This window comes from Coffea arabica, chromosome 5e (genome assembly GCF_036785885.1).
Source record: "Coffea arabica cultivar ET-39 chromosome 5e, Coffea Arabica ET-39 HiFi, whole genome shotgun sequence".
NCBI lineage: Eukaryota > Viridiplantae > Streptophyta > Magnoliopsida > Gentianales > Rubiaceae > Coffea > Coffea arabica.
Window position 1 is genome coordinate 51,102,351 of NC_092318.1, and position 273,539 is coordinate 51,375,889.

At 36.8% G+C, this 273,539-nt stretch overlaps 39 protein-coding genes, 2 long non-coding RNA genes, 1 other non-coding gene and 2 pseudogenes across 94 annotated transcripts in view; 21 read left to right on the forward strand and 23 right to left on the reverse strand.

Moving 5' to 3' along the window:
- The first annotated feature begins 11,688 nt into the window (after positions 1 to 11,688).
- LOC113688074 (transcription factor TCP4-like) lies at positions 11,689 to 14,717 on the forward strand. Of its 3 annotated transcripts, none has more exons than XM_027205720.2 (2): positions 11,689 to 14,194; positions 14,294 to 14,717. In XM_027205720.2, the coding sequence occupies exon 1, from the start codon at positions 12,779 to 12,781 to the stop codon at positions 14,147 to 14,149; it is 1,371 nt and encodes a 456-aa protein (XP_027061521.1). In that variant the 5' UTR covers positions 11,689 to 12,778; the 3' UTR covers positions 14,150 to 14,194; positions 14,294 to 14,717. The 3 variants fall into 3 exon arrangements, with proteins under 3 accessions (XP_027061521.1, XP_027061522.1, XP_027061520.1); XM_027205721.2 differs by having other exon boundaries at positions 14,320 to 14,717; XM_027205719.2 differs by having other exon boundaries at positions 11,691 to 14,194; positions 14,306 to 14,717.
- A 1,558-nt stretch (positions 14,718 to 16,275) lies between these two features.
- LOC113688075 (protein IQ-DOMAIN 10) lies at positions 16,276 to 19,815 on the reverse strand. The gene is made up of 5 exons (XM_027205723.2): positions 19,313 to 19,815; positions 18,642 to 18,815; positions 17,559 to 17,786; positions 17,030 to 17,143; positions 16,276 to 16,940 (listed from the first exon to the last, which is right to left on the reverse strand). The coding sequence occupies exons 1-5, from the start codon at positions 19,385 to 19,387 to the stop codon at positions 16,644 to 16,646; spliced, it is 888 nt and encodes a 295-aa protein (XP_027061524.1). The 5' UTR covers positions 19,388 to 19,815; the 3' UTR covers positions 16,276 to 16,643.
- Positions 19,816 to 20,074: 259 nt separating this feature from the next.
- TRNAI-UAU (transfer RNA isoleucine (anticodon UAU)) lies at positions 20,075 to 20,148 on the reverse strand. Its single transcript has one exon. It is a non-coding gene; the product is annotated as a tRNA-Ile (tRNA).
- Positions 20,149 to 23,188: 3,040 nt separating this feature from the next.
- Positions 23,189 to 26,242, forward strand: LOC113743708 (uncharacterized). Of its 3 annotated transcripts, none has more exons than XM_027271772.2 (5): positions 23,189 to 24,678; positions 24,785 to 24,901; positions 25,272 to 25,441; positions 25,519 to 25,726; positions 25,848 to 26,242. In XM_027271772.2, the coding sequence occupies exons 1-5, from the start codon at positions 24,007 to 24,009 to the stop codon at positions 26,013 to 26,015; spliced, it is 1,335 nt and encodes a 444-aa protein (XP_027127573.1). In that variant the 5' UTR covers positions 23,189 to 24,006; the 3' UTR covers positions 26,016 to 26,242. The 3 variants fall into 3 exon arrangements, with proteins under 3 accessions (XP_027127573.1, XP_027127574.1, XP_027127575.1); XM_027271773.2 differs by having other exon boundaries at positions 25,525 to 25,726; XM_027271774.2 differs by having other exon boundaries at positions 25,272 to 25,402.
- A 1,011-nt stretch (positions 26,243 to 27,253) lies between these two features.
- LOC113743603 (sodium/calcium exchanger NCL) lies at positions 27,254 to 33,336 on the reverse strand. The gene is made up of 7 exons (XM_027271653.2): positions 32,865 to 33,336; positions 31,547 to 31,732; positions 30,634 to 30,815; positions 29,439 to 29,584; positions 29,051 to 29,321; positions 28,672 to 28,974; positions 27,254 to 27,680 (listed from the first exon to the last, which is right to left on the reverse strand). The coding sequence occupies exons 1-7, from the start codon at positions 33,256 to 33,258 to the stop codon at positions 27,432 to 27,434; spliced, it is 1,731 nt and encodes a 576-aa protein (XP_027127454.1). The 5' UTR covers positions 33,259 to 33,336; the 3' UTR covers positions 27,254 to 27,431.
- A 4,329-nt stretch (positions 33,337 to 37,665) lies between these two features.
- On the reverse strand, positions 37,666 to 43,379 carry LOC113687843 (sodium/calcium exchanger NCL2-like). Of its 3 annotated transcripts, XM_072049140.1 has the most exons (11): positions 42,529 to 43,379; positions 41,525 to 41,598; positions 40,969 to 41,394; positions 40,641 to 40,859; positions 40,350 to 40,534; positions 40,027 to 40,172; positions 39,676 to 39,940; positions 39,347 to 39,492; positions 38,941 to 39,196; positions 38,467 to 38,754; positions 37,666 to 38,178 (listed from the first exon to the last, which is right to left on the reverse strand). In XM_072049140.1, the coding sequence occupies exons 3-11, from the start codon at positions 41,360 to 41,362 to the stop codon at positions 37,945 to 37,947; spliced, it is 2,133 nt and encodes a 710-aa protein (XP_071905241.1). In that variant the 5' UTR covers positions 41,363 to 41,394; positions 41,525 to 41,598; positions 42,529 to 43,379; the 3' UTR covers positions 37,666 to 37,944. The 3 variants fall into 3 exon arrangements, with proteins under 3 accessions (XP_071905241.1, XP_027061163.1, XP_027061164.1); XM_027205362.2 differs by having other exon boundaries at positions 40,969 to 41,598; XM_027205363.2 differs by lacking the exon at positions 42,529 to 43,379 and having other exon boundaries at positions 41,525 to 41,967.
- Positions 43,380 to 48,698: 5,319 nt separating this feature from the next.
- LOC113743249 (glutamate receptor 2.7-like) lies at positions 48,699 to 57,787 on the forward strand (annotated as a pseudogene).
- A 2,870-nt stretch (positions 57,788 to 60,657) lies between these two features.
- LOC113687634 (glutamate receptor 2.7-like) lies at positions 60,658 to 64,320 on the forward strand. The gene is made up of 5 exons (XM_027205200.2): positions 60,658 to 61,015; positions 61,154 to 62,403; positions 62,669 to 62,978; positions 63,061 to 63,458; positions 63,622 to 64,320. The coding sequence occupies exons 1-5, from the start codon at positions 60,724 to 60,726 to the stop codon at positions 64,003 to 64,005; spliced, it is 2,634 nt and encodes an 877-aa protein (XP_027061001.1). The 5' UTR covers positions 60,658 to 60,723; the 3' UTR covers positions 64,006 to 64,320.
- A 789-nt stretch (positions 64,321 to 65,109) lies between these two features.
- On the reverse strand, positions 65,110 to 67,898 carry LOC113688427 (basic leucine zipper 34-like). The gene is made up of 4 exons (XM_027206239.2): positions 67,103 to 67,898; positions 66,840 to 66,930; positions 66,593 to 66,719; positions 65,110 to 66,089 (listed from the first exon to the last, which is right to left on the reverse strand). The coding sequence occupies exons 1-4, from the start codon at positions 67,660 to 67,662 to the stop codon at positions 65,932 to 65,934; spliced, it is 936 nt and encodes a 311-aa protein (XP_027062040.1). The 5' UTR covers positions 67,663 to 67,898; the 3' UTR covers positions 65,110 to 65,931.
- A 3,078-nt stretch (positions 67,899 to 70,976) lies between these two features.
- LOC113743308 (apoptosis inhibitor 5-like protein API5) lies at positions 70,977 to 77,891 on the reverse strand. 3 transcript variants are annotated; one of them, XM_027271292.2, is made up of 16 exons: positions 77,675 to 77,891; positions 77,397 to 77,558; positions 76,442 to 76,541; positions 76,299 to 76,364; positions 75,016 to 75,128; positions 74,840 to 74,914; positions 74,553 to 74,702; positions 73,981 to 74,046; positions 73,831 to 73,896; positions 73,265 to 73,375; positions 72,791 to 72,877; positions 72,583 to 72,689; positions 71,910 to 72,024; positions 71,707 to 71,772; positions 71,523 to 71,629; positions 70,977 to 71,408 (listed from the first exon to the last, which is right to left on the reverse strand). In XM_027271292.2, the coding sequence occupies exons 1-16, from the start codon at positions 77,759 to 77,761 to the stop codon at positions 71,228 to 71,230; spliced, it is 1,659 nt and encodes a 552-aa protein (XP_027127093.1). In that variant the 5' UTR covers positions 77,762 to 77,891; the 3' UTR covers positions 70,977 to 71,227. The 3 variants fall into 3 exon arrangements, with proteins under 3 accessions (XP_027127093.1, XP_071905242.1, XP_071905243.1); XM_072049141.1 differs by lacking the exon at positions 73,831 to 73,896; XM_072049142.1 differs by lacking the exons at positions 73,831 to 73,896; positions 73,981 to 74,046.
- A 4,305-nt stretch (positions 77,892 to 82,196) lies between these two features.
- LOC113688565 (uncharacterized) lies at positions 82,197 to 88,459 on the forward strand. Of its 2 annotated transcripts, none has more exons than XM_072049143.1 (9): positions 82,197 to 82,706; positions 83,214 to 83,330; positions 84,242 to 84,324; positions 84,995 to 85,458; positions 86,003 to 86,178; positions 86,333 to 86,418; positions 86,894 to 87,027; positions 87,606 to 87,923; positions 88,184 to 88,459. In XM_072049143.1, exons 1-9 carry the CDS (start codon positions 82,338 to 82,340, stop codon positions 88,369 to 88,371), a joined length of 1,935 nt encoding a protein of 644 aa, XP_071905244.1. In that variant the 5' UTR covers positions 82,197 to 82,337; the 3' UTR covers positions 88,372 to 88,459. The 2 variants fall into 2 exon arrangements, with proteins under 2 accessions (XP_071905244.1, XP_027062225.1); XM_027206424.2 differs by having other exon boundaries at positions 87,618 to 87,923.
- Positions 88,460 to 89,634: 1,175 nt separating this feature from the next.
- On the reverse strand, positions 89,635 to 95,308 carry LOC113688056 (probable E3 ubiquitin-protein ligase ZFP1). 6 transcript variants are annotated; one of them, XM_027205662.2, is made up of 8 exons: positions 95,230 to 95,308; positions 94,729 to 94,817; positions 93,933 to 93,988; positions 91,947 to 92,789; positions 91,267 to 91,649; positions 91,040 to 91,138; positions 90,732 to 90,899; positions 89,635 to 90,114 (listed from the first exon to the last, which is right to left on the reverse strand). In XM_027205662.2, the coding sequence occupies exons 2-8, from the start codon at positions 94,737 to 94,739 to the stop codon at positions 89,962 to 89,964; spliced, it is 1,713 nt and encodes a 570-aa protein (XP_027061463.1). In that variant the 5' UTR covers positions 94,740 to 94,817; positions 95,230 to 95,308; the 3' UTR covers positions 89,635 to 89,961. The 6 variants fall into 6 exon arrangements, with proteins under 6 accessions (XP_027061463.1, XP_071905246.1, XP_027061461.1 ...); XM_072049145.1 differs by lacking the exon at positions 93,933 to 93,988 and adding an exon at positions 93,989 to 94,085; XM_027205660.2 differs by lacking the exon at positions 95,230 to 95,308 and adding an exon at positions 95,080 to 95,223.
- Positions 95,309 to 104,979: 9,671 nt separating this feature from the next.
- On the forward strand, positions 104,980 to 108,761 carry LOC113743477 (uncharacterized). 2 transcript variants are annotated; one of them, XM_027271495.2, is made up of 5 exons: positions 104,980 to 105,339; positions 106,811 to 106,902; positions 106,981 to 107,072; positions 107,197 to 107,517; positions 107,846 to 108,761. In XM_027271495.2, exons 2-5 carry the CDS (start codon positions 106,869 to 106,871, stop codon positions 108,494 to 108,496), a joined length of 1,098 nt encoding a protein of 365 aa, XP_027127296.1. In that variant the 5' UTR covers positions 104,980 to 105,339; positions 106,811 to 106,868; the 3' UTR covers positions 108,497 to 108,761. The 2 variants fall into 2 exon arrangements, with proteins under 2 accessions (XP_027127296.1, XP_071905247.1); XM_072049146.1 differs by having other exon boundaries at positions 105,204 to 105,339; positions 107,194 to 107,517; positions 107,846 to 108,707.
- A 2,166-nt stretch (positions 108,762 to 110,927) lies between these two features.
- LOC113687635 (uncharacterized) lies at positions 110,928 to 113,145 on the forward strand. Of its 2 annotated transcripts, none has more exons than XM_027205201.2 (4): positions 110,928 to 111,099; positions 111,237 to 111,775; positions 111,853 to 112,081; positions 112,471 to 113,145. In XM_027205201.2, exons 2-4 carry the CDS (start codon positions 111,242 to 111,244, stop codon positions 112,917 to 112,919), a joined length of 1,212 nt encoding a protein of 403 aa, XP_027061002.1. In that variant the 5' UTR covers positions 110,928 to 111,099; positions 111,237 to 111,241; the 3' UTR covers positions 112,920 to 113,145. The 2 variants fall into 2 exon arrangements, with proteins under 2 accessions (XP_027061002.1, XP_071904257.1); XM_072048156.1 differs by having other exon boundaries at positions 110,928 to 111,088.
- Positions 113,146 to 116,227: 3,082 nt separating this feature from the next.
- LOC113743372 (uncharacterized) lies at positions 116,228 to 116,899 on the reverse strand. Its single transcript, XR_011813959.1, has 2 exons — positions 116,697 to 116,899; positions 116,228 to 116,605 (listed from the first exon to the last, which is right to left on the reverse strand). It is a non-coding gene; the product is annotated as an uncharacterized lncRNA (long non-coding RNA).
- A 488-nt stretch (positions 116,900 to 117,387) lies between these two features.
- LOC113688243 (uncharacterized) lies at positions 117,388 to 123,410 on the reverse strand. Of its 19 annotated transcripts, none has more exons than XR_003447924.2 (10): positions 123,098 to 123,410; positions 122,881 to 122,929; positions 122,493 to 122,635; positions 121,196 to 121,262; positions 120,994 to 121,047; positions 120,712 to 120,786; positions 120,386 to 120,421; positions 119,973 to 120,081; positions 119,348 to 119,405; positions 117,388 to 117,732 (listed from the first exon to the last, which is right to left on the reverse strand). It is a non-coding gene; the product is annotated as an uncharacterized lncRNA (long non-coding RNA). The 19 variants fall into 19 exon arrangements; XR_003447921.2 differs by having other exon boundaries at positions 122,881 to 122,957; positions 123,080 to 123,410; XR_011814519.1 differs by adding an exon at positions 119,137 to 119,242 and having other exon boundaries at positions 119,376 to 119,405; positions 120,386 to 120,442; positions 122,493 to 122,957; positions 123,080 to 123,410.
- Positions 123,411 to 123,619: 209 nt separating this feature from the next.
- On the forward strand, positions 123,620 to 127,903 carry LOC113688242 (uncharacterized). The gene is made up of 9 exons (XM_027206002.2): positions 123,620 to 123,784; positions 123,902 to 123,989; positions 124,174 to 124,252; positions 124,956 to 125,040; positions 125,899 to 126,007; positions 126,415 to 126,503; positions 126,589 to 126,653; positions 126,740 to 126,818; positions 127,327 to 127,903. Exons 1-9 carry the CDS (start codon positions 123,713 to 123,715, stop codon positions 127,471 to 127,473), a joined length of 813 nt encoding a protein of 270 aa, XP_027061803.1. The 5' UTR covers positions 123,620 to 123,712; the 3' UTR covers positions 127,474 to 127,903.
- Positions 127,904 to 128,879: 976 nt separating this feature from the next.
- LOC113688344 (transcription elongation factor 1 homolog) lies at positions 128,880 to 130,792 on the forward strand. The gene is made up of 3 exons (XM_027206149.2): positions 128,880 to 129,038; positions 130,088 to 130,235; positions 130,373 to 130,792. The coding sequence occupies exons 2-3, from the start codon at positions 130,123 to 130,125 to the stop codon at positions 130,524 to 130,526; spliced, it is 267 nt and encodes an 88-aa protein (XP_027061950.1). The 5' UTR covers positions 128,880 to 129,038; positions 130,088 to 130,122; the 3' UTR covers positions 130,527 to 130,792.
- An 886-nt stretch (positions 130,793 to 131,678) lies between these two features.
- Positions 131,679 to 136,940, forward strand: LOC113743293 (uncharacterized). Of its 3 annotated transcripts, XM_072049149.1 has the most exons (11): positions 131,679 to 131,853; positions 132,715 to 132,803; positions 132,919 to 132,964; positions 133,037 to 133,187; positions 133,310 to 133,360; positions 133,884 to 133,959; positions 134,091 to 134,142; positions 134,675 to 134,818; positions 134,927 to 135,046; positions 135,625 to 136,336; positions 136,433 to 136,940. In XM_072049149.1, the coding sequence occupies exons 1-11, from the start codon at positions 131,800 to 131,802 to the stop codon at positions 136,660 to 136,662; spliced, it is 1,725 nt and encodes a 574-aa protein (XP_071905250.1). In that variant the 5' UTR covers positions 131,679 to 131,799; the 3' UTR covers positions 136,663 to 136,940. The 3 variants fall into 3 exon arrangements, with proteins under 3 accessions (XP_071905250.1, XP_027127072.2, XP_027127073.2); XM_027271271.2 differs by having other exon boundaries at positions 131,681 to 131,853; positions 135,625 to 136,940; XM_027271272.2 differs by having other exon boundaries at positions 131,682 to 131,853; positions 135,628 to 136,940.
- Positions 136,941 to 137,313: 373 nt separating this feature from the next.
- Positions 137,314 to 141,941, forward strand: LOC113743269 (uncharacterized). Its single transcript, XM_027271227.2, has 7 exons — positions 137,314 to 137,875; positions 139,018 to 139,245; positions 139,585 to 139,658; positions 139,979 to 140,138; positions 140,258 to 140,377; positions 140,497 to 140,605; positions 141,530 to 141,941. The coding sequence occupies exons 1-7, from the start codon at positions 137,621 to 137,623 to the stop codon at positions 141,715 to 141,717; spliced, it is 1,134 nt and encodes a 377-aa protein (XP_027127028.2). The 5' UTR covers positions 137,314 to 137,620; the 3' UTR covers positions 141,718 to 141,941.
- Positions 141,942 to 142,327: 386 nt separating this feature from the next.
- LOC113687637 (uncharacterized) lies at positions 142,328 to 144,265 on the reverse strand. The gene is made up of 4 exons (XM_027205202.2): positions 144,055 to 144,265; positions 143,182 to 143,316; positions 142,924 to 143,010; positions 142,328 to 142,803 (listed from the first exon to the last, which is right to left on the reverse strand). Exons 1-4 carry the CDS (start codon positions 144,181 to 144,183, stop codon positions 142,561 to 142,563), a joined length of 594 nt encoding a protein of 197 aa, XP_027061003.1. The 5' UTR covers positions 144,184 to 144,265; the 3' UTR covers positions 142,328 to 142,560.
- A 3,996-nt stretch (positions 144,266 to 148,261) lies between these two features.
- On the forward strand, positions 148,262 to 151,668 carry LOC113688094 (uncharacterized). The gene has a single exon (XM_027205756.2). It carries the CDS (start codon positions 148,874 to 148,876, stop codon positions 151,382 to 151,384), a length of 2,511 nt encoding a protein of 836 aa, XP_027061557.1. The 5' UTR covers positions 148,262 to 148,873; the 3' UTR covers positions 151,385 to 151,668.
- A 1,526-nt stretch (positions 151,669 to 153,194) lies between these two features.
- Positions 153,195 to 155,819, forward strand: LOC113687834 (uncharacterized). 2 transcript variants are annotated; one of them, XM_027205356.2, is made up of 3 exons: positions 153,195 to 153,637; positions 154,170 to 154,726; positions 155,307 to 155,819. In XM_027205356.2, exons 1-3 carry the CDS (start codon positions 153,365 to 153,367, stop codon positions 155,458 to 155,460), a joined length of 984 nt encoding a protein of 327 aa, XP_027061157.1. In that variant the 5' UTR covers positions 153,195 to 153,364; the 3' UTR covers positions 155,461 to 155,819. The 2 variants fall into 2 exon arrangements, with proteins under 2 accessions (XP_027061157.1, XP_071905252.1); XM_072049151.1 differs by lacking the exon at positions 155,307 to 155,819 and having other exon boundaries at positions 153,202 to 153,637; positions 154,170 to 155,032.
- A 2,921-nt stretch (positions 155,820 to 158,740) lies between these two features.
- On the forward strand, positions 158,741 to 160,238 carry LOC113743202 (uncharacterized). The gene is made up of 2 exons (XM_027271159.2): positions 158,741 to 159,301; positions 159,449 to 160,238. Exons 1-2 carry the CDS (start codon positions 159,128 to 159,130, stop codon positions 160,007 to 160,009), a joined length of 735 nt encoding a protein of 244 aa, XP_027126960.1. The 5' UTR covers positions 158,741 to 159,127; the 3' UTR covers positions 160,010 to 160,238.
- On the reverse strand, positions 159,999 to 163,673 carry LOC113743201 (uncharacterized). Of its 5 annotated transcripts, XR_003461037.2 has the most exons (7): positions 163,106 to 163,672; positions 162,440 to 162,658; positions 161,514 to 161,539; positions 161,128 to 161,387; positions 160,510 to 160,565; positions 160,230 to 160,421; positions 159,999 to 160,112 (listed from the first exon to the last, which is right to left on the reverse strand). XR_003461037.2 is itself a non-coding variant. In XM_072049152.1 (5 exons), exons 1-4 carry the CDS (start codon positions 163,535 to 163,537, stop codon positions 161,147 to 161,149), a joined length of 918 nt encoding a protein of 305 aa, XP_071905253.1. In that variant the 5' UTR covers positions 163,538 to 163,673; the 3' UTR covers positions 159,999 to 160,421; positions 161,128 to 161,146. The 5 variants fall into 5 exon arrangements, 3 of the variants coding, with proteins under 3 accessions (XP_071905253.1, XP_027126958.1, XP_027126959.1); XR_003461036.2 differs by having other exon boundaries at positions 159,999 to 160,421; XM_072049152.1 differs by lacking the exon at positions 160,510 to 160,565 and having other exon boundaries at positions 159,999 to 160,421; positions 163,106 to 163,673.
- Positions 163,674 to 166,302: 2,629 nt separating this feature from the next.
- LOC113688245 (uncharacterized) lies at positions 166,303 to 167,836 on the reverse strand. The gene is made up of 2 exons (XM_027206004.2): positions 167,130 to 167,836; positions 166,303 to 166,925 (listed from the first exon to the last, which is right to left on the reverse strand). Exons 1-2 carry the CDS (start codon positions 167,754 to 167,756, stop codon positions 166,521 to 166,523), a joined length of 1,032 nt encoding a protein of 343 aa, XP_027061805.1. The 5' UTR covers positions 167,757 to 167,836; the 3' UTR covers positions 166,303 to 166,520.
- A 3,127-nt stretch (positions 167,837 to 170,963) lies between these two features.
- LOC113743621 (UDP-glycosyltransferase 79B3-like) lies at positions 170,964 to 172,595 on the forward strand. Its single transcript, XM_027271668.2, has one exon. It carries the CDS (start codon positions 171,041 to 171,043, stop codon positions 172,409 to 172,411), a length of 1,371 nt encoding a protein of 456 aa, XP_027127469.1. The 5' UTR covers positions 170,964 to 171,040; the 3' UTR covers positions 172,412 to 172,595.
- A 101-nt stretch (positions 172,596 to 172,696) lies between these two features.
- LOC113743622 (anthocyanidin 3-O-glucoside 2'''-O-xylosyltransferase-like) lies at positions 172,697 to 174,278 on the reverse strand (annotated as a pseudogene).
- A 515-nt stretch (positions 174,279 to 174,793) lies between these two features.
- On the reverse strand, positions 174,794 to 183,927 carry LOC113687937 (uncharacterized). The gene is made up of 6 exons (XM_027205480.2): positions 182,054 to 183,927; positions 180,159 to 180,299; positions 178,247 to 180,002; positions 177,503 to 177,744; positions 176,300 to 177,138; positions 174,794 to 176,194 (listed from the first exon to the last, which is right to left on the reverse strand). The coding sequence occupies exons 1-6, from the start codon at positions 183,488 to 183,490 to the stop codon at positions 175,036 to 175,038; spliced, it is 5,574 nt and encodes a 1,857-aa protein (XP_027061281.2). The 5' UTR covers positions 183,491 to 183,927; the 3' UTR covers positions 174,794 to 175,035.
- A 738-nt stretch (positions 183,928 to 184,665) lies between these two features.
- Positions 184,666 to 188,450, reverse strand: LOC113687720 (uncharacterized exonuclease domain-containing protein At3g15140). Of its 3 annotated transcripts, none has more exons than XM_072049154.1 (6): positions 187,963 to 188,450; positions 187,583 to 187,781; positions 186,819 to 186,899; positions 186,092 to 186,217; positions 185,331 to 185,454; positions 184,666 to 184,963 (listed from the first exon to the last, which is right to left on the reverse strand). In XM_072049154.1, exons 1-6 carry the CDS (start codon positions 188,180 to 188,182, stop codon positions 184,772 to 184,774), a joined length of 942 nt encoding a protein of 313 aa, XP_071905255.1. In that variant the 5' UTR covers positions 188,183 to 188,450; the 3' UTR covers positions 184,666 to 184,771. The 3 variants fall into 3 exon arrangements, with proteins under 3 accessions (XP_071905255.1, XP_071905254.1, XP_071905256.1); XM_072049153.1 differs by having other exon boundaries at positions 187,583 to 187,785; positions 187,949 to 188,444; XM_072049155.1 differs by having other exon boundaries at positions 187,949 to 188,077.
- Positions 188,451 to 189,870: 1,420 nt separating this feature from the next.
- LOC113689928 (E3 SUMO-protein ligase MMS21) lies at positions 189,871 to 193,348 on the reverse strand. 2 transcript variants are annotated; one of them, XM_072049156.1, is made up of 7 exons: positions 193,042 to 193,348; positions 192,829 to 192,900; positions 192,069 to 192,179; positions 191,850 to 191,960; positions 191,262 to 191,401; positions 190,330 to 190,415; positions 189,871 to 190,219 (listed from the first exon to the last, which is right to left on the reverse strand). In XM_072049156.1, exons 1-7 carry the CDS (start codon positions 193,141 to 193,143, stop codon positions 190,092 to 190,094), a joined length of 750 nt encoding a protein of 249 aa, XP_071905257.1. In that variant the 5' UTR covers positions 193,144 to 193,348; the 3' UTR covers positions 189,871 to 190,091. The 2 variants fall into 2 exon arrangements, with proteins under 2 accessions (XP_071905257.1, XP_071905258.1); XM_072049157.1 differs by lacking the exon at positions 191,850 to 191,960 and having other exon boundaries at positions 193,042 to 193,291.
- Positions 193,349 to 196,427: 3,079 nt separating this feature from the next.
- On the reverse strand, positions 196,428 to 196,988 carry LOC113688938 (homeobox-leucine zipper protein ATHB-52). The gene has a single exon (XM_027206766.2). It carries the CDS (start codon positions 196,986 to 196,988, stop codon positions 196,428 to 196,430), a length of 561 nt encoding a protein of 186 aa, XP_027062567.2.
- A 4,549-nt stretch (positions 196,989 to 201,537) lies between these two features.
- LOC113690180 (signaling peptide TAXIMIN 2) lies at positions 201,538 to 202,775 on the reverse strand. 2 transcript variants are annotated; one of them, XM_027208007.2, is made up of 2 exons: positions 202,486 to 202,775; positions 201,538 to 201,994 (listed from the first exon to the last, which is right to left on the reverse strand). In XM_027208007.2, the coding sequence occupies exons 1-2, from the start codon at positions 202,581 to 202,583 to the stop codon at positions 201,871 to 201,873; spliced, it is 222 nt and encodes a 73-aa protein (XP_027063808.2). In that variant the 5' UTR covers positions 202,584 to 202,775; the 3' UTR covers positions 201,538 to 201,870. The 2 variants fall into 2 exon arrangements, 1 of the variants encoding a protein (XP_027063808.2); XR_011813961.1 differs by lacking the exon at positions 202,486 to 202,775 and adding an exon at positions 202,135 to 202,349 and having other exon boundaries at positions 201,876 to 201,994.
- A 5,428-nt stretch (positions 202,776 to 208,203) lies between these two features.
- On the reverse strand, positions 208,204 to 211,965 carry LOC140006723 (uncharacterized protein At4g28440-like). The gene is made up of 2 exons (XM_072049158.1): positions 211,530 to 211,965; positions 208,204 to 208,663 (listed from the first exon to the last, which is right to left on the reverse strand). The coding sequence occupies exons 1-2, from the start codon at positions 211,783 to 211,785 to the stop codon at positions 208,470 to 208,472; spliced, it is 450 nt and encodes a 149-aa protein (XP_071905259.1). The 5' UTR covers positions 211,786 to 211,965; the 3' UTR covers positions 208,204 to 208,469.
- Positions 211,966 to 216,366: 4,401 nt separating this feature from the next.
- Positions 216,367 to 219,612, reverse strand: LOC140006725 (D-amino-acid transaminase, chloroplastic-like). The gene is made up of 5 exons (XM_072049160.1): positions 219,053 to 219,612; positions 218,902 to 218,954; positions 217,913 to 218,088; positions 216,886 to 217,559; positions 216,367 to 216,781 (listed from the first exon to the last, which is right to left on the reverse strand). Exons 1-5 carry the CDS (start codon positions 219,087 to 219,089, stop codon positions 216,684 to 216,686), a joined length of 1,038 nt encoding a protein of 345 aa, XP_071905261.1. The 5' UTR covers positions 219,090 to 219,612; the 3' UTR covers positions 216,367 to 216,683.
- Positions 219,613 to 220,007: 395 nt separating this feature from the next.
- Positions 220,008 to 228,570, reverse strand: LOC140006724 (probable aminotransferase TAT2). The gene is made up of 8 exons (XM_072049159.1): positions 228,351 to 228,570; positions 224,424 to 224,700; positions 223,155 to 223,494; positions 222,844 to 223,062; positions 222,427 to 222,486; positions 221,387 to 221,542; positions 221,203 to 221,296; positions 220,008 to 220,329 (listed from the first exon to the last, which is right to left on the reverse strand). The coding sequence occupies exons 2-8, from the start codon at positions 224,687 to 224,689 to the stop codon at positions 220,202 to 220,204; spliced, it is 1,263 nt and encodes a 420-aa protein (XP_071905260.1). The 5' UTR covers positions 224,690 to 224,700; positions 228,351 to 228,570; the 3' UTR covers positions 220,008 to 220,201.
- Positions 228,571 to 236,300: 7,730 nt separating this feature from the next.
- On the forward strand, positions 236,301 to 239,292 carry LOC140006332 (protein CUP-SHAPED COTYLEDON 2-like). Its single transcript, XM_072048157.1, has 3 exons — positions 236,301 to 237,178; positions 237,274 to 237,557; positions 238,305 to 239,292. Exons 1-3 carry the CDS (start codon positions 236,998 to 237,000, stop codon positions 238,914 to 238,916), a joined length of 1,077 nt encoding a protein of 358 aa, XP_071904258.1. The 5' UTR covers positions 236,301 to 236,997; the 3' UTR covers positions 238,917 to 239,292.
- Positions 239,293 to 242,640: 3,348 nt separating this feature from the next.
- LOC140006726 (uncharacterized) lies at positions 242,641 to 249,915 on the forward strand. The gene is made up of 17 exons (XM_072049161.1): positions 242,641 to 242,885; positions 242,964 to 243,027; positions 243,601 to 243,709; positions 244,051 to 244,113; positions 244,297 to 244,394; positions 245,292 to 245,358; positions 245,460 to 245,531; positions 245,600 to 245,761; positions 246,433 to 246,506; positions 246,582 to 246,679; positions 247,247 to 247,354; positions 247,740 to 247,837; positions 248,078 to 248,215; positions 248,492 to 248,539; positions 248,675 to 248,789; positions 249,168 to 249,268; positions 249,521 to 249,915. The coding sequence occupies exons 1-17, from the start codon at positions 242,816 to 242,818 to the stop codon at positions 249,605 to 249,607; spliced, it is 1,572 nt and encodes a 523-aa protein (XP_071905262.1). The 5' UTR covers positions 242,641 to 242,815; the 3' UTR covers positions 249,608 to 249,915.
- A 1,852-nt stretch (positions 249,916 to 251,767) lies between these two features.
- LOC140006728 (small ribosomal subunit protein bS20c-like) lies at positions 251,768 to 254,378 on the forward strand. The gene is made up of 3 exons (XM_072049163.1): positions 251,768 to 252,053; positions 252,177 to 252,343; positions 253,867 to 254,378. The coding sequence occupies exons 1-3, from the start codon at positions 251,912 to 251,914 to the stop codon at positions 254,095 to 254,097; spliced, it is 540 nt and encodes a 179-aa protein (XP_071905264.1). The 5' UTR covers positions 251,768 to 251,911; the 3' UTR covers positions 254,098 to 254,378.
- A 284-nt stretch (positions 254,379 to 254,662) lies between these two features.
- Positions 254,663 to 256,546, reverse strand: LOC140006727 (putative pentatricopeptide repeat-containing protein At3g15200). The gene has a single exon (XM_072049162.1). It carries the CDS (start codon positions 256,464 to 256,466, stop codon positions 254,871 to 254,873), a length of 1,596 nt encoding a protein of 531 aa, XP_071905263.1. The 5' UTR covers positions 256,467 to 256,546; the 3' UTR covers positions 254,663 to 254,870.
- A 581-nt stretch (positions 256,547 to 257,127) lies between these two features.
- On the forward strand, positions 257,128 to 260,634 carry LOC140006729 (protein yippee-like At5g53940). 6 transcript variants are annotated; one of them, XM_072049169.1, is made up of 6 exons: positions 257,135 to 257,276; positions 257,372 to 257,484; positions 257,984 to 258,027; positions 259,216 to 259,324; positions 259,436 to 259,491; positions 259,639 to 259,872. In XM_072049169.1, exons 2-6 carry the CDS (start codon positions 257,389 to 257,391, stop codon positions 259,715 to 259,717), a joined length of 384 nt encoding a protein of 127 aa, XP_071905270.1. In that variant the 5' UTR covers positions 257,135 to 257,276; positions 257,372 to 257,388; the 3' UTR covers positions 259,718 to 259,872. The 6 variants fall into 6 exon arrangements, with proteins under 6 accessions (XP_071905268.1, XP_071905270.1, XP_071905271.1 ...); XM_072049167.1 differs by having other exon boundaries at positions 257,128 to 257,276; positions 259,216 to 259,491; XM_072049170.1 differs by lacking the exons at positions 257,135 to 257,276; positions 259,639 to 259,872 and adding an exon at positions 260,117 to 260,634 and having other exon boundaries at positions 257,283 to 257,484.
- A 2,188-nt stretch (positions 260,635 to 262,822) lies between these two features.
- Positions 262,823 to 265,926, forward strand: LOC113687963 (uncharacterized). 2 transcript variants are annotated; one of them, XM_027205522.2, is made up of 3 exons: positions 262,823 to 263,326; positions 263,782 to 265,512; positions 265,631 to 265,926. In XM_027205522.2, exons 1-3 carry the CDS (start codon positions 263,267 to 263,269, stop codon positions 265,694 to 265,696), a joined length of 1,857 nt encoding a protein of 618 aa, XP_027061323.1. In that variant the 5' UTR covers positions 262,823 to 263,266; the 3' UTR covers positions 265,697 to 265,926. The 2 variants fall into 2 exon arrangements, with proteins under 2 accessions (XP_027061323.1, XP_071905265.1); XM_072049164.1 differs by lacking the exon at positions 262,823 to 263,326 and having other exon boundaries at positions 263,782 to 263,887; positions 263,973 to 265,512.
- On the reverse strand, positions 265,842 to 269,339 carry LOC113687964 (uncharacterized). 2 transcript variants are annotated; one of them, XM_027205523.2, is made up of 7 exons: positions 268,920 to 269,339; positions 268,422 to 268,508; positions 267,898 to 268,038; positions 267,556 to 267,621; positions 267,035 to 267,202; positions 266,456 to 266,785; positions 265,842 to 266,236 (listed from the first exon to the last, which is right to left on the reverse strand). In XM_027205523.2, exons 1-7 carry the CDS (start codon positions 269,229 to 269,231, stop codon positions 266,129 to 266,131), a joined length of 1,212 nt encoding a protein of 403 aa, XP_027061324.1. In that variant the 5' UTR covers positions 269,232 to 269,339; the 3' UTR covers positions 265,842 to 266,128. The 2 variants fall into 2 exon arrangements, with proteins under 2 accessions (XP_027061324.1, XP_071905266.1); XM_072049165.1 differs by having other exon boundaries at positions 268,422 to 268,672; positions 268,920 to 269,058.
- A 1,516-nt stretch (positions 269,340 to 270,855) lies between these two features.
- LOC113743427 (PRA1 family protein H-like) overlaps positions 270,856 to 273,539 on the forward strand; it is a 2,931-nt gene continuing 247 nt past the window's right edge. Inside the window, exons 1-4 of the mRNA XM_027271426.2 lie at positions 270,856 to 271,390; positions 271,920 to 272,056; positions 273,173 to 273,244; positions 273,360 to 273,539. The exon at positions 273,360 to 273,539 is cut by the window's right edge and continues 247 nt beyond it. Coding sequence (XP_027127227.1) covers positions 270,927 to 271,390; positions 271,920 to 272,056; positions 273,173 to 273,244; positions 273,360 to 273,448 — 762 coding nt within the window. The 5' untranslated portion in view covers positions 270,856 to 270,926 and the 3' untranslated portion in view covers positions 273,449 to 273,539. The remainder of the gene's footprint in view (positions 271,391 to 271,919; positions 272,057 to 273,172; positions 273,245 to 273,359) is intronic.

Genomic DNA, 273,539 nt, shown 5'->3' on the forward strand with positions numbered 1-273,539 from the left:
ACTTTCCATGTGTCTTGGGTTTATTATGCTATGCTGCTCCTGGTCTGAGGGTTCAATTATCTAGCGGCAGCAGGACATGGTTTGAGCTTGACATGGTACGAACCATTACCCAGAAAGCTGCAAATTGGAGTAATTGCTAGTACCAGTACAGTGTTTGGGACCATTCATGTGAAATTCAAAGGCCTCTTGAATCATATGGGAGAAAAGCATCTAGTACCAAGTTTTTATGTAGATTACGTTTTTCTTTTGGTAGATTTGTACATGAGGTCATAATAAATTAAATTGCGGATCTCGTTTCCGCCTTAGTCTGATGTCTGTGACAGAAACCAAAAAATGGTCAAATTATGACTTGTGATTAGGCAAATTGCATCATTTTTCTGCAACAACTGATCGATCACACCTGCGTATGAATGATGATGCACAGCTTGGTTTGATCTTTCAAGTGGCTAAATTACATATTATGGAATGCAAGAAAGCGAGAGGATGCGACTCCAGAGGTATAATAATTACGTTAATTTCACAGTAATCAGCAGTAAACCAATTATAGCCGCCTCGGTTAGTAAATACTAACCAGTAACAGCTCCCACTTTGTTTTTTTTTTTTTTATATTAATTGAAAGGTAAATTTCATTAACGGGTTATTGAAAATCATCCAACACGATTTGATTTACATTACTGCTCTAACGAAGGTTAAACATGCACTAGAAATAACAGATTTACAATTTAACAGATATGATATAATTAAAAAATTATGAACAGACTTTAAAAAAAAAGTAATAAAATTTCAAAATATTCTTCTAATAATGAGATAAACCGCTGCCATTTTTTTTGTAAATGATTGCAATTAAATAATGTGCAAAATTTTGCATCCATTTGTTTTTGCATGCCATCCACGTCATTCCATCACAATGCGAGATTATTATAGTGCAGCCTCCAGCTTAAAAGCAAGTCACTAATTGGGCGTCGACCTAATAAATTAATGCTTAGCAGACTTTAATAATCAAATGCTTGGTGTACTATGAGCGGAAAACAACGAGTCAACGCATTATGTTATGAAAATGATCAAGAGATCCCCACCTTTCTGATCCCTTCACCAGTCAATTTTCGCTGGCCTTTCTTACGTTAGTAACTTCGTACATACATACTAGTAAACAAATAGCATATTATAATTAGTATCGGCGTGTCGTCAACGTAAATACCTGCCTCCGGATGAAACCTACTCCTTAACGAATTCCATCGAGCAGATTGATACTATACAAGGTAGTTTATACTAAAGTGGGATGCAATACTTTCGACGGAGTTCACGAGCTAAAGGTTGTTTTCAACTAGTAATGGACATATATATTACACTTCTGGCTAGTCATGTTAATGGCGGGTCATGGATGGTTACATGGTGAATAAACAAATGAAAATGCGATGTGTTGATGGAGAATTAAATTTTGACAATAACGCAAGAGAGAATTCTCCGGAAGAGAAAATTTTATGTATGTATTTTTCACTAATCAAAGGAAACGGATAGATTCGTTACTTTCAAAAAGATTACAAATCTATTTTAGAAAAACAAATTAAAACACCATTCACAGTAATACTCTAAAACACTCATAAGTAGAGTTACAAACGAACCAAATCGAATCGAACTTTAACTTAATCGAACCGAACCTTGCCTTAGTTTTATCGAACTCGAACTCGACAAGCTGGCAATTTTGAAGCTCGAGCTCGGCTCGACTCGAAAAAAAATAAATATAATATAATATAATATTTTTTCTTAATAAATAATAAAATATTAAGGATATATATGTAATTTTACTATTAAAATAAATAAATAAATATATATATATTCAAACTCGAGAGCCGAGCTTGATATTTTGAACTCGACTTCGACTCGGCCAGATCGAGCTCGACTAATATCGAGTTTGACTCGAGCCGCTCGCGAGCGACTCGATTCATTTGCACCCCTATTCATAAGTTTAAAATATACACACACATATATTAAATAGGATACTAACGGTAAAGATTGCCGGTGATGTGTGTCGAGTGGTAAAGAGATGGAAAAGGGAGCCTCTTAGAAGATCGAAGATGTTTTGGAGTATTTCAAACAATATAATAATTATAAGAGCGAATTGCGCGAAATGTCACTAAACTATTTCAAAGTGCCGGTTCTGATCATTAAACTTTTTTATTAGCGCGAAATGTCACTGAACTAGTAAATCTATACCGTTTTGGTCACTCCGTGTATTTGTGCCGTTAGGAGAGACGGAAATCAACTTTTTGAGGGGTAATTTCGTCTACACAATAGTTAAAAAATTTATGCCTTCATTCTTCTTCACCCACAACCATAGTGCTATACCATATTTACATTCCCAGCCTTCCCGTACGCATCAATCATCACAGAATAGGTAACCTCATCCGGTTCACACCCAAAAGACGGCATTTTTTCGAACCACTGGACGGCTTTCTCAGGTAAAGAAGACAGCCTGGCGCAGCTAATTATGGTGGAAAGGAGGAGTATTGGACCAGCAATCAAAGAATCAAGAGATGAATTCGCTGAAGAAGGGTTCTTTTCGTCCTCTGGGGCTGCTGCTTGGCCTTGTACCTGTCCCATATCTCATCGAGATTGGATGCTACGGAGATGAAGTAAGAGGAAAAGGCAACAGCAGCAACCAAAAAATTGGGATGGACGAGAATTTTGAAGTTGGAGTTGGGGTTGGGTGCTATCTGCAACCCATGTAAAGTTGTGGAGTGATTTGCGATTAATCTATTAAATGTTATTGTGCCAACTGCCAACAGAATTGGAATGGACATCAAAGTCCAGTGTAGGCCGACGACGGACGGAGCTCTCTATGCCCACCCACTTCTGCAACAAAACCACCGAACTTTACATTTAATTTCTCATTCTTTTCACTCTTTCCGCATCGTCATTTTCGCCACTCCCAACCCCAGAGGTATGTAAAGGTGACATTATCGGGCTTAACTCCTCTCTCAATCATATCCGTAAACAATTTCTCGACTCTGTCCAAGTCTCTACATTTTCTAAACACCTTGAAGGTAACATTATACAAAATCACTTCTTTCTTCAACTTAAGCCTTTCCAGAAAGTAACTCAGCACCAAAGGCGCAGTTTCAGAGTTGGACATGTTATTGAGCACAACGGCAGCATCTTGCTCTACAACTTTGCCACCCAAATTAGCCAAAATACTAATAACGTCAGCTTCTACAGGGTCACACGAGTCCAATTGTTGGGAAGCTTGGACTAAAGAAGCATACCTGAAATCGTAGGAATTGCGCCTGAGCTTTGATGCCCTGGAGCTGTTGGGGTTGACCCAGATATAGCTTTTTGAGGAAGAAGAGATGGTTTTAGCATCTGGGCGGTGAGGAATTTGGGAAATTGAGGGGGATTGTTGTTGGGAAGCCGGTATAGAGAGGGAAGGTTTTGGATGGGGCTTGAGAGGAGGAAAAGCGAGGGCGTTATGGGGGATGATTCTGAGTTGGTGGAGGTGAGTGGGATAAAGAGAGTTACAGAAGAGGTGTGGGTGGCGAGAGAGATGAGACGGCGAATAGGCGGCGGCCACCATTCTTCTCTCTACTCTTCTTCCTTCCTTCTCAGTCGTCACTCACTCAGCAGAGCAGTCAGCAGCATTTGAATTTTCTTCTTTTTTACAACTATGAAAAATTTCGCCTGCATTTTTTGGTTGAAGTTTGATGGTGCCGCCATTCAGATCAGCCATCTCCTTTATGTCTTTGCCGGATACGGAACCATTGATTATGTAAAAGCTTCAAGAAAAAGGCTGTGCTGACAAATTTGCCCCTCAAAAAGTTGATTTCCGTCTCTCCTAACGGCACAAATACACGGAGTGACTAAAACGGTATAGATTTACTAGTTCAGTGACATTTCGCGCTAATAAAAAAGTTTAGTGACCAGAACCGGCACTTTGAAATAGTTTAGTGACATTTCGCGCAATTCGCTCTAATTATAATAAGTTGGTCCCTAAACATGTAGGAAGAAGCCGGAAACATTTGGAAGATGGTTTAAGCTAGAGGTGGCAATCGAGCCAGAAACGGGTTGGCCGGTCAGGTATAATAGGAAACTTGCTGATCCGAACATGACCCGCCAATCCCAAAACGGGTCAGGTATGTCAGGATACCTAACTCGAACCCGAAAATTTCGAGTTAACGCGTTGGCGGGTCGATCCAAATGACCTGAAACATAATTTTAATTTATTAATTTATCATTGTAATTTCTAATAAAACCAATTTCGCACAAGACTAATTACATAATTAAGTAATAAAATTTTCAATAAAATAATCCCAAACTTGATCTAAAATAAATTAAAACACCGTAAAAGTGTTTTATTCCAAACCAAATCTAAAATAAATTAAAACAGTATAAAATTAGAAAATATTAATGTAATACATTATTTGTCCAAATATAATAATTTCAACTTTACATAAGTTAAACAAATTCATTTAGGATTAAGTGGTTAATGCCTTTGGAAAAAAAGAATAACCTAGTTTAGTTAGATAAAATAAATTATTTTTAATTTATAAACGGGTTATCGGATCACCCATGAATTGACCCGAATTCGGTCTGTTTTCTTTTTGAGTTCGACCTGAACCCACAAAATCCCAATGCAAACTCATTAATTTTGTGTTAGATTCGTATCGTATTTTCATGTCGTGTCAGAAATTGTCACCCTTAATTCAACTCGATCAAAGATTAGTCATATACGGTGGGAATTTGAGAATGTTCGGAGGTTAGGATGCATTAAGAACTAACAAATTACAAAACTCATGTCGGCTCTAGCTGGTCCAGCGCAGCTAGAAAAAGAGATTTAAAAAAAATAATAAAAAGACTCTTACGCTTCCCAAGTAATTTAATTTAATGTAGTTCCGTTCAGGACTTGGGAAGATGGCTTCAAATGAAAAACAGCTTCTGAAAATGATACACTTCACAATTTACATACGCGTGCGGGCGGGTGAATTGATTGATGCAAATGAATGAATTCCTTCATTTCTTATTATTATTCCTGTGGTATGGTCTGAAAATTTCACCATCTCACGGTCACGGCGTCGCTGTCATTTACAAAACTTGATGCCATTACTTTTAACTTCTTTTGCATTGTTCTTTCTTTTTTATTTTGTTTGGTCGGAAATCTTTAGTACAGCAATAACTCATTTTATTGGTGGTCGGACAGTACACAATAATATGTGATGCTTTTTTATTTTAGGGTGATATGTGATGCATTTGTTTATTGAATAAATCTTATATATATTGACAGTCTAAACACTGCTATTACGATTGGATGCACAATATATATGTAAAATTTGGCTTCAAATTCAAATTTAAATTCAAATTATGTGTCATGCATCTAATAGTGAAAGTATATATATTGTCAGTGTATAGAAAATTAATCACTATTTACTTCGTACGTGTAATATATCTTATAACCAATAACTTAAGAATCGTTGTGGATCGTTTTTGCTAGAAAGCTTAAACGTTGATGGGTATTTTTACTTTCTTTAATATATATATATATAAATGACAAGTCACCTATGAGGGCTTGTCACTATTGATTGATTATAAATTCTAATTTTAGATAATCAATCAAGTCTTTGATGTCCTTGTTCGTTTTTATATCTAATGTAATCGATACATATGAAAGGTGTTTATGAAATTAAACACCTAACTAGTGAATTAAACGGAGGACATGCTATATCGTAGTCACATAGAAGCGTTTGTCTTGTATGCTCAATCAATTGGACGAAGGGTTAAAAATGTGATATATATACTCACAAAGCCTAGGAAGGCAGTACCTTATATAGTACTCTCTCCGTCCCACTTTGATAGTTATGGTTTTTTTTTCCACACAATTTAAGAAAAAATAGTTAACTTTGTTGGAACAATCAATTTAGGTAGCTATTTTTCTAAAATACCCTCACATTAATTAGAGTACAACTTTATGGTAACTTGAATTGATGGTAAAAAAAGAATCAACTCTCATTAGATGGGGTAGGTTTATAGTAATAACAACTTACATTGAATAAGGGTATTTTAGAAAAATTAAAATATAACTACATTCTTCAATTGAAAAGTGGATTATAATTTGGGACAGTCAAAAAAGGAAAACAGGACTATCAAAGTGGGACGGAGGGAGTATTTAGGTTTTTTTAGCTAACGATTCATAGAGGACAACTAGTATCACACAATTAGATCAAGTATGTGTCATTATCTGATCAATCATGTGGACTCCTCCGTAGATTAAGTAGGTCCAATTTGTTTGGAGGTGAGACAAAATTTGATAATAAGGACGGCACTCGATTGGGAACAACGCAAATCGCATGCGGGGCAAAAATTGACCTGCCAATTTACAACTCAAAAATTGAAAAAGAAAAAAAAAAAGAAAAAGAAGAGAGGTGAGTATATTATCAATGCTACATATAATCCTTGAAGCAATAAAAGGTGAGAAAATCCCTTAAAGAAACAAAGGAAATAGGAATCATAACGTACGTAGGCTTCAATGAATGCATTGGAGAATTGTCCAAACATCTAAATTGCCATTAGGTCGCAAATCAACGAGTGCTGTAATTAAATAGGCGATGTTTGTTTAAGAAATTCTCCACTGACTTAAGCATGATTGATTATTATCGTTGACGTCTTTATCAAATGAATTAGTACGTAAGTATCATGCAAATCTCAATTCTCTCACACGGCCATTGGCAAGGCGAAACCCAAAAATATTGAGCTCGTTTGGATTGCTATTTCCTGGGATTTTTATAAAAAAATATATATACTGTAATTATTTTGATGCATGTGAGATAAAAAGAATGTGTTCATGAATAATGTAGAAATTCTTTGGGAAAAAAATAAAGGCAATCAACTCTCCCTATGCTTGCGTGACTCTGGTCACGGAATGTTTGTCGATCCAAAGTAGTACTACTAGTATATAATTTCAAAGCTCCAAGCAAATCCATGGAAGACAAGGGCCTCAAAATTCGGTCATGCACGATGGCAATTTCCAATCAAGAGGTATGGGAAAATGGGCAACCTCAATCTTAAATCGCAGTACTAAGTAAATCTGGAAATACAGGATTTGCAGGACAATTGTCGACCAAATCCTAATAGTTGAGAAAACCTTGGCTAGGATAAGGTAGACATTGAATCATAGGGAACAGTTCTTTTGGAGATTTCTAAGTGCTAAAGGGAACACGTTCACCAACATTTGTTTTGACCAATTCCCATACTATACTGGCACGCATTGATCTTAATTAATTAAAGAGCGCCTCACAATCCCAGCACATTTCTCACTTGTACCTCCTCCTCAAACACTTGTTAATTAGTAATATGTTTCTGTCTCCTTAATTACCAACCCTCAAGTACAAGATGACAGCTTTGTGAATTGTTACTACTTGTTAGTGAGAGCTCCACAATTTATATGTACTAATTTTTTTTCTCTGATTCAATGGTATTTCAGGTTATTTTATTTCTATATACATCATGAAGGGTGTAAAAGTATGTAGGTGAACGAGGCTGGTGAAACAAGCATATATATATATATATATATGATATTGAAGCAAATCGTAAAAATAATCATAAGTTATTTAAAATTCCATATTTTTGGCCACTAAACTTTTTATTTAGCCAAAATGATCATTTAATTTATGAAAGTTTATGTGCTTAAATTATTCTAGAAAAGCGGATATGCTAAACAAGGGTGTTCATCGGCTAGTAAGCGGGAATTCAATGAAAAAAAAAAATCGGGAATTTGGAAATTAGTTTTTTTTTTTAATGCCAATATCTGATTACCAATCAAACTTTAGTTTGGTAAATTAGATATTAGTAACTAGATTTCGGCCAAAGAACTGGCAATTCGATAATATCCATAATTAGAAATGTAAAAAATAAGCTAACATATTTTAATTGTATCTAAAAAAAATTGTTGCGCTAAAATAATATGCCATATGTTTTTCTAATAAAATTCAATCAATTTAGATGGTAATATTGTACTAGATTATTAGTTAGTATTCAGTAGTCAACTAATTACTTATTCATTACTAATTAATATTTAGTAATAATATGTGTGTATGTGTACATATAACTAATATATATAATATAATATAATATAATTTGGTAACGTATTTTTTATATTTATTCCCAAACTTTTTTTTACTAAACATTATAATTTAATATATTTTGATATTACCAAATTCCGTCTTACCGAATTTTGAAATCCAATCTATATCGGATCGGCCAATTTTCTTTATTGTTTTCCAAAATTTAAACAACCCCTAATGCTAGATAATAATCTGGAGCACGTAGAATTAAAGAAATGTATACCCGAGATTTGAGTATTTTTGGTCCTGAACTAATGCAGTAGTGTTCCCTTTAGAACTGCACGGAGGGTTCGCGGTGGCGGTGATAGCAGACATTACAAATCAAGTGCTCGAGGATTGTCAGCGCCCAGCGTTTTTCAGTGAAAAATTAATGGACTATTCTAAATTGTCCCAAATCCATCATACAAAGGTTCAGTAAATAAAAAATCATGCATCTTTTTACTTCGCTGCCAAATGCCTTCGTTGCCATTTGCATTTTCTGCTAGTTGGTATGCCAAAAAAAAAAAAAGAGGTTATTTTTTCTTGATATGTTCGGATTTTTCTATTATTTAATCGAAGTAAAAGAGGTCAAAAAATGGAATGAATATTAAATTATGAATTAATTTTTTCTACACTGACAATGCATGCGATGTTAGCATTGGATGAATAACAACTTCGTGAAATTTGAATTTGAAATTTAACTTTTACACACATGTCATGAATCTAACGGTGATAATAGTATATATACTGTCAGTGTATATAAGATTCACTCTATTATTATTGGCCGGAAATTATTTTGGAGAGTTGAGATAGGAAATTAGGCAGTGGTGATTTTTGAAGCGTGTTGGCAGTTTTTGGAATCTATAAACAAACGATACTCCTGTTCTTATCTGTTTAATAATAATCCAAAACTGATGAAATATTTGTCAGACGCTATAAAGTACAAATCCTGTGGATGTAAAGCGTGGAGTTAAATTCCACTCTTATCTTGTTTGCAAGACTGACTGTCTGTCATGCAGAGCTACTGCAGTGGTTTATTACTGCTATCAAAGACAATGCCGTGACCCTTGGGGAGTCCGTAAATTCTGCATTCGAAGGTTGCCTACAATTTTTCTTCATTCACGTATTGGCGATGATGTTTTAATTTAGTAATCTAAAGTTGGGATTTTAGAATTTATAAGTTTTGAATTCAAATTTTCGCATTTTCCACCCTTGCTCTCCAATATATATATATATATATATTGATGATTTAATTTGATTAATTTCAAGTCCTTTAAGCTCTATTTGATTCTATTTAGTCCTAGCTAATGCCCTGCTGACGTGATGAAGACCGGCACACAAAAAAGCGCGTAATTTGAATAGCCTTAGGGTACAAAAAGACCTTTCAAGTAATTAGAATTCATAATTTTTTAGATAATAACTCTAGTTAATTCAGCTAGTAAGGCCATTAGGGGTGGACAAAATACCCGTTGACTCAAAACCCTTGAGATCCAATATGATTTCCTCCAAAAGATAGGATACCCAATCCACATAATTTGATCGAATCAGAATGGAATCCAATGCCAATTTATGTGTGAGATGAGTTAGTGTTAGAAGTAGAGTTGCATATGAGTTAAATCGCTCGCAATCTAATTTGAGTCAAAAATTCGACTCGAGTTCAGTCTAATCAAGTCGAGTTCTAACTCGCGAGTTGATTCGATTTCATATATATTATTTTAATAATAAAATTATATATATATTCATAATATTTTATTATTTTATTTATTTTTTTAAAATAATTATTTTTTATACACTTGAATTTGAAAGCGAATTCAAATTCAAATTTTATATTGAGAGCTTGATGAATTTGAATTCAATTTCGAGTTTGTTAAAATTTGCAACTGTAGTTAGAAGAATAAAAATTTGCAGGTACATAATCTATCCCTCTCCCCCCCCCCCCCCCTCCCCAACAAACACAATAAAAACGCACATATACACCATTTTGCTTAAAAAAAAAAAAATTTAACATGCCAAGAAAAGTGAAAAAAGGATTAGGGAGGTGGAGGGGGAGGAGGGGGGATGCCAATAAAGAATCTCGACGATTGCTCTGGACGGAGAAAAGTTTCCGTCGACGAGCTAGTTGATAGATATTTTTCTGGTTTACTTGACTTGACTTCGGTCTTCTGCTTCATTTCTTCACGCGAATCTGCTCACCACTTAGTCAACACCTCTCTGAAGATCATTTTATTCTGATACTTTAATAAGAGTACTTTACTGTTTTTTCTTCCCTCTCCATCCCAACTTTAGAACAGCACTGAAGGGGCAGCCAACTGGATAGTTGAAGTCGTTGCATGTGAAAAGTATGTTTGGAGTGGAAGCAGGCATAGTGCTAATTGCAGTAAAAGAGCTGCTTAAAAGGTAGATGGAAGTTTAGCCATCATGATGAAGATAGATAAGTACACTGATTCGCTGAAAAAGATTGTACTGCCAAAAAAGAAAGAAAAAAAGAGGTCGTGACATGTAGTTGTATGGTCTTGGTGATGATTTTGCCAAAACCCCGCCAGACAAATCTGAGCCCTCAGCCAAAAGCTGATCATTACTGGTTATTTTTGGCCTCCTCCTTTCATTTCTCATTTTATCTGCCAACAACTTCTTCTTCTTCCTCTTCTTTTTTTTTTTTTTTTTCAAAAGAAGGTGAAATAGGAAAAGTGTAGTCAAAAATTTTTTTTTTTAACACAGGGAGTGTCCCGACTTTATCAGACTAATTTTCCTGTACTTATACACCGCGACCCCAAGAATATACAAGCGATAGAAAGATGATTCGAACACACGATCTCACGACCTAATTAGACTATTTCGAAACCATCCGATCCAACCCCGAAGTGCAGGAAAAGTGTAGTCAATTGCTATCAGGATTTGGGAATGGGAAATAAATACTAATAAACAATTTGTTCATCAATCTTAAAATATGCTTACTCGAAAAGTGAAGCTAAAATAAAGAGACAGGCTGAAAGAGATGCCAGATACAGTAATCCAGTAAACGAGAAAAAGGTCGGTCGGTTGGGAGAGTGAAATTTGAGAGAAGGGATGGATGATTTTGTTTCTTTTAAGTGAAGCAATAAAGGGGGAGAGAGAAGAAAGAAAAAAAAAAAAGGAAAGGGAGCCAGAGAAACCACAAAAGCTGTACGAGGTCATTTTCAGGAAGGGGGTGGTGGTGGCATTTGAAGTAATCCATCCCTCTCTATCTATCTTAACAAGATAGAATAATTTAGTCGGACAAGTAAGTAAGTAGAATCTAACAAAAACCAAAGCACACATCCCTTTGAACTAACTATAAACAATTCTATAACCAAAACCAAACCCCCAAAACCCCACCATATAAAATTCCAGCCTAAGACATCCATCCTCTTCTGTATTTAACTAATTAAGCTGAACAAGTTAAAAATAATAGTAGATTACTACTACTGGACACCAGAGAAGGTGCCAGAGACATGAGGAAATTAGTAGTGTAAAGTAAAAACTAATAAGCCCATTTCAGTTTTAACTAGAAAAAAAAATGAAATGAAAAATTGGAAGTCTGGTACTTGTTGTATAGGCTGTACAAAAACAAGGGGGGAGCAGCACAGCACAGCAAAGCAAAAACAGCAGAGGAGGACAGTGATGAGATCACCAATATCTTTAATCTCCTTTCTGACCAAACGCTGCCACTCTTCCCAGTGGCATCAAGAAAGGCTCTTATAGCCAAAAAAACAAGTCACCTTTTTTTTTTTCCCCCTTTTTCATATCCTTCACAGCCCTCCCATTTGCTTATACAGCTGTGTGCCCTGCCCTGCCCTGCCCTGGTCTCTCTCTTCTATCAAAAAAAAAAAAATGAAAATTTTGCAGGAAAATTACTGGGAGGGTTCCTGAATTTGGACTCTCTGCTTCTTCAACCGAAAGGTACAAAAGCAAAATTATCAGTTCTCTTACTCGGTACTATCTCTCCATAAGTACTTCTTTACAGTTGCAGTAGTTGTAATAGTTGTTGTACTAGCAGTAGAGATAGAGCAAATAGAGCAGGAGCAGCAGAGCAGGAGCAGCAGCAGCCTATATAAATAAAGGCTCTCTGGAAAGGGGAAAAGAAATATAGAGAGATGGGTTAGGCTAAGTGGGAGGGTAGCTTAGCCTTTTGGGTCTAGTATTTTTGAGTTTTTCTTGTGTGGTTGAGGGGTGATGGAATTAGGAAGGTTGAATGGCAGGGCCTTTTGGAAGAGGCAGCAGCAGTATCAGATTTCAGAATTGTGGCAGCAGAAGCAGCATAACAAAGAAGAGGAAAGTAGTGGAGAACAGAGTGAGCAAACAACAACAGCCCACTAAGAATAAAAAGTTTTCTCACCATCAATCAAAAGCTGGAACATCAACAAAAGCATCACAAGGGTCTGAGTCTGGATCCTCAGAGGAATCATCATCATCATCATTATCCGAACCCAAACCAACCATCCCAAGTCCCTATCTCTGCAGGACGCCAAGAAGAAGACGTGGAAGAAGAGGAAGAACAAGAACAAGAACAAGACCAAGCCCACCAACAATCCCAACTGCTCCTAAACCATCAGCTGCTCTATTTATCAGCAGCACCGCCCGAAACATCCCAGCCACCAAAGAAACGCTCCTACTTCCCTTCTTCGTCTTCAACCGAACCGGAAGACTACGAACATGCGAGATTGCGAGAGAAAATGGGAGAAAATTTTCACCACCACCACCAACTTCAACAGCAGCAGCAGCAGCAACCCACAACCCGCCAAAGTTCTTCAAGACTAAGCGGTTTAAGGAACAGCACTGGGGCCGGCGAGATCGTGGAAGTCCAAGGCGGGCACATTGTGAGGTCTACGGGGCGCAAAGACCGCCACAGCAAGGTCTGCACTGCCAAAGGCCCAAGGGACCGCCGTGTGAGGCTATCTGCCCACACTGCCATTCAATTCTACGATGTCCAAGACCGCCTTGGCTACGACCGCCCCAGTAAAGCTGTCGATTGGCTCATCAAGAAAGCCAAGTCTGCTATTGATGAGCTTGCCGAACTGCCTGCTTGGCATCCCACAACTGGTTCAGTGGCAGCAAACACGAGTTTTGAGCAAGACCAGCAAGCCCAAAAAAGTCGAGCTGATAATCTTCAAAACCAGCAGCAGCAACATTTAGGTGTCACCCACCATGATGATGTGGTGGGCGCTGCTATTGCTGCTGGCCCTTCTAGTAAAAGGGTAATGCCAATGTTGGGCAGTGAAAATGCCCAACAGGGCTTGCACCAAACTGATAGTGCTGCAAATCCAAGTGGAAATAGCTCGAGTTTTCTGCCTCCTTCTCTGGACTCGGACTCAATTGCTGATACTATCAAGTCCTTTTTCCCAATGGGGGCTTCTGCTGAGGCTAATTCCTCAGCTATGCAATTTCAGAGCTTTCCACCTCCAGATTTGCTCTCAAGAACCAGTAGTCACCCCCAAGATCTGCGGCTTTCTTTGCAGTCATTTCAAGATCCCATTTTGCTCCACCATCACAACCAACAACAAGCTCAGCATCATCAGAACCATCCCACAAGCCAACACCCTGAACAAGGTGAGGCCCTTTTCTCTGGAAATACTCAACTTGGTGGGTATGATGCTGCAGCCTGGTCTGAACACCACCAGCAGCCTGCAGAATTAGGCCGGTTTCATCAGAGACTGAGTGCTTGGAATGCCAGTGGAGACGGTGGTGGTGCAGGAGCAGGAGGATACTTGTTCAATTCGCAGGCGACGCCTCAGCCTTTCCTGCAGCAATTGTTCGGCCAAAACCAGCTTTTTTCTCAGAGGGGACCCCTTCAGTCCAGTAATACACCTTCAATTCGTGCTTGGATGGATCCATCAGCTATATCCATCGCCACTGCAGATCATCACATTCCACACCATCAGGCAGTGCTGCCAATTTATCCATCGTCGATATCTGGCATTGGATTTGCCCCTGGAGTAGGCGGATTCTCAGGGTTCCGCATTCCTGCACGAATTCAAGGTGAAGAAGAGGAGCACGATGGCATATCAGACAAGCCATCCTCTGCTTCCTCAGATTCTCGCCATTGAGTTAGCTCAAAACAACTGCAATTTCCCTCTCTTTTTGCATTACAGGTAAATTTTCCTAGAATTCAATAATTTGATTGCAGATATTGCCGATTAAGTTGATAGAAAGATTGAATCTTTTTGAAAAGGTTATACTGCTACATTAAGCTTAATTTGCAGGAGTTAAATTGCAGTTGCGGTGGGCAATCTTGGAGTTCCAAGTTTTCAGCTTTGTCGCTGCTAGAGCTTCAAAATTGCTGCAATTGGAGCAGAGAGAATTCAGTGAGTTTAACTCAATAATGGCGCCTACCACGGGAAGAAGAATTCTGAGTGTAGTTTCAGGTTTTTCAATCCCGGTTTAGCATGCTATGTTAAATTTGTTTAACTTCCCAGCTTTAGCTTCATGTTTAAACGAGCTCTTGTAGCTCAACTTTGTTAAGTTATTTGGAATTTGCTTTGTGTCTGTTGGTTTTGTGGTGATGCTTGCTTCAGTTTCTCTTTATGAACTAGAATTGCTGAAAATGTTCCAATGTGTTCGATGAATATGTTCATGTGACGCCTTAGAGCGAATTTCAGATTGCTGTTGCTGTCATGTTTGTCACTGTTTGCTTAAATTTCTGTTTATGAATTAGACCTGCTGAACAAGTTCTACTGTCTTTGATGAATACGTTCATGTCACACCCTAGAGCATATCCGACTACCATAACTAGCATTTTGTTTTCTATGATAACAAGGCAATCCAAGAGAGGTGAAAGGATGGATGAGTTTGCATGTATTTGGGCTTGTTCTTGCTTTCTCAACTCGAAAAAGATGGACAATTAACGAATGGGGTTGGTCAATTCATCATGCAGATGAAACAGTCCTTTCTATTAAAAAGAAAAAAAGGTTCTTTCTTGGCAATTTGATGCAATACAGCTTTGTAATGCATTATTTCATGCTCCAGCAACTTCCTTAACCCACAAAGAGAATTGATAGAATGACTGATGTTTTACATCTCTATCGATGCTTGAAGTTTTGGGAGCACTGCAAGACAGGTCATTTTCAATGCACAGCGGAGTCATTAAGAGTCAAGAGTACCTGGCTACTGCAGATAGCTGAGCATACAATTCAATTTGCTTCGAAGTTTTGTATCTTTTACAGTCATTCTGGCACAATGATTCTCATTAATTTCGTCTTACAAGCCATTGAGCCTTTCTGGTATAGATTGACCACATTGAATGAGTCCCAAAATATCCTCTTTAGCAGCAAGTGATTTGAGGAGAGGTGTTGAAAGCCTTTAATTTCTCGAGTCCATTTACGATTACTCGAAAAAGTGAATATTAATTTAGACGTTTTAGCTGTTGCTTTCACTGCAGGATCTAGATTGTGTAAGAGGGAGGTGGATTTGAATCATAGTTGTAGGTCTGTCAAGGTTGGTTTAGCATCAAAGTCAAGTTGTTGAGGAATCTAAGGTAATGTTCTGTAATTAAAGGGTATGGTAGATGGATGAAACGAGGGAACAGAAGCTGTGGGGCCAAGTGAAGGTCAGCTGCATGAGGAATTGAGGAACCTAGCAATTATTATGGGTGAAATGAGATGACGAAGCTCAATTATGGAAAGATATAGAGATGGATGCCACCAAATTGTAGTATTTGGCACGGTTCATGGTCCCCTACATCTGCAAATCTCTGTGCCTCATAAAAATCTCAAAATTTCGCTGGAATTTCGTTTTCTTTTGGGGAAAAGGAAGAAAAATATAGGACTTGGCTGCTGTTAAGATGGTGACAATTGCTCATGGTTGTTGGTACTTCTTTATGGTCGATGAGTACTATACAGGAGGGTGTGTACCTCGTTTGGATTTGCAGAATATATGTGATTGAGAGATTATGTAGATTGAGAAAAGGGCAGTTCGTATTAGCAAAGACCCTCAAATGTTATTAGTTCTTCTTCATAAAATACCCTCAAATGCTGTTGGAGAGGTGATGTTTGGTACTCGTTTGCAGCCACTGAATGGAAACACAACAGTAAGCGGTACGAGATTCTATGCGCTGAATTTATTAGTTGGATCGTACTGCTTTTAGGTTCTTAAATGAAATATGGACAACATAAATAATGCGAAAAGAGCTATCTTTTCCATTGGGTTGGACCATTAATCAGGTAAAAACAGGACATGAAATTAATTTATCCATCCTCCCAAGGACCCAAAACACCTGATTATTGCAGAAGTATCTATCAGTCGAACAAATGTTTGTACGCTAGTACACACTTATTGTACTCGATCCAGGTCATGTACGAATATCTCACAAAACGACGTAAAATATCATCATCGACATAATTAGCAATATAGTATATAATAGTAATGTAGGATTATCTCAACAGGTCTTCCCTTTGTTCTGTACAGAAATGATGGGCCGTTTTCTTCAATTTCGTCGCACACCAAGCCAGAATAATTTACGCAGAACCGGTATTGTAACTTCTTCTTTTTTTTTTTTTTTTTTGGGTTTTTTGGCCCCATGTTCTGAATCATTAATTGGCTCTTTTAAGTTTTTTGGCTAGCTTGCTTCTCGATGATATGGTCAGGGAGTTGTCTTGCCTGATGCAAACCTTTCCCGTTGAATAATGAGGGTTTAACTGTGACAACGAGTTTCATGGCAGCAGGGCTTGTGGTTTTCCATACTCTGTCTCCCTGCTTGGAATGAACTTTCTTTGAGTTGGCTAGAACTCTGGTTTCCCATGGACGAACTGCTATCCACCTCTCTTTCCAGCTCCATCCCCAGCTATCTTTTCCGAGATCATAATAAGCCTGGCCGAAGTAGTGGCTAGAATTCGCCCTCCACTACAAAATGAGATAATAGTTTGTTGTTATTAACTCGAGCCAATGCCGTTCCGGAACAAAGATCATTTTGATGGATTTTAGCAGCTTGCCTGATGAGAAAAGGCATAAGCCATGGCACGTTCCCTTTTAACAGCTGCAACTTCTCTTTGTTGTATCCTTTGGAGAATTTCTTCCATGGTTTCAGAGCCACCACACCAGTCAACCTGTTTATTATTAGAATGATACAACCATTACTAGTAGATAATGTCAAGTTAATATTCCTATCAGGTGGCATTGGTGATGCATATTTCGCAAGCATCGTCAACAATTTTCTCTTGGCTCCTCAAAAGCAAAGCATATAGTACATGGTTGCCAAATTTCGGGACTCGAAATTCAAAATATGCATAAGGGTCCCTTTATTAGGCCGTTATATAACACAAGCAAGACATGATGATAATGGATTCAGGGCCTTCTGGCAAGAGACAAGAGACACAGATCACATTGATTCACAATTTAATGAGCTCTGCAGTCTGTACTGGAGGAAACAATGAATAAAGGGCGGGCTAATACAACGTGGCCAATTCAAATTCAATTGGATGGCAACTGATAGTTAGCTGGACTGAGAACTGTGTTCGTTACCTCTAGTTCTTGAAGCTTAGCCTCAAGTTTCAGCCTGTTTTCTTGCTTCTTCTGCTGTATTCGGTTTTCGTTGACCATCCCTTGTCGACGAGCTTTAATCTCAGCTTGCATTTTGTTCCAAAAATGTATATGGATCAGAGCAGAAGATGCTTGCTTTTCGGCGGTCAAAGCAGCTATAGCACCTCTACATCTTCCTATTGCTCTTAGTCGATGTACCGCTTTCCTTGCCTACATTATTGTAAAGTTGAAAAGGGTTAATAGCAAAATGCACCCCAAAGCATGCATAATTTTCCGATTGCTTTCCTCATTCTCATTGTCTAGTTGGATCAACACGTCTGCTGAACTTTTCAATTTTTCTAATATGATACAATTAACCTTGCAAAACCAAATTGAATTGAGACATATCGTTTTAGATGCACACGTCACAAAAATATGTATCCATTGAGGGTGTGTTTCATAATTAATTTACAAATAGAAACAAAAGTTCACTACAATTATAGCCTCAAATTGTCGCCAATGATGCACGACGATTGATTATTAGGGATATAAACGAGTCTAATTAAACCAAATACTCTAGCGTTCAAGTTTGTTTGATTATTTTAATGAACTTGAAATTTTGTTCAAATTTGACTTGTTTATTTGCCAAATCAAGTTTGACCGAGTTTTTATTATTATTGAATTTGCATGTTATCGAAAATAGAAGGTTGTTCAAACTTTGCTTGACTACTTGACAAATCAAATTCCAACGAGTTCTAACCGAGTCAAAATCGATTTGAATATCGAGTAGTTTAGTTCATCTTTCAACTTTATTGATTATGTTGCTACACGTCTCCTAACTTTTTCTGGGGTCGAAGTGGATTGTGTATTTACAAAGATTCAGTATATATTTTGAATCAAATCCAAACATTCAAATGATTTGTGTACAGCGGTGACTACTTTTCAGTCCATTAGCCTTTCCACAATAGCAGCAACCCTTAGGACACCATTTTCAATTCAAGATCAATAATTTTTAGACGAGCTTATCATTTCCATGATAGAGAGAGAAAGAAATATAATGATAATAAGGCTTTAAAGTACACTTGCCACATATCTCCTGAAGGCAGTCTGAATTCGAGTGGCAGCAGTATCCTCTGTAATTCCCCTCCTTCTGGACCTCTTACTGGACGATCCATTTGCGATAGCCAGAGCCGTGGACTCTTTACCAGAGAGATACCTCCACATGGACCCATTTGCTTTTTGGGCCGGCGCAGATTTTCCCTGTTTCAAACAATTTCATATTCCAGATGTGCGAAAAGAATATAGAGTCCACGTGCAAAGCGAGTGAGCCCAGTAAGCAGCCAATTAAAGGACTTTACTCATGTGGGGTCGGGGGGTTTGGAGAAGTTATTTTATGGGATGGTGTTGAAAAAATTTACTATAGCAGCACATATAAATTACTTTTATTATAAATATTTTTTGAAATATTTGATATATTGTATGGATGAGATATTTTTTAAATTATTTTTATTTATATATTACTGTAATATAGTATTTAAAAAATTTTATTTTTGAAAAAATGGCCAATCCAAACAGTAGTTTTGTTTTTCTAGTGAAGAAAGTACCTTGCTGCTAATAGTGAGGAAAAAAAATTTGGGGATATTATTTAAATAATAGTATAGTAGTACTTTTTTACGTTCTAAACAAGAAGTAAATTATCAGGACGTTCTAAACAACTTGTTTGGAGATATAGAACAATGATTGGGTAGAAAAGTTACCTTTCCGTGTTTAGATCCGTCTTCCTTCACTTTCTTTAAGCTAATAAATGTTTTAAACCAATCACCTGATCCCATACTTGACTTGATCAGAGGCTTCTCCTCAATCCCTGAATTCAGTTTCAGATTGTTCCCACTACGAAGCAGGAAAAAGGGAAAATTTTGTTGCTGTTGTTGAGAAGCAACAAAGATGGGAAAAAAAAAAAAGAAGATGCAATTTGATGGGAAGTTAGAAGCAGGACACAACAGTAAAGCTGCAAGAGTATTTTTACTCTCCAGAAAGAAGTAAAGAATGGTGAGTTATAAGAAAAATATGCTGATGCGAGAGGAGAAACATTGAATGAATACTTGGCCCAAAAAAAAAAAAGAAAAGAAGAAAAAAATTAGAAGTGCTTGGGTAAAATTTGACAAGCCAACTAAATTGAAGGTGTTGTGTGACCTGCAAGAAGCTCAGCTGTCACCAAAGAGGGTGGCCGGAATAAGGTAGCACATAGTATTCAGTTGGCAGTCCAGTTCAATCAATTATGTAATTTAATTTCTTCTTCTTCTTTTGTCATTGACCTACACTGGGGACCCAAAAGTGGTAGTAGGATCAGAGTTTTGGTGACAAAAAAATTATACAGATCGTTATTTGATATCCGGACCAAACTAGCAAATAAAAAGAAGGAAGCAATCTTCTGATTGCCTTATAAAAAACTATCTAATTAAAACCAATAAATTTGGTTCCAATGAACCAATTTTTTTCAATCAAAATTGGTCACGAAATGGTCCCGGCGAGGCTCGAACTCGCGACCTCCGGCTCATAAGACCAGCGCTCTAACCAACTGAGCTACGGGACCACTCGTTGTTAGATGTGTAATGTCCAAAAAAAAATCAGTGGTATATAATGTCCAAAATTAAAATTCAACGTCAACCAAAGATGAGGAAAACCGTATTGGTTCATGACATGGTAGCACACAGATCATATTATTATGCTCCAACCCCAAAAAAAAAAAAAAAGACAAATAAAAGTTAGCCCGTAGATTGATAAAGTTAAGGCTTTTTTTTTAACTTAAATTAGCACCCAAGTAACCTATGCCAAAAAAGTTGCCTCAAAGAAAGCCAAAGGCGTTACATCAAGACGTATATTCAAAACTAAAACTTACACTACAAAGATCTGATATTTATTTGTGCACTTACCATAATTTCCCTTTTAGGAGGGACAATGAGGAGAGGAGGTGAAGGTTGCACAAAAGGGTAAGTGCATTTGTTTGGCCAAGTTTGAAAGATTTGAGATTTGTAAAAGAGGAATGGCCAACAAATTGAAATCCTAATCCAAGTCGTTGAAAAAGATAGATTGGCCTTCTTCAATTGCTTTTGTTCTAGCCCTTCTTCTTCAAAAATTTTTTTTCTTCTTCTTCTTTTCCTTGTGTGTGTGTGATTTCCCACACATGACTTTAATGAATGTAGCATAATATAATAACTATTCTTTTTTTTTTTTTACCTTGCATCATTAGATTTTGAATAAAAAAAAATTAAATCTAAGTGATTTTCTACTTAAATCGCATCTAAGCCATAGATGATGGTCCATGTTCTTTGTTTAGTAGTAGAGTATCTGGTTTTTCCCTTTCGTGTATATTTCTTTCCATGTTCTTCTAAGTGATTTTTTAACTGAGAAAAGGAATGGCAATCAAATTATACTAGTTTGTGACCAGGCATGCTCCTTAATTTCCTCAGAAAAACCCTGAAGGGATTTCATCCTCATCATTGGATCCCCTAATAAAAAGTTTTTTGCAGTATTCAAAACCTACCAAACAAGAGAAAGAATTTAATGATTCAAACCCCAAAGAAATTATATAGGAAACAAAATAAGAGAATGGCAAAAATCCCACTAAAGATTTGTCACTGTTCTAATCAATTGTTCAAGAAAACTAACATGTAAAAGCCTAAAAAGAAAAGCAAAAAAAAGAGAGACAGAATCTTCAGAAATAGATGCCCTTTAAATCTTGTACATGTAACAAGATCTTGGATGCACAAATGACAATGGAGTTGGTGTCAATGTCATGGAGGCTCCACAGTCCTGTCCTGGCCGATGGATGGCCCTCTTCCAGATACTATAAATTAAATGTTTTCTTTTCTTTTCAATAAGTTAGAGGCAGTTTGTTGAGACTAAGGTGGGACCATTCTGAAAGCCAAATCCATTGGCACATAAAAGCTAGTGGAGATTTGGTGATGTTTTCAGTTATCTTGACCTCTGAGATGATTCCTTTTTTTTTTTTTCAAAAAAAAAAGATTGATACTCAAGTAAAACTGCTGAATCTAAAGCCAGTTGTTACTCACCAGGATTTTGTTGCAGGAACATATAGATTGGGCCAGGGATAAATATTTGATAACTCAGGTTTAAATGTTGAACTTCGAAGTTTACGCACACAGCCAGCCGTAGGTTCTTATACTTATTAGCCCTTTGTATACGATCTTTCTTTTAAGACTCTCCTTTCCCTAAATTGGAATAGATTATGTTATATAAATATTATCATTGCCGTAAAAAAAAAAGAAGAAGAAGAGAGTTTTACACACTGCAGGCATTTTGCATGCTTACTTAGTATGTTGTGTCAAAAATCATCACTGCATTTTGCATGCTTAGCTTCATTCCAATTTCCATGTCTAGGCTAAAAATTTTCACATCCCACAATCCTGATTCAGAAATTCAAGGGGTGTATATTTGTATGTAATAGCAGTTTGGATTCTTTTCTAAAGAGAATGGATTTTTTTTTTCTTTGTATGAACCTAGCAAAAATCAAGAAGAAGATTTTCATTCTCAAGGCGTTAGATTATATCCATAATCCATCCCTTTTTGACTTAGATAAACCACAATCAAATACTACTATATCTCATTGGACAATGTAGGGATCGCATGAATCTTCTTTTGGGCTGTCGCTTTTAAGTTCTCTCTTCTTCCTACCTTTTTTTGAAATGTTAACAAACTTATCATACTCTTATCAACCAGAAAAAAAAAATTTTAAAAAAAAAGAAAAAGTAAAAATGAATGCACTCGTCCCCAATCCCCACCGATGATGTAATGGCTATATGATTTCCGGAAAATCCAACCTCTTTTCTAGAAAGACTTGAAAACTTTTAATCAATTCCAGTAAATTTGCGACATGCCAACTGTTGATTCAAAATATTCTAAGAAAGAAAATCAATTAATATTTATTCCGACTATTGATGACGGGAAAAATGTTCCAACTTACCAAAAAAATTGTACTATGTAAAATAAATTTACAGCCAGACGATTATTTCTTAATTCTAGCTTTAATTAAAGAATTATGGCTTCAGAACTCAACCTAACTAATTAAATCTTGTAAATACTAGGGATTTTGTAATTATGGGTTGTGTTTGGATTGCATTTTCCGTCATTTTTCATGGAAAAATTACTATAGCGATTTGATATATGTGAGGGAAAAAGGTGATAGGGAAATGTGATCACGGAAAACGACAATATTTTCCGACGGAAACAAGCAATCCAAACAAGGCCGAGCGATTTGATATATGTGAGGGAAAAAAATGATAGGGAAATGTAATCACGAAAAACGATAATATTTTCCAACGAAAACAAGCAATCCAAGCAAGGCCTAAAGTTTTCTGCCATGGACTAAACTAGAGACATTTCTCTTGTTGGTGAATTGCATTGCATGCATAGATTTTAGATTTATTTATAATAGTGTATATATATATATATATGATTACCCACTCAAATATGGACCCACATTTTGACGTGTAGGATGGAAAGTAAATTAAAAAAAAAAACAAAAAAAAAACAAAGGGTAAAGAAAGGAATGTGGAAGAATTACAAATTGGAAGGAAAGTCTTAAGATAGGAAGATGCAGCGAGCACAATTAAGTGGAAGTGGCTGCTGCAGTGGTGTGGTATCTATAGCTCAGAGAAAGTACCTTCTTGAGAGTCGGTCTAGGAATAAAAGGAGGAGTGGAGCGAGGATTTGGGCGACTAATTAGACTAGGAATGTGAAAAGAGACCATGCATTAGATTTGGCATTATTATTATTATTATTTTCTCCTCTGTGAAACGAGCAAAAGAAAATATGGGTTCTTTTGTTGTTGTAGTAGTAGCAGTAGTAGTAGTAGTACTCGACTTTTTATTAAAAATCCCAGAAACATATTTAGCTAAATTGTCTTTGAGATCTGTCTCTCAGACACTACCAACTGGGTTTTGAGAAAAATCCGAAGCTTTCAGATTCTCTCTGTTCTCAAAAAGCCTTTTTCTCTCTCTGTCTACGCACATTTTGGGGAAGATGTGCTGTAAGTAAATAGAAAAACATTTCATTTTTTTTTTTCAAAAAGTTGTGATCTTTGCTGAATTTTGGGGAAGTTCTTGTTTCCATATAAGTAGCCGGTCATAACTCCATGACCTGCGAGATTATATGCAATCTATTTATGCAGATTTTGTTTCTTTCTCGGTTCTTCTCACTGTTTGTGGGTTTGTTTTAATTTGTCAAGATTTTCCATTTTCTCTGTTCTCTGTTCTTTTTTCTTTTTTCTAAGATTCTGTGTATCTCAAGAATACGGGGCGTTGATTTATATGCCAAATGGGGATTGGATGGTCTATGTATAAAAGGGAATGGGTGGGTTCTCTTTAAAATTTACTCAGTACTACTACTATCAATGACTCTGAAATGATCTTTTGTATGGCTGACCCCAACCATGGCTCAAGAAGACCATGGCCAAAAGTATAGCAATAGTAGTAGTGGTGGTGGGGCAAGTGGCAGTGGTGGTAATATTGGTGGTGGTAGTACTAGCGGTAGATCTCAGAAGAAGATGAAACAGAAGAAGGTCCCACAAAGAGGGTTAGGTGTTGCCCAGCTCGAGAAGATTAGATTGGAGGAACAGCAGAAAATAGGGGTAGTTTTACAAGCTGCCGATGTATTGCCACCTAATCAGATTATATCGCCTAGTAATTCTTCTCCATGTTTAGCTGCTCAATGTCCCGCATTTAGGCCTAGTTTTTCTTCTTGTCATTCAGTGCCTTTGCCACCGCCATCACCCAGTGATCTTCCTTCGCCGAATTCTTTGTTTAGGCCAACCCCATCAATCCCAAGTGTTGATATTATGCATACAAACTCTGTTCCACTGTCGAAACCGTTCAACGTTGAAGGAGGAGGTGAGATAGGATGGTCCGCTGTCCCTGCTCTGCCTAAAGTGTGGAACGGTGAATTTAGTACTGATGGGGAGAGTCAGAGTTTGGATCATCTTGGATTCGCGTACCGGTCCAATGCGAATTTGCCTTTTGGTTCCAGCAATCCCACTCCCTTTTTGTCCCTCCCAAATGTGTTGCAAAGATCACAACAATTTCTTCCACCATCTTCTTCATCGATGGTTGGTGAAGCTCTTTGTTGTTTTTTTTGCCATCTGCGTTAGTAATCAGCTGTTGTATTTGTCTTTGGAGGGATCATTTAGGAAAATGATTTGTTGGTAATTGCAGGTGAATATCTCATCAGCGATTTCATCTCCACCTATACTGAATTTCCAGATGGAGCCCCCTTCAAACCAAAATTTTTGTGCGAGCAACTACACACCTTTGTGGCCAGATGAAGAGAAGGTAATAGTTTTCTTTCCTTTATTCAATGAACTGTTGAAAATAGATTCTTTGGGTTTTTGAAACCAAGCGGAATATGTCAACATCTAGTAATGAGATTCCCGGGACAGCTTTCTTAGTTGTTCTAGATTTTTAGTTTGTTTTGCTACTGAAATTCTGTAATTTAGTGTTGATTGCACCTGTGACGTGTGAACAAATTGAGTAAAATTTTCCTCTTTTGCCAAATTGAGTAACTGAATGTAATGTTCCTCCTGTTTGCGCATTAGAATCATTCCGTCTAGGTTTATGGCATTTCTGTTTTGCTATTTCTTTTCTTAGTTCAGTCCTATGTTTCATATGTAGATGATTGTAATCCTTTTATGATGTAATGTAGATGATTGGCATGAAGAGGCCATATCCCTTCCCTATGGAAACTCCACCAGCCCCTGCTTTTCACTTCAAATATCCTCCTTGCTACGTTGCTCCCATACCACGATTAGATGAACCTGCTTCATGCAGCAACAGGTGCACTGCCACTACTGAACCAGAATTTCCAGTTACCAGGTCTACCTTGATCTAGCATAATATTTCCTGCGTCAGTCAAAAGTTACTACCATAGTCTGACAGTATCCTTGTATCAGTTTCAGAGAAGGCCCTTCAAGATCAAGCACCCAGGCTGAAGCAACCCATAAGGAAGTGAACATCAGACAAAATGGAGGCCTGGATGGAGATTTTCTTACATTGGCGCCTCCAGCAGCTGCTGCCCGAAATTTGAATTCACAGTACAGGCATTTTTTATCGAATTCAGGGCCCCAGAGCTTATCTGAATTTGGATCTCAGCCAAGTCAAGTAAGAAACCCGAGGCGCAAGATCATACTCTACTTAAGTGGCTTCTTTTAGGTTTCTCCTTCAGTTTTTATGGTCTCAAGTTGACCGTCTTTGAATAGTTTGCGTTTGTCATATATTGTAGGGAAGCAGTGACGATACCGTCCAAGGCCAAGGGTCAAGCAAATCGATGCGGCCGCCTTTCTTTAGCTTCTTCCCTGCAGCTAAGAAGCAGGTTGGCCAGGTGGCAACCCCAGCAGACAACTGCAATGGTGATGTAGGAGAAAATGTTGATCTTAGTTTGAGGCTATAGACGCCATCCCTGGTTTTTGGCTGAATCGCAACTGTAGGCCATTTTGCCCTGCTCTATGATATGGCTATTCATTTCTTGCAGCGATTGTTAGTGCCTTGTTGATGGATCACCTGGTACAGAAGAAATCTACTCTTCCAAGTAGTAATTCGACTTCCATATGTAAGGCACGTTGATAGACAAAAGAATGAAGATGGTTTTGGATGTGGTTCCACATCTCGAGTTTTTAATTTCTACGCAATGGAAGTTTGGTGGTTCTGCTGACTTTAATTTTTTTGGGGGAGGGCTTTTGGTGGGGTGGAAGTTTGGATGGCTTCCAAGTTGTTTTATCCCACTAGCTCCTCCAACGAAGTGAAAATAGATGAGACTAATTTTAAATAGGAGAAAAAATGAATATCATGCCTTCTACTGTTCGACAGAAAGCTTTTAATCAACATCTTTCCCCGTCCCCCCATCCCTTCTTCCGACTTCCCCAAGGCCAAAATTATCCAATTAAGTTGTAGTTGTAGTAGAATGTGTCGAGGATATATTGAGGTAATATGAAAACATGGAGCCTGTAAGTTACTACTCATTCTCATAATCATTTGGCAAAGCTGCAAATGTGTTTTTAACACATTTCGTCTGTAGTTTTTACTCTTCTCGGATTGCAGTGCTTTGACTTTAGCTAAGTGTTTTTTAATTGATTAATTACTTTCGTCTAACACTTTCAAGCCAAGTTTATTTCTGGCCCCCTTGGATCACTACTCAATCATTTTATCATTAAGATTTAAATACATTAAACCAATGGGTTCGCGTTCTCTGTACTAAAAATGTTAAAGATTACAATAGTAGGAATATGGTAAAGATGTTAGAAAATTTAAAAGCATCTTAACAGCACATTATACTACTACTTCTCTACATCGACCTTTTCAGCTTAGAATATGTTGAAATACTTGGAAGGCAAAAAACCAAGAGCGATACCTCAAAATATCTTACAACTTTAATACAAAAGGTCAAAACTCGGTCTACACGACCGAAAAATGCCCTCAAGTTACTTATCCCAGACAGCTTCAAATAGGAGTTTTATGACAGTTTTATTGCAATGAGGGGTATCCGGAACAATACTTGGATGGCATAATAAAAATCTTTAGATAAAATCTATCAATTACATTATTGAAATTGAATCATACTATTAAAAAGATATCATCAGATTGAAGTCCGGAGATATTGAAAAACAGAACAATCCCAATACAAAGAGGGGAGAAGGTAATGCCGGCACAGCTGCTCATATAGAGAGTATAAAAGCCATTGCTACATATAATAAATTCCCGGTGCGTGTGTGTTTGTGATCAGGATCCAAAAAAAGTCACTCTGGATGTACATATTTAAACCCAGAATTCTCGTCAATTAAGAGCCAAACGAGGGTACCAGCACAACAATCTATGACCAACCGAAAACATAGTCAAGAACGTAAACAAGTGCCAGGGAAAATGGGTACAGCAGGAAAGCTATCAGACTGGTCCAAAGAGGAAATGTAGTGCGAAGACTGCCGAAGATTCCCATGACGATGCAAACGATCAAGATAACCAACACTTCAGATGAGAAGTCCCACGTCAGGCCTCTAGCGTATACAAGGGCCAAAAAGACTGATAGACACAACACGTTGTTCATAGTCACAGCTCCATACAACTGCAAGGACAGAATAAGTTTGAGATCAGAATTATCAAGTAGGATCTGAAATAAAAGAGCTGCACATAAAGCCGAATTTCAGTCAGAAGATATTTGGACAACTTTTCTAGGGGTATGCTACCAAAAGGAAAATGAAATACCAGAGACAGGTCACAAAGAAGGGGATAAGATAAAGAAAACCAAGAAAGATCAACGAAGTCAACTTCAGCACCCACAAAAGTATCAAGAATAGACTTGGGATTGATCTACCAGTAATAGACTTGTAAGTATCAAAAATACCATGAAAAGTTTTTCAGCAAGACAGCAACAGTTGCGTGCTTGGGATTCAAAAACAAATAAATATATAAATAAATAATAAAGGAAAGGAGGAGGAGGAGGAAGAGGAAGAAAGAGGTGACTGTTGTGAGGTTGGTGAGCATTTGTTCCAATATTGAACCCTCTTTTCACCTTTTGGAGACCCCCCACCCCCCCCCCCCCCTTTCACCAAAAACAGAAAAACCAAGAAGAAAAGCTTGAAGGAATACACTATCAGTAGGGATGGCCATGCATTTGATGCAATATAAACTGTCTATATGCTTGCAATGGCTGCCTGTATCTAGCATTCATAGCCTCATAGTGTCTGAAGCCTGGTGCGAGAATAGACAGGACTATCCTTGATCATTAGAATTTAATAGAAAGCACTCTTTTCTAAAAAATAGTAGAGAATGTCCATACTGATTGAGCCACTTCGAACACAAAACCATAAACCAGACACAAGCTGGCAAGGAGCTCCCATCCCATTAATCAATCCCTTTTCCAGCACCTCAGTGTTTAACCTTGTAATTGCCCAGAGCATGTTATGGGTATGCTAGGAAACATCTGCACTTAATCGCTCTTCTTCTTTTATGGGGGAGGAAGAGGGGTAGGTCGGGGAGGGACATAAGAATGCACCTTCATATAGGACAAAAGTTGTAAAATATCAGAATAAGAAACAACAAATGGAAAATCAGACCTCTGAAAATGTCAAAGAAGCAGATCTTAGCTTCTTGCGGGTGGCAAATATTATTGCTGATACTGCCTCACTAGAGTTGGTTGCCAGTGGCAGTGCAATGAATGAGATGAAAAAAGAAGGAATACTTGTAGCACTTGAAAAATTATCAACAGCGTCAACCAAGGGATCTGCAAATACAGCGGCAATAACAGTCCCCAATAACAACAGTAATACAGCCTTAATTGTGGTCCACCGGGGATTGTCAACACCCTCAACAATTTCATCACTCTGCTCCCCTAAAAAGTAATGTTCTCTCTTTGTTTGCTGCAAAAATGTCTCAATAGTGTCATAATCATTTTGGAGATCAAGCTCCCTGGTCAAAGCCGGAAAAAGCACATACCTCATGAAAATCTTCCAAATACTTCATTGTACCGGGACCAGCCTGAGAAGCTCTGGAACCCTTGGCTTCATCAAGCCATCTTGAAATACCATAAGAAAATTCATCGAAACTAATTAGAGAATCTCGAGACGTGTCAAAATCCTTCATCACCTTTTCTACGGCATCATTCTCATCCAGATTTATCTCTTCAAAGCGGATTCCTATGACCAGTGCTCTTAATTCAGAAGAAGAGAGGCATCCATCTTTATTCTCATCAATTGTGTTAAAAAGCCTGTTTCATAAATCAAGCCAGAAAGAAAATGGACAATGAATCAAAGATGTTTAGCCATTGAAAGGTATACAGAATGCTCAATAACTAAAAATCAGCTGCAGCAGAAGCAGCACATACTTTTCTAAGACCTCCATATTAATTGTCCCGTCATCATTACAAAGCCTCCCTAAAGCTCGCATTTTCAAATGCTTCAGAATGCCTGAAATCACACGCTTATGCTTTGCGAATGCTAGCCGTCTCCTCTGTATCCAAGGCTGAAACACCTGCAAAGCTCCGTTTGAGGAAAAAGGAAATAGAATCAGGTATTCAAGATAAAGACATCATTTCAAAGTGGAGAGAGAGAGACAGAGAGACAAAGAGACAGACAGACTGAAGCGGCAATGATGAAGAGTATCTCAAGTGTCATTAAACATGCAGCAAAAGCAATTGAGTACTGCTCTCCAAAGAGTCAGAGATTCCTACCTTCCAGTAATGTTTCAAGTTAAAAAAAAAAAGGGCTGATACTAGCATTTGTAAGCTACAATTTCATTTAAAATATCTTTCTTCGCTTTACAAATATGATTTTACCTTAACTTCTACTGACGCATTTTCATTAAATTTTCCTTTTTTTTTTAATAAAATAAACACCCTTGAATGTTTTCACTCTATATATGTATGTCTGTATGTAACAATGACTTATTTACACTTCTATCGAATAATATAAATATAAATCACCCGAGAACAGACGATATCTTGGCTACAACTATCATACTGATGCCCTACTGCAGAATTATTAAATTCAAGACACGAATTGCTCCCTAACATATAATTTCATTGCGTAGTGTTAGGATATACCAAGTCTCCAATAGCATAGCATCCTAAAAGAAATTATTCTGTTTCTCAAGCAGTAGAGTGCAACTTTTCCACAGTAGAACTCATCTTTACAGAGATCAATTCAACTCATCTTTACAGAGATCAATTCATCAGTATTTTGGAAAAGCCTACCGTACAAAGACAAGAAGCTGCTAATATGCATTGTGGGCTTAGGCATGTTAAGCTTGCTTTGCACCCAATCCAGAGTATTAATTACTATGAACTCACAACAAGGGTGACCATTAAATGCATTCATGACAAGGGTGACAATTAAGTTTTTTTGCATCATCAGACAATTCAAGTGTAAAGTTTGCACAAAAGTTCAAGATTTTTGCACTCTCAAGTACACACAAAGATGCACTATCTTTCTCGACCAAGCAAGGATGTAGAGGATGAACTGCTAGCATGCAGTCATAACCCAACCCTCTCCTGCCATAGAAAATAGGAAGAAGAAAACTACCTGATATAGGCAATAGGAAATCAGAAGTGCAACGGAGACAATAAGAGCAATCAAGACCGCTAAGTGTCTTCCAGAATTTGAATTGAGCATTTGAGGTAGTTGAACTACTAAAAATGGGAGCACAGAAACAGCCATGATGATTGCAGCATAGCATGTCCAGATATCAGTACTAACACCAGAGCCTGCATGTATAAATAAATTCAAAGAAAATCAAATACAGCACCATCTCACACTCAATGACCTATTTGGGAGGATTACTTCTCAAGCCACGTCAAAGCTGATGAAATGATACAAGAGGAGCATAACAGCTGCTAATTTTGACAAAAAGTCGCATTATAGCAAGCCTAAAGAGTCAGGAAAACTATTGAAAACATACTCCTTATGGACCTTAACTACATTTCTGTTTTCACACATGAGTTCAAATTTCCAAAATACAGCAAAAGCAAATGTAGTTAAAATAAACCAAAAACAGAAAACAACATATCATCTTCCAAACCTCACTTCAACATAATTTGCTACATTTGATGTTAAACACGTCCAATCAGGCAATCCACAAGAAAAAAGAAACTCCTATTTCGACACCTACTCTTCCTCCACTTTATGGAAAAAGTTCAGTGTACATAACATTTAGAGCAGCTAATGAATGGCTCAAGCAAACATGAATCCCTCCACAGGCTCATTGGAATGGACATGCACAAATAAACTCTCTCTCGATCTCACTCACACGCTGAGACAAGCAGCTTTATAGTTGCAAAAGTGTAACCCGGGGGGGAGCAAAATTCTAAACAATTCAGTAACTTAGTCTAATTTACTTATCAAGAAAATAAATACAATATAGCATTCTTCAAAAGTAAGTAGGAAGCCTTCCTTAACATGCCATTAGAAAGAAAGAATGAGAGCCCGAGAGACATACCAGTCAAGCTGAATCCTTTTGTATCCTGTAAATCTTTGGCAACATGGTTCTCTATGTCACACTTGCCTACAGTAACACACGCACCCCATATAACCGTGAGAAGCATGACCGTTGAGCCAGCTAGCAAGCCTATTCCAACTGAGACCTGGCTTTGAGCAGTTTCAGCGCTTCCAGATAGCCCAGATACTTAAAAAGGCAAAAAAAAAAAAAAAAAAGACAAAAGGAGATTGACAAGAAAAAGGTATAAATCAATACAGGTATGAATTAATAATGGCTTTTGGAAGACGTGAATAGTCTCACAATAATTGACAAGAAAAAAGTGCTGTAGAGATCACAAATAGTTATGCAGCACTTATTGGTGGAAGACCTGAAAGCTCAAAACATAACATAAAGGACTTTTCATTAGTTAAAGACACCAAGAGAAAACCATGTTCAGTGATTACTTGAGACAGTTGAGGTAAGAAGCGCAACAACCCTTGGAATCAAAAAATAACCATGGCAATTAAGTTCTTATCCACTTCATCATGATTACCTCTGTTTACAGGCTTATCAGATTTTTCAAACTATCCTTCAACTTTGCAAATGTTTTGCACCAATATCCAAGATGCAGTTTCGATAAGAAATAGAAACCTCCATTCATAAATGAGTGCATCTAAAGAATTCACTTCAGAACTTCCTTCAACCTGAAATCTAAGATTCACATCTCACAAGTTAACGGCTGCCAAACATTCGAGTCCTTTACATAACCAAAAGCAACTGCTGCATGTGGTCTGCCAAACATTCGGTTCAGATCATGTTATTGTAGTATAACATGAATACAATGCTTAAACTTTGTCAAGATTGCACATCTCCAAATCAAGTTTTATCCTTTATTCCTTTTGACTCTCAAACAAACCAGCAGTTAGCACCCGAATCATCATAATTAAAAATAAAAACACAACAAAAAAGTGGGGGGGGGGGGGAACAAACGAGGATCAGCATACAGTATTTTCCACCACCACGCCCCCAAAAAAATTTTTTTTTTTTTTAAAATACAATCAATTTTTCACTCATAGAGTGACAAGCAACTCGATAACCAGCTTTTACACCCGCGATATAACTTTGAATCCTTGAAATATCCTTTATCCTTCCACACTTCTCAAAGCAAATAAACAACAAATCATTTCCCAAAAATTGCAAAGTATAAAGAACTCCAGATCACCAACATCAAAAAGGTAGCAAATCAATAAAAGGAACGGAATAAATAAATAAATAAAAGTTGTGATTTTTGAAATAAATAAAAAAAAGTGACGAAAGGAAACACAGCAAGAATTGTTACCGAGAATGAGCATAGCATCAGGAAGAGCACCAAGTATAGGAAGAAAGAGTCCGCCGATAAGACCGGGACCGAGTATTTCCAGCAGAAGCTCACTCCCGCTGGAAAGAAAAGTTGCCGCGAGAAACATGAGATAGCCGTAGACCACAATTAAGAAGAGGTTTCCAAGTATAGTGGTGGTGCACGGCATGAATCCGTAGGTCTGCTCACACGTCTCCTCCGCAGCTGAAAACATCCGGATAACTGGCGAAAGCCGCTGCTGCTCCTGCTGACTGTGGACCCCATCCGACACGAGATCTGAACCGTCGTCACCGATGAAACGACCGCACGCTATACCGCAGAGTATCAGGCATATGAAAAGCGTGAGAGAAATTGAAGGCTTGTGCTTTCGAGCCATGGTATAAGGGGGAACGAAGCTGTTGATATCTTTTGACTATATATTACATACACATAAATAAATATTACTCCTATATATAAAAAATGTTATAGATATTTCTATCCCTATCTATTTATATATGGTGTGTGTAATTTTGTGAATGTATCTGTCGGGAAGTGTGAGCATGCATTACTATTATTTAGTGTGTAAAATGTGTGTGAGATCCGTGTTGGGAAGCGAGGAGTTTACGTGGACGTTGGACTGACTCCTGGTGGAGACGATTGGCATTATCAGGTTTAATTAAAGAGAGAGCAGTGGGGGTAGGAATGTTAATTACTACTTAATTAGTACTGTAGTAGTGTTACTTTACTAGTACATTCAACTTGTGCAATCTTATATGTATCTCTCCATATTTGTCCACTGAGTATCCTCAAATAGACAATTCAGCCTATTTGTTTAAGTATTATCATTACTAGTAAATCTTACATAGAGTTACGGTACATACATTATCACGGTTAGATATACGATACATATGTAAAATTTGAATTTTAAATTTAAATTCGCATTATATGTCATGCATCTAATGATGAAAGTGTATACACTATCAGTGTATAGAAAATTAATCCTATTATTATATGGTTCTCTTGATGGGATTCTTAAGATTTGTATGTAACATATGTTAGGCAAAGATAAAAAAAGAAAACTTTACATTAATGTTAAAATTATTTATTTTATTTTTTTGCAGAGAGATAAAACAAGCATATTATTCATAGCGTGTGAAATGAATTAATACTTCGTTGATGGTCTCCTCCACCTCCTATCAGCAACAGGGAAAAAGAAGAAGAACAAAAGTCAACTAATAAGCACCTTCTTTGAATCATACTAGAAAGTTACTGTCCATAGAAAAGATCAAACAAGGAAGTCTCTTGCTCCCATAGTCTTATTATATTGTCACTATCCAAAGGCTGCTATTTCCAATTAGCCAAATAAAAAACAAAAAAGAAGGAGAAAAGAACGGTGACAGAGACAGGAAAGTCAATAATGACGTGATTTGCTATTTTGCTTATTCATAAATAAATGATTTTAATTGTCATCCAATTTGAGCAAATGATGAAAAACGTCAATTATAGATTACTAAGGGCATGTTTGTTCTCAAACGTAGAACTAGAAAAACAATTATAGATAATAACAAAAAAGATTCTTTTGAAAAGCAAGGTTTCCGTGGTTGTCCTTTTATGAGGTGGCGATCCGATATTTTCCTTTCCGCGCCGCGTTGTGACAACTCCCCAAAGGAATCGTAGTCATTTGTTATTATGATTTCATTCAATTCAGTTCATTTGTTGTGATTCTTAGTATAATTTCGACGTAAATTCGTACAATTTTAATATAAGATAAATTTGTTAAATGATTTAATAAAATTTATATTTATACCAAAATTACAGTAATATTTTTATAATATTAAATATAAATTAATCTTGTATATATTATCGATGTATACATTATTACCATTAAATATATGATACATGTGCAAAATTTGAATTTGAAATTCAAAATTTACTCATGTATCATCCGTAATAATGTATACATTGACTGACAGGCTGTATAAAATTTACTCATTAAATATTTGTACAAATAACCCGACTGAATGAAACAAAAGTTCCTGGGTTGACAAAAATTAGTCCGGCAATGCTGGGATACTCTCTGGATTGACAAAAAAAAAAAGAAACAAAGTTCAACTGGGGATGACTGATCCTTTGCCATGTGGAACATGATGACGAAGCCGGCTGTTCTTTTCTCAATAGAATGATAGATTGATGAAATCTTCCTTCGTCCTTTTAAGTTTGGGTTAATTACATTTACCTCCCCTGAGATTTGATCATATTACCAATCAATCCCTGTAATTTGTCCAAATAACGGTCTCACCCTTTGAATGATCAAACATTTAACAAAAACCCCCTTAATGCTGAAAATACCCTTATTGAGGCCATGTTGCATTAAAAAAAGAACATATTTTTATTTTATTAACCCTGAATCAATCCAAAAAAATAGAAAAAATTTTTTGGTTATTATTTTATAAAAACCATATCTTTGCTTCCATAAATAGTTTTGAATCAATAATTATTTTAAATCTTAAAAATGAATATTAAAAAATTAGATAAATTGAAAGAAAAATAAAAAAAGAAGAAATCATTTTAATTCTTGAAGTATGGTTCAAATTGAGGAAAACATGCCTTGTGCTCTCCGCAACATGCCTTGAACCACAAATTCGAACCATACTTGAGGATTTAAAATAATTGCTTCTTTTTATTTTTCTTTCAATTTATCTAATTTTTAATATTCATTTTTAAGATTTAAAATAATTATTGATTCAAAACTATTTATGGAAACAAAGATATGATTTTTATAAAATAATAAGCAAAAACTTTTTTCTATTTTTTTGGATTACTTGAAAGTTAATAAATAAAAATATGTTCTTTTTTTAATGCAATGTGGCCTCAATAAGGGCATTTTCGGCATTAAGGGAGTTTTTGTTAAATTTTTGATCATTCAAAGGGTGAGACCGTTATTTGGACAAATTACAGGGATTGATTGGTAATATGGTCAAACCTCAGGGGAGGTAAATGTAATTAACCCTTTAAGTTTTCCCGTGAGGTCGCGTGCCCGTACAAGTGTAGTGCTGAGGAGTGAGGGGAGGACCAGCGATGATGAACACGGCTTAAGGGCTTGGGGCCCATGGGAGCTTTGAAGCGTTGGACCACCACCCAGGAATGGGATGCCCATTCTTGCGCCAGGACGCCGTAAAGTTTATCCTTTTCGTTAGTTGTTAGTTGGGATGCATGGCCCAGTATCAAGTTGCGTCAAGTATGGGTTGATCCATTTATCTGTCGGCAAAATCATGTTTGGTTTTAAGTGCCAAATGTTTAAATACGATGAGACACATTATCGCTGTCTAGAGAATAAACTATTTATTTACAAATTTCCTTTTTGGATGCATGAAAAAAAGACTTGCGTCACAAACTCCATTCAAAATTTGATGAAAATTACAAAAATGGGCCCACAGTTGGACATTTTTGAGAGGGCAGTTTTAAAATGTCCATCGATCCAATAAACACTAATAATGCAATGTAACAGATGAAACACTCTCTTTACGATCTTATCCTCCTCATGTCATCGGAAAAAAGTCAACTATATAATACTGTGCAACAAAAACAATCACTATTTAACTCAATTCAACACTTAAACTTAATGAATTCATAAATGTGTTTCATAACAAAAAATTGAACATTTGAATTAATTAAATGACGTTGAATTTTCTAAACAAAATTTGCTTTAAAAAATAAGTGATAAGCTGTTATTCACTTATCACTGAATATGATATACATTCAAATGTATCTAATTTAATATTTATCAATTTAATAATTTAATAGATTTAGATTTCAAGTTTTAGTTTTCAAATTTTAATTTTATCGCAAAGTCAAGATTGTTCTGCATGCCAAATATTACATGAACTTTCAGGTTATGATTTTCTAGCTTTTGGGTCCAACATATAGGACGTCGAAATTTAATACTTTCTTAGCATAAGTATTATGGATCTTGAATGAATTAAAACAATATTCACCATGGGAACTATTTAGCAATTTGGTAAAAGCATAAAAAGAGAAGCCCCGGGGGGGAATAAACCTGACCCTAGCTTTTGATTTTGCGATATTTCCTAAGTTCTAAAACACGCATCGGTTGGTCTGTTGGTGTAAGGTCGCATCAGTTGATTAGGTCACCAAAACAAGCGTACCAAGTCCTTTTCCTAATAATCCATTCATTGACCATTTGGCTGATTTTGCTTTGGTGGGAAGAGACTACTTGGTGGTGATGACTGATGAAGACAAGTAACGAGAGACAGAAGGATGCCGAAAGGCAAGGATCTTAAAAAGCTGAAAAGCCAAAATAAAACAGATGGCTATTTTTTTTTCTTCCAATTTTTCCACTTACAACTCTTTTAGTTCCCTCTTTGAATTGACGAAAAAGCAAATTTTGTGAGTTGTTTTGTGGGTCAAGAGCCCAAAGGTTTCAGGCTGTTAGCTCCAATGGCAGTGGGAGTAAAGCTCAAGACTTTATCGCGGTCACAGATTACAAATTTTTCCACGGACGAATTGGTTAATTCACTGAATATTGTGGATTGATGCGCTTTGCTTTATCAAATTTATTTTCAACAAATTGAATACAAAATAATTATAAGAAGAATCCTACTGCGACAATATCAGAAAATCGACCATTACTTTCATCACGTGACTAACTTACCGTTAAGGGATACTGATTTTATCTTTAAGAAGTCCTTATGATTTTGTAGTTTTTTTATACTTATTCTTTGACATTTCATATTGCTCATTGTATGGAAAACGCTCTGCCTGAAACTTAGAAATTTGCTATGTATAAATAAAATGCATGTTAAATTGCGGATTCTGCATAAAATTGATAATCTTTATACATTCTACAAAAATCAATTATTTTAAAGGCTAAGTTATACTTCCTCTATCACTATATCATCTTTCTTATCTATACAATATACACTAAGGCATTCAAACATAATTCACACGTAACTTCGCAGCTAACTGATCTAAAGCTAATCACACGTACAATCAGTTTGATGATGCGCATGAACATTCATCCGTCTCCAAGGGTCAAAATCAAGTGTGGTTCGATGGGCAAATATCATGCGTGAAGCAGATAAACCAGGACCAAAGATAATGGATACAGGAAATAGGCCACGAGTGAGGTCCAGAGCGGGATGATGGAGCTGAAAGTTGCAATCAAGCCCACGATAGCCGAGACTATCAGAACTATCACTACTTCAGCTGAGAAAATCCATGTCAGGCCTCGGAAATATATTAGAGAAAGCAGGACAGAAAAGCCCAGCATGTTGTTCATGAAAACTCCGCCATAAATCTGCATTAATTATTAAACCTTTAAAAATGTCAATTTCTCTCGATAAGTGAATAACTCATCACTTGAATATAATTTTCTTTCTTTTTTTTCGCTACGTTGACAAAACTATAATGGACTTGGAATTAGCACGACATAATTCATGTTCATTTGTTTTTATTTGTTCTAATTGCATTATGTATTTAAAAACCTCGTAATGTCAATTTTAGACCAAAGCCTCGTCAGCTCTTTATATCCGGTGTTTAGTGTGAAGTTTAGCTTTAATCAAGCATCGGAATTGGATTAACAAACCTCTGAAAATGTCAAAGAAGTGGTTCTTGGTTTCTTTCTGCGTGCCTCGCTGATTGCTGAAATTGCTATCCTAGCATTAGTAGCCAGTGGGACTAAGATAAAAGAGATGAAAAATGATGGCATATTTGCGGCTTCCGAAAAATTCTGAACACTTTCTATGAGGGGTTCAGCTAGAATTCCCAGCATGCCTGTGCCAAGCACCAAAAGAAATATGGCCTTGGTCCATGCAAGTAGAGATTTGTTAATGCTCTTCACCTCCAATAGTTGGTCAGTCTGCTCCCATGATTTCTGCACAATTTTATAGACAGTTTGCCATTTATTACCAGCCAAGCCAAAATTATACCCACAACCGAAGCAGCTAAAAAAGTCCCCTTTTACTTTGCTAAAACTTGGCTGATTCCAACTTTCCATTATGTTAGTTTAGTCAACGTTAAAACAAATGTAATCAATTCAAAGATCAGAGCCCCCACATACTTGAAAATTTTCATCCTCGCTTTCTTTTGAGTTGGTAGATGCATTGTCATTCTTTTGCAGCCATTTTGACAATCCTGTAGCAAATTCTTCCTCATTAAGCATACGATCACCATCTGTATCGAGTTCTTCCATCATCTTGGCCACTGCGTCATCCACACTTAGAGATGTAGGACCAAAGTTGATCTCGGTCAACAGTGTTTTCAACTCGGAAAATGATATGCGATTATCCTTGTCCTCATCAATGCTATCAAACAACCTGGAATACAAAACAAAGGGGAACAATGCACAAGTATTTCATCAGCACGTACAATTCCAGACTTATTTCCTACGGAAGTGACAGCCTGCAGCAAAAAGGGTCGGGGTGAAATGAATGCTTAATGAATTGTATAATCTGAAACTAATTGACCTTTTTATAGCAATTATATCTGGTTCTCCATCTTCTGTCAAAAGGGTTCCTAGTGCAGAGCTCTGAACGTGTTCCAAAATTTCTGATACTATATGCTTCATTATTTCGCGTTCTTCCCTTTTCTTTTGAATCCAAGGTTGGAGGACCTGTTATGTAGTACAAGTATTGAACATGAACGAGGATGAATCAAGTAGTTAGTGAAAACTCCTTCATGAATATCTCTGTGATCTAGCAAATTAATCTGCTTTAGCTAGACTCTTGATGAACTTAAAACTTGTTTTTATGGAGGCAATGAGAAATATTTTGAACCAGGTAGCAAAAGATGGTACCTGGTACAAGTGTTTCAGTGACTTTTTGGAGAGATATCGTTTACCCAATGCCTGTTTTGTGTCATCAAGCCATTTTGTAACGCCACTGACAAATTCATCAATGCTAATTTTCTCATCAGCGTCCATGTCAAAATCCCTCAACATCTCTGCCGTTGCTTCATCCTTGTCCAACTCTACATTCCTAAATTTGATTTCCTTGAGCAATTCTTGTAGCTCAGAAACAGAGATGAAGTTGTCCCCATCATGATCCGTATTTCGAAATAGCCTGCAGCAGAGCAGTACGAGTATTTTAATGTTTCTTCAACCAAAATAGATGGAAATTTCAGTTTCCATCTGAATTTGACATCACACCTTCTAATCGCTGTTACATTAGGTGCCCCTTTAGGGGTAAGTACCGCGCCTATTTCATGATTCTGCACATGGTTCAGGATGTCAACCACCAAATGTTCATGTTTTATGTATTCTAATCGTCTTCTTTGGATCCATGGCCGAAAGATCTGCATAGCATTCCCAAGTCAAGATCACCACGAAAATGTTGACAACATTGTGGAAGAAAACTAATCGCTATCATAATGTAGCAAAAATTAAGCACTAAATAGATAAGAGAAAGCTGAATTTGAAATGTACATAGTTAAATGGGGAAAAAACAATAATCTCTGCTTCAAATGAATTACCTGATAGAAGAAGTATACGAGCAAGAATGTGACAGAAATAAGCAGAGAGATAATGATGAAAGCTAGTTCCCCCGAAGAAGATAGACCAAAGACTACTGGAACTTGGATGGTAATAAAGGGTATCACTGAGAGAACCATAATTCTTGCTGTGTGCGATGTCCTTGTATCCATTGTCAAGCCATAACCTGCGACAGCAACAATTTATGCTAAGCTAAATATATGGCACTAGTTTAGGTAGATGTTAAAGGCACTCAGAAGCTATTCAAGTGGAAAATGAAATTAGGAATAAACCCTTTGATCGGGAAAATAATCTCTTGAATTGGCTTCGATTGCTAGTACTGGAACTTGCGAAAGAAGTACGTTTCTTGCCATTGGGGAATTCTTGACTGGCAACGATGACACAAGTTCCCCAAACTATTGTAAGCAGCAAAATTGTTGATCCAGCCAGCAGCCCTGCTCCAGTTAGGACATATTCTTGGGCAGTTTCTCTGCTGTTCAACAGTCCAGATGCTGATAAAAACAGTCGTGAAAAGAAACCAGGACAAATCAAAGGGTTAGCTTAGCTCCTTTCATCTAGAATATTTTGGTCGAGAACTCAGATGATTAAGGGTCTGCTTACCAAGAAGGATGAGAGCTTCTGGAAGAGATCCTAGAACATGAAATGCACTTGCACCAAAAATGCCAGGGCCTAGAATTTTGAAAATTCGTTCCCCTCCAGAAGCAACTAATGATTCTCCCCGAAACAGCAGGTATTCATACACCACGATAAGGAAGAGATGCCCCAAAAGAGTGTTTGAGCATGGTAAGAAACCATACAGTTGCTTACATCCTTCTGAAGAATCCATCCCTTTGAAAGCTATAAAGGATGATGACTCCTTTTCACGGAAGTCATCAACGCCATCTGAAACCAATTCAAGATGGTTGTCGTGGCCTAGTAATACTCTACCAGCTGCAACGTTGGCTGTCAATAGCAATAGAAGAAAAAAATCCACAAGCCTTGCAGTTTTTCCCATTAATCTGATCGATATCACGAGTACCGTTGATCCTAAAGAAGCAAGGCAGCTGTTCAAAAAATTTTTTTTTTTTTATCTTCAAGAATTGGCAGCTTGGAATGCTGATTAGAAATGAAGTTTGATGAGCCAATGAATTTGTCAAGTTCTTATAATACTACCTACTTTTGGTCAGTTGACCTGGGACAGGAGGAGCTTCTATTCACAGAATCCGAGTTTGAAGCTCATATGATAGCCGCCTGTTGAAACAGGTATTAGAAAATTTTGAATATGTAGGCTACAAGTAATTTGTTTCTTGCAAGTTAATGTGTTGATCTGGCCTTTTTCTTGAAGTTGAAACTTCTACCTATATTGCTCCTAGGAAGATTCCTAATACTATCCACATACAACACTAGCAGTATACTTTTCAACGTTCTGTAAATCATTTTCCGAAAGTAAGAATCGGAGAGTCGTGAAACCGATGAACTTATCCGCCCCTGTCACCTTAGATTTTGTCAACACACCTCCACGAACCTTATTAGGGCCAAGTCTATAAAACCGAATCTCTGTCACTTAACTCAAAAAAATTTTTTTTTTAATCACAGAGAACACAATTTTGTGGGGTTGGGAGTAGAGGTAATGTAAGTAGGGTGGATTCAAGATCTCTAGCGTACCAAAAAAAAAAAAAGAATTGAAGAGAATTAATTGATCAATTGGTTAATCAGATTTATCAAATTTAGATGTAACTAGACTAATATCATGGTTGTTCATTAAATTGTTACCTCATGCAATATATACATGAGTTAAAATCAAGTATATAGGTTATATTCCTATGATTAATAACCGCAATTATTACGTAATGATCTGTATCTGTTGACAAAATTTTCAATCTCTTTTCGTACTTGTTCTAATCACGCAAGTACATACAATTTGTTGAGAATAGAGTAAAAAACTTGAGGAGCCCTTAAATTACCATCGTTGTCGAGTTCTGGTCCCGATCTAATTTTTATTTCCGATGAGCTACTAAACAATTAAAAATGCATAGCTTAAGTGCTTCCGGTCATTTTATACCGAAGTCAAGCTGGAATTAAAGGGCAATTTCGTCCAACCATAATTGAAACATCTGGACCAAAATTAGCATTAGATCCTTTAGACAAGAATTCTAACACAAAAAAGCAGTAGATCTTCACCTTGAACCGTTTACCAATAATCTCCTTGTACCTAAAGATAGAATCCAACCTCTGCAAGCAAAAGCTCTACCAGCGGTGTGGGGAACAACACAGTGACTAGCAACCCAGCCAATCAAGCATCTTGGTGGCATGGTTCAAAGTCACGGTTGCGGTCGCGGTCGCGGCCCGGAACGTTCCACATCGATCTCGGCATATCGGTCGCGGTCTCCGTGAAACGCAAATTTTAAAGTATTTAATATTCTAAAAATTCTTAATAATATAAAAAAGTATGCTAAATAAAAATAATTAAAAAATAGCAAAAGAAACGGCCAAGTCAATCCGTCGCGGTGTGACTCGGATGATTTCTCGTCTTGATTCGGGATAACTCGGTGTGACTCGGCCGAGTCAATCCGTCGTGGTGACAACTCGGCCGATTTCTCGACGAGTCAAGTATTTCGATATCGTTTTGTCACGGTATCGTATCGGTAGGAGCCGAGACGGTGACGACTCGGCCGAATCGTCTCGGTCTCGGCCGAGACTTCGAACCATGCTTGGTGGTGGTGGTGGTAGCGGAAATGGCATGGGTGGTATTGGAAGCATTTGTACCATTGGAAATCCTAGTTGGCATGCCTTTCGTGATGGCGAATGCTCAGGACTTTATCCACAAAGCCACCCATGGCTGGCCGAAGCACATCGATAACGACGTTTGGGATGTGGCCGTGGAAAGACGGGACAAGAAGCTCATGGAAATGCTATCCTCTTCTTCTACTCCTGATTAACAATCTAACTAAGGAAGCACTATGGCCTATCGGTGAATTTTTGGATCTCTTCATGTTTTGCAAGCATTGAAGTTGTAAGCAGACAAGTTGAATTGTTGTCTTCCTTCTGCAGCTCACTTTAAACTTTTGAACAAAAAAAAAAAAAAGGAACAAGCTATTGATGTTGATTGTCTGGATTTGGTGGATGATAAAATAACAAGAGATGTTTGAGTAATAATAATAATAATAAATCCAGCTCCTGCTACTTCAACTATTACTTAAAACCTGTAGATGAAATCATTAGCGGAGAGAGAGAAAATTATGTGCTTTTAATTCTTTTCTTGATACTTCAAATGTGGTTGGACAATAATATCAATTGCTTCTGGCTTGACTCACATATAAAATGATCGGAAGCGCTTAAATTATGTATTTTTTATTATTTAAGGGCTCATCCAAGATAAAAATTAGATCGGAGGCCAGAAATTGACAACGGTGATAGTTTGAAGACTCCCCAAATTTTTTACTCTTGGGAATATATATATGAAGGATAAGATTCCCACTGGGTGACCTTTTAGCTTTTAGTCCGGGCTCTCAGACCTCATAAAGCTCAGATATTAGATGGGTTTAGTTTAGGCCTTTAGATTCGTAAGCCTTTTGTGGTAAAAATTGGGCCTAAACTTGTAATTTTTAGTGTCCAAGTCCAAGCTTTGTCAAGGCCAGAGCCTTACCCATTCGAAAGCCTAATCAGGAATCAGGACTGCCTCCCGTGTCAAGCAACAATTAGAAGACTTCGATTTTCCTGATCAGGGTGATATTGGAATGTTTTAATATGGGCTGACAATCAAGTATCCACCAGTTGTGTAAACCCGTAGACTGCAGAAATCTTAAGATCAAAGTTTTGAATTCGAAATCTCTTATTTATATTAAAATTTTTTTTAAAGTTAATTGATATTTGATGGATAAGACTCTATTTATCCCCTCTAAGTTATCTATTGAAATATTGATCAATTGGATTTTTTTAAAACTTGTTTTAAAGAAAAAAATTCTAAATTTGTTTTAATCACCTCGTTTATATCGCAAATATATACTTTTCCCACAAAGTGCTGCCCTATAAAAAAGGATTCATCTTTCTTTACCCTATAAAATAGATTAATCATCTTGATTAATGTTTCTTATTTTGATAATGTACACAACTATTAAAATAAAGAGGATTAATTTTTCTTACGCCCATAGCGCATACAAGAGTAATCTAGGATATATCACACATGACACGTGTTAAATTTGAATATTAACTTTAAGTTTTACATATGTGATATGTACTCAAATTCGCGTATGTTAAATTTTAAATTTTATACGTATGGCATGCATCCAAATTCAACTCTAAATTTTAAGCATACGTATGCATTCAAGTCCATGTGTACACTTAAAAATATATGAACGATGCTTTGAGGTGTGAATGGTCAAATTTTATTAGCCCATATGGAACGACAGCACTTTAGAAATTGATGGGAAGATGTCGAAGCACTGAATTGTGTAAAATAGCGAGATTGAGATTGTCATTGTCGAGACGAAAAGTTCATTTGGGCCACCAAAAGAATGCGCGGTTAAAGAACATGTGCTGCCAAATTTTCCTGCGTGGCAGAAGAATAAAGAATAGTGATGGCAATTAGTTAGGAAGTTGTGTATAAACATGTCAAGCAAGCAACTGCATGCAATCAAGACAGACTTTGGCTAGTAAACAAGTTGAACTTGGATTCAAGTGCTGAGGACATTGATAGATTACGGACGTTGATTCAAGTGTCAAAGTTGAAGCATCTGAATGTAACAGTTTTTCTTGGAAACTCAGTGCAGGAAAGTCTTGATCCAACAAAGACTGTTGGTCTATTATATATGGCATTAATGACAAGAATCTATAATATAAAACTTACGTAGCAAAGTCTACCTAACGCCAGAATGAATTGTGTATTTGTACCTCTGATCTGAACTAGCTATATCACAAAAATGTGCCATTAAAAATTCATAGCTAAGCTTTCAAAAACAAACATACTCACGTACATGAGTGCGTAGATTGGTTTGCTGACAATCTTGCTGATGCAGGAGTGCTGCATTATGCCTGCAGCACTGGATTTTTTGTGGAAATTTCTGGAGATCAGGAGAAGTTTCATTGATTTGGGATTGCTATGAAATTCCACGTTATTGGCCCTTGTTTCACTTATCAATGCCACTCACTTTGATTGTGGCTTGATAGTTTAGGAATCCTGCATCAAAAGCACTGAAACTGTACAAATATGTATATAACTCATCACACCTTCATCTACGAACTGCTCTCCAGCTTGAACTTTAATCAGTCGTTTTAAGTAATGTATTTCCTCAAAAGATTTTCTTCACCAAAGTTACTAAATTCATTTGCGCCACAAAATTGTATCTGTATGCATATTAATCTCTTAGCATCCAAATAACTTCAAATATGTTCTCCTTGCGCCTCTTCTCGATGAGGTAAATATTCTATCCTGGACTGCCTCTTAATCTGGCATATCTACCTACTGGCACTGACACTAATCCTAGTTTCTTACAACTCTCGAAAATCAACTATTAATCCATTCAATACCATGAATATATTTAGTTATCTACACATGGCCTGTGCTCTTACTTTTCATGAGTTTAATGGAGTAGTTTAATAAGTGGAGATGGCACCTGATAGGTACAGTTTTGAAAGTTCAAAGGACTAAGTACGAGGACAAAATTTTAGTGCAATTTAATAACAAGACTTAAATCTACAGTAGAATTTCCAGGAAATTTTCTTCCCTCCATTCATTCAAAGTTGAAAAAGCAATCATTGTCTGTGCTCTATAAGTATGTAGGAGGAAGTGGCGGCTTTAGTTGGAACTTAGAACCAGCCACCCAATGGAAATATCTCCTTATCTCCTACTGTTCCTTTCCGCCTTGGCCTTTTCTGTGGCGGCCCCACCTTCATCTAAGGCGAACCAAAGGGTTCGGTGGATCGCCTGCCCAACTCTCGCGGGGACTCAGTCGTTCACTACAGTCCTCAATTAAAATCGGAATAAATAGGGCAGCGATCCAAATTTAAAGCGGAACTTATATACATTGACATCCCAAAAAGGAGTATAAAGATCGAATATACAAAGGTTCTTAATCCTTCATACGTCCAGCCCGTGCCAAACACTAGGGCGAGAACCATTACAAAGAATAACAAAAGAACTAGACTAGGCTAGTCTATGCTCTCATCCTGCTCGCCGTCCCCTGTTAAGGAAAACACAACTAAATGGGTGAGCTAAAAACTCAGTGAGGTTCCGAACACATAGTCAGACAATCAATTCAATACGTTAAACATGGAGTATCAATAATTCAAGAAATTTTTACAATGGAAAGCGATAGTAACACATTCATTAAAAGGATACGAACTCACATGGAGCTATTCGTTCGTTCGTTCGTTCGTTCCCCTGACATTTTCCCTTATTCCTTCAATTATTTGAAAATTTCCTTTTTGAGAAGTAAAATCCTCGTGCCTTCGTTCGTTCATTCATCCCCTTCCGGACATTGACCGGATTCCACCCATCCGGACGTTGGCCGGACTCCACCCATCCGGACGTGGCCGGACAACAAGGTAATACTCGAGTATACCAAATTCACCCAGGGTCACCATATCGCCCGACCGAATCCGCTTCTAGCTCGAGTCGATCGGTAACGAAGGGCAGGGCCCAATTCAGCCAAAAGGCTTACATCATGCGCAACTAATGTTTAATCATTTAATCAAAAAAGTTTCACATTTATTTAGGTCGAGTGCGATAAAGTACACACTCGCCTAGAAAACTCGTTTTAACAATCATTGAAAGCACTTAACACATTATCAATCCATAATAACAAGCCAATAAGTCAAGGAAATATAACAAACAAGGAATACTCATCTATGTACGCAAAACAACGGGTAAAATATCCTTCCGGATATTATTTTCAGTCATCGAGAAAACCTAAATTAAACGAGAAAGAATATTACAGATCATCTAGCACAACAATTAGGTGCAATCAAAGAAACTCGACAATTATTGAGTAGAACGTACAAAAAGACTTTAAAGTGAAACAAGGACATTTGGACCCGTGGACAAAAATAACTAGGGTTTCATAGACCAAACGTAAGTATACCCGTTCAAATAGAAACTTAGTCCTCAAGTAAAAATTTGGGCAGCATGCCCTTTGTATTTTTCTATTTTCCAGCCATTTATGGCTTCATTCTTTTACTCAATCAAACCCAAGGTTATCCATAACACAATTTCATTTCAATAGCCATTCCATAGGCTCAAAACAATACAAGAACAAAAATTAAGCTAATATCGAGTGCGGAAATGAAGTTTACAAAAGACAGTTTTGACGGGTTCTTGCGGAATGGGCACATCCGAGGCTACGCTTATCGGATTGAGGTGAAACTTATACCCTTTAGAAGCTAAGACACAGGGCTCCAATGTTCGTGAAGATCACTTAGTCCAATTTCCAGTGTAACCTAATCAAATTCCCAATTCACATAACCTAATTCCAACTAATCGGCTATTTAACCGTACTGCATTCCAATGGCCATATCTCAGTATACCAAGGTCCGTTTAAGGTGTTCTTGGTGGCGTTGAAAAGCTAAGACAGAGTACTAAAACTTTCATATTTTGGAAAATGGCTAAATCCGAACGGATTATAGTGAATAAACACAGCCAAATAGACTGAACTGTCTACGCGGAACACTGGAATTTAATCTAGAGCAGCGAGGGTATTTTGGTCTTTTTATAGGCTACATTGCTCCGATTGAGCTGAAATTTTGTAGGAACCTATAAAATACCATTCTCTACAACTTTCATGTTTTATGCCAAACCTAATTCGGCCTCTAACATGGTGCAATAAAACCGGATAGAATAGAGCTGAAATTTTTCTCTCTTTCCCTTGCATTTTTGGCCACAAATTTCGGTCAAAGGCAGCTGGAAATGAGGGGATATTTTGCTCAAATATCAATGAGCTCATGTGGTAAGAAAGTGGTGATCCAGTGGTGCGTTCAATCGGTAGTGCGCGGTACACGTCGGTTCGCACCGTTTTTCCTTAAATCACACGTACTAGGGTTTTTTCTTCCCAATCACTAACTTTTTATCATTGCTCCTAATCACATATTATTTCTCACCTAAAAGTCACTCTTAATCACCAAATTTGAATCCTTGCTCCGTACCGAAAAATCATCCTTCGAAAAATCGCGAAAACCCTAACTTGCTCCAACTGAAAACGAAAAGTGAAACCCTACTTTCTAGGTTCATTTACACTTATTGGGGAATGATTGGGTAGCAGGACTATAATAAATGAATAATTTCTAAATAAAAAGGCATTTTTGAGAAAAATATAAGAAATTTGCGAGTACTCACATTTTCAAATCTTGAACCAGTTTCAATGGCCAGCGGAAGTATGCATGAGGAGAAAACAAAAAATATTCAGGCTGTCAAAGCCAAAGGCATAATAGGTGCAATTGTTGATCACAGTATCCGCATAGGTAAAGAAGAGATAGTAGCAATGGACATGGCTGTTGAAGATGTCTACAACCAGACAAAACAAAAGGTGACTCTTCTAGTAAAGAACTCTCGAGGGAAAGCTGTCCAGGCGACTCTTTCTGGTATAAATGCATTTTCTTTTCCTTGGATACTGTTGAAGTGTTTGTCGTGAACATTGAATGATTGCTTGAGCTAAAGCATCTTATAATACGATTAAAGTAACCGGAATATATATAAACTACAACGATGAGAAAAGAACAACTCCATGCAATTAATTAAGTACGATACTAATGTCTTGTTTCCATCGTATTGTAGCTAGGGATCTTATCAAGAAGAAGGCCCAAGTCATTTTGGGATCAAGATCATGGGAAGAAACATCCTCAGTTGCTGAGCTTGGGAATCAATATGGCATCCCTACTCTTTCTTTTGCTGATCCATGCCCTTCATGGGCCACCGAACGTTGGCCATTCTTTATTCAAGCTTCTCCCAGCAAAAATTTGCAAATGAAAGCGGTGGCTACTATGGTCCAGTCCTGGGGATGGCGCCGGGTTAATGTCATATATGAGGATACAGATTCTGGTGTAAATGGAATAACACCTCATCTGTATGACGCCTTGCAGGAAGTTGGAGCTCAAATTAGTCCTCTTACAGCCCTTCCATCTTTTCCGAATGCTTCAATGTTGTGCGGGGAGCTTGCGAAGCTTAAGGCAGAACAATGTAGAGTCTTTGTAGTTCATGCTTCTTTGGCCTTAGCAGAACGCATATTTCAAATGGCCAAGGGGATGAATGTTAAAGTCAAGCCACAGCAGCAACTCTTGACTTCTTGCTGCAGCCGCAATTCTTGATTCTTGACTGTGGCAGAATTTTGTAATCCCACATCGCCAGAAGCTGAGGGAATAGCCTCCATTGTTTCCTATAAATAGAGAAGGCCTTTGAGAAGTTTAAGTGCACCACTTAAGAGAGTTATATGGGCTATTAGCTTCTTAAGTCATTTAGCCCATTCAGTCAAATATTTTAGGCTCTCTTATTTTGAGTTTAGGAATATTTTCTAAACTCTTTTGTAAGTGCCTATTGGCCTAGGAACCACTTTCCTACGGCTTTTGTATTTCTTCTTCATAGTAGAAATATTGCTCCTCCCTCGCCCGTGGACGTAGGTCAATTTGACCGAACCACGTAAATCTTCTGTGTCTTTTATTTGCTTTGCTATCTGTCTTTATATGGTCGGTTTTACCGCCTAATTATTATATGGCTGGTATCTACCGCCTATCTATTATATGGTCGGTCATACCGCCTACTTTGTGCTAACTTGAGTTTGTCTATTTCTTGGCCCGGTCCTAACAAACTGGTATCAGAGCTGGTTGTTATATTTTGCAAGACACGTTCATCTGGTGGGGTCCGTCCATCCTGTGGGGCCCACTCATCCTGTGGGGTCCGTTCATCCGTGGGGTCCGCTCACCTTGTGGGGTCCGTTCATCCCGTGGGGCCCGCTTATCTCGTGGGATCCGCTCACCCTGTGGGGCCCGCTCACGAGACTTGCATATTTGTTTGGCCAATTTTTTGAGACAAACTTCACGTTGCAGATTTTGTGGCAACAATGACGATAACAAAGACGGTTGTCGAGAAATTCGACAGGAATGTCAACTTCGGAATGTGGCAGCTCAAGATGGAGGCCATTCTTGTTCAAGACGGAGTTGATCTAGCGATTCACGGAATCGAGAACAAACCAGAAGATGTCAAGGATGCGGATTTCGCCGATATGGATAAGAAGGCCAGATCCAGCATAATCTTAAATCTCTCCGATGAGGTATTGCGTGAGGTAGCAACGGAGACTTCGGCCAAGGCTATGTGGGATAAATTGAAAGCCTTGTATATGAAGAAGACAGTCGAGAATCGGCTATATTTGAAGCAGAGTTTGTACATGCTTCGGATGTCTGAAGGTACATCTATACTCTCCCATCTTGATAAATTTGATTCCATTATTATGGATTTGGGGAATATAGATTCGAAAATTGATGATGAAGATCAAGCCCTATTACTTTTGTGTTCCCTTCCCCAGTCTTTTAAGCATTTCCGCGATACTATGATTTATGGAAAGGAAACAATTTCGTATCGGGAAATTAAATCTGCATTAAAATCTAAAGAGCAGATAGATAGGGACATTACTGGGGAAACTAGTGGGAGTCAAGCCGATGGCTTGTTTGTTCGGGGTAGATCTGAAAAGAGAAACACAGAAAATAGAAGTAGATCCAAGTCCAGACATAAAAATGTGGTGTGCAATTATTGTAAAAAGAAGGGCCATGTTATTTCTGATTGCTTTAAATTGAAAAATAAAGAAAAGCAAAAGGGGAAATTTGTTGAGAAAAATACTGAATCCGCTGAAGCTAGTATAGCAGCTGATGAGAATGATGGAACCATTTTCTGTGCAACGGAAAATAATTTTAGGTCTAACAATGAGTGGATTTTAGATTCGGGTTGTTCGTATCATATGTGTCCCAACAGGGACTGGTTTTCAACATATGAATCAGCTGAAGGTGGAGTTGTCTTAATGGGCAACAACGTTGTTTGTAAAGTTGTTGGCAAAGGCACAATTCGGATTAAAATGTACGATGGTATTATGAGGACGCTCACAAATGTTAGACATGTTCCAGATTTGAAGAAAAATCTCATCTCTTTGGGCACTCTTGAGTCTATAGGGTGCAGGTATTCAGGTGGAGACGGAGTTCTCAAAATTACTCGAGGAGCTCTTGTTGTTATGAAGGCACACAGATCTGGTACTCTATATATTTTGCAGGGATCTACTGTTACAGGTGCTGCTGCTGTTTCTACATCAACTTTGTCTGATTCTGATTTTACCAAATTATGGCACATGAGATTGGGGCACATGAGCGAGAAGGGCTTATCTATCTTATGCAAACGAGGTCTTCTTGGTAGTCAAAGTATTGGAAAGATGGGACTCTGTGAACATTGCATTTTTGGAAAGCAGAAGAGAGTTAGCTTCCAGTTGCCGGCAGTTCACAGGACCAAAGGAACTTTAGACTACATTCATTCAGACCTCTGGGGGCCTTCTCGTGCTCCTTCTAAAGGTAGTGCCAGGTACATGTTGACTTTCATTGATGATTATTCAAGGAAAGTTTGGGTATATTTTCTTAAGTATAAAAATAATATTTTCCTAACTTTCAAGCAATGAAAAGTTTTGATTGAGAAGCAAACAGGAAAACACATTAAGCGGTTGAGAACAAATAATGGCATGGAATTTTGTGGAGGTGAATTTAATGAATTCTGCAAGAATGAAGGAATTGTTCGGCATCACACCGTCAGGATGACGCCTCAACAAAATGGTGTGGCTGAACGTATGAACAGAACGCTTTTGGAGAGAGCAAGATGTATGATCTCCAATGCAGGGTTGACAAACGACTTTTGGGCAGAGGCGATCAATATGGCCTGTTATATTGTCAACCGTTCTCCTTCTGCATCTCTTGATTTCAAAACTCCTGAGAAAGTTTGGTCAGGTACTCCTGCTGATTACTCCAATTTAAAAGTTTTTGGTTGTCCAGCATACATGCACGTGAATGATGGAAAATTGGAGCCTAGGGCTAAAAAGTGCATTTTTCTTGGGTATGCTTCTGGGGTGAAAGGATACAGATTATGGTGTCCTGATCCCAAATCTCCAAAATTTGTGATCAGTAGAGATGTTACTTTTGATGAATTGTCTATGTTATCTTCCAAGAAGGAGTCTTCTAGTCCTTGTACTACTGATAGTACACAGAAGCAGGTGGAGCTTGATATTGGCAGTTCTGGTCCTTCTCAGACCAAATCTTCTATTCAACAAATGCCAGTAGATGCACCTGAGTCTACTGTGGAAGATAGTTCAGAAGAAGAGGAATATTCCATAGCCAGAGATAGACAAAGGAGAGACATTCGACCACCACAAAGATATGCAAATTTAGTTGCATATGCTTTGTCTATTGCAGAAGAAACTGATGCAGTTGGTGAGCCTTCCACCTATTCAGAAGCAGTTTCTTGTGATGATTCTGCAAAGTGGTTGATTGCGATGAATGAAGAAATTGAATCTCTTCATCGTAATGAAACTTGGGTTCTTGTAAAGCCGCCGTCAGCTAAGAAAATTGTTGGATGCAAATGGGTCTTCAAGAAGAAGGAAGGTATTCCAGGGGTTGAAGATGCAAGATATAAAGCACGATTGGTTGCAAAGGGCTATAGTCAGGTACAAGGTGTTGATTTTAATGATATATTCTCACCTGTTGTTAAACATAGCTCTATTCGTGTTTTGCTTGCTTTAGTAGCCATGTATAATTTGGAGTTAGAACAGCTCGACGTTAAGACAGCTTTCTTACATGGCGAACTTGAAGAACAAATTTATATGAGACAACCCCAAGATTTTGAAATTGAAGGTAAGGAAGACCATGTTTGCTTATTGAAGAAATCCTTATATGGATTGAAGCAGTCTCCAAGACAATGGTATAAAAGGTTTGATTCCTTTATGTTGGGTCATGGTTATTTGAGGAGCATGTATGATAGTTGTGTTTACTTCCGGAAGTTAAATGATGGTTCTTTCATTTATTTGCTGCTTTATGTTGATGATATGCTCATTGCTGCCAAGAATTTGTCAGAAATTCACACTTTGAAACTGCAGTTAAATAGTGAATTTGAAATGAAAGATTTAGGATCAGCTAAGAAAATTCTTGGCATGGATATCAAGCGAAATCGAGGAGTAGGGAAATTGTTCTTGACCCAGAAAAATTACCTTGAGAAAGTTTTGGAGCGTTTTGGCATGAAAGATGCTAAACCAGTATCTACTCCTCTTGCTAGCCATTTTCGGCTATCTGCTGCTCAATCACCAAAATCAGATGAAGAGGAAGATTATATGGCACGGGTTCCTTATTCCAGTGCAGTCGGCAGTATTATGTATGCAATGGTTTGTACTCGTCCAGATATTGCACAAGCAGTCAGTGTTGTTAGCAGATATATGTCTTGCCCTGGTAAAACACATTGGCAGGCTGTGAAGTGGATTCTCAGATACTTGCGAGGTACTTCAAATGCATGTTTGGAGTTTGGAAGAAATAATAACACTTTGGTTGGTTTTGTAGACTCAGACTACGCTGGAGATCTTGACAGGAGAAGATCACTTTCAGGCTATGTATTTTGCATTGGCGGTTGTGCTGTTAGTTGGAAAGCTACTCTACAACCTGTCGTAGCTTTGTCTACTACAGAAGCAGAATATATGGCTGTGACCGAGGCAATCAAAGAAGCCTTGTGGTTGAAGAGTTTATTTAGCGAGCTAAGTCTATATCAAGGTGTTACTGATATTCGCTGTGATAGTCAAAGTGCCATACACTTGACTAAAGATCAGATGTATCATGAGAGGACGAAACACATTGATGTGAAGTATCACTTCATTCGGGATATCATTGCTGAGGGAAAAGTCCTTATTCAGAAAATCAATACTAAGGACAATCCAACCGATATGTTTACGAAACCTCTTCCAATTTACAAGTTCAAACAGTGCTTGAACTTGATTGGTATTCATTGTTGGTGATTTATGCCCATTGGCGCTTATGTGGAGAATGTGGAGCAATTTTACTATTGTCGATAGTGGTACTCAAAATTATGCCAAGGTGGAGATTTGTTAAAGTCAAGCCACAGCAGCAACTCTTGACTTCTTGCTGCAGCCGCAATTCTTGATTCTTGACTGTGGCAGAATTTTGTAATCCCACATCGCCAGAAGCTGAGGGAATAGCCTCCATTGTTTCCTATAAATAGAGAAGGCCTTTGAGAAGTTTAAGTGCACCACTTAAGAGAGTTATATGGGCTATTAGTTTCTTAAGTCATTTAGCCCATTCAGTCAAATATTTTAGGTTCTCTTATTTTGAGTTTAGGAATATTTTCTAAACTCTTTTGTAAGTGCCTATTGGCCTAGGAACCACTTTCCTACGGCTTTTGTATTTCTTCTTCATAGTAGAAATATTGCTCCTCCCTCGCCCGTGGACGTAGGTCAATTTGACCGAACCACGTAAATCTTCTGTGTCTTTTATTTGCTTTGCTATCTGTCTTTATATGGTCGGTTTTACCGCCTAATTATTATATGGCTGGTATCTACCGCCTATCTATTATATGGTCGGTCATACCGCCTACTTTGTGCTAACTTGAGTTTGTCTATTTCTTGGCCCGGTCCTAACAATGAAGATGATGGAACAAGGTTATGTGTGGATCACCACAGACAGTGTAACAAGCCTTGTCCATTCGATGGACTTCTCCATGATGTCATCGATGCAAGGTGTACTTGGAGTAGAGAGATATTATCATGATAAAGGGCGGAAGTATCAGGATTTCTATGGAAGATTTCAATATGAATTTGGCTTGAAGTACCCCGAAGAAAAGAACCACGAGCCTGGAATTTCTGCACTAGAAGCCTACGATGCCATCTGGTCCTTGGCTTTAGCAATGAAAGAAGGCAAAATCAATCACTAACATCTTCTTGACAAGCTTTCCAGCACAGATTTCAGTGGATTAAGTGGTAAAATTCAGTTTTCTGAGCAAAGATTAGCTCCATCTGTGAATACATTTCGAATAATCAACGTTGTTGGAAGGAGTTATTTAGAGCTTGGAATCTGGTCAGATGGAATAGGATTTTCCGTGGAAGTTGGTGAGAATGCCAAAAACAATGTCTCGATGGAAATTTTCGGAAAGTTGTTTTGGCCTGGAGGATCTCTGAATGCTCCAAGAGGATGGGACATCGCAACTGTCGCCAATGCATTGAGAATTGGCGTGCCTAATGCATCCCTGATCAAGCGCTTCGTGGATGTGGAATATGATCCATTGACAAAGAGTTATGCTGTGTCTGGATTTTCTATTGATGTATTTAAAGAAACTGCAAGTTATTTGCCATATTTTCTACCATACAGTTTCCATTTGACGGCACCTACGATGCTCTAGTGGAGCAAGTTCGATTAAAGGTCAGTCTATTTTTTTTTTTTTAAACTTCGTTCAATGTTTTGTTTTTTGACCAATTTATCTTAAATTGGACTACTACATTTCATAGTCTCCTAGAGCAAATTGCAGAGGCAACATTGAAGGACCTGTTAATGATTCGGATCCATAACTAATCTTCAGCTCTTTATAGGCACAGGCAGTCAGCCTATTACATTGGTTCTTCGTGAATAGGAAGACCAGACATCATAAATGAACTAATAGTTATTTAATGTTCATATAATTGATCTTTGGATCCAATTGAACATGACATGCTTCATGCAGAACTTTGATGCAGCAGTTGGCGACGACATACCAATAATATCCAAGCGATGTGTAGATGCAGATTTCACGCATCCTCACACTGAATCAGGGCTTGTGTTGATAGTCGCCATTCAATCACAATCTAACAGGAGTTGGCTGTTCCTGAAGCCGTTCACAAAAGCAATGTGGTTCCTTATAGCATCCATAAATGTTTACAATGGTTTTGTCATATGGATGATTGAGCGAAATTACTGCTCAGAATTGAAAGGATCACCTTTGAATCAGATTGGAACTCTACTCTGGTTGGCCTTTGCTACATTATTTTCACCACAAGGTAAACATTCAAAATCTAATTTAGCTAATTGAAAGAAAAGAGAGAACATAAGAAAATGTTAATACATATCTTTTTGCTTTGAGGACAGGTGAAAAATTGCATAGCAACCTGTCAAGGGCAGCAACATTGGTGCGGTTGTTTGTCGCACTAATCATATCACAGAGCTATACAGCAAGTCTTACAAGCATGCTCACTGTGCCCAGGCTTGAACCAAAGGTTGCAAACATTGGCACACTGAGAAATAGCAATGCAGTGATTGGGTACTCGAGAAAAACTTTTGTTAAAGATTACTTGTTGAATGTCTTACACTTCAATCCAAACAACATCAAGAATTTTTCATCATTCGAAGAATGTGCCGATGGTCTCAAGAATGGTAGAATTGCTGGAGCATTTCTTGAGGTTCCTACTTCTAAAGTTTTCCTTGCCAAATACTGCAAGAGCTTTATGACAACAGGCCCAACATACAAATTTGGAGGTTATGGATATGTAATTCTCTACCCATTTAGCTTCATTGAAGTATATGTTTGCTATTTTTCCCATTCCTTCTCTGCCTACTACAATTTTTGTTAGCCTAGAAGACTATGATCCATGCCTACTGTACATAATAAAATCTGTAACAATTAATCCTAACAATTCTAGGTGGGTTATGGGCTCAATTATCTGAATGTTGAAACATCAACCTTGAAAACCTGACTAGATCACCTTTTTTTTTTTTTTCAATGAGATGCTCACATGTACATTAGCAAAATTGAGATCTGCATCCAACATTATCGTCATAACGAGATTATTCTTGTCTCAGGCATTCCCAAAAGGATCTCCACTAGTTGCAGATATGGATGAGGCGCTTCTAAAGGTGTTTGAAACCGGTACACTGAAAGATTTGGAGGACAAATTAACAGCGTCTGAGACATGTGTTGAGGACTTTGAATCAGACAGTGAAATTCTTAGCCTAAGCCCCGGCAGCTTCTGTGTTCTATTTCTGTTTACTGCAGGCACATCAACAGCAGCCCTGGCAATCTATTTTTTTCATTCCAAATACAAAATGGAAGAATCCACGCCTGCACATAAGCGACTTTGGATGCTAATTCTGATGGTACTGATAAGCTGGAGAAATCAAAAAAGCCAATTTTCAAGAAAAGTTGGCCATGCTGAAGGTTCCAGAGATTCTCCATTGCATCACACTCAAGGAAGCAATCCTCGAAACTTGGTGTGATTAAAACTACTTCCATGTATAGTTTTGTAACATATGCATATGTGTAATGTACAAAATAGATGCTTGCATGATTAGATGCATCACTAGAAGTTTGTACAAAAGTGATGGCATGTGTACCTTGTATTGCTAATGTAGATATTGTCTTCCAATAATGTAGATATTCCATGTCATAAGTACAACACAATTTCACTCCCAAGTGGCAAGTATTAAGTAACTTTAAGGGGAAGAGAGATGACGATATTAGATACTGCCTTCTACAATTATATGAACACAACACATAGTTAATTACTGACCTTTCTAAAACGGGATGAGAGTTGCCGGACTTGACCTACTAACGCCTTCTTAACCTTTCTCCCCACAATGTCATGACATAAATTGGACTGAATTTCTGGCTCTTAAGTTGTCCCTGTAAAACTTATTTCTTGCGCTTCATTCAAGCAGCTTCCACCTAATTCTTCTGACGTAGTCTCATTCCATACGAAAATCACACGAGATTCATTCAGATATCAAAGGGTTGCACACTTTTCTTTTCTTTTCTTTTTTTTTTTTAATACCATTTTGCTTTCTTTTGGCAAGTCTATGACTCGGACATAGCCTACATATGGAAAATATTCAGAAGAAGGGCTAATCCCATTCATGGGATTGTGATTATTTCTTCATTTTCTCGTAATGTATATGGGCTTGAGCCCTCAGCCTATGATTTTTGCTTTTCCTGATCAAATCTCATGCCCTACTTCATGCACATTATGAACGCTATCACAAATGTGTGGAGTGCATTAATCTTGTGTCTCCCCCTTCAGTTTTTACTAAGGTACTTGAACAACAGTTATGAGTTGTTGAGTATGGAAAGGAGAGGGGGGGAATTTAAGTATTTATGTTGACTGACTTATTCTTGTAGTTTTAGAAACTCTTGAGGTTGGCCATAAATGGGATATTCGTTGAGGTGATTACTTCTCTGCATAACGCGGACTTTGACCAATTCTTACTGTCGAAAGTCCTAGGTCTCTCAAGAGTTTACTGTGTCCCGACTTTGAAGTTCCTGTCCTCTAAATTTAAAGTTTAACGTTAAATCTAGCGAGAGAAGCAAACAAAAGGGAACAAAACAACTAATTTTGGTGGTCCAAAGTGTTTGTTGGGGACTGACCCTCCAAGCATCTTAAATTCCTTTTTGCTTTTGTTCAATTATTTAGGTTTACCAAAGTATTCAATTAATAATCTTCTAAAAGCAACAAGAAAGGTGAAATTTGGCCAATCTCTCAGCTCTCTCTCTCTCCCGAGCCATTTGTAAATACTAGATGATGAACTGGGATGAGAAGTTGTGAAACCAGTCTGGAGTGTAGAATGGGGAAGTTTGTCTTTGACAAGACTAATAATCGATCTCATTTCGTCAACTGAACGAATCCTATCCTAGGTTGATAAACATGAGCTTACGAATTTTTGTTTCCGCGGCAAAATAATACTACTATAAAAGATTGACTGTAATGGAGAAAGATGCGTGCATGGTAGTTAGCAGTGAGACTTCATGACTGTAACAAGAAAATTGGGAGCTGGTGGATAGAGATAGTCTTGGCTAAACCGGACAAGATTCTTCATTCTTGAGTCTGCTCAACATTTTCCTCGGCCTTTGATATGTTCAAGTGTTTACTACGTAGAAATATTTATTTTGAAAGCGAAATAATAAAGGAAAGCAAATTGCAGATGCTGCTGTTTTGAAAGTTACAACCTACTAGTTTTTCCAACTATATCATTATTCTAACCTCTTATCCCTCTAGTTTATGATATATTTATCATTCCATCCATAGAGAAAAGGGGGGGGGGGGGGGGGGGGGGAACTCTAATTCGACTAATACTTAAATATGTAACCTGAAATATTTTAATTTTTTTGCAAGGACAAAAGTTTGGTTTTACGCAGAATTTTTTCCTTAAAAAATTTCAATTGTTCAAGAGAGAAAAAGAGAATTTTTCTTCTGTAAATACTTTCCCGAATTTTTAAAATCTGAAATTATATAAAATAACAACGGAAAGAGATTTAATGTGTCTGACTTTTCAAAGTTGCATGGCCTGACTACAATGAAATCAAATATCTAAGCTTGATTTTTTAACGGTGTGAATGTGATGTTATTTCATGTTATACATTGAAGACAAGCATCAAAACTACTTCTTTTTTTTTTTTAATTTCCCAAAATTTTGGATCATCATATCAATGAGTAGTAGTACTTACCTAACCAACCCTATAAACCCGATTTGGATTTAATTATGCATCTCACTACGAGCTTCCTGCAGGAACACCAATAGTAGGTCAAAGTCACGTCTGGATATGATATATGCCCCTCTACTCTACATCAGTCTTCTTCAAGGAAAGCTACCTGCAATTTTCTCTACATCAGTTCTTTCATTGAGCTTCTGCTTTTTACGAACGTTACATCTCATGTAACTTCCCATGCATTTGTTTATGGTCACTGCTATATATTGACTTGGATCATTGGATTATGCTTATTTTGCTTCATCTTTGCAGTATTGCACACGATCAGTTACTTCTTCTGGAAGCCGAAGCAGTGAATTTTACACGATACATAACTCACACTGGTCATCTTTGAACTCTTTTCCAAATTAAGGTCTAGTAGTTTAAATAATTGAAAACAGAAAGAAAGAAAAAAAAACCGATTTCATTTCGTCTGAATTGAATTTTCTCTTCAACGTTTGCTCAAATACAGGTCATGATCTTTGAATATCTATTATATTCTCCTGTAAACACAAATTATATTCTGTTCTCTTAGGTAATTTTTGTCTTAGATTGTCTCTTAACGTCGCAGCGCCTCCTATTCTTCGTGTTGCTTGCTTAATTCGATGACAATTTTGGCAATCAAAATAATGTAGTAGTATTCACTAATTCAACTTGTACACTAGATATTACCAAGGTATATATTTTTAGATTTTCAAATGTTCTTCCCAGTCTTCGGGAGAAAGTAGGGATGTTGAGGTGAGTATTTACCTCTCCAATTTGATGGGAATTTCCGCGAAACTGGCATCCTTTGAACAATCAACAAACGAATCATTCTCCAATACCTGTGGATAAATATAGGAGATGTTAAGTGTGGACTGTAGAGTCTGAGGTAAAACCAGCTCTATTCAATGGCTCCTACGTATGCCGATCTTCTTCTACTCCTCCTTTCCGCCTTGGCCATTATCAATCTTGATCAAATTTTCATGGCCAATGGAGGTATGCATAATTCGAAAACAGAAAATGTCGAGGCTGTCAAAGGCATAGACGTCGGTGCCATTGTGGACTTGAGTGCTCGAATAGGTAAAGAAGAAGCAGTAGCAATGCAGATGGCTGCTGAAGATGCACGCAACCAGACAAGACAACGTTTAACTCTGCTACTGAAAAATTCTCAAGGAGAAGCTGTACAGGCAGTTCTCGCCGGTAATACTTTGGATTATCTTGAATTTTTTTTTTTGTACTAATTGATTGGTTCAGCTCAGGCAAAAAGTAAACAAATTGCAAAACGAACAGCTATCTAATAATTAAATAGAGTTTTGATTAACAATCTTAAGTTTGCAGCTCGACATCTTATCAAGAAGAAGCAAGTCCTAGCTATCTTGGGACCAGGGTCAGGGGAAGAAACATTCTCAGTTGCCGAGGTTGGCACTCAATTTGATGTTCCCATTCTATCTTTAGCTGACTCGTGTCCTTCATGGGGGACAAAACGTTGGCCATTCCTAGTTCAAGCCTCTCCCAGCAAAAATTTACAAATGAAAGCAGTTGCTGCCGTTGTCCAATCTTGGGGATGGCGCCGGGTTAATGTCATATATGAGGACATAGATTCTTCTGCAGATGGAATTACACCTCATCTCTATGATGCCTTGCAAGAGGTTGGAGCTCAAATCAGCCACTTGACTGCCCTTCCATCTCTTGCGAATGCTTCAACACTGTCTGAAGAGCTCCATATGCTCAAAAGAGACCAGTGTAGAGTCTTTGTAGTTCATGTCACTTTGGCCCTTGGGGTACGCTTATTTAACATGGTCAAGGAGAAGAAGATGATGGAACGAGGCTATGTATGGATCACTACAGACAGTCTAACAAGCCTTGTCCATTCCATGGATGCCTCTACGATTTCATCAATGCAAGGTGTACTTGGAATAAAAAGCTACTATGATGACAAAGGGCAGAAGTATCAGGATTTCTTCCAAAGGTTTCAATACAAATTTGGCTTGAAGCACCCTGAAGAGAAGAACCATGAGCCTGGCAATTCTGCACTGGAAGCCTATGATGCCATCTGGACAGTGGCTTTAGCACTGCAGGAAGGCAACATCAATCACCAACTTCTTCTTGACAAAATTTCAACGGCAGATTTCCCTGGAGTAAGTGGAAAAATTCACTTTTCTGAGCAAAGATTAGCTCCGGCAAATGTATTTCAAATTACTAATGTTATAGGAAGGAGTTATCGAGAAGTTGGATTCTGGTCATACGGCAAAGGATTTTCTATGTCTGTTGATGAGACAGCCCAACGGAATGTCTCTATGGAAGTTTTGGGACAGTTATTTTGGCCTGGAGGACCTCCAGATACTCCTAAAGGATGGGACATCCCAACAGCCTCCTCCACTCATTTAAGAATTGGCGTGCCCAGTGCACCCCTTGTCAAGTATTTTGTGAAAGTGGAAATTGATCCTATTACGAAGGGTTACTCTTTCTCAGGTTTTTCAATTGATGTATTCAGAGAATCTGTCAAGTATTTGCCGTATTTTCTAGGCTGTGATTTCATTCCTTTTGAGGGCACCTATGATGCTCTGGTGGAGCAAGTTCGACTAAAGGTAAGAATTTTTTGTTCTTTGTAATTGAGAACGACCTTTTTTAACGTTATCCCAAATGGAACTGTATTAAATTTCAAAGTGTCACTGAGGAAATTGCAGAGTCAGAATGTCAGGAGCTGTACGGAACTGGATACTTGAATTACTCAGAATTCTGTACAAAAATTCATTAACATTAGACTCGTTAAAAATGAACTGCTCCTATCTCCAATAAGGTTCTCTTTTATTGGTGGCAGAATCTAACAGTAATTTCAACACTTGCATGCAGAACTTTGATGCAGCAGTCGGTGACATAGCAATTGTATCTGAGCGATATGTAAATGCAGACTTCACTCAACCTCACACTGAATCAGGCCTAGTGTTGATAGTCCCTACTCAATCACAATCTAAGAAAGGTTGGCTGTTCCTGGAGCCGTTCACAAGTGCAATGTGGCTGCTTACAGCATTAGTACATATCTATAATGGTTTTGTCATATGGATGATAGAACGAAATTACTGCCCAGAACTCAAAGGATCCCCTCTGAATCAGATGGGAACACTGCTCTGGTTGGCCTTTGCGACACTATTCTCGTTACACGGTAACTTTCTTGAAATCAATTGATTGCAACAAGAAACACATAACAATTTCATGATAGTAATAAATTTTCACCTCAAGCACAGGTGATAGGCTGCATAGCAACTTGTCACGGATGGCAACAGTGGTGTGGTTGTTTGTTGCAGTTATCATATCACAAAGCTACACGGCAAGTCTAACCAGCATGCTAACTCTCCCTAGGCTTGAACCTAAGGTGGCAAACATTGAGACACTAAGAAATAGCAATGCAGTAATTGGGCACTCCTCGAAAGCTTTTGTCAGAGCTTATCTATTGAATGTCTTACACTTCAATCCAAACAACATCAAGAATTTTTCATCATTCGAAGAATGTGCTGAAGATCTTAAGAATGGTAGAATTGCTGGAGCATTTCTTGAGGTTCCTACTTCTAAAGTTTTCCTTGCCAAATACTGCAAGAGCTTTATGACAGCAGGTCCAACATACAAAGCTGGAGGTTATGGATTTGTAATGCTCTTTTCCTATCTGTCTATTTAGGTTACATGGCATACTAAAGGGCAGAACATACTTTCAAAATCTTGACAATTAGCATCTTATATAAGATACTCTATAATCTGTACAGTTAATTCAAATAATTTGAGGGCAATGTTTGTGGACATGTTTGTCTCAGGCATTTTCTAAAGGATCTCCACTGATTGCGGACATGGATGAAGCGTTGCTGAAGGTGTTTGAAAGCGGGAGGCTAAAAGAATTGGAGGACAATATGACAGCTCTTGAGAAATGTGTGGAGATTGAATCAGAGAGTGAAACTCTAAGGCTAAGCCCCAGCAGCTTCTACATACTATTCATGTTTACAGGAGGAACATCAACAGCAGCCCTGGCAATATACTTTGTTCATTCCAAATTTAAGGTGGACAACACTGCTATGCGTGAACATAAACGAATCTGGCTGCTAATTCTGTTGGTGCTGAAACACTGGAGGAATAAAAGAGCCCAATTTCCAAGAAATGTTAGCCTTGCTGAAACCCCCGTAGATGCTTCAAGTCATGTTTAGGGATCCCTCGGGGTAGAAATGGGATGGGAGGAATGGGATGGGGATTTTTTCCCCGCCAAAAAACCGGGGTTAAGGGTGGGAGAGCATACGCTCGCCCCATCCCCATATAAAATAAATTAAATGTAAAAAAAATTATAAAAAAATTAAATGTAAAAAAATTATATGTATCCCCTATGAGCTGCTGAAACTTTTGTTGTTATTGCTATTCTTACAATGGTCAGGTATGAATATTGGGTTTGAATTGGTGACAGCATTGAGAAGAGAAAATGATGATTGTAAGTTGATGATGATCATTCTCTATTTTGTTGCCGTTGATCTTCTTCGTCTTGTACATCTTTTGGGTACTTGCACTAATGCTTTCGTTGGTTTTGTAAATTGTGCTTTGATGCTTTTTGAAAGAAGGAAGCTACTGCACTTGTTTGATTCATAAAGGACAAAGACAAAATAAAAAGAATTAGAATGAGTACAAGAAGAGAGAAAAATAATTGTACTGCCCCTGTGAGCAAGAAACTTGTTAGATTATCCCCTGTGACTGTGAGCACCCATGGGAAAGATTGGAGGGAGAGGAGACAGAAACTAAACTAATGACTACCACAATTAATTTGATTAAGTGCATCATCATACAATACAATATGGATTAATCTTATATGCACGAACAATATACACTATACAAAGTTATGAAAGTATTCATGTACAGAGTTCGTGCTGCTAATGTAATTTTAGATTTCCAATCATCATCTCGTTCAATGTTTAAGTATCAACGGTGTAATTTGTGGTTTTTTTTTCTCGGAAATTATGATTGTAATTTTCTTTTCAATAAAATGATTAGCACTAAGGACTGATGACAACCTTGTAAAATTATAGGATACTTACGGAGTATTCACAAATTATCCACCATTGCAACTTGTAATGAAACATGACTACAAAGGGACATATCAGGCCCGACAGGCATTTGTTTGGGCCGTAAAATCATCCTTGATTTCAAAGAGGGCCTAATACTGGATTTTGAGGGGTGGGCTAAACGGAGTCAAAGAAACATGCGGAGATGATCCGTTACCTGCATAATAAAATAATACCAATAATCTGCGGAGATCCTCAGCACAATGAATTAATGATAACTGTATTAAAAATGAAAAAGACATATACATTATTGTAAATTTCACAAGCAAACAAAAGATTTCTCCATTTTTCCCCCCTTCTATTTTCATGATACCTGGGTGGAAATAATAACCAGAAGGCATCCAAGATTACAATACCAGAATAAATTTTTTCTTTATAAAAAAAAAAAATCTCCAAAAGCTAAATTTCTAATCCTACTCTGACATTCCCACTTCTTTCTGCAACCCCATAATAGTTTACAACCCTACATATCCATCATCTTTATCCCCAAAAGTTGAAACAAACGAAAAGGGAAACAGGCGGATGATGAACAATTTAAAAGGGTTAAGGATCACAAACGAAGCCAATCAAAGCTTTCAACACTTTTTTTTTTTTTTTCTTGCAATTCAGCAAGCGACCAACTACCCAAATAAATCCATACAAATTTGAGGTAGTGGTGACCATTTCCTAATGTTATACATATATATGTATATAACAAAAAAAAAAAAAAAAGAACAAAATCATTTTGTGAAATCATTTTATCACCATGCATGCCATCCTAGCTAAGAGCGCACACATATAAATCTCTAACACAATCACCCAAAAGTAGGGAAAGAAGGGTGGGAAGAAAAGCAAAAAAAAAAAAAAATCCAATCCCCACTCCAGCAAGCTTTGTCTAAGGGTCCACTTGTTAACACTGGAAGGGTAGAACACATCACGTGATTGAGCAGGTTGGCTGATTGAACCATGGCCTCTCATCACTTTGGGTCCTCTACTAAGCTCTATCATCTCCTCCTCTTCTCCAATTCTCCATAATTACAAGAGGAACTATTCTTGGTCCGTACCACCACTCCTGTTAAGGTTTGGTTGTGGTAGCGGTAGCGGGGATGCTTCATCAGCGGCTTTCTTAGACATCATCTGCATGTTCTGCTCATGATATATGTGCCTTAATCTCTCTATCTCCTTCCTCAATGCTTCTTGATGGGCTGTGTAAGTGCACACAGTAGCAAATTACTCTTAATCAACAATAAAAAGTTGACTAAAACGCTCTTACCAAAACCAAGAAAGGTAAAAACTACACTACTAGCAAAACCCTGTTGTATTGTGTCACCTATATATATGCATGTAGCCTAGATCTATCTTAGTGTGTAAAAAATATATGTGATGTCTTCACGTCAAAGTTAAGTCACTTAACTACTACATATATATGATGCATTATTCAATATTTTCCTCATTGGAATTTGAATTGAAAATGTGATTAATTGACTTGTTGTGTCAGTATAATAAGAGTAATATATGTTAATTAATGACGTTAAAAGTGCGAGGGATTTTTAACTTGGGTACATGCAAGTCCATCTAGCTTCTTTACTACATAGCATATATGGAACCTTCATCGATTATGAAAACTTTGTTGGGCTCGTAAAATAAGAAACTATCAGCTATCACATAGCAGAAAATGGGCAGTCAAATGGTAAATTTGAGCTCTTACCATCTTTGAAAATTTTATCTTGAGCTAGAGCAGCAATGCGTTGCTTAAGAGCACTATTATCAACATTAAGAATCAATCTCTGATGATCCAAGAATGCAACCCTTGGAGATAATGCCGATACTTCTGTCTGCATAACCCACCAGAAATACACAAGGAGACTCATTAAAGTCGACAAAAGTTAATCAATCAGTATAAGAAGATAAAAGAACTAATTTTGAAGCTTTATTGTAAAGATATATATATATACCTGCAGTGTTGTGACACTCCTTTCAAGCTCTGAAATGTATTGCAGCTTCCTTACTCTTGATCTCTGAGCTGATTGGCGGTTAGCAAGAATTCTGATCATTAGAAACGCAAACAAAAGCTACTTTAGTTAACAGTAAAAGAAAATCTGAAAATATACAGTCCATGCACGATAAAAATTACACCTTGACGTTGGATAAAGATGTATATACATAATTGTGAGATGACGTTTTGGTAGTTTTAAGACGAGGGCCGTCAAGAATTTACCTCTTTATTCTCTTCGGATCGACAATAGCATCTGCGGAAGGATTGGCTGGGGATTCCGTTTGTGTTTCTGTTTCCCGTTTGGTTGAGATGTCCACTTCACCTGGCTCATTTTTTGGCTGCAAATTTTGGTTTTCTTGAGCTGCTGCATTCTTCTCATCATTTTCGCTGTTTTGATCAGATGGGGTGGACGGATTAGTGCTGGCTGGATCGGATGATGACAAAGGCGGAAGCTCCTTGGTGGCAATATCGTCCGAGAACATGTTCCTGAGTTGCTCATCATCCAATCCATCAAAATTATGACCGTTGCATGTAACACTGATGTTTGTTGGATTATCAGCGTTTCTGCATTCTTCGACGAATGGAGCCTCCACGAAGGCAACGGAATCGCTCACGGACCTCCGGTGAGAGCTCCTCCGAGCGGACGAGAAGTCTAGGAATTCATCAACCCAAGAATTCTGCTGGGCAGTTGTTGGAGGAGGAGGCAATGGCATCATCTGGAAAGGGAAGGAAGGATACCAATTTTGTGTCATGGATGGAACTTTTGGCGGAAGCTGCGCCATGCATTAATGTGTAAAATTTGGCCAAACAAAAAAGAAAGAAAAGAATCGAATTACTACAATTAGGGACTGATTTGATGACACAAGATCTTGGGTAGAAATTCACGGATTGAGTCCTGAGAAAATTTAGGAAGGGGTGGTGAACGGTATATATATGGGTTGGGAATTGGGATTGGATTTGGAACGAAGGGGGAGGTCAAAAAGTGGTGCAATAATAGGACATTTTGCAATGGTTCTGGTTTTTTGTAGGTAACGTTGGTTAACTGTTGGTGGTGGTACTAATTTGAAGGCCCAGAGATTTTGGAGGGGGGGGGGGGGGGGGGGGGAAGGAGGGGGATGGGATGGGTAGGGAAGGAGGAGACGGGGGAAAGCACATGGGATGGTGGGATTGGGACAGCTAGCTACAGCTATTTGGGAGGGATTTCACACGAAAGTCGCAGTGGTAAGTTTAATAACTGGAGGAGGAATCAGCCACCACGTGCCAATGTGACCCATGGGCTATGACCCTCAGCTCTATTAAAATTATTACTAGCATGCAAATTCAAGATCACATATGATAGGGGAGAGGATCATTCATATAGGAGTTTTTATTTCTTGGGCGGTTCCAACGCATCATCCCTTAGCCTCTCAATAATTAGATGATAAATACATGCAATACTACATCATCTTAATCAATGAAGACATCTGTTAGACACAGATCCATTCATAACTGTAATATTAGCCTTTGAATATGTGACGAAGGTATTTTTTTTAACGAGTAAATCTTATATACACCGACAGTGTATACACTTTCATCATTTGGATTATGTGTCATGCATTCAATGGTGAAAGTGTATACACTGTCAGTATATTAGATGATTAATCCTTTTTTTATTAAGTTACTATTCATTGATTAGGAAAGATGACTTTTGAGCTCTAGAAATTCGATTGAATATGTTTAGATTGGATTATGATCGAAGTTATTACGGTGTACATTTTGTTATTATATATAAAAATGTGGATTACGTGTATCCACTTCAATCTTTTGTTCTCCTCCTTGATCAAATGTCAAACTAACGGCCTGTTTGGCAAGCAAGTTTTTTGTCAAGTTTGTCTGCTACAAGTTTTTTAACAACTTTAGTTACAGTAATTTCAAAAACTTTCTCAAAATTTTTAAACTATACACTTCAAAACATCCAAAAATTTACACACTTTAAAATTTTTTCTTACAACTTCTACCGTAAATTACAGTAAAGTTTTAGACAAACACTCAAAAAACTCATTTGCCAAACGGGGCCCAAGTCATACAACTTGGTTTAAATGCCTTCTCACCTTTTTTTTGCACTAATATCTTTGATGATGACTATTACTGGCAAATTTCGCTTTAGAATAACTGAACGTGAAAAAAAAAAAAAATTCTGCAAAGTTCTTGTAGCTGCCTACAACTATACAATTGAATGGGGTCGTGCAGGAGCCATCCATGAGAAGGCCGGAGGAGGCAGTCGGATAAAAATAATGGACGGTGGAAGAGTGGGAGCATAATAGCAATCTAGAGGAGGATGAGCTGTGAAAGAAAAGGAAGGGTGTGAGCGAGCACAATGTCTTCCTCCCCCATGTGAACTCTTTTTAAGAACCCCAAAAACAACACCTTTCTTCGCTTTGTCCCCAAATCAGACTCACATGGAGGGCATAGGTCCCATTTGCTTCTCTCTCTCTCTTCCTTGATAAGGTTCTTGGTAGCCTCCATCAAGCCATTAATTAATTAATGGTGATTTTTTTTCTTAATCAAGTACACTTTGAAGAATTATAATGATTAGCGAAAAAGTTCTGAGAGAGCTTAAGTACTTCTAAGTACCGCAGTCTTGCAATCATTATTCTGCTTCAGTCCCTCTGGTTTTGATTTTTTATGTTCCTCATAGATTTACCAAATTGCATTAATGGAAACAAGGCCTCAAATATCATTGGGTAATGCCGTAATGGGCATTCCAATGCTATTGTAACTTATTAGGACGTTTAAGGGTAATACCAACCGGACCACATATCATGTCATTGTTCCTCCGGTAATATGTGGATGCCAATCCGAAGGGTTATTAAACATGTGAATGCATTGACACAATCACAATCAAGGCACCACCCAATATTAGCAACAAAGAATCAAAGATTCTTACCCAAAAATCAGCTAATGTCACTCTCCATAATTGTCTTTTATCTTAATTTTGGGATCCCAAAAAATTCCAAGGTTCCGTACAGGAAATAAAGGAGATTGTAGGACTGACTTTTCTTAATATGAGAAGAACTATTGCACGTGGGAGGGAGGAGCCACGAAAGACCCTACCTGTTTTGCTTTCAAAAACCCACAATGCAAATGCCCAGCAAAGGGGACTAGAAGTCTACAACTTACACATTACGATTAAATACTACTAGTTTGTGGTGGAGGACACCAGGGTCCTCATCCCTCGGTGTTCTGTCAACTTGCTTTACCATATTTCTTCATCTTCATTTCCTGATGTTTCCCGTAAGTGTAGCAATCTGAAGAAGACCTTATCTAATGGTTGAAATTGAAATTCCAAAACTTCCAAGTATTGAGTTTTAACTCCCCTTCTTTCTTATCGCTTCTTAAATTCCACCCCTCCACTGCTATCAAGGAGAAAATTTTACAATGCTGGCATAAGGAACTGAACGGTCTTGATAAAGGATGACTACGTAGATTGCAAGTCTCAATCCCTCACTTTCCAATCCAAAGCACCTGCCTTGATTCACCATCTGAACTACAAAAATTCCTGCAACCGCTTTGGGGCATCAACCCTGGTTCAGCTGCCAGATTCCACACGAAACATCTTTTGATTACAACTTTGCAGCTATGTATTGCTTCTGTAGCCAATGTTTTCCCTTGCTTCTTTAAAGCCTTCCTCGAGAATAAGAAAAATGTAGCTCACAACTACTTAAAGCCACTTACACCCAGTCCGGGTTTCAGCTATAAATGGCCTAAAACATGAAACGTGCTTGTCCCACGTCAATCACGTAATTGACAAACCAATATCACACACTGATTGAAAAAGGAGAAAAAAGGTAGTCACAGGAAAAAATTACAAAAAAAAAAAAAAAAACCGCCAAACTCATCTGACGTCAAAGTGGATATTTCTTTACCGACATCAGTGTGTTGACAAATTCCAGTAGAACCGAAGACAATTAAACCACTATTGACAACTGACTATGAATCTATTATCGCATACAGCATTTCAACAAATTTGGAAATGAAAATCACTGTGCAGCAGATAGTAGTATTGAATCAGAAATAGACAGAAAAACAGCCAGGGGAAAAAAATATGGTCAATCTCTAAGCACTAAAAAACAACATTTAATCTGTAGGATTTCTGCGTCAATCAGGAGATACAGATGAATTTGTAGGGTATTTGCAAGTGTGGGAAGGGAGGGAGAACAAGAAGGACTTGTCAGAATGGATCAGCTATAACTAAATGCAAGTTAGCTTAAACCTACAATGATATGATAAAAAACAGCCCAGATCCTACTGAGAAAAATGGTATTATGTTCTTTGATAGGTGATAAATCTTACAAAAGGAAGGCTTCTTTAGCGAAGACCCCTTCCTCTGCCACGTCCCTGCCAACCTCTGTTTCTTCCACCTCTGCCACCACTAGACAAACCTTCAAATGCCTTGTTTAGAAGTTGGTTCTGAAAGCCACCAGCTCCTCGACCCTTTTTCATTGAACTAGTGTTGACTCCATTAACAGCAGCAGCAGTTCGCTTTTGACTGCCAGTACCAAGTTGAATTCACCACAAGATGAAGAGAGAATTAGCTTCAGCATAATCAACAATGGTAATGCAATAGCCACAGTTCCAAGCAGAATAGTGCGTTATCTCTTACCCAGCAGCAGCAGCAGCAGTTGGTAAAACTGATGGTTTAGCTAATTCCTTCCATGACAAGTTGATTTTCTGATCCCCAATAAAGGAAGGTGATTTGGAATGCAGGGGCTAGAGAGTTGAAAAAATTAGCTCCAAAGAACACAATAATTCACAAAAGAAATTGCAGACAAAGGAATTGCATTCACCTGAGCCATTGACAATATGTTATTGCAACTTTTGAGCCCAGAGGTAGCACTCTGCTTTTGTGTCTTCTGCAGGTAATGGTCAAGCAGATGAATTGATGTAAGTCAGAATTTAGAGAGTATATGAACCACCAGTAAGTTAAAAAAGCAGTGACGGTGGCAGTAATATTTTTAAAGGAAAGAATGAGGAGCAGACATGAACTCACAATATCATCTTTTTCTTCCTCTGTTTTAGCAGCTTTCATTGCTTTGTTTTGATCATCCATCCCTTGAGTTAACTTCTTTATCATGGATCTGGTTAAATCTTCAATGGTGCTCAATCTGTCTCATCATCAACTCTAGACATGTCAATCTCATGCTTTTTACGAAAATACATAAATAAACCACAAACATTTAGTATAGTGTTTGTCGCTTTCATACTTAAAATAAATTGTGATGATAATGATTTATTGACAATTATAACAAGCAAAGACGACCAATTTTTGCATACCATATGGAGACCCAAATATGATAAAAATTAATGAAGCCTAAATTACCCATTCAGATGCCATGCAGTAAGTGTCAGATAAATTAAGAGCATGAAATTGACTTCCAAGCAAGACCCCCATCAACTGACCAAATATGTAAAAAGCATCATACCCACATGTTCCCACCTAATTCCGCAGAGGATTGAGGAAGTGGGAAGGGGAATTGAGGGATAAAGGAGACAACCTACACAGAGTGCTATAAGCTAAAAAAACTCTCAATCTTTTGAAATTCTCCATAGGAACTCTAATATAATTCCAATATACTTCTCTTCTAACAGTCTAACAGCCAAAACTTTTCATATTTAGATGAACAACAGCAACAGAACAATATATGGCTATAACCATACAGCACCTTTCTGTGAAGTCTTTAAACTGCTCTGAAAAATCTTCCCCAAGTCTATCAGATGGCTGTCCAGTGACTATCTTGTAGCCACAAAGACTGTTGGTGGCATTAGGAGTCTACAGAAACCAAAGTAATATCATAATAAGTTTAACTACAATTTACTATTAAAGCGAAAAAAAAAAAAAAAGGCATTACGCAAAAACAAAATTTATCTTACCTTGTGAGCTAAATGGTGAAAAGCATACAACAGGCACTCAATACATGTGAAATTCATCTCTTCAATCTTCCTCCGAACCATGTATTTCTAAGAGGGAAAACCGTAGGGGTGGAGTCAATATATGTATACAAAAATCTATGAGTAATGGTTGGTTCAAAAGGTCCAGTTATTCATTTTTAATCTCTCAAAACATATTACATATTGGGTCTGTGTTAGTAAGCTTTAGCTTTTGTAAAGTGCCTTATAAACAGGTTCATGAAAGATAGCTATTTATATATTTCAAATGGTATTTTGTCTCAAAGAAAATTAACAAGAGGGCATTGTTATGAAAAAGCACATTTCATTTATATAAACATTTTTCAAAAAGTGCTTGTCGTGAGAACAAGTAACAGCAAAGCAATGCTTTGATACTTCACTGATGAAATTAACCTAATCAATGACAATTACAAGAGGGGTTCTCATCCAAAAGAGTACCTTAAGAAGTTGAACAACTGATGGAAGAAATTGACGAGAATCTTGTGGTGTCGCATAAAGTGAGCATTCGGCCAAGGTCTTGAGCAGGTCCAGCGTCCATTTTTCTGGAAGCTGACAGGAATACAATTGTTTAGTTGCACTGATAGCTTCAAACTCATAATAATGAAACAGAGAAAAAGAGAGCACAAAGCACAATTAAATCATTCTCAAAATTCATTGTGAATGCTGCTACGGTCCTTATCCAAAACTTTCATAAACAAGTAGATGGCAAGAAAAAATAAAAAATAAAAAGCAGGCTGTCTCGTTTCTATTGATGTGATTGTGATGTGATGAGGAATGAATAGCCAGAATCAAGGAAAACAACAAAACATACAAACCACACAGAGAGAGATAAATGAGTATACAGATGCAAAAGATGCTCTGACAAATACAAGAAGAAAGTTGAAGGGAGAGAAAGAGTGCCCTCCAGACATTCTAGACACCAAAGGCGGAGAATGACATGTTATAAGCTGCTCATTCAAAGCCAAAAAAAAGATAAGTCTGTGCCATTGTATCATACTGCTTACCTTGTCAAAAATAGGTACAATTTGTTTGCTCAGATAATTAATGAACTTGCTGCTTGATGCACCCCTCTATTATAAAAAGTAAGATTAACACGATTTGTACTCAGAATATGATAAAGTGGAATGCATATAGAATAGAGGCATGGTACATACAACGAATAAAGGAAGGGCCATACGAAGGCAAGATATGAATCGTTCTATATGATCAACATCTGAGACCTGAGAGATAGAGAGAGTAGGGAGGACAAAAGGAAGAAACATGTCAGATTTGGACCTAAATAAAATTCAAGGCAAAAGCTTACAAACACAAATAAGACATATTTCACTCAAAGGGGTGAATATGAAAGAGGACATTAAGTAGTGCGATCGTCAGACAATCAAAATGAAAGCAAAATCCCAAGGGTAAAAAATCAAACATGCAGTGTGAGGCCATGACAAATCAAATTTATAGCTTCAGTACCAATACAAACAATTACCTTTAATTTATACTTGCAGCAAAGTAGATATCTTTTGCATTAAAAAAGTAAAAACTTCAAAAATAGAAAATTAATGGAATTAAAAAAAAAACTAAAAGAACAGCACAACTTTAAGCAAAAATTATTGCAATATAAACACATGAAACCACATGAAAGATAGACCACATCCAAAATTACATAATGCAAAAACAAAAGATAATAGAGCATGGACCTGAAACAATCAATTCAAAACTAAAAATAAGCACTTACGTCAAATATAGCATCTAGATCAGCTTGACCCTCGATGATCTCAACCAATTCTTGAACATGTTCAGCCGAAGCATTCTGTCCAAATAAGCTCAAGCTCTTCAAAAAGTCCACGAACATTTTAAACTCACCTGCCGTCACATCTTGCAAGTTCTGCAAAGAAATAACATAGTTTCAAGGTCAACATAAATATCCAGTCAAGTTTACAACACCTACAGGAAACACAATCAATTTCCTTGATGAAAATAACTAACATTTGGGGAATACTAGGACTAACAAATGTTGAATACCTGTTTCACCAAATTAACTATATGCCTCTCCATTTCTTCCTGTGGTTTTAACAACTCAGCCTTGAGGGGAAATACCTGGTACATAAATTTGATGTCTCATTCAGTTTTGAAGAACATTTTTAAAAAAAATTCATAATATCAGATACTTGGGATATGGGAAATTACAAAAATATCACCTTTTCTTTGATAAAGCCAAGAACCTTTTCGCGAACATTCTCCCATGTGCTAGGCTCCTCAGCACCCCGTTCTTCAGTGCTTCCAACATGCTTAAACAAAGCTGTCAAGGATGCTGCAGCAAATCATTTGCTTAGATATAAATTAGCCATCAAAGCAGAACTAAAATTCATTACAGTACCAACAATGAGGGCTATAAAAGGCACAAAAGAGTAAGATATGAAGTCCCCAATTTTGTCTGACTGAAAACAAGCACTAAACTTCAACATTTCACTCTTTTATCTCATCTTGGCACTAGGTTGAGTACAGCAAAAATCTTCATGAATGCAAAAACGTGCAGATGGTATGAAGGATGTGAAAACAATTTTAGGAAACACAAATGCAAGCTTCACAATTTTAGATGCCTTTGCAGTCCAAGAACTTTATACAAACTTGGCCCAAACTCCATGAAACAAAGAGCTTCGTACAAGTTGCGGTCTCCAGTAGCAATAGCATTATTATGAGAAGTCATATTGCAAACTCCGAATCAAAGCATTAAACAAGTAGCTCAGCTTACAATTATCCAACATAAAGGGTAACAAATAATGTTCATCCATATTGACTGATTTCCAATAAAGAAAGGCCAGCTCAAATGAAACTCAAAATGTTGAGAAGCTTCTTGCAAAATAGAAATGGTTAAGTCTAACTTCACCCACGACCCCACACTACTGTTTTTTGGGAGTACAGAGTCACCTGCCTAGACTTAAAGGAAAAAGGAATAATCCGTGAAAAGCTTGACCAACATTATATAAAACAGAAAGACATGGTAAATGATCTAAGCTATAAAAACCAACTCAAGGACAATGTATGTCATGAAGAAGTCAATCATGTTATTTAACATGGGATTTTTCCACGTCAACAGGCAGCTTGACATAACTTAAAGATTGAAACTACATAAGCAAGGAAAAGACTATAAAGGACAGCAAGCATTCCCCCAACTGAATTTACAGCCCCAGTTTGATGTGAGAACCTTAGCATGAGACCTGATACAGTATCAAAACAAAGTAAAGAGAACGTGCGCCATAAGAGAACCAGAAGAACTGAATGAACTATCATTATTATCCTTTAAATTCTAACGGTTGTGCACTTGAAAATGTCTTTCTTTTAACAAGTAAGGAACAAGTAAAATACTAACAGCAATAATAAATTCCAGTGAGTAGTACATGGTAATTATAATGCCTTGAAACAAGAAGCATGATAACAAACAAGAAAATTATAAAAATAAACTTCACAGCTGAATTCTTACTTCTTGTATCCTGCCGCAACAAAGACATCAGAGCTTTGTTTACTGCATCACGCTCCACAATTTCTCCTACGGAACATATTGAAGATGCTTTTATGAGTAACCAGGACATCCATTAACATAAAGAGCTTTGCAAAGACACTTACCGGTCACTAGAAGCTGAGCAAGAATGTCAACAATTTTAGACAGATGTTCAGGTGTATCTTTGCAAAAAAGAGGTAGCCCACGGATTGCTTGAACTCGCACCTATGAAACAAAAAAGTCATAAACGCAATGTTCATAGTCACGTAATCTTTAAGATAATCTTCTCAAAGAAGTAATACATGTCATACAAGGAAAATCAGTAGCACAACATTATTCTACATAAACTCCTGCATGAGATTTTACACTTAACTAGTGAAATGCCAAAGTTCACCAAAATAAATGCCAGTCAGCATGTAATCTTGAACTGAACTGCACCAGATGAACTTGTAACATGATATACCCATTATCTCATTCTAGTGGCAAAATTGTAGAATTTCTGCCATTTTCTCAGTAATGCTTTTTTCCCCCAAAAAAAGGCAAGAAATGATATCTTTGCCTTCTCCCTCCACCTTTCCACGGAAATCAAATTTAGAGAACTACTACCTCTATATTGCTTTCCTTTCCCGGCTTCTTGTTCTACATACAACTCAGAACTCTCTTTAATTGGTAGTAGTATTCAATGCAAAGTCCATTAGCTGTTTCCGCCCAAAGACAAGAAGAGCTGACTAAAACGTCTAGCCAAAGAGATACGACCCCCCCCCCCCAACCCCACAAAAAAAAAATTGCAAACAGGAAAATAAAAGTATTTTATTTACATTTGCACTCTCGTCCATATCTATCTTTAGCTCCTATAGGTAAACACGAGTAATCCGTGCAACTTTCCTTAAAAAAAATTTCATTTGACGTTTTAATTAGTTCCCTTAGCACCTCAGCTCTTCTAAGCTTTTGAACTTAAATTCAAATTTTCAAGGAATTTAATCCGTGTAAATTCGAGTGGCTAAGAAATCTCCTCAGGTGGCAAAATACAACGAAAATCACCCAAATTTTCCACCAACAGCTAAAAGTTAAACAACTAACCCCTAGCTCATCATCTTCGCAGAGATACAAATACTGATCGAGTGCTTGCTCGGAAATCTGAGGAAAATACTTGAAGAACTTCGGTATTAGCATCGCCGCCAATTGCCTCGCCTTCACTAAGCCGTTCGCTGCCGCGAGAATGCACTCATAGTCCTCCTTATGCTGTTTTTCCCAAAAAAAAAAAACCAAAATCAAATTTTTTTCCGCACAAACGAAAAAAAGAAAACCTAGTGAAACAAAACAGGATGAAATTGAAAGCGCTGAAGTTGGGAACGAACTTGAGACTTGTCTTTCGCCTCGCTGAGCCGATGGTCGTACCCGTAGAGCTTCCCTATATCGATGGAATCATCAGTAGCCTTGGCCATTGATGATTATTACAACCAGAAAATGAAATTCAAGTTTTTTTTCCTTTTTTCCTGGTCTGTAGTGTAGGGTTTTGTGAAGGGGGTTTGGATGGGATGGAGAGGGAAGAGGGGATTTTTGAAGGCTGGGATAGGAGGGGAAGGGTTACAACATACAAGGAAGCTTTTGAGGCATGTCGACAATTGAGACAAAGTAAAGGGGCCTAGTTGTGAATTGCAATGCCGGCAGCAATGTGAGCTATTCCATTTTGTTTTCCCTTTCACCTTTTCCTTTTTTTTCTTTTATTAGAGTCTTTTCTGTCTGTCACATAGACCACCCCTAATTTGTCGTAGTCTATTTCATAATCAATAGTACTAATACATTTTTTTTTTGCGTGCATAAAATAGTTTTTTGCAAAGCTTTTTTCTATTTTTTTAATTACCCTTGCCAAAATTTTGGATGAAATTGCTTATCCAAAGCCTAGGTTTACATTGAATTCACCATCATTCATTCCTTAGTCTGAGATAGAAGAAGAGGCACAATTAACAGCTTCTCAACATTTTAGGTAACTAACTAACTGTAATAGTTCCTTAATTGAATGTGAATGTCTAGACTTCACAAGGCCACTTGGGCTCCACGCATTTAAACGATTAAAATGGTAGTGGATTTTTAGTTTTGTTAACGGGCTCCAAATATATCTAAAATTACCCTCTTTGTATTTATATACTCTCTCTATTTAATTTTACCTTTCCTCTCTTATATTTATTTACTTTTTCTAATTCATTTTATATTTTCAAAAATATATTTTAACAAGTGCTCAATAGGCACTCGTTAGACAAAGTCTTGAATTTTTTATGACCTTATGCACCCATTGGACAGGCTCTTGGATTTTTTATGACCTTGTGCAGATGTTTCAAACACTAGTAGGATTTTTAAGCATTAAATGTTAATGCATAGCCGCTTCCAAGTGTTTTTTTTTTTTTTTTTTTGAAAACGTAATCTTAATTTGGTAAAATTCTAAAAAAAGGTACATTAAATATCAATGCTTACATTCAAACAAAGAGGGGTGACCTGAGAGCCAAATAGAAAATTTGGTTACGTAATTAAATGCATTTTATAATCAACTTTTTCATTTTATTCGATCACTTTTTTTTTAATTTCACATACATTATTATGTTACAAAAGATGCTACGATATTATTCTTAAAAAATTTATTCAAATAATTTTATATCCAAGAACACAAAATAAATGGTAAAATTGTATCTAGTACCTTTGGTAAGTCTTTTTCTCTTACAGGCAGCATGCTTTGTCCTCTTTGCTTGCAGAAAAAGATTCATATAAGCATTAAAGAAACCACCGATAGAACCGCGAATCTAAAAAAAGAAACCACTGATAGAACCGCGAATTTAAACAATCAATACGTCTTAATCCCCTTGATCTAGAGTCATAGATCACGTCTTGTGTTCCTAACAAATTCCGCGTCTTTTATCATCCACAACACAAAGGCCTACCTTACACCCGTATAATGTCTCTAACTTTCTGCCCGCTATGGCATGTTTTTCATTCAAAGATTGCCATCATCTACTTCAGTTACAAACACTTCAACGTGTAATACTTCTATTATTAAACATAACCTAAACTATCTAACGATGAATAGCCAGATATGCATTTGCCTAACATAATAAGCCACATTTGATAAAAACAAATTTTTCATGAGTTTCGAATAAACACTCGTTAATATGGCTAAATTATTATTTGAAGACACATAATCATAATTATCCGTTTAGATTAGTTGTTTTTTGGGGTGTTTTTGAAAAATTTTACTATAGTAGTGTATATTAAAAAATTTTACTATAAAAATTTTTTGAAAATTTTGATATATTGTATGAATGAGATATTTTTTGAGTTATTATGTATTACTGTAACATTGTATTTGAAAAACTTGTTTTTGAAAAAACAGCAAATCTAAACGGATTACTTTTTTCTAAACTAACTGTACTCTTTCGAACAAAAAATAACACCTGATACCATCATGCCCAATCCATTGGCCAAACCATTATTAAAATGTTTGGCTAACAAGTGCTTTTAAAACACACGTCATATAATTTCGAGTGTTTTTTTTTTATAAGAGCGAAACTAATTCAATAAAACATTAATGTAAGAGAAGACAATAAACATGCTATATGCATTGAAATGATTAATTAAATGGTATTTAAGTGTATGAGTGCCCAGAACACTCAAATAAAAAAAATGCAATAGTTAAATTTCAAACAACTACCTCAGAGTCCCTGAAAAAAAAAAAAAAAAACTACTACCCCTGAGTTATTGCAACTTCTCTAGCCTTTCATAGGTGTATAAACATAAACTATTAATTTGCACACAAGTACTAAATTATTTTTCTTCCATTTCTAAAAACAAATTAACAAGAGTATAAATTTTAGTGAATTTGTAATCATGCTCTTATTCATAATTTATCCCATTCACCAATTCGCAATCTATAAATTTCATTAACTACGAGCATGTGCAGAATAAGTACCCAAAGTCAAACAAGGAAAAGAGGGTAATAGAATAAGGACCATATCGGTAAAATTCTACTATGTTAAGAGGGATAATATCAGAAACCTCCCCTGAGGTTTCTTGAAATATCACTAAGCTCCCCCCATATTTTGGAAATCTCTCTTACCACCCCTCAAGTGATTGTGGGGTCATAAGTCACTAGTTGACTTCATCAGTTGCCAATAATACCCTTGTTTCTCCTGTTACCTTATAAAAGGGAAAAAAATTTAAAGTAAAGAAATTAAAACAATTAAATATTTTACTCTTAAAGCTTTTTGTGGACATTTTACTCTCAAACATTCAATTTATAATAAATATATAAATGTTTTTAAGTAAAATTTAAAAAGTGTTACAGTAATTTCTTACAAAAAAAAACTAGTAGGTTATCTAATTAACATAAATTAAATATTTTTTAAAAAATAAATATCCTATAAAGTACCAACTCTTTATGGCTTTTCTCTATTACATGAACCAAGTACCAGGTTTTTATGAGCATTTTATTTTGAATCATTTAATTTATGTTAAATACATAAATATTTGCAAATAAAATTCAAAAGCCATTACACAAATATTTTTACAGAAATAGCAGTAACCTCCCTTAAATATAAATGAAGTATTTGAAAGTAAAAAAAAATTGTCCATAACATACTAGTTCTTTACAAGTTTCTTCCATTATATGAATAAAGTACTAGTTATTTATGAGTATTTTACTTTGAATCATTTAATTTATATTAAATACATAAATGTTTATAAGTGAAATTCAAAAAGTTTTACACTAATATTATTACGAAAGGGAAACTAGAAGGTTTTGTATTTAACATAAATTAAATATGTGAAAGTAAAAAAAGAAATTACCCACTTTTTACTAGTTTTTTACGGGTTTCTTCTATTATATGAATAAAGTACTAGTTATTTATAAGAATTTTACTCGGAATCATATAATTTATGTTAAATACATAAATGTTTGTAAGTAAAATTTAAAAAGTGATATACTACTATTTTTACGAAAGGAAGACTAGTAGGTTTTGTATTTAACATAAATTAAATACGTGAAGGTAAAAAAAAAAGAAAAGAAATTGCCCATAACATATCAACTCTTTATGGGTTTCCTCTATTATACGAACAAAGTAATAGCTATTTATAACCATTTTATTATGAATCATTTAATTTATATTAAATATACAAATGGTTGTAAGTAAAATTCAAAAAGTATTACACTCAAATTTTTACGAAAGCGAAACTGGTAGGTTTTGTATTTAACATAAATTAATTATGTGAAAGTAATACTCGCAGGTAATTTAATTAGTTTAATTAGTGACTTAATTAAATGCATCTATTTCATAAACCCTAAAGGACGAGTTTAATTAGTTTAATTGTGTGAGTGTCCTAATTAAAGGATGAATTAGCCATTTCTATGTCCAGTTACCTCTCCATCTGCGCAGCTATTTCAAGCAGTAGTTTCACCTTTTAAAGGAGAAACTAGAAGCACTCAACGAAGCCATTGCATGTCCAATGGTCATGCAACAGTGCTCATGCCAGAAAAATACTCTCCAATTCACATTTTTCACCTACTGCAACTTTCTTATATCACTGTATCAGTCAACCTAAGGGTATGAAGGGAACTAAAATACTCTCCCTCCTCCAAAATGCATTTTCTATTGTTACTTTTGCTTAGAGGGGCTGACATTGTTAAGAAAATGTCAATTCAAAGGGTGGTAAGAGAGATTTTCAAAATATGGGGGGAGCTTAGTGATATTTCAAGAAACCTCAGGGGAGGTTTCTGATATTATCCCATGTTAAGAATAAGATAGGTTATTTTTAAAAGATATAGGAGCTAAAGTAAAATTTTGAGGATATATAGGGACTTTTCAACAATACATTACGCCCCAATAAAAGCCCAAGTTTTCTCAGGGGTTCTGGCGGGCCGTCTAAACGGGGTGCAAGCTCTGCCTCGCTGCCGCTGCTGCTGCAGCTGCTACCGCCCTCCCCCCGTTTTCTTATATATGTTGAAGTGGTTCAGCACGCAGCAGTTGATTAGCAAACATGTCAGAAAAACCAACTAAAAAACCGCCAAAGAAGATCAGGAAGGGCGCCAAAAATCATAACCCAAGGCGTAGTATAAAGCCGTGGGATCACGACGATGATATTCCCTCCATGAAATCCAAGAACCTCAGGGGCATTAAGGGAGCTATACGGGCTGTTACGAACCCCAGTTACTGTTTAGAGATGGGCATTGGGAATTTAAACCGGGATGGTGAAAGTCTTCGGTACCATCACCGGAAAAAACTCTGGTTGCTTCTGAAGAAGTTAATGAGAATGCAGAATTGGGCCGAGGCCAGTGGTGTTTTAAGTGTTTTGCTTAGAGGGACTGCTAGAGAAAAATCAATTTCGAGAAATCGAATAAAATATTTTGTACGAATTCACTACTTGAGCTCTCTCTCTCTCTCTCTCTCTCTCGCGTCAATTGTAGGCAGATTTTAAAGTTTCTTTTGTAAATGTTTAGTCATGTTGAATATACCGAAATAGTTCTGGTGCTTAGTGATGATGTTTTTGAGGCATTAATGAGGAAATAAGAGAAGCTTTATATGTCAGATAATGTTACATTGGAAAAGAAACAGTCTTTCTTTTTTTTTTTTTAATCTTTTCATAGAGTTTGGACACCTTAACATGTTTAATTAAAAGCTCTTTGATGCCTAGAAAAGTTAGTGATGGAGGGGGTAATCAATTTCCATTTTAAGCTATTATAAGAGTATATCGGTTACTTACTGTTGGTGTTAGTGTTCTTGTCCATTCTGTGAGTTCTTGTTTCTTTGGTAGATTTCGAGTTGGCTTGTTCTTTTCAGTTCAGTTTAAGGATAGCATAAGAAAATAATGGATCAGAGTTGATGTAATCTAATTACATATACACAATCCTTGCAGGCTACACTAGAGCTTCTCCAACGTATAAAAGGTGATAACATTAACAAAAGAAGAATGCAGGCTGTTTATGACTTGTGGATGATGAGGTTAGGGCCAATGAGAATGCGGCCAGCAGAGGTACAGATATGAGCATTGCTTATCATTTATCTGATTAAGTTGCTTTCTTCTGTTGAAGTGTTCCTTATCAATCTGAAATTTAATGGTCTCCATACAAAGGAAATTTAGGCAACGAGAAGTGCCTCTCTTTGTAGGGAAACCTTTGAAATTATTAAACATGAGTAATTTTAAGGGGAAAGCCTAAGAGAAAGCCAGGTCCTGAATTACACTGTCATTGATTTCGCTTTCTTTTTTCTACTTTTGTGTGGCTAACTTGCAGTGAGATCTGTTGCTAAGAGCCAGTGCTTTGAACACATAATGGTAGGATATTATTCACTGTTACACAACATGAGAAGAGAAGCTCATCTTTTTGGTTAACAACAATTTCAAGTTAAATAATTGTTTCTGTTGCCTTCTTTTGGGACTTCTTTTGACCATGATATTTTGTTTAACATGCATTCCTATAAAGAATACTTGAAAATGAACTGCTAGTGCTACTGTAAAAAATGATCTAACATTGAAGAAGTTTATTCACTTCCTTTTGTAAACATTCACCGACAAGAAAGAGATCAATCAGAAGAATTTGGATTGAAATTTGTATGTGAAATAGCTTAAGCGAATCTTGCTGAAGAGAATCTGGAATAATTATGTGTTTGGTGTTGACATGGAAAATGGAAACCTTTTTTTCTTAAATATGGAATTAGTAGCTACCAAGACTATAGAGGCGACCAGGCAGAGGCTCGGTTAATGTGCATTGAAATTACTCATGTGGAAGAACATTTTACAGAAGATCCTTCTAATTACTTAAATGTTTCTTGGACCGGAATACCATTATTTGCTAGTATTGTTATTTTAATATGCATTTTATTTCAGACTTGGCTTTGTTTGACTATCTTGGGTATTGAATTATAGCATCTTCAAAATTTGGGCAGGACAGGTTTGCTGCTCTAAAGGAATATATACTTTTCTGTCTAACTCGAGGGGATACAGAGGATGCACACACGGCTGCTGTTTGGTATGCATGTCATGTTTGTTGGTTCTATGTTGTTTTCATTTCTCAAGTAGTAACATTTTTATCCAGCAACTTGCGTCCTGTTCTAAATTGAAAATTAACCACTTAAATGGATCTAAAAATTGTTTGTTCTAGATTTTAAATAAATGATTTAGCTTAGGGATGCCGTGACTGTTCTTAATCTAAATCTAATATAGTTGGAAAAAGCAACTTGTTTTATGTTATCAAACTCCTTATAACTTTCCACCTTCCTAATGTCTTCAGCTTTATCGAGTGTCAATATTTAATCTGTGCTTGCAAGGCCCGGTTGTGTTTTGAAATCTTTGCTCAGCATGTTTTCTCTGATGACAGAGGCATACGCTTGCAACTTATTATTTTTTTTCCAAAGAATTGTTTTATTTTGCTTCTATAAAGTTGAAAATGGCCACTGTGAAAATTAGACCCATAAATTTGAACTTGGAATTTCATTTGGTTCATAATTGGAGGCACAACAGGATATACACCTTTCCCTTGAGACCTAATGGGAGGCACAAAAAAGAGCATGCAGAAAAACCAGTTCATATCCCACACGTGCTATGGATGGATATAACTTTGGCCACAATTATCTATTGTTATGGTATTCCAGTATGTGAATGTTTGATGAGTTAAGTCATGACCACATTTCTCTGGTCAGTCTCATGCAGGAATGTGGTTTTGATAGTGATGCGGTCTCAAACTTGGTTGTCGGATTGACATTTTCGCAGTTATGGTATTCAAGTATCCCAAAAGAAATGCAATTAGGGCGTTTGAGTAAGTGTGCTACTCCCATGCAATTGGAGATCTCTGGAGGTAGAATCTCTACGTCACTTAAGAATTCTGAGGAGCACAATGCTATTGAATCTCAAGCAACAAATGTTCCTTCCAAATGTGCTTCAAACATCTCTGTTGGCAACTACAAAGGTTATTCAAAAAATGATGATGTTGATCAAAATGGAGAAGTGTCAATGAATTTTGAGGATAACATGGGCGGACAATCTCCCCACCAGTTCCAGGCACTAGGGTTTTACATGCATTCTGTGGAAAGAAGTGGAGATGAAGAATCTACATCTCCATTTCAGGGTGATGTTGTACCTAGGACCTCCATTTTCTATACTTGTGGTGCGCTTTAATATTTCTTTCTTTTTGGTGTTAATATAACTTAAAAAAAGTTATTTAAGTACCTTGATCTTTTGCAAGAGTTTAAGAAAGTAGCTCTAGATAACTATTTGCTATTGCAACTAATGGCTTGAAAAGTGAAGAAGTTAATTGAGTACTCTCCATTTCCCCCAAAACCAGCCCTTCCTCCATCCAAATCAAAATGCATGCTATACTATGAAGATGAGAAATTATTCCAAAGAAACTTCTTTGAAAATGATAGTTGTCTTCACAAGTCTAAACTTCCCCATTTTGTCTGATCAAAACTTTTATGTTTGTGATGCTTCTTAAGAAGTTTGGTAATTTCATAATCAAGATGTATACTATAATGTTGACCAACCTGCTAGGACCTCCTGATTTACTCTTCTACTGTTTCAGTTGGTTGCTAGAAGTGCTTCTAAGAAAGATCTGACTTTAAATTGTTTCAGTATCTGTAGTTCCCGCTTTGTTTTGTGCTTGATGGGGTCAAAATTAAGATTGAGCTTTTATTGATCTGTTGAAATATCAGGTCTACCGCCATGGCTATTGCCTTTGCAACTCCCTCATTCAACTGAAAATCTGGAGAATTTCATTTATATGCATCGAAACTCACTTAATGACTACTACAAGAATGCATTGAAATATTTCCGTGCTGCTCTTTACTCAGAGCCACCAGCATATGAGGCCTTTCATCCTCTGATACAGGTATTGCAAGTTTGTGCAATTATGTGAACTAAATGCGAATTCGCAATTCATCTAAGTTTTTAATACAGATCTAGATTTGATAATAGAAATCCTTTTACAGAATTTTGAGTTTCGGATACCTATAAACTTTAATTTTGTGGCACTCTTGTACCAGATGCTATTGGTTGGAGATCAGGTTCAGGAGGCCTTGAATGAGGTTGAAAAGTTTTCTTGTAATCCAGAGACAGCACTTCAATTAAGGTGATGACTTCTGTAAAACCTTGACATGGAGTGGTTTCTTTATGTGGGCATGCCATTAAGCGTTTGAAACAAGAAAAAGTAGTCATAAAATGCAGAATTGCTGTTCAAAAAAAATGCACTTTTTGGGGATTGAAAAGATTTTCCGAATTCTCCAAAATTTTCAGTGAAACGAAAATCTGATAATCCATATTTACTTCTTTTCATTTTCACCTGTTTTCTGGCGGAAATAATGGAGCCTAAGCTTTAAGTTGAGATCTCTTTAATTCAAAAAGTCTACCGTTCATATTGTGTGTTGAAAAGTCTGGAATACTTTTTGGCTCCAGTTACTGACTACATCTTTGTTAGATATGGTAAAATAACCTCTTAATTGCTGCCTGTTTTCTGTTGCTCTATAGGGAGCATGGATATCAGTGACTAGTGCTCTAAGAATCCTGCAATAAGAATTCGTGTTTACTTTTGGTTATTTTGGTTGCAGATTGAAGACTAGTTTGTTGGAATACTTTAATGATGGCAACTATGGCAAACTTCCCATGCATTTTGAGGACATCTTGAAGAAGGACCCTACATGTAGCTACTCATTGGCTAGACTTGTGAATATGCATCGAATAGGTATACTTTTTAGAGTACAACTGATGATTTCATTTGAATTGACATCGTGGGAATTAAATCTCTAGTGCACTAGCCTATCTGGTCACCATTGTCGCACTTGTAAGTTCACGTCCTGGGTTCTTATTTGGTGTCAATCTATTCTATGCGTCATACTTGCTCATTTAATTCTTTTTATGTGGTCTGCTCTTCTGGCGGGTTTTTGAGACGGTTTTCACCATGAAATTATAATGATGCTGTTTTCTTGATCTCTCCTCTCAAGTCATAAACATTTGCTTTTGTCCCTTCTTTATAATGAAGGGAAGGGGGAAAAGGAATCTAACTGCATCTTGCATGCAAATAACACACACTGAGCATTATATGGTCAATCCATTTTTCAGTTCATTTTTAATCTATCGACTTTTGCTTGTTTTTTTCATCCTTTATCCATATATCCTTGCGTATGGGTGCTATTGCTTAACTTTTCTCAACCTGTTGATTGTTGACGGCATGATATTGATAGTGCAGGCAGCCCCCAGGGAGTTCTTCCTTTTGCTGCAATATATTCGAATTTTATTTTGTAGACTCTTACTATCTCAAAGTTGTATTGTCAGGGTATTACGGTACTGAAAAGCTTGTTGAGATGATAGCATGGCATTTGGATGCTGTGCTTGCAGAGTACAGTACATGGAAAGAGTTTGCTTCCTGCTTTCTGGAGCTCTCGCAGACTGTGGGAGATCAAGTATCAGCATGTTTTGACAGCAATGAAGCTGGGAAGAAAGAGAACTTCTCATGCAATGTTATTCAAATTCCAGCAATTTTTACCAACCCTGAATCCCAATGTACTTGGAGATTACGGTGCAGGTGGTGGGAGAAACGTCATTACAGTCGAAAGATACTTGAATCGGAAATTGCAGCAGGTATCGTATACATCAGTTGCATCTTTCGTTTCTCTCGCTTGAAGCTTCTAAACCTCTTAGTTGCTAGCTTTGCGTTTACTAGCTCCTCTTTTAACTTTCCTCAAAATGAGACATGGTATTCATCACACGACCAAATATTTTCAGCTCTTGGCTGTCAAAATTAATCTACTGATGGAAAAGTCATGAACCTCTTAACAAGTTGATTTTATTACTGAAAGTGCAAGTGTGAATCTCAGTTAATGATTTTCTTCTGGTGACAGGAGACCTGCAACTCATAACCTACAAGGCAGCGGCTGCATGTCATCTCTATGGACGGGAATTCAGATATGTTGTTAAAGCTAGTGAACAATTAGGGAGGGAAAAAAATATTGAATCGCTGTCTATTTTGCGGATGCATGATCGGAATTCTGTTGGATTTTATTCTAGTATTGGCAAGAAAAGTTTATGAATTAAGTGCAATTGATTAACTCAAGAAAGAAGCTCTTATTATTCTTGTCCGATTTGATTTATCTGGAGAGCTGATTCTGCCTTTTGAAGAGCTGATTTTTCCCCTTTGAAACAGATTCAAGACAATTGACCGATTTTTTCAATTGTTGATAGACCTAGTCAGATGCAATCAGGTGTTCATTATATTAAATTTTTTTTTTTTTTTAAAAAAAAGAAGCAAAACAACAACTAACTTTAAATAATAAGAATAACTCATCTAATGGCACGTAACTAACTAAGGAACGCGGGTAAAATTTTGTTAAACTATACGCAAAAATTAAGTGTTCAGGTTTCAATTTTGTAGTTTATTAAATTCTTTTTTCTTTTTTACTGACTAATTTCTTTCAGTAATTGGAAAAAAAAAAAAAAATTTCCTCAAATGTGCTACGTTTGCTCTAAATCCGATACACTGAAGACTAGATTTATTTTTGTCAAAATTACAGAGACTAAAACTGCGCATGTGCTAGACATTAGGGACCAAATTTGTTTTCATCGAAACTTTTAAGGACTATAATCAAACAGGTACTAAACATCGGGTATTAAAGTTCCACTTTGACTCTTCAATCGTCCCCTATCTCCCTCCTGTTGAGCCGCAAAAGAAACCAAACTTGAAAAGAATGGTTGGAACCGAAGCTTGGATGCTTAATCAATAATCAAAGCTAATAGGAAATGGTGATGCAGGATAGTCCCATAAAATCAGAGGCCACTTAACCTTCCATTCATTTTGAACCTACGTTTTAAGAACTTTTTATTTCGGAAAGCATCTAAAGTGCTTTTCCATGATGAGTTTCCAGTGCTCCAAGATTAGGGTGGCAAAAAAAGCCTCTCCACATCTCTCATTCCCATGAACTACTTCATCCAGACAGTTTTAGAAAAGCAAAACTGAATGGATAAATGAACAACAACAAACTGTCCCATAACCTCTTCTTTTACTTTTTAATCCAAAGAGTAGTAGCATTTGATTGCTCGAAAAGGGTAAAAGCACCCCTCAGTGCCTTTCCATCCGAGAGGTATTCATGCCAGCTCATGCTTGGATGTTTCCCTAAAACCAACTAGTGCTTTTCTACCAAAATCCGTACTACCACTTTGTCCAAAAGGGAAACACTGCTATCAGCTTAAACAAAGACCAATTCTGCAATAACAAGTGAAGTAGCAAAATCACCACAACAGTAAGAAGGGTATAATTCTGTCTTCAAAATCAGCAGTAAAACAAAGAATCAATGAATTGTCACATACAAACTACAGCAATATTTTACTTTCAGCTATAAATATCCTATTAAGTACACATGGGATATATGACCGGAAACTAATCCAGTGCACATGCAAGATTAAACAACAAAAGTTAGGAAGTCTGTACAATTTTCCAGAGAGACATAAAGCCAACAGATAAATGTTTGGAACAACGTTGACCGTCAGTCTTATCTCTGCGAGCATATACACATATATATATAGAATACATCAAAAGGAAAAGATCCCTCTTTTTTGGACAATAAATACTGGATCACAGAGCAAAAGGTGACTTATTTAACTAGATCTTCTGAACACCATCTAGCTAGTGTCGCAGATCCTTCCTTCCCGCGGTCAATGCTGCAGATTTGCAAATGGGGCAAGTATTCTTCACAAGTAGCCACTTCTTTATGCAGTCTACATGGTACTCATGACCACAATCTAGTGTTCCAACCTTTTCTTGATCCTTGTAATCAGTCTGAAAATGGAAAAAACAATAAAACGAGAACTTAAGTGGACTGCCGAAAGACCAAGACAATGGCCTTCTTCATCAGCAAGCAAAGATGCAAGCCTCATCCAAGGTAACACCAACAAAAGTCATAATACTAAAGGAATAGCTAGAATATGAGAGGTGAGGGAGGAAATGATGTGTTCTTCATGTAATTACTCAATAGCCAACTGTAAATTGCACTAGGGTGTTTCAATCCAAGTTGGAGATGTTGATGCAAGGAAAAAACCTTGACAAATAAGGTTAACGAGTAATAGTTAACCACACATTCTCAGTACTCGAAATAGCAGCCTAATTACCAATCACACCTTTCGAGAGCTAACATTCAAGTTTTGAAGAACCTTTACAACATTCTCATGTGCAGGAAGAAGCCACAGTGTAATGAAAAAGGGTTATGGGTCTAATTCTTATACAAAAAACAAAACCTTACAGACAGTTACCTGTGGAAGTGATTTCTTTGAGCAAGACGCGCACAATACAAGGGTAAATGCAATAATTATAACAAGTCATGCCATAAACAGTGTCATCCTTGGAACCTTATTCCAGAGATTCAAGCATAGTAAATAAGGGAATTCTGCTTGAAATACCTGGCATATCACACAGAAATCTACTTCCTGATTCATGGATGCTGCCACATCCAGATCAAGACAGGTTGCTGATAGAGTAAATGATCTTGTTTTTAAGTTGGTTGTAATGGCGTCTTCTGATAAGCCAGTACCTACACTGCCAATCTGTTCCCCCAATGCAAGCAGCTCCTGGAATGGAACTCTAAAATCTCAGTGTGTTTCTTACTACAGCGAAGGTTAATCCATTGAGGGTTGCACAACATATCAAGCTGCAAAATAAGCACCCATAAAAGCTGTAATTTATCACAAAGTGCCACCAATAAACTTACCTCATAAGACATGTGATCTATATCCAAGCGCATATCTCTGTGCTGATCCATTGGATCCCCTGCTTCATTGAAACCAGGAACTTCCAATATGGCAACCCCCTACATCATCCAGCCAGATTTACAAAGCATATACAATACTAAATATGACAACCATAGAGTTAATCAGATAACACAATTAAAAGAGACAAAAGGTGTAATGTAGTCAATGAATTTGAAGAAAATGTTACATCTTCTGGCAACAATCTCAAGTTCGGAAGGTTGCGGTGCCTAGTATTCATCTCAGGTGTAACTTCTCTCCGATGAGGCCTGTACAGCCGAAAGCCAGTTGGCGGAACAGGACCCATATATCGAGGTCCGGCCTCTACAACACCTTGAAAAGGACTTACAGCAGTACTATTTGCTGAAAATCGACGGGAAGAGGTTACCACTTGTGAACTGAAATTCATATTCTGGCCTCTCGCCCCTTGCACAGGTGGTAGCGGATGATGAATACCAGGATGTCCTTGAGGAACAGGAGTATGCAGAAATCCAGTGGAACTTCTGTTACTTGGCAGCTGAAAGCCATGTAAACCCATGTTACCAATCTCCATAGAACCTCCATTCATGCTACCTGGAACAATGAGAGGAGAGAAGGGGGGTAGGGGTGAAGGAGGAATGGAGGAACAGTCAGTGAGTCTGAAAAAATGGCTATGACAAGTCTCATAGGTTATGCTCTGTCTTTCCTTTAATAGCAAAGCACTATATTGTAAAACGAACTAAAGCAATCAACTAAACAAAAGACAACTTCTCAACTGTTTTGACTTAAACAAGAGCATAAGAAATATGGAGGGTTTGATCTTAGGAACTATAAGGCCACCTGGCAAAGACATTTAAAAATTAAAAGAAGTTATGTCTAATAACAAACTACCATGTAGATATGGTACAGAGGATGCTTGATTCCAGGTTACACTGTTGACATCTGGGCCCAACCAAGGATTGCTAGGTAACTGGAAGGGTTGACTGACAAAATTCCCTTGAATCAAATGATTAGAATTATGTGCTAATACGGAATCAGGACCAACAACACCAGATCTGTTCCCCACACTTCTATTAGATCCACTTTCAATGGTGGCTGAAGTCTCGTTCCCTCCATATTCAGGTGGTACAAATGGCATAGTATCTGTGAGTGTTACATCAGATTCAAGAGGCCTTGCACTCACAGGAGCAACAGAAGAACTAGAGCCTGCTAAGGAGTCACAATACTGGATATTCCATGGAAGGCCTTCAGCAGTCTTTCTTTTAAACGAGCCTCTGACACCATCCACATATGGATTGGTCCTCCCATAGCTGTCTGTAGGAACTCCAACCATCCTATGCGTACTTGGGAACGAAAACTGATCATGTGTCCCATGATTTACTGGGACAGGGAAATCTCTGGGAGCAGACGGAGGAATCATAAAGGGATTATACAGATTGGATGATGAACCACCGGCTAGGTCAACATTAGCAGCTGGATATTGATTGTACTGTGGCATGCCATAGAAGAAAGCAACTTCATGATGCTCTGATGGATGATGCAAGTTAAAGCTACTAGCATTTCCTGGAGGTGGGACTACTGTGTGTACATTAGGCTGTGGATAATTTGTCATAGCACCATAAAAGACGCATGATTCAGGATGGATGTAGTCTTGGCCTCGCTGATCTGATTCTAAATCAATCATATGCATATTTCTTTGCCCCATATTCGTGAAAAATATTGTGTCCTTGATGCCTGCAACAAGAAATGATAATTGACATTAGTCATTTATCATATGCCAACATTTGATACAGAAAGATCAAAAGCTGTACCAAAGAAGAAATGACTAAATTTGTTCAATTTTCAGCATATTAAAAAGCATCCCAACAGCTAACTGCAATTCTACCTCATCCAAAATTAAAATCTCAATCTGAAACACATCCCACAAATTGAATGCAGGAAAAGAAGAACAAAAATGCAAGCCACTATGACATTAATGATTGTCTTCTTGAAGCAAAGGAAGATTGGTGTAACAACAAGAGAAACAAGCTCCCAAAGTCCTATTTGAGCAAAGGTGTCTGAAACTGAATATGATACTCAAATTATCAAAACCTAAAGAGACACACAGCATAAAGAGAGCATAGAACTCAATCTAAAGTATCAAAATTTAGCTCAGATGATCCTATTTGCTAAGTCACACTCAAGTCAGCAAATACAAGCCAAAGACAAATTATCAAAGGCCTCATTACTAATAAAGAATAATAAAATAAATACATCATCACAATTAAGAATAAAGACAGAAGCAGCCTTTCTTTGTCGTGAATCTCAACACTGTAGAACAAACCACCAAAATCCTAGATGCGTTTACAAAGGATTTGACAATAGAATATTCTGGATATCCAATCACATGCCATATTATTGAAATATCAACTTCCCAAATCTGCAGGTCTCTTTGCTGAAAAGCCATCCTAAAAGCACGGAGCAACCACTTAACCACGAATTCAAGGCTTTCCTTCAATTGAATAAATGAATTTGCGTAAACATTTCATGACTCGTATCTCCACAACATGTCTAAAATATAAAATAAATCTAATGTATTTTTATGATCCAAATTTAAATGCATAAACCAGCATAGTTAATTCCAAAATGTAAACATTGAGTCCCACTTCTGCAGCTCTGTTTACAAAAGGTATCCGCAGCACATGGAATAGCCACCCGTCAATAATGTAAAGGCTTTCCTTCCATGGAGCAAGTGAAGTTATGATCAGTATTCTCCATATAGGTTGCACATCTGGCAGGTGTCTAAAAAATAAAACGAACACATATCTTCGAATAAAGCCAAATCTCAGATAGGAAACACTTTATTGGGAAATACAACTGCCAAATCGATGTCTTAACCTTTTTCTGCTGCATAGTTCCCAAAACATTTGAAGTTAACTGAAATTTCCACACACCTTGAAGTCAAGGAGCAAAGCATCAAGTCAGAATTAGTACGTTACTATGTTGACGCCATCAAAGTCCAAACACGCATAATTTTGTGAAAGCACCTAACTGTTGAACCATCAAAACTTCAAAAAACTCCACAATGGCCTAATAAAATAACCTTCAAAACTATGCACATGCAATGTAACCAAAACAATCCAGCAGATGTCGGACATTGTTAAAGGAATTCGACTCATAAACAGCCTAAGTAGAGTGAAGACTCTATGACGAACTCACAGATTTTTCAAGAAGTAAAAAGACCAAAAAAAAAAAAAAAGGAACCAACAATAGCAAGAGATGCATTGAGGCTTTTAATCATACTCAAGGAAAATTGTTCCATATATCAAACATATAGGGCAGTTCTTCGGCGTAGAACATGAATGCAACAAGCAGTTGAACTTCAAATATTTCTACAAAACAAGATAAAGAGATAAGCCTCCATGCATTCTACTACTAAAGGTCATTAAATGTAGACAAATATACTATTCTGCTTACCAACATTCTTCTCAAACAACAGCTTTAAAATACTTTAATTTCCTTAATTTTGTCCATCAACACAGGTAATAAAATAGTAGAAAAAACTAAACACTCATTTCTTGAAACACAATAAAAAACAATATTCCACCAGAACTTCTTGGTGGGTCACCTAAAAGCTCATGCCAAGCTTGCAATTCCTGGGAAAAAAGAAACAAATTCATAATCAAAATCTCACCTTTTTATCATCAAAAAGATCCAGGGCTGCCAAGGCTTTCACCTTTAATAATTACCACGAATAGCCTTTCAATAAATTATCTTCACGCCCTGTATCATCAGAGAAAAAGGCAAAAAAAAAAAAAAAAGCATTATACATTCAATAGAACCCTAAATTTGAGCCCAACAAAACAACTAACATTTTGATCATCATTGATCATCAAAACAAAAACCCACCAAAAAAATTTTCTTTCCAGGGCATGTGCATGCATTTGCATTTGCATTTGCATGTTTTCAAGTGAATTAATAAATAAATGTCAATTTAAATTCAAAATTTTGCGACAATTAAGAAAAAAGTTTCATCAAAACTAACCCCAATTAGGCGTTGATCAGAGTGAGATCGTGAAATCAAGTATAGAAAGAGAAAAGGCAGAGAGAGATATATCTCTGCAAATACGGAGAGAGAGAGAGAGAGAGAGGGAGGGAGAGAGAATTTGGGAGTTACAATGGAAAAAATACTGACCTGTTTGTGTTCTTTGTATTGTGCACTGGTAACAGTACAGAAAATAAAAGGAAAATAAAATAATACCCCCCCCCCCCCCCCCGCCCACCCCTCCAAAAAAAAAAAAGGAAGGAGTGAGTTTCTTTTTCTGTGCTAAATAAATCAATAAGGATCCGTTTGGCCCGCGTTTGCTATGTTGGATTCTTAAGGATTTGGAATGGAAATCAAGCTACGAATATCCATTGCGGTTGTGTACAATAATTATTTCAGATATTATTTTATTTGCAACATGAATACATTTTTAAACAATTTTTTTATATTTTTAATTATATTTTTATTTCATGCTTATTGTATCACAAAAAAATGTAAATAGTAATTTTTAAATAAAAGATTCTAAATAACTTCTATCTAAACCTTTTTAATAATCTCTGTCCAAACACGGTACACTTTGTGTAAGGATAGAGAATTATTTGGACAAATTTTAAAAATTATTATTATAGATCTTTTTTGTACACTGATATATATAAGATCAACAAAAAAAACTAAAAAATTAAATAAATTATTGAAAAAGTGCACATGATGCAATTAAATAATTTTTACTTTTCAAATAATGGCTAATGCAAACACTAGTGGTATGAAAAAAAGGAAAAAGAAAAGAAACAATTGTTCTAATTTGGGTTTTAATTTTTGAACATCCAAACACTGATTAGTTGACAAACTCGTCCGTGCTATTCTTTGATAAACAATTGCAGTAGAAATATGTAAAATTTATGAAATTTCCCGATTATACCCAAAAAAATAAATTCGCACTAGGGGATATATTTTGTACTTTGTTGTATTTTCTGTGTACTTTTTTTTTTTTGAAGAAAGGTACGTGTTTTATCTAATTGCAGTTTTGTTTTTCTTATTTATTTATTTATTTATTGGGCACTATAATGTAAACAAAGGTGAGTGTTTCGTAAAATAATCTATTGATCAGCATAGTACACCTGAACTAAAATAATTGGTTGTCATGAATTGAAAAAATAATAATAGGCTATAATATGTGAAATTCAACCCTCAATCTACCTATAAATCATCTACTTTGTAATTAACTTGCGACTCTTGTATACCCAATGTTCTACCTTACTTCTTGCATCCCAAACGTGTTTATTGGCATATTAGCGTTGTTTAAACTTACCTACAAACATAACAAGTAGTGTTGCTTCAACTGGCATAACAAACTAATTAAATTTCAGACAAAATTACTCAAATCTTTAGAAAGGACAATTAAATAATGGAGAAAATTTACGGCAATGTTCAGTATGTTCTTGTAGTATATGTTGCTTTAAATATGGATATTTTTAAAAAATAAATATATTCTGGAGAATGTTGATATCTTATCCTCAATTGGACCAGCTGGTGTATCTAAGTATGATAACATTTTAGCACACAGTGGAGGAAGCTCATTGTTTTATCAAAACCTTATCATATCCAATGGTTTTCAATTATTTGCATACAGTAACTTACCATATACTGATTACAATTTTTCGCCAATACATGGTGCTTCTTTTTCTGTTTCGATGGTGCTTCTTTTTGTTTCAATGATTATTTTTTCAATATTTTAGGCTTTGGGAATTTTTTTTGATTCTCTTTCCTTTTTTCTCGTATCCCCTCTCTTCTCCTTTCTCCCGACACCCCTAATGCCCCCCATCCACCGTTGGCCACCACCATCGCCGGCAACCACCTAACCACGTCGATGGTGGTGGCACCGACCGACGATGCCAATGGAATTTGGGATGACGGTGATGGCCTGAGACAGGGGAGGATAATGAAGAAGAATAAAGGAAAGAGAAAAAAACTTTTAATGTTTTTTGATATTTTGGAATGTATATTTTAAAATTTTTAAAATACTTTTAGAGAGTTACTATAAAAAGAAATTATAAAGAACTTGTTTTATAATATTATTTTAAATTAATTTTCAAATAATTTTCTATCAAAACAAACTAATATTGCATTAAACTTCTAAGAAGTAATTTGACGAGTTGGCAAATTACAATCAAAGAAGACAAAGAATCATTATCTTGATATTGAAATTTTTTCTATGCCATAATTACTTGTCTAGGATTTACATGGAAACTTATGAAGTGAATGGAGTGATAAACACATTGTTGTTTGAATCCAAAATCTGTAATTTTTCTACAAAAAATAGAAAATGCAATCCAAACACAACTTTAGATTTCCAAATTTCAAACTTACCCACTAAACCGAAGTTCCTTGGTTTTAACTTCTTAAATGTCACATCCGCTATAAAAAAAAAATTGTTAAAAAGGTAATAGCATGTAAGGCCATATTCAAATGGTTCGATAAAAAGGAATATTCTTAACAGGTTCAATGTAGAGGAGGTGCGCGGTGCACCCAGCCGTCAGCCAGGGAGGTGGGTGGTCCCTACTTCCAAATGTTTGCGGCCGGGAAATAGGCTGTCAGGTTCAACGCACACCCCCAACGTTTCATAAATTACACAATTGGTCAACGTGGTCCTCCTGATTTTCTTTTGTGTCCGGTCCACCGTGGTATAGTTGAAATAATTTTTCGAAATCTCAAATGGTCGTAGTACAAATCTCATGCTTATACTCCCGCAAAATGAAGAACCCGTAATTGACACTTCCCATAATTAATTTTGTTTGTGGCTTATAAGTTATAACCAAACTCTCTTTTCCATAGAAATTAAACAAAGAGCGAATGGCACTTCTTCCAAGTATTTGAGTCCGTCATAGAGCAAAGCAAATTGGGTATTAATATTACTGTTGCACAAAAATTATAGTATAGCTCAGGTTGGTGAGTTGTCTAAACAAACTACAACTTGCATCTTTTTAAATTGTGATTGCTTGTAAAATATATTGTTTTAATAGAAGTGGATTATTTTATGCTTTATGCATTTACATGGACCAATTTGAAAGTGGATACTACTTGGCAATTTGGTATTGAATGAGGAAAAAAAAATAGATAAAGTGGACTTGCCAAATGTAGTGCATGATTAGAAGAAACTAGTTTGTTAATTATATTTTTTTCAATGGTGTTCTGGTGCACGTAGACATGGTAATATGTCCCATATCCCAATGGGCTATCTATGTCCACAGAGACTTTGAGCGAGATGCGTTTATTAATTTTGAGGTTGGGCTTGACATGGGATTAATGCTATTTACATCCATGAATTATAGGAATTCTTGAGAAATACTTAGGTACTTATTAGGACCCAAATATCTCATCATAAATTTAATTAGTGTCCAAAAAACTTCTATGTGAACAATTTGCAAACCAAAAATACGGGCCTAATAAAAGAAGAATACGCAGTGCAATTTTCATTAAGTACCAGTACTTTTGTGTCATAATACTGAAAAAAAAAAAAAGAAATCTGATAATGTGTATCATTATCCTTATACTATATAAGAATGAGTTTAGGGTAAAGATGTTCTTTGGATTTCAACCGTAAGGGTAGGGCTATTTTGGGAATGTAAGAGTTTGAAGTGCAATTGGAGTATTGAATACAAGTCACTATAGCTAATTTAGTTTTGTTGTAATTACTTAGATGTCATTTTAGACATTTAAAACTAGGGGTGACAGATATCCGATTGAACATTGGGTATAACTAAATTCAGCTCGTGTTTTAGTGAAATAACATAAAAGCCCTTCTAATCATTTAATTGTATTAACATCCAAGTCTCTTAATTTTCAAAGCATTTCTCATCAGTTATCTGCAAACATATGATATATAGATATTAAGACACAATTAATGCCAATTAGTAGAGAAGTTTGCTTTCTTGGCCGTTACCCCCATCTGTTCATATTCATTTCATTTACTTACAACTTTCTTCCACCACAATCATGTAGCCTATTAAATTTGGATATTGCTATATTAGCTACTCCTCTTCCCCATTTTGCGACACCTTTCTCAATAAGTATATTTTCTTTAGCCAATCTACTTTTTTGTTGTAAAAAATCTCAATAGGTATGTTTTCTTTAACCAATCTACTTTTTGGTTGTAAGAAATCTGTAATCTTGAAGGTTGTATGTGTGATAATTTTTTAGTATTTTAATTCAATTGTCCATATTAGATAGGCATGATAGGGAGGAGATCGCATTTGTTAATTATTATTTGTGGTTTAAAGTAAGTTTATCATTATAAATTTGTCCATATGCAGATTGCATCTACTTTTGTTGTTTTAATTATTAGTTATGATAATTTTCAAATTGTTTGTTATTTTATTGATGATTCCATTTAGGCAAATTTTTCACTTCATTTGATTTGCCAATAGGTTTAACTATCTACTTAAAACTATTTGGCTGCAGATCTAAAGTATGTACTTCATTACTTTTAATTGTTTTCTTAAATTGAGTGGTCTAAGATGTTTTAGTACTTTATTTGACGTGGTTATTCCTCTAAATTAGCATTTGAGTTGTTGTATATCTTTGCAACTAGATCAAAAACTGATGTTTAATGATTGTAATCCCTATCCAGAAGGAGATGCTTTACTATATCTTCTAAATCATACAATAAATCATAATTGATGGATTGGTGAATGTGGAGATTTCATGATGATATGTCCTTGAAATCAATATAAATTGAAGAATTTGGCTTGCAAGAACTGAAATTCCACTAGCAATGATTTTCTTCAAATATGCTAATTGTTCAAATCTCACTTATATGACAAGATAATGTGGTGGATTGCCCCTATATTAAGATCAAATTCAAACTAAACAATAGATTTTAATATCCATAAAGTGCATGAGCAGATATAAATAGATCTTTTATTTTATTAGGTTAGATGCAAAATAGTTGATTGTATCTTATAATTTTGTTTCATTGCATATTAGTATATTTTTTAACTCAATATATAACTTATGATTTTTCTATTTAATATCATATATTAAAATTGTCATACTTCAATTCTTATACTACAAAATACCAAATAATAATTATTAACCATCTTTAATTATAAGTACTAAACTCCCACGCGTTGCGTGGGCTTTTCCTCCTAGTAGTAATAATAAGTACAAGTCTTTTTGCATTTTCATAGTACATGTGTTTCCTCAACTAAAAATTTAGCAACATTGGAAATCAAATATAATATATATGTATATATACACACACACAAAACAAGTAAAAGAAGAAATGAGGAAAAAGAGAATTCATGAAAATATAAATTTACAATAAGACCAAAGAAATTTAATAAATAAAAAATGTTAAAAGTTATATATGAAAAATAGCAAGGTTGCATTTGAATTGAGAGATTTAACAAAATATTTGAAGTCTTTTCAAATTCCTCTAATTGTTTATATTATTTATAAGATATTTGAATATGCAAATTATCAATTATTATAGTGTTTAAAATGTATTTTAATAATTTATGAATTACAAATTATAATATTTCTTAAATAGTATAAACAACAAGAGCAATTTGGGTGATAGGTTGCAATTTTATCATTTATTTTATTATTAATTTTTCCTATTACTTAACCCAATGTGAATTAATTATTAGATTCTACTCACTTTTAGTATTTTACATATATTTCAGGGAGTAGAACGAAAATACCATAATAAGTGCCGATTTGACAGTTATCAGGAAAGAGTTCAAGTAGCAGGCATCCAGGGCATTTTTGGAACAAGGAGATACAAGTCCTTTTTAGTAATTCGCAGAGCGCAGCATTAAAAGGAGGAACGAAGGGCTGAAGTGGGAGTCTTCTTCTTCCTCTCCGGAAGGGGGCCGCCGCGCAAGGAGAGCAGTTCTTGAGCATCAGATCTTCACTTTTCCCTGGGAGACAGTGGATGAGGCAGCCGGCTTCATGCTTAGTTTTTCGTCTTTAGCTTAGCACAAATTGTTGACTTTTCCTTGAAGTTTTACCTTTTGCTTTTGGGACTTACGAATGTCAGGAGCTTAGCCATTGCTGGCTTTGACTTTTCCTCTCTAAATGCTGGTTTCTTTTCCTTTGTGCGTGAGACGAAGCGAAACTATGAATTGCCTTTCGTAGCTTTTCTATTTATTCACATTCGGACGAGTTGGATTCTCCAGAATTTCAACGGACAATGGCCGCTGTTTCCTTTTCAATTTCCCGTGGATTTAGTTCAGCAATTATGAACTAATTTTCCAATTCTAGTCAAGGAGCAACGAAGGCTCTGGATTGCCTGAAAATTGTGAGATCGATTTAATTTAATCTTTTTCCTTTATTTATTGGTATTCGCATATTCCCTGGTTACAGTGCTCATGATTGTTTAATTAATTGATTGTCTTGGATCCGGATAATTAGTTAATTCGATAATCTATTGTCAATTGGGACGTTAAATCCGTAATTGTTTAATTGTCTCAAAATAGTGATAACTGGCATGATTGGATTCGTGTCAGGGGGGTACGCGGGCTAATCTAAAATAACCCTGGTAGTGTGTTATTTGGTTAGAATAGGGCTCCTCTAATACGTAAGGCAATTGGGGAATTAAATTCTATGGGCGTACCTAGGATTATTTCTCAATTAGAGCAGTGATTAACGGGCGTACCTTGATCACCGACACAGTAAGGAGGGGTTGACTGCCATCGCTTGTTTGGTAGTTATAACCTATTTATTGATGAATAGTTGGAATTGCCTTTGCTTCAATGATCAACTAGGTGAACCATTGCTGAAGTTATTCCTTGGCTAGATCCTCTGATTTTAGTAAATTGTTATTTAATTTCTAGTTGGCTATTTTATTTTTATTATTTTACTTTTAGTTGGATTGCTTAAATTGTTACCCCTGAGATAAAAACACCCCCTTTGTTACTGTGAATTTAAAAAGAAACAATTACTCCCAATCCCTGTGGATTCGACCCTGCTTACCACTATCTACAGAAATTAATTTTAGTTTGAGCAGGTTTTATTATTGCACAGGTTTCGACAACCTGTCATTGGGTAGTGTTCAATTCCTCCATCAAATTCCCTGATTCAAATGAAGCCTAAAGAAGAATTAAACAAAAAAGAACACTAAAATAAATAAATAAATGAGCACATGAAATGGATTTAGATAATGTATGAAATCAAGTTAAATCCATTTCAAAGTGATCTCATCCAAAGAAGTATCAAAATACATAGGGGTAGGGTTGGACTTGTGTCCTTATTGCTTAGTTTCCATCTCATACCCAAAAGCACATTCCGCCATTTTGTCATCTCTAGGTGCACTCATTATATGAATATATATATTTTTTCACAACTATTGCATATTTATATTTAGGCATTTTTTCCGAATTAACTTCTCTCCTATAATAAATTAATACTTGGAGACCTCTCTTAACAGCTGTCCCAGACACTTCACAAACCCTTCTTAATTTTCTTTTCAGAGTCAAGCACTCATTATGAGTTACATACTCTGTTGACCAAATATATATATATATATATATATACACACCAGAAAACTTATAGCCATCCACCGTAATTACCGTGGGGACAAAAGTTCAAATTTATCACCTTTCGGCTTCTCCACCTATTAAGAGTCGCAATTTCGTTAATACAACGGTCGAGACTAGATTCTTAAACTCCAAAGCCCAAATTAGTAGGGTATGAGCTGGTTTTTCTCAATGTTGGAAGGCTACTTAGAGCCCATTTGAATTGCGATTATCTTAAGTTTTATTATAAAAAAAATGTACTATAATAATTTGATGTATGTTAGGTAATAGAATGATAGAGAAATATGTTTTAAAAAATGTAAAAAATTTTGTATGAAAAATGACAATCCACATAATTTTCATTTTCAGCAAAGTAACGTGAAAAAAAATTCTCAAATTGCCGTAATTGTTAGAAAATCTACCTTTTCATTACCAAATAGTAATTGAGAGTTTTCTAACAAGTTATTTTATCGCCAGTGATAAGTTTTCAAATTCAAACATGGATGAAAAATAAGAGCTAATTACTTAGAATATGGATCAAAAAAAAAAAAGTCGCACGTTTATCGTTCTGACAGAGGCCAACTACAAAACTATGGGTACCGGGCAGTGTCAGTCCCGGCACCCAAAAAGATCAAAATTTTTTTCTTGACCTCTGACACTGCTTCCGGGTTGACTGCAGCCTTCTGCAAAAAACTGACTGCCGAGCCAATTTTTTTTAAAAAAATTCCAAACATTGAACGTGCCGGGCTGTTCAAGTAGAATGATACGCTTCAATGAACATGAAAAACAAATGGGGCAAAAGAAGACCTGCATTTCTGAATTCAACAAGCCACAGAATTAAAGCGGATATGAGAATGAACATAGATTACGTCTACGGTGGAAAGTTCACTTTTCTGCGCATAATAGGCAGAAGCAATGCAAGAGGCCAATTGTACTATGTGGAAATGCACAAAGAAGGATATCCGGACATCACTAGAGAAAGCGGGTTATACATGGATGAAAAATGTAATATATTTTAAAATTATAATAAAAATTATCTTAAAAATTTGTTCATCATCTAATGCCCAATACTTATATTTGATAAATTAAAATAGTTAATTAAATATTCTATTATAATATAAACAAATATATGTCATTGAGTTGATTGAATAATATTTTCTTTTTTCTTTTTTTGGCATTTGAACTAATTGTCAATTAAGTTTCAATTGAAATAAAGATTTTGAAAATTTTGTGAGTCCTTTATTTTGGTAATCACCTTTATTTATTATTATAATCATAATACCTGATCATAACCGATTGAAATTCATATCCACAAGTCGTATAACGATTTGTCCCCATACTATTTACAACTAAAGTTACTATATACTCAAATTAAAATTTTCTTTTTTCACTAAATAACCTTTTATATATGATTTATGTGTTATCATTTGTTTGTAATTAATTTAACGAAAAGATGCTCTTTAGGCTAATATGTTTTGATAATGTGGATTACTTTTAAGGATTTTAATGAGATTTAGACCACATTTTTTATGCATTCAATCTAACTCACATTTTATTTCATTTGAAATATAATTATTTAAAACATAAGGGACCAAAAAATATAAACCTTGTCAAACTTTTGACTAATTCTAACTTGATTTGACCGTTTGATATTATAGTTTTGTATTAGTTGTCTTAAATTTGGCTAAAATAAAATATTTGCTATCATAATTATTTTGGTCAAAATATCACGGATTAGTTTAACTGATAGACCAAACGTTGGGGGGACCAAAATTGCGCATGTTGCTTTTTTTTAATCATGTTTGATATCCCAACTCTTTCATTTATATTTACGCCTCAATTATTTCAAATATGAAACTCAATTTAAAATAAAATATAACCGATTCAACGTTTGGAATTTTTTTTAAAAAAAATTGGGCTGGCTGCCGGGCTGAGAGAGCCCGGCAGTTAGCTTTTTCCAGAAGGCTACCGATTGCCGGGCTGACAAATCCTGAGCCCGGCAGTCAGTTTTTTGCAGAAGGCTGCCAGGCTGACAAGTCCCGGCAGCCATCGAATTCTATGTCAGAGGTCAAAAATTTTTTTTTTTTTGTCTTTTTGGGTGTCGGGCTGATACTGCCCGGTACCCATAGTTTTGCAGTTGGCCTCTGTCAGAACCATAGACGTGCGACTTTTCTTTTTTTGATCCATATTCTGAGTAATTAGCCAAAAATAAGTGAGTGCGTTTGGATTGCTCTAATCTGAATAAATTACTGATAATGCGGCGAAGGATGTTTGGACAGGTTAAATAATCCAGCAAATGTACTCACACCTGATTTTTTTCCCAACTCTTGCCACGTAAGCATTTTTTTAGTACTTTACCTCAACACTTAATGGATGAACGGCTGAAGATTACTTCCCGTTATTTTTGTCCCTTTGTGTATGCACGTTGTGCCACAGTGCAAATCACACAAAGCTGCAGGACGCTTTACTCTTTACGAATCAACCACCCGGCAGCTTGAGCATTTACAAAACTAAAGAACAGTCGTCTCTCTCCACCAAATATCCATAGCCGTCGAAAGCATGTGCATCTGAAGTACCTTTCGCAGGCGTTGGCAAGCCTCAAGTTTTAGGACGAAGAGTTGATTTCTTCAATTCAAGGCAAAGCACCGATCAATTAACAAATTTTTAGCGAGATCGACGGATAATTTGCTAATTCGGCGAAGGAAAAAAAGGTTTTGGCAGAAAAATTCCAGCTAAATCCAAGGTATTTCCTCAATCTTTCACTTTTATTTTCTCCGCGGGTCAAGAAGCCTTCATTTTCTATAGCTGCACTGCAGGTGACCTTCTTTTAGCTTGCTGGGAAGTTACTTTTCGAAACAACTAATTTGCACCGACCCAGATTTGCATGTTTTGACCTGTTGTTATGGGCTGATGTTCTGATGAAGTATAGACCAAAAAACCTATTTTTAGATCCAAATAGTGGCGGATCTGATCATCTAGTGTAGTTGTATTAAGTTGGTCATTTATGACCTGTTAATTGTTGATGCCTTAAAAATTCTGGATATAATTTAAATTGTTTAACTTGTTTGAATGTGGATCGTGGTACTAGAGTTTTTTCATATTTCTCTGAAGTTCATCAGTTAGCAACAAAATAATTGGATCTAACAAAAGATCCGCTATTCATAATTGTTACGCAAAGCAATTAACCAACAATTACATATCAACGGATTTGACATTGTAGTGCATTTTTTCGTTTTGCACCAGGAAAGAAAAAACAATCCGAAGTAGGCCATATCTGAACTTATTTCTGTGTTTTGGCTGCCAGATTTTCAAATTAGTTGAATCAACTGGATAGAATCTTATCTGATATTATGTGGATAAAACTAATAATTTATTTCAGTACCAATGGCTGTTTCACTAGTAGTTCCCCATGTTAGAATTTCTGCTTAAAAACAAATACCTATTAAGTGGCATATGGTGGTATTAGGATTTTGATTGCCAGTGGTACATGTTACACATCAATGGGAGTGGCTCTAGTTTATTATGCTCAGTTTTTTCCTAAGAGAATGGAGAGGCTAGGTCGTAAATTCTATCTCTGGTTGTGGCGGATATTTTTTTAATTTTTTTGTATACTGCTGCTCTGTTTTTTATCTCCAAACGGCTCAAGATTGCTTGGTTGTCTAATAGAGAGTTTATAAATTGCACGCTACTCTGTGGTAGCATGGGTGTCCGATTATTTATCCTGTACAATATTTATTTATCCTGTAAATGGGTGTGATTGGCATGGGTGTCTGAGGGGTCATCTCTATTTGCATGCAGCCAGGGAACGAATATCAACAGAAATTAAGAGACTTGAAAGATCCCGTTTTTAGATCCATAGGTCTGGAAATGTATATGTAGCGAGATGGAACGGTTTGTTATTATTTCTGCACAAATATTTGTTCCAGGTCATTGAAGCTAAAATTGCTTAAAAGTTAATTGAAATTGAAGAGGCACTAAGTTATTATTTTGTTGCTTAGAAATGAGACTGTTGTAGCATCTGTTAAAATGCATTCATTCATTTCCGCTTACACTCAGAACGAAAAATGAAAATAAATGGACTTATGAAAATAAATTTCCTTTGCTGTATTCATTCTTTAGCTTGAACGGATACTTGGTGTGGACTTTGTTCAAAAGTGGGCTCAGTAGTAAAAGTAAAAAAAAAATGACATCTGCTGCACCTGTTTTGGATATAGGTATTGCAATTTGCGTTGCTATGTGTTCGATTGGCTCAATACAGCGCTCATTCAACCAATGACCGCAGCTAAAAAAAAAATTGACTCCCATTGTAAGTCCCTCTAACCTTTATAAGTATCAAATATTCGTACCAATCGTGTATAACTGAAATCAATTCTTGTATTTGTAGCCTCTCCTACTAGCTGCACATCCTTTGAGTCTTCCAGCTCATCCATCGCTTCAAATAACTATCAACTGTGTATGGAGAACTACAATCAACATGTAAACCACGTTTGCCCTTAACACTACTACTATTCTATTTACTAATTTTTGGGGCAGAATTAGTCACATTTACCTGCCATGTTTTAACTTTTAATGGCAAAATTTGTGCGCTTATATGTAGCAGATGAACGAGAAGTTGCAGTGGACTTCTACCATGGACTTCAACTTCATCACCACCTATGTTGAGTGGAAGCAAACGAAGAAATGGGACAATCACAAGACAAATGACCAGAATTATGATATGCTTGCCACATGTTTGCGGGAACAATTTGAGATGCAAGTCACCGGAGGCCAATGCCAATCAAGAATGTATAGGTTTAGGAAGAAGTGGAACGTGTTTGCCAATTTTCGTGGTTTGTCATCGAAAGCGGAGACTGGGATTGGCTGGGATGAAGAGAATAACTGCTTTACGGCTTCCGACGAGCACTGGGCCCAAATGGAAGCGGTAATATTTTATTGAAATACCTGCTGCTTATTCTTTTTTTTTTTTTTTGTGCCCAACTTGCTGCCATACTAATAGCTATGCAGACTAGTGTTGAGCCGAAGTGTATACCAAAAACACTTAATCAATTTTTAGATGATGGCAGTTAATAATCAAACCAGGTTTATTGCTTTCACCAACCACTTTCAGCGTGTTGTATCGTTGCGTTTTTTTTAACATAAGCATATTATTTGAGAAAGCTTCTATCATATTACAGGGCCGTACATTCCTCCTACTTCTCATAAATTTAAATGTTGGAGGAGAACTAACTTTTTTGTTTTGCATTGTCTAGGTGAACAAAGAGTACAAAGACTTCAAATTGGCTGGAAGTTGCTTCCTATATGATCTGTATACTCCAACAACATTGGGAAAAACTGCAACAGGCAGCTATGCACAATCTGCAAAGCAACCTGTCCCCGAGGGCGAACACCGACGGCCAGTTGTTGGAAAGCCACAAAACAGCAAAGGAAAGGCTGCAGCCTCAAGTTCAGCTGCCTCTGGCTACCAGCAGTACCCTTGGGAGGGAGAGGACGTATACTACGTACCTCCGGTACCTGGAGCGGCATCTGGAAAGCGTCCTGCCTCAAGTCTTGGCACTCCCGGAGATCGTGAGGGATCTAGAGGTGCTAAATCAACAAGATCATCTAGTGATAGGGAAAGACTAGATGATGCAATCAGCAAAATCTCTCGCGTCACCACCGCTTCGCTTGAATTTAATCAAAGTCGGTATGAAGAGGAAGCAGAATACAGTGTACCGGTAGTTCAAGACATGGTGAAAAATATGCAACTTCCAAAATCGGTTAAGCTGAAAGCGACAATGTACTTTGCCGAAAGAAGAAATGCGGGACAAAGATGTGCATTCGTACGCTTTGATGACGCCAAGCGCTATGATTACATTGAACTCATTATGGAGGAGCTTCGCTATGGCAAGCCCCCGCAGTGAAGCATCAGATCTGTGCACAACGGCTTCTGTGTATTTCCTTTGTCAGCTTGTGTCAATTTCCTTTGTTTGCTTGAAATTTCTGGAATGGTGGCTGAACTTTACTTAGCTTCTGTATCGGTTGCTTCTTTATTATGTGTTCTGGACTGCAATTCCTAGACTTGTGTCTTGAGATGTAGCATTTGTTAAAAACAAATGAGTGTACTTTCTTGAATGAGTGTATGTTGAGCGTATTTATTTGGTTATTCAAAATGCGGTCATTATAGAATTAATGGGTGGCAGTGGACTATCCTATTATGTATTTACAATTGAGTGTACTTATGGGGTGGCTGCCGACAGCTTGTTGAACTTTTATAAATGGGTGGCATCAGGCTTGTAGCCACCAATTTTCTGTACAGGTTTTTCGTAAAGAATGAACGGCCACTTGTTGTGTATTATTGCAGGTGCTTGAGTGAATTGTGAAATTGGTAAATGAATAGTGACGTGGCTTATGTTTGCTTGGTCTTTATAAAGGGGACATGGGAAGGATTTGTGTAATCCCAAAAGTACGGTTGCAAGTGTTAGGACATTTCAAGGCTAGATATCGTACAATTGCACCAAAAGTCCCACACCTTCTCAATTTTAACTTCAATTTATTGTGAGAATTCGAGGTTCTTGATTTGTATCTGATTTTTATTCACTATTTTTAGGTCTGACTGATTGCTGGATACTTGCTAGTTCCCACAAAAAAAAAAAGAAGCATTAGTTTCTGTTTCTGAAAAGTTCTTCCCTTTCTGTTCCCAGCTGCAAGATCCCTACTAGGCTACTACAAGAAGATATAAGTTGGTATATCTATTTTTGCACACTCTCCCTGTCTGTTTGCTTAGCATATCTAAGGGGGCGCTTGGTTCAAGCTTAGGAATTGGAATTGTAATTGGAATCATAGACTCTGGTTTTGGAATTAAAACTTTTCATTCCAATATCTTGCTTGGTTCACACATTGGACTTAGCATTATTCCAATTCCTGATACTTGGTTTGATGAGTGTTTCGGAATTAAATGCAATTAAATTCCAAATTTACCCCTGATATAACAATTCTTCTAAAACAAAAGAATTACACATACGACAAATTAACATTTTCATAATTGTAACTACAATAGTGATTAACTTTTTGATAAAACATAAGAAAATCATAAATAATAAAAAAATTAATACCAGAAAATAAATATAGTGGCTGCATTAGTAAGGAGTAAATTCCCAAAAAAAGGAGTTTTTAAACAATCACCCAAAAGGTGACGATTTTTTAGTCTCTTCCCAAAGGGTGAAAAATGCATCCAAGGAATGTGTTCTTCCAAATAAAAACGCAACTTTCAAATACGTTATTTTATGTTTTGAAAATTTGTTTAAATATGAAAAATTGGTTAAATAGCCCATAAGATACCAGCTCTTTATGGGAAACTGGCAGGTTTTGTATCAGCTTTATGGAAACAATTGATTAAATAGTGCCCAAAGGAAAACTAGTATGTTTTGTATTTAACATAAATTAAATATGTGAGAGTTAAAAAAAAAAAATTGCCCATAAGATACCAGCTCTTTAAGGGAAACTGGCAGGTTTTGTAGTATGTTTTGTACCAACTCTTTATGGAAAACATACCAACTCTTTATGAAAAAAATTGATTAAATAGCGCCCAAAGGAAAACTAGTATGTTTTGTATTTAACATAAATTAAATATGTGAAAGTTAAAAAAAAAAAAAGAAATTACTTATAAGATACCAGCTCTTTATGGGAAACTAGTAGGTTTTGTATTTAATACGCTATTTAACCAATTTTTTATATTTAAACAAATTTACGAAAATTAAAATAACGTATTTGAAAGTTGCATTTTTATTTGGAAGAACGCATTTCTTGAATGTGTTTTTCACCCTTTGGGAAGAGACTAAAAAATTAAGGTGTTCCACAAATTAACTACAACTCCTGATCAAATCCTGTCTGGGAATCATGAGTGCTTTTTCTTAAAGCACTCAAGGTACGAACCTCAACTTAAAATGGCAATGTACATTAGTTTGTCTTTTATCTTAAAGCACTCAAGCTACGTACCAAAAGTCCCACGCATGTAAAGCACTAGTGTTTTGTCTATTCTACAAAATTCAATGTAGTCACGATAGAGAGTCAGGAATATATACACATTGGGAAAAAAAAAAGCACTACTGTTTTGTCTATTCTACAAAATTCAATGTAGTCACCATAGAGAATCAGGAATATATACACATTGGGGGAAAAGAGCCGACAACCTGTACAATGATAGCAAAAGCAGCCTGGTGGGAGTGGTCATATCTGGTAAGCTTTGGCATGTGAAACAATTGTCCAAAGGAATGACACCAACGGCCAAAAGTTGGAACGGTGGCATATTTTGTCAACAAGGGCCCGGGTACAAGAACAATAATGCGCCCGTGCTTTGAAAAGATAGCAAGTCTCTAGAGCTCTATATGTTAACAAGAGCCCGTGTCTATGCATATCATACATTACAATTGTCTACTTTGGGGGAAAGCAGCAAGAAGCACTCTACTGCTTTGAAGACAAAGCTGCCGTTCGTCGAACGACATAACAGAACGCCCGTGAGTAGAAGGTTTAAGTATCGGCTCTCAGTTTTTTTTTAATAAAAGCTCCCTTGTTCAGTTCTTGCTTAACTCCGTTGTTGTAATATTCGAAGGAGAAAGCCCACTTGGTGTAACTATATACTCTCTTGCTGTGTATTTACTCCAGGAGATATGAATCGCTTCCGAAATAGTAGTTCAAGCAATGACGAACCATCAGATGATGACCAGGATGCCTTGCTACTTGGACTTGCAGCTGAGTTGATACTTCTACATCCGGAGGCAGAAAGGTATGGAGGTCCGAAACTCAAAATTTCACACCATGATGGCTTACTCACAGGGCGTCAATGGGTTGAGGAGTTGATCAATGGTCACTACAGACGAATTATCGAAAATTGTCGTATTTCGGTTGACAATTTCCTCCTACTTTGTGACATACTAAAGAACAATAATTACGTACCTCAAAACTATCAAAAACGAGTGGAAATTGAGGAGGCACTGGCCATGGCTTTGGTAATGGTAAGTCATAGTGCCCGACAACGAGTTTTGGCAGAGCGTTTCAATAGATCAACGGAGACAATTAACCGCAATGTAAGGGAGGTCCTGCGCGGTCTTTGTATGTTTGCTTCACAAATAATTCGCCCTTTTGACTACGATCAGGTGCATCCAAGGATCGGGAATTCGACAAAATACTACCCGTGGTTCAAGGTTAAGCTGTGAATGATCTAAATTCAAAATGACAAATTTTGGCAGTGATCTTCCATCTGAAAACTCTTATTATGCAGGATGCAGTGGGAGCAATTGATGGCACTCACATTCCGGCGTGCCCACCCTCAGGTCATCAAATGGCGTATACAAATCGACATGGATTTCAGTCGCAAAATCTACTGGCAGTATGTGATTTCGATATGCGATTCACGTACATCTATGCTGGGTGGGAGGGAAGTGCACACGATGCCCGAGTGTTAGATGATGCTCTGTCACACCCGTCAGACTTCCCAATGGCACCTGAAGGTAACTCTCTTGTATTATATTTGCTGCACCTATTTAAGTATATGCTACTTTTTGGATGGTGTACATAAATCATTTACTACACTTTTGTCACACATAAGTCCATAAAATAGTGGATTTATTTTTTTGGCTTGTGCTATTAACAACTACTTACGAATGTAACATTTTTGAAAAGTAATTTTAGAACTTTAAAAAAATTCCGGATATTTCAGTAAGACGATAATTTTTTCAATTATAAATCTCTGTTTGTTCTATTTAAATTAGCTGGATTTTAAACAAGGTAGTATATTTTTTAGTGGTATTTTATTGGTCAACATATAGTACTATAAAGTTGAAGCAATAAAAGGTAAACTGCCATCATAAAACTGACACCTGTCGTTTTTCGATTTAAGGTAAATACTACCTTGTAGATGCTGCATATAAGAATGTTCCAGGCTTTTTACCGCCGTATAAGAATGCAGCACGGGCCGGTCCAGAAAAAATTTTATTTAATACGCGCCACTCGGAACTTAGAAATGTCATTGAACGAACCTTTGGAGTTCTGAAGAACAGATTTAAATTTTTGAAGGGACCGGTTCCAAATTTTTATATGACCACTCAAGTCAATGTTGTTATAGCTTGTTGTGCATTGCACAACTTTCTTCGCTTACACCAACCAGGTGACGCCCATTTTCAACTGGCTAAGGACGGCAATGTTGGATTAGAGCACCAACAGGGTGGCGGTGAGTTACCTCACGTGCAGCCATTGAATGCATCCCGAGCTGAGGTTATGGCTTGGAAAGCTAGGCGAGATGCGATTGCAACTGAAATGTATGGCGCGCAACGTAGGAGAAGGCGTTAGAAAGTCAGGGGCATAATTTGGACCGGCGTAATACTAAATAATGGCTGCACCGGGGCCGCTCTAGTTGCATTTCTGTTTTTTGCAAGGGAAATGGGTGGTTGCCAAGCTTTTATTGAGGGTATAACGAATAAGCTTCCATTCCTAGATATAGAAGTTTCGGAAGTTCCATGTAATATTTGATAAGATGTGTGTGGTTTGTATTGTATTAATCTGCTTTTATCCTAAATTGAAAGTTTATTTATAAACAATTTACTTAATGTGCTCCAAAATGAATGGAATGAGTTCCCATTGCACTCAAATAATTGTTAAGCTATCCAAACACTTATTTGGAATAAATTCGACAAATAATTGTTAAAGTGTCCAAACACCTATTTGAAATATACTCATGTTATCCAAACGATTATCTTTCACCCATACTTTTCAAAAAGTCAACAAATAAATATTTGCACAATTATTCCAAATAATCCACTATCCAAACGCACTCAGTATTTCTTGCAAGGACATTAAACTCCAAGTCACACACACACACATATATATGTATCAGCCCGGCACCCATAGTTTTGCAGTTGGCCTCTGTCAGAACCATAGACGTGCGACTTTTCTTTTTTTGATCCATATTCTGAGTAATTAGCCAAAAATAAGTATTTCTTGCAAGGACATTAAACTCCAAGTCACACACACACACATATATATATATACTATGGAGGGACAGCCCGCGCGACGCGCGGGAATTTAGTGCTTGTGATTCAAGATAATTAATAATTATTGTTTAATATTTTGTAGTATAGGAACTGAAATATGATGATTTTATCATGTGATTTTAATAGAAAAATCATAACTTACATAGTGAGTCAATAAAAATAATGTGCAATGAGACATCCTTATCGTTATACTATATAAGAATCCGTTGTGATCAAAGGTTATGTTTGAATTTCAACTGCAAAGATAAGGGTAGTTTGAAAATGTAAGAATGTTTGAAGTGCAATTAAAAAGTATCCAAAGGTCTCTTCTAAAACTTATCCAAGATGATAAAATATTTTAAAGTATCAATTGGACCCTTCATCTTTCGAATCTATATATGTTCGTGAAAGATCCCTCAAGCAATGCTTCTGATTTCTCCCTCGACTTAACCTCAACCTGAATTATCAAGTCAAGTTTATCCATCAATCACTTTGCGTCCAATCTAATCTAAAATAATTTTATTTTTGAGTAACTATTTATATAATTTGGTGGGTATAATACGACTTAATCACATGTTTCTTACAGAGATAATAATGCCCAAAAATGATAAATAGATAAGAAACTTAAGTGGTCTTTTTCAAAATTTTGTAGAAACTATTCAGATTTGGTGTTTTTTGCTTGGGGCATTTCTTTATAATCTTATAAATAAGTTCAAATCTGCATAATTGTTAAAGATCTGAATTGAAACTATATTGATTATAAAAAATTGGTGCAAATAATATTTTCTAAATTTGAAATTGTAGAAAATGGTAACTAAAATCAAAAGAAATTTCTCATATGAATTCGAATTGCAAACTATAGATAGAAACTGCTTAATGATATTTTTTCAATGTTTACTTGTATAAGTATTCAATATAACATCTCTACTTAATTGACTTGTTTGAACTATGGATAATAGTTGCTTCAATCAAATTAAGAAACATTATTTATCATTGTACAACATACAATTATGAGTAAATGAATTAATACAATGCAATAAAAATGGTAGTGTAGCTAAAGCATTTAAACTCATCAAGTTCCACTACAATTTCTTTTAGATAGCATAAAAAATAAATTTTTTGTATTTGAAACTATATAAACAGTATAATACAAGAACGAGATCATAACATGGAAAGCAAATAGAGTGCAAATGACATCTTAGTACTATGTAGCATGATTAATTTTCTTTTTTAGTTTCAATGAAGTACAAAATTCTAAGTTAATAAATTTTACAATCATAAAATTCCCAATTAAAATAAACACAAGCTAAATTTCAAATCATATTACATGAAAAAATAACTACTTGAACCATAATTGTTGGAATGTAGTCAATAGATCCCTGGAGTCAAGAATAATAGGAGAAAGTTCATGAAAAATAAGGTTATTTGACTTAAATAAAGAGATAATACCTTGGTTGAGAGGGAGAATATGATAAAATTGCTTTTCTGATTATTTTAGAAAGTGACAACATTATCTCAAATTGTACTTTGACCAGAAATAGAATCTCTGGGATCTACTAAGAAAAACAATACAATTAGTCAGTTTTTGAAATTAGAAGTATCAAAAGGCAAACTATATGGAGTTCTTGAATAAATCAATCATCAGAAAAAAAAACTACAATCGAAGAAGACAAACCCAAAGAACTCACCTCAATTTAAAGGAAAAGTTATGAATTCCACCAAATATTTAATAGCCATAATAAAATTAAAGAGGTGAAACCAAAAAAGAAGAAAGGGTATCAGCTAAACATGGGGACATAAATATGATAATTGATTATTCAGATAATAATAAAGTTAATTAATTTTAATTAAAATTCAATTATGTAAACATCCAATTAATTCCTTAACGGATGAGAAAGGTTTCAGGAAATTGGAAGGCTTGGATGTTAGTATAACAAATGATTAAAAGGACTTTTATGTAATTCTATCAAAATACAAGTTTTATTCAGTTGTACTTGATATTCAACTTGGTACCAAATATTGTAACATACCAAACATGCCCCTAACCTTAAATGTCTGAAAGGTTATATAAGTAATTATAGTGAAATTAAATCTATAATGACTTGTACTCAATGTTCTAATAACTCTTCATACTAGGAGGCAATAACGCGCTTCGCGCGATAGTAATGTAAAATGCCCATTCCATTTCTGAAGTAAGAAAAATAACATTTTATTTAGAAATATACATTTTTTAGTATATATATACCATGAGTCTGAAGGTTTGTTGATATTTCTTGGCTACGAACTTTCATGGAAGTTGCTAAATTTCTAAATTTAATGGAAGTGCTTTGGAACTTCCAAAGCCTGAATTTCTAAATTTGCTAAACTTTGCTAAACTTCCAAAGTCTGAAATGCAAATTTAAATTTCTAAATTTTTAATAGGAACTTCCAAACTCTGAAGTTTTGTTAATGCAAATTTAATGGAGCATTTTTCTAAATTTAATATATACCAGCCATTTGTTTTTTGTAACCAAAGGTAGGATCAACTTTATTGCTAAACATCAAAGTTTAATAAGTAATGCCGTTGGAACATCCATTATGAAAGCTTCAATTGTTGTTTACAACAGTAGGAACTTGCTAAACATTAAATTTGCAGTGCTTTGGAAGCATTTTTCTAACCAGAACTTTTTTCCATTAAGAACATAAATACAACAAATGCCGTGCATTGCGTTGAAGCAGAATCAGCGTAAATCAGATGTGCCATCAAATGAAAAATGCAAACTGCCATAGAAACAACTTCTCTATTCCTTTGTGGTCAAACACCAGCACAGCAAAGGGAGTCTTGGATTGTGGAATAAAAAGCAATATCTGGCCATTTTTTAGATCATGATCAATAACAAAACGGTTCCAGTTTTGATCAAAACATCTGCCGGTCATACCAACATGAAAATATTTATGACTATTTGTAAGAGTTATAGTCGTCGTACTATCTTCATTTAGCCTTAGATTCGCAAATTCTGGCAGATCCTATAAATGTATGAAAAAAAATTGTGATAAGTAAATACACATATGTACAAAAGAAAGAGAGTTAATAAGGTTAGAGAATGCAAAACTATACCAGCTTGTACTTGTACTTTGATAGATAAAATTGATAGAAGCAATTGAATGTAGTCCAGTCATGTTTTAGGAATGGATTCATAGATGAGACAATACGATGGAGAACTGATTCTGAGGTTTCATGATTTGTTTATAAAGTAACAAAAGAAACCATATCAGCCATAATAAATACCGTCTAAGCAAAAAATATATATATAATGGTAGTAATAAATACCGGATTCTAGGACCTCATGAATTGTCCTTAGTCCTTGTAAGGAAGTAATGGTAGTAAAACAATCCTTTCATCATGGCTGTTGCTCGTCTTCTCAGCGAATTTTCGTCTTTGGAGGCCAGAGAAGCTTGAAATATACAAAGTGAAATTCAATAAGACACTTCACACTAAAAATGACATTACTTGTTTTGTATATAAGAATGACATTAATTGTTTTGTATATAAGAAGTCATTTTGTTTTAGACACATTAACAATTATGATATACCCAATATTTTTATAGGTTATTATACAAACGTCATAAAAAGAAAACCAAGACCTAAATTGTGGAACTGATTATAAATTAATTACTGTGGAAAGTATATTTAAACTATTAATCTAATCTAGGATGAACACAAAAAAATGAAAAAGTAATGTGCAAAAAAAAGGTGGTCAAAGAATTGAACTTATTTCAGAAATAATGAACCAAATAAAGAATCAATCTTAGGAAAGCTGTATGGTCTCGTCTTACATTAATTTCAACTTTGTTCTCTATATGATTTCTTGATTCTTTACCCCAAAGTCTTTTTCTCCCATCAAGAATGCTTCAGAAATTATATGATCAATACATACCTAGCTATTACAGAATGGCAACAAACTGAAATGGCAACAACCTAGCTATTACAAAATTTCTGTGCTTGAGTCCTCTAACAACTATAACTACATAATACACATTAACTAAAAAACATCCAATGAAACTGCACTCATAATCAAACGACAATGCCTAACATAGGACAGCAGATTCCTTCCTCTTTACTGCTTAGCCACATGAGCAGTCAGTTCAGCATTCTGCAGCAAAAAATCAGAAGCATTCAAAATCATTCAAAATAACCAATGAATTCCTAGTCTGCACACACTATTTATTCAGTCAAAAGCATTCAAAATCATTCAAGAAGAATAAGTGTAATCATTCAAAACAGTACTCACACAAGTAACTTATGAAGATGCCTTTATACACAACGCACCGAAGCAAAAGTAACATCTCGCAGAAAGAACCAAACACAGAAGAACATCATTTACAGGATATAAAACAGCATTTGTCAAAGTCTGAAACAAAAAAGAAATCTCTAATACAATTCATCTTGCTTTAGCATTCCAATTGATCACTTTCAGAAAAATGAGCTAAAGTAATAAATTTCCACGAACAATAGAATAAGTTAGTATAACAAAGAAATCATAATCTCAAATTCAGAGGCAAAAAACAAAAAAAAAAAAAAGAACCCTTGTTTTGACAAATATAACAAGTATGATAAAAAACTGACAAATGTCGTCATGGAGCGGAAGACATTTCAAATTCAGTTAAGGAAAAATAACTGATACAGCCTTTTTTTATTGTTTCCATCCCACACATCAACATAACCATCACAACCTCAAGTAGCAAATGTACCATAGCTACAAATCAAAATCAGTTTTGAGACAGATTTTGGCAAAAAGCTCAAGGTATTCAATCAATAGATAATTGTAATAGATCCAACTCAATCACTCAATATATCTAGAGTTGATAAATCAAGCACATAGGCTTATAAATCATTCATAGATACATTGACATTATAAATCATTCTCTTTTGTTTGTTCCATTCCAACTCAATCATTGACATAGCTACCTTAAGAATACATGGATCGGCTCCACTTATCAAGTTCAAAAAAACAGATGTTTCCTAAAGACGCATAGTTATGATGAGAAGCTTGAAGGTCATGATTGCCTGGGGAATATCTAGAGTTGAAAATTGGAAATCAGGAAAGATAAATTCAGGTTCGATCGCTTATTCGTAAGCTGTTAAAGTTTTGAACTGTCCCCATAATTGATTGTTTTTGCCTTGTTTCTGCAATTATCTCTCATATTTGTTTACAGTAAGCACCATCACATCAAGTAAAGAACACTTCTCTTGCACCCTATATCAATCTGACATGATTCCATCTGGTACTGAGACTACCAAAACCCAAGCTCGTAGCCCAAAGAACCTACAACACTTTGTTCACCATAGCTGAAGACATACTTGGAACAACTAAGGTACCATATACTTTCTTTTTTTTTTCAGTGCATAGGCAGACACAAACATATAGAGTTATAATAAATCACACACACCTCAAACAAAAGAGAAATGAATTCTTTCATATCTTGATAAACACTTCAAATGTATACTAATCCTATGTACAACCAAGTAAAATGACATTGATATGGTATGAAGAGACATAAACATCAGCTTGCATGTACACTTCAGAACCAAGATTGATCAATGTCCTCAGACTGGTTACACTATTTTTCTCCAATGTCTCTATATTTCTTTTCCAATCAGAGCTACAAGAAGTTAAGAGAAAAAAAAAGTAAAGAAGCATTGCAGGTCAAAGGGAACTTGTGCAAAGAAGTAGGAGTCAGAGCAATAAAGGTGAGTAGTATCAATACCCAAATGCAAGAAAACTTAAAAGGATACAAAACTTTCTGTTGTTCAAATACCTCGTTCCTGCAAAAGAGATACCCAGAATATTAGAAATTTGGCATATAACAGAAATTCCGTCTCCAAATTCGCAACTTAATAGTGAAATATTAAACAGAAAGTAGGTAAGTACTCCAACTCATATAATCCCACTGCTGATGGTAATAAGCTCAATAAAGTGGTAACAGGGGATGGTTCTCCAAATAACAACTGTAAGCGGGTGAGTTCAGTATGAGGCAACCAACGGATTCCCACCCACACCTCCCCGCCTCAAGAAAATAGAAAAAGGAAAAAAGGGCGAAAAAAAACAGAAGGAAAAGAAAAAAGAAAGAAAAGGAAATGAATATTGGCAATATGGGAGTCAAATGAAGCAAAGTCTAATCTATTTATACACAAAAAAGGATCACTCTCTTCCAGTTTCAGATCGTTAGTTTTCACTACTACAGGAAGTTCAGCTACCGCCCGCTAGAAGCTAAAAAAAAAAAAAATTTAAAGACATCGAGTGAGAGAATTGGGCTCCAAAACACCCTTCCGTACAATGATACAAAGATGGAAAAAGGACAAAAGAAAATGAAGAAAGTTACAGGTAATAACCAGAAATTAGCTAATTCAAAGTCCTCCCAAACTGTTCAATATATTTCTTATCTGCATTGGCTAGGCGATCTTGAAACTGCACCCACTCACTTCTGCACCTCTCTCTTACCTACCAAATTAGATAGAAAAGAATTCAAGCTAGTTACTTGATGTTTGGACAAATCTAATGAAATTCAGTTCAATGCAAAATCATGCAATTCAAACAGAGTGCAGATATAAGACCTATGAATCCTAATTTAAACATGATTGTTAGAATGTAGGTGATATAGAATAACTCAGATTACCATAAAATTGGATGAAGAAGCTTTCAGAGTTGACTTTTGCAAAAAAAAACGAAGGACAAAGAAAAGGCCTCAATAAAAAAATATACAGAAAGGTTGAAATGGAAACCGAACAAGTAACAGCTTACATACCCCTTGCCAAGGAGCTTTTCCATTTTCAGATTGACCCTGGAATCAACGAAGCTGAAGCTGTTAGCATCATTATCAACAAAACAAATCTAAATGAGGGGAAACCAGATCAAGGGACAAGTAGGATAACTGACGTGGAAGAAAAAAATGTAAATAAGGGGGTTGCTGCTAAAAAGTTGCTTATATTATAAATGAAGAACCATTTGCTCAAAAATGGAAATTAAAGTTGAACAGAACAACATTTGCAAACAACTAAACTTCATTATTTTAATCACCTCTAGGAAAAGGAAAAACAAGTCCCGATGGTTGTAATAAAGTAGTTAACTGACCTGACTTCCCAGAGAAGGAATAACTTGATGAACTATCCACTGAGAGTCAACCACATCAATTTTCTCATGTGCAGGCTGCACAGGCAAAATACACTTACAATGAAACTGATAATACGCAGACATCCATTTGAAATAAATACATGTTTTCCAATTTTATCTGTTTTACATGCCACTGTCCCGCAGATCTCTCCTTCCAACAGGAATATGAAAAGCAGGTAGACAAGCCTTCTTTTCTAAATCTTTCAAATAATACAGTGATAAGAAACAAATAAAACCACTGACCTCCACACATCTCCTTAGCGCAAAATCCAATCCCCAACCATGCACCAAATCATTCTAGAAATGTTATTGAAAGTAAAAAATCAGTGTGAGCTCTAAGCTGGAAAGAACCAAGGCTAATGAGAGCAGCTAAAAGCAAAAATAGTTGGAGGTACAACAAGGCTTAAAACATACGTATACAAATGACAAAGTTAGAGAAGGGAACCTGAATCATATGCCAAACACATCGCCAAGCATCCCGCGAGAAAACAGGAGCCACAATTTCCACAAAGCTGAATTCAAAAAGGAAAAACACAAGGGAAAATTAGTTGAAGGTAAATGTTGAAGCCACCCCAATCCTTTATACTTTTCTTAACTATATATCTCCATTTTAAGGGCCTGAGCATAAATCATGGGTCATAACTCAACCTACAAACACTACCATAAAATCAAATTTTTCAACAATAAGACGTGATATTGCTATGAGATGTCTTGTGGCTAAGCTCTTCTATTTGGCAATGGTCAACCTGATGAAGAAATATGACCATCAGAGAAAGTGAGCTTCTTGTTTCTGACAATTTCAACTTCCAAGCCATGTAAATAAACAATAGTTTCCCAAGACAACATTTTTGTTGTTTTTCAGTTTAATATTATTATTTTCTTGGGTTAAAGAGATTGACCTTCGGAAAACCAAACAATCAATCTCTGGAAAATTTAAATCTTTGGAAAACCAAACAATCACTCGGAAGAGAAAAAACAAATCCTTTTCAGGTTTGGATTATAAGAAAATAAAAACAAGAAAAACAAACTGCATGGCTCCCAAATTGCCACTCAGTCAATCAAAAGAACAATGTATCAGTTCAAAACTACAAAATTCAATCTATTATGATAAGTGAACCCTGCTCAATTACAATACAATCTCATCTCATACTACCTGGGGTCAGTAACTTGCTATCATCTTCTTTCCCGCAGGTGTCTCTAATATCAGAAAATAATGTTTCTTCCATTTATCTCCTTTTTGAATGCGAAGAATTAGCATAAAAGTCCTTAAAAAGTTATTCATAAAGAGGTTAACATATTTAGTTAACTCTACACTCATGACTGTAAGCGTTGGTAGATTTATTAGTTTCAGATACTAAATGATCCTCAGATATCCATTAAATATAGAAGAGATAACAATTCAGACAAAGCCAGCAATTCTAAAACCCAAACTGCTAGCCGAAAAATCGTGGAATTTTACACAAATTATACCAAAACCTCCAATTCTCTTAGCTAAATATAATAAATTACCAAAATTTACGAAACCCACAATGGGTATTAGGGCAAAATAATTCCCAAGGTCGGTTTTTTTCTTGAAGTGGTTCGATTATTAAAGAGGGGAAACAACGAAAGAGAACAAGATTTCCTAATGTTGTGCACCAATTAAGGACGATATACTACTACTCCGTTGAAATGTAGATAGAAATTCAGATTAATTGAAACAAAAGAAAAAAGAGCGCGGAAGAAAGTTGAAGAAAGTATACCTCCGGTTGCAAGGTTATTCTCGGTCTGAAGAACCGCGATACTCTGCATCTTGGACGCCGTCGTACTCGTACCTTCTCTTCTGTCTATCTCCCTGAGATTAGCTTTCCTTTTTCAGTTCAAAAACTTCTACTGCGGATTCCGTCTGTAAGTAGTAGAGAGCTACATTAGAAGATGTGGCTGGAATTTGATGATGGGGAGGAGAGGGAAAGACAAGTAAAGAGGGGCAGCCAAACAAACGGCTTCGAGAGTCCAAATCCCAGCTACCAAAGAAATCACAAACCAGTCTCCTAAAAGCAATGAAAAAAATGCTTGCACAACAAAACACAAGAACCATTAGCATCAAACAAGTTTTTACAGAGGAGGAGAAAAACATGAATACAGAGCAACCTGAAGAGAAGACCCGACCTCACTGGAGAGAAAGAAGAAAGCACAAGATCTGCAACCAACAGTGAAGATGGCACGTCCTTGGGCGGTAACAAGCCCGTGGATGAGAAAAAAAAGCAGAAAACTGCACGTCAGTGGACAAGGGACAAAAGAAATACGAACTTTAGCAAAAAAAAAAAAAGAGGGGCAGAGCAGAGGCAACCTGAAGAGAAGATCTGACCTCACCGGAGATGAAGAAGAAAGCCTATTACAACAAAGGAGGAGGTCAACAAAATTTTGTACCAGGTTCCAGAGGATGCGGATAAGTGATAGAGCAACATTATCCCAAAAAAAAACCAAAAAAAGAAAGAAAGAGAATGTAGTGGGAGAGAGAATGCAGCGGGAAGAGAGCAAATGCAGCAGAAGATCAGAAAGACGGAAGCACGGGCACATGGGACACTGGCAGGCGAGGCCAGATGGGAAAACTAACGCGCGATGCGCGAACAACATGATGATTCCAATCCACATGCCGGGCACGTGAGAGGACGACGAAAATTCTGACTGAATGGAGTTGCCATGTTATCTACTTATGTTGATAAACAAATTTCAACAATCTTTTTATCTTCTCAATTACCTTTTTATCTCATATCATCACATCACAAAAAGTGCTACAGTAATTATCTCAAATAAATCATACAAATAAACGCCTATCTAACCAAACCCGCCGACTCCCAACCGGGGCCGTATTACGAGTGAGAACTGGAAAGTCATCATCCCAAGCGACGTCGCTTAACCGGTGTGTTGAAATAAATGTGCCTGGGAAGTTGTTTGATAAAAAATAACGAAGAAGAGAAAGATGAAGGGGAAGCTGCGAAGCCCTAATCCTAAGGAGCATCAGCTCAACCCCAACTGGGAGCTGCTCCGTCAAGTAATCTACAACTCTATAGTTCCTCCACTTTCACATTAACTTATTCAAATACTAATTCTTTTCTTCTACCATTTTTTTTTTGCTTGTATTTCTTTGTTAATTCACTCGTATATGCAGAAGCTGATAAAGAGCAATGGCCCAAAGAAACAGTCCACCAGAAGCCAACAACAGAAATCAGAACCAGAATCCCAGAATTCCATTTTAGGTCAATCCCACTTTTTTTTTTGCTGGTACTTTAAGTGGTTGAGTCTGATGTATACTAGTCTTTAAAGTATGATTCTACACAATTTTTTGATTCACTGGTTTTTTAGTTATTGCAGTGTCCATTCACAGTAATGTTCGATAAAAGTTTGCATTTTTCTATGTTCTCATGTTGGTTATAATCTCAGGGAAGCGTAAAGAGAGGCCAGTGACTGAGACTGATGGTTCTAAGCCTAACCCATTGATCCCAAGCTCCTCTGATTCCAGGTGCAGGAAAAGCTTTTTACTTTAAGTTGTAGTATCCTTTTGTGGGGTTTATTTATTTAGTTATTCATTTATAATTTTTATTCTTAAATTTATGTTTAAATGAATTTTTCAGTCGAGGAAGGGAATTCAGGTCGGGTATTGACTAATTTGAGCTTTTAGGCTAAAGTTTCCGTATTTCATAAAGAGAAGGATAAACTTGAAAAATCCTCCTAAACAGTGTATGGACTTTTTTGGGCTTGATATGTGGTTTTTTTTTTGGGGGGGGGGGGGGACGGCAGGGGTAGGTGATGCGGGGAAGATGGCTGACTATAATCTTTATGATGTGGTAATGTGGGAAATAGCAGCATGCTTAACAAGTGAAGTGCGGATGTTTTCTTAATATTTATGTTTATAGAATATGTGAGCGAGCTTATGTGTTTGAATTAACGAGTTATAGCTGTTATGATAGTGAATGAATTCTCAATCTTCAAATAATCCAGAAGAAACAATAAGGAAATGTTAGCCCTTTATGTAGTGGTTCCAATTTTGGCATTTGTTCGTTGGTAACATTTTGTTTTCGCTTCATTCTTCTTCTTCTTCTTCTTCTTTTTGGTAGTAGGGGAGGGGTGGGATCTAAGAAGCATACTTCATTCAATGGTATGCTTATACTTTATTTGTCTTGTTCAAAGTTATTATTTTTTGACAATTATCAACCACATTGCAGTGTCACAGATGTTTTAGCCATGGATTGCGAAATGGTCGGCGTCAGTTCTATGGGAAACAAAAGTGCTCTTGGACGAATTACACTGGTATCCCTGGTTACAACTTTTGCGTGTATCACTGCATTTTTTAAAAAAAATTTATTAAGTTTTTCCTTTTGATCTTTTATATGATTTTTCTTTTTTAAATTTTCTCTCTTGAGGTTGATGTAAGAAATATTCATTTTAGCTGTGTGTAATAGAAAACTACTATTAAGTTTATTTTATATACTTGAACAAGTTGAATTATAGTAAATACATAAATTTTCAGTATAGCATGAAAAGGAAAGAAGCTTTGGCTATCAGAATTGAAAATTAGCGACTTGATGTGTTGTTATCTTCTTACATCATCCATATTTCTAAATGAAAGGTCTGCATATAGTACTAGTTATTTTGTCAAAGTGTCCCTCATACATTATATATGGTGTGAAGATAGAGTTATCACCAATTTCTGTTTACAGGCTCCTTGGGAATAAGTGAAAATAGACTGAAAATGTGTAAACCACGCGTGTGAATTTGGGTGAAAATCAGTCACTGCTTTCTTGATCTTATGCATGTATGCTGTGAATGTGGGGTGACGAGATGTATTTGGGTGTTGATCAATGCTTGTAAGTGGAGGATTGGAGCATTTGGTCAGATTTTCTTTTCAGATTAAAACAGAGATTTTAGCTTGTGCCTGTTTTACTTCTGGCATGTACATGTTCTTGTTCTGTCATGGTCAGAATCTAAGAGTTGAAGAAGGTTAAGGTAGCAGTATTAAGCAAGTTTTGTAGTAAATTTGTTTGGCGAAGAATGCCAAGGAAATGCTTTACATGGTAGGATTTAGAAGAGGCTAATAATTTCCATATCAATTTAATGTTGGCCGCTTTGGTTGTAAATGTTTATTTAATGCTTTCCAGTTTCTTACAGGTAAACAAATGGGGCAATGTTATATATGATGAATATGTCCGTCCAGTAGAGAAGGTTGTTGACTTCCGTACAAAAATTAGCGGAATTCGACCTCGTGATCTGAGGAAAGGTTTGGCCAAATTTGAAATTTTGCTGTAAGAATCTGGATTGCACATTTCTCAAAATGGAATTTATAGTTACTTTTTAAAAAGCAAAATAACTAAATTATCAAAATCTTTATTTTTGAATTCTGAAGCCTATGATTAGTTGCATTTTTTTTTATCAGCAATGTGTTGTTAGATGTTATGGACTCCAGAAGCTTTTGGAGTAATAACTGAATTCCAAAGAAAGTTTTTTATTGCAGTGCTCAGCTAAGAGCCTTTTTTTTACTTCAGTTACTATTGGACATCCAACTTCTGGATATAAATATTTCTAACAGTCGTTGAAGTATGACCTGTAATTTTATTCTAAAAATATATTTACTGATCTTTTCTTTTTTGTCTTTTATCAAATATTTGACACTGATTTCATCTGCAGCAAAGGACTTTATTTCAGTTCAGAGGAAAGTGGCGGAGTTTCTCAAGGGAAGGATTCTTGTTGGCCATGCCTTGCACAATGATCTTAAGGCTAGTATCAAATTCTTCAACACCTTGTAGATGTAATATTTGACCGGTTTGAGTGAATCTGAAACACTAGGGAGCTTTTGTGTAGGCATTGCTTTTAAGTCATCCGAAGAAAGATATACGAGATACATCAGAGTATCAACACTTTTTAAAGTATGATTTCCTTTTTCCTTCAATTGCTATTACATTCTTCAGGAACGCTGATCATTGTTTAATATATGCTGATACTGATGAATCAGAGAAGGGCGTAGCCGGGCACTTCGTTATCTTGCAGCTGACTATCTCGGGGTGGAAATTCAAAATGGGGAGCATTGCCCGGTTAGTTTAGTTCCTTTTGCTGTTACATTTATTTTTTCTTTTCAATTAGTTTGTTTACTGATAGTGGGCTTGAAATATAGCATAAATTCTCTATTAGTCCGCAAGATATAAATGCCTCTCGATTACAGGAGTAAGATTCTCGTCTTGATGTTCATTTTATCATAATGGTAGGAATTTTAATAATAATAATAAAAAAAAAGTATCTCCCTAACTTCAACAGCATGCATCATGATGTATGTAAGATTTCAAATGTTGAAATGTAATTGCAATGTGCAAAAAGAAAAAGAACACTTTTAAGTCTACTTTTACATGCGGTTTTCCTAGATTTCAAATAACACAGCTCGAGTGAAGCAATTTCTCCAACAATATCAGCTGCATACATCTCTTATGTGACTATTGTTCTATTGAGGGTATCTACTGTTCCTGCAAATTGTTCTACTTCTTTCTACATTGCACATTCCTTGGCGCACGCTTCTCTATAGTTACTGATGTTGGTATGTATGTTCAGGTAGAGGATGCCAGGGCTGCAATGCTCCTTTACCAGAAGCACAGGAAACAATGGGAAAGGAGCATTAAAGATTTCATTAGGCTCAAGAAAAAGCAGAAGAAAAGGAAACAGAAATGTAAGACGAACGAAGGTGATTCAGATGTGTAGAAGTTGCAAGTGCTTCGCAGGCGGCATCCGTCCTATGCCAGCTGTAGAATGTGTTTGATGATACTAAGATGTCGTGACAACAGTTCAAGAAATTACAAGATGAGCAAGAGGTAAAAGCATCATCAGACACAAGGACTGAACCACCAAAAGGATCTTTTTTTCGAGTTGTTCCACGCGTGCGTGCAACAAATGCAGATTTTTTCTATGACTAATAGAAGATAGGAGTTTGCATCTTCTTCTGAATTGAGCTCCAAAGGCAACAGATGCAGCAGTGTTCTTTTTGGTGAGCATTTTTTTCCCCTTTCTTGGGGTACTCATAATGAGCGGAAGCCCAATTAGAGTCATTTTTTTAAAAAAAAAAAAAAATAACTTTTAAGAAGAAAATGGTGGCTGAATTTTCTATATATAGTATGAGATATAGTTGCACCAATTGACAAAGGCAGGCATGGTTGTAGTTCCTGTGAACTTTCTGATATCCCTCATAGTTGCAAGTGTATCCTCTCGAGGCAGCTTGCAGAAACGCTGGTGCGCCTACTCTTCCGGCTTCCTTTGCTTAACGAAAATTATGCATGTCATTCCCGAAACAATTACATCGAAAACAAAATGCAACCCTCTCTGGTAATATGTCAATATGGTATCCTCCGTATTCGCTTTTGCTTTATGTTGTCTTGGCAGAATCATCTGAAATACCAACATCCTGGATTAGTGGGTGGGGTATGTATACACTATAGGACAAAGATGTTTGCCAACTTTTGAAGACCAAAGATTTTTCTTTACGAGTAAAACTGATTGGCTAAAACTCTAAATATCTACTAATCCCTTGTCAACATTGTCAAATTCACTTCGCATGCTAATTATATGCCCATCGAATTTGGCGGTCAACTAAAAGAAAATCTGTGTCAAAAGAAACAAGAAAACCAAATAACTGAGTGTTAAAAAGGAGGAAAAAAATTATTTTACTTTTGAGAATGGAAAATATTAGATGGATTATACACCGTATGCCCTAAAAAATTTTACTGCATGCAACTACAGGGTAATTTGCAAAAAATTGAGTTTTTTCTAGATTGTTATGTAGTAATATTTTCAAATGGGGAGGGTGCAATTGTGCAAATATAGAACGCGGTTCCACCCGTTGCACACACGATCTGGTACAATGCGCACCAGATATTGTACCATGGATGATGCCACGACTACATTTTCCTTGCCACTATGCCGCGCCCAAATAATGGCTCTGTTTGGATTGTAAATTATTTGAGATATTTTTACTGTAACATTTTTTGTGATATGATGTATGTGAGATAAAAAGGTAATTGAAAAAATAAAAAGGTGTATTGAAAATTGTAACGATGATATAAACAAATAAATTCTGGCAAATAATTCTCCATCCAATACTTCACACGCGGCCGAGCTCTCAAAGTCGTACTGCATCATGGAAAAAGCAAATCTGTTCTGCCAATAGCCCAAAAGGGCCTATAAATAGGACCCGTGCCTCTTTGTTCACTCACTTTGTAGCTGCTCTCCTTTGACGAGACCCGATCGAAAAACGGGAGAATTCTTCTTGCAAGGTATGCCTTTTATCGCTCTTCTTGTATTTGTTGTTTATAATTGGGTATACTATTCTGGATGTGATTCCGTTTTTCCTTGATGTTATTGCAAACCTTGGTCCAATTTAGTCATCTTCTTATATACGATCAATTATTAGGAATTCGTATTTCTAGGGTTAGTGTTTCAAAGAAAAAAAAAAAAAGCTTTACGAGATTTTTCGCCTCCCGATTTCTTGTATTTCTTGGAATGCATGCTTTTAGCTTCTGACTTCGATTCCTGAAGTTTAAGCCCATCAATTGCTTTTTTGAGCAATCTAATTTCCAGGATTGTTATTTTTCGTAGTTCGCAGATTAGGGATTTTTTTCTTCAATCAAAGGGGAAAAAATTTTGAGGATGAAGGAAAAGAATTGTGTGAAGTGACGATGTTCGTTTACAATAGCTGATTCTAAGATTCAGGCTAATGGTTGCTATGAAACCCATTGTTTGACTACGAGATACCTGACTTGTAATGGTTAAATAGCTACTGAGAAATGTCAATTTAATCGACTTAAAATGGATTTTTTGGTGGTAAAGATGTCCGATCGTTCATATTTTTCCTGAAACAAGAAGTGCTGGTAGTTGATATTTGCAAAGAAAGAGGATTGTTGTGAAGTTTGCAATGCCTAATTTCAAGATTTAAACTAAACTGATTTGATTGGTAAAAATCTATGTCTTAGCTGTGTGAATCTACTGCTAAGTAGCTGCTTACAACTATGGATTTGATTGGAGGTTTTGTTTGGATTACTTTTAACACAATTCAGCATGTATTTCTTTCTGTGTGATGTGAGGTGCTGATAGCTAGGTGATATTTACAGCACTAAAGTTAAAAGGAGGGATCATTCCAGCACTTGTGATGACCAATTCCAAGATCTAGACAAAGTGGCAATTGATGAGATCTATATGACTGTCTGTTTTGATATATTGTTAAGCAGCTGCTGGGACATCAATTTGATTGGAATTTGTGTTGGATGTCTTTTTATTGTGATTTTTTATGTCTGAACTAGTTGCTGATAGTTGATACTTTGAACAGTACGTAAAGAAAGGAACAGAAGAGTAGCTTAGAGAATGGGTAAGAGGAAGTCAAGGGCAAAGCCACCACCAAAGAAGAGAATGGACAAGCTTGATACTGTTTTCAGTTGTCCATTCTGCAACCATGGCACAAGCGTGGAGTGCCGAATGTCAGTACTTAGTTATTTCTTTTTTAGTTTTTGTTCTCTAGCTGATCTATCAGTTTTGATGCATGGGATTATTTTGGAGTTGTGTTGTGATACTGTTCTGAGTATTTTGGTAACTTTGGAACTTTGTTTTGTTTCAGTGACATGAAGAACTTGATTGGCGAGGCTGTATGCAGGATTTGCCAAGAGAGCTTCAGCACCAGTGTGACAGCATTAACCGAGCCTATAGATATTTACAGTGAATGGATTGATGAATGTGAGCGGGTCAATAACCTTGAAGATGAAGGTGCCTAGGGTTGAGTTCAGAGGTTCCTGAGTTCTGGTGTAATGTGGGAGGACTTGTAGAAAGGCTTGGAAGTTGTTGTATTATCATGGCATTCGTGGAGCCTTCTAACTGGGAACTCTGGATGGCAGGGGGAATTTAGTGATGCAATATGTACGCAGATGTTTATGTATATATAGCATAAGCGGGTAGATTGGTGTCAAGTTGGTCTGTGTGGTTTGTCAAGGATAATTTGTTTTGTGTTTTAATGAATGAATTTTATTTTCGGCTCTGGTTATTCTGGCCTACTACAAATGATTAAAACCGAAAAAATGAAGAAAAGATTGTTGTGGCTTATTGAGAACCACAAGTGATTAGCCATGAGATGACCGTTTTGGTTTTTCGATCCAAACTTTGACAGGGAAACGAAGAGAACAAAAACTGACGAAAGGATTGTGTGAAAAGTTTAAGGAAGTCTTTTATTCTCTTTTACTAAACGTAGAAATTTGACAGCTTTAGGAAAACTGATCGTGCAACTAGCTAGACATTACATCCACGGCTGCCCTCGGTCTTTTAACTGAGAAAGAAGATAGTTTTGAAGTTTGGAGCTGTTATAGTTTCGAGATGCTATTGGATCTGTGTTTGGACGATAGGCGTGTTGAGATGAGAGATTATTTGTAAAAAAAAAATTTTTTTTGATTGCATCACAAATATATTTTTTAATGTATTTTATTTTTTTAAATATTTCACTTATATCATATCATAATAAAATATAATACAATAATTATTCTAAATAATATCTGAAATAATACTCTATCTAACAACGCTCATTATTATTTGTGAAAAAAAATTGATTAGTGATGTCATAGACACTTTTTTTTTACTCAATTTTTATATTTCAACCACAATTTTATTTTTGTATCACCAAAAGTATAGTGTTATTCCTAAATATCTTTCCAAATTCCAAATAATGCTCTCACTTTGTACAAAAATATTTTAAGGTACACGTGAGATTTATGGGAATTTAGCATCTGACCACAAACTAAAAAAAATAAAAATAAAAAATCAGAAACATCAAATTTGCAATTGTCTATTCTCCTATGAGGTCTGGGGTTCGATACTTGTAGCACCAACCTTTCATGCTAATATTTTTGTTTATTTATTTGTCTTCGTAACATATTCTTTTTATTTTGTTATCTCCTCCTCCCCTCGCGTCTTTTACTTTTCGAGAGGACAAACCAAATTAAACCGAGATTTGAATAAGCAGCTGAAAACGCGAGAGGAGAATAGAAGAGCGGCTCTTCCATGGGAAGACCACCCAGCAATGGCGGCCCTTCCTTCCGCTTCAACCCTGCTGAGGTTAATTATCATTCTCCGCCCTTTCTTTTTAGTTTGGGGCACAATTACACGCCTAAAAGAACCTCTGTAATTTTTTACACGACGAATTAAACTTAACTACTAGTCTTCTCTCCTATATTAGATAGAATACCTGAATTATAACAGCGTGCTAATGAAAAATTTGGTTGTGGATATAGAAGCTTAAAAGCTGGAATTCTTCTTCTAATTAGTTCTAATAATTGTATTCGATGACGGGTATTTGTAGTGTTAGCTTAATTTTTTATGCCTTGTAATACAATTTGTTGTTTGAAACTTGTCAAACACCTTATTATGATGATGATGATCATCAATTATTGGCTCGTCAGAATATTTATGGGTTGTTTCAAGATGGGTTTTTTTAAGAAGCTTAGCTAATAAATACGTATATCAGAAAATTACGCAGGCACGATTGTACACTTATACTGAACTAATTTAACTCAAATTTTAGTTCCAAAACATTTTTGGAAAAGCTTTGACAGATTGTTTATGAGGAAGTTCATTCTTGTTCCATTAAGAAGACCAAGAAAGCTGTTGCAAATCCAGAAAATTACGCAGGCACGATTATACACTTATACTGAACTAATTTAACTCAAATTTTAGTTCCAAAATATTTTTGGAAAAGCTTTGACAAATTGTTTATGAGTAAGTTCATTCTTGTTCCATTAAGAAGACTAAGAAAGTTGTTGCAAATCTTCCGACAAATAGGTCGAGGTCGAGGCATCGTGTTGAGTGATGGAATTTCATTTTATAACTGGATTATCTGTGTACTACCTTGATTAGGTTTGTTATGCTTTGGTTGGGAATGATTTTAACTAATTCTGGTCATTTTGTTGAACAAAATAGGTGGCGGAAATGGAAGCTATCTTGCAAGCACATAATAATACTGCTGTACCGTCACGTGAAATTCTACTTGCTCTTGCTGAGAAGTTCAGGTATCTAATTGGCATTTGCTTCCAGATTACTTGGATGTTCAACATTTTGATGAACTTATTAGCATCTAAAAGTTGGGTTTTGATGCAATTTTTTTTCCCCTTTTTCCTTTCCCAGCAATTCACCTGAAAGATCTGGGAAAGTAGTTGTTCAAATGAAACAGGTAAGACTGCATTTATTTACCACAGCTGGATGTTTCTTCGATAAATTATGACTATTGAAGCATCCACTGCAGGTGTGGAATTGGTTCCAAAACAGGAGATATGCTCTTAGAGCCAAAGCAACTAAGGTTCCAGCAAAGGTGGGTCCATCACCTGTGCCTCGTGATGATTTGGCTGCTGCCAGAAATGTACCTCAAGCCCCTCAACATATTTCTGTTCCTCCTGGTACAGTTTATTTGTCTGCTGGAAGTAGCTTGTAGCTACTTACCTGGACACATTCGTTCACCTTATTTGGCTTCGTGCAGTTCCAGCCATATTTTGACATGTAACTTCATCTCTTGATTCAGCTATTGTCAGGAATGTGCCCCAAGTTTCACAACCTGTATCTGCTCCTTCAGGTAGAACTGTCAAGCAGAGCATTATAATTCCTTAATGAATATATTGTTTCACCTTTTGTTTCCAAAGATTAACGACCATTGCTTGTTTAAAGGCTTAATCATCCTTGATAAGTGAGTTTAAAAATTCTGTATTACATTTTCTTTATCTCATATAGTCTGCAAAATTCTGTGTGACATTTTGTTTATCTCATATTTGGACAAAAAGGTACACATGCTGTTTTAGCATCACTATACAGGCTATATGTATGCATGAACTTATATTTTTCTCCAGCTCTACATGTGTTTATTGCCTGGTTGAGAAGACATTCATCTTTTTCTCAAGAAAAATATGTCTTTTGCTTTATTTTGCTGATTGTCTTTATCTATCCAGGCTATATGTATGCGTGAACTTACATTTTTCTTGAGCTCTACATGTGTTTATTGCCTGGTTTGAGAAGATGTTCATCTTTTTCTCAAGAAAAATCTGTCCATAGCTTTATTTCGCTGATTGTCTTCTGTGTACCTGATCACATGTTTTTAACAGTTCAAAGTGCTGGCAAAAATGGTTCAGATAACTCACAGATGGAGTTTGAAGCGAAATCTGCAAGAGATGGTGCTTGGTTAGTATTCCATTTACACCAGTTTAGGAATTACAGGAGCCAACTGGTTTGTTTTGGCCTTTTCTTCCCAACCAAACTGGTTTATTTTGTGTATAAAAATACACATTGATAAGTTGCTGTTTCTATCTTAGGTATGATGTGGCAACCTTCATATCACATAGATCGGTGGAGACTAGTGATCCGGTAATTCCTGAATTTGAACTACCTAGAAACCAGGAGATATTTTTGTTTGACAATTCTTTTCTTGTTGGTCTCTTCCAAGATGGCTTTGTTTACTTCTGGAAACCTGACTTGTTTTGTTTGTTTTTGCGGCTGTGACTTGACTGTGCATTAAATAAATGGCATCATACTGATGTTTCTGTGACTAGTATTGTCTAGTGGGTTTCATGGGAAGTAGCTGGTTCAACTCTGAATTATCAAATCCCAGACCTACTAGGTTCTAGTTTGCAGTACCTGATTCTGTGGGCAATTCAGAATTTAGTGTATGCTTTTACCATGCTGCTACTGATAGATTATAGTGGAACTTTTTCTATGACTATGTTATGCTTCATTTTTTCTTACACACACACACACGTGTATATATATGTGTGTGTGTGTGTACTGTAGATTTCATCAGCTTCACCTGCACTAAGCAATTCTGCTTTCAAGTCAATTCATCTTATGCTGCTGTGTTTTACATTTTCCACCTTGTGTGATATTAGTCCTGCTGATTCAGGAAGTTCTGGTTCGCTTTGCTGGTTTTGGACCGGAGGAGGATGAGTGGGTCAATGTTCGCAAACATGTGAGGCAACGTTCTCTCCCATGTGAATCCTCTGAATGTGTAGCAGTGCTTCCTGGAGATTTGATACTCTGCTTTCAGGTTCATGCTCTACACCTATTTTAGAGAAAAAGAAATAAGGTGCAAGGGGAAGTAAATATTTGCTTAGATATTGAACTCATCTTGTGATGTCTATTGAACAACTATTAGGAAGGTAAAGAACAGGCTCTCTACTTTGATGCGCATGTTCTGGATGCACAACGGCGGAGGCATGATGTAAGAGGTTGCCGCTGTCGATTTCTGGTGCGTTATGATCATGATCAGACTGAGGTACAATACTCTTACTCCTTAGAACCTAACTTTGATATCATGCCTGACCATGTTATATGTTATTTTTCTTATTGATGCCGTGGGTCCTTATCCTGGAACTGTATCACTATCTCTGTGCCCAATCTTTTCTGAAATGGGACTTCAAAATATCTTTTTAACAACTAGCAGAGGTACTTGAAAATTGCAATTTTCCTATTTTGGCTTGTATACCTGTCATTAACTATAGTGAAGTCCAAATTCTGTGGATAGGATAATGCTTTCAGCCCCTCAAATTAAAAGAAATATAGAAATGAGGAACAATAAGTAATTACTGGTAATCTTGGTCCTTTGGCTTTCACTTTGGAAGATTGGTTCCATTGGATCCAATTATACATAAGAATGTTCTTTGCCCAAAACTTTTTGCTTCATACTGGAAGTATTTGTCAAGAGAAATTATTATTGTTAGAGTTTTCCTTAAAGTTTCTTGGTAGAGTTATGTTTTTGAGTATATTGTCTTCTTCTTTAGGTTAGTATCTTTTTTTCTACGTGTTGGTACATTATTTAGGTAGTTAAGAACATTTGGTTCTTTTCGCTGTCAGCAGGAAATTGTTCCATTGAGAAAGGTTTGTCGTCGGCCAGAAACTGATTACAGGTTGCAGCAACTTCATGCTGAATCTGCAAATTGGAACCAAAATAAAGCAGGGAGCGAACCTCATACAGGCAACACTTTGAAGGTCTCTCTTCCAGCTGAGGCAACACAGAAGCAGCATAAGGCAGAGGCTCCAGCTGAAGTAAAAGAACAGCAGCATAACAATGAGGGGCGTGCTAATACTGGACCTGCAGCGACACCCATTTCTGTTGACAATTTATCCACAACAACAGCTGCAGTGTCTCATGCTCATGCCAATATAACTTCAGCTGCTGTTTTTGCTCCTGTTGCTCATGTTACTGCTCCTGTTGTCACAACCACTGCTCCAATTGCTCAGTCCAATGTTCCAGGGGCCACCATGTCTGTAGCCAATAACACAAGTCCAGTTTCTCATTCCAGTGTATCTAAGGCCACTGTTTCAACAGACAAAGCTACAGCTCCTGTTACTTATTCCAATGTCTCTGGAGCCTCTGTTTCCACCACAACTCCAGTTGCAAATTCTTCTGTTTCTGGATCCTCTTCTTCAGGAATGAGTACCACTGTTCCAGTTGACAATTCTGATGACTCTAGAGCCACTATTTCTACCGCAGCTCCAGTTGCAACTTCCCATGTCTCTGGAGCCACTTCTTCTGTAGTGACTACCACAACTCTGAGGGATAACAGTAATGTCTTTGGAGCCAATACCATGGATTCAGCTACAAACTCCAATGACACTGTAGATGCTAATCCTGTAACCTCTACCACTTCCCCTATTGCAGATTCCAACTTCTCTGGAGCTCCAGGTGTGGCTCCTATTGGTCATTCAGGTGTTCTTCCAGATACTGAGCCTAAAGGCTTACCAGAGAATGTTTCTGGGGCTTGTGCAAGTAACAGTGTAGAAAATACAAGCACCCCACAAGCTACTATTGCTGTGACAAGTAGCACAACTGACACTGCCACAACAGGTACGGTTGAAGGGAGCTCTGATGAAAACACTGTGCAAGGGTAGTTCTGGCAGTTTGTAGTCTTCCATTTTTTCTTTAACTTAGAGCTGTCAATCTCCGGCCTTGTGTTTGGGGGCTATTTCACCATGCAAGTTCTTCTAGGTGGATTAGAAGGTGTTAAAAATTTGTTGTAGTAGTATGATTTTTGAGGAGATAGGATTGGGGCAGAAGTTGTTCAAACATACTGCTGCTGAGGACTGCTTCAGGAGAAAGGCAAACTTGCCTTGAACACAAAGTAGAGGTTACATTGTTTTAGTTGTACCCTGGATGAGAATGAGGAAAATAGCTCTTTAGTTTTTTTTTTTTTTTAATTGTATGTATAGTCAAGATCCTGAATTTTGTGATGCTAAATTATCAGAATTAGTTGGTTAGACTTCAGATTTGAAACACCATAAATCTAACATGAGAAAGGATAAAAAAGAAACTTCAATTTGCTATCCATTCTTTGATTCATTGCTTCGAAGTGCCCCATGGTTAATTCCTGCTTTCTACATTTTAACTAATTAAAACCCATACAATTTTGAAACCGTTTATTCCTTTCCCAAGTCCCCCAAAAAAACCCAAAAAGGGCAAAAAACCTATAAAAAAAGGAAGAAATAATATCAATTCGAAACGACGTCGTTGAGCACCCCTCGTGTGATGTGTAAACCTCGGAGAAACTCGGGGGTGTAGATACCAAAAATGGAATGCAAGCCTTCTGCTGAGTCCTCACAACTGAACTAAGTTGAGAAGCGTCCACGAATGACTGCCATCGCTGCCATGCCAAAACTCGCGCTTCTGCGGATGATAACACTTACACGTCCTCTTCTCTCTCTAGCTGTTTCTTTCAAATAAACCTTCTCCAATATAAACCTAAAATTTCTATGTTCATCACGCATTTCCGCCTGTAAATTGCAATTTCTTAGCTTCGTTTAAAAATTTTAGCTCCAATATTAGCGCTTCTCCGAATTGCGGAGGTGGAGGATGCGGTTACTACTGCGAAAGCCTGAAATAACGAAAGTTAGTGATAGAATTACTGGAAATGGATCATTACGGAGTAGGCAAGGGTTTAAGACTTGTAATAGAAGCATTGTGACCAGCTGTAGAGCGGTGTTGTTGCCGCGATTCGGCGGTCCCGATGTTCTCCAGCTCCGTGATAATGTTAATGTTCCTGATTTGAAGCCTAATGAGGTTCTCGTTCGCGCTCGCGCCGTCTCTATTAATCCGCTCGACACTCGAGTGAGTATATGAATTGCGACTATCAGTGTTAAAGCTTGAATTGCTTACGCTATTTCATTAGTTTATTTTTTCTGGAGGCTGAATGTTAATTTATCCTTTAAGCACTGTTTTGTTGTCTGGATCGTGAGAAAAAGATGGTGTGTTTTATACACGTATAGGTATATGAAATTTTGTGCATGTAAGATGATGCGCTTTACTCGTCAGGAATTTCGCGTCTGTGGATAATAATGTGAAGGGCTGTATTACGTGTCCTGTTATGGATTTGGAGGACGCTAAAACGATACTAGATCGTTGCCAGCTCGATTGAAAGAGTCGCAATGTCATTCAGAAAGAAAAGAAGGGGGGGGGGGGGGAGGAACTGTAGCTTACAGCATCTGGCTGGGTTGAATATCATTGAATAGACAAGAGAACTCATAGAGACGAACTTCATTAAGATTTTGAAATTTCATGGATGGGTCTATTAATGAGAAAAAAAAGACAGATTCTTGCAGTTAAATGGTAAAAAATTTCAAAGAACTGGAGCAAAAGATATTTGTCAACACTCTGGATCTGGCATGCCACGAATATTACCATGACAACAATGCAATGATGGCTGGAATCACACTTCATCTGATAAGCTTGAGATTGGCATTTTAGGCTTTTTGGTGATTTAGATTGCATTTTGGACGAACTTGATTGTTTATGTCATAAATTTAATTAGATTATGAATGAAGAAAGACAAATGATACAACATCAAAATTTATCTATTTATTTACCTGCACAAAGATCAGTCGGACTTTGTAGCCCGTTGTCAAGTCATGACTCCCTCAAAGATGCTTTTAGAGTGCATATTATCTTTCGTGCAGATTTGTTTGGGTGAAAATTTGTTGTTTAAAAGGTTAAGTGACTGGTTACAGGAAGATATCCACTACAAGTTGTTTATTCTCAAAATCATCTAATAAACATTGATGTTCTGATTTCTGCAATAAAGACAATCTCGCCTCAACATATGTTGGGGAAGTTTTATGTAAATCCTTGCATGGTTTAATTCATCTAAGATGTGGATGTATTTTGGAGCAACTTTTCTTAATAGCCATGTTTCCTCTGATTCATTCATAGGTTAAACAAGAAATTTTACTCTCTCAGAATCTTCTATTTTTCAGATGCGAGCAGGCTATGGTCGTTCAATTTTTGAGCCACTCATGCCCTTGATTTTGGGCCGTGATATTAGTGGTGAAGTTGCAGCTATAGGAAACTCTGTACGCTCCCTCGGAATTGGGCAGGAAGTGTTTGGTGCGTTGCACCCAACCGCTGTTAGGGGTACTTACACTGACTACGCCATTCTTGCAGAAGATGAACTTGCGCCAAAACCAGCTCCTATTTCACATGTGGTATGTCTTGTCTTTTTGTCTGTTTAGTATGCTACTTAATCCATTGATGGAAATCTCTTTGTTCCTTTAAGCACTCTGATCTATGTGCTCAAACAACAAAATGATGCATATCTTTCAGCTACCGTGTGTGCTTTCTTTTTTCCTCTTTGAATTTCCTGAGAGCTTATATAGTTTTTGATAATTGACTATTGCTCCAATCTAATCGGGCTTCATCCAGCTTTTCATTTCTTTTATTTTTCCTCCATTTGATCCCATCCTAATTGCCTTCTGTTGTGATGTTTATATTCATATTTTTTGTTTCTTAGCGGAAAGTATTCATACTCTTTTAATATCCCACAGGAAGCAAGTGCAATTCCTTTTGCAGCTCTGACTGCCTGGCGTGCATTGAAGAGTACAGCCAGAATTGCACAGGGGTAATTATTTTTCTTTAGACTCTATGGCAGCAGCCATTAATTTTGGAGTGGGATGTCAGGTCATTCTCTGATGATTTTTTACTTGTGTATGCCCAAGTTGCCAATGAATTTTAAGCTCTTAACTGGTCCCTGTGATTGTATTAATGATGTAATAATCATCTTCTTTTTGTCTACATACTTCATTCCACTTAAAAGCAAATAATCATTGTTTGAAATTGAATAAAGCTTAAATCATAAGAAAACTAGCCACTAAATGTTCCTTAAAATTTTCGTAATACTATATACCTGCATGACTAGCTTTCTTGTACCAAATCTTTTAGGCAAAGAGTACTAGTGGTGGGTGGAGGGGGTGCAGTTGGTCTTTCTGCTATTCAGCTCGCAGTAGCTGCTGGCTGCCATGTTTCAACCACTTGTGGAGGTGAAAGTATTGATCGTGTTCTGGCAGCTGGTGCTGAGGACGCTGTTGACTATAACATGGAGGTGATGACATCAATTACATTATATATATTTCATCAATCTCTACTTTTAATGTATTTTTCTGATGGGCTAGAGTATTTGCACAATTCCTTATGTAAATTGAGATATTTTGGTGGTTTCAGGATCTTGAAGTAGCAATTAAAGGCTATTTTGATGCTGTTCTGGACACAATTGGTCTGCCTGAGACTGAAAGAATAGGGATAAATCTTCTAAAGAGGGGAGGACATTACATGACACTGCAGGTATTAGATTTATGATACTTTAGTTGTCCTTTGTTTTCCTTAGACAAAAAATTTTTTCTTTCTTTTCTAATTGATTTTGGACATAATGATATTGAAGTTTTTATTTTTTATCTGCATAGGGGGAAGCTGCATCACTAACTGATAGGTATGGATTAGCTATTGGCCTCCCATTGGCAACAGGAATTTTGTTAAAGAAACAAATACAGTATCGATATTCTCATGGAATAGGTAATGTTTTCCAATAGATAAGAATCTGTGTTGAAGATATTATTGCTCAAATTGAAGTACAGCAAGATATATGTATCAATTTCGCTTGCTGACTTGAAATTTTTTCTAGCATAATTATGTGTGGGTTTACATTATAATGCTGTGTCAATTTTTGAGCCTAAGCACAATATCTATCAATTTGTGTGCCTGAGCATCACCTTATATTCAGTTAGTTCTTATTCACCTTGTATCAGGGAAACCACAGTATGGCTGTTTCTTTTCTACTAAAACTTCTTTGATGAGTATGACAAAAGGCCTAAGAAGCAGGGTGCCATCAGAAAGTTTTAGAATATCTAGTGATAGATTTCTGCATTGTCTGGAAGAGTTGCTCCATATCACCCGTTGTTCGTTTGGGCATGAAACTCTTTGATCAATGTGTGCCAACTTTCATGAATTGTTTTCTAGAAGCCACTTTGAGTTTTGAGAACTTCTCATCTACTTGTGGTGAGATGGTTATATCTCAAATGGACGGTGAGGATGAAAATCATCTTTCATGCCAGACTTCTTTGTTTTGGAAGACACTCAATTTCCTAGAAGTGTGTTACACCACATCAGTAGAGGGAAAACTGGGATTCTCATGGTAAAGAGTTCATATATGTGCTCGATATCCCATTGCACAAGGTTCCTAAAATATGTGCGCTTGGGATTTTGTCGATGGATGAAGTGCAGCTTCCTATTATATGATGCTTGGGTTTCTGACTGATGCTTCCCATATGATAATGAATTTGATGATCATTTGGAATTTCATAGCATTAACCTGTACGTCGTTCTTTGGTAGTTTAGATAAAACTAGTTTGTGTCATTGGAACTAACGTTTCCTAGAATTCAATTTCCAGATAACCATTTGCGGTTACTTGACCAATTCTTTGGTATGATGTGGTACAGAATACTGGTGGACTTACATGAGGGCTGATGCTGAAGGTTTAGAGGAAATCCGCAGGCTATCTGAGGCTGGAAGGTTGAAAATACCAGTTGAAAAAACGTTTTCCATCACACAGGTTAGAGAGGCCCATCAAGCAAAGGATAGAAAAGGGCATGTTCCTGGTAAAATTGTGCTGGAGCTTGAAAAATGAAAGGGCTGCAGAAACTGAAAGTGAGTCTACCCGACTTAATTGCTCTTGCCGTTATATGACAGGAAGATGTGATTCGAAGATTGTTGTTCAGAAATGCAAGTGTGCATATGCTATATACGACATTGTGAATGATCATCCGAAGGGATATGTAGATAATTGGGATGTTCTTAATTTTGTAGTTGTTTAGGCGAAACTAATAAGTAGGCATGCGATTGGGTTGCTAAGTTCGTCATTTACTTTAGAGCTTAATTTTTATTTCGCTAAACTCCAAGTTGTCAATTTGCCCAAGCTCGAACTGGCACCTTCAGCTTCTAAGAAGAAAAAACTTGGTCTTTGGGATAAAAGAGTTTCACAAGCATCGTCGGGGCACTTTTAACATTGGTGAATCAAAATTCCAGTGACTAATTTTTCTTGCTTTCAAGTTTTAAACTCACTTGGCAATGCCCGCTCCCACGTATCATTGGAAGTACATAAGCCAAGGAGAGTGCTTGTGTTATATGATTAAAGGAAAGGCACTGCAATGTCGCTTTGTGAATTTAACAAACAGAAAAAAATTGCATGCCGGACGTTCACCCAAGTATACTCGGTAACCATCCGAACAAAATCAATTCAGCTTAGAAACCAGCTTCACAGATTGAAAGCTCAAGTATGGAGGGCAAGCATCAGCAAATTACTAGCAAAAACTTCTCCTCTCTCATCAAAATGTGGTGAAAAGTTTTCACTTTCACACCATAGTAATTGCTAGGAAAATACGCTAAACAGTTGTGCACACAGAGGGCAACTTGTAGTACAGCTTTCAAAGAGCATGTTTCTATTGACGAACAAGGCGGCAACATTTGTGTGTCAATTGTATCCAATTGTGTCCAAGTCAGTGCATGAACTCTCCTGTGTTGCTTGCTTGAGTCTGCTTTCCGATCTGTAAGCAGGTGTCTGAGCATTCCACAACTTGAACAAGTTCCAGGAACTGCATCTTTTGGCAGCCAGCTCCACCTCTTCCAATTTGCGCTGCAAATTTCCAACTGCTTCCACCTTATTCTTTAGAGTTTCAACTTCTTTCGCTAGTTCTTGGTTCTTTTGCTGTATCGCCTAATCAAAAAAATTACCGAGTTAATTGTCATTGACTCAAATTTCCAGAAGCAAGAGCTGAAAAGTGACCATCCTTGGCAAGTGATGCGAAGATTATACACAAGAATTAAAAGACATCACCTCCATTTCTTGCTTCCTCTTTTCCTCCTTCCTAGCCTCTGCTCTTGAACTTCTTTGCACCTCATAGACTATGGCAAGTCCTGCTACCTAAACGAAGTACTAACGAACTTGAAAATTGTGATAACAGTCCGGTGAAAGGCGCTAATGAACAATACCTGGAATTTTTAGGGATCTTATCTTACCAAGTTACGACTACTAACTATCAGTCTATTAGCCATCTCATCAAGAGCATGATCAAATTGCAGTTGCAGAACTTACTGAGAAGACGAAGAGTTCTCCAAGAATATCTGCGGCTGCTTGTACCGCCCTCTCCTCATTCAGCGGGCGGATCAGAAGATCTGATGAATATCCATAAATTCGCCTTTGCATGATGGTCGAGAATCTGTGATTTGCCTGATTTAACAGAAAAACAAATCAGGATCAAAACTGCATTGGGGTGTTAGCATAGAATGTGCATAAATAATCTGACGTTACCCTCCAAGCTCAACCTAACTGCACTCAGATATAGAAGAAAACACCTCCCAGCCCAATAAAAGATAAAAGGAAAATGTAAGTACTCTAAACCATCTCTCCAAAAGTATAACCAGTAGTGACCACATTGAAAATAAAGAACACATTTTCTGTTGTATACTATAGTTCTCCTCTAACACCATCCTATATTTGTTAGATCACAGTTGGATGAGTTTTTTTTTTTATGACCGAAAAAGGACTTTCATATCATAAACTACAAGAAAAGAAATGCCTCAAGAGGATATAGTAGTAGAATGCCTATCTATTCTCCAACTACAAAGGAAACCATGATAAGAGCTACACCAGTTGAACTGATTTGAGATAAAGGACAATGGGTTCGGTTTTAGTTAATCAGCTGCCTCTTGCCAGTCACACGAACCAATTGATGGTACGTACTTCTTTGGTTTACTGATTAAAAAGAAAAAAATCCATCCATGGTTTTGTTAATAAAGAAATTGCAATATGCAGCAATGATCAATACTTCGTCTTGCAATTACATGCAAGCAAGAAAAGGGAAAAAAAAAACGATAAACTTGAGCCAACGTAAAAAGCCGAAACAAATATTTAAATGACATAAAAAGTAGGATGAAATCAAGATGATGTGGGTTGGAAAAATTAGACCTGAGCAATGTTGATGATGAAATCACGAAATTTGGGGTGCAAACCGGCATCTTTCTTGAGCCTATTAGCGATTGGCTTTGAGATGGTCCTCAGAGCAAGCGTTCCAAGCTTAATAACTGGTATGATCATTGTTGTTTTGTTTAACTGTCCCCAGTTTTGCTTTACTCTACTCAAATTTCTACGCCGCAACTAATTTGATCACATGTTCAACTGTTGTGTTGCATATTCCGATGATATTTAGTTCAAAGTTTGGGTTGAGATAAAGCCCAAAAAAAAAAAAAAACAGTTTCTTGAGGAAGAAGAATAGCACAGCGCAGCACAATACTCAGGTCTCTATGCCTCTGCGCTATCGTCTATTTCATCAATGTCATTATTCCCCCCCCCCCACCACCCTCACCAATCCAACCCATAGAAAAATGCTACTGGACTGGGCCTAATAATAATTATAATAAATAAACTTGAGAATATGTTTTCGGGTTTGTTGCCACCACTTCCTCTTTAAAACTGGGGCCCTGAACCATAATTTGAACGGAGCTAATCTTAAACAAGTGTTGTCCGATGTTTTTCTCAAAAGAGCAGATAGCAAAAAAAGTTTCAACTTAACTTTGAACTTGTTCAAATGCCAAAATGCATTGAGAGGCACTAGTTTATTATCTACCTTTTTAGTTGGTTGAGGCACTGACTAAGACTTTGTTCTCGGTTGCTTTAGTGATCGGTAAATAATTATTAAAAATAATTGGAATCTGTAAAAATTACTATTTTGATGATTATAGATTTTAACTTTTGCAGTGATTCACAAAATCTATAATCAAAATACAGAAGCAACCGAGATCATCATAAAAATTTAGTAACTAGAATCAGAATCTAAAACTAGTTAAAATAACCAACTAAAAACAAGCCGTAATTGACCAGGTCTCCAACTGAAACCCTTCATTTATCTCTTATAATGCTTCAAGTCCCTCTCCTTGCACCAAAAGTGCCAAAAAAAAAAAAAAAAGAAGAAGATTTTGGCTCTATTAGTTTAGTGCCAAGAGCCCAATTTGCTTGCATGAGCTTTCGAAGCAATGGGCCTGAGTCTACGTGTTGAGTTAGCAAAAGAATCGGCCTGGTGATGAAGTGTTGGGCATGGAAATAGGCTGAGAATTGCTGAAGCCCCTCTCTTTTGCAGTTGCTGCCAATTGGTCCTTATTCTCCATCAAGAGTCATTTTTAATCTTTAATGAAGCAAAATCGTTTAGTGATGTGAGGACTGCGTGATCCTTTTTTCCATGTGAGGTGGAATTGATCACTGACTTAACTAATTAAAGTGGAATAAAACTCCCTTTTCACTTACAGTTGGGCTTTCTTTATTATTATTATTATTTTTTTGTCACAGCATATTTCTATAGTCTAATCTATCCTAATCTAGGGAAAGGGAGAGCCGATGGAAGTAGAAACTCCATGGAAGAAAGTCACTGAAGATAATAACATATAATGACAAATTGATGGACAATTGTTTGAATATTTGACATCCCAGCACGATCAAAACTTAAGGTTGTGTTTGGATTGCATTTTCCGTGATTTTTCATAGAAAAATTACTGTAACGATTTGATGTATGTGAGAAAAAAAGGTAATAGGGAAATGTGATCACGGAAAACGACGCAATTTTTCGACGAAAATCGGCATCCAAACAAGGCCTAAGGAAGTGATTGACAGTGATCACAAGGCGAGATGGCTGCTTTGTCCTGGTGGCAGTTGGGCTTTCTTTATAGAGAACCAAAAATGGCCTTTGCTGTCTACCACTCCTCATTAGCAGTACTTACCCCCTTAACAAAAGTAGGAACTTTTGGTCCATCACTTTGCCCCCTTACTTAATTCATAACTGGTCTTGTCATCTTTCCGTGGTCTTGGTCAAAAGCCCTTTTCTTCAAGGAACACTTGTCCCACATTATTATTTCAGTCATCATTTCACTTAGAAGTTTGAACCCATGTTTTACCCTCTTCTTAACCATTATTTGTTTCATTTGCCTTCTGCCAGTGCTAAAATACTCTGCGCACAACCTCTACCTTAAAAGTAATAGACCAACTAATAAGCTAATGCCACGTCAGATCAACCTTAAAAAAATGATTGTTGACGTGGGCAAGTGCTATTAATTGAAGTTTGACAAGGAGAGTTGGGCACAGACGTAGAGGATGATGATGGCGCTCACTTTCTCTACCTCACGCGCTCATGCCCGCGCAGCTATCCATGCTGTGCGTGAAGGGTGAAGCAAACTAGCAAAGCAACAGATCCCTTCTGCCAACGACGCATTTGGTCTTGGACACATCCTCAGACCAACTCTCCGGTCAAGCGCGTGTCAAATATTTAATTCGCTTAATGTCATATTAACTCGTGTTTAATACTAGTTAAGTAGCAGTAGTAATTATTAAACCGTTGCCGCGATTGTTTTGCACGTGACATAAGTCGAGTGAGTCCAGGAAGTCATGGTCTATGATTTGGTAAAACATTTAGCTTAATATAGCTTCTTTCTTCCCAACAGGACTGCAGTCACGTGCATGCACCCTTGGATTCTTTCCTCTTTCAACCTCGTCCCTATCGACCAGCCATGTGATTTGACTTCCAAATTACCCTTCTATTTAGGGCATAATACCAAAAATGCCATTCATCTTGTAAAAACCAGGAGAATCAGAGGAATGGATGAACTCCCCAAACACAATACTACTAAATAATGGTACAAGGAAAGGATGGATGGTGGCGTTGATTGACATTCCCAAGAGAGCAGCCAGTTCAGCCGTGAGTGACGAGAGGGCATTATCATCTTTTTGTTATTTTCGTCCTGTTGCTAATTGTCCATATGAGAGATTACCTGGCCACGTTCATAGAGGATTTTGCATCACATTCCACTTATCTTGCTAGAGTAACATTAAATAAATTTTGCTCTGTTTGGATTGTAAATTATTTGAGATATTTTTACTGTAACATTTTTTGTGATGGGATGTATGTGAGATAAAAAGGTAATTGGGAAGGTAAAAAGGTGTATTGGAAATTGTAATGATAATGTAAGCAAATATATTTGGCCAAATAAATTGCTGTCCAAACAATTACTTGCTTCTCCATCATAATCATCTATTGATCATTACTCAACTATTCTGTGGACTATAGTGGCTTTACCAATTGACTACACTGTATTGGATGATGACCTAAGAAACCAAGGAGGGCTTTAATCAATGATTAGGTAATACTTAACTTCAAGTTTCAATTTTTGTAAATAGGGCAAGTACGTGGTCATAAAGTAATGGGTTCTGTATATTTTGTTGAATTTATTTCACATCGATCATGAAATGAATAGGATACTTGATTATTTATAAATGTGAAAAAAGTCTCACCACCCCTTTGGCTAATGTCCGGAGCGTGAAGGCTCAATAGCACTTAACACCGGTATTAGAACCAAGTTAAAACAACTCCCTTTAACGGACTTTTGAGATAAGAAGGCCTGTCAGCACCCAATACTGGTATCAAAACCTGATTACCACAAATCATCCTAGTAAACAATTAAATGATAACTCCTTCCAATAGACACTTTAATGTTGCTTGCCCGTCCGATGAATCAACCTAGGTCCCAATGTGTAAGAGGAATATTGTTGAGTTTACCCCGTAGTTGTGAAAGGGGTAGAATGCCTTATCTTTTGAGCTAAACTTTGAGGCAAAAAGGCCAATGGCACCCAACATATTTTTTCATAACATGAAAATTTATCCAGTTTCTGGCCAAAAATGTATAGACTCGTGAGTGTTGAAATATACCTTAGTGTCATTTTTTCAGTGTAGCAAAATGCACGAGAGGGTCTCAAAATGGAGTAACATGTAAGCCCCAAATAATAAAAAACATTGTGCAATCTTGCCACTTCTGTAGTTAACACAGATGATAATGGAGCTTTACATGAAACCATTCGAGTGAACAGCAATTGAATGTTGTGTTTGGATTGTATTTTTCGTCATTTTTCATGGAAAAATTAATGTAGCGATTTAATATATGTGAGGGAAAAAGGTGATAGAAAAATATGATCACGAAAAACGATAATATTTTCCGACGAAAACAAGCAATCCAAGCAAGGCAAGATTCTCATGCATATAATGATACCAAGAATGCAATAATGATAGCAGAGATAACTGATAGTAGTATTTGCAATTTTGCATCACATGCTTTGTTATTGTATGCTTTGTGACTTGTCAGAATGTATGTATCTTCAGAAAGCTCCTTCCCTCCTGCATTGCCCATTCGCCCCCTCAACCCTCAGATTTTAGTAGTAGAACTTAGAAGGGAAGAATGGCCACCGAATTTATGAGTTGGTTGAAGGGCATCTATCACTCACTCCATTACATTTTTGTGATGAAACCCGAATGCCCCTTAAAAGGCTCCTTAACGTAATCTTTACTTTTTAGCTATAAGACAAACAGAGCATATCGTCATCCTCATCAACAGCCTATCCTGTTCTGTTCTATTCTATTCTTTCTCATTACTCCTCTCTCATTCACTCACTCTGATAGATTTTCATGTGTCTATCTATCATGAGTCTGTTTCCAACTTTTCACTTCACTATACAGTCCACTACAACGCGCACGAATTCACAGTCTTCCTCTCATCGCTTCTCTGCCTGCTGCTGTGTACTTCTGGCATCCCACCATTAAAATCCCACGCAGCTTTAATCACTTTCATTCACAGTTTCATGCCCCCCGAGACAGCACAAAAACTCTACCTCCTTGCCCCCACCCCCAGCTACATGATAGATCGGTAAAACCGTAAAAAAAAGAAAAGAAAAGAAAAATTTAACACCCGAAGAAATGGAGCTAGATAGACCCCATCATAGAACAACTCCAGGCACAGCTAGCACAAGCAGTGAGCTCTTCGTCTGCTTCACATCTCGCCTTTCTGCTTCATCTTCAATGAAAATAGCCAAATCTATTCTAAGCCCAGGTCGGGCTCGTGACCCTCCAATTTCTCTGCCTACATCTCTCAGCAGGAGACTCAGGACTAATGGAAGCATCAAGGGCGGCCAAGCTTCTCCAATGTTCCCCACGGGAGGGAAAAAAAGAGGCTGCGCATTCGAAAACCCGGAACCTTCTTCCCCAAAGGTCACTTGCATTGGGCAGGTGCGAGTTAAGACCAAGAAGAAAGTAAAGCAAACGAGAAGTTTGTCAAGGAGGCGAAGTACTGGGGAGGCGAGTTTTAGGAAAGTAGAGCAATTGTCGAACGATGACTTGAAAATTAGTGGTGAAGAATTAGGTGCTTCTAATAGGACTCAGCAACAACAGAGGTATGCACCACCGGCGAACTCGAGCTCCCATTTTCAGCAGCAAGAATGTCTACCACAGAGGAATCAGAGGTGGGTGCATTTGCCTGTGACGATTTGTGAGGGCTTAAGGGCATTTGGAGCTGAATTTAGCTGCTTGTTTCCTTGCCGGTCATCTTGTTTTTCGACAAATGACAGGGAGAGAGAAGAGAAGGCTGGTAATATTGGGCAGGAAGGGCACGGGGAAGAGGGGAATAATGGTAATGATAATAGTGGGCAGAGTTCATGTGGGGCTGTATTTGCCAGATGGTTTGTTGCATTGCAGGATTGCGAGGGTGGGAAGAGTAGGGAAATAGAGTTGGTTGTAGGTGGTGGAGATGAGGAGGTCAGAACAGAGGCGAGGGAGAGGGCGTCAATGAGGAGTTCAAGAAGGCATGTTTTCGAGGATATGGAGTTTAAGGAAGAAATGATTGCAGTGAAGGGCGAGGAAGAAGAAGAGAAAGCTAGAGTGAGCATTTGTGTCCCTCCCAAGAACGCTCTTTTGTTGATGAGGTGTAGATCTGATCCCATGAAGGTGGCTACTCTTGCTAATAGATTCTGGGAGTCCCCTGCTCCAAAAGATGATGAAAATGAAGCAGAGGAGGAGAATGGTGAAGGAAATGGCGAATTGGTGGAAGTACCTGCACAGGATCTTGAAATTGTAAACGAGGACGCCAAAATAGAGGTGGAAGTAAGGGATGAAGTGGTGGAACAGTTGGTTTCAGCTGAGAGCAATGAAGAGGCAGAGGAGGAGCTGGAAAAAGAAGCAATCTTGGCAAATGAAATGCAAGAATTTGTTCAAGAAGAAGTTGAAGTTGAGAAGCCAAGCAAGCATAGCAGCAAGGGATTGGAAGTGAGCGAAGGGAAAATGCAGGCATTGATGGTAAGTGAAGAGGCTGATGAAGAAGAAGAAGTAGAAACAGGTTTACATTCATTTGAAGATGATTTATTGGATGAGGAAATGGCAGAAAACATGGAGAAAAATCTGATTCAAGGACAGGTTGTGGAAGAGGAGAAAGACGAACAGAGCATGCCAATTTCTTGTGATTCATTGTCCTCTGAAGAAAGCTCAGATAGACAGGAGGAGGGTTCTGAAAGCGAAGCACTGAAGAAAGAAGCAACGGTAGAATTCCTTCCTGTAGAAGAAGCTGCTCCGGAAGAAGAAAATGAAGCAAAAACAGACGAGTCAAACATCGAAGACGAGGCAGAAATCCCACATGAAACATCTACATCTTTGGAGGAGGAGGAAACAGAAAATGATGAAACAAAACAGATGACCACTACCTTTTTGTTATCTGAACCTGATGATGCAGAAAACGCCTCTGAAAGTGAAAAGGTCGAGCAAATTGAAGCAGCAGATGGGCAAGAAAGCCAAGAACCGCCTCAAGAGGAGAATGACGAAGATGTGGAAGTTGATAAAAATGATGAAGCCAAAGGCACCACCATAGAGAAAGAGACTATCCAGGAGGATAAAGAAAAGGAAAACTCATCATCATCGTCAAATGCGCTGCCGGAATGTTTGCTATTGATGATGTGTGAGCCGAAGCTGTCAATGGAAGTTTCCAAGGAGACATGGGTCTGCAGTACGGACTTCGTCCGATGGTTACCGGAGAGGCGGCCGGCAGCAGCTGTCACCAACAAGAAATTAGTCAACGCTCCACAGGACCCCAAGAAGGAAGTCAGCTGCACGGACTCCAATCATCCTCCCCCTCCTCCAATGGGACCACAACCACACCCACCGCCGCAGGAGCTTATGTCCCAACAGCAGCCGGAGATTTTTCTGCCGCCGAGGTCTTCCTGCTCTCTGCCGGCGGCAGCAGCTGTGTCCATGGCGGCCATGATTGAACAGAAGCTGGTGAACGCCGGGGGTTACGAGCCGTTTGTGTTGACCAGGTGTAAGTCCGAGCCCATGAGGACGGCGGCGGCTAAGCTTATGCCGGAGGCTTGTTTCTGGAAGAATAGGAAGCTTGAGCCGCATCGTAGTGCCACGTTCGGGGTCGGCGCGGCTGGGGTTGGGTTCTGAGCCGAGCCAAGCTGAGGTGGCAAAGGATAGCGAATCTGTAGTGTGTGGGTTAGCGTGGTACTGGAAATTGTATTAGTGTGTTTTTCTTTCTTTTAGTTTCATTTTTTGCCCTTTTCTATGATAGTCGAAAACTCTAGTCAGTGTTGCTTTGCACAGGTATCTTGGTAGTGTACTTTATTTAGCATGTTTGTACATGAGATGTTCCCCTTTTAGCAATTTTGTTTTTTTTTCGTTTGTAATGAATTTTTGAGTAGTAAAGTAGTAATTACTAGTATAATTATTAATCTTTTCTTTCTTTTTCTTTTTTTTACCCCTTGAATTTTTGCTGGTTTGTAAAATCAATACGAACGTGGTTATGATAGCTTCAAAGAAATGAAATTGGAGTGTAAATTGCCATATGTGAAATTAATGGATAGATAGAACTGGCATTGGAGAGTGGAATGAATGTTTGGGACATGACTTCGGATTCTATTGCTGACCAAATAGCAGCAGCAGCAGAAGATGGTAGCATTGGATTGCGAGTTTTCTTGAAATTTCTTTGAAACACATGGCTCGGTTTGGATTGTAAATTATTTAAGATATTTTCTTTTTTTTTTTATCGATACGATAGAATTCCTATAACCTAAGCTAGCCTATTCTAAGGAGGAGGGGGGAGGGGACTCGATGTGAGTAGAAACTCCATCGAAGTTGGTCAATGAAAACCGTCACATAATGTGACAAATTTTGTGGGAGGTAAGGTTCGAACCCTTGACCTCCCGCACCACCAAGCCTAAGAAGGCTTGGGATGACCACTGGACCAAAGGTCCAGTGACATTTGAGATATTTTCACTGTATCACTTTTTTTGATGTGATGTATGTGAGATAAAAAGGTAATTGGGAAGATAAAAAGGTGTGTTGGAAATTGTAATGAGATGTAAGCAAATAAATTTTGGCTAATAATCCTCTATCCAAACAGAGATTTTTACAGTACTATAATTCTCTTTTATCTAAAATTTTTAAAAGCTCCAATCGGCCCTTTTGTCTTCAACCGTGGTAAATGGCCCTCAACCATGGCAATTGCTTACTGGTGTATGAAGGTTAGAGAAGACTAGCCGAGTTAGATCCTTGTTTGGATTGTATTTTTCTGAATTTTTTATAGAAAAATTTCTGTAACGATTTGATATATGAAAGGTAAAAATATAATTGAAAAATATGTCGACGAAAACATTGGAATTGTTTTTTTATAACTTGCAATCCAAACACAATTGCATAAGTGAATTGAGGATCCCTTTAAAAAAATATATTTATTGAGGATCCCTCAAACTATGTCGGGAGATGAGGATCAATTAAGTTGGTGTTTTTGCACTTTGCAGCTTCTTTTACCAGATAAACCCTGCATGCAAGGGAATCTTCTCCGGCATCTTCTCTGCTCTCTACTTAAACTACCGGAAATTGACTAGCAGCATATGTAGCAACTTCGCTGGCATGTTCTCCAATTCCCAAGTTTAGAATTACAAATATCTTACTCCAGAGCAGCATAAAAAAGAGCCCAGAGAAGTAGTACAAGAAAACAAGCCAAGCAATCATATTATACCCCATCTGCATTAACATTTCTTTAGTGTGAGCTAGCCGTAACAGAGTAATTAGACGCTGTTAAACTGGTTTCTTGATTTGCTAATCATATTTAGGCAGGCTTCCTCAGCAGTATCCCCCACCTACACAGGAGGTCCAAACTGAAATCTTACCTTATCAGCCAGTAACGTTTAAGAAAGAGGAAAAGTTTGCAAAAAAACCACTAGCCGCCGGGACACAGAGAGAGAGAGATCAAGCAGTGTGATGAAATATTTTAGGAGTTACCATTTGTTCATACTCGAACGAACACATCAATTACATCATTCCTCAACCAAACATTTAAGTAAAGTATTTGTTTGACTCCTTGGAAATTACCAAACCCACTAGCTTCGAACTAAACTTAAAAAAAGAAAAAGAAAAAGGCTTCTAATGTTAATCAATGTGTATATTATCAAATTGATTGGCACTTCACTCGCAAACTCCACACAGATTGAGGACTTGGATTTTTGGAGCAAGACAGGAAGATTGATGGGGCTAACATGGAGAAAGGAATACTTGGATTTTGTGCTGGTGCCAGTTGGTTTCTTCATCTTGTTTGCATACCACCTCTTCCTTCTCCTCAGGTACCTAAAATATCCACACACCACAGTCATTGGCTATGAGCATCACAACAAGAGAGCTTGGGTCGACCGAATGGTACAGGTCAGGGACATAAATCCACCCCCTTCCCCACAACTTTTTCGTTTGTAATAGCAAGAAATTTTGATGTGATTGTGCCTTTATTGTAGTATGTTTTATACGATTTGGTGTATATTAATGTTATTTTATTTTTATTATACGTGTAAATCATGTACAAAACCTAACATATATCTTTAAGTGTATTTCTAATTTTGAGATGAATATACCGTATCAATTTCATCGAAAGCCAACTGTATTTGCCCTAATCACATTACATGCCAAATTGTAACCTGAAGCCAAGAGGAATTGATTTTATGCTAACGACATATATATATATATATATATATATATATATATATATATATAAGAGTAAATCTTATATGAACTGACAGTGTATATATTATCATGGTTAGATGCACGACACATATGCAAAATTTCAGTTTTAAATTCAAATTCAGATTATATGTCATGCATCCAATGATGAAAGTGCATACATTGTCAATGTATAGAAAATTAATTTAAAAACCAACTGATCTCTTTGGCAAACGAATTGCAGGTTGAAGGTCGTCACAAAAGCATGGCAATATCTGTGATCACCAGCCAAGTGTCAGCAGCAACTGCCCTGTCTTCAATTTCACTGGTTTTATGCTCTCTTATTGGAGCATGGCTTGGGGGCAATTCCGCCATCATCACCAAGAGCAGGATCGTCTATGGAGACACGAGCACGTCAACTGCTTCCATCAAATACATAGCTCTTCTTTGCTGCTTCATGGTGGCTTTTGGATGCTTTGTTCAGACTGCAGGGTTCTTTGTTCTTGCAAATTTCCTCATAACCACGCCCGATAGTGACATTCCTGTGCTCCAGATTGAGAAAGCAGTGATCAGAGGAAGTACTTTCTGGTCAATTGGCTTGCGGGCTCTCTATTTTGCCATCACTTTTCTCATGTGGATTTTTGGTCCGATTCCTATGCTGGTTTCTTCGGTGATCACTGTGGCAGTTTTGCATCATTTAGATACAAATACCACGCCTTTGCATCAGTACCAGCCATCCGGAACTCGCCATCTCATGCAGAAGAACGGTCAGGGATCCTCAGGCATCATCGCACCGGAACGGTAGCCAACTATACAAAAGTAACCTTAAACTAGAGTCAGATCAAGAAAGCAACACACATTTCATGCATAGCCGATTGGAAAGTGAATTAGGAACTAAATGCAAGTCTTGTATCTGAGTTTGGATCTTTTGATACATTGTGTAGATGGGCTATGAAAATCATGCTTAGAATATATGTTTATGGTACATAAGCATAAAAAAAGAAGAAGAAATGAAATCCTTTGTTTTCAAGTTCGTAAAATAATTAGTCCATCATGTAGTATATGACATCTTAGGTTTTGTTCACCAATGTATGTTTTCATGGAATATGTGTTGGAGTGGGTCCGACAATACACAGAGTCTAATGTAAAATTGTGGTGAAATTTGTTTGTGGAGAAGCTAGCAAGACAGCAGATTATTACCTAACCAAAAAGTCTGTTGACATGAATATCTCCAAGCCCCGGAACTTTAATTTGCTTTGTGAAAAGGATCAAAGCATTGCTGTCTTTTCCAATATTGCCAGTCTTATCCACCAATTCGTCCTAGATTCTAAAAGGTCTAAAGATCCTAACTTTACATTCCCATATTACCTTTTTTCCCCAGGTTACTCACTTTGATGCTATGCTTCGGGTCGTTCTCTTTGGAGAAGGCCATGGATGAAAAAAGTGGGGATCCGGCAAAAGCAGAAAGGGACTGTTGCCGGTTTACAATGCGGAGTGGCCAATGCTGTATATACAGTGGTGGGGTGAAGCCTTAAAAGTTTGAAAGCTGCCTTTTTCTCTTTTTCTCCTCAGTAACGAATTGGCACCTTCTGCTGTGTATTAATGCATGGCAACATACGTCCAAACATAGGATTGGTGCTTTGGGAAGCCTCACGTGAAGTTTGCGTCAGACTTGCAATTGGCTTTTCAGTTATGCACTTTAACTTTTTCTTCTTTTTCTTTTTCTTTTTCTTTTTGGCAAATTGCTTCAAGTTGGAAAGAGGAGAGATCTAATCCAAGTGTGTATTGTCCACAAAATAATTTATCATATGTCTAATAGCGTGTACTAATGCATAAGAATTATGAGAGTAATTTAAAAATTATGCCACTAAATCATCACATTAGAGGTAAATTTGCTGCAGAGAGTGGGGAATATTGGATTAAATTTTTATATACTGTTAGTGTAGACGAATTTTTATACTAATAAACGTAGATGTATGTCACATATGCACAAAGTGAATTTTAAATTTGAAATCAGATTACATGACATACATCTCACCCACTCGTTCGTTCGCTCGTGTATATATATATATACTAAATATTTTATTAAAAAATTATTCATATACAATAACCTACTTTCTCTTATAAATATGAGAATCATAACTATTTGTTCAACACACAAACCAAATAGGAAAAAAAAAAAGAAAAGAAAAGGAAGAGGACAGATTACATATGTTGGATGATATACGTTTCTCGCCACTAGCCCTTTGCCTGGTGTTGGAAGATTAAGGGTTCAACTCTTGTTTCTATCAAATTGTCACTGTATATGGCTGCTTCAGTGGCTTTCTCCTATGGTTATAGAAATGTTACCGTTGTGACAAAAAAAAAAATGATATACGTTTCTCAGCCAACCCAATCTGACTCCAATAGATGGTTCTGACGTGATTCTGGGTCCTTAAATGGGTTGGGTCCTTCTCGTCTCCCCCAACTCCCTCACAGCTGAGCTAGTTCGAATATATTTACGCAGAGTTTTGTGTAAGAGAATCATGGTCCGAACTTGGACCCAGAGTGCAGATAGACAATCCAAATGATTAATAATTGGCCCAAGATTACTCCCCGCACACAGTATGGATTTTAAAAGCTTAGGGCCCGTTTATATATTGTAGTAGTATTTTTTTGAAGATGTGATATACGAGTTATAAAGAAAGTCATTGAAAAATGTGATAAAAATATTCTCACGGAATCTCAAAATTTTTTTTTGCGCAAAAAATGCAATCGCAAACAAGGCTTTAGATACAACACTTTTTTCGGAATTTCAGAGTAGATTTATGACTTTGGTACATACTCTAATATTATTTGAGTCTTTGCATCCAAAATTTCAGTAACAATTCAAACATCTTTGCATTGTTCATACCCTTTTTTCTTGATTTATGGGATTTTGCATCTCTGAGATTCATTAACCTATTTGCTATTTTGAAATTTCAATGTAATTAAGAGTTAAGACCTCTTTTTCCCTAGTGTTTAATTGCATAATAAGGATCTCTTGTCAATTTGGATTGGAAATGGCACCCAAATTTATACTACAAGCTACGTACATCTGTATATCAGTTGGCATAGTTAGCCGTTGACTTTGTGTTTGCCAGCCTTGTCCACCCCAGTATATACAAAACGGGAATCAAGGTTGACCAAGAAAAAATTACACAAGAGAGAGACTGAAATACTAACGAATGATTGGTTTCCAGCACAAGGAAGAAATTTCCTTTTCCAAAAGTCTTTGTAAACTTATTTGGTTTCCTTTGGGAGTTGACAAATGGGAAGAAACTTTAAAGAAAAGGAACAATAAGAAAGAGTTCTATTTATTGTTTCTCTTACTTGGAAGTTCTAGTAGGCAAGGATGGAGAGAAAAGAAAAGTAAGTTTTATCTCCAAAATTGGAAGAGAAAATGGAGATAGGAAACTTTACTAACATGTCAAGGTACCTATATAACATTTGCTGTATAAAAAAGTAAGAATTTTTTAATGGTTGCTCTATGAACACTCGGTGTACTTAAATTACATTTTTTATTATGTGATTGTCTAAATTCATATTCATTGTTCTCCTTGCATTAAAAAAATGAGATGCATCTTAGTTAAATGATTGCTAGTAGCCACCCATTAATCAAATGAAAAAAACAATGGTTCCGTTATAGGGGTGTTTTTGAAATATTTTACTGTAGCAATGTAGGTGAAATTTTTTTTTTTTTTTTCCTGTAGATGAGGTTGTTTTTGAGGTTGTTTTTGGTATTTTTGAAGTTGTTGAAATTTTGTATATTACTGTAATATTATATTTCAAAAACTTGTTTTTAAAAAAATAAGCAATCCAAACGGAGCCAATAATAATTCAATTCCTTGATGTAAATACCATCCTTATTTCTTGGCTAAGCTCGAAGAATAGCAACTCTCTCTCTCTCTCTCTCTCAAGATAGTGAGCAAGAAAGAAATGACAATTAGTGGGTATTTATACATGGCATAGTCATATGGAATCATCATGCATTTACCACTACGGAACTTCTCCATAAGCACAAGTAGGAACTGTCACATTTTCTCTTCTTGAAGGTGGGGAGAAAAAAAACACACACACAAAGAGCAGAAAACAAGAAGTATCACATCATTCAGTTGCTATATTACTTGCTCTAAGCTATTTCATTTCAGTATTACAAGTGCAGCACCGGCTCTTACCTCTCACAATGGCTTTTGAGTGTTGGCCTCTTATCTATGACTTGTTACAACTTTCTTGTATTTCGAATTATTATTGATATGCTTGATGTTTAAGCCAGTTCTTGGACTCACTCTTAACTTCGCAGTGAGTCCACACCATTGGCCACGCATCAAATTGTACATACTTATGCTCAAGATTTGTACAAAATGTGGATTTGAAATGAAGAGATATCAATTGAGTTCATCCTTTATCAAGGATATGGTGATTTTTTGCATCAGCAACCAGTAAAGATAAAAGTAGCTTTCCCCCACCCCCCACCCTTTTGGCCGTTGAATGGCTTGCTTTTTGTGTTGAATGAGAACTCAACTTCTGTTTAATACTTTGAAGCTTTAAAAATATGACTTTATGGCCATTATTTCCGGAAAAAACTGGCAGTGGACGCTTGAAAAATCGCCACACGCATCACAGGAGAAATATTTTGTTGACACGCTAAGGAATCGTCCATACTCCATAATAACTTTCCAGCAGCTGGATTTGGATACCACGTCGTTTCATGACTCATGCATGAGCAAGCTTGATCAACTAAAAAAAAAAGAACCAATCAGGTTGGGTTCTATAGCCACTTTGATATTTTTTTTTTTTAAAAAAAGGTACCATAAGGAAAAGTCTATCAATGGTGAAAACAACAACAACAACCAGTCCTATATTCTATTCACAAAACATCTGTGAAGGAACGCGTAACATTTTGATCCAATAGCAGTTTTGCAACATGACATGATAATTTAATTAGTAGTATCATCTCCAGTTGAGTGTAGCTATAAAATAAGTGAAATAAAATATAGCCAAAAGCATGCTCAAACCTTCAATACCGGGAGGGTGATACGAGGAACTTATAAGAGTTGCCATTTTCCAATTATACCATATTGGAGTGGCGGAGAATATAACTAGCAGTGATGGTTGACGTTGAGTGATAGTTTCTTTGTCTGCAAAAACACTCGTATTCTTGGAGAAGACATAGCTGGAAGAATGTGGGGGGCATGGAGGAAGGAATTCTTGGATGTAATTCTGGTACCTGCGAGTTTATTCATTTTGTTCGGGTACCATCTCTTCCTTCTGTATAGGTACCTCAGATATCCAAGCACCACAACCATCGGATATGAGAATCACAACAGAAGAGTTTGGGTTGAAAGAATGATGGAGGTCAGTAACTTCACATCCTTTTTTTCTTTTTCTTGATTTCTTTGTGCAAGTAGTTTTTACCTTTTTGGTTCTCTGCTGGGATCTTGAAAATAAACTGCAGATTGATATGGCACATTCATTTATGAGCACCTTGAAAATGTTCTGCAGATTGATGCCAAAGACAGGCCGGCATTATCAGTGATTGCCAACACCATGTCAGCAGCATCTGCGCTGTCTTCAATTTCTCTAGTGCTGAGCTCTTTAATTGGAGCATGGCTGGGGAGTTCTAACAGGACAGTCTTTACGAGCAACCTTATATATGGAGCCACAAGTCCTTCAGTTATTTCTATCAAGTATGTGGCTTTACTTGTCTGCTTCCTGGTGGCCTTTGGCTCATTTGTACAAACTTCAAGGTGCTTGGTTAATGCTAGTTTTCTCATGACCATGCCAAACGCGGATGTTCCTATGAGCTACATTGAAAAGGAAATGATAACAGGAAGTATTTTCTACGAATTTGGCATGAGGGTGCTCTATTTAGCCACCACTTTTCTGCTGTGGGTCTTTGGTCCAATTCCAATGTTTGTTTCCTCTGTCACCATGGTGGGATTGTTGCTTAGGCTGGACGCAAATACAACAGTTTTGTATCACTATCCACGGATTGGTCAGGACGTGTCTAAAGTCACCAAAGCTGTTGAGCATCATGAAAGACGACCACAAGGAAGGAAGTAGACAGTCAGTCGGGTGATTCCCAGTTGGATATATGGTTCCTGACTGAAAGCTTAGTCAACTACAGACGATGCAGAATCTCTCAAACGCAATCAACTCTTCAGTCCTATACAACAATATTACCTAGAGTAATCACGACCTCTCCTTTTTCTTGCTGAATTTACCAAAAAAATTTACATTGTAACTCACAATTGTACACAGTTTTTATCAAAGATTTTTTTACCTTTACAAAGATTGAAGATCCACAATGCATACAAGCAAATCAGAAGTTTCCTTGTCTCCAGTTCATTCATTTCCTTCCAAATTTGTAACTTACAAGGGAATCAGTAGTTTCCTTTTGCCTGTTCTAGACGAGGCAAATTAACTACAACCGCTGGGATCCCCGTTTCCGTAGACCTTCTCAAAAACACAACATCTGGGAAAATTCATGTGAAACTAATGTCAGCACACCTATTTAAGAACAGCATTTTCCTTCTTCAGCTTGAATAAAATCAATGGCTAACCTCTGCCCTGATGTTATAGTCTAAATTCAATCTTGTTTACTAGAGGGCTTTGGTGTCTGCATATGAAAGAAGAATTTAGCTTCTTGACAGATTAGTTTTAAACAGAAGATATTCATCTTAAGGATAAATTCTACAAGTTAGGAAATGGTCACACAGAAGTATAAAAAATAATGAAGAAAAATGGCTACATAAACCAGCTTTGCAGCTTATAATTATTATTATTTTATTTTTGCAAGAAGAAGATCATGTACAATATGGCATATACTGATCTTCACCATGAAACTTGTCATGTATATCAGTGTCAAGTTAATAGGGCAAGGAAAGTTTGCCTTAATATTTCTCATTTGTTTTGGGGGAGGGAGAAGGAAATAAAGAAGAAAAAAGAATGATTGGAAACTCTAGCTACATATATAAACAAGACAGACGTAAATTGTACTCAAAAGGAAAAAAAGAGAAAGAAGAAGAAAGGTTGACTACTAAGGTAACCAAAAATAGAATTAGGAATGACTGCAGAGATAAAAAGCGTCATTATACAGAGATGTAGATCATTACCAGAAAAACTAATACATATATGAGAGGCTGTTGCACACAAAAGGAACTGAAACTGTTCCCACCAACCTGTTAGCTATATCTGCAATTATTGTGAACTATCTGAACTTGGATCCTCATTAAGACTCCTTATCCCAGAACTGTCAATGGGACCTTTCGGTGATTCATCTGATGATTTTACCTGTGCTTCACCTCCATTTTTTGACTCGTTTGGTGGAGAATCTCCCATAAAGGAGTTGATCACAAGCTGGCCAGAGTAAAGAAGTAATCCTACAGAATTTATGCCGAAGACAAATGTAGCAAGGTAACACAAACCGTTGACAATAGTCCTGCATGGAGATGATAAGAAGAGTTTATAAATCTTGCCTCATTTTTTTCTTTGTGGCTTGGAGAGTTTGTAGATCTCTCAGCTAAATGGACATAGCTGTATGAGATAATACAGATACAGAGCATACCTGATGGTTATGGTTATCTGGCGAACCTGGAATACATAGAAAGATAATCTCAACACCCGAAGATGAAAAATAATCAAGAAAAGAGTCAAGCTACTAAGAAGGTTCAGAAATATGATAAACGAGGTGCTTCTTTCCTTTGGGTCCCATGAAAGTGCTTATTATGGCAGGGATGCCAATTTGAGAGTACATATAATTGTAACTTGCATCTCAACATGATTAATCAGTTTTAAAGCATCAACAACAATTCAAGGTTTTAGAAGGCAAGTAATAATGCAATTGCACTATTACATTGTGGAGATGCTTAATTACAGGACACAAGATGAACCAGAACTAGTATCAGACAGAAACATTCCTGAACATACAACTATATTAGGACAACTTTTAATGACAATGTTACACTGCTCTCTAGTTTCATTTCAATGATGACTCATCATTTAAACACTTCTGAGCACACAACTATATTAGCTTATAGTATCAGACAGAAAATTAGTATCGCAAACAATTTTCTCTAAAAATTGCTGACTCTTGAGTTGGAAAAGTAGTATCACACAGAAATTTACCACAACTCTGGACTTGCATAGGGGAACTTGAGTAGTGATAATAGATTATGGGTGTGTTATTTATTCACAATAAAAACTGAAACTCCTTCCTTTTTTCTCTCATTGCATGTAATGAAACAAAATGCACTAGCTAAACCAAACTACTATCTATAAAGCAAATTGTCACAAAATTCACGTACAATAGTTTTGAGCAACCATCTCATTTGAGACTTTTTTTTTTTTTTTTTTTTAAACGCATCTTATTTGGGACATGAATTCTTACCTTTCATACCCCTGTTTTTTTTCCCAACACATATCATGTTAAACGTAACCAGGTCAATATCACAAACCTACGTGAATAAAGCTAAAGCTAATCAAAGGACTAACTGAGAAGTTATCTGAAAGTGGTTGCTGATTGAGAGCAGCCTCAATAGTGGTGGTGAACTTGTAAAGAAGCAACGCAATGGCACCCGCTGTTAAACCTCCCAGCAATGCTTGAACAGGTGAAGGTGAAGACTTAGCATCAATCGGTGTTGGCACCATTACCTTTAAATTCTCCAATGCTTCCTCCTTCAACGACTTCTTAGCTCCTGATGACCTAAGTTTCTAATCCCACCAAGAGTTAGTCAAATTTTCCACATTAAGAACACCCAAAGATACAAATAATCAAACATTACATGCCTCTTCTAACTACTCATCGCATTACAACTTGCAATACAAGCTTATATATCGTCCTATCAGTATCAGAAAGGCATCATCTTCTCATAAAAGTGCATGCATCAAGTCCTCAATCCTAAAAGTAACAACACTTTAGCTAAAAAACTCCTCTAAAGCTGCAAAAAAATCCCAACTTTACACCTGAATATATACTCAAGAAACCAAGAACACCCAAATAATCAGCTGCTACACAGCGATAATCATCCCACTGGCAAATTAAAACGTATGCTATTCAGAAACAATTAGAGTTTAATATACAGGATTAGTAATTAAAGTTAAAGAATTACCAAATTCATCATACAGAATGGGGCATCAATTATAGTTGGACTGACATACCAATTCTTTGGCGCGTTTAGCTCGTCGGCGGATGGAGCGAAAGAGGAAGACAGTGATGGCGCCAGTGAGGAGGACACTGGTGGCAGTTTGGATGGGAGTAGGCTTGTCGGAGGTGGCGAAAACGGAAGGACTGGAAGATGGGATTTCTATTGGGCCCTCTTCTGGAGGTGCCTCTTCTACAGTGGCGGTGGTGTTGGGTTGTTCTGGGAGTTGGGCCAGCCATGGTTCAGTGGTTGTATGGTGGTTGTGGGCTGAGACAGAGCGGGAAATGGTGGCTGTGAGGGACTTACAGAGGAAGTTAAGAGAAGAAAGGGAAATGGGCAGAGGAGAAAAGGTGAGGAGGGAAGAGGAAGATTGAGGGAAGGGGAAGAAGCAATGTGGTGGAGTTTGGAAGATTTGAGCATGGGGTGATTTTAGAGTTAGAGTAGGCATGGTGAGGCCTGAGTGATAAGGAGGAGTTTACGGTGATGCTTCTTGATTCTGCTTCTGTACTTTCAGTTTTTTCTTTATGCGAGATCTACTACCAAAATCATAATTCATTCTCTTGATTTTTTTTCTGTGTTTTTTTAGGGAAATAGAAAAGCCCTTGGGTATTACCAGGGATAAATCTCCGCGGTCCCATGATGCCCCATTGGTAGAGGAAAGCAATGGAGTTGAACATTGCAAAAGAATATGAATGTCTTGATTCTAACAATTTCTTGTTTTCTTGATTTATTCCTGTTAGTTTTAGTCAGAATTTACTACATAATTCCTTTTATTTGGTTTGAAGATATGAAAGGGAATTGGTTTTCTTAGAATTTTACTTGCACTTTTCCCCCAAGTTCCAGAATTTGGAACCCTAAACTTGACCTTAAATCATTAGCAACAAAGAATACAGGACTTAGAATAGAATTAAGAGAGTCACCAGGGTCATAGCATACGTTACTTTTTCATGCATGATAATTTAGATGGTATGGTCCCAAAGAGTAGGGCTGCAAACGAGCCGAGTCGAATCGAGTTTTGAGCTAATCGAACCGAGTCTCGACTAAATTTTACCAAACTCGAGCTCGACGAGCCGGCAATTTTCGAGCTCGAGCTCGAGCTCGAAAAAAATAAATAAAATAATATTTTTTTCTTAATAAATAATAAAATATTAAGGATATATACGTAATTTTATTATAAAAATAAAAAATAAAAAAATATATATATAATATACGTAATTTTATTATTAAATAAAAATAAAAATAAAAAAAAATATATATATACTCAAGCTCACGAGCCGGCTCGCGAGCTAACGAGCTTAATATTCTGAGCTCGAGCTTGACTCGAGCCGCTCGTGAGCAGCTCGATTCGTTTGTAGCCCTGCCAAAGAGTTTCACTCATTTAGCAGTTCTAAATGATGATGAGAGGAGAAGAGCATGAATAGTGTCAATGCAGGATATGTCAACTGGTAAAACATATGCATGATATGATGGTTTCTTCTATTATCTCCTTAAATCTTCTGAACAATTTTTCTTTTCCTCCTGAACAGACTATATTAAATAAGTTCATATCTTCTCGCTTCTCCCTTAAATGGAGAGACCTTTCCAGTTTGTCTATTCCATTGTTATGTTTGATATGAACCTTTTGAGTTGGAAAAAAACCTTTTTCACTGAAAAGGTCATTCTAACCTTTTTTTTTTCTTTTTTTAAAATCCGTTCGTTGCAAAATTCTAAGTAAAGTTCTTTCCACCTTTATCTTCGAATGACTGGGGTCAAGTTTATCCTTACATCTCTATGTTCTATTACCAATTAGTAGGTTGTTTGTTAGTTTAATCAGTAATTTACCATAATTTTGTAACAAACCATTCTAGTTGGTTTTAAATATTTTTCCTTTGCTAATTTTATAATATTGTTCTTTTAGACTTTTGTGCAAATGGATATGGATTTGTTTTGGCACTTGACATAAACAGTGAAAAAAATAATAAAGACAGAAAATGAATGTTTAACTTCATGTGATTTATTTTTTTGTAAGTTAGTAATTATATTGTTATTTTAAAAAATTTGAAATGAATATCATATTTTAAAAATAATAAAATGTTGAAATCAAATTATTTTAATAAGTACATAATTTATTCATAATGTACAAAAAAAGGAATCAAAGTTCCTCATATAAGATAACAAATAGCATAGCATGAATAAACAAAAATATGCAATGCTTAATAACAGATTTCAAGGTAATTAAATCAATTTTATTTATTCCATTTCGACATCTAAAAATTGATTGTACCAAATACTGAGACATTGGAACGGAAATTTTTTTTAATATCATTCTGACTCGAAAAACGTTTTTTGGTGAAAAGACCTTTACATTCTGAGTATTCCAATGTACCAAACAAAGGTTTTTTCTTTCCCTTCCAGAAGACTGCCAACTAGGCCGAAGCCCAATTTCCCAACAGAGGTTTAACTTTAGGCTTTGGTCTGGGATACAGCACTTGGATTAGAACTCGAATTATACTCTATATGATATGAAGCACACCCACAAAACAAAAAGAAGAAAAAAAATTCTTGTTCTATCCAATTCCAATCCTCCCTTTGAACCCTTCTAGTTGACAAGCAACCTGACCAATATACCTCTTCATCCTCAAACATCTTAGGCCTATATGCATTGCAGTTGCAGCAGTTGGATTACAAGATGAAAGAATGATTCCTGCCTTTCGAAGCAGTTGAAATGCTCTCATCTTCACGGGCCAACTTCTTGAAATCATTGAATACAAAGAGGAGTCTGCTTCAATTTCTTTGCACTTTAATGTGACATTTATGACTCCATATCCAAACTCCAGTACTAACTCACCTACTAAAAGAGCAAACCACACACAGAGAATGTGAATCTACACAAAAAGAGAGAAGAGAAGAGGAAAAAAAAAGGGCCAGATCATTGGCAATTGGACTTGCAATTGTCATTTTGTCTTTATCCACTTTCTTTCATAACTACTGAATTGACAAATTATTGCCTTTGTCGCAGAAAAAGGGCGCAAATTTAGCCAGACAAGTGGGTGGCATTGGCAATCATGGCTCGTTTGATTCACAATTTTTCTACCATTTTGTAGGGATGGCAGCCAGTTTCCAGGTCATTAATTAAAAGTCAAGAAAGCAATCCTCTCATCACATGCTGAGTTATATTATATAGCTTCTCATACATCAATAATGCCCAGCAACAATCATAAGCATAAAGATTGATTGATTGAATCAGAATTTATTGCTATAAATGACAAAAGTTTAATCCTTCTTAACCCAAACCCAAAGAATGTGTTTAGATCAATTACAGCAGTAATCTGGTAAATATATGATAGAAATTGCAGAGTGTTACCAAAATCGATGATTCTATCCAAGGATCTAACCCATATTCTCAAGTTCAGATGATGATCAGCATACATGTATGATTGTATGGTTAGTTATCAGCATTCCTGGCGCACATTCGAGGCTACAGCTCTAGCCCAAAATCTGATCTGTGCTTTCATATCTTCTGCCGACCTCTTGCCCATTGGAGATGCAGGGTTCTCAGGCTGCCATGCCTGATCAGCTGTATAGGACTTCCTCAACTTACCTTCATTTAGACAAAACTGTTGCTGCTTCTTTTCTTGCAGACTTGGACCTAAATCTTTGTCGTCAAATTTGATACTCAAGTCCTTAAGACCTTGAAGTTCTACAATAAGGTCACTCGAGCTTCTTGATAACTTGGCCTGATTAAGGGGGTGTTGCCTTCTGATCATCACCCCTTCGGGGCTCTCTGTTTTGCAGCTTTCCGAATCTGGTTTTCTTCGCGGCCGCAGCCTAGGTGTGCTTGAACTTTGTGTTAGACCCTGGAAGGCAATTATAGTCGTTCAGAGAACGGGTTTGATTCTGAACTATGCAGCAGCAAAATTCAATAAACTCAATCATGATAGCGATTTAATATTTCCTATGAAATGATGAACTGCTCATGCATGGACCCTTCTAGAGGTTGAACAAGATTTGCCATGTAGATCAAGGTATAAATTGATGATTAAAAAAAGCAAGATTTCTACCTTCGGAATCGGAACCCGCCGTGGGGGCAACAGGTCTGATTGATTCAAAGATGCTTGCCTAATCAACTTGCTCATCGAAAAATCACTTTCTTCATCTTGAGTTTCTTCTCTTCCTAGAGAAGTTGGAAGAGAAGGTGCACGAAACAGATTGTTACTCGATTTCTCTAGTCTTGATTTGCTTCCCCTGCGCGCAGGATAGGTACCTCCTCCTGCATGATAAGTCGATTCTTCTGGCAAGGACGGCGCTCTCATCAACCCTGAAGGAGTTAACTCATCCCCTTGTGGTAGTTTGTTTAACGATGAGAAGGTTTCTTCATATGATTTTCCAACCAAAATCTCTTCATCAGCTAAGCCAGAGGAAGGACAAGGATCAGAATACCATCTACACATCCTGGTTGTTTTTCTGTCAAGCAAGTTCCCAAAAAACCAAGACTTGTCAAGGAGATCTCCAGGCTCCTCCTCCGCCATTTCTTGATGCTTACAAGTTGAGGAGTCGCAAGAAGAATCATCAATCACCTCCATACCTGCAGAAACAGAAGTTCTTGCAGCAAGCCCACATGGGATTTCTTGATCTTTCATCCGACTTCTGTACAAAAAGCTGCTGTCTGGGCTGACTGGGAAGGCCATGTGGGATTGGGCATATTATGCTATACTATACTATATTAGATTGTTACGCAATCAATATAATGTGGACGCAAGTCTGTGAAGTCTTGGACTAATATAATAATTATCTGGGAGACAATATAATATAATTATATTTTGATGAGAAAGGGGAGGTGGACACATTTAATTGGAACAAGTCAGCACAGATGGAGAGGGTTTAATTGCTTGAAGGATGGAAGGATGGAACACGAGCTTATGACAGCACAGACCCCCCCAACCCATGTGCTGGCCCTCTGTTTATGGATAACTAACTGAGCAAATTATTCAGATGGTCACTAAATTTTTAGAATCATCAAATTTTTACTATTGAACTATTAAAAGTTTAATTTTGGTCACTGAAGTATTTAAAATTTAGGTTTCGGGTCATTTCGTTAGATTTGATCGTTAAGTATGCCTTTTTCTTTTATCTCGTAAATCATGCAGACACTCAAATCTGATATAGTTAACGATCAAATTTAACGGAATGGCACGGAACCTAAACTTTAGATAGTTCAATGGTCCAAATTAAATTTTTAATAGTTCAATAACCAAAATTTTTAATGATTCTAAAAGTTTAGTGGCCATCCAAATAATTTGCTCACCACTAATTATATACGGACAAAGAAGATTGTCCAAAAGTGTTTTGTTAAATTTCCTTCAGATTATATACTTATGAGACAGCTAACTGATTTAGATACGTAATTACATGCTGACAACTACCGATGATAATCGAACCTAGGCCTAATTCCTTGTTTTTTTTTTTTTTTTGGGTCATGTGGAGGATTTGAGGCCTTCATAATTATAAGGAGATGGAGATCCCAGTTGCGTTGTGTTGCCGAGGCTATAAAATTACACATTTATACTAATTCCTAATTGATCCAATCAATCTTTTTTGTTTAATGAGTCCTGATTAGCGCAAATGAGGAGCTGTAAATTGCAACCACCATCGAATATCTGTACCCACCATCGAATGTAGCGCAAATGAAGCCAATCTGCTCCAGCTTGCTTGACTCAATCTTTTAAAGTCCCGTTTGGATTGCATTTTTCGTCATTTTTCATGGAAAAATTACTGTAGCGATTTGATGTATGTGAGGGAAAAAGGTAATAGGGAAATGTGATCACGGAAAACGACGCAATTTTCTGGCAGAAAATGGCAATCCAAACAGGGTTGAGTTCCAACTCAAATGGGATCAATAACCAATTCAACTATCAATGGGAAGAAAAAAAAAAACCCCCCCAACAAAAAATGGAAGGCCAGATCACTAGAAACACATTTTTTTAATTTCTTTAAATTGGGATTAATTCTATAATGCAAACAAATCTGATTTGGGATAGCAGCACATTTATCGGACACGCTCGGGGTGATTTTAAGTTTTTAACTCTTAAAAGATAGAGAAAAAGAACACAAGAAAATAAAAAAACAAGGACTCCGTTTGGATTAGTCATTTTTTTAAAAATAAAATTTTCAAATACAATGCTATAATAATACACAAATAAAAATAATTCAAAAAACATCTCATTCATACAATATATCAAAAAATATTTATAATAAAAATTTTCATATACACTGTCACAGTAAATTTTTTCAAAAACACCCCTCAAAAACAGCTAATATAAACGGAGTAGTTGCCAATATTCGTCCCATCCCACATATTAATTTCGACTTGAATATCTCAATTTGCACTTATTAATGTCTCTATAGCCAATTGACAACTTGTGGTCCTTATTAATGAAACGTTCCTATAGAAATTCATGCAGGAAACTATATATGACTATGTTGGTATTTTTATTATTATTATTATTTTTGTCTTCTAGATTTCCTGTTTAGAATGGAAATACCTGCATACGCATGTGCCCTCATCCATTCTTTGCTTAAACCATGTCATCTGCTGCTGTCATTCATAGTTATCTCAACAAAATAATGTACGATAAATGTGGAAGCCCTTCAAATGTTACACTACTGATAATTTAGAGTTGAAGAACCGATCGACTTTGAGAAGATTGAGAATGACTTTCAGATTGTAATAATAATTCAAACAATTTGAATTTACTACTACTACAAGTTTTGTTGTCACTTGCAAATATTTCTCGAATTGTGGAGCCATGATCCCTGTGTGTGCTTTGTAGAAAAATAACTTTGAAAATTGTCGTTTTTTGCAGTGGAAATAGACCCAAGTCAAGTCTTCCTTTGTGAACATCATCAGCTTCTTCTTCTTCTTCTTCTTGTCCTTTTTTTTTTTTTGGGATAAAACAAAGCAAAATGAAAAGACAGTAGTTTGAGAGTCAATTACAGAGGCTCTAGGGAAGCTAGCTAGTCCCTCTACAATCATCATTAACAAAAGATCCTATCTGGGGAGGGCAAGAATTTATAAGTGAAAACATATAGACAAAATATTTCCAACCATCTTTGCAAGCTCCTCCGCACATCGGTTCGATCAGCATCCTGCGGTCAAAGATGAGAGGTTCAAGAAAGTGAGGATCAAGAGAGCAGTTGTCTTTGTCTAACAAAGCAATGGCAGCAAGTGAATCAGGTTCCCCATGGAGATGATCAAGTGCAAGCTGGAGTCCATTACATCACGAATGCTGCTCCACAATTCAGCCACCATATTTAGCTGAGATGCCCAGGTCTCTCACTGGAACATCATCAGCTTGTTTTGTTTTCACTGGAACAGAACAATGTATTATTGATGTAATGTACTGAGCAACCCATTTGTCCTAGGTGAAGGCGGCGTGACATCGCTCTTGACTCTTCGAAAAGGATTTTGTTTCCATTTGGTACTATTCGATGAATCATCGACAAGAACATCCATCGTCCCCGAAAGGGATGTCCCATTTGGCCCACTACCTCATTATCGGGATCGAAGGCCGACAAAGTTTGCCTGTTTTTAGATCCGGACTCAATCGATTTGCCAATCACCACAACGCAGTTATTTAGCAAGACCTTAACCACCGCGGAAAAAAAAAACAGAGATAAATGAATCAAGAAAACAACTTGTATAATTCAACGGACCAAAAAAAAAAACTATTCATAGGAGTTTGGCTTCATGAAAGTGAAGTATGATTGTGTGTGTGAGGAAGCCACTGTAGTTTTCTTTGGATCAGGAACTAGTCAAGTCAAAGAGCCCTAACATTTCGTTATTGGAAAACACATACCATCATGGATTACTAAAAAAAACTAGTATTTCACTTGATTGAAAATCTGATAATTCATGAAAAAAAAATTTGAAGCCATAGTTCTCTGATTACTGACAAGAAACTCTAACGCAAAAATGGCTGATGAAAATGGGTTTCACATTGCTATGTTTCCATGGTTTGCCACTGGACACATGACTCCTTTCCTCCACCTCTCCAATAAACTTGCTGAAAAGGGCCACAGAATCTCATTCTTGTTGCCAAACAAGGCTAAACATCAACTTGAGCACTTCAATCTTCATCCTAGTCTCATCACATTCTATACACTAACTGTTCCTCATGTTGAAGGCCTTCCTCCTGGAACCGAGACAGCTTCTGATGTTCCCATTTTCCTCACAAGTCTACTGGCAACTGCCATGGACAACATGCGCGATCGTGTCAAAGACTTGCTGCAAAAATTGAAGCCCTCCATCGTCTTCTATGATATGGCACATTGGATACCTGAATTGGCTTCAGAAATTGGTTTCAAAACTGTGAATTACAATGTTGTATCTGCTGCATCAATTGCCATTGCGTTAGTTCCGTCGCGTAAACCTGTTGAAGACAGGACAATTACAGGAGCTGAGCTGATGGAACCGCCACAAGGTTACCCTTCATCTACAGTTTTATTGCGCAGGCACGAAGCTCAGGGATTGTCATTTATATTTCTTGAATTTGGAAAGGACATAACTTTCTATGACAGGATCACAATTGCCATGAAACGAAGCCATGCGATCTCTATCAGAACTTGTAGAGAATTGGAAGGATCTTTGTGCGATTATATAGCAAGAGAGTATCACAAGCCAGTATTTCTAACAGGGCCTGTTTTGCCCGAGTCTGAGAAGGAAGATTTACAAGAAAAATGGGCTAATTGGCTGAAGGGATTTGAGCCAGGCACGGTTGTGTTCTGTGCATTTGGAAGCCAAGTGGTCTTGGAAAAGCAGCAATTTCAAGAACTTGTTCTGGGATTTGAGTTAACTGGTTTGCCATTCTTGATAGCTTTAAAACCACCATTTGGGACCACATCTGTCGAAGAGGCTCTTCCTGAAGGATTTGAAGAGAGGATAAGAGGCAGGGGCATTGTTTATGGAGGTTGGGTGCAACAGCCGGCTATCTTGAGCCATCCATCAGTGGGATGCTTTGTGAATCATTGTGGGTTTGGATCAATGTGGGAGTCTTTGATGAGCGATTGCCAGATTGTGCTTGTACCACACCTGGCTGACCAAATCTTGAACACTAGGTTGTTAGCTGAAGAGTTGAAGGTTGCAGTTGAGGTAGAGAGGGATAACAAAAGCACATGGTTTTCTAGGGAGAGTCTGTGCAGGGCAATCAAGTCTGCTATGGATAGAGACAGTGAAGTTGGTGGCCTAATTAGGGAGAATCATGCAAAGTGGAAGGAAGTCCTTGCAAGTCCAAGCTTTATGGGAGATTATATTGAAAAGTTCATACAAGATTTACAAGACCTATGATTAATGATGGAAAACAATTGTGCCCTCTACCAAGTAATTAAAGCGGAAGAAACACAGAGAGGGTAGTTGAAATGGTACTATCCTGGAAGTATCCTCTCTTTAAAGCTGATTGTTCTTTATTCTCTTACAAATTAGACATCGTAAATTCAAAGCATGTTAGCAGGGTTTCTCGAATCGAAACCAACTGCTATTTGGTTGTGCTGTATTGACAGTAACACGGTATCTGCATCAAAGTAATCTGTTAACACTTGGAATAAAAAACTATCTACAGCGGCTACAAGAAAAGGAGCCAAAGGTTCTAACAATTTTATTGAAGACATAGAGAAAACCTCTCCAAATCATTCAGCAGAAATAAAATTACCCTCCAACTAAAGCTCATACAGGTTTTGAATGAAACTCTCCACATAATTAATCATGTATCCAGGACTTGAGAGAATTTCCTTCACCTTCAAGTGACTCTTCCTGAGCGAACTCCCCACTTCACTGTCTGGACCCACTACAGCATTGATCCCGCTGCTTAAACTCTCCTTAGAGAACCAACCACTTTCGTCTCTCTCCACTTCCACTGCAACCTTAAGATCACCACAAAGCAATCTGGAATTCAAGATTTGATCACCTAAATGCGTTACCAGCACAATCTGGCAATCACTCATCAAAGACTCCCACATGGATCCAAATCCGCAGTGATTGACAAAGCATCCAACCGATGGATGGCTCAATATCTGTGGCTGCTGCACCCAACCACCATAAACCACTCCTCTTCCTCCAACCCTCTCTTCAAACCCGTCAGGCAAAGCTTCCTCTATCGAACAGGTCCCCAGAAGTGGCTTCAGGGCAACAAAAAATGGCAGCCCTGTTAACTCAAATCCCAGAACAAGTTCTTGAAATTGCTGCTTCTCAAGAATTATCTGGCTTCCAAATGCACAGAAAACCACTCAGCCCACATGCCATCCAGAGGTTGTTTCTCCTGCTCAGGCAAGACAGGGCCTGATAGGAAAACTGGCTTCTGATATTGACCGCCAATGTAGTCACAAAATTGTCCCTCCAGTTCCTGACATGTCCTTATCGCAATTGCATGACAACCTTTTAAGGTGGTTATGATTCGATTCTAGAAAGTCCTGGTACCGAATTCGGAAGACATAAAGGCCAAAACCTTTGCCTCGTGTTTTCTCAGCACCACAGAGGAAGATGGAATAGCCAGGAGGTGGTTCCATCAATTCTTCCTCTGTTAAAGGCCTGTCTTTGGGCATCTGTCGAGCGGGGACGAGTGCAAGTGCAATGGATGCCGCAGAAACAACATTGTAGCACACAGTTTTAAACCCAATTTTGGGAGCAAAATCTGTGATCCAAAAAGCAGTGTCATATAACACCACATCAGGGTTATGATCACTCAGCACAGCTTCAACTTGATCACTCATGTTGTCGAATGCTAATGCAAAAAGACTGTTCAAGAAAATTGGGATTTCAGAAGCGTTTTCCGTTCCTGGAGGAAGCCCTTCAACATGAGGGACTGGAAGGACATGAAAGGTGACAAGATCAGGATAAAGATTGCCGCATCCGAGCTGAATTTTAGCCTTTTTCGTCAACAAGTAAGAGACTTTGTGGCCTCTTTTAGCTAGCTCGCTTGCCAGGTGAGGGAATGGTGTCATATGGCCTGTTGCTAGCCATGGAAACATGGCCACATGCAGCTTTTTTCCCTCAGGACGAGGAATCTCCTCCCATGATGAAGACATTCTGATTCTGATTATTAAAAAAATGACGTACAATAGATTTTTGGCTTATGTATGTTGATTCGGTTGAAGGTCATGTGCATATTTATTGATGCAGTCACATTCACATTTGGCTCAATTTAGTGAAGTTGGGTGGGTTTTCTAAAAGGTCGCAGAGAAACGAACGCGTCTACTTGTGCTGTGCTAAAAGTAGTGAAGTACTACTATAACGTTTTCTGCCAACCAAAATACCAAGAATCATACAGTTTCCCGCATCGGTGGTGATAAGTATGTGTGTGTAGGAGCAATTGCCTTTTGGATAAACCTGTGAAATTACCTTAGATTCTAAGTGTGTGTGTCCAGTCTTTACTGGTGAAAAGACAAGCAAGACCAGAGAGGAGTTATTGGTGTGTGGTGAGTTCTTCTTCAAGGCTCCTAAGCCTCCCCACTTCCCTTTCTCCCCATAAGCTTGTTCCCACATCGGTGATAAGCTTGTTCACCATAAGATTTAAGGTCCTCAGGATTTACCCAGAAGTCAGCAATTGCCTTTTGGGTAAACCTGTGAAATTACCTTAAATTCTGGATGTGTGTGTTTATTATTTACTGGTGAAAAAAAAAATACACTTTGAATCCCAAAGTAGATACAGTACTGAATAACCTACAAGACATATAATTACCCACCGGCAGAAAATGGAGTGGAAGATTGCTCAGATTTACCATAAATCCTCACTTTCTGCCTCGGAAGCCAATGCAGCAGTAAAATCTTTAAGTAAAAGCAAAACAGAAATCGAATCCCAAACTTCTTTTTTTTTTTTTTTTTTTTTTGCAACTCTACAGTAAGGTGTCCATCCAAAATTCCGCAAGGATCAGAAGAATTCGCAAAGCAGTTCTATGTTGATTATGGTAATCTGCCTTTCAACCCGAAGGATCCTTGGTCGTCACTATGCACTCTAAGAGGGAACAAAGACATAATTTCTCAAATTTACAGTGAAAAGGGACGTTGTAATCTGTGTCCATTGTTGTCACCAGTACACCGTCCTTGAATACATACTTAAAATCAAAACCATGCCGAGAGTTTGGGAAGAATCTTGCTTTCGTTGTCAAACTCTCGCTTGCTGGATGACAACCACATTCCATTGGCACAACTAACCTCTTTCCTGGGCTTTTTAGTTGGCAAGCGCACATTTCTGTGCTTCGACTGTATTTACTGTCCTCCAGCTTTTCGTCACCGACATCGTTAGAACTGTCAGTTGCGAACAATTTCCTCACTGCTGATTGAAGACTAACTGATAAAGAGGCAATGGAATCATGAAAATCTTCTACAGTTGCAGTGCTTCCTTCAAGTCTCCACTCATAATTGAGAAGTTTTAGCAACAACTGGTAAAGATTGACCAGACACTGGGTGCAACAACGATAAATGCACACCAGAACAGCATCACTTGAGCCCGTAGATATCCTTGAAGAGCAACCCAAAGAATTTTCCTTCGCATTGTCAAATGGCAAACCATTTGGAGCCAAGGGCCACCTTTCCTGGTTGCCAGTTTTCCCAGCATCAGAGACCTCCATACCATGTTTATCACCAAAAACACCAAGGCCATCCTTAAGAAGAACAGAAGAATCTCTCTCCACAAATCCATCAGAAGAATCTCTCTCCACAAATCCATTAGAATGTTTATTGCACTCCTCATCTTCAACAATTTCTGTAGGATTCTTGGCATCTATAAGCATGCAATGCTCATTACAAATCCCATTTTGCAGATGACTTTGCATACGTTCAACAGAGGAAGAATGATCTAGGAAACCTTGTGACGAGTCCTCCTTATGCACAGATGCATCATCCCCGTTCTGCAAACTTAAATTATCATCTGCCATAGTATGGGCACCAACATGGTTTGCTTTGACTTCCTGGGAAATTTCTCCTGGCCCCACTGGTTCATGCAAGATTTCACTGGGAATAGTTTGTTTGCAACCACTACCTTCAGGAAGACTGTCATTGCAGGTAACTTGATTGCTAAAAGATCCCGCACCAATTAGACTAGGACTTCCATTCAAGGACTGAGCATCCACCTCTAAGCTTAAGAACAAAAAAGGACACAAAAGAAAGTATTTAGTAAATGATAAGTGATGACAAAATCGGAAATGAATCTAGATACTAAGATTCATGACAGGATTGGATTACCTCCGTAATGTATATGCCCAGCTAATAACCATATCTTCAAAATATGCCACTTGTGATAGTAGACGGAAGAATTTATATTTATCTTTACCAGCCTGAATTTTTGTTTCAACAAGTGCAACCAGAAGCTCCAGAACTTTACGAATCTCCAAGGAAAATTCCCTAAGGGATGCATATTCACCTCTATATGCTGATAAACCAACAGCAATTAGCCCCCTCACTACACCTGACTTATCTGTATTTTTAGCAGCATTGGAACTAGAAGCAACAGCAACCCCTTCAGTTGAGTTCAGAGGACGAAAAATGCAAGAATTAAATGGCCAGCCCTTCCAGGGTCCATTTATGTGAGTACAGGGACCTTGTTTCATCTTAGACGTGACCCAACAAAGCTCAGCAAAATGAGGGTATCGCAAAATCTGATAACCAAATGTGGATATTGCTGCAAGCAAGTTGGATTTCCCTTTTACAGTATTGCAAGCTGCGACTGATGGAACAGGAGCAATCGGATGCTTGCTTGAAGATTCAAAGTTTGACTTTGGACCTGAACATTGGTGTATAGCATTAAGACTAAGTTCACCAACACTGTGATATTTCTTCTGACTGGATGAGTTTGCATGAATACTGTGACGACTCAAATGAATGAAGTACTGAACTAGATCCATCAATAACTTCGTTGCAGAGGTATCAATTATGGAATCATAATTCAAATGTTGATCCACCTCCACTAAGAATCGGGGCATTGTATCTTTCCAGGGATTGGACAGAGCACAATCCAACATCTCAGACCTGAAAAATTGCTTCACTCTAGAAGGAAGCTCTACAAATGGTACTTCTGAGGTAGCCTGTTTGAAAACAATACAGAATTTAGATGAGCTTTTTCCAGCTCTTCATTATGCAGAGACTGAAAGTTAGCGGCTAGAAGAGATTTACTGCAGACTAAGAAATACACATAGAAGCTTAACGGACAGTCAAAGTGAATAGACGACACTAAATAAAAAACAGACCACTACATTGCGTGTTCTTTCCTTGTGACATCCATGGAGATATGGATTAGGTCCAACTTATTCTTTGAAAGATTGCAGTGTAACTACTTTGTTTCACAAGATCTTAAGCTAGACCAAGACATTTTGCCTTTATCAACATAAAAGAATTTGATATTTACTTATGAAAGGGATTCAGCAACTAAAGAACTACAAGCAGACGTACCAGAATCATCAATGGTGTACGTACACAGATAGATTCGACCTGCTCAACAAATGAGTTCCATAGACATGAGACATTTTTGACAGCACCTTGGGACTCTGAATTCCCCGCAAACTCCACAGTTGCACTCTGGCTAGAGGAAGGGGAAGCAGTTTGTCCTTCACAAGACTGAATACATGTCTCTACTGCCCATAAATCAATCCTTGGCAGAAATAACATGCATGAATCCAAACTGGCACATCTCACTGCATCAAGATGAATAAGTTCAAAAGACAAAGTTACACAAGCATCAAAATGAATAAGTTCATCCCATTGTTTTCCAGTACAGGCAATTTGGCCAAATTTGTTAAATTTTATACACCACCACAAGCACAAAACGGATTACAGGCATGTAAACCTCATCCCTTAAAACATTAATAGTTAAAGCTGCAAACTTAAAAATTAACCAATATCATACATGAATGAGAATAAGGCTAGGTTCGATCAAGCGCTAGAGGGTCTTTAAACAATCAGGACAGCTGGTTACTAGAGCTTTGGTTATAATTGACCTCCTAAATTTCCTATAAATCAACCATAAGGCAAACTCATAATGAGCTAATACAAATAAAAGTAGCAGATTTGCTTCCTAATCTATGTGAAGACACAAGATGCACAGGCAAGGCAATTTTCAATCTAGTAGACCCGAAAATCTCATAATACAGTTCTATTTACCTAAATTTCAGTAAAGATGTCAGTAAAGAAACATACTCAGTATTAGTGTTAGCCCATTAACCACATCTCCATGCCCTTCCTGGGACAAAGTAGCCAAGTCAAGCTTTCGTATTTCAATATTGCCAGAAAAACAGTGGAGAACACAAGAAGCAAGATGCCTCTGGCCACATCTGGCTTCCCCAGAAATCAAAATCCTAAATCCTGATTTAGTTCCTGGTTGATAGGACATGGTGTGAAGCAGGCTAGGGTGAGCATATACACACTGTGCCCTTGAAGGTTTAAACTTTAAGTATCTGTCATCGGCAACATCTTCCAGGGGATCAGAACAGTCCATAGCATCTGTTAAAACGGCAGCACTTGACAGGCTATCCTGAATCTTACCAACAATATCTGCATCTTGAAGAAAATCATGAAGATGCGACCACCAGTTATCACCCACTACTTTCTTCTCATCCAAAGCAGAAAGAACCACATGTTTAATTACTGTTGCAGCTTTATAAAGAGGTGGTGGCAACCACACATATTCATCCAAATAAAGGGAAACAAGCAATTTGGACAGTGGTTGTAGCAGACAAGGAATAAGATGGGCTGGAAGAGGCGAGGTTACCAAATCATTTGCAGCAATTCCAGCTTCTCTGCGGGAACAAGGAGGTGGTGCTGATGAAAGAGCATCTAACCAATCTCTCTCTTCAACAGTGAAAGATGGGAGACGAGGGAGTTTATCCAAACAGGCATTGTCTCCAGCACCAGATAGAAGTTCATGCAAAGGATAGTTCCTCCTCAAAGCAATAATGGCAGCTTGAGTGCAAAGAGCCTGCAGATCAGCACCAGCAAATCCCACAGTTCTCCTTGCTACCCACTTAAGTAATGAGCCACTAATTTGTTTTGGCCATTTCTGAGTGTGTAGTGCCAGAATTGCCCCTCTGTCCTCTGTCGATGGCAGTGGGAAATAAATCTCACGGTCAAACCTTCCTGGCCGCCTTAAAGCTGGATCAATAGCATCAGGACGATTTGTTGCACCTATTACAACAACTGAACCTCGAGATTTTAAACCATCCATCAAAGCAAGCAAAGTAGAAACAACTGAACTATGTGTCTGGTCTTGCTGTCTAGTACGGCAAGGGGCCAAGCCATCTATTTCATCAAAGAAAATAATTGAAGGCTGAGACTTTTCAGCAACCTGAAAAAGAAGTCTCAGCTGACGCTCAGCATCCCCAACATATTTTCCCAAACAATCCGCGCCTTTGCGAGCAAAATATGCAATTCTTTTATCACCACGAGAACATGAACCAATTAATGCCCGTACAACCAAAGTTTTGCCTGTCCCAGGATATCCATGCAACAGAACTCCTCTGGGAGGTGTAAGCCCCAGGCTACCAAAAAACTCGGGGTATAACAGTGGTAGAATGACCACTTCCTTCATGCATCGTATGACATCACGAAGACCAGCAACAGATTCCCAACCCTGAAACTGAATCTCACTGTCACCGCTTGAGCCCCCAATATATGTGGGTGCAATTCTCAGCAAATCCCGATGAAGTCTCTTGCCCTCACGCTTCAGAAACTCCTCATCCTCCCCACATTGCTCTAACCATTTTTCTTCTGATTCAATATCCTTCCTTAATGCATCATTTGACATCTTTCTAATTTCCAACTTCATTTTTTTTAACTTCATTTTCTTCAGTCGGAGTAAATATTGACTTCCCTGGGGTTGGAAGATATGTCGATGATCTGTACAAGCAATCAGAAATTTGCGATGATCAAAGATGCAACCACTGGCTCGTGCACATGGCTGCAAAATGTCACAATTGAGGCAGAAGAAGAGTTATATCGAGGAACATACAACTATCAAGGGAAAAAGGACATATGACAATGACTTAGAGAAACAAACATAAAAGACCACAGATGGGCCTTAATTAGGAAAAAGAAGAAAAGAAGGAAAACTGACCAGGTGGTAAGTTTTTGGACAGCGATCAACACGGCACCCGATCGTTGCTCCTGGCCTTCCACAGCGGGTGCACTTCAAAACCCTTCCCCTGTAAAGTGCTGCCCTAACATTTTTCAAGCAACCCAAGCCAGCAAAATAAACCTGAAAACAGAAACAAGAATGGGAATATACCATGATGACAGGCTCAGGAAACGCATTAAAGGAATGAATGATAAATACAACAGTAAATCCACATAGAAGAAAGTACATAAAGGCCAGTCAGCATACATATTAAGGAAAAAAGCCAAGTGTACATAAAATCAACCAGTTATTGTTGCTAACTTCCTACAAAAATTTCCATCATATAGCAAGAACTGAGATGGTAAAATGTTGAGTCCTGATAACCTTATAAACACACAGTATCAGTAAATGAAGTAAAACAAACAATTTATAGCCACAAACCAAAGAAGAAAAGGAAATCAAATAAGGAATAAAAAAGACAGAGGGACATCAGCCACAGAAACAAAACTACAGGAAAGCATAGATCGCAGAGTGGCTTACACTCAAGTTAGCAAATCAAACAAATTATACAGCTAAAAAAGGGAAGAAAATGCTAAAGAAACTGAAATCAACAGTAACTAACGGGGTGCTTCAGCAAAATTACAAGCACAAGTGAATGGAACAAATTCTACCAGGAGAGTAAAGAGGGGCAAAACTCCCCTACCACTTTATATGCTATGGTTATTATTTGTCCGTTCCAAAGTAGTTTTCATGATTTAGAAATTCAAAGAAAAGAACAAAATTTTTACCAATCTTAACCTTGTTACAACTTCCTAAGTAATAATACTAGTAATAAGACCAACACCAAACTGAAGGCAACAATGTAAAAGAAATGTTGCCAGCTAATGAGTATTAGTCAGAACTCAGAACTAAAATTAATTCAATGTATGTATAGTTTAGATAAGAAAAGATAAAACATGTTGGAGGGAGTGTACAGTATAAATGGAAATGAAGTTTTTCACCTTCCAAGATGCTTATAATCCATTACACATTCAGCTTAGCTGTAACTCAAGGACCTTTAAGCTTTAGTCAATAAGAATTACTATTAGCCTGCTCATTCAGAATGTGAAGTATTCCCAACATAGTGTCATGGAAAAATAAAAACCAAAGGTGTACCTTCATAGATCTACCAGCGAAAAAGATATCTACTCTTTGTGCAAGTAAAAAAGAGTTCTGTGGTACCTAAGCAGCATAGTCAGACATGAACTTTGTCCTGTTCTCAAATTCCCTATGTTACTCAGGACCTTTGCAGATATAACCTCTTACCTCACTTAAGTGCATCTGACGCTAGACTCAAGCCAAACTGCCATGTAGTAATGGCCGTTAATGACCAAAGGTTTGATCACCATCTCACTTTAAACTGTGGGCACAGTATTGTCCATGCTTGTATAGGCATTACTGAACAGGAAAGATTACCAAAGAGGCAATGTGTGCATTGAATCCATAGCTAACACTTCGTAGTTTTCAAGTAAATAGTCTCACTGGCAAATTTTCCATCTCCAACTTTATTAATGAACTCAAAACTAAAATAAGATCTTCTAATATATATGGTGACTATTATACATATGTCTACACGTAGATAAACCAGGAATAGAAAATAAGGAGAAACTAGGAAATGATTCAAATCTACATTCATTAGTAGCAGTAGTGATCATAACATGCAAACATTCCAAATATGATTAATTACAATCTTTTCTGCTTTTTTTTCCAAAGAAACTTCCCCATTCTCATCTCTAGAATAAAGAATAACTGAACCGAGCATTTCCAAGTGAGATAAATAAACAAGAGTTCTATTAGGGAGAGAAAAGTTGTGGCCTCATGAAAATGGGAAAAGAAACATGGAAAATAGACCATACCTCTGGACTCCAGACAGCACACTGTTGATGCACCCAAATTCCAGCTATACCATAGCGATCATTAACAGGACCCAAGAGTCGTCCAAGCCAGCCAAGTTCATCACCAAAACCATCCCAAATGTCATAGTTGGGTTCTTCAGAAGCAGAACCCCCACTACTTGCTTCATCGTCAGTTCCATTGCCAACTTGTACAAGTTTCTTTGGTGGTTTTCCATCAGTACCTCCTCCACACAAACCACAATGCCTTCCCTCTTTTATACGAATTGGTTTCAGTTTACTGTTAAGTAAACCATTGGAAACATGATTTTTCATGCCAAACTTCTCAGAGGATTCTTCTTCTAGAGGCTTCCAATTAGCTTCTTCAAGTTTTGTTTGGTCTACCATGGTTCCATATTCTTCTTCTAGAGGTTTCCAATCAGCTTCTTCAACTTTTGCCTGGTCTGCTGTGGCTCCATATTCTTCTTCTAGAGGCTTCCAATTAGCTTCTTCAACTTTTGCCTGGTCTGTTGTTGCTCCATCAACTTCCAGAGCATTATTTGGGTGCTCTTCCATAACACATGCTACCTTATCAACCTGCAGTTGAACATTGTCATTGCTATCATGTTTCTCTAACTGTGAACCAGTCTGAACTTCTATCTGCTCTTTTTCAACCGACTTTGAGGATCCAAGGCCATCTTTGGTTCCATCATCATTACCACATCCTTTTTCAGTCTTTAACAGTAAATCATTTCCGTTATCACTCAATTGCGCCAACTCTTCTTCATCCAACATTTTCTCATCCACCATACCACCACCCAAACCAACTTGTTGCTGCTCACTCTCTAAAAGACTCAAAACTTTAACCTTCCCCTCTGCAGCAGATGAATCCGCACCTAGAAATCCCTCCTTAATATCAATCTCCTTAATTTCCAATGCCCCTTCTTCCTTAACACCATCAAAATCCTGAAAAAGTTTCCTCCTCCCTTTCGGCGAGAAATGCCCCTTCTCCCTTCCTCCATACTCTCCAAAGCTCACAGATTTACCCCTAGTTCTCAACCGTGACCTCCAACTACCCAAATTTTCTTCCTCTTCCTCCAACTCCTTTGAAGTAGAACACGTATTCTCATTCTTCACCCCGATTCGGACAACTCTTTTCCCTTTATGCACACTACTCACCCTTCCCTTCTTATCAAGTCTCCGTCTCTTCTTTGGTGGCAAAGGCGAAGCATCGAGCACCTCAGGAGCCCTTCGAACCCGAGTGCTCCGGCGACGCTCCGTTCCATCCCCATCCACATTACCCGCATTTAACAGTTCCCTCTTCTCCACCCCGCTATGGTTCCTAGTATAAACATTTTCGCATATTGCATCTAATCTCTTATGCTTTTTCTTACTCCTAGAACTTCTCAAAACATTATCTTCACTCCTTTCCACCACAGATTCCGACCTCGAAAATCGCATGACACTAATTCCCAATGTATAAAAAATTTAAGTGGTATAAAAATTAATTGCTCAAATACAAGTCAAGGGCATTTAGATTCCGAAAAATTCAGCAAAAGGGTCTTGAATTTTATTGTCCCAGATTAAGCATCTAATACGAATTGGCAAAGGAGGGACTTACCTCTGATCAGCTGATCATCGAAAGCAGAGAAAAAACAAAAACCCAAAAAAGGCCCCTTGGAAAGATTAATTTTCGAGCTAAGTTTTAGCTTATGGAGCGTGAATCACAAACGAGATTTGATTTTTGGGTTCGATTTTTCAAACTTTAAAATGACAGGGTGCGCAGAAGAATGATGCTAGGGCGGAGGGGTTGAGAGGGTTCAAGGGGTGGAGTGTTATATGTATATCAGAACCGGTGAAGGTAATTGATATTCGGGCACATTATTTTTTTCACGCGCGAAGAAGGATCGGTGTCAATTGGGATTCGTTTGAGGAAGGGAAAACTTTTGGTCCCACGAGGAATTGCTGACGTGGAAGGAGATGGTGCTGATGTTCACACGCGCTAATTGGGTGAGGCTGGGGCTTGTGGAGGAAAATAGGAATTGAAATTAAATTTTATTTTTTTCCCACCAAATCTTACCGCCAAATAGATGTTAATTTTCTGAATTTTTTTTCTACTTTATTTGGGTGGGTGGGATGAAGTATTTTAATATAATTTTCTGAGCATTGGAACATATGATATATATATAAATATAAATATATAGCTACAAATGAATCGAGAGTTCTCTTTTTCTTATTCAGCAAAGTGTTGGAATTTGATTTAATGATCGACCATAACAAACATTAGTTACTAATAAATCATTGAATCACCATAACAAATTGAATCTGGAGAAAACCAGCAATTTGCTGACCACAACAAAGTTGATTCTCCTAAAACATCATTTTTATGTTACACGCAAAATTATTGCATAAATTTTGTATTCTCTTACCTTTCAATTTTTTTAAACATCCCCAAATAAAAATTCAGAAAAATCAAAGCATAGTTTTTTTCCGCTCTGTTATCCCATTATGTTTTGGTAGATGACGTTGTCATGCCATTCAATTGCAATTTGAACGGTAAAATTGGAATAATTTGAACAGCGATCAACCCATCAACACACTGGTTGAATTCTTGAAATTGTTGTTGGAGAAGGAAAGCTCATGAAGAATATATATATATATATATGCAATTAGCACAAAGAAATTAGTCCGAAATGAAGATCATAACAAGGAAGGTGAACGTAAAGAGATGTAGAGTGGCAACTAGACACGATTTTCAAATAGAAACTCAACTTTTGAACCACGTAATCTCCTTGCAGTAATTTGCAGAAGAGCACCATCTATAAGCATGTGTTGTACCACTCTTGCAATATTTTTGGTATCATCCATTCCAAGATGGTGACTTCCTCGCAGTGGAATTCGGAGTTCCCTCATCATTGAAACCATTCCTGGAGCCTGACAATCAAAAAGAAGCCAACTTGTGTAAAACAGGAACTAAGGGCAACGCAAAACTATGAGAGGTTTGAGGAGGATGGCAACAATCTGAGAAGTTTATCACTATAACACAACTTGGTCTAATCAACAGCAGCAGCTGCAAACGAGGAGCATTGGGCTGAGATGAAACACTCTATAAAATGCATAAACTCACAGACACACAACCAATCTCACACTAATGCAACGTACTCTGAAAGTAAATTGTACAGTAACTTGGCGGTCACACAACTAAATCATGCCAACCTATGGTTCACAGAGTGTAATCAACTCAGCTGAATCCAAAGGGAATCATTTCGAAATCAGAAATGTGTAAGTACAGCAAACTCACCCTTCTATTATAAAAGTTCAAAAAAATGTCCTTTAGATTGATCCATTCAGTGAAATATGATGGAAGTGCCATCCTTGATACTTTGCACTGCGCAGGGATCTTTGTCTTCAAATCCCAATTTCCGCTGGTACATGTAAACCAACAATACTATAGTTAATTAGAAAAAACTAAAGAATGTTGTTGCTTTGTTTTCAGAACCTAACAAGTATTGCAACTCCTTCTCAGACTGGATCAAGTCCTGTTTATTCTCCATCTCCAAAATCCTAGTGGTTTTATGATTTTGTTTAGGATCATACTATTATTATTATTCCTATCCCCAATTTACAGAGAAGTAAAATACAATGAAGACACATTCTACATCTAATGAAGGCCATTACATATTTATCCTTTCTGATTAAGTAATGTAGGCCTCAACAATATCATCAACACTTTAAAACTAAATGATAGGGGAATCAAAAGAGAAATAGAATGCTACAAACAGAGTTTTTTTTTTTTAAGTGAAAAAGGAGCTTTTAGATTTCAGCAGAGGACCCATATGTTATTAGGCTCTCACTGTTTCAAACTTTTAACATCTGAATGTTCATAAAAAACGACAAGTAAAAGTACAAAAACAAAGTTTATCCATTCAACAGAATTCATAGGCGTTTATTCTACACCTCTCAGAAGGCATTGATAAAATATGACAATTTGATCCAGCGAAGTAGGGCATTGATAAAAATGACTCAAGGGTTATGTCAACATCACTAAGACAAGCAACTTACCAAGTTATAAATGCAGCTCTATTTAGACGACCACCTGGCTTTTTGACCCATAAATGATGCTTACCCAACCACTCTTCAAATTGTTGAATCACTTCATCAAATGGAATGGCAGTATCGTGCCAAACCCTGCATAAATAAAGAACCATGAAATGGCTCAAGATAGTATACTTTTTCCTTTTTTTTGGTGGGTGGGGTTGGGGGGGGGGGGGGAGCATAATTTCTGGGAAATGAAATTCTAATCTCATCAAAAATAGGACAAACATGCTTTAGGAAAAGAAAAATTAAGTCCAAGTAAGATTCATGGTTCGAAACTATAATGTGAAGATGAAATACTAAAGCTACCAACGTGTGCCCTTGAAAAAGAAATACCAATGTGTAAGTGAACAAGTTATGCAACTGAATTTTCAAATTTATAGCAACCTTTCCTTCAATTGCAATATAGTTTGACAAATACATCAATCCACAATGAGTAAACTCCAAAATAAAGCATATGGATATACAAGTGAAATCACTAGATTCACCGGTGAATCAAGTATTTAGATAACAGAGCATTCATCTGGTGAATCAAGTATATCATCAGTCCAAAAAAAAAAAAAGTATCAAGAATCAAGATTCACCAGACAAGCCCAGGTAATAGATTCAACAGATATAAAATAGCATCAGCTGAATCAAACAGGCCAGCAAGTAAACTAAGTTTAGCGACTTGGACAGAGAATTAGTAATGTACCTGTCAACTCCTAGTTTTCCGTATTTTCCGCCAATGTACTGATTTATTCTTTGCTCACCCATCTGGGAAGGCCTCACAAACCTGTCAAAAGTTTAGGAAAACCAGAAGAAGCATTAATCATTTAAAATCACACTCATCACATAAAAATTAAACAAATTTTGCTAACAAGCAAGCAATTAGCATCGTAAGATGTCAAGATAAATTTACTAGCCACAATATACTCCATCCATGGTTTACCATTTACTTTCCCAAGTCCCCTTTTTGGACGGTGAAGATATTACGTCCTTAACTGCAAAGGAAAGTTTTCCATACCAAATATCAAATCCTACATCCTTCTAATTACTTTCACATGTATCCCACTCACATTACCAGCTATATCAAGCTATTGTTACAGTAGAACCCATTTTATCAAAAAGACAAACTCCAAGTACGAAAATAAATCCATTTAGATGCAAACACCCATAACATGAATCCAGTAATCATTTCGGCGTATGAAGCAAACTTCTTCACAGTTACACTCAAAGTCAAATCACTACCCGAATCAAATTCCTCGTTATTGCAGTACATAAACCAATGGATCATTTTTTTTTGGTTTTCAACCATGTCAACTATTCTAGTGTTGATAGACTGCCTTAGAATGAGCTCATGTAAAGTTAATACCTAAAGGGACTAATGTAAAACATGAAGGATATTTCCACAACATTACACGGGATCATGTTTCCAAAGCAGTAAATTAAATTTTTTATAATTTTTTTTAACGAAACCTGTGGAAGAAGTCGATGGAATTCATGGTTTTGGCATCAAGTAAGAGCACAGGAAACTCGAGAATCTCCACTTTGCCCTCCAAATCAAGCACAAGAAAGTAATCGAACTCCTGCGACTTCAGCTTCTCCAACTGACATGCTTCCAACCCAAGCCCAGATGAGAGATTATGGTTAAACTTCCCCAAATGAACAGGGTCATCTGTCTATCCAAAGGGGAGGGAGGGGAGGGGGGGGGGGGGGGGGGGGGGGAACCATAAAATTTACTAAAGTTTTTCCACATAAAGCACAAAACAGAAATACTATAAAACACAGAAAAATCATAGGGAACTATTACACTAAAAGCAGCAAAAGGACAAAAGGGCTCACCTTAGTACACTTACCTTGGGTGTAGTACAAACATAAGGGCTTCCAGCGGTTGATTTTGAGGGGAGCAGAAGCTTGGATTGGTGAAGAGGTGGATTCTTCTTTTTCCATGAAAGCAGAGGCTCCGAGGCTAATGCTGCGTTTGGGGTGAAGAGAAGGGAGTGTTGAGAGAGGTGGAAGTACGGGAGATGGAAGAGGAGCACGACGGACTAACGAAGAAAATCTTGGAAACGTCATCTGGATGATGACCCTGTTTTATTCAAATAGGGGGGGTTTTAGTACCGGGGAGTGTGGGTTTAGGAAAGGCCCTTTTTCCTTTTATTTGACTCTCACAGTCTCACGGTAGAAGTTCCATGTCAATTTAGTGTCCGCTGAGCGCCGAGGAAGTCTCAGAATTCCAGAACAATTTGACGGCTCCAGGCTCATGGGGAGGACCGGGTGGCTCAGGACATTTTTTGCCTTTTTAATTGTGGCTCAGCTTGTGGACTCCCTCGTAATACAGGTTCAGGTTCTAAGAGTCTCTCTCCTTTTTTTTTTTTGGAATAATATCAGAAACTTTGCTTGAGGTTTCTCCTAATATCACTTGACGCGCCTAATATTTTTGAAATATTACTTACCTTCCCTAATAATTATAAAAAGACTATATTAACCCTCATTTGACACATGATTCACATATCAAATAAATGGAATTCAAAAATTAAAAAAAAAAAACTAAAGTCACTTTTTTCTTTTTCCCTTTTCTCCATCATTCTCTATTACTCATTTTTTGGATGATTATGCAATATTTTATTTGTAAATTATAATAAATTCAATTTTGTTTATCTTTTTATTTTGTGATTGTGATAAAGTGAGGTATGATTTATTTGCTTATTTTAAGTTGATTTTTATAATAATTAGTACAATTTGATAATTTGGGCAAGGGTTGAGAAGATGTTGAAAAAAATATAAAAGTTCATAAGAAATTGATTTTGACCATATAAAATTAAATTAGTGCAAGTGCATTTCTTTTCAAATATCTTTTTTTATTTTTCAAATTTATATTTTTATGGAGTATAGCATTATGATGTGATGGTACTACAAGAGATTAGTTTTTAGATGATGGTTTCTTAAAATTGACAAAATAGTTTAGGAATATTTTTATTTAGCAAGTGAAAGGGTCATTTAGGGCTTTTAAAAATTTTGTAACACAAATAACAGAAGTAAGGAAGGCAAGTGATATTTTTAAAACTTTACGGGTGTCATGTGATATTAAGAAAAATCTCAAGGGAAGTTTCTGATATTATCCCATTTTTTAGGATGAAATAAATGTTTCATTCATTCAAATCACATATTATAGCTTTCACCAATGAAGGTTCGAATCTCACTACCAACAGTCAAAGACTCCGACCTATAATAGTAATATATTATAATAACCGCTATAAATTGCTAAAAATTGTGCGGATAACTGCCACAATTATGGTAGCCAATTTTGAGGTGACCTCAAATTTAAGTCTTGACACATATGTAACTATTTTAATCTTTACATTGATGTAGTGAGAAAGATATTACATAGTCGTGAATAAATCAATCACTTCTTTTAAAAACACGCAAAATAATATTAGTATCCTTACTTTTATATTTGGTTATGATTTTTTTTTTTTTGGTTTTTTTAAGAAAAGGATTGACTTATACGGATCTGGTGCACACAATATCTTAGATTAATGTCTTTATTAACTAAGAAGTCTGAATGACGAATAGAAAGTAGCTTTGATCTGAGCGGTAAGAGGCACAATTATTCAAGTGTAGGGCTGAAAATGTATTCGTGGCATTTCCTTACTAAACAGCCAGCCAACGTACCCCGATTGCTCGATCTTGAACATGCCCGCGATGGACAAACTCTCTTTTCAAACTGAAGTGCATGAAGTTGGCAATACAACCAGAGACACTTTCAGTAACCCATCCTGAAACTGCTAGTCAGATTTAAAAGCACCAAACAAGAAAAATAAGGCCCTTTAAGTTTTTAACACCTCCATCACTGTCAAAGTGGCAGAGGAACATTCTACGTTACAGTTTCAAAATTTGATCGGGAAATTTCAGGGAGTTTGGAAGAAATATCTGAAATTAATAAATCTTGCTACCATTACCAAACCTTGATAGGTCATTTTCGTCACCCAGTAAAATCTTCTATAACCCCAGGTTGAGCAGTTCCTTTGCTCATTGTGCGCATTTCTTCAATTTCTACTAACAACAGAGGGTCACATATCAATCTATGCACCTGCAACTCTTTAGGGCAACCTGCAAGAAGAAACATCCAGGTAAACCCAAGGAATATGAATAAAGAACAAAGGAACGAAGGAACAAAGTAACATAATAATACTTGCAACATAAGATATGGAAGTATATACCTGCTACAGGACAAGGACACTTGGATTTCATGGATCTCATGTGATACATGATAGCGTTCTTGTCATAAACATGCTTGCAGTCCATGCTGCCTCAATGGATAAAAGAATGAAGTCAAACAAATAGGTAGCAGAATAAACAATACAAGGAAAAACTATAAGCCCTCCACGTCTTATTGCAGCCAAAACAATTCAGTTTCAGAAAATAATAACAAAAACCATCACTGACGCTCATTATGAATCTGAGGAGCTGATTTGCAATCAAGGAGTACTTATGGCAATAAGAACCAGACCACTTGCATGAGATTCCTAACAAGGCACACACAGAAGATGGTAAACCTTCAACTTCAATCTAAATTTGTAATCTCATCTGCCACTGTCTTTTCCTTTTACTCAGTCCATGTGGGTTCCCTCGGCATGTAATTCAAAAATGATATAACAAAAACAAAAATGTGCAATATACTAGAGCTGTAATTGGTTGATACACATTCAGTTCATTAACCATGAATCCGTATGGCTTTGGTTTCAAAACTACTTCCACTACAGAAGCAATACCAACAGTATAACTCCCCTCATCAAGCAAGAATAGGAATGCTATGCCAATATTTTGCAACAATACTGCAGCCTTTAACCAGCAAGGCTGGATGGATCAAATATTATGCTGCTTCCATGAGATGCTACACAAAGATAATGTCTCGTTGCAAAGGAAGAGTAAAAAATTAGCCAGGTCATACAATCATAGCCAAAAATAAATAAAAACAGTTTTTGTTAGAATACATGTGGAAATGTAAAGATGCATTCGCCCAGACTTCATATTCATCCGACCACAGATAGCGAGACAAAACATAGAAATTTCTATTTTATCTTAGTATTTAACAATAATTATATATATTTGACCACTCCTATAGACGGAAAAGAGAGGTATACTCAGAGACCTTCGCACTGGGTCTGCTAGTTCAGTGACTGGCTTCCCAGTCACTGGGCAAGTTTTATTGAGAATATTGCTTTCGGTACTGGTCATCACAATGTCCTCCTGCTCCTCACCTGGCATTGGGATGCCTGAATGATGAACATTCTGCCCAGCCAAAAAAAAAAAAAAAAGCTTATACTATGACAAGGAAAATATATATACATATGTAGGACATTCCCAAGAGTATTGAAGAGTTAAAAACTAGCAGAAAAACGTCTGTAAGAGACTAACAGTTAGGGGCGCTTTGAAAAACAACAATGAAGCAAGGCCAAGCGTCATACAAGACCAAAAAATGAACAAAATTTTTTAAGTAATTTAACTTCATAATTTGCATGTGCTGTAGAGTGATAGACTGCACAAGTATACCTTAATGTCGCATGAGCATCATTTTGCATATCACACAGTTGCAGGAAGGGCTGGTAATCATGTAAATTACAATCAAGTGCATGACACTTTCATAATTGCAGTTATATTGAACAAGAGATGAAGATAATAGCACAAAGTGGATACAAATAATGCTTTAAGATTACAATTCTATACTAAATAGACATACCCAGACAGCTTCCCTAAATTGTCGTAAAAACTGATGGTTTTGTGAAGTTGATGATGAAGTTGACTTTGATTTTGTAATCTCATCATCCAGTAACTTCTTAAAATCCGTTAGCTGCTTTTCAAAGAGCATGATAGATGACCAGTGAAGTGAAAAAAAGTGAACAGATTTTGTCACTGCAATGACTTAAAAGGAGATTTATGATTAGAGCAAGAGATATACCTCCTGCCTGGGTTGGTACTCATTTCCAACAGACAGAATAGCAGTTGAAAGATGCATGCAGTCATCAGAAGCTTCTAACAGTTCTGCTACTCCACTTTCAAGCTCTTTAACCTGTGTCAATTTTGAAAACCAATTCCCTAAGAACTTGTGAGAAGAAAGTTTGTAAATACCTCTAAGAAGGTTTCATTCGATAAATGACTTCATCATATATCAAAAATAAAGGACCACCATCTTGCACAAATGCACCTATCATGTAATTGGAATTTGTTCTGCTTCATCAACTTTTCAGAATCTTATGTTTATATCCCATTGTTCTGAATTGTATGGGTTCGTTGACGCTTAGCCACATACATGCTTCAAAATCAACTGCTCTAATATGCATAAATTACACCAACAGATCATACCTTTCCAAACACTAGACCTTAAATCATGCTTTATGCAACATTTAAAATTCATTCAGCGACCATGCATTTGCATTTATTGACAAGGTTAACCAGATCACTATTGAAGTTCAAAATCAGCAAACTAATCCATCCAACTTAGTGAATTTGCTAAGGAAATCTATAATGGACCTCCCCAGCAGCTTCAACATGCTTAAATGTTAAAAAAACAAAAACAAAAACAAAAAAAAACTACTTGATATTAATTTTGGGGACTGTTACATTTTTTATTAAACTATGTAGCTAAACCATTAACAACGACATTCACATTCTATATGCATCAGAAGCAAACAAAACTAAGGTTTATAAAAAAGATGTACCAAATCGGACTTCTTATCTTTCTCCAAATCAACCGCAATTTCTTTCATCATATTAAAAGCCCTCCTCATTTCCTGCAACGAAAACAAAAAAATTGAGAAAATATCTTTACATATTGGAGAAAAACAGATAAGAAAAGAAAAATGGTTTTTTTTGGGGGGGAGGGGGGGCGTTGCTGTTGATAGTAGGGTTTGGAGAATTTGAGAAGTAATTACAGCTATAAGAGATTGATTGTCGTTGTAAAGCTTGGATGCTGCCGACTTCATTCTGCTATAGCCGCCGGCGTTGCTCCGATGAGGAGCTGAGGTCGATGCCATCTTTTAATTAATTCGCACTCAAAAGATAATTACTACATATATTTTTTAATTTGGGTGTGCCAATTTTCAGGCTTCACTAGCTTCTTTTTTGGAGGGAAAGCAATAGCTGAACGAGGGAGGAGATGATATATAAACAAGGGGGTTTTTTAAAAAAAAAAACCTCACACCTTTCTCGAATAAAAGTTTTTTTTTTTGGAATCATCTTCAGACCTTTTTCACCACTAACAGGCCCTGAATTTGAACTCTGAATTTAACGGAAAAAAAAAACTTTAACAGCCATTTCCTGATCATTAGAGTGACTCCCATGATTACACAAATAAGGGTTAATTACTTGAACGGTGTTTTAAAACCTCTGTTTTAATGAATTGATGATATGTTACACTTCCAATACTTGCTACTTTACTAGAGGGGCACCATGGGTCCAAACCGTTGTCAAAAACCGTTGGACTGATTTTGTTTCAATTTCATCGGATGTAACTCACTTTGTTCAAAGTATAATTCATTTTCAATAACTTGTAAAAGTATAACAAAATTTCGTAAGTCCCATACATGATATTAAAGTGGATGCACAATATGTAATTTGAGTTTTAAAATTTTTTTATTTTGTTCAAATCATAGACGTTAACCTTTTCGAACCCCAACTCCTGTAAGGCCCTGTTTGATAACTCTATTCAGCAGTTAAACTTAATGGATACAGATCTTAACATGTTAGATACATTTGATAACAAAAAATTGAATATCTGAATTAATTAAATAGCACTGAATTTTTTAGGCAAAACTTCCTCCTAAAAAGTAAGTGATAATCTATTCACTTATCACTGAATGTGTTATGCATTCAAATGTATTGAATTTAATATTTAACAATCCAATAACTTAATAAATTCAAACTTCATATGTCATCTTTCGGATTTTAATTTTCAGACTTCAGTTCTATCAAACACACACATAAGGTGGTGCAAATTCTGCAGGCGAACCTGATGTCAAGTCCGTCGCTTGTGATGAGGCTTTTCAATTATTGGGCTTTTGTCAAAAGCCCAATCCGCCTAAATGTAAAGATCAGCCTACTGCGCTATGAACTCTGATATTGGGCTGGCGGACACATTGGCCCTTTAATAGAGGCTGGAAAGTTTCTCATCCTCGAGGTTTAAATTGATTTGTAATATTAATCAGGTGACCCCTAAAGTTTGTAATTTAATTCCAAATCTTCCTCCTTTTCTTTTGTTTTACTTTTACCTTCTTCAAAGCTTGAAATCTCTCCAGAGCGGGAGAAAATAAAACTTTGAATTGCCAATGATGATTCAAATAAGTTATTTGAAACAGTTTTTTTTTTCTATTCAATTTGATGGTCAGAATACATGCAGAGATCTACAAGGACAATATAGCGATTCATAGACATTGAAGATATTTTGAAACTTAAAACCTATTTTTTATGATTCTTGCTTTTGTCTAGTTTTGGCCTCGATTTTCGTGTTGACCTAATAACGTGGTTAATTACGTCATATATTTGTTGCAATATGCCAATGGAGATTTTGGATGTCTCCCCCAGTCGTAGCGCCTATCTAATCATAAGGGTTATTTATCCAAATAATCTAATCATGGGAATGGATAGAGAATCCTCCGGCCAGCGTGCAATTGGGCAGCATTGCAGCCAAACGTATCACTAAACCATAAAATATTACTCCTTCTAGTGCCAATGATACGAGACTCAAGAGCTCCATATTTTATAGGGATAGCTTCTGCTTTCAATTCTTCTGCAGCAACAAGAAGAGAGCAAACTAAGCTGGATGCTCTGACTTTGAAATCTTCAAACCTCTTAAGAGCTACTGTTAGGTAGCAGTTGAGGCCACTGTCAAATTAATCGACTTCATGAGAGCTACTTGCAATTTGTCTACCCTTTGATCTTTGCTTACACGTTAAAACTCAAAATATAAGATAGACACATGCCACACATGACATGCTTTGCATGTATGTGAAACAAGCTTAAATGAAGGTGGCCATAGCCATTTAATTTGTTGCATAGCCACCGTGATTGTGACCCCTTAACCCCCAAAGTCTCCTCCATCCTCTGTTCAAGGGAAGAAATCCCCCCACTTTAATGCTATCTTGTCATGTACTTGAGACTCATTTTCTTCCCAACTAGTCGGGCTGTTGACGGTGGACAGGCGGCTACCGGCGACAAAGTTCCAAATTGGCATGCCAGAGAGACCAAGTTGCATATGCTGGAGCCTCTCTTAATCAGTCCTTGTATTGAACGTCTTTATTGTCCTAAAATGAGATAAAAAGTCCCCGGTGACTTTCAAATGTCATAGCATTTGACTAGATCGGGTGATGGTAGAACTTTTCCGAGACAGCAGCCTAAAATGATCTGGATCTATCCAACGAGTGGCTATTGGGACAAATTCCAGTTACAAATAATACATCTGTGTCCAAACGATGAACCCTTTCAATATCACGATAAACTACAATCCTCTGTGCATGGTACTAATGCGTAGGATCCCGTAAGAGTTGCAAAATTGTTGATTGACATTTTCACTATTTGTGTTGATTGACGTTTAGATGATTAGCGTAAGTGCTTAATTAAGTCTTCACTACTATGCTAGAAAAGGAAAGTGTTTTACCATAATCTAACATGTTTCCCATTTTAGCTCTAATCAATGCTGATAATAATGCAGACCAAATCGCTTTTAAAAGACAGTAAGATATCATCGATGACAGTAGATGCATGCCCAATTGGCAAATAAAAATATTATCAGATATCTTCGTGTTACATCGTCAAGAAACTGGGATGGGACAACTGACATGAAATTAATTAGTTGCCACCCGAAAGGAGGAGAAAAATTTTTGCATGACTTGCAATCTGCTGGTAGATATGCTAATTAATAATGAGATCCAAATTAATTTTAAACATTGTCAAATCTCTTCAACAAAAGGTTGAGGAACAAGAGAATGATCTAGCAGGCAAGAACACCTCTGTTATACTCTTTTCGCCCTCTTGTTTGATCTGAAATGTATGCTATCCTATCCAGCTTTTATTCCTTTTACCTCGAAAGCAACAAAGTTAAAGAAAATTTGATTAGTGCATCAAGTGATGAAACAGAACAAGTTTTGCAGACGAAGTTCAGTTTGGAAATACATGTTCCATATTCTACAGCATTAGCCACTAGGGGCACCACTTACACGATTCTACAACCTGCAAAGGCTAATCATATAGTGATCTATATTGTATTTAATTAACTTTTATTTGACCATTTGATGATCATAACATAAGATACACTTTTTCTGTCTTATACAAGAAATACTTTTTCATTTTGCCCAACTGAACCGCGGGCCGATCCTTCTGATCCCATCAAACAGGCATAAAGCTCCTCAAGTTGCAAGCCCTGACGGCCATCTTGCCAAGAACAGCTAACATCTTCATGCAAGCTCAAGCTACTAGAGCCTCCACCTTCGTCACCACAACTCGAAAAGGATGAAAATGGAAGAATTTCTTGTGCTTGCTTCGTACAAGCAAGTAAATTTTCTCTGGTCTTCTGCAGCTCAATTTGAAGTTGCCCCACTTCTTTCTCAAGTTGTCTCTTTTCAGCCAATGCAGTTTCTAGCCTCAGTTGAAGTGCACCGTAGTCAAGTTCAAGGCTTTGATTCTTCCACCGGGCTCTCTTGTTTTGATACCAAATCGCGATTTGTCTCGGTGGAACGCCTAGTTGTCGAGCAAGCTGGAGCTTTCTCTCTGGTTCAAGCTTCTTGTTGGAACTGAAATTTGCATCTAGTAGCCTAACTTGGTCTTGGCTCAATCTTTTCTTGCAATGTTTCAAGGAATGGCCTTTCAGGTTCTGAGCAGAGCTCATGTTGATAGAGGCAAGTTGCTCTATGTGATGAAATCAGAGAATTTGAGATGAAAATGAGGATTATTGCGGGCTTATATAGGGATTCAAAGTGTTGAAAGTTTGGTCCTCTGATATGTGTTTTCTTCTCTTTTTTCTCTTTTTTTCTTTTTTTTTTTTAAAAGATACTTGATGTGTGTGTTTTTTATTTTATGACTTTCTATTTATGGCGCTGGCTCTGAAATTTTTGATGGGGTAAAGAAAGGGGAAAATGGAAAGATGGGACCTGCTGACTTCTCATGCAACTGCACTTGGTGTTCACGTGGAGTTGGTCCTACCATGCAAGTACAGAATAATGTTTAATTTTTGGTAAATATTCCTGTATAAAAGATTATCTGTTCTGGATTAAGAAGTTGAATCACATATTCAATATTAATAACGTTATCCACAAACAAGTACCAAATTAGGATCATGAACCTGGCTATGTTCCAAAATATACTACATGAATATTGTCGTAGATCTGGAGCTTCCTTCCCGCTTGGATGGGGATAAAATATAAACAAAGGCGCTGAGTTTTGGATGTTTAAAATACATATGGACCTGATTAGATCCCAAACAACCACCAAGCCACCACAAAAGCATTAAAGCTTAGTGCGTAGTGCACCCATCTGATCCGGTGATGGTTCAGTTCTCTCCGGATTACCCTTGGACCTCTTTAGGTCCGCCCCCTCCCCTTAGTGTAGGATAAAATAGGTTTATCGTCTCTGTAAAAAAAGATCAGATCCTGAACAATGACAGGTTACAGACACAGCATTTTGCGGAATCATCTCTGTTGTTCTACTCTTTTAGTCCTTTCTTAAATGGTTCTGAGAAATGAATGTGTTGAAATTTGGCTTGCATGGCCTTGAGGTCAAGCAAGCCATCAATTGAGGCGACCTTTTAGCAACTTGGGGAAGAATGGACGCAGTTAATCACCTCTGCAGAGAGCACAACTCCAGTGAACTTCAACTTTTGCTCGCAATGATCACAGGTTCTGCATTAGATGCCAGACCATTCAATATTTGGTGGGATTAATATAAAGAAAAGGATGCTGCTCTAATGGAAAAACAGTACTCAAAAGTCTTGAGAAGGCACTAATGACTGTTTGTCTAAAATTTTCAATCCACCTGCGGAACAATAGGCACATCTAAGAGTGGTTTACAGGATAATTTAACAACTTCTGAGTTCTGAGTAGTAACTACTGACTAATGACTGTTTGTCAACTTCACCTTTTCTGTTCCCATTTCAATCAGTTAATAATTATTATTTCATGGTATGCAAAAGAAAAGAAAAGAAAAAGGGGGAAAGTGAAATCTAGCTAGCACCTTTTTCTCTTTTCCAATTTTTGGAATCTATTAAAAGTTGAAAACAACCCTTGCATATATTCATATTCATTGCTGGGGAATTTGACACCTTAGTCTGTACTATTGTTATCCTGTTATATATATCTTATGAAGCTATTGTCGAAATCAACATCCTTATTTATGTCTTGCACAAGCTAAACCCATATGCTCGGGGCCTGCATGCTTCATGCTTCTTTACGAGGTGAAGCACACCCGTTCTGCAACATGAGTATTTTCTGTTCTATGTGTTAATTTTTTATGCATGTTCGTGACATATATACATGGTAAAAGATAATAATATTAAGCCTTGCTGAATAATGATTACCAGGATCATTTCTGTCTATCAATAGCAATATTATTATTATTATAAAAAGGAACATTATATTTTAAGTGAAACCCAAAATACAAGTTTCCCTAAATTTGAAAATATTCTACCTCACACCAAATTTTCACCCCCAAAAAATGAAACTCATCTCACAAAAGGCACTAGAAATTTTCAAATTTGACAGAGCTGTGTCGTTCCAAGAGAAAAGTTTCAAAAGACTTTTGAATAAATTTCCAACACTTTTATTTGGAATCTTGATGCAAATCTTAATCAGACTTTCACTACTACACTTTCTTTAGCTTCTCAAATTTCATATGTTCCCTTTTTTTCACATGTCATCAGTTAGCGTATCCTATCTTATGCAATTGATTCTAAAAGGGTTTACAGTATCGTAAATTTGATTGTCGTCTTTTAAGACCCTATTCAATTTAAGCTATTAGTGGAAGCAAAAGGGAATGCATATTCTTGCTTTACTAGCAGTAAGATTTGCTTTTGTTACATTCACTTTCGTACGAGTGTGTGCCACAGCTGAAATAGTCCTTCTTTTCTTCCTTTTTTTTGTGTAAATGGGAGATACTTAATCAAAACCCCCTACTTACACTCCGCAATGGATTTTCGGTCCCGAAAAAGGATTAAAATATTATGTTTATAATGAAAAAATAGCAATATAATAAAAAAGTGAGACAGAAAATAGAATAGACAATCTTTTTTTTTTTATGTAACGGCACATCTAACCTAACCTAACCTACTCCTACTCCTACTCCTTCTGGGGGGAGCCTACTCTAAGGGATGGTCCAACTGAGTCGGGGGGAACCTGATGGGGACTGAACCACCATCAGACCCGACAGGTGCATCACGTACCCGTATAGATTTAGAACAAATCTCATATAGAGGCATATTGATGGAAGGCAAGGTTTGAACCCTTGACCTCCAACCCCACATAGAATAGAAGATCTGTTGAGTTGACAATTCCTCCCACCTCACCGTCCAACCCAACCCGATCCTCCCCTGTCACATTTGAAATGGTCAAAGGTAAATAGTAACGTACCGATGGCGCAAGGTGTTTGAGTGCTGACTTCAATATTTTGGCCAACCATTGTCCTAAATTTACAGCTATCAGTTTTCAATCTAGAATTTTCTCCAGTATGTTGCCGTCGGAGACTAGAAAGATAGTAAAATTGATTCTAATTTATTCGTCTTCTTCTTTATGGCAAAGTAACATCAATTTGGTACACCGTTGGAAGGACACAAGGATCCCACACATGCATAATGATTTAAGACTCAAATCTTTGTTCAATGCACCTGTGATAATAAAGTACAATTAAGCATCCAATTAGGTATTTCGACAAGACATTCATATTTTTGCACTCCTGCTATATCAACTGGCCAATGGTTAAAATCTTTTCTGGAAACTTTCTATAATTTTTTTCATAACTAGGAATGAGTTTAAATTACTTCAGACAATGGACTTGCTATAAACTAGTGCATGTAAAAATCTAGGATCCTCCTCCTCCTACTCTGTATAATAAAAAACATTGCTCCCATGACTTCCTAATTTATGAGCAATTGGATTGGTTTCCCTACTAGTCTGTCGAATCTTCCTAATCTGCACTTGGTGTAGGAGCAATATTCTGTAAATTGTTGATCACATCAAAGCAAATCGTAGATTTGAAACGGTTAGGACTTCAATTCAAACCCATGCTTAGGGCTCTATTCAATCCTCAGATTTCTGCATGTTCATGACAAGATGCATAACATCTATCATGTTTGGATTGCTATTTTTAGAATTTTTTGTAGGAAAATACTCTAGCGATTTGATGTATGTGAGGTAAAAAGATGATTGGAAAATGTATTAACGAAAAACGTAAAAAATTTTTGGTAGAAAATCCTCAACTATACTAACATTAATAGAAAGGAAACAAAGTTCGAGTGGTAGGGTCAAAAGCAAAAATAAAAATGAGACTGCTGATCACGAGTCTTCTTTTCAGAAAAAGACATATACATTAACTTTGGCAGGTACACTACATGTACCAGAACAAGGTACTAATAGTGTATCCATTGACCAACCTTCATAATTTGCATGGGATAACGTAAAATACTATCATCATTTTGTCCAACCACTGGTTAGCTTATCTGGTTTAAGTTAAGATTTCTTTTATCAAATTTATTTGGACTTTCTACTCTTTAATTTGAACCTGTTACATATGACTGATAGTCTGATACAGCAGAGGAAAAGAGTGGAGATGCTTTAATTTTGCGACAGTAAGGGATCTGATGCCTATAATTTATTTGGTTCTCATCATATCTGTAGTTTCCTTTTCTTTGGTGAACCTTGATGCCAGCGGTGGACTGAGTTAATTGCGCCTGGTATCCATATGAGAGATGTAACAATTTCACCTCCTCTATGAAGTTTTCTCTTTGGTCCTTGCATGCCTCCTTGGCACTGGAAAAAATGGTGATGCCAAGAGACAAGATGCCCTATATGAGAATCCTCACTTCAGAAAAACAAGGCCACAGTCTCATAGATAGCATAAAGATCAATCAGAGTTTAGTGGCGAAAACTGAAAAGGACTGGTTGGAAGATGAGGTGTAAGGTTACAATTATCACTCCAACAAGACGAAGGACTGCATTAGCTGCCGCTGCTACGAGTTCTTGTAGTTCTTCCCTGTACATTTTTTTGTTCCTTGGTCATCACCTCAACCTACCTATTTCTAGAACCATTCTTCTCATTAGTCAAATTCTCAAGAAAGTTTGAAATTTTCAAATGCTGTTTAAAGAGACCAAAGAAACCATAGCTCTCCTCCGTCAAATTCTCCCACCCCAAAAATTAAGGACAGACCATTATGAATCTATGAATTCAAAAGATATTTAACAAAATAAATTCATACCAACTTGATGGCGCTAACACTTTAGATCTTCAAGTAGAACATTTATGCCATGAAGCAATTACAATCAAGTCGCTAAAAGCTGTTTATTGCTACTGCGGATATATCCAAACAACTCTCTGATGCTGTGCATGAGTGGATTCAAGGAATGAAACTCTTAATAAGAAGAATAGCATTCTTGGCTCTACCTTATGCTGATTTAGCTAATCAGTAAATATATATATATATATATATTTATATATAAAGGGGTCACTCCAATGTCCCCGCGATTCCCAAAATGAGCTAAGGAAAGCGCCAAGAATACCAAGAATCATCAGCAAGGTATCTGATCAGTAAACCATCTGATGATCTTCACAGGCAGCTTCACCAGACTTACAGCCATATTGACCAATCCAGTGCAACAAATGCAACAAGGGCAAATGCAGTTCAAGAAAGACCTGCCATTACAAAAAATAAACGTATTGTAACAAAAATTTCCTGATATAAAAATCAAGATTCAAGATCAATATAAACACTAGAAAGCGAAAAACCAAAGAGAGCTGGAAAAGGACTCCTCTTTTCCTAAATGTGTACTGACAATGCTATGGATTCATCAAATTTCAAGGAAGCCTTTTCGGTATTAATTTTTGGTGAAGGGGCCAGACAGAGTCAAGGGAGCTGGGTTCCAGCCATGAACATGCAGAAACAGAAAACAGCAATTACAGATCAAAATTATAGCTTGAAACCTAGTTTAAATACATTAGAATGGAATACAAGATGCCATCAATCAAATAAAAATCGTGCATAAAGAGCAAAAATGATTGAACTTTTTATCATATTGAAATAATGTGCCAACTGAAGAGATGGTGCAGAGAATTCAAGAAACTAACATGAAAAAAGAATGTTAAAAACAATGAAATAAAGGAAAAATGGTTAGAGAAAAACGGACCCGATGACCCAAACAACGGCACCGACAAGGCTCAGAATCAATGAAAGCAATGCAAAAGGCAAGCTAATCAAGAACCCCAAGGGCCTGCACTTCGCCATAGCTCTTTCCTTTCTTCAACTTCACCCAAGGAATGTAGCAATCGATGAAGAAAGTAAAGCCCTTTCTGAAACAAAAACAAGACTACTATCCTTTAACCTAAAAACCCTTCTGAAAAAAATCAAAAACCGGATAACATTTTCTAAGAGAGAGGACTGCGGAGAGACGTGAAGAGAGAGTAAAGGGAGGCAAGAAGGAGGAGAGAAAGGAATAAAAATTAAAAAAAAAAAAAGTAACTGTTCTCATTTAAAAAATCAAAGCAGGCAGCTTTAAATCTTTAATTATTAACCCCCCTTGGATTCTGGAAGTTGTACTGTTTAATGACAATAATGCCCTCGGAAGTTAAAAAAGGGGTTCGTTGTATTAAAGTTGGAATGGCGCCTATTTTGGAGAACTGAAATTTTGAAAAGGGTTTAGCCATCGAGATTGATATTTGACCATGGTAAACACTTTTCAATGTGTTATCGTTTGGAAATAAAAAAACACTTTTCAATGGGATGGCTAGTATCAGTAGGATTAACTACTGAGTACCTGAAAAGTGAAAACACATATTATTGCCTCACACCTGTACCCATCGGGAGATCGTTAACTGTTGTTAGTTTTTCATTTTTGTGAAAACAGCCAATTCAGTTGCATTCTTGACAGTTAGCTTTAAGATTCAAATTTTTTTTTATGAACAAAGGAATAATATTCATTCATCAGTAAGAACTTTTCAAATAAGATTGAGATCAACTTGTAATAACATGACAAGAATAACAACAAGGTACTCGAGTTTAAACATGAGTTCTTAATAAGTTATCGTATCGCCTTTGCTCCATATTACTTAAACCAAAAAAAAAAAAAGGGAAGAACTCTGCGCCATATTAAAGATTTTTACATGTAATTTATGTTTATTATGATATTACAAGCCACTTTTACTAGTAAAATACTATAGAGTTGAATTTGATTTATGACTAGCCAATTGCAAAGTTTGGCTCTTATTGGATAGGAGTGTTTGTGTGACGCCCGAAAGGAAAAGAAACGAAAAAGTTTTGCTGAAAATGCTTTGTGCCAAATCCGGCTGCAAATCCGGTCAGTTCTTGGCCAGATTGCTTGAGGGAATTGAAAAAAAATTGGATCTGCTACTGCCCTGTATCCGGCCAGGAATCCGGCCAGAAACCGGCCGGATTGTGACGTGGCAGCTCCGGCAGCCACTTTTGACCAGTTGTTTTTCTTCATATATATCTTGTTTTGACTGCAAAATATCTTCATTTTTGCTTTCTCCTTGTCCAGCTCTTTGGAGAGAAAAACAAGAAAAAACTCTTCACTTTCTAGTTTCAATTTTCACACAAATCTTGAGTTTTAACTGATGGTTTTGGAAACTACTCTATACAAGGGCTCACCATGGAAGTTTGAAGAGGTTGATGGAGTGGATTTGAAAGGGAAGCTCCAAGTTGCTAGCTTTCTTGAGTTTTGAGATAAGTTGAATAAGAAAGTTCTCTCTTGCTTTGATAATGGTTAATTGGTGGTTTATGGAGATTAGATATGTTGTATTGTGGATGATTTTATGTTTTTAAGAAGAGTTGGACCAATTTCTGATTTATTGGGAATTTTTCTGATTTTATATGATTATGGTTCATTGACCTTGGATTGATGGATAGAGATGGTGCTAAATGGAACTTGTATGTGTTAATTGCGATTGTTTGCGAAAAATTTCTGGTTTATGCGGAAATTCCGGTTTCTAGGGTTCATTTGGGGGTTTTCTAGTGGTGGGCTTTTAAGCTTCTAATTGGCTTTGATTGAAGGGTCTTGTGGCCCTAATTGGATGTGTTTTATTGCTTATGAACCGTATGTGTAATTGTGGTTGGTAAGATGCAATTTGGTGTTTTATTGTAGGGTGAAAATAAAGAAAGTAAGGGGAAATGCTGTCCGATCTTTGAGAGTGTTTGATTGTTTTGAGTTTGTAATCTAGGGCTTGGACTTGAGCAAGGCAATGATATATGATGGATGGTTTCTGAACCGTGATTGGTGAGTGACCCCAAACTATTTCCAAAACTACTTATGAACTGTTTCTTGTATTATTTACTCGATTGCATATCATGTGTGCTCGCATGTGAATTCATGACATGATTTGGTTTCAATGAGCTATTGGAAAGTCTTATGCTGAACACCAACGTCTCCACCACTGTTTACTGTTCATCGGGAGCACCAAAGAGCTCCCTATCACTGATTCACTGTTAACTGATCGATTTGAGCATTGGAGGTTTAAGTACAATGATTTCACTGACTCACGAGAGCAATAAACGTACAATTGATTATTGATTCATGACATCATTGAAATGAATGATTGAGAAACTAATTTGATGACTGCTTTTACTGGTTACTCGCTGAACTTCTAACTCACCCCAAAACTATTTTATTCCCCTCCACAGGGTTTGAAGCGACTGAAGCATTGATATTAAAGTGCTCCATGTGAATGGTTGGATTATCTCCTGTACCGTTAAAGTTTTAGTTCGACCTTGTGTAATATTTGAGACTGCAATTGTACTTGTATTTATATGAGAACTGAGGACCTTTATTTTATTCGGATATTAGTATTGCTTTTATCTATTGAGGTTTTAACTTGTAGTGCAATTGAGAAGTATTCGCTTCACCTATGATATGTGAATGTGTGGAATATTTGATGTATATTTGAGAATTATATTGTATTTGAATTGAGAACTGTAGTGAGTGACTGAGTCCTGGCGAGAGTTGAGCAGGCGGTCCGCCGAACCCTTTATTGTATTTGAATTGAGAACTGTAGTGAGTGACTGAGTCCTGGCGAGAGTTGAGCAGGCGGTCCGCCGAACCCTTTCGTACGCCTTAGGGAAAGGTGGGGCTGTCACAGTTTGTTTTTTGGGAAGTTTCAAATGTTTTGAGCACTTCATAAATGTTTTCATTGTCTTGGTGTTTAGTATGTAATGTAATTGGACAGGAGATTATTTGGAAATTTTATTTGAAATAACATTGTAGTAACTTTTATAATGTGATATATGTAAAATAAAAATATGATTAAAAATATTTTTAAAAAAATGCTTAAAAAAACATGTTTACGATACAAGTAAAATTTTTTAAGCAAATATGATCATATACAAACAAAACTATACCTAGGATATATGCATATTTACTTATAATCACTTGGAAGTTGGATGCACTGTCACATTCAACTCTTTTTTTTTTTAATGTAGATGAAAGGTCTTGATTCGAGATTTCTCACTTATATTTTTTTCCTTTATATCACCCAACCCAATCCCTCCCCCTTCAATTCTTTCATTTGGATGCCATGATAAAGAAATAAGTTTAAGGTGTAAACAGTGTAATTTTAGAAAACTCTCCTAAAATTTCTGACAATTTCACTTAAATGTTTTCTAATTTGAAAAATTACAATAACTTCCATTTGATTGACAAGTTTAGTAACAAAATCAGCCCCTATTAGGAGTATGCAAAATCGAAAAATTTCGATTTACCGACCGAATTCGAATTGAATTCGAAATTTTCGAAATTGGTAATTCGGAATTCGGCACTAAAATCGAAATTTTCAATTTCGAATTAAGCGAATTTGGTTCGAATTCGGTAATGGAGTTTTTGGAATCGGAAATCGAGATCGAAATTTCCGATTTCAATTTCGTTTTATAAAAAAATATATATTAATATACATTTATTTATATATATAATAATATTTTTTTATTCCAATTTCATTTTATAAATATATATAATATTTATAATAATATTTTTTATTTCAATTTCGTTTTATAATATATAAATTAATATATATTAATATATAATAATATTTTTTATAATATATGTGATATAAAATTTATATTATATAACAATACATCTAACAAAAAGAAAAAAGGTTTCCGAATTCGATGAATTCGGAATTTACCGAATTCTGAATCGAAACCAAAATCGGAACTGGTGAATTCGAAATCGAAATCGATCAGTAATTCCTATTCCAAAATTCCGAATTCAAATTTCCGAATTACCGAATTTGAATTCGTTGCACACCCCTAGCCCCTATGAGATAGAGTCACCTAAAATGCTGACATTAATACTAGCAAATTTTTATTCCAGGCTTACCCTTATAAGTCCAAAAGAAATTAGATAACATTTTTAACTAAAAAAAAATGAACTCATTCTACTTGTACATGCAAACATCAAATTCAAAAACTTTCCGTTTTTTTTTACCTGTATAGCTTGTATGGAGCCAAGATTTCACTAATGATCCATATTTTCCAGCAACATTTTACATGTAAGGATTTTCAAATCTTTGCTTTTTGCTCCTTCGAATCTTCACAATGGAATACGTCGAATAAATCTTAAAATAAGAAGCAGAATTGGCTGTGCTAAGTGCTAACTGGCATCTTTTGGTTTGTATACCGAACCCAAAGATGTAAAGTCTTGATGATGTTTTAGTAAAAATTTTCAAAAAAAAATTTAAAGAACAAAATGAAAAATTAGACTTCGCAGGTGATGATGCTATTTTTAACAATTCATGTCCCCATTATGTTACTGCTCGATAAATGATGACATTCTTCATCATTTAAAAGCCAAACTAAAATTTCCCAAGAATGACTAAAAAGAGTTTTGTTTTGATTAAGAAAAGAAGAAGAATGAGAAGTATTAAAATGATTCTAAACCCTTAATTTGTAGTACCTTAGACATCCTTTAATGAGTTTTCATCTCTTTTTAAATAGGTCACTTTTCACGAATAAACACGTCTTTTAGAAGGTTATTAGCAACCAACTATAACTGCAACTATTAAGTACTAATAGAAAAATAACATTATGAAATTCATAACAATAATAAATAATATCAATTTCGAGGAGCCCAAGTGCCCATCTTTGACCATTAAATATCATATTTAACCAACTATCAATATACGACAAAAGTCATCCAAAATATTGAAATATTCCACCAAAACTTTACACCTTCAAAATTTAATTGGATTGGAGTAGAATTTAATATATGTATTTCTAATTTATTCTAACTTTCTTGCGTGGTATTCTCAATTATACATCACTAGCTACACTTATTATATCTAACAAAAGAATGAAACCCAATAGTGTTTGTTGATTTATAGTTTTTCTACAGCTATTTCTCTTGAGGGTATTTGTGTCCGTTTATGCCTTTTGATGTTGACATTAAGTCGAAAAGTGAAGTTAATGTAATTTTTTAAATTAGAGAAAATCCAAGTGAAATTGCCAAAAATTTCAAGGGAAATTTGTGAAATTATCCCTTACACGATCGCAACGAATCTTCTGTCCCACTTTCTGTATCACTTTTTATTATATTGCTATTTCTCATTCATAAACATCATGTTTTAGTTCTTATTTGTTTTTTTAAGATCCAATAACTATTAATTGATCTTTAGGAATCAATTAGTTATTGGATCTTTAGAAATAAAAAAGAACTAAAATATGATGTTATGTAGGAGAAATAACAATATAATAAAAAGTGGGACAGGGAGTGGCATAGGGTGTGGGACAGAAGATCCATTGCACCCCCTTCCTTCCTCTCTCCCCGGGCCCCCAACCCAAAAAAAAAAACACAACTGTCGTTAAAGATAGGTCATGCAAAAACCAAGTTTAGATAACACAAATGTATTTTAAGAGAGCATAATATAACTACAAAATATTTCTTTTCTACAGTTCCATATCCACAGATAAAAAGTTTGCCTGCCAAACTCCCAGCTATGACAGCCATAGTCATAAAGGAGGAAGATGGTTCACCAAAGATTCCCAGAAACTTTTTGCCACCTTGAAACTGTCATATCCAGATAAGGATGTAACTGTATTAAACTAGATAAGAAAATGACTCCTACTATGTAACCTTAACATGTTTAAGATTGACTCTTAGAAAGATCTCTGTTACTCCTCATCAACAACATTCACCAGCTCATACTCAATAAGAGAGAGATTGTTATCCTCTTTCACATCAAATTCAGCAGGCTGGGTGACCTCAATTCGGCCCCATTTGTCAACAGCTAGCCTCATGGTTCCCTTGAACATGTCAATCTTTGCATTTCGCAGGATGACAGTTGTACCAGGTTTCATCACATCAACTGAGCAGTGCAGATGACGGATAGCCGCAGCCGAGTACAGAAATCACAACATTAGGAAGAGCGAAGATAATTACCATCTCAAACACCAATAAAGAACTCAAGGTCATACTAAACATGAAAGCACATCAACCACAAAACTTTGTTACATCTTCAATCAATCAATGAGAGTACCGCAATAAGATTAGCATAATTTACAACATAAAGAATGCTGTACATCTTCAATCAATAAATGAGAGTAATGCCAGAAGATATAAAGAACGCTGTAACCAGAAACAACTCATTATGATCACACGTGTAAGGAAACTCATCAAACAATGAAAAGGATATCATAGGACAGTATCAAGTTTTATTCTTGAAGACACAGGCATTACCACTAAAAAACAAACTCTACCAGTAGAAATTTGTTCTTTTCAATGCACATCTTATTTTTCAGGTAACTCTTAGATCTCCTTCAAGCATCACATATGGTCACCCAATGAACCGTACTGTGTTGGCTAGTCAATCTGATTTACTGGCCAAGTAGTCCACAAAATGATCCACAATGAAAAGAAAAAGCAATCTTGACATTTTCCTGGATTACTGATACATAATGATATAGATGTATTGATCATATCCTGGTACCTCTTCAAGTTAAGGATGAAGGATACAATGAGGCATAATTGGTTTGAACACTTCATGCATGCCAAACTTGGAAAATTTTATTGCTGAGTACACATTGAGAATGAGAAATTTCTTATATTCTACAACATTTTTTTAACAATTTTTTCAAGAATCAACTCAAATAAGAGTTGCTTAATATAAATTTACCATTTCTCTCCCACAGCCCCACAGAAAGAGGATAGGCCTGATCAGTTTAAAGATGATGAGTAGGATTAACTTCATGAAACATATCATTTTCTATACAGTTTACCAAAGCACATTGTCAAAACAAAGAACATGCTTAAGATTTATAAAGAAATTTGTGGAAGATATAAAATCATAAAATTTTAACATTCATAATATCAGGGTTAGTCACAATAAAAATTTTGTTGGCTAAAGATGTTCCAGGTAAAGTCCATGCAACAGCCAAAGAAACTCAAGCCCTGGTAACATGGTAACGAATGCTGGCTGCCAATAATGCATTCATAGGATCCTTAGCAGGCATGCAAAACTTTGACTTTGAAATCTCTTTGATGTTTTCATCTAGATGTATCAACAATATTCCAAATTACAAAGCGTGCAGTTTCTTAAAGGTCCTCGTTTCAAAGGAAGGGGTAAATAGGTGACAGGTAGCATAGACACAAAAGCTTGGAAAGTTGCACTTTTAAGTCTCATAAAAGACTTTCGTTAATTCAGAGAAGTGGAGTGGCAAATGAATGAGAGAAACTTCTTGCAAACTAAAAGAAGAAAAAAAAAGAGATATTCAGGCAACCATATTACTCTTTGCTTCTTATTCTACTTCATGTAAAGTGGCTGCATCCGAATAGCTGGAATATGCTTCAAAAAGTTTGGATGGACTTACCTTCTTATTGGGTATTATTACAGTCTACATAACTAGGAATATCATAAGCTGCAAAAGTTACCTACATGTTGATATCATGTCATCATAGAAAAACGAAAAAAAAAATTTTGTTGCATGTAATCCAAATAGGTATCACTACGTATGTGTAAAGCGTTATGCATTTTCATGCCCTAAATTGCAACTGATCAATAGTGTTTCCATCTAAGAAACAACTAGAGAACGATTACGGTCCTCCACCTCTTGCTTATAAAACTCCTGCTTATTAAAACTCCTTCCCACTTTATATCTCTTTCATCTCTCCTCCTCCTGGTCTTGTTCTGCTTCAACATACACAAACCTGTCTGTCATCCTCCTCCATTTTTTTGTCCCTATATCTCCCCTCTCACTTGAGCATGCTTTTACATTAAAAAACTTTTTAAACACGATGAAATGAATGATCAGAGGCACATATTTCATCAAAATCTAAGCAACAAAAGGAATAGAAATAAACCACCCAGTAAGTGATCAAGCAAAAGATGCCACCAGCCAACAGGATAACAAGTGATGCAGTCACGTCTAATATAAAACGCTTCCTCCTTGTTTCCAGGTTCTAAGGGGTTTTAAGCAGAAAATTCTACTGAATAGAACTTTCTGACCCTGAAAGCATAATAATAGATGAAGCTTGTAATCAACTCGCATTAACACCTGTATTCCATGATGATTTATGAAAGGCACCTTTCAACCAGATCAAGTGCTATCTGACCACAATACCATAAATTTGTACTCAATCAAAGACCTTTCTGCAATTAGCATCAATTGATAAGGAGCTTTCGATTAAACCATCTTGAACTCCAGTAACATTAATAGCATGCTTAAAATAGAAAAACACAAAAACAACAACAAATCAGAGTTGTCGGATTGATGGGGACAAACACATACGAGAAAAAGTTTGAGAGACACCGGTATTTCCTAAATATTTAAAACCAAAAATATCAACCTCAATCAAAAGGTCACATTGTACCTTTCTAGTATTTTCGCAAAAATGTGAAGGAAAAAAAATCATATAATATGTCTCAGATATATTTGTACAAAAATTTCCATATCACATTATCCAAACAAAAAAAAAATCTTTAAAAAGATGCGAGTGAAAAGAAAAAAAGAGATTAACACATATCAGCCTGAATAAAAAGGGTCACATAGTCAAATTTCCAAAGCATGCTTACTAGTATTTCAGCCAAAATGGAAGGAGAAAAAAAGAAAAAGAAGAATAAATCATATAACATACCTCAGACATATTCGGACACAACAATTTCCATATCACATTATCCAAAAAAGAGAAAACAGTTGAATGCATTTTTCTAAACATAAATCCAGACGTGAATATACCTTGATCGTTGCGGGCGGTGAAAAGGATGCAAGCAGTCTCATCACCAACAAGGCACTCAGCAATGTTAGTATTCCTGAGGTGCGGAGACACCGACTTACCTCTTTGCAAAACTGTTTTGGAACTGAGGACCTTGACGACGAGAGTGTGGCCGTTAGTCCCGGGCTTGAGATTGTCCACCTTAACAAACACCGGCTTCCTCAAACCCCCAGCCGCAGCAGCCGGTTGGTCTTCCGTCTTGGAACTAGTCGCCGCCATTCCTAACAAAATCGAAAACTCAAAACCCTAGTAACCCTAATATATAGGTAGAAGACGGAAATGGGGGAAATCAAAAGCCTTTTTCGGTGCCTGGTTTGGGTTTGATTTGTGAAGTGTGTGTAGCTTTGTATGGAAGGCGTGAGTGTACGAGTCGTGAGTCTTGCTCTTCTTTCTGTTGTAGTAGCCGTAAGTAATGTAGGAGTAGTAGCAGCTAAATAGAGAGTGAGAATGAGATAATTTCAGAAACCTCCCCACCCCTGAGGTTTCCGAATATTTCACTAGCCTCCCTTCACATTTTAAAATTTATACTAACCTCTTTTGAGGTTAATTATCTTGTAGCATTTATGTTCATTCAATAATTAAAAAGTGATATTATGAGAGAGAAAATAGTATGATTTTATCATTGCCTCTCATCTCTACATTATTTAATTAATTTAATATCAATCCATACATTAAAGAAAAATACTAAATTTTGCTATTTATCATTAGCTAGGAATCAAGTTACATATAACATCAAAAAATATTATATTATTTTATATTTTTCACTTAATATAAGATTTAAATTACTTTTTTCGATAACATACCTATTGTCAAATATGATCGATAACAGATAATCAAAAAATTTGCAATCAAAATAACAAACTTCAACATCATAAAGGTTTTTATCAATATATTAAGATTAGTTAATGAGATTTTTATGGTATTAAAGTTCGCTCTTTGTAATATTTTGGTTATAGATGTTTTTTATTATTTGTTATTAATCACGTTTGATAATGGATTTGTAATTGAAAAAAAAAACAATTTAAATCTCGCATTAAGTGAAATATATGGAATGATATACTGTTTTTGATACCATATGTGATTTAATCCCTGATGATAAACAGTAAATTTAAGTGTTTTCTTTAATATTTAAGCTAGTATAGGATTAATTAAACAATTGAATAAATGAGGAACAATTATGAAATCATATTATCTTCTCTTTTTTAATATCACTTTTTAATTATTGATTGAACCTAAATATTACTATAAGATAATAAACCTCCTTTGAGATTAGTGTAATTTTCAAAATATGCAGAGCGACCAGTAATATAATCAGAAACCTCCTTATACCTTTTGGAATTTAGTAAAACTGTGGGTAAATTGGGCATGGCCCGCAGGGTGGGGAGTTTTGCTCGTTTTGGGGAAAAGTTTTTTTGTTTTTGTTTGAAAGCGTTCTGAATTTCTGGGATGGCAACATGAACTTGTGTGGTGGGTTCACGAGGTAATTATGGGGATATGGAAGAGTAGGTGGGGGCTTCATTTAATTTTTACCTAGGATCTTAGCTTTCCACCATGTGGCGTCATCTCATTGGTCCAGGTGTTTCTTTCAAGTTTTTTTTTTTGCTTTTTTTTTTTTCTGCTGCATGGTGGTCAATATTCCAATCCTACTGTGCATTAGTAGATAAGCTTCACACTTCCGTGTCATTAATTGTTCAATTTTCCTGTTTTTTTTTTTTGGTTGTTGTTTAAGGGAAAATACAAGGAAGAAGAGGAAAAGAATTATTTTATTATTGTCTCTACCAATTGAATTGAGACTAATCCCCGCGGGGCAGCTCGGACGGTTCGCTTCCCCTCCTTAGGGTATGGCAACCTTTCTGGTTTCGGCCAGGGTTCGAGTCCCGTTGTTACCTGTTCGGTATGGAGTGGGGGCTCTTCTCCCGGACCCCAGGGGAATTAGTCACGCTCCATAAGGATTGACCCGGACACTCCCTGGGTGAAAAAAAAAAAATTGAATTGAGTCTAACAATAACTGGACTTTCTTTTTGGAAACTTGGAGATAACAAATTAATGATGCATGGTCACAATAACTCTTAACATAAAGGGGCAACATAAGAATGGAAAAGTTATAATTGCAACTTTGAAGTTAATATTGAATTTGAAAGGGTTACTCAGAAAGAAAATGTTTGTTGTGGAAAATTGTGGCCTGCGATGCAATAATAAGATACAGTTCATTAACAAATTTTGGGGTTAATGTCCTTCGATTTCTGTTCATATTACTTGTATTTATGGAAACAAATTACCAAGAATGATATGGTCGTGATGGAAAATTGTTCTTCTTTTGAAATATAGAATCTTTGTTTGGATTGCATTTTTCTGAATTTTTTGTAGAAAAATTACTATAAAAATTTGATATACTCCGTATATGATATAAAAAGATGATTGGAAAATATATCCAGGAAAACGTAGCAATTTTTCAAACAAAATCTAATATCTTGTTTTCAATTAACACAACCAACTAGAATTGAGGGTAAGTAATTTAATCCCAGTTTGGATGAATTGAACTCCAATTTTATTAAAAGCAAAACAGGCCATTTCTGGATAAGAATATGATGGGCGACTGATGTAATGCTGCTTTGCATGTGTTGCTACTTGCTATAAACCACAAAGAGAAAACGACTTTGCCTTCGCATTTTCTTTCTTATTACCCTTACCATCGAGTTAAGGGTTTTTTTTTTTTGAGGCATCACCGTTCTTGGGGAAGTCAAAGATTAAAGAAGAACTTTAGCTTTCTAACACAGGCACCAGTAATGAATTAATGCACTGTAAACTCTTTTTAACTCCAAAAAAAGAAAAGAAAAGAAAAAAAAGCACTATAAACTGAGAGTCGAAGACCTTTATATTCCATGAATGCGAAATAGTTTTATGCTCAAATAAAGAACGAATAATCCCAGTAGAATCTCCAAGAAAAGCAACTTGGAACTGTGCAGATTAACAGATACCTCATCCGTCATTGATTCTTATTCTAGAGCACTACTAGAATATATATAGTGCTTCATCGTTTGAAGCCCTGAAGTCACCAAGAAAAGGCCGACAACAGAAGAAAATTTAAGTAATTTGATGAATCACGTATGACGTTTGGGGCAAATGGTATGAGTTGTTAGTTATTCAACCACCGAGCAGGTTTAACATCCGACATCGCTGTAAAAACATCACTAGAAACCCTTCCATTTTGCAACTGTCATTTCTATCATTCTTTGAGAAACCTCCATCGATCTTCTGTTTCGTGTTCTTGTAGGTCAGTTTTGGACCTTAATAATGGCTGCCAACATGCGAGCTGTTAGCTACAATTCTCCCATGGAGGAGGACAGGAGGTACGGCTGGCTTGAAGGTAACTCTCGTAGCTAATTGGTTATTCACTCTCTCGGCATTTGATCACCTTTTGCTTTCATAAGAACAATTAACGGTTGCCTTCCTTTCAGGGACAGTTACATGGTGATCAATTTTCAGATGTTTGATTCTCTAAGAGAATGAGATTACATAATCTAATTACAAATATAGCATAAAAGTTATATTGAAAAAAAAAAAAAAGTCCCATGTCGTGGTGTAATTTTAATATATTCTTCGAGAAACATGGTTTAATAATGGACATATATAAGATACTGTAGTAGAGTATTTCATCTTGCTACAATTGATTTTGTGAACTGAGGAAAAATGCGATATCATAGATGCACTAATAATGGGTTATTTCATAAGTTTGTAGTCAAAATTAAAAGGGGCAACAAATCTAGATGGCATCAAATTATTAAGTTTGTAGAATTTTAGCCCTCCAACTATTACGTGTATATTTTTGCCCCCTCAAACTTGTAAAAGGGTATATATTTCTCACTCTTTTGGCTAGAGATAATTTTAGAAATCTCTCCTGAGATTTTTGTTAACATCACTTGATAGTCCTAAAATTTTAAAAATATTACTAACATCTCCTGCAATCATACTTTTTGTAACGATCTCAACCTTGTACCACTAAAAATATTATCATAATAATCATTTAATGAGAGAGATATATTTTTCTCCCAATTTCACCTTTTTTTTGTTGTCTTATATTGAATTTTCTACCAAATTGACTATATAACATAAGACTTATATGTTTTGCCTAAAAATTTTCTGTCCCATAAATTTTTGCCTAAAAATTGTTAAAGCACCAAAGGTAACTTTGTCAATTGGTATGCTATAATAGTGATTAATGGTCTCATCTCACTAATATGGGTGTTGAATAATATTTCTGAAACTTCAAATGTGTCAAGTGATATTACCATAAATTTCAAAAGAGGTTTCTGAAAGTATTTTTAGTCAAAAAGGTTGGAAAGTATATCCTTCTACAAGTTCTGAGTAACAAAAGTATGCATTTAATAGTTAAAACGTGATATGCAGGGTTAAAAGTTTGACAAACCGGGTTCTACTATTTCTAACATAAATTGTATATTATAAAAATTTATTTGTTTGTATTACTGAAATTTTTTTAATTATTTTTTATTGCACATTTATCACATAAAATAGGTGTTACGATAGTTATTTTCATAATTTTATTCCAAAAATGATCGTGCATGAAATAAAAAAAAAGATTTTTTGATAATTCGTTTTACTTTGAGAACCAGTCAGATGTCTTACCCAATTAATAGTGGGCTTTCTTTCGTACTTTGCCATGGATGGTTACCATAACAATGGTAAGTGAAAAGCCAATGAAATTAATGAGGAAAATTCGTCTTAGCAACGAGCCCAAGTGGGTTAAAACGACAGCCCAAAACAATCATTGAAACACAACTATTAAAATTATCAAGCGTTTTGTAGTGTAGTGATTTTAATAGCGACAATAAATTATTTGAAACATAACTATCCAAGTATCAAATCGACAAGGGAATCCAAAACACTTTACATTATAACTCTACTGTAGTAATGTAGTTCACGGTGACATGGTGAACTCCCATTATTTTGATCTGATTGTGATGGTTACAAACAACAATCCCAGCATACAAAAAAGCAGCAGCCACTCTCTGTAAATTTCAGCAATCTAACATGTTGAACATAATATCTGAAGCATTCTTTAACTGCTTCTTTTGATTAGGGTAACACAGTAAACTTTCCTACACATAAGGAACTGGAATCCTTCGTGTTTTTGGACCAGCAACCATGTCTTCCCAAACCAAGTCTGAGAGAGCCATAGTCAGTTCTCCCACTTTTCCTGTTACAAACATAAAAAAGCATCTTAGATGAGATGGCATATCTAAGATGGCATAAGGCAATGCTTTTAACTAAAAGAAATGATAGGAAGTTGAGAGGAATTACCATCTCCGATGGGCTTTTCATCCCACGCAATAATAGGTAGAACTGGGAGGGTGCTTCCAATGTACATCATTTCAGCAGCATTTTTTGCCTCCTCTATTGTTAGATTGTCAGTTCTGACGCTTTTAAGACGGTGTTGCTCAACCAATTTGGGTGCCAGTTCAAGAAGCCTAGCTGCTGTGCAGCCACGCAATATCTTATCAAATTCAGGCAAGATAAGCTCTTTGTCATGGGTTATAAATCCCACATTCACATTTGGACCCTCAGCAATATATCCTTCCTCATCAACCCAGATCGATGCAAAATCTCCCTGCTCTTCAGCTTCCATTTTGGAAAGAACATTCGGCATGTAGTTTACATTCTTCATTGTGGCAAAGAGGGGTGTCTTCATGGGGATTGTGGATGTTATAACCTTAACCCCCTCTTTGCACTGTTCAAAGTCTTCGTCGATTACAATAGCATAGAATGCTGATTTCGGGCATCCTGCAGGAGAAAGTAAGAAATCTCCTGGCCCTGCACTTAGCCAATATCTTAGAGTACCTTTTCTGCACTGTGATGCAGCTGCAAGTTGAATAAGAATGCTTCTGAGAGTGGACTTAGGAAATGGGGACACTATTTTAGCTTTTGAAGCTGATTTAAGAAAACGAGTCAGGTGTACATCCAACTCGTATAGATGCCTGTTCATGATCAAAAACAATAAATTTAAAACATAGCAAAAAGTGCATAAATCAAAATCTCAGTCCAAAGCATTCACTCTTTCACATGTATAATTTACATTGACAACTCCTAAACTGCACAATTCACTGATAGATCTAATTCGGACCATAGCATAAAGTTCAACCAATACATTTGTAGATCAAATAGTAAAACAATAGCATTGCCACTTGAAGCACTCTGCAAGTTTAACTGGAAGCAATCATAGAAGGATAAGTAATCCATGGCACGTCACCGTGTACAAACTTTTAAGGTGTAATGTTCAAATTCAGCTATAAGAAAGTACAAATATGATGTTGAAGTAAATGATGCCTACCCGCCAAGAATAATTGCTGTATCAAAGACACCATGCCCTCGATGAACCATGTGGTCATCCATCGGGATAACCATCAATGCTGGATCAAGAATAATTCCACCAAATACACTCGAATACATTGCCGGATAGGGCTGTGGTTTCACTGACCTCCATTTGTCTTGCAGCTTCTCAAGTAACTGGTCAATGCAAAAACAGACATGGAAAAACCAATGTTGCATTAGTAGAAATGACATCCAAGTGAAAGAGAATATAGATTGCCAATTTTTCAAGCTCATCCGTTTTTATAAAGGTTAAACAGCAGATCAAACAATGACCAATTTGAGGACAATTTTTTTTTGTCATCTTCATATTGTAACTTGATGATTGACATATGACCTACCCTTGAAGGATGACTATAAGGCAAATAATGAAAGAAGCAGAAAGGGGAAAAAAAAAATCTAAAACATAGTTTGCCAAACTTTCACTGTTCATGGCTTATCAGAGATTGTTCAAAATTTTCATCCAACATATTGTTAAAACCGGGCAATTTGTGATAAGTAGCATCATCATCAACTAGGGCGAAACAAATACAACTAACAATACCTTGAAAAGTTTAGTACTTAATTAGCAAACTTGACAAGTATCTTATACAGGTCAGAATATGAACCGGAAGTCCTATTGCTCTTTCCTAATTATTCACCCAGTGTCATCCATTTATTTCATGACCCTCATCTTTCACCCGAGAATGCAACCTTGGTAGGTTCGAGGTCCTTACAACGGTAATCATGCCAACATTCACAACAAGCAATAAACTACGCCAAAAACATCGTAATTAGTTCTGGCATGCCACTTTAGAACAAGCTTAAAAATACATTGCCCGTAAATGATCAAAACTTTTTTGGACAACACAGTGAACGACTGAAGAGCATTGCCCAAATATAAAATACAAAATTTATCTAAATCAGGTGAACCAATCCAAAAATCAAGAAAGGGGCTTTCATAATATTCACCTCTGCCGCTGATGAAAATACATGAACTTCGGACTCTTCACCGTTCTCAACCTCTGATGCAGAAGACAGAAAACACACAATCAGCAATACAGATGAAGCTTAGTACGACAGTTATATCAAGAAATTTCACAAAAAAAAAAGAATCAATCACCTGGGTTCTGGTCAGAAGAAGGGGCAGTAGTAGCCATGGTGAAAAGAAAAGAAGATTGCGAAATGGGAGGAAGAGAAAAAGAGTGGATAGCTGAGTGCAGCGATTGAGAGTTTGAGACTGAGAAAAGTAGCCACTGATACTGCGGGGTTTTATGGAGAAAGAATTGACAGAAACAGACAGTAACGGTGATGCAAGCAAATATATTTGGCACTGGATTGTTTGGATTGTAAAGTAGCCACAAATAAAAGGTGTACTTTTATTATGCTGTGAAAGCAGGGAAAGGACTCCGAACTTGTCTTAAGTTTGAACAGTTTGTTGCGAGGAGTGAAGCGTTTGGATTTTGTTCTTTTGGATGTGGAGAGGTCCAACGAGAAAGACGAAGGAGCTGGTGAACGACTACTGTCTTGACTTCCGTGTCCCACTTGCCCATTTTGGGATGTCCTGGAATCATCACTACTTCATTATCGTGGTGCTAGAATAGTGACTGATTATTTGGACCAAAATTTTCCATTGTTTTTCACTCTCTCTTTTTCTATTCTATAGTTCACACGTCCGAGCTCGTGAAAGATGGCCAAGTGGTACTTGTATAATCCAAGTTGAAACGACATTGGGGTTCTTCTCCGGGCTTCAATCATCGTCAGTTTCCTCTATCAAGTTGGTAATGTATATTAAATTTGCCCTTATTTTGCATTTACACACAACTAACTACAGGAAGCAAGACAAAACCACAAACGGCAACCAATTGTTAGGATCAGTTGGTTGGGTCCTCATTTTGCTATTCAATAAACTAAAGATTTACATTTTTGGCATTAATTTGAAACTTGTACTTTTGCATCATTGCATCGTACCATTGAGCCACTTTTCTGGAGGATCTGCATTTCAAGGAGTCATAGTCCAGTAACAGATGATTAGCATCAGTTACTCATCAAAGAAAAACGAATAGATAACCAATCACTTGCTTACAAAACATGCCCTTCTATTGTCTCTTTGTCAGTTTTTACATTTGGGCGTGCGCATAAATATACAAGAATAATGTCATATGACATTTGTGTTTTACAAATTGGAGCTCTTAAAATGGGCAAGGGGTATAAAGCAGAATAGGACTATAGGAGTGTCTTTGATCCAATCGAGCGGTAAGCAGAAAACTTGTCAATATCCGTTTTGCTGCTTGGAATATCTATGGCAGAAAGACTTCAGCCTTCCGAATGCTTCTTCAAGAGCAGCTGGCTCTGCAGCAAATGTGATTCGCAGCCAGTTCTTTAGACCTACAGCAAGTCCTGCAGAAGTTTTTTTTTTTTTTTTTTTGGGGGGGGGGGGGGGTTGGTGGTCTAATTAGGTCGTTCAAATCAAAAAAGAAATCAAACTTTTTCCCCAACAAAATTCTTGTTGTCAAGGATGCATGTATAGTATGTAATTAGGTTCTGAAAATTCAATCTTTAATGATTGTAGCTGGTTCATTACTTTTTAAAATGCTAATTTCCTTTCAAGCGACTTACTCAACTCTTAATGAAGTGTTCACATGTTAACACGTTTCAAGTAGTTGGAAATTTATCAAGAGCAAGACTCTAGTTACTTCAAGAATAGCCAGAAATCTAAGTCCAAATCAGAAAAAGCAGTAAAGTTTGAATGTTGAAAGAGTCACAGATCATCCTAATAGAGGGACAAATGAACTAGGAAGACTTGTGTTGAAGAAAGGTTATAAGTGGTGTTATTCCGGGAGGCTAGCCAGAAATCTAAGTCCAAATCAGAAAAAGCAGTAAAGTTCGAATGTTGAAAGAGTCGCAGATCATCCTAATAGGGGACAAATGAACTAGGAAGACTTGTGTTGAAGAAAGGTTATAAGTGGTGTTATTCCCGGAGGCTACGTTCTGTTTCTAGTAACCGCAGAAGTCATTCTGAATCAACTCGAAAATTTTACAGTTGAGTTGCACGCATGTTCGCTGATTTCTATATGGTTGCACTCTGCAAATATTCATTTCACATTCCATTTGACTGAGGAAGTGCGCACTAAGTGAACTATGTACAAGTTTTTTCCAACATAAATAAAATACAAAAGCACTTGGGCCTGGCGCTTTTCTTCATTTAACTAACTGCATTTCATATTACTTATTTCCATATTCTAGGAAGCAGGAACTTGTTTATCTGCTTACCTGGAAGGATGATGACAGACTCCTCTTTGGCCAGCTTAAAACAGAAGTCCATGTCGTCACTAATGTCTTTCAGTAAGGACAGATTAAGTTTCACCTACATTGTGCAAGGAAATAAAATCAACTGAAAAAGATGCAAATTTCTATTGCCTAGGTTGCAGGCTTTACAAATTTGTTAATCACTTACCATTAGAGCCATTGATCCTTCAGCTTTAGAAGGGCAACTAATGCAGGGTATCTCCTTTATCTTTTTGTAACAAATTTCTGCACTCTGCTTGAGCATATTAATGGTCTTGCCAAAAAAAGCCTCCTTGGTTTGCTCAATAATGAGAGGAACTGCTGCCTAATAGTTTAAATTTTTAGTTAGAAGTGAGTAAGCTAAAACCACTGGTGACATTTAAAGTGAATCCATGAAGGAGTATGTTCAAATCCCTGACAATTATATAATTTAATGATCAAAGCGCGGATGAATGCAACTAAGTTGATGATTGCAAATTTGACCGGAAAATCACACGTTGGCTTGATGGCCAGAGATATGGATGCTTAACAACTCCTAAACAAAGGAAGAAGTTATCTGTGTTGTATGGTAGCAACATGAACACTTAAATCCGAGAAAGGACTTCCAGTGCCTCAAACCATATTTGGAGAGTGATAACTAATGCTAATAATTTGAATATCATTAAGGTGTGAAAATTGGCAATCATACTCTGAATATGCCATTGACTGAAATGGGACTGACTCTCTTTGTGTAATAAAACAGGCAAACAGAGACAGTCAGCTCAAACAAGGACAAGCTAAATAGCCACATTCATGAATACCAATGGCAAAATTTGAAGAGATTTACAAGTCTGAGATGTTGCATTGAGGAGCCTCTAGGTTTTGAAAGATGTACTCCACAATCACATACTGTTATGCAGAAGAGGGTCACATAGAGTTGACAGAAACTTTCGTTCAGATGAGTTTGCACTGATGTCTATACTGCTTTTATTGTAAGCATTCATTTCTTATTGCTTTGGCAAGTCTGTTGATAAAACCACACACTTGAGTCAAACTAAATGCCGAAGTAAACCTATAAGAAAAGAGTTTGTAACATGGCAAAGGAATAGAAACATACTCCACTTGCAATTCTGATCTAAGATGGAATTAAGAAGTCTCAAAAGCAAACCTGTGTAGTTTTTCAACATGGCCCTGATTTAAGAGAAGATTAAGAAGTCTTTAAGTTCAAACCTGTATAAAAGTTGCTGGACCTCCACAAATATCACAGTACTTCTTGATACGCTCTACAAACTGATAATATCAAAGAAAATCAATTCAGAAATAGTCAGAACCTGGGACTAATCCCATGGAGCAAATGACAGTAAATATGATATCACTATTTATATCCTTCACCCTTTGACCTTTGATTCTGACTTCAAAATAAAGATGGCAAGAACACACATAAAGGGTAAAACAATGCACAGATGAAAAGCTAATCTGTGTCTTTCCAAATAAGAAAACCATCTACCCAACTAACATGCAGTGCAAATGAATGTGCTGCCATTGATTTTAGGAAAACATACTTTGCGGTTGCAGAAGTCAATCCTGTAGATAGAACGGTACTGAAGGATAATTGCAAATAAAAACTAAAAAAAGGATGGAAAAGACCTTAGGGTTTTTGTATACGCCATTAGGATCATTTGTTACAAGCCAACCAAGGCGCCAACCAGGCACTAACCATCTCTTTGACAGAGATCCAAGCGTGAAAACTGGAGCCACTGATCCAAAAACTCCCATTGGCACAAATGGTTTATCCCCAAAAGCTAGGTGCCCGTAAACTTCATCAGCAATTACGGCAATACCTAGCCGTTTGGCAGTTTCTGCAATCTAACAGCAGATACTATTATCACAGAGCTAAATGTAATCAGAAACATTCAAACAAGCCTGTGATGTAGCAGAGGGAAAAGACTTATACTAACCTTCTCTAGATGCTGACGTGTGTAGACATTGCCACAAGGATTTCCAGGGTTAATAATTACCACTGCAATGGTTTTATGATCTGCAAGAGCTTCAACAGCATTGAGATTGACCTCCCAGCCATTGTCAGGTAGCAGGTCATAGTAACGAATCTCAAGATTTCTGAAAGTGGCGCACAATCCATAAATTGGGAAACCTGGTCTTGGTAGTAAAACGTTAGCGCCCGGGCGAGCCAAAATGGATAACACCATTTCTATAGCTTGTGTACATCCAGCCGTAACATAAACATCATCAGATGATAACTCGTACGGAAGATCAGACGACAAATATTTTGCAATTGCCCTGTTTAGGAGAACAGGCATGGTAGAATTAGAGGTGACAACATAGACGGTTGCAAAATACAAAACTATACTTTTAAAAATTAAGTATAATAGTTGTAAATAACTAATCACCAAGGATGAATCACAGTCGAATTTTTGTACAGAATTAATTTTGGTGTTTCACGAAATCTATTCAGTATCAAATCTGACTCATTAGGATTAGCATCTGTGCAGGTAGATTAGTTGCAACCATAACACTCCCCTTGTCATAGTTCACTATAATACTGATGTGGATTAGCCAGTATGGAATTGAGTTTACCATTTCATAAGAATGTAATTACATAAGCAGGTAAAAAATGCAGAATGCGCACTATGAATGTTGTCATACAAACTAGAACTACTCAAACAAACCTGTGGCCAGTAATATAACTGGTCCTGTTTGGCTGTTTCTGTCATCAGGTTGCCTGATAACTCCAGTGTCAATACTTTCAGAATAGTGAGAGCTAAACGAAAATTTTCAGGAAGAACTTATCACATGACAAATAAATTAAGAAAACATGCGAAATTGATTTTTTTTTTAATCCAAAATTCAATATCTCGATTAATTTAACATGCAGCTGCTACGATAAAAGGATTCAAATTCCAGAAGAGAGTGTTCGGGGAAAATTAGAACACTCCAATTCAAGTCATAACTTTAACTGAACCGAACAGTAATCTCAAGACCAATTTTGATAATCAAAGGGCCCTGTTTGTCGGGAAAAAAACAAAGCCAAAATTTTAAAACCCAGATAAAACAGAGCTCAAATTACTGCACTCCAATTAATTCTGACTCCAAAAGCTAGCCAAGAAAATTGGGACTGCAACCTGAAAAACCAGCAATCTAGACACCAAAAATTTTGATAAAAAGAAAGCTTCATGCATAAATTGACTGAAAGAAGAAAGCACACTTACTTTCTGGTCTGGGGTAGTCCAACAGTGGGGGAATATCCATTGAACTTGTAGGAACGAAGGGTGTCAACCACAGCGTCTTGAGCAGCAACAGTGGTCCGGAAGCAAGAATAAGCGGTGGGGTCACCAATGCCCAAAGAAATCACTCTTTTCTTGTCATCACCATTGGTATTAGCCATCAACAAGCTAAGAGTGCCTTTAATAGTGATATTTGCTGGTGCTTCAATTCCTTGGCCATTATCAAGATTTTGATACACCCCGCTTTCCATGCTTCCACGCTCTGCTTTTGTTTTTTCAAGAATTATGATGGTTTTCTAATATTTCAGAGTTTGTTTAAAGTTTAAATGGAAGATAGAAGAAACGTAAGAGATAGGTACAGGTAGGCATGGCCATAACCGGGAACCGGACCGGAACCGAACCGTTTGGAACCGGACCAGAACCGGAACCAGAACCGTGGAACCAGAACCGTAGTAGAACCTTGGATAAAGGTTCCGGTTCTGGTTTTCTAAAAAATAGAACCAGAACCAGAACCGCCGGTTCCAGAACCGTTAAAAAATTTAAAAATAATTAATATAAAAAATAATAAAAGTAGAGGCATCATGATGACCAAGGTCATCATGATGCCACCACAATTTTTGCTCTCAATTTTTGCTCTCGGGGGCTCCTCCTGACTTGCACAAAGGTCCTCAGGCTCTCAACGGAAGAAAGAAACAAAGCAAAGGATAGAAAAAAAACAAGAAAGGTGGCTGCCTGCTAAATTTGACAAATTGGGGGTTAGGGTGAATTACAAGTTTACAACGTTACAATTCAACGTTGTAATTTTATCCAAATTTTCAATACAACGTTACAAATTTGGAACGTTACAATACAACGTTCCAAATTTTTAATTTCATTTTGTCCTATAAATAAGACTTGAAATTTTATTTTCTACTACACCAAAATCAATCTTCTCTCTTCCATCTCTAAACTACTCTCAATTTCTTCATCTATTATCTATTTATTATTTCGTACTTTGTAGAATAATAATAAAATTAAAATATGATATTTATTTTGTATTTATTTTTTTACATTTTATTTAAAATTTTAAATATATTGTTATATTCGTATTAAAATTGGTAAGGATAAGAAATTAAATAAAATTGTATATAACCATACGGAACCGGAACCGGAACCAGAACCAGAACCAGAACCATAAGGAATCGAAATCAGAACTATGCGGTTCTGGTTCTACCTTTTTGAAGAACCAGAACCGCCGGTTCTGGAACCAGAACCAGAACCATCTTATATGGTGCGGTTCTGGTTCTACCTCTTTGAAGAACCTCTTCCAGAACCGGCGGTTCTGGAACCAGAACCGTTGGTTCTGGAACCGTGGCCATGCCTAGGTACAGGTCGAAGTCTTCCAAGAGAACACACTCACACAGTTCTGACTTGGAACAACTTACAAGTGTATCTCTGCATGCCCGACGAGTGATGTCAAGTAAGTAAGGCTCGTCATCGTGAAGACAAATTTCCTCGTCTTCACGAACCACAATTTTTCCGATAAGGAGAAAAACTACTTAAAAACCAGCTCTGTTTTTTTCTTCTTTCTTTTATTTTTTATTTTTGCCCCAGCGATCAATATTATTTTAATTACTTGTGAGGGCAGGTTATAAAAATATCTAACTTATAGGATAATATATTTTTAACAATAAGAGTGATTTGTCACTTTCATGTCCGTAAAAGTTGTGACATTGAGAGTTACGATCATCAATAAATGTTTTCCAAATTCATCGTTGTTATTCCATCTCTTGCATCTCTATAATGTGTAGGTATTTGCTCTCATTTTCAAACACTTTTATGAATTTTTAAACGACACAAAATTCAAATAATAGGGTTTTATATAAATTTATAACTTTTAGAAGTAGTGATGTCACTAGAGTCATTTTAATTTTGTTCTTTAGGTCAACCGTTGCTCCTAGAGTACGAAATGAAGTTTTAATTCATATGAACTTTAGAAACGTTAATCAAATATGTGAAAATCTATTTATTGTTTTCTCCCCACGATCAAAATCAGATACTCGAGTCATGAATACCATAACTACGCCCCCGCAACTTTGTCTAACTTTTCAAACTTGTGACATGCAAGGATGGTGACGTCTTATGTGCTACATGAGGCGAGATTGTTGAAAAGTTCATGTGACTGTGAATATGGCACGATGTAAAAATTAGGGGCGAGCAAAATTATCTGATAATTCGAAAATTAGAATATCTTATTTGTATTATTTGATTGGATCAAAAAAGTATCAGATATCCGCTTAGATGCGGGACGAGTTAGGATCACATAATTAAAAACTTACGAGTACTCGACTCGCCCCACTTGTATATATTTTCTATTTTTTATTTTTATACATATAGTATAAAATAATATTTTTGGAGCTAAATAAATTTTATTGAACAAATTGCATTACAAATATGAGATATTCTAGTTTATTTATAAGATTTATTTTGTAGAAGTCATGATCTATATTTTCTAGAAAAGAGTTTAATTAATGTAGACCATATATTTTTAAAAATGTAGTTCTTATTTCAAACTTTTATTCATTTTGAATTATTTTAATTTATTTCCTTTTTCTTGTATACTCTTCGCATGCTTGTTTCTTGGTGAAAGACTTTTTTTGAAAATTTTTTTTTACTAAATGTTAGATGAATGTGTAAAATATAAAATTAAATTAGTATCATTCATTTTTTTGAAAAAAAATTAAATGATAAGTGAGGCAGGGCAAACATCCATTGATCGGATCCTATCTCAGCGGCCAGATACCCGCTAATATGCAGAGTGGATAAGGACCAGAAAATGGCTGACTTACAAGGTGCAGCGGGTCGAATCAGCCAAATGGATGAAGCAGATACCTAACCTACGTGCACCCCTAGTAAAAATATAATAACAAATATAGAGAATAGCCCCCAAACAGGGCTGTCAATGCAAGTGTACCAACTCTAGCCTGACCCATTTGATAAAAAACAGTACACAAGACTTAAGCTTTATTTAGACGTGGCAGAGTTTGGACTCCAATTAGACATGAACCGAATTTGGGTTATAGTATGTTCAAATCCTATTAAGACTTGACCTATAAAATAAATAAACTAATATTTATAATTCATTATTATGTTAATAATTTATGAATTAATCTTATATACACTGTCAGTGTATACATTATTACTATTAGATATACGATACATGTGCAAAATTTAAATTCAAAATTTGCTCATATATATATATATATATTGACCGTATATATAAAATTTACGCATAATTTATATATAAATTTATAATAATTCATAATTATAAAATATATATTGAATGAGCTTGGATCAAGTCTGAGTTGAATTTGAGCTCGAAGTATGAAGTCCAAAACTCAAAAATCCGTATAATTTATAAGCAGAGGCTGATCTTACCAAAATTCAAGTTCAGGAACTCCAATTGACACTCCTAACCCCCAAGTACAACTACTAGAAAGTCAAAGCTAGAGTCATCCACGGAAGTCGGAAGAGAAGGGTAGAAGGGAAGAGAAAAAGTCTGGCTCGCATATGCTGACGCTGGTCCGTAAATTAATTGAAATGCAGTGTAAAAGTCTTACAATTGTGAAAGACATATCCATGAAAAAAGAAAGCCAACAATCCTTCACCATAATAAGAGTTCAAAGATTTATTTTCAGTCTTGTAACTCTCAAAGTCTCGTGTAAAAGTTTCTGAAAAATTATGCATGATCACATATGATCGATCTGTAGGAATCCAAATGTGACCTTTTGCTTTCAGAATCTCAATTTTGATTCTTCCCAATACCAGTAAAAATAACAAGTCTACAGCAAGTTCCCCCCGGGGGGAGGGGGGGGGAATTGCATGTTATGATAATATATCCAAACAAGAATCCCACAGAAGAATGAATCATACCGGCAATTCGTAAATGCTTGAAGAGAATCAGAGATGCTGAGAATGACGTTCTTGCAACTTGATGATTCTCCGCCTGGGATAAAACTGGTGCTAAACTGCTAACTGCCTCCAGCCACTATGCTTTCTGGCGTTTTGGCGCAGCAACTGATCTTCTTTTGTATAGGCAAAGTTTGATAGCTGGGTTCGGGAGACTATAAGCACTGAAGACTGGAGATAATATAGGAAGATTGCCTCACGGCTTGTTAGTATTAATAACCTGTGGAAAATTGATTTTTAAGAAACAAAATCAAAACAGTTCATCTCCTGTGTGAGTCAGCATTTTGTGTTTCCATATATCTTTTCGGGATGAGATCAAAAGGAAAGAAGGTCTCATTTGGACTTCTCCACTGCTCAGATTTTGATGGTTAGGACGTTTCACCCTGTTGGCAATCCAATCCCAAAAACCCTTTGAGTCTCGTTTTCTTTTGCTTTTTGTTTCTTTGTGTTTTTTGAGTCTCATTTACTTTGATCTCTGTCCCACCACCGGCAATCCTATGAATAATCCGCTTCTAAATTTCGGCTGACATTATAATTCAATACTACTTATTAATAAATAGTTGTAATCTACTGAATAATAGCCGTCCGCTCTAGCCATTTACAGCAATGCTAATGCCTGAAACAGCCGTCCCCTACGTAATTCGATACCCAATTCTCAGAGAAGGATTAAATCTACACCTTTCCATAGTATATCCATATCCTAGCTACCAATAGGACAGTAAAACCCCTAGTACTTAATAACTAATTTTTTTGCAGATTCTGAAGTTCTTCTTTTGCACAGTAATCTGCACAGAGCATCTGCTGAAAAATTATCATAGTGAGGAGGAGTTCTCTCTCATGAATTAGCCACATAAATCTCATCCTTAATGCTTAGAAAACACGAGGATTATAAATGTCAGCTATTAGATTTTTCTTTTTTTTTTCCAAGAAAAATTCATATTTCAGTAAAATCTGATTGTTAAGTACACAATGAAAAATTGAAAATTCATATATCACCCCTCACACGTAGGGATGGCAATGGGGGCGGGGGCCCGCGGGGGGCTTTCGGGGCGGGGGTTGGGGCGGGGGGGAATTTTTTCCCCCCGCTTAGAAACGGGGCGGGGGGCGGGGGAGTATACCCCCGCCCCATCCCCCGCCCCGCCCCCCGCAAAAAAAAAAAAAAATATATATATATATATATAAATTTATATATAATATGTAAGTTAATTAGTTATAAACTTATGATAATGATATTATTAGTTAGATGTATTATATAATGTATATTAGTTTATGTAATATAATTGATATTATCAATTATATGAATAATTCTACATGTCTACTAATAGAATTTATTAATTAGTTATACTAAATTTACTAATACATTTATACTAAATTTCTAATTACACTTAATAGAATAACACTTTTTTTCTCAAAAAAAAGCACAAACACAATAATGAATTAGTGATTGCATTTGTACTAAAAGTGAAAACTTGACTATTTTAGTTATATTTATTTCATCATATTGGATTGTATTCAAATAACTTATGTTTGATTGTTTTTATGAGTTTCAATTGTAAAATTACAATGAATAATAATTTGATGATGTGTTGATATTTTAGTACTTGATTATTTATTAAAATTTAATTATAATAAAATTTTATTAACCCCGCGGGGGCACCCGCGGGGGAAGCGGGGCAAGGCGGGGCGGGGCGGGGGGAGCAGGAGGCGGGGGACGGGGCGGGGGACGGGGGGAACTAATAGGCAACGGGGCGGGGGACGGGGGAGGGGTCCCCCGCCCCAACCCCGCCCCGTTGCCATCCCTACTCACACGGGCCCAAAAATCTCTAAACCCATGAAATTTTCGGAGGAAATTTTTCAATATCAAGTAGCTTTTAGAAATTAGGAGAACTGGGCAAGGATAATTATTTTTATCGTACAAAAGCGCAGATTTATAGTTGCAAAAAATATGAGAAGGAAACCATTAAATATAGAGGGCGTTCCAATTCTTGTCACGGCCAATACATTATGCTTCTATGGTCCTGTCCTATCTTGGAGTAGTAATTACATGCCCCCAAGATAAGAAACCCGGGAACAAGTGGGAGTCCCTGATTTATTTCTTTTTTCTGTTCCTGGGGGCGGATGTAGGGGTGGACTCGGGGCGATGGTGATATGTGAATTATGTTAGCCGCGTACAAGGATGGCTAGCTTTCATGGAGAATGGTGATTCATCACGGCAGGCAAGCCACAGAAACCTTTCCTGGTTGATTCCTGAATCAAACAAGAAGTATCACCAACGGGAGATTTTGATGGCCACTAAAATACAGCGAATTCAAGCAAGCGATAAGGATACAGTAGAAATTCCGCCGACCCCCGCATCATAAGTATTTTCTAAAAACGTCACACGTCCTCGTGGAGCTTTGACATGCATGCTTTTATTTTCTTCTAATATAAATTTATGGCTCAAAAAACATGTGCGATGTTTGGACTGCAATTTTTCATCAACAAACTTTTATTTTTTTCTGGACATTATTGAAATTTTCATGGCATCCTTCTTCTGGTTTACGGCGCCGAGTTCTCGAGCATTAGTTGGACTTGGACCCAATATATTGAGAGCTGGAAATTCATTTTTGCAGGCTTTCGTGAAGACAGATGTTTCAATTGCCCACTAGCATTTCCTTTAGCAGCGAGGCCATCCATCTTCCCTGATTGGTCAGCCCGCATTGGAACTGGACAAGATGGACGAACCAGAACAAATTAGTTTAAGTCGCCGGACATAGCTCAATCAATTAGATTGGACCATTAGTCAAGTGACGGTAATGGCACAATAATCCAGGTTTTAGTGAACTAATGATCTTGATTCTACTTTAAAGAATCTCTCTTGAGCAAAAGACAAAAAAAAAAAAAAAAGGTTTTAATTCTAATTTAGGAATCAATTTTGGTTTGAAGATGAGCGAGTGGCTAGGGAACTAGCAAAGAATCCAACCGCCTTAAATCTTTAAGACCCCCACAACAACTGAATTCATTCATCATCTGGATTTCCTGGACCAATAAATAATCTCATTATGTTCTTTGTACAGTATATTTCGTTTTCTGCTACGATGACGAAGGTGGACGGTGTGTCTGAAGTACAAAAAAGCACAAATGTGCGCTTTTAATTCATTTTGCTTACATGAGCCACCAGCCCACTACAGGGGTAAATTATTAGTAGTGTCTTTATTGAGATTTTGGAGCATTTCACAGTAACAATAATAAAACCTTTTGGGTCATACAATTTATCCTCTACATTTTCCCCTACACCCAAAAATTGTCAATATTACTAATCTAAAAACATCAAATTCCTACTTCCTAATCTAAAAACCAGTTTTTTTTTTTTTTTTTAGTTGAATCAAGCGTTATGTCTCCTCTAAATTGCGAAAAAAAAGAGATCAAAAGTGTTATCCTCTTACGAACTAACTTCGTTATTTGAGAATATTATTGTCTGCAGCTTTTGCTAGAGAGAAGCTTCAGTGACCTCATTTTGGCACGGCGTGGGAGTCCAAAAAGTCTGGATTTTGGATTTTTTAGCATAGCTTGTTCACATACCAAAAATGTCAAATTCTGGATTCGACTCCTAACGGTAGCTTTATTTCGGGCTGGAAATAGTGGAATCTATGCAAGGATTGATAACAATTCTTAGCCAACGTCATGGTAAAGACTTTTTTTTGTTTTCCCCTTTTAAATGTCACCGGCAGAAAGGGGAAAAGGAAAAGTTTAGCATCATTATCAACTTCTCTAGGTTATGGGAGATCGTTAGGATTGAAAAGCAAACTAAATTACTTGATACTTGAATTGAATTCAACTCAATAAGAGTTTGTTTGAAATTTGGTTCGTTAACCAATCAAACAAAGGTAAAATATCATTTTGTGTTCAATAAATTTTTAAATTAGACTTAAACTCGACTTGAATAGCATAAAATTGAAATTTGTAAGCAAAAACTGAAGGTACTCGAGTTCAACTCGAGTTTCATTCAATAAATGCGAATTTAAATTCAACTCGGTAGGTAGATAGAAAAATCAAATTTTGAACTTAATTTCAAAATTGACAAAATAATGAAATAGATTTAAACATTAAAATATTTAATTTAATTAAACTTATTTATAGCTTTAGAGAGATTGATGATAAGGACATGGTGCTCATGCTAGAGGCCCTCGACTCTCAATTCTCTCTGTCAATTAAAAGCGCGATTGGGTGCACCGGTGTCCTACCCTTGGGACGATGTGAATCTCTACGCCAAAACAACTTTTTTTTTTAAAAAAAAAAAAAAAGAAAGAAAAGAAATTTTTGTACAACACATGTGCTGTTAGCTGACACTTGGACATCTTTAAACGGTTCGTTGTAGGGAAAGCCTGCATCCTATTGAGTTCTTAGACGAGCTATTTTTAGCGTATTGGCACGTCCTCGTGACCAAACATGCAACAACCCAGACAACCATAGGATACACCGGATAAAATTCGGCATAAAAATCGAACGGCTCAAATTGTCCAGAGGGTGCTGCCAATGATCAACGATTTTTTGGGGAGGGTGTGGGAGCATTTAATGCTTCTCTCCCCGGCGGAACCCGAAGGGGGTTATCCAAGTGCTCACGCTAAGGCAAAATAATAGTGGGGCCAGGTGCTATAAAGCGCCGTAGGGTGGAGGGCGGCGGCTGACTTCAGATTGTCGTCATCTGCGATCCACACGGTGATATCTGTTCTCTTCTCTGATAGTCTGAAATTCTGAATATATAAATTGAATAATTGAGACCACTCCTTCATTTTTTGATGATACGCCCAAAACTATATAAATAATTCTACTAACTCTGCATTACTGGTGAACTTATGCATACTTTTTCCTTCCTTTTGTTTGTTTGTTTCTTTCCTTTTTTTTTTTTCTTTCACTTTTTTTGTGTTATGACTACAAAAGTCAACTGCTACCTATTCAGGCCAGAACAACTAGAAAAGGACACAGAAATAATAATGACAACTCAGAATAAAAAAACAGTAGGAATGAAAAACAGCAAAAAGCTTCAGATGCAGTCCCTTTTTCATTTGTCAAACCGGCCGGTTTGCTAACCTTATAGTAATATGCAGCAGAGCAAGAAGAATTTCTAGCAATAATAGGCGATGGATTTGATGAACATTATTAAGTCACAAGTCGGAGTATTATATGTATAAATCATCATTATATGAACATGCTCGTAAAAAAAAAAAGAAAAGAAAAGGCAAACATCTGTTGTTTTTCTACAGTAGAATATTTAGCAAAATCATTTAACCTATGTATAATAGGAGATGCTTATTTGATGCAAATTTTGAATGCTGCTACGATACATAAACAAAGTTCCAATGTAGTAGTGCTAGGGTTTCTCGAGTATTGCAGCCTTCGATTATGTTAAACAACCATCCAAGTTTGGATCATCTTTTTTCTTTTTTCAGGCTGCAACACTAGACGCACGTACGTATGGGGATGGCTTTTGAGCAGCAGCCTTAAAGCTGGGAAACAACAAAATTGGCAGGGCATTATTAGAATTTTCATGAAAAAGAGAACATTAATTATTGCTTGTCAATTTTATCATTAACTTTGTAGTAGTAGTACTTTTCACATCCCACGTACTTGTTTTTAAGTACGCCATGAACAGAAGCCTACCATGACCTCCTTGGCACTCCATTATTACTATCATCATGGTACTATTTTCATGGGCAGTTGTGTCTCTGTCGAGTGTCGACACAAGAAATTAAACCAACAAAAACCCTTGTTGAATATGGAAAAGAAGTGCGAGAAATGAGAGCGGCTGAGCCGGACGAATAATTAAACCGGATTGCAATTAGTTGTAGGAGAAGGAAATGAGAAAACTTCTAGGATCGCTGGAAAATGCCAAGAAGTGTGCGAGGGCCCTGAAATAGTAGAAGCTGGAAAATGCCAAGAAGTTTGCGAGGAACCCGAAATAGTAGAAGATCAAGGGAGATTTTTTCGCCTTTTATGGTAACTCCTGTATGGCTTGAGCTTTGACAAGCTGAAAGGATGGACGGAATTAATCAGAGAGAGAGAGAGATAAAGAAAAAGAGGGCAATCTTTTCTTTCTTTCTTTTTTTCTTTCCTTTACTTCATCCGTCCATCGGGGTCGGGGGGCTTACTTAATACCGGATGCCGCTCACCAGCATGCAGATTGATGAGAGATAATGATTTGATGTAAAGCCTGGCTAGAGTTAGTAGGGGGCCTATGTAGATATATCTTTGCATCTCAAAATCCGAGCATGACGCGTCAAAATCTTAGAAGAGCATCAATCTCCCTTCTGCTGATTGTGATGGATGGATGGATGGAATGGAAGGAGACGTGTTTCTGTGTGTGTGTGTGGTGTGTGTGCATTTTTTTAGATCGATGGATGGGATTGATGAAGAGATACATGCATGGCCTGAAAAATCAAAAATATTGAAATCATTTCCTCTGTTGAATCTAATTTAAGTCACCCCATGTCACTTCCCCAATTCCAACTACTCTGGTTCCCTTTTTTTTTTTTTTTTGGTTGAGGGGTGGGGGGAGGTCGTGCGGGATTGCTATCATGGGATTTCAACTGAAAAAAACAAAAACGGGACCTCATAGTAGAAAATTTTTTGAGATATAAGCCACGTTTGTTTTGATACCCTATAAGACCTAATTAGAATTTTGCGTGTTGTAGAACTCAAAAGAAGGGTCTAATTTCGTACGGTTGTTACAAATTGCCCGTTCAAAACATGCAAAATCATTTATCTTCATGTTAGTACGTGAGTTCTATTACAGCATGCATAGTGTTACAACACAAGCAGCACCATAAAAATTGCAATCGTTTAAGATCATCTGATCATATCTTTTAGGAGTTGAAACTTGAAATGTCGTCACCTAACTTTAACTGCTATTATCAGCTTTTCTCCTGCTATCCATTCCTACCGTTTTCTCCCCGTTTAGCAGAATCAAATTTCTTGTCTCCATGCATCGGTGGTGTGTGCTGAGTGCAACTGGGACTGAACATAACTTCTGCAGTTAATAATAGAAATAAATCAGGTAGTTGATGAGACAGAAGTATTGGTTGCTAAAAGATTTTGTTTCAGGATTTGAAGGTAATTGTTTAAGTTTGAGGAATCCATCATGTTGTTGGTCAGTTGATCACTCGAATGAATATATCTTTAAGTTCTACCAGGGATGAAAGCTACCTAAGATACCTCAACTGTTGTCTCAGTCGAGAGTGAACAGTCTCTACTATTCATCAAATAGTAACTCACACGAATAATAGATTACAGCATGATAAAAGCTTGTTATCTGATTCAGGTGCTGCTCCAGAACGTCGAGCCTATTAGACTAATAAGATTCAAACATGTACTCATGTTTGATAAGATATGAAGACCATTAATCTTATGAAACAATATCTTATGAAGACCATTATTCTCTAAAAGATGCTAAAATCAAGAATATCGTTTTGTTTACTTATTTAGGGGATGTGTGTTCCATAAATAGGCCTTGAAACATGCCTAATTTCTAACACATCATCCCAGTATTGTACAAATTCAAAGCCAGTGCATGACGAATTATGGTCCTATAAATGTAGAAGCTGCATGCATCTTTGTTCTGGCTTTGGCAATTTAGCTTTAAATTTTTGGGCAACAAGTGTACGATAATGTCGTAGAAACTTTAGAAACAGTAGTAAAATCGGCAAAAATTATGAGCAAACATGCCAAAAGTTTCTACAACAAAAGCATGTGATGACGAGTAAATCGCTTGGGGTAACTGATGAGGAGATAGGAGATAGAAAAAGAAACCTTAGGACAGAAAAGAAAAACAAAGAAGAGAGGGAAGGGCAAGTGCACGTATTTACCTTGTCTCTTTCCATCCGATTTATTTAATCTTGTACTGTGCTGACAGATGAGATATGGAACAGCTTTATCGATCCATGGTGAAATCTCTCTCCCCTCCATCATCTCTCTCTCCCTCGCCCATCTCTCTCATTTTTTTTCTCCCAAAAGAGAGCCTCTCTCTTTAAAACTACTTCCTGTTCCCTCCCTTTCATTTTCTTCACTGACAAGGGAATACCTGCACACTTCCTCACGCACGCACGCATACTCAAAACAGAACCATTGCAGTGCAGTGCCCGGTGCCCACTCCTTCAGATAACATACATCACCCTCCCCTATTCTCCCCCCTCATCCCTCTCTATTTCCTACTATCTTTCCATCTCTCTCTAGCTATTTGTATTTGTATTTGGTGAGTGAGTGAGAGCGTCGCAGTAGTAGACTGCAGAGTAATCAGAGAAAAAAGCAGAACAGGACAGCCCAGAAGCAACCCCCGTCCTCACCCAGCATTTTTCCAGCCATATCATACCTTATTATTTCTTTAACCTTTTTCTCCTGTCACTGGATTCATCAAACCCCATGAACTCCCCCTTATAATACTCCCATTCGGTTCCCTAGTGAGCACCTCAATACGGCACCATGCATTCTCTCCAATTCACAATGTGCTGTATCCTTTTCTAAGAGAAATTATAGTCTTCTGCATCCCCTTGTTTTCTTGATCAAAACCCTGAAATTTCATCTAGAGGTACACACTTCTTGTAGTCCATTAGTGTTTTAGCTACTAGTGTTGGGCTCAATGGCAAACTACCACTACTATGAAAGCAGTGATGCACATTTGCCTCCGGGGTTCAGATTTCATCCAACGGATGAAGAGCTCATAACTTACTACCTTCTGAAAAAGGTTCTTGACAGCAATTTCACTGGAAAAGCCATTGCTGAAGTTGATCTCAACAAGTGCGAGCCCTGGGAGCTTCCTGGTACTTTAAAATTTTCGAAGATCAAACTTACCCTATTATTTGTCCGATATGAGCTTGTGAATTTGGCCTTGTCTAAACTTCAATGTTTTGTGCAGAGAAAGCCAAGATGGGGGAGAAAGAATGGTACTTTTTCAGCTTGAGGGATAGGAAGTACCCGACAGGATTGAGGACTAACAGGGCAACAGAAGCTGGTTACTGGAAGGCTACAGGAAAAGACAGGGAAATATACAGCTCCAAGACTTGCTCCCTTGTTGGCATGAAGAAAACCCTGGTTTTCTACCGTGGCAGGGCTCCAAAAGGAGAGAAGAGCAACTGGGTAATGCATGAATATCGGCTTGAAGGCAAATTTGCCTACCATTACCTCTCTAGAAGTTCCAAGGTAAGCAAAATTGCAAAGATCGCCCCTTTTTGCAAGTGCATGATTAGGCTAATTCAGTGTTCATTTTGCTCAGTAAGAAACCCAAAAAAAATGCATAGAGCCGTAAAGGCTAGACCTAGGTTTCTATTCCCAAGTCATAAACTTCGCATAGATTAACTGTTTACATCGATACTACAGATAAATGTACTGTTCTATGTCCTACATGGACCATTTCTACGCATATTTCGCTACGTGTACTTCTTCTAGTTCAAGTTTATCCATGCTAGGTTACACTGATCCAATTTTGAATTTATATTTAAAGCAAAAAGTCATCTGCTAAAGCAAAGTACATTCTTGTCCACGCATTAAATTTTATGATTCTCGAGGAATGCTCAACGTTGAATGCCTACAGTGATAGATCATTAACCCTTTTAATGCTAACTCGCATGCAAAAGCAGTTGCTGCAAGGACAAATCAGATAATGAGATGGATAGAGAGAGACAGATAATTAATAGAAAATTACTGTCGATTCTGGAGTTGGAATTATGTGATGTTGCTTTCTGGGTAATTGTCAATTCTTGGATTTGTCACATTTCGCAACTTTTTCGATAATGTCACAGAAAAGATGCGCTCTTTTGATTTGCATGCAATCATGAATCTACTTCATTTTCATGGTTTGATGTTACCTTAGAGCTACAGAAGTTGTCACAAAAAGGTGACCATGAAATTTGTCGCACTCATTTTGACCTTTTCCTGATAATATTCTAGGATGAGTGGGTGATTTCAAGGGTGTTTCAAAAATGCGGTGCCGGAGCCGGCCCCGGCTCCGGCGGAGGCAAGAAGAGGTTGGCCCCTGGAATCAACCTTTACCCTGAAGCTAGCTCTCCATCTTCAGTTTCTCTTCCGCCGCTGCTCGACTCTTCTACTTACACCGCCACCAGTGCCACCTCTGCTTCCACCACTGACCATGAGAGCTGCTCGTATGATTGCAACTCCGCAAAAGAGCATGTGCCCTGTTTCTCCAATTCTGCTGCTGCATCTTTCAACCATAATTCTCTATTTGAGCTGCCTCCACCGCCATTGCCGCCGCCAGCTCCCGCAGCAACATTGCTGTCTTCTCTATTTGATCCATCACCATCATCTGGAGCCCGTTTCCCAAGGATTAATGCTGGCCTGTCTGCTTTTCCTAACTTGAGGTCCTTGCAGGAGAACCTACACTGCCCTTTCTTCTTCCCCACGGCTGCGGCTGCTGCACCACCACCTCAGCCCATTAACGGCAGCGATGAGAATGGAATTCATTATGGCTCTGTCACCAACTGGGCTGCGCCGGATAATCAGAAAGTGGGGCCAACTGAGCTTGATTGCTTGTGGAGCTTCTGAATCACCTAGACCTTTCCTTTGAGGCTTGAGATTAATCTAGTAGTATTTGCTAATCTAATCAGAGAATAATATCTCTGTAGTGTAATGTTAGTTCTCTCTCATAGGAGAAACTTATCTCGGTAATTATAGTAGTATTGTTGCTTTAGGATTATAATAATTAATGTCCCGTATTAGGTCGTGGTACCTGAATCCTGATGCAGCCCTAGTTGTCCTGGTATGAAGCTGCTTTATTAGTACTTAGTAGTAGCATTTTCGCATGTTACTACTCTATTTCCTCCTAGGTGATAAATATGCCAGTAATTATTCGAATGTTGTTCTCTAGTATTAAATGTTTGGAATGTAGTAGGTTGTACGTGGTACAGCTTTATCAGTCCGTAATATGACGTTCCTTTCTCAGTGGTATGGAGTAGCATGTTGCTGTTATTAAAAATTCAGCTATACATACATACATATATATATATATATATATATAATCATTGGGCCAATGGTTCAGTAGTGGCCACCAGGGAGCCTCTCTTTGTGCTGTAGGTGAGGGTTCAAACCTAACACGCAGCGAAAAAAATTTAAGGATCTAGTTGGGTTTGTATATTCATCAGTTTCTTATCACAGTCTCCTTAGGCTTTTCCTCTTCTCTGGATTAGGATATAGTAGATTATATAAATGTATCGTTGCTGATAAATAATATATATATATAGATAGGAGAGGAGTATATTATTAATTGCTTCGCCATGGGATCATGTGGTTGGTGTCTTGCTTTGTATCCGTACTCTTTAGAAATTCAATGATTCCGCTCAGGTACTGATTGCAAATGCATTATTGCACTGTGAGTGGTATATTATGCTAGTTAGCTTTTATATATATATATAAAGGAAGTACGGATGTTAAAAGTCGATCAGGATTCAGGAGTTGGATTTTCCTCCCCCCTTTCTTCTTTCTTTCCATCCTTGTCTCTTTGCAACTTTAGGTTTCTTCCAACTGCTTAATGCAAACGTTCTGATAATTTGATGCATGCACACGTGCAGTTTGTGGTGTGGGGGTTGTGAAGATGTTCCCAGGGGGGTGAGAGATCATTATTCTGCATCATCAAAGTTGTAACTCCTAGGCGGGGTGGGCTGGTGGATTGAGGAGGAGTCGTTTTCTTAAATGTCCCCGCTTTGATCTTTAAGATTTTGCAGGTCATGCCTTTTAATGATTAGTTGTTGTATCAGCATGCAATGCCAAAGAATACATAGCCAAAGCAACTCAAGAGAGGCTAACTGATTAAGGCCTATGGGATGTGTCCTTGCTTTTGGAATCTTGTTGCAATAATTTCAGCAAAAGCCCGACCGCTAAGTCCTATTCTATAACAGATCACTTTCCAAGACTGAAGCCCTTTTGGGAAGTTTGATGCGGAGTTCTGGACGATGGATGAAGTTGCCCCGTTAGCTTGGCTGAGTTATTTGTGGCAATGGGATGAAAATGAACAAAGAAGCACGTAGTCTTTTTAGATCAAACCCTTGTCTGATACATCAAAATCATCATCTTAATTTGTTGCAGCAGCATTGAGGAGGAGTCTGACTAAGGTTGCATTTGATATAAAACTGAAGTATGATAATACATTTGATTTGAGTGTGTATCATATTAAGTGATAAGTGACTAATTTATCACTTATTTTTGAAAGCAAGTTTTGTCTAGAAAATTCAGTGTCCAGATGTTCAATTTTTTGTTATCAAAGCGCATATACATGTTAAGATTTGAATTTATTAAATTTAAGTGTTGAATATAATTCATGTCTCATCTAATTTAAGAAACGTAGTTCAATGATGAATACTATAAACGATGGCAGATTAAGTATACGACTCTTTTAAAAAAAAAAAATTTATAGCAGATTAAGAATCAATTCTTAAAAAAAAAATTCTAGTAGGGAAAGGGATAGAGGATTAGAATCCAAGACCTTTGATTATTAGGATCTCAACTTTAACCACTAAATCAAAGTCTCCTCCGCCTAACTCTTTTTAACCCTAAATGGCTTCTTCTAGTTTTGATGAAACCACGCCCAGTTGGTTGAAGTAAAAATCCCCCACAATATCAATACATTTAAAAAAAAAAAAGATTATTGATAGCTACACAACTATACCTAAGAAGAGGAAGATAATTTTGTATATCTCAATGCTAACTATATGGATCAAATCTAACCACGGTATTTTTCATAGAAAAAAAATTAATATTTATCTTTTTTATATCAAAAAATTTGCATTATGATTAATCTGAATTTAAATATTAAATTTTACATATTTAACATGTATTCAATCATACTAAGCGTATATATTTTTTTTGGTAGAAACGATAACTGAATCTGAATTTTTTGTCCAAACGTACTAAGCGTACTAGTCGTACTAAGCGTATATGTTCTCACTAGTTATAATCAAAAATTTTATGGCATGTTCGAAGTCTTACAAGTCACGTGGCAATTACAATGTATCTGTGGACACATTATAGTGGGCCATTGTAATGATGAGGGTGGTCCAGCAAGTTGGGTTGAATCTTAGTTAAATTGGGCCTCATTTTCTGTTATTAAAAGGGTAAGGTAATCACTAACGCACCACTTTTGGGGTGGATCTGCAGTTTGGTCCAGTCAGCAGTTTGGGTATCATTCGTCATAAGCGCAGAAAAGGCATCGCACGCCATGTACCAAATTTGTTCAAGTGTGTCTTGGACTCTGATTGTAAGAATTGAAATCATGAGAGCAGGCCCAAACGCCGCAGGAAACGACAGCATCCGTAAACTAGTTAGTTCTAAAAATTTTTTTTTTCCCAAATGATGTTGTCCATCCATGATTTGGCCCCTGACAATTTTGGATTTAGTTTGGGTGTGTACTCAAAGATGGTCCGAAGCGGATGTGACGTGGCGCGGAATGATTCTCATTGTTGGACAGGTGTTGGGTTGGGAAGTATCATGCAGCACATTGCATTTTTTTAGGCTACTTGACAAAAAAAGAAAAGAAAAGAACACAAAATTGTTGCACTACTAATTAACTTGCTTATTATATTTGAGATTTCTTTCATGGGTCAGGAATTTTTAGGCCTTTTGGATTGTTATTTTTAGGAGTTTTTGCAAAAAAAAATATTATAGTAATTTAATATTTGTGTGATAAAAAAATTGATTGAAAAATGTATTTATCCTTAAAAAAAAATGAAAAAAATTTTCTATAGAAAACAGCAATCTAACCAAGGCTATACTTTAGTTATTTTATTTTAGTTAAAAGATACAAATAGTGACTTGGATATTGACATTTGAGTTTCTTCGCCTTTATTTGTATTAAAAAGGACAAGGTCCTAGTTAAATTGTTAGGATTTTTAAAAAAAATTATAATCAAGGAGGGAAAAAAGAAGGCAACATATTTTGGCTAGTTTTTCTAAATGTGCAGGAGACAAGCAAGAAAGAGAAAAATAAGTTTTCTCTACAACATTAAAAGGATTTATTCAAATAATAATTGAATTGAATTGAATTATCGTTTCAATTTGCTTTTCTTTCAATTTTGGAATGAAGTAAACTTTAATTTCTATTTCCGGTTCTATAACATTATTAATTTCCTTAAAATTACATCATATTTTTGGTTTTACTCTCGAAAATCTTCTTAAAAATTACTCACTTGAATGAAAATTAATTAAGAGAATCAATTTTTCCAAAAAAAAAAAAAGAGAGAAGAAACAAATAAAATAGAAAATGGAGCTCCAATTACTTTCTGTCGGATCGGATCTTTCTTGGGCACTAGTCCATCAAACCTTTCTCAATTCTCATCACCCTGTCTTACTGCTGAAAAGAAGAAAGAAAAAGAAAAGGAAAAGCTTGGAACTGACTCCAGAATTTTGGCCACGTAAATTATCAACTCTCAAGTGATACAGGAGGGAGTATTAGCAATGGAGGAAGAGTACTCGGTTGATCCGGCTCTGTTACTGGCGGCTGCCACCGACTTCGCTAATCATCCCGGTAACTACTCCATTAGCATATTAAATAACAAATGATATTAATCGTATTTTCATATGCTTTTTGTATCTTAAATTTCAGGAACTCAGTCCGACGCTTCAGCACAAGAATTTCTCAATCGCTTCCCTCTCCCCGCCATTATCAAGTAACCAACCACCCAAAACCCCTTTACTTTTCTACTTCTTTTTTTTTTTGTTTGTTTATAGTTTTGAACACTTTATTATTCAAGTGTACACTACCTCCATGGGCATAAACGAGCCTAATTGAGCCGAACATATTGATGTTTTACTTTTCTTTTAGTTGTTGGTATTTCAAGGTCGGGTTGATTATTATTCGAGTTGGGCTCAAACGAATCTTTGTTTACTCAAGCTTGAGTAGCTTGATTTATATATATGCAAATTTGAATGCTTTTGCTCAGTTTAAATGGTCAATGGACAGAAAAACGTCGGGCTTTATTTGATTATTTGACAAATCAATCTCGAAAATGCTCCTATCTGGTGGAGCTGTAATTCAAGGATCTGAGTAGCATGGTTTCTCTTCCTACCATAGTTGTCTGCAGATGTTGCTAGCGGCCTTTTCCTTTTTCAGTTGAAATAAAAAGGAAGAAAAAGGCTTATATGCCTCTGGATCAGCTATATCTGTGCTTGTGGAAAGCGAGGTGCATGTGGGACAAAGGCTTATGGTCTTGTAAATTGACGTTACCTTTATATTTTGGCAGTGCTTTACAAACAAAAGCAGATTATCCAGGACTCGAAAATGCATTGGTTGATAGCTTGGAAAGAATTTTCAAAACAAAGTACGGAGCATCCCTCATCCCACATTTCATGGTATGTTAGCCATACTTTTGTGCAAATGAGCCGTCCTTTCATCTTTCATACCGCGGAACAGGATTCAATAGTTATTGATGGAAACTGGTTAAGTTGAATGGCAACTTTTTGTAGCTTCTGTTAGACAACCTTTACAGTTTGCTGTACTCCTGTATTTTGGTTTCATTTGTATTGGTTATGATAATTTTTCTGAGTTGAGAATCTGAATGTGCATCTATTGGTAAATTGCATATGCTGCATTCATTGAGGTTAACCTGTTCATCAGCATGTTTATTCCTAATCTTAGAATAAATTACCATTTGTCTTTTTTTTTTTCTCACCATTGCTTGCTTCTTTTCCAGCCATTTGTTGTAGTTGGTTTGGGGGCAGATTCTCAAAAAGTCAGATATTTAGCTTGTGAAACAGTAAGTTCATATCATCATACACAACCTTATGGCTAAACTTTGAAGTTTATGATATCAGTTATACACATTTCACTATTGACTAATATATTGCCATTTTAATTTTTGCTTGTCTTCTGTCCGCTTTCTTTATGTTTTGCCATTTTATAAATGTAATGCCATTTATGAACTTGGCAATGCATTCAGGTGTCTTGCCTTTTGGAGAACATTGATGACAGTACAGCTGTACATCTAATTCATCAATATGGTGTGTACCCACTTTTGTTAAATTGCGTAATTGATGGGTAAGCTGAATTTTTGTATTGCTCACTTTTAGATATGCTAATTCTGTCTGACAAACTTTCATTTCTATATCTCTTTTTCCTTTTGGATTGAAAACAAATGTACAGTCAGGAGATGGTACCTCAGCTGAATTAATTGGTTAAGAAGTGGAAGAAGGGGAAACAATTATTTGCCAGGTGTATTATAAGCTAAAGAATAACCTTTTAGGGCCCCTTAAGTGATTAACTTACATGTCAGCCTGGTTGAGAAATAGTTGGGTCAGAAAGTGTAGTTGATGTCCTAAAATGACAAAAGGAGGTCTCACATATGGACATTTTACCGCAGAAGAAAATTAATTAGATGAACAGTTAAAATGGACATCATTACAGGATCACATAGTATAGTAGAAGATGGACCATTGGCCGTCTCTTTTGTTGTTAGTCAATTGGAAACGACCATAATTTTTGGCTGAAAGAGAAGGTTAGGTTACATAATTTGGAACAAGCAGCTAGAAGTGATGGGTAGTTTGGTGAGGATGTGGATTTGTCTAACTCTAGGAAAGGTGCGAGAAGGGAGTGTTTCTCATGCAAGATCCTTGGATGCTGCTTATGATATAGCATGAGGGACGTAACGTGTTTTGTTAGTCATTCTTGTGTCCTGCTTGTGCTGATTACTATTCAATATCATCCTTTTTGGATTGTCCTACGAATTTTCTAGGGCTTCTATGATACCTGGAATAGCTACTAAGTACTAGTACTGCTTGAGTCCTCCAATCTCCGACCTGCTGTCTCCCTCTCCCCCCCTCGCCCCCCCCCCCCCCCCCCCCCCCAAAAACCAACAAAAACACTCAAAAAAAAAACCAACAATCATATATGTTCTTGACATGCATATGTGAGTTTCACACATACTTGTCCCTTTAGTGATGAACAAGTTGCAACTGTGTCAATGGATGCCATTAAGAATTTGGCTGGTTCTCCAAACGGCCTGGTATGTGCTTGGCTCAAACTTGTCTGGTCCCAAATTCAAGTAGCTGCTGCAAATGTAATCTACATTTTTAGAACTGATAATTTGTTCTACAACCTTTGTAGGCTATCATTTTTCCAGCAAATATTAGTGAACCAACACAGCTTGGAAACTTGGCTGGGAAATGTTCATCACTGGTATAATTGGCAAACCTTTGTTTGACCCTTTATTGTTACTTTTAAATTGCTAATAACTTGGTGTTCAGGGAAGAGTTCGAGTGCTGGCGTTGATAGTGAAGCTTTTCTCTATTTCCAGCCCAGTTGCATCTCTAGTCTACAGCTCCAAACTTCTTAGTCTATTGGAGAGAGAAGTTAGTAACACAAATGACACTCTTGTTACATTGACTGTGTTGGAACTCCTATACGAGGTTTGTGACTAAGCTTATCTTCCATAATGCTACTGACTCCGCTGCATCCTTTGTTTGTTTTTAGATTTTCTATGGGCTGTTTGTATGGTATTATAAACATCAAAGGTTGAATAGCTCCATAAAATTGCTGTCTAGCATGTTGGAAACTAGGATGCCTCAAATTATTGTGAAACTTAGAACATGATAGCTCAAATATGTCAAAGGATGATTTCGGGATATAAGCTTTTTAGAGAATATCTTGGCTATGGTGTTGTTATACTAGATACATTACAAAAATAGAGAACGAAGTAAACTCATGTTTTTTTTTCTGGTGTATAAGATATGAGTTGACAAATCCTGTATCATGGTTACTTGTTTGACCACTTCACTCTATGAATTATGATTCTTTTGAGTGTCCAACCCATTCAGAGATGATCACTTATTGTTTGCAATCATTTTTATACAATGCCTACAGTGAACCTCTAATCAATAACAGAACAAATTGTCTTTGGATTTTCCCTGTTCAAGGTGCTTTTTACTCAGGTTTAATGTTATTGAAATCGATAAGAAGTAATTTTTGACTCTTCTATTGAATTAGATGTGATTGATGCTCTTTGCCTATTGACTCTCATCTATATCCTTTGTCTGCATGTTTTTTTATTTTGGACGTTGTATGTGCTCGGAAACTGAAGTTAGCAGAAGTTCAGCATAGTACAGAATTCTTGTCAAGAACCATGCTTCTTCAATTGATGAGTTCGATAATCGGGTTTGTAGCATAAATGTATTTGCTTATTTTATTAAGAACCCTTCCTGTTGTTAATTTGAGCACCTATGTTTACAGAAATGCATCTGCTGAATCAATTTTAAGATCAAGAGCAATGATGATAGCTGGAAGACTGCTTTCAAAGGAGAATGCTGTTAGGTTCATTGATGAATCAAGTAAATTTTATCCTTATTCTTTTTGTTTCTCTTTTCTTTGTCAAGCACCAAGGGTTCTTGTGTTACTTTCATAGTGTCTGATGACTTTGAGATACACAAAACACACAAAAATGCAGATGTTCAGAGCTGTTTCTATATCACCAATATATCGTGAATTTCTTTCATGCTAGTTGGTTCTGTTCCAGCTTCAACCCTTTAGCATCACTTTTATGGTTTATTGGTCTTCCACACATTGGTATCTTAATCAAACTTAGGAGGTTTGAAATGTTTGTTTGGTTAGCAAAGACGTTTTTGTGCTATGCATTACCAAGTTTTATTAATGAAGATAATTAATTCATTAGAGCTAGTTTTATCTTACTGCACACTTTTTATGGTTCCCGGCTTTTCTTCACATGATGTCTGAACCAAACTTAGGGGGTTTGAATGTTTGTTTGTTTGGTTAGAAAAGATATTTTCATGCTATGAAATGCCAAGTTTTATCAAACATAATTAATTTGTTGGAACTAGATTATATGATTGATAAAATTTCTTCTTGAAGAAGGTTAATGGGCTCTTCCATGAATGTAGGTTTTAGAGCTCTTGTCTTGGCTATTGATAGAAGGTTTGATTTCCTTGAAAGCCAAGATGCGGATGAATGTGAATGTGCTCTTGAAGCTTTGGGTCAAGTTGGGCTATGTAAGTTTGCCATTCATTGCATTGAGTTTATAAATCTACCTCGTATTTTCAAACCACCTCTGCCTTGATCCAACAGAAACTACATATAGCCAGTGAGGTCACTATTGATAATGATTTCCTTGATACTGAAGGGCTGCTTTTGTCCTACCTAAAACTTTTAACTTGACTTTGGGTCTTATATCGCAATGGAATCTCTGGTTTTTCTAGTAAAATTATGTCAGTTTTATAATCTCAATGAAATCTGTTTTATTGTTTTTCACATCCTCAACACACAGTACCCATTGACTGATAGACAAATGTATCTCATACCACTTTAAGCAGGTTCTGTTTTACATGCATGAGTGCCATTCATTCTTATCTATTTTGCATAAATGGGATGCTGCAGCAAACCAGGGAGCTGTGTTGCTCCTTACAAGTTCACCTCCTGCTGCTAGACATGTTATTGATGCTGCCTTTGACCGGCAACAGCATAATAAACAACTGGTAAGAGTATGCTTCACTGCCTAGCGTTGGTATTTATCATGCTTCGATACACACATCAAAGCTATTTATCATGTTTTGTAAATTCTATTGAGCTGTTTTTAAGTTTGTAGATTCTCTAGATGAAAAGACAACTCAAAATGTTGAGTTTATATATTGACTAGGCCTGTCTGCTTAAATTGTTGTGTGTAATGCATCATTTCATTTTTTATTTTTTGGTTATTGCCTGATAACAAAAAATAGGCTGCTTTGCATGCACTGGCGACCATTGCTGGAGAACCTCGGTCTGAAAATGATGTGATTCTCACTGGTGGTGCAGAAGAAAACCTTCAACGCTTAATCTATGAGATGGCATCTAGGACTTCAAAACTTACACCATCAGTAAGTTGAACATGATCCTTCCTCTCTCTATAGATTTTTTTCCTGTTTTTCGTTGCTGCTGTTTGATAAGTTTAACCATTACTCTCATTTGGACATGGGGTTTGAAAGAACACAAAAAGAGATAAGGAATATGAGTTATGGAAGCTAGTTAGTAAGCTTGAAATTTTTGTTTTTATTTAATGGTCTTACCTGAGCTTTTCACTGAGCTTGAGCTTGTTTTATATGCATGCTCTTCCATGTATAATGCTTGAAATTGTTTATTATTGCATCTTGCAGGGCCTTCTCCAATCAATACTCCAACAGGATTCAGATTTACGTCTGGCGGTGAGAAAATATTTGCACATAATGCAAAGCTTTATAATCTCTAGTGCAATTTGACAAAAATCATTTAGCAGATCATAATCCCTGTCAGATTTTGTCCCTGTTATAAGAGGTGGTTGATCTTTCCTTCTGTTTCAGGGCTACAGATTGATAATAGCTTTGGTGGCTCGACCTTGGTGCTTGCTGGAGATAATCTCAAGACAAGAGATCATTAATGTAGTGATTGACACATATACAGAGACCAAAAAGATAGGTTTGCACTTGCTGTGCTCCTGATATTTGATACCCACTGTTTGTTTCATCAATTTAACTGTTTGTTACTGGTATTTTTGTTCTTATTAGCATATTGTCATTTGTCATGTCTTAGCAAAAACTGTAGGTATTATGAATTTTTAGTCTTTGACCCATATAAATGATTTCTGTGAAATGAACTGTTGCTCTTCTTCCATCTTTCATTGGGTCCATCTTTTGCTATTCTAGTTCTAATATCTTCTGTAACTATTTAGGCAAATGTATCTTCAGCAAATATGAAGCTACAATATGATTTGCCATATTATCTACTATGAATTACATTGGAAATCAGAAGAGGCTCATGTGGCTTCATATTTTCACAAAATTGACAAATTTTCAGGTATGGAACTTAGGCATAAGTGTTGCCAGGCAATCTACAGGGCATTAACTTCGTCAAGTAAACTAATCAGTGATCCTGCTTTGGCTGACATAGCTGCCAAGGTGCGTATGTGTGTTGTCTATTCTTATTCTTTTCATTTGATTTTGGCAGCTAGACATTGCCACTTTAACTACTAAAATGGTCAATTTCCTTTCTTTTCTCTTTAAAGCCGATCTCTAATGCTAGAAGCAATTGATTTAGTGTAGCTTTCTCTTAAATTGGAACGAGTGTGGTTGGGTTTTTAATTCACAGTTTGCCTGCTCGCTGACGGAAGAAACTTATTGGTCAACTTTATAATTTGATTATGTCTACAGCTACAGGAAGCCATCAGAAGGGGCCCTTACATGGTAAGAACCCGCACTGAAGCTCAACCAGTGGTGATGACAGCTGAGAGATTTTAGATGAGAACTGCTTATGAAAGACTCCAACAGCAGAGACTTTCAAACTATCCTGTAAACTGATAACCACAGCAAAAAGTTACTTGGAGAGACTGACAATGCTAACTTTTGGTTGCATAAAATCGGATTGAGTGCTGCATGTATATCAGCTGTAAACACTTTCTGTACAACAGTTACTATGAGCCAAAGTGTGAGAATATGTGAAATACTTGGAAAGATTAAGTTTCTTCTTAGATTATGGCATCAGGACGGTGTTGGTTGAAGATTTTGCGTATAATGCTAAAGTCCTCTTTAGGATTCTGTTTTTGCCCTTTTCATCTCCATTTGATTGGTGAATTCTAGTTGTTATGAAATCTTCAATTTTCTCTTAAGTTGCTGAAACCGCAGACCAGCTTGGCATGACATTGTGGGATGGACGTCTCAATTGCAGCTTCGGTGGAACGCGATGCTTAGGATGCCTCTGTAATATTCTCAGGGCCATAACAAGGCCCGTTCTCATTTAGCTCGGGCATCCATGCGCGTTAGAAATTGCTGAAGATTTATAGACTTGTATGGTTACAGAAGAAAAATGAAAAACTTGGATTTTCTGCTCTCTTTTGAGTTAGGGCTTGTAACAGTCAATAACATTAGGCGAAAATTACTCCAATTAATTTTTTTACGTCAATTAAGTTTAATTACCAAAAGAAAATAGCAAACAAAATATGAAAATCTAAAAACTGACTCCGGTATAGAATAATTTTCAAATTTCATTTTTCTCTTCATTTAATCTAAAAGGGTAGCCCACTATCATTATTTGGCGATAGCATAGCAGTACTAATATTTATCGCCCGACAAGGAAGTAGGTGTATTATATCACATGATATACTGATTAATCAATTGAAATCGTATTAGGTATATCATATCACATGATGCATTAGTATCAATCGTCTATCACCAAGCAATGATAGTGAGTCATTTTTTATTTAGTGAATACCAAATAAGCAATGACTTATTATATATTTGGTGACTGTACGTGGTGTATCTAATATTTTTCGAACTAATACCTACTCCCCATTTAGTTTAGTTATCCTATTATTATTAAAATCACCCTTCTTTTCTCATTTTAGATTTGCACCAATAGAGCATAATTAGCTCCATTGACTGAGAAACAAAGCAAATCTATAAGAATCGGGGGAGCTACTGATACCGAACTCTAAATGCATAGATTAAGGGTCTGTTTGGTTGGAAGTAAAATGTTTTCCTTGGGAAAATATTTTCCGTGGAAGTAATTTTCCATGAAAATCATTTCCCTTTCATCATTTTCAGGTGTTTGGTTAGCTTATTGAAAATATTTTCTTACTTCATTTTTCTGGTGTTTGTTTAATTTTTGAAATATTTTCACTTTTATCTCTATCTTTACTTTCTACACATTATAACTACATACTTCTTCCCATGCAAAATAAGAAAATTTATCTCATTGTTTAACTTTAAAAAATCTTGAAGAAATGTATATATGAATAAAAAATATCTCCTTAAGCAATAAACAAATTACTGGCCATTTAGTGTCAAATATCAATCACATGCAATGCTTATTGTGACATATATCTTGCACTCTTACTGCTGAAAGTTTCTCTAGAAAAGAATGTCCCTAATATACATAATTAATTACTAGCATAAGATGAGCATGATGAGGTTTTTTTTTTATTTTGAATATACTAGGGGGAGAGTTGGGTTAGGTTGGGTGGTACGGGGGAGGGAGTGTAAGGAAGAGGTCTTGGGTTCGAGTCTTCCTGTTTACACAAAAAAAAAAAAGAACATACTACAAGATGTTTTCAGTAAGTTTGGAACATACTACAGGCGGGATGCATGCATTTCGGAAAACAACTTCAGTAAGTTTAGAAGGGAAGTTGTTTTCCATAAGATGAGTGAAAATATTTTACATAGGAAAATGTTTTCAGTAACTTTTGTGCAACCAAACACGGGAAATTAGGAAAATATTTTCCTGGAAAACATTTTCACCCGAAACAAACGGACCCTGAAAGGTGTGGGGATTAATTACAATTCCTAAGTTAAAAGGACTCAAATGAAGTGAGAAAGAGCAAAAGAGAAAAAAGAAAAAGAAAAAGAGAAAGGAAAATTCAATCTACTTCCATTTACAAGTTCAGTACAGGCTGAGGAACGGATAAGAAAGAGAGAACAGCAGCAGGCTGCAGCGGTCAGCAGATAAAAGAAGCCAACTGTCCGACTTCTCCACTTTGGTTTTCTTTTTCTTCGCCATTCCTCTCCTCTTTTATCTCCAACCTTTTACACAGAAACTGAGAGATTAAGATGGCTGCTGCCACGCATTGCATCTCTTCTTGTTGGGGACTGCAGCACATATTCGAAACCCTTTCCCTCTCAAATCCAACGACCACTGCTCTTAAGCCGCTCAGCTTCTCTGCCAACACTTCTCTCAGCCTCTTTTCCCAAGGTTACTTCAAATCTTCAATAAAGACAACGAACCCCTATTCTAATATCCTTAAAAGTTTCAATCTTTTCTAATTTTTCTTTCTTTAGTTTGGGTTGATTTAGTTTGATGGGTTTATAATTTCAGGGGCTGTAACTATGAGTCCTGTGCAAAGGGTGCCTCGGCATTCCATTGTGTGTGAAGCTGCGCCAATGAAGAAGGCTGATTCAGCTGCCAAAAGGGCTCGTCAGGCTGAGAAAAGGCGAATTTATAACAAAGCCCGCAAATCTGAAATTAGAACTCGCATGAAAAAGGTTACCATAGCCCCACCGTTTTGTTTTATTGTTCATTAGCTTACTCATTTTGACCATATAAAACTGGCGTCTAAAGTTATTGGTTTGAAGATGGAAGTGTTTTTCTTTTTTGGATTTGATTGGGGGGCTATATAGACTGAGGATCAAATGACTTTATTCTGCTGAGCCATTAGTATTGATTTACAAGGGGCACCGAAATATACTGCATAATCTCTGGGGACTTGGACGGTTCCACGTTGCTCTGGAGTTCATTTTTATTATCGTCTGGCCTTGTAGAATGGTGTCAAAAAGTCAGGCCACAGAAGAAGAGTGGTAGACTACACGGCTGAAAGAAAGAATAATTTTGGAGCTTATCTAGATATTTTTTTCACACAAAGATGGTGTTTTATCAGGATGGTTAGTGTTGAGCCTGCGTATCATTACTCATAAGCACCAGGACAGAAATAATTGGGCCCTAGGACATTGTTGCGTCTTGGTTACTCTATCTTAATTAAGCAGAAATAGTTTTGTGCATCGAGACAAGTTCTTACAATTTCTCTGACGATCACTACTTCTTTCTTAAAATACAACCGTGATATAGATTTTTCTTTGACAAGATATGCTCCTTATGCAATTAAACAACTAATAAGCACCTACACTAACATCCTTCTGGGGCATTATCAGCAGTCTTAATGACTACATTTCATGCTATTATTGCTGGAAGATATATGTTTCTACTGCACTGCATTTGGATGTCTCTGTTCACATATGTCCATCAACTTGGTTAAAATTTTTTACTCCTGAAAGCAAATGCACAGCTATGAGTTTTCTGTGTATTAATAACTCAAGGAATTGCAAGGTGGCAGAATGCATCGGTGCGCATATTGATACCCCTTATTCAAAGCTAAGTTTTGATTATGTAATCTGGAAGATTTGTAGCATTGTGTATATGTAGAAGTACATAGGGCTTTTTTATCTTGTTCTGTGGCCAAGCATTGGCTAGAGATTTTTGTCAATGTGGTGCTTAGTTTGGTTAACAGAAATATGAGATAGACAGATTTCAACTAGTTGAACTTGTGGAGAAAGTTTTCCATAAGAACATAAATAAAAACTTTATCATAAACCTGAATAGGATTGTTTGCCCAGAAGCTATTAACTGCTACTTAAAGAATTTCATGTGCAAATGCTTCTTGCTCTTTCTGTGGTTCTTTTTTCGTCATTCCATTAATTTAATTGTACACTTGCTAAGTTCAACGCCTGAATGGATGGTAATTTGAGCTCATGCCTGCTATTGCTGTCATTCAAGGACAATCATGATGTCGAGCGACCATATGGGATGATTTTATGAACTTGTTATTGCATGCATATTCATTGCTGCTGTTGATTATACCATCAGTGTTAATTACTGATTTGTGTGAGAAAGACCAGTATGTTTGGGGAAGATTAGCCAACATAAATCTGAAAGATGTACGGTACGTAATGGCTGACATATCTAGATTGAAAGTAATAAACTCCTACTGATAAAGATTGCTACTCTTCTTCAGGTTTTGGACGAATTAGAAGTACTCCGAAAGAAACCTGATGCACAACCTGACGAAGTTCAACCAATTGAAGCACTGATTGCAGAGGCATACTCAGTCATTGATAAAGCAGTCAAGGTAGGAACACTTCACAGAAATACCGGGGCAAGGAGAAAATCCAGGCTTGCAAGAAGGAAAAAAGCAGTTGAAGTCCATCATGGATGGTACACTCCTGCTCCAGTTCCCACAGCATGATATAATCATCTCAAATTTGGTGTCAAGTGGAGAGCTAGATTAGCATCCTTTGCAGAGATTTTCTTCCCATTACCCATGGACGATACCAATCCTGTTTCTGTTTTAGCAGTTGTATATTTCCTTGTAACTTAGGCCTACTTCTCATGCCTTCTCAACCTCGTCATTATTATGCTTCAATCGATCAGAAAGTCATGTTACACAACAACATCATACAAGCAAATGCTTGCATTTTCTAATTCGAAAATTTGGTGGCGTATGCTATCCTCCTCAAGTTGTTCCAACCAACCTGTATTTGTTGTTCCAGGCGGTGGGTAAATTTTTGAGGAATCAAATTACTCCTTCATTGGCATTCCAGCCCTGCTTGTTCGCTACCCATGCACAATCTATAACATATAGTTTTTCCGAGCTCTGAATCAAAATTAATTGTTGACTTCTTGATCAGGGTTGGATTTCCTGCCTTAAAAGCCAGTTGCATTTAGATCAACTGGTTCTGCAGTATGCAGTCCTCGAAACAAAGAAACAAGCAAGTTGGATGGGTGCATTGGAAAATAATTGCACATTCCGATAGTAACAGTGGACCAAAGATGTTAATTGAATACCATTTCACTGTCTGGTCGGATAACCAAGTAGCTAACGTCATAAAGCTTCGAAAGGATCTTCCAAACGCTGTTAGGAATGCAGAAAAATAGACGCCAAAATTATTTAATTATCGGATCGACGGTGGAAGAAATCTGATTTTAAAATACCCTTCACCTTAAGCACTTCAGTACGCATCATATAGTCTTCCGATTCTTCCTTCCCTTATTATCTAGATTCTTGGATGAATCTTCGCTGTTCAATTTAATGTTCATGGCATCAACCAACAATTTGGTCCTTGGCTCAGGCACCACTCCCTTCAGTGTCATCTCTTCAAAGTAACGCATAGATTCCTTCATCATTCCCTTTTCAAAAAGGCCATGGATCATTATTGTGTAAGATCGCTTGTCTGGCCCCATTCCTTCTCTCTCCATATCATTCCAAATACTCTGTGCGCTCTCCTGGATACCCCATTCCATAAACAACCTCAGTAGCAGATTGTAGATGTCTCCATCCAACTTACATCCTCTCCTTTCCATCCTCTCCAGAATGCAGTAAACTTCATCTGGCTTCTTTGCAGAATTCAACAAGTAACCGTAAGTTCTAGCATTTGGCAAAACATCCTCCCCCTTCATCACCATTTCATCCAGGAGCTCATAAACCTTATCCATCCTCTTAATCTTACACAAATGCTTAATAAGCGAATTATAAGTAGCTACATCAGGTAAACAGTCTCTCTCATTCATCTCACGAAAAATTTCAAGAGCCTCAGGAATCCTCTTTTTGAAGCACAACCCATCAATGATGGTATTGCAAATAGCAACATCTGGTTCACAGCCCTTATCCCACATTGCCTGAAACAATTTCACTGCAGTGCTTATCTTTCCGGCCTTGCTCAAGGAATTAATAAAAATCCCGTATGTAAACTTATCTGGTCTACAGTTTGAAGTCACAATATCATTCCAAAACCTCTTCGCCTCGCGCAAATTACCCAGAACACACCATCCATTTAAAATAATATTCCAAGTCTTTATATGATCCATGAACTCACTCTTCTTGTTATGGAACAAAAACTCCGCTGCTTCCACATGCTTGTACCGACACAGGGACATCAGAAGTGTCTGAAACGCGATCAAATCAAGCTCTAGACCTAGCTCTTTCCTCTTATAAAAGAACTGAATTGCTTCCTCAACCTTATGTGCTGCAGCGTACCTGTTAACCACGATGCCATATGTCCTCTCATTGATCATGATCTTCCTTTTGAACATTTCGTCGAGCACATTGGACAGTTCACCAAAACGATGCATCCGACCAAGAATATCGAGCATTTGGTTGTAAACACCAGTTCCCGGTGAATACCCGTTTGAAACATTTTCTTTAGAAGCCAATTTGAAGAACGTATAGGCTGGTCTCCAATCAGAACGGTGCCGTTTAAGCACGTTTAGAACCAAGTCTTCTGAGAAAGACAGAGCGGATTTACTTAGAGATTGCTCAATCTCTTCAACTGGTTCGTCAACTTTAAGCTTGAGAAGGTTTTGGATTTTGATAGCATCATCATCTAAGTGGGAGTTGGCATCTGGGATCTTCAAGTCTTGGTACTCTGCAGCAGAATTATCTAAATCTGGGCGGGCTTGCTGATTATAGCTTTGAGTGCTGAGATAAGAAGGTATGATTTTGGGCGAAAATGGATTCTGGAGAAGATTAGCTGTGGGTTGAGTGGAGCATTTAGATTTGAAAAGCAGTTGGATTTGCCGGGAAAATTTTCCTCCCAACGGTTGGAATCTGGAATGCATCGTCTCCAGTCCAGTCTGTGTGTTTTCCCACACGGCCGCGCACCCGAAAATTGTATAGGTGATACGGTGTGATGATTGATAACTTGGGATTAGAGAGTAATTTGCGGATTGGAACACTTTTTCTTTCTTTCTTTTTTTAAAAATTTTTTTTTTTGTCAATTGTACTTTTTAGATTGCTATTTTTTTTGATTAATTTTTCCTATACTATCAGTGTATATACTGACGACATTGAATGAATATCACATAATTTAAATTTGAATTTAAATATCAAATTTTGTATATGTGACATGCTTCTAGACTCGGTTAGTGTATATACTGTCAGCGTGTAAAAGATTTATCATTTTTAAGAGGTTTTGTAGAAAAAAATGATTAGAAAATGTGTTCTTGATAAAATGTAAAATATTTTTTTTGATGAAAAATGGCAATTCAAGCAAACAATGTTGAGTGTATTTAGATAAAAAAAAGGTAATTTAACATATTATTTGAAATAATTATTATAACACTTTTTTGGAACGTGATACACATATATATATAAAAAAGACATAAGAAAAAGTTGAAAAAAAATTAATTAAAAATTATATTGGCAACATAAATAAAATATCATTTAATATAATTTTACAACTCGTGGCCCAAAAAAAAAATTCCCATGACGGGTTTATGTGCCCATCAAATATTGTGGAGCCCAAAAAGGTGCAGAACAATCAAACTCATTCCGATCAGCAAGTGTTCAGCCCAATCTGTGCGGGGTGGTGGTGTGGAACTGTGGATCATGATCCGTTTCCTTCCTTCCACACTTCCTCCAGTGGAATTGTCTCATTCTAAATTTTTCTCTGGGTGGTCAGATTTTACCATCATTAAATAGAGCCATTCTTCATTTCTTAACGACTTGTTTGTGTCTGTGACAGAAAACGAGAGAAGTGAGATGGGGAGGATATTTGTGGTAGATCTAGAAGGCAGGACATACAAGTGCAAATTTTGCAAAACCCACCTGGCCCTTGCTGGTGACCTTGTTTCTAGGGTACTCCCTACCTCTTTCTTTGCAACTTGTGTAGAATTTCTAGCGCCCTTTGTCCTTTTATCGATGTTTCTCGATTACGATTTTGTTGGGGATTGCTGATTTCCTTCTCCCGATATGCATTCGTTAAGAATTTAGTGCTCTGAAGGTAGATGATGGAGTAGATTTGGTGATTGTGAGTTTGTTGTTGCAATCTTTTGCATCTTGTGGATAAGGCCTACAGTGTTTGTTTTTGTGTAAGCAATCATAGTTCCATCTATAAAAATTGGTACTTGTGAAGTTTGTTGGGGAGTTGTTTTGGGATTTGAATTACATTGCTCTATAGTTTCATTTCATTAGCATGTGTACTGTATTAACCTTCAGAGTGAGCTCAAATTGTACCTGATGTTCCTCTTGTTTGCGGCTGCTTAATTCTGAGTTTCTAAGTTTGTTTAATACATCATTGTATGGTACGCGTGCTTGCTGCTTTCACATGTTAATGTTTGGTTTGGAATTTGATCAGGGTTTCCACAGTCGCAGAGGAAAAGCATACCTCTTCAGTAATGCGTGAGTTCTTCACCGATCTTCTGAAAATCTTGCTAATCTGAAAACAGATTGTTGATCAGCTTTTGCTGTCATCTTTATTTGATTTGGATTCCATGTGTATCATCATTTAAGAGATCTTTAGGAAGTTATGTACTGTTCTATATGGACCGGTGTGACTTGACAGCATGAAGATTTGGTTCTTTTGAATGTTGAATTTTTAACTTTCAGATGCACTTCTTTCTCACCACTCTTTACTTGAATCACAGAATCCAGAAGTCTCAAAAGCAAATTTTGTAGTTCAACGAATTTGATAGATGTCCGACTATTTAGGAGAAAAAATTTTCACCGTAAGCCCGGCCAATGTTCTCTTTCCCTGTGGACTGCTATATTCATTTTAAATCATAACCTTTCTGACTGCATACACTGTGAATCTGCATTTTTAATCCCACAAAATGGCTTGGAAGTGAATCCAACGGCACACATGTTACATTGCCAATTTTCTACTTTCGGTTGCAACATTTTCTTTTTGAAGGATTACTGTATGGCATGGGAAGGAAAAGTCTACTGGTTGATCATCTTGAACTTGGCATGTTACCAATTGTGCACTAATTGAATTTAGTTGCGTGGATTCGCTTACATATGTAAAAGAAAACCTGTTCAAGTTCTTTATACTGTATGTCTTAAAATGCTAACATAAAGGAGATGGAAAACCCAAGATGAAAAGTCAAGGAGATGGGTTATACAGTGAATCAAGACTGAATCTTCATATCCTCGACTCTGTTAATTTTATGACAATGGACCTTTGGTCGTTTGAACAGCTATAGTTTCTGTTTAGTTGCAGCAATTGGGTGAAAGACTGCATACAAATTATTTTTTCCAAGTTGATCGGACCTGAAGCTTGCCTTGTAAAGACTATTTATCTACAACTCAACAAGGTCAAACTCAAGCTTGCCCTGTTAATTGTCCAAACAGGGAATTGAGTGTGGCAAGGAGATAGGATGATGTGTCGTATTTTAGGAGTTTTATGATTCTTTTTTAATTTGAAGCAAAATCTGGGTTCAGGTGCGACATAATTTTTGCACACCACCTCTCTTGCTCCGCCAAATATTATTAAGAAAAGGGATTCAAGTCATGAAATTTTTTTTATGCTGGCAATATCTGTTCTTTCTACTTCTATCTTGTCCTTTAATTGCTTTAGTTCGATTGTAGTGTAAATATATCTGTTGGACCTCGTGAGGATAGAATGATGCTTTCTGGAATGCATACGGTAGCTGATATATATTGCTGCCGCTGTGGACAAATAGTTGGGTGGAAATATGTAAGCTTCTGTTTCAAATATGTTTTTGCATGTTTGCAACGGCACTTCCACTCGTTGTTTTTGACTTTTTTTGTTACCTCTAATGTTTCACTTTTTACTTTTTCACTACAGGAGGCTGCCCATGAGAAAAGTCAAAAGTATAAGGAGGGAAAGTTTGTACTTGAGAGGTATACCTGTCTTCTTGCATGCTGGGTTAAAATTTATCCTGTTTCTTTTCCCCTCTTCCTCCCTCCCTCCCTCCCCCTTTTCAAAATTTAACCCCCTTTCCTTCGGTTCTGACCCATGTGCCGTTACATCTACATGTTGGTAAACAGAGGAGGGATCATGGATGGTTTGGACTCAGAATTCTATATTGATACTCGTCCAAGCATGAGTGATGCTGAGGACGCATAGATTACTGTTATCGTTTATTGTACATGTTAGATAATGTAGTGAATTTGGAGAACCTTGGCTTCCAGTTAATAGATAAGTCCTGTGTATGTACGTTGTCGCAGTTATTCAACTAAAGTTTGATATATAGATGTATGCTAAAATAGTTTTACCAGCAATTACCAAGGTCTTTTATGTTTTAACTGGTGCTTGAGACTTCTTTGAAGTTGTTAATTCACATATGCATGAAGGTCATTACGTAAAAATTTGATTTTTGCCTGCTGCTTGGATGTTTGGCATGCTTTGAGCACTTAAATCCACTTTCAAATAACAATGGATACTGACTTATCCTTTGTCTTCTGCATTTTGAGTGATTTAGTAATCTCTCTTTCTGTCAATGTTCACTTGAGCTCTTTGATATAGATGGTCTCTTTTTGGGGGAAAATGAACGATATCATACTACTGCTTGAATGGATGGAATTCAAAATGCAGGGGTCATTACTGACTTCCAGTTTGATTGGTGACAGAGAGACCTTTGCTCATTATTGGGATATTATTTTTTAACCCATGGATATCGTTCTTGAAGGATCACATTTGCTCCATTCGAAGAGAAAGACGAAGCAAAAAAGAAAGGGGAAAAAAAAATTTGCTGCCAATAGAATAAGATTTACAGAGTATACGATAGGACGGCTCTTTCTTTCACTTTTCTAGTCGGCAAAAATGTAAAATCCTCTCAAACTAGGAATTGTAGTATATTTTCTTATTGAAAAATATTATTTGTACTTCTATTTTTGTTAATTATGCTTTTACTATCATTCTGATCATATAGTTTTCATTTATGAGACTGTATGATAAAATAATGATAGGAGTGTAAATAACAAAAGATGGAATGCGGATAACTTTTCCCTTCTTATTTAATATAATAATCAACATTTTTCAAATGCATCTTTTTCTTTTATGCAAGAATCTTTGAAGTGCTAATGCTTTTGAAAGGTATGTACTTTGTGGTTCAAATTAAATGTTTTTGTTGGGCTCTTTTTTTTTTTTGCCCCTGATGAAGATTCGTCCATGGACTGATGGACCTCCTTCATTTTTTTTTTTAAATCACCTAAAAGAAATGTTAAACAAATACTCCTATTACTTGAAATCTTTCTTTTTTTTAATAAGGACTAATAATGATTTTCTACTTATCCTGTAATTATTCAAGCTTTATCTCCTTGATGAGTTGAATCCATACCTTTCAATTACACTTGAAGTATTTTACCAAGTACAACTAGTCCATCCTTAGTTATCCCTATTACATGAAATTAGCTATCCAAACGAAAGTGCCTCTACCAGCTACCAGTCTGCTACACAAAATAAATAATATATCTATATTGATTGTTTAACAAGAAAATATGGAAGGTCAATATCCTTGGAAAAAATTATTCATCTTTTAATGGATTTCAATCCTTAAATTCCACTCCCCTTCATCTACCAAAAAAAAATAAAAAAATAAAAAATAAAATCTAAAAATTAGATGAGTGTGTTTATATTTTAGGGAAATTTGTCAAATTGGTCCCTAACATTTGCCAAAAAAATTTTTTAGCCCCTAACATTTAAAATCAGCCAAATTTGTCCCTAATATTTAAATTATGATCCATTTTGGTCTTAATGCTCGTATTTGCTCATTTCTCCGACTGAAAATAGCACGCCTCTCTCATGTGGGTATATTTTCAAAGTCAAAATCGGAAAACACACTTAATTTCCTGTTGAGTAAAGTCATTTTCCCTTCATATTTTCTCATTGAAAATTTGAAGAAAAAGCTGACATATAAAACACATTGGTAAAAAAAAACTTATTACATAACTCTCAGTTCGGGGCAAAAGAGGGGAAAGAGGGCGGCACTGTTGTTGCAGCTAGTAATGTGAGTCAGGCTCAATTAGAGCCCTAGGAGGCAGAGACAAATCTAGCCAAGGCTCCAAAGCTTGGATTTTTTATGACAGTGGCTGTATTGGTGGTTAGATGGAGCCCTATGAAGTGATAAGGGGGTGGCCATGTTGATTGAGAAGATGGGGCCAAATGAAGTTGGAAAGTTGGTTGAGGAAACATCTAACATCCCTGGCCGATATTGTCTCACAGTTAGCCGTCCCATGGGGCCGTAGGTTTTGTTCCTAGCGGTGTTGAATAACACAACAAGCTAATGCCTTACCAAAAGGCCTCGACCAAGTGGGGGACATCACAACAGGTTATTAAAGCAGCCCAGGACTTCCTCCCTTAGCCGATGTGGGATCATTACAAAACAAGGGCTGGGTCAATTGCATGCTAGTGGGGACGGAACGAGAATTGCGAGTGGAAAGGGAGAGGGAAGGGAGGAAGATGAGGATAGAGGTGTGGGAAGTGATGCGGCGAGGCTAGAGGTGGTAGGAGGTGAGGGGGGTAGCGGCTATCGATGCTGGTGGTTATTTTGCGGTGGCAGTGGAGAAAGTTTTGAACATTGTCTCTACTACTGGCTTGGCAAGTGTGACATATTTGACCAACAAGTACTTGGATCAAAATGTCAGCTTCTTCTTCACATTTTCTTGTTATTCTTCCTCCATTACACAGCTGTCTAGTTGCAGCTGCGTTTTTCCTCTTCAATTTCATTCTTTTAGTGAGGCAATTAGGACACAAATAGGTAAATATGAAGGAAAGATGGCTTTACTCAACTAGAAATAAAGTGTATTTTTCGGTTTTGCCCTTGAAAATATACCCACGTAAGAGAGCGCGTGCGCCTTTCGAGGTTAAATTACCTGGTCTTGGAACAGCCATTCAGGTCCCAAGATCCAGGGTTCGAACCTCTCTTAACGCTTGGGTGCTCTTGGGGGGCGGAGCACTTCAGGTGCAGGGTGATTAGTCTGGCAAAGTTGAGATGCACCCTGTATTGACAAAAAAAAAAAAAAAAGAGGCATACTATTTTTAGTCGGAGAAATAAACAAATACGAGCATTAGGACCAAAATGGATCATAATTTAAATATTAGGGACAATTCTGACTGATTTTAAATGTTAGGGACTAAAAAAGTTTTTTTGAAAAATGTTAGAGACCAATTTGGCAAATTCCCCTATATTTTAATATCGTAATCAACTTACGGATGATAAGTAAACTTCAACCACCACTTAAAGCTACACCACATTCTTGCCAACACAGCCTTTTTTCTTCTTCATTTTTTGTTTTTTTTTTCCGGCAACACACTTTACATTAGATTAAAAAAGTAAATTGCTGTTTAACTGGAGAAAAGGGTCATGGTAAAGCAGTTGGAAGAATTCCTTGTTGATAGTTGATGAGCGAAATCTGATGCAAATTTCTCAAAATCTGAAAAGCAAGAGAAAACCCCTTCGACGTCCAAACTCCCAGTCTCCCACGCTGCACCCCTCCCTTCCCCCTCTTCTTGTCGGCCAATTTGGATGCTACTACAATTTTGCCGAATCCCATTAACCCCTTAATTTCTTTTCTTTTTCTTTGTTGTTGGATTTTTCTTTTTCTTTTTCCTTTTCATTTTTATCAATTGCAGGTAGAAGGAGGAGGAGAAGGATTCGAGCCCCTGATTGGAGACATGGGTTCTTCCTCTAAGAGGAAATCTGCCAAAAAGAAAAGTTCCAAACTTTCTTCTCAGGTAGCAGTATCGAGAATCTGCTATGTGACTTTTATTTGTTTCTGATAAATTTTTTGCTATATTTGTGCTGGATTCTCTATTTATTTCATGTATTGTGTTGGGTTTATCTTGGTTGTTCTTCAATGTTGTTTCAATAAACAGGCCTGCTCAGACATATTGAGAATAATTAATGGAAAAAATTGGAACTTTAAGCCATTAGCTTAGCTTAGGGCGCATTTAAAGTGGCCATTCTGAAAGTGCGATATGAACAATTGAAACTTTAAGGCATTAATTTGGTTTCTGTATTGAACTTGAAATGGCTGTTATTTCCTGTCAATTGACTTTAGTATCTGTATTCTGATTATTAAAAGCAATCAAATACTTTTTATAATCTTCTTGTTTACTTGCAACAAATACTTCTAAACGTCGTAAACATGTCTCAGTTTCTTGCCTTTCTGTATATCTTATGTGGTTAGGCTCGCAAGATGAAGAAGAGTGGGAGGACTAAATCCAAGAAACTTGGTCGCCGTCATGATTCCAGTACTGATGATTCCATGAGTTCAGATTCCATTTCCTCACCTGGTAATGATTCTTATGCTTCAAATTCTGATGATGACTCCATGAGTTCCGCATCTATATCTCGGTCCAGTTCAAAGGATTCTTACAGGAGAAGGAAAAACAAATCGCGCTCACGAGGTAAACTAAAGAAGACCAGAAAGCGAGCTCGAAGGAGATCTTCCAGCAGAGACAATCGTAAGAAATTAGCTCCCATGAAAAAAAGAAAAAGGTCAAGAAAGGATAGTGATTCTAAGACAAGAAAGAAATACGGCAGAAAGAAACGTAGGAGGGATTCAAGTGCTAGTCCCACAAGCAGCAATTCACACAGCTGCTCTACTTGCAAAGGTGGTAATAGTGACAGTGAGGAGAGCGAACGTGAGAGCGTTTGGAGCAGGCCTAGAGAAAATAAGAGAGATTTAAGCAAGGACAAACGTAGAACCAAACTTAGCTTCCGTAGGTCCCCAAGTCATTCTTCACACAGTAGGTCTAAGGATCAAAGTGGTAGTGTTAGTTACAGTGAGGAAAAGTTTCTGAATGAGAACAATTCCCGGCGTTTGAGATCTGTTATAACATTTGTTGAGCAGAGGAGTGAGGGAGAAGGGAACGAATGGAAGAAGGATCTACAGAATGAAGAAATTGTCTATGATAATGACGATTATCCTTCCAGAAGCAGTAGTGGTGGGGGAAGCAAAAAGGAATCAACTCCTCGTTCACCTATTGCATTTGATGTTGAGAAACGGACAGAAAGTCCTATATTTGTTTCTGAACATGAGGTGACTGAACTTTCAGGAAGTGTAAATGATGCGCATGACATGAATGAGTTTGCGACACGCAGTTCTGCAAAGGAAAATGGGAATTACACTCCCCTTGTGGGTGCTGGTTCAGGGGGTGATGATCTGGAAGCAATTTTGAGGCAGAAAGCTTTGCAGAATTTGAACAAGTTCCGAGGAGGACATAAAAGTAATACAAAGCCTACTTTGGATCAGAAAAATAAGGATGATGGCAATGTTAATGCATCATCCACTTCCACAGCAGCGGTTGAAAGGGTTGTCCTTGACAGCGGACACACTGAAAAGGTTTATGGAATTGTGAAACAGAATAATGATCATCCAGCTGATGGGTCGGGACTCTCTGGGAATCCCAAGGAGGACGGCCTGAATAGTGGAAATCCTGTTGTTGGTAAATCTGTATCTGGAACCTCACCATTTAGGGGAAGATCTTCAGGCTTGGACATGCGGCATCAAGCCACAGCATCAGGAGCATCTCCAGATAAAATTCTGAGAGAAATTAAGAGTGAAGGGAAGACTACAGCTACAGTACAAACTACATCCGTGGCTGGAAACTCGTCATTTTGGGAAAGTTCTTCAGGCTTGGACACACCCAATAAAACTACGACATCAGTTGCATCTCCAGAAAAATTTCTGATGGAAACTGAAAGCGACAGGAAGACTGAGCTTAAAATAACTCAACCATTGTCTCCTAGCGTGGGCATTAATAAAGGTTCTGCTTGTAGCTCTGCGACTGTAGAACCAGCTTTATCTGCTACTTCAGGAGGGCAAAGTTTGAACAATCAGAAAGATGAAGCTAAGGATGGCGGACAGTATCAGCAGAAGACGATGTCTGTGATGAGAGGCGGGGAAATGGTACAGGTAGGAGCTTTCTAAAGTATCATTAATAACGTATTTACTGAAATTTCCAATTTGTAAATGTTGTGTCGAGTTCTGCTTTACTTGCTAGGGAGTTTGACATTTGGAAACATGTTCCCAGGTAAACTACAAGGTCTACATTCCTCAAAGAGCTCCCGCTCTTGCCAGGAGACAACTCAAGCGGTGATTTTGGAGGGCAGAGGACTTGGTGTGGACAACTGGGATTTTGGTAGTAGTTGTATCCAGAATCTGTAATTGATTGCTAGTTGAAAGGAACCTTGACTGGTTATAAAAGTGAAGGCCGATGGATGCCATATCAGTTGATCATACTCTTTGAATAACTGGATGTTTATCAACACCTGACAGCTCATTAATAAGTTCTAAAATTCAGTACAATTTTGCATTTGAATTGGAATACACCTGTCTTGGTAAAATGATGTCAACAGATTGGTTGGCCATTGTTTGACAAGGTAATTGCTTCCGCAGATAATATGATAGCCACCTTTTTCCTTTAAAAGAATTAGCTAAATTTTATATATGTATGTATGTATATAATCACTTGCTCATCATGTCCACTGTGCTTAATTATTCTGGATGGGCTGCATTTTTGAACATGACATTAACCAAGATTTATTTTCTTAAAACCAGCTAGGCAAGCCCAATCATCCATCTTTGACACTGTAATATCTTCCAAGAATGGTGAGTACCGGTGGATGATGCGCGGAACCTGCATCAAGAATTTTAAATAATTTAATCAGGGAAACTTTTGAAATGTGGTTCTTCATCGAAGAACGGTGATATGGTAGACAAGGATGATAAAACCATTAATAGATTTATTAGTCTGATAATCTTCTGGACAACATTTAGGATAATAGCCTCTCTTAGTCATGTTAAGCTAATCATCTAGCAAGGTATTATCTACAATCAGTTGCATCCTAAGACGTACCTGCTCAGATATGATACCCGATAGACCCACTGTGGCTCCAGGCTTTGCATGGGAGACAATTTGGTCAGCCAAATCTAGCAGAGGATTCAGCAGTATATTCGCAATAACAACATGAAACTTCTCTGTCTCGGTGACAACTCCTTTATCATTTAAATGCTGCCTGTCTGTAGGTTTACTTACAATTTCGTTTGTAAAAGTAGAACTGCCTGTACTAGGAACCAGACTTAAAAACAGTTTTTCAGGCTGTATGTTATTCAAAGTAGCATTGTGTTGAGCGGCTGTAATTGCTTGGGGGTCTATATCCAGCCCAGCTGAAAAAGCTGCACCAAACTGCATTCATGATCAAAATTTAAAGATCAGAACCCAGAATCAAGTCAACATAGAAGCAAGGTCAGATTTAAGAAGTACTGCAAATAAGAATCCAATGAATTGCTCAAGATGATACTGTCATGAACTTTGATACCTGGACTACCAACTCAGTTGCAACAGAACACAACAAATTCAAGTACTAACTTTGATATTCATCTTAGGTTCAGCACCATCCTCCTATGTAAGCATTAAACAGAAAGATTTGAGTACCTTAATTGCTGCAATAGCGAGGATACCAGACCCTGTCCCATAATCCAAGAAAACTTCTCCTCCTTTTATTACATCATAGAGCAGCATTAGGCATAACTTAGTTGTAGGATGATCCCCAGTCCCAAATGCTAATCCAGGGTTTAGAATTATATTAGTTGCTTGAAGATCCTGCAAATTTAAGCATTCAAAATTTCGAGCGAGTATGCAAGTGTAGATCAATAGTTCTTAGTCAGACTTGGGGGGAGAATAAGACAATTTGAGAGTCTTGCTTCAACCAGAAAATTCATCTTTTTAGACCAAAGTCAACACCACAAAAATCATATAGTGAATCCTCATATGCAGAAAGAATAGCTCAATGGACATTAAATTAGCGGCTGAGTAAGAAATATGATTGGAACTTGTAACTATGATTAACCATTTTAAGGTCTCAGTAAATAACACTAATTCCACGAAGACGAAATGCTAGTCCCTGAAAGATGTTAATGTTAATGGAACCTCAAAAGGGAACAGAATAATCATACTGGGGGCTTTCTCCACTCAGGCACGATCCAAATTCCTTCAATAACTTGTACAGGATGAAATGATTCCTGCAAGACAGACAATATCCAAGAAATTATTGTGTTAGAAATTCAGCTATAAACTGGGTAAAACAAACTGGTATACAGACCACCAAAATCCACATTAACCCTCTAAAATGTAGGGTAAAAGTAGGATAAAAAGGCCTATCAGATACAGTATACATGCAGAATCAACAACTCCTCATTCTCCCGAAATTTAGCTATCCTAGGTAAAACTGCGAGATGCTGTTTAATCTTGACATTATTGTCATTTCACTTGTCTTTATAAAGCAAAGAAGCATTAACCTGACTTTCTTTAATCCAATCAGTGTGGTCATGCATCACTACATCATAACTTGGTATCTCTTTCAAGCCTATGGAGTCAACAGCAAGTGATATGCTTTCCTTCACATCCTGACTTACAGAGAATATGGAACTGATGCAAATCTGCAGAAATTTTAAGGAGATACCATTGAGCTACAGTTAGAGCATATTAGTGAACAAGCTGCATCAGAAAAATATCAAATGAGCTAACTCTTACAAAATGAGTAAGATAATACAATCAAACCTACCCAAGTAATCGTAAATTCCAAGTAGAACTGGCTAACAGTTGAGACATGGTCTCCAAAAAAGGAACCTTTCAAAGAACATGGTTAGCATATTGTAGCTCTATTTGTTCAATTACTTTAAGAGCATAGAAACAATTTACATAGTAACCACTTTCGTGTTTCTGATGCTCTTCTACACAATCTAGAACACAATACAAAAAGTAAAATATTACATTTCAAAACCAAATAAAGCATGAGAGAATGAAGAAATTGGCTTTCTACCTCATCACCAACTTCACTATCATCATCATGTTCATCAATGCTGGTAGAGTTGGCTCCAAAACATAAAAGGGCTTCTGAAAGCATATCCTGACCAAAGAACAGAAGCCATGTATATTGAAGTAATTCTTTCAACAAAACTTATCCAAATAGGGCAATTATAACTACAAGTTTTTTTGTTTTTTATCATCCTGCCTCGTAAAAGCTTGCGTTGCATTATTAATCATTTTCCTGTAATGAAAAATAGCTGTAACCTGCAAAATTAATCAAATTAATTACGAAAAAAGAAACCCATAAAACCCAAAGCAGTTAATTCTACTAGCATGCATCTGATATCTAACTATACAGCAATAAAAACAGACACACACACACACAGTGTTACTGAGTTTAGCTAAAAGTATGGGCTAAAAATTAGAACTTATTAGCCTTTGAAAGTAAACGTCTCATTTTTTGCCGCAGCACATATACATGCACACGTATAGGTAAGGGGAAAGAGCTCACTGCAACATTTTTCTGGCAGCAAATGGTCACAGAAAGGTAAGGAGAAGTATAAGAATCGGTCGGTAAAGTCTCCAGAGAAGAAGAAGAGCGTGAGGTTGAAAAAGTAGCAGTCTTTGAAGCCAGCTGGCTTAAAAGTTTGTATCTTTCTGAGAAAAAGAACACTGAGTCTGAGAAGCGGCTTTGCCCAACGATACCCCGGGTTCGGTGGCCGAAAATAAGGGCAGTGGCGGTGGAGGCGGCGGCGGCAGCTGTGGAGGTGCAGAGGAGGTGCTTGAAGAAATGACTGCGCAGAGAATTGATTACCAGTGACATTTTTTTTTGTTATGTTTTCTTAGGAATTAGCAGTTTCCTTACATTCTTAGGAATTACGTGACATTTTTAGTTGAAGAAGTGTACGGGAAACAACAAATAAATAAAAGAGTAGAACTTTTTGGCAGATTTCTTTATTTATTTATTTTTTTTAGAGTTTATATCTTACCACAATTTTCACAAACGCTCTTCTCTTTGGTGGGTGAACCCTTTTTTTTTTTTTTCTTTTTTCTGTCTTCTCCTTCTTCTTTGTGAGGTTAGAAAAGCTATATGATCCCAATTTAGTAGTATTACATTATCAAAATTTTGCTATGGTTCGAATTTATTGTACAAAATGATTGGTAAAACTAGATAAGGTTCTCATAATAAGTCTTTAATAACCGTGCTCATAAACAAAAGTCAACTGAAGTTTCCTTAGGGAAGTAGACTAAAAAAAAACTTTAGGCAAAAGGGCAAAAGTCCAATAGATAATTTGTTTTCTCATGTATTTTCACAGATTTTAGTAATACGAATTTATTGCTTTTCCGTCTTTTACTTCGCAATAACTTTCAACAAAAGAAAAGAAATAGTCATTGTAATTCTACTTCAATATAATTTCACCATCAAAATCTACGTTATAGGAGCATTTTTTTTAATGTTATAACAGAAATAATGCAAATTATTTGTTCAAGAAAAGAATAATGCAAACAAATTTGAGATTTCTTGAAAACCAATTTTACAAATACCAACTGAATTTAAAACCAAAAATTGAGAAACATATTTTGAGAAAAGTGGGGGAAAAAGAAAGGGATAATTTCAGAAATCTCCCCTGAGATTTTTAATAATTTCACTTGGCTCCCTTAAGACTTCAAAAATTATACTTACCTCCCTTGTCCATTTAAAATGATAATACTAATCTTAATATTTTTAATAAAACTCTCTTGTTGCCATGTTTATGCAAATGATGGATTTTATAATTTTTTACCATTTTCCTTGTTATTCATTTCTCTTATGTTTCATTAGAAGTATAAAAAAACTATCAATATTATTCCTAATATCTATCCAAATTAAACGTTAAACTAGTAATATTTTTTTATAACTTTTAATATCCTCCAATTTTTTTGTAGCTCTTTTTTTTGGGTATCAAAATCAAGGATAAGTCAATAATGATTAAAAACAAATACCCCAAAATCATTACCAAATTATGATAGTTCCACCACTAAACTAGTCCATAAATTTTTATTAAAAAAGAAATCCTTAAACTTTAAAAGAAACAAAATAGCACTTTCTTCTCTATCTTAAAAAGAATTTATATTTTCAATAAAGTCCTATGAAAAATACCCTATTATAGCAAAAGATTTATTGTTATAGTTGATTATTAAATAACAAATATTAGCATGAAAATCTTGATACTTTTTTCCTTTAGAAGAACAGATTGAACTTTATAAGATAAGGGCATTTTAGGGTATTCATTAAAATTTTTGCTCTATTTTAAAGTGTGGTTACTAAAGTGTCAAATTAAGGGAGATAAATGTAATTTTTAAAACATCAAGAGAACTAAGTAAAATAGTAAGAAACCTCAAGGGAGGTTCCTGAAATTATCCCAAAAAGAAAAGAACGAGTGACCATCGAGAGAATGGGTCAATCCTGTCTGATTTGTTTCCCACCAACCAAATCACAAGATACAAATTCCCTCGAGGAAAGAGAGAGATAAAGAAAATGGTATTCTCCTCCAACCCATTAGCTCTGAGCGTACCCGACCCGGATTTTGAGTCTTGGCTCCGAAACAAAGGCTACCTCGAAATCCTCGACCAACGCACCTCCGACCTCCACCGTCTTTCCACCTCCACTTCCGCCGCCGCCGCCGTACGATCCTCCCCCTCTTCCTCCTCCTCCATCACCATCGCCACCACCACCACCATCATCCCCTATGGCCTCTTTATCTCCCTCTTTTCCCACTTAAAAACTCTTTTCTCTCTCCTCACTCTCAACCCCTTCTCTAAGCTCACCTCCGACGACTTTTCCGGCGACACCCCTTCTTGGACCAACGCTTTTATTGGCTCCTTCAACTCCTACTCCTTCCCCACCTCGCCTGCCCAGGCCCGCCTTCGAGCCCACGAGAATGTTAAACGCTTTGCTCGCAATTATGCCTCCCTCTTCATCCTCTTCTTCGCTTGCTCTCTGTAAATTTCTGAACTCACCCGCTATCTTCATTAGCTTACTTTTTTCTTTCTTTGTCTCAAAACTCAAAAAAAAATTTCCAATTTAAGTTGTTAGTTTTGATTATTTCTTATAGTTATTCTTTGCATGGGGATAATGATTTTGTCTTTGCTGTTTGTTGGAAACGGAGGAATTCATTCTTTTCCCGTTTAGTCACTGATATTTTGTTTACTCGAAGCTAATGAACAAATCAAAGCTCGTTAGTTGTGGAAAGATATGAGGTGAACTTCATCAAACTAGGAAGAATTCTTTAGACAACTCAATATGACTAATTGATTTTTGGAGGAATAGGATAACGTAGTAGAATGTTGAGTTAGATCAAAAAATGTGGAAAATGTGTAAATTTTAAGGTTGTTTGTGCTGTTAGTGGATTGATGGATTTCAAGATGCTTTTGTATTTTCTCCCGGTTGACATTTCTAGGTGACCTGTTACCTATGTGTGTGATTTTGGGGTAGTATTTTATTCCTTTTATGATTTTGTTTCGGTAATAGGTATCAGATGCCGCTTGCTCTTGTGGGGTTGATAGTGTGCTTGGCACTTTGGGATGTGTTCAGATATTGTGGTGATCGATGGCAACTAGACCAATATCCTGTTTTTAGACAGACCTTGGTTCGCATTGCACAATGTGGTAAGTTTTGACCTTATTAAATTCAACTCTGTGTTTTTCTTCTTGTGGCATTTTTTGCTTGGAGATGCATAAGTATCTTGTTGCATATTTCGTTAGGAGATGATAAGCATAATGCAGGAACGAATAATTGACTAATGTTTGGCAATTGAGGAATATGTATTGAAATGTTCATGGCTAATTAAGCAGAATTGATTGGTTTGGAAACCGTTCTTTTCTTAATGAAGTTCAGTGAGTTCATGATGCCTCCTTAAAGCATGTCATTCTTAGGCTCTCTCTGCAAGTCAAAGTATGCCTTCTTAATTTTGTTAGTTTCTAGCTCTTTGGATTATTTCGTCTTCCAGAATATTTTAAAGCCTTTTTAGCTAGACACCCGCCCCCGGGGGGGAGGGAGGGGGGGCAAGGAATATCTAATGCATCATCCTCTCTGGACATTGTGGGGCTTGATGGACAGCATTAGTGGTGGATGCCAAACCTTGACTCGGCTCATTCTCATCTTACCTCTTTTTATCTCTCATTAGTCAGTGGGCTCATGATAATTATCCTATTCCTGAGAAAATTGTTTCTTGGGATTAGGCTAAGTCATAAGTAAACAGGCTAATTACATTAGGTAAACAGCTTGTAGGGCTCTTCCTTTTTGACCCTCTAATTCTTCCCCCTCAACTTCTTCATGATCCCGCAGTTCTTGCTCTTGCTGAGGCCTTTGGGAAGTTCAATGAAGTTTTTTCTCCTCGTCTGTGTCTCCAAATCTACTTTTACTGCTTGATAATGTCCCCATTTAGCGCAAGATTTGCTACACGTTTTGCAGATTGCAGGACTTAATTGAGATTGAGCCTTTTTGTATAATTTGCTTTGTCTTGATTGGAGGAGGACAAAACAATTACTGTTCTTAAGAAATGCTGAGTTGATTAACTAATTTTTGACAAAAGTCTTGCACTGTTCTACGTGGTATAGATCATTTCCCAGTTTGTCATGTTTCAAGGCTCTTAGTATTTCAGGTCACATTTGCTCTAGTTGATGATTCTTAGCAATTTTACATTCATGTAACTACTAACTCTCTCGGATGCTTATCAACTTAACTGTGCCTTCAAAACGGTAACGTTCCATTGACTTTTGCAGCAACTGCAGTTATTCTATTCTTCTCCAATGTTCAAGTAACCCTCCTATGCGCTCTTAGTGTAAGTTATGCAGGTAAGGCATTAGTTCTTCTGCTTAGCAATTTTTATACTCAAACTGCTTTTTCCTTTCATGAAACAGAACTTTGTAGCGACTCCAAAATCTGATCCCCTCCTTAATATGATTGCAGTCTTGGTTTTGCATGCTTCGTTAAGAAAACTTACCCCAGGAAAACAATCTACGCCAAGTGACAGAAACAGGAGCAGCAGTAAAAGATGAGGAGAAACGATGAAGTGTTGAAGATTACTGTCTGTACATTGTAGCTGGCCAGACTGCCCGGATCATATCTGCTTGCTGAACCTATTAGCTA

Bases quoted from the DNA above. Each gene is read 5' to 3' on its own strand.
- LOC113688074 (XM_027205720.2), top strand. From the start codon at position 12,779: ATGGGAGAAAATTTTCACCACCACCACCAACTTCAACAGCAGCAGCAG.
- LOC113688075 (XM_027205723.2), bottom strand. From the start codon at position 19,387: ATGGGATCAGGTGATTGGTTTAAAACATTTATTAGCTTAAAGAAAGTG. The intron at 17,787-18,641 runs GCAAGTGTACTT...ACAATAATGTAG, and splicing joins CTGCCTTCAGGAGATATGTG to GCAAGGAAAGCGGTACATCG. The intron at 17,144-17,558 runs GTAACGAACACA...AATAATAAACAG, and splicing joins CTAAGCTTCAAGAACTAGAG to GTTGACTGGTGTGGTGGCTC.
- LOC113743708 (XM_027271772.2), top strand. From the start codon at position 24,007: ATGGCTCAAGAAGACCATGGCCAAAAGTATAGCAATAGTAGTAGTGGT. The intron at 24,679-24,784 runs GTTGGTGAAGCT...TGGTAATTGCAG, and splicing joins CACCATCTTCTTCATCGATG to GTGAATATCTCATCAGCGAT. The intron at 25,727-25,847 runs GTAAGAAACCCG...CATATATTGTAG, and splicing joins TTGGATCTCAGCCAAGTCAA to GGAAGCAGTGACGATACCGT.
- LOC113743603 (XM_027271653.2), bottom strand. From the start codon at position 33,258: ATGGCTCGAAAGCACAAGCCTTCAATTTCTCTCACGCTTTTCATATGC. The intron at 31,733-32,864 runs GTAACAATTCTT...TGCCTTTTTAAG, and splicing joins TGATGCTATGCTCATTCTCG to TATCTGGGCTATCTGGAAGC. The intron at 28,975-29,050 runs GTATGTGCTTTT...ACATTTTTGCAG, and splicing joins ATTTGGAAGATTTTCATGAG to CAAACAAAGAGAGAACATTA.
- LOC113687843 (XM_072049140.1), bottom strand. From the start codon at position 41,362: ATGGGAAAAACTGCAAGGCTTGTGGATTTTTTTCTTCTATTGCTATTG. The intron at 40,535-40,640 runs GTTTATTCCTAA...TTGCTGTCGCAG, and splicing joins ATTATTTTCCCGATCAAAGG to GTTATGGCTTGACAATGGAT. The intron at 39,493-39,675 runs GTACCATCTTTT...ACTACATAACAG, and splicing joins CACTGAAACACTTGTACCAG to GTCCTCCAACCTTGGATTCA.
- LOC113687634 (XM_027205200.2), top strand. From the start codon at position 60,724: ATGGCTCCTACGTATGCCGATCTTCTTCTACTCCTCCTTTCCGCCTTG. The intron at 61,016-61,153 runs GTAATACTTTGG...TTAAGTTTGCAG, and splicing joins TGTACAGGCAGTTCTCGCCG to CTCGACATCTTATCAAGAAG. The intron at 63,459-63,621 runs GTAATGCTCTTT...TGTTTGTCTCAG, and splicing joins AAGCTGGAGGTTATGGATTT to GCATTTTCTAAAGGATCTCC.
- LOC113688427 (XM_027206239.2), bottom strand. From the start codon at position 67,662: ATGGCGCAGCTTCCGCCAAAAGTTCCATCCATGACACAAAATTGGTAT. The intron at 66,931-67,102 runs GTAAATTCTTGA...TCTAATGATCAG, and splicing joins GATCCGAAGAGAATAAAGAG to AATTCTTGCTAACCGCCAAT. The intron at 66,090-66,592 runs GTAAGAGCTCAA...GCACTTACACAG, and splicing joins AGATAAAATTTTCAAAGATG to CCCATCAAGAAGCATTGAGG.
- LOC113743308 (XM_027271292.2), bottom strand. From the start codon at position 77,761: ATGGCCAAGGCTACTGATGATTCCATCGATATAGGGAAGCTCTACGGG. The intron at 76,542-77,396 runs GTTAGTTGTTTA...TTTGTTTCATAG, and splicing joins GCGAAGATGATGAGCTAGGG to GTGCGAGTTCAAGCAATCCG. The intron at 74,047-74,552 runs GTAAGTGCTTAT...TCTATCTCTCAG, and splicing joins ATCTAGATGCTATATTTGAC to GTCTCAGATGTTGATCATAT.
- LOC113688565 (XM_072049143.1), top strand. From the start codon at position 82,338: ATGTCAGAAAAACCAACTAAAAAACCGCCAAAGAAGATCAGGAAGGGC. The intron at 87,028-87,605 runs GTATACTTTTTA...ACTATCTCAAAG, and splicing joins TGTGAATATGCATCGAATAG to TTGTATTGTCAGGGTATTAC. The intron at 87,924-88,183 runs GTATCGTATACA...TTCTGGTGACAG, and splicing joins TGAATCGGAAATTGCAGCAG to GAGACCTGCAACTCATAACC.
- LOC113688056 (XM_027205662.2), bottom strand. The intron at 92,790-93,932 runs GTTAAGACATCG...TTCTTGTTGCAG, and splicing joins GAACTATGCAGCAGAAAAAG to GCATCAAGGACACAATATTT. The intron at 90,115-90,731 runs GTATTTCAAGCA...TTCCATTTTCAG, and splicing joins ATTTCTGTGTGATATGCCAG to ACTGATTACAAGGATCAAGA.
- LOC113743477 (XM_072049146.1), top strand. From the start codon at position 106,869: ATGACCGCAGCTAAAAAAAAAATTGACTCCCATT. The intron at 106,903-106,980 runs GTAAGTCCCTCT...TTGTATTTGTAG, and splicing joins AAAAAAAATTGACTCCCATT to CCTCTCCTACTAGCTGCACA. The intron at 107,073-107,193 runs GTAAACCACGTT...GCTTATATGTAG, and splicing joins TGGAGAACTACAATCAACAT to CAGATGAACGAGAAGTTGCA.
- LOC113687635 (XM_027205201.2), top strand. From the start codon at position 111,242: ATGAATCGCTTCCGAAATAGTAGTTCAAGCAATGACGAACCATCAGAT. The intron at 111,776-111,852 runs GTTAAGCTGTGA...CTTATTATGCAG, and splicing joins AATACTACCCGTGGTTCAAG to GATGCAGTGGGAGCAATTGA. The intron at 112,082-112,470 runs GTAACTCTCTTG...TTTCGATTTAAG, and splicing joins CTTCCCAATGGCACCTGAAG to GTAAATACTACCTTGTAGAT.
- LOC113688242 (XM_027206002.2), top strand. From the start codon at position 123,713: ATGAAGGGGAAGCTGCGAAGCCCTAATCCTAAGGAGCATCAGCTCAAC. The intron at 125,041-125,898 runs GTATCCCTGGTT...AGTTTCTTACAG, and splicing joins CTCTTGGACGAATTACACTG to GTAAACAAATGGGGCAATGT. The intron at 126,819-127,326 runs GTTAGTTTAGTT...ATGTATGTTCAG, and splicing joins AAAATGGGGAGCATTGCCCG to GTAGAGGATGCCAGGGCTGC.
- LOC113688344 (XM_027206149.2), top strand. From the start codon at position 130,123: ATGGGTAAGAGGAAGTCAAGGGCAAAGCCACCACCAAAGAAGAGAATG. The intron at 130,236-130,372 runs GTCAGTACTTAG...GTTTTGTTTCAG, and splicing joins ACAAGCGTGGAGTGCCGAAT to TGACATGAAGAACTTGATTG.
- LOC113743293 (XM_027271271.2), top strand. From the start codon at position 131,800: ATGGGAAGACCACCCAGCAATGGCGGCCCTTCCTTCCGCTTCAACCCT. The intron at 131,854-132,714 runs GTTAATTATCAT...TGAACAAAATAG, and splicing joins TCCGCTTCAACCCTGCTGAG to GTGGCGGAAATGGAAGCTAT. The intron at 133,960-134,090 runs GTTAGTATTCCA...TTTCTATCTTAG, and splicing joins TCTGCAAGAGATGGTGCTTG to GTATGATGTGGCAACCTTCA.
- LOC113743269 (XM_027271227.2), top strand. From the start codon at position 137,621: ATGCGGTTACTACTGCGAAAGCCTGAAATAACGAAAGTTAGTGATAGA. The intron at 140,139-140,257 runs GTGATGACATCA...TGGTGGTTTCAG, and splicing joins CTGTTGACTATAACATGGAG to GATCTTGAAGTAGCAATTAA. The intron at 140,606-141,529 runs GTAATGTTTTCC...GATGTGGTACAG, and splicing joins TCGATATTCTCATGGAATAG to AATACTGGTGGACTTACATG.
- LOC113687637 (XM_027205202.2), bottom strand. From the start codon at position 144,183: ATGATCATACCAGTTATTAAGCTTGGAACGCTTGCTCTGAGGACCATC. The intron at 143,317-144,054 runs GTCTAATTTTTC...CTGTTAAATCAG, and splicing joins TCATCATCAACATTGCTCAG to GCAAATCACAGATTCTCGAC. The intron at 143,011-143,181 runs GTAAGTTCTGCA...TACTTCGTTTAG, and splicing joins GAGAACTCTTCGTCTTCTCA to GTAGCAGGACTTGCCATAGT.
- LOC113688094 (XM_027205756.2), top strand. From the start codon at position 148,874: ATGGAGCTAGATAGACCCCATCATAGAACAACTCCAGGCACAGCTAGC.
- LOC113687834 (XM_027205356.2), top strand. From the start codon at position 153,365: ATGTTAATCAATGTGTATATTATCAAATTGATTGGCACTTCACTCGCA. The intron at 153,638-154,169 runs GTCAGGGACATA...AACGAATTGCAG, and splicing joins GGGTCGACCGAATGGTACAG to GTTGAAGGTCGTCACAAAAG. The intron at 154,727-155,306 runs GTAGCCAACTAT...TTTTTTCCCCAG, and splicing joins GGCATCATCGCACCGGAACG to GTTACTCACTTTGATGCTAT.
- LOC113743202 (XM_027271159.2), top strand. From the start codon at position 159,128: ATGTGGGGGGCATGGAGGAAGGAATTCTTGGATGTAATTCTGGTACCT. The intron at 159,302-159,448 runs GTCAGTAACTTC...AATGTTCTGCAG, and splicing joins GGGTTGAAAGAATGATGGAG to ATTGATGCCAAAGACAGGCC.
- LOC113743201 (XM_072049152.1), bottom strand. From the start codon at position 163,537: ATGCCTACTCTAACTCTAAAATCACCCCATGCTCAAATCTTCCAAACT. The intron at 162,659-163,105 runs GTATGTCAGTCC...TGGTGGGATTAG, and splicing joins CTAAACGCGCCAAAGAATTG to AAACTTAGGTCATCAGGAGC. The intron at 161,388-161,513 runs GTATGCTCTGTA...ATCTCCATGCAG, and splicing joins CAGATAACCATAACCATCAG to GACTATTGTCAACGGTTTGT.
- LOC113688245 (XM_027206004.2), bottom strand. From the start codon at position 167,756: ATGGCCTTCCCAGTCAGCCCAGACAGCAGCTTTTTGTACAGAAGTCGG. The intron at 166,926-167,129 runs GTAGAAATCTTG...ATTGCCTTCCAG, and splicing joins GGCGGGTTCCGATTCCGAAG to GGTCTAACACAAAGTTCAAG.
- LOC113743621 (XM_027271668.2), top strand. From the start codon at position 171,041: ATGGCTGATGAAAATGGGTTTCACATTGCTATGTTTCCATGGTTTGCC.
- LOC113687937 (XM_027205480.2), bottom strand. From the start codon at position 183,490: ATGCGATTTTCGAGGTCGGAATCTGTGGTGGAAAGGAGTGAAGATAAT. The intron at 177,139-177,502 runs GTACGTCTGCTT...GTTTTCAAACAG, and splicing joins GTACACCATTGATGATTCTG to GCTACCTCAGAAGTACCATT. The intron at 176,195-176,299 runs GTAATCCAATCC...TTTGTTCTTAAG, and splicing joins TGGGCATATACATTACGGAG to CTTAGAGGTGGATGCTCAGT.
- LOC113687720 (XM_072049153.1), bottom strand. From the start codon at position 188,182: ATGACGTTTCCAAGATTTTCTTCGTTAGTCCGTCGTGCTCCTCTTCCA. The intron at 187,786-187,948 runs GTGAGCCCTTTT...CCCTTTGGATAG, and splicing joins CCCAAGGTAAGTGTACTAAG to ACAGATGACCCTGTTCATTT. The intron at 186,900-187,582 runs GTTTCGTTAAAA...AACTTTTGACAG, and splicing joins TCCATCGACTTCTTCCACAG to GTTTGTGAGGCCTTCCCAGA.
- LOC113689928 (XM_072049156.1), bottom strand. From the start codon at position 193,143: ATGGCATCGACCTCAGCTCCTCATCGGAGCAACGCCGGCGGCTATAGC. The intron at 191,961-192,068 runs GTATATCTCTTG...TTTGAAAAGCAG, and splicing joins AGTACCAACCCAGGCAGGAG to CTAACGGATTTTAAGAAGTT. The intron at 190,416-191,261 runs GTCTCTGAGTAT...CCATTGAGGCAG, and splicing joins CTAGCAGACCCAGTGCGAAG to CATGGACTGCAAGCATGTTT.
- LOC113688938 (XM_027206766.2), bottom strand. From the start codon at position 196,988: ATGAGCTCTGCTCAGAACCTGAAAGGCCATTCCTTGAAACATTGCAAG.
- LOC113690180 (XM_027208007.2), bottom strand. From the start codon at position 202,583: ATGGCGAAGTGCAGGCCCTTGGGGTTCTTGATTAGCTTGCCTTTTGCA. The intron at 201,995-202,485 runs GTCCGTTTTTCT...TTGTAATGGCAG, and splicing joins GCCGTTGTTTGGGTCATCGG to GTCTTTCTTGAACTGCATTT.
- LOC140006723 (XM_072049158.1), bottom strand. From the start codon at position 211,785: ATGGCGGCGACTAGTTCCAAGACGGAAGACCAACCGGCTGCTGCGGCT. The intron at 208,664-211,529 runs GTATATTCACGT...TGCACTGCTCAG, and splicing joins CACCGCCCGCAACGATCAAG to TTGATGTGATGAAACCTGGT.
- LOC140006725 (XM_072049160.1), bottom strand. From the start codon at position 219,089: ATGGCTACTACTGCCCCTTCTTCTGACCAGAACCCAG. The intron at 218,955-219,052 runs GTGATTGATTCT...CTTCTGCATCAG, and splicing joins TTCTTCTGACCAGAACCCAG to AGGTTGAGAACGGTGAAGAG. The intron at 216,782-216,885 runs GTAATTCCTCTC...TGTTTGTAACAG, and splicing joins TGAAAAGCCCATCGGAGATG to GAAAAGTGGGAGAACTGACT.
- LOC140006724 (XM_072049159.1), bottom strand. From the start codon at position 224,689: ATGGAAAGCGGGGTGTATCAAAATCTTGATAATGGCCAAGGAATTGAA. The intron at 222,487-222,843 runs GTCTTTTCCATC...TGATATTATCAG, and splicing joins GCGTATACAAAAACCCTAAG to TTTGTAGAGCGTATCAAGAA. The intron at 220,330-221,202 runs GTAAGCAGATAA...AAACTTCTGCAG, and splicing joins GTCTGTCATCATCCTTCCAG to GACTTGCTGTAGGTCTAAAG.
- LOC140006332 (XM_072048157.1), top strand. From the start codon at position 236,998: ATGGCAAACTACCACTACTATGAAAGCAGTGATGCACATTTGCCTCCG. The intron at 237,179-237,273 runs GTACTTTAAAAT...TGTTTTGTGCAG, and splicing joins CGAGCCCTGGGAGCTTCCTG to AGAAAGCCAAGATGGGGGAG. The intron at 237,558-238,304 runs GTAAGCAAAATT...ATAATATTCTAG, and splicing joins ACCTCTCTAGAAGTTCCAAG to GATGAGTGGGTGATTTCAAG.
- LOC140006726 (XM_072049161.1), top strand. From the start codon at position 242,816: ATGGAGGAAGAGTACTCGGTTGATCCGGCTCTGTTACTGGCGGCTGCC. The intron at 243,710-244,050 runs GTATGTTAGCCA...CTTCTTTTCCAG, and splicing joins CCCTCATCCCACATTTCATG to CCATTTGTTGTAGTTGGTTT. The intron at 245,762-246,432 runs GTTTGTGACTAA...CGGAAACTGAAG, and splicing joins TGTTGGAACTCCTATACGAG to TTAGCAGAAGTTCAGCATAG.
- LOC140006728 (XM_072049163.1), top strand. From the start codon at position 251,912: ATGGCTGCTGCCACGCATTGCATCTCTTCTTGTTGGGGACTGCAGCAC. The intron at 252,054-252,176 runs GTTACTTCAAAT...TTATAATTTCAG, and splicing joins TCTCAGCCTCTTTTCCCAAG to GGGCTGTAACTATGAGTCCT. The intron at 252,344-253,866 runs GTTACCATAGCC...ACTCTTCTTCAG, and splicing joins TTAGAACTCGCATGAAAAAG to GTTTTGGACGAATTAGAAGT.
- LOC140006727 (XM_072049162.1), bottom strand. From the start codon at position 256,466: ATGCATTCCAGATTCCAACCGTTGGGAGGAAAATTTTCCCGGCAAATC.
- LOC140006729 (XM_072049167.1), top strand. From the start codon at position 257,389: ATGGGGAGGATATTTGTGGTAGATCTAGAAGGCAGGACATACAAGTGC. The intron at 257,485-257,983 runs GTACTCCCTACC...GAATTTGATCAG, and splicing joins CTGGTGACCTTGTTTCTAGG to GGTTTCCACAGTCGCAGAGG. The intron at 258,028-259,215 runs GTGAGTTCTTCA...GTTCGATTGTAG, and splicing joins GCATACCTCTTCAGTAATGC to TGTAAATATATCTGTTGGAC.
- LOC113687963 (XM_027205522.2), top strand. From the start codon at position 263,267: ATGGGTTCTTCCTCTAAGAGGAAATCTGCCAAAAAGAAAAGTTCCAAA. The intron at 263,327-263,781 runs GTAGCAGTATCG...TTATGTGGTTAG, and splicing joins GTTCCAAACTTTCTTCTCAG to GCTCGCAAGATGAAGAAGAG. The intron at 265,513-265,630 runs GTAGGAGCTTTC...ACATGTTCCCAG, and splicing joins GAGGCGGGGAAATGGTACAG to GTAAACTACAAGGTCTACAT.
- LOC113687964 (XM_027205523.2), bottom strand. From the start codon at position 269,231: ATGTCACTGGTAATCAATTCTCTGCGCAGTCATTTCTTCAAGCACCTC. The intron at 268,039-268,421 runs GTAGAAAGCCAA...AAATTTCTGCAG, and splicing joins ATAGTGAAGTTGGTGATGAG to ATTTGCATCAGTTCCATATT. The intron at 266,237-266,455 runs GTACGTCTTAGG...TTCTTGATGCAG, and splicing joins CGGGTATCATATCTGAGCAG to GTTCCGCGCATCATCCACCG.